The sequence below is a fragment of the Lacerta agilis genome, chromosome Z (assembly GCF_009819535.1).
Source record: "Lacerta agilis isolate rLacAgi1 chromosome Z, rLacAgi1.pri, whole genome shotgun sequence".
Lineage (NCBI taxonomy): Eukaryota > Metazoa > Chordata > Lepidosauria > Squamata > Lacertidae > Lacerta > Lacerta agilis.
The window spans coordinates 9,272,023-9,551,550 of record NC_046331.1 but is presented as its reverse complement, the minus strand read 5'-3'; the positions used below and the strand labels follow the sequence as shown (position 1 = coordinate 9,551,550).

Sequence of the window (279,528 nt, the reverse complement as noted above, 5' to 3'; positions counted from 1 at the left end):
CGACTGGCTTACACATAGTTGACTGGTCATTATTATTCTTTGGGCCTTTCTATTGGGTTGTGTGGGAAATTCCACCACAAGTAGCTACTGGGAAAGGTTGGGCCCAAAGCTTGGAATTTGCACACCTCCCAACAGTTCTGTTCATGGGCCCATAATTTTGTGCATGAGAGATGAAAGAGCAATATAAATTACCACCATGCTATGCTAAGTTCCCTTTTTTAATAAGGGAAGTGCTAACTAATGATGCCTTGCCAACAAATCTGTAAAAAGTTTATGTTACTACCATCCTTGTCATATTTGGGGTACTTTACGCGACTTATATTAAAAAACTAAACACAACTTTGAAACTGTATAGAATGCTTTGGTATCAGGGACATCCTTCACTTTTAGAGCAACCTCCCTCAACCTGGTGCTCTCAAGATGTATTGGACTACAACTCTAGTCAGCCCCAGACAACATGGAAGGGCACAAGGATAAGGATGGGAAATGGGGAGAAAAAGCCCTTGGATACACTTGAAGTAAAGTCCCATCTGCACCATACCACTTTAAACAGTTATGGCTTCCTCCAAAGAATTCTGGGAACTGTAGTTGATTGCAGGTGCTGAGAGTTATTAGAAGACCCCTTATTCCCTTCATAAAACTACAATTCCTGGAATTCTGTGTGAAGAGGGATTGGTTGTTAACCTAAAATTATTTAGGGGAAGCCAGGACTGTTTAAAGTGGTATGATACTGATAGTGCAGATGGGAGTTGGAGTCTTGAAAAGGGCGACTAGGATGGTATATCACTTTATTTCATTTTAGCTTTTGGTGGTCCAGAAGCACACAGTGCAAGTAGATAAATAGGTACCGCTCCAGCAGGAAGGTAAACGGCGTTTCCGTGCGCTGCTTTGGTTCACCAGAAGCGGCTTAGTCATGCTGGCCACATGACCCGGAAAAACGCCGGCTTCCTCGGCCTTTAAAGCAAGATGAGCGCCGCAACCCCAGAGTCCTCTGCGACTGGACTTAACTGTCAGGTGTCTCTTTACCTTTACTATATTCATGCTGATTTGTGAAGCTAAAACTGCTGGGTTTGGGAACTCTGTTCTTCCTGATCCTTAAAGGATTTTAAGAGGTATTAACCACAGACCCTGAGTGCTTAACGGGTGATTTGTCAACACTTTGCTAACACAGCATGCTTCACAAGTTGAAAAGAGTGTAGATTTACTGTAAAGACTGCTTCTGGCATTCCCCACCCCTTCAAAGTGGCAAATCTTATGTGTTGAATGTTTTAGGGCAGATGCTATTTCTAAATATAAGAGTCTATTTTAAAAAAAATAATTGTTTTTATCTGGTAGTGGAATGTTAATACATTCTGTAAGCATACACATTTTAATTCAAATATTTCTATTTAATTTGGATAGTTAAAATCATTAGGTCTAGCAGCTGGAGCCCTGAAGGCAAAGAGTTGAAAAATGAATTGCATATTAACATTTCTTTTTAAAGCAGGGTCATGGTCATGCATCTTTGCTTGAAACCTGCTTCCTACATCAGCCACTGCTTCTTTTCTACTTTCCCTTCTGGGCTCCACTATATTTCTTAAATAAATGTAACTGTTCATATGCGAGTGAGGTGAACCTTTCTTGTTCCTCTAAAAAAATCCCCCCTCAAAAGCATTGTCACTTGTAATATTACAGTTCATATCCTGTTGATCTTCTGTGAGTTGTTACACCTATATTGCAAAGGATGGATAATTTGATATCTCTTTTAATATTGCTGTCCTAATAATGTACAGCATGGTTTTATGTGACATTACTGTTTCATTGTTTTCTTCTTATAGAAGAGTCTGTTGGTCTTTTGTATAACATGTTTTAATAAATGTTATCTGTCTTTCCCCCCTGGATTTTTACATTTATTTATCAAAAATATCATTGCACTTGGTAATACACATTATAGGTCCTGAAAACTTTATTGTGGCTTAATGGACTTGATGCAGGATGGAAGTCTGTGAAAGCTTATGCTAGACTTGTAAATACGCCAACAAATGTTACTATCCTGCCACCACATCCCTCCAGAAAAATACCAGCCCTGATTTCCATGCTGGTCATGGAGGATGGAACTGAAGAACTGCATTGCAAAGTTGGGAGAAGTGCAAATTTTGAAAGGTGACCTGCATTTTTGATTGCTTGTTTCAAAAAATGCAAGTTAGGTAGGTTTGTCTTTAACTGCAGACAGAATTGATTGCTACTCTTAGATTACTAAAAAAAAAAAAAAAAAAGTTGACCAGTTGGACCAGCAGAGGAAGAATGGATCACTTGGTCCCCTCTCCAAACCCCATTGTATTTCCATGCCAATCATGGAAGAGAGGACTTTCCTTCCTCTGGCTAACACAGGAACCAAATGGGCTGGCAGAGGAGGAATGGGCCAATGCACCCTTCATCCACTAGCCTGGCTACTCGCCTACATGGAATTCCTGGTCACCTATGGCTATCAAGTGAGTTCTTAAGTAAAAAACCTGACTCAAAGTGGAAAGAAAGTTACAACTTGTAAGATGCTTTGTGCGTTTGTTATAACAAGCTAACATGGCTACCACTCTGGAACACCTCTGATTAGGAGTGACCTTAAAATGGAAATTGAAGCCCGGGCTTGTGCTTTGTTGTATTTTTGTGTTATGGACAGAGCCTCGTGAGAAAAGCAGGAAAAGAGAAGCGATAGATGAACTTTTGTCTGCTTATGCACCATGCATTTAATGGACAAACCCACATTAAAAAAAAAAAACCTGGGAAGTGTAGTTTGAGGCTGCTGAAAATTATAGATCTTTGAGGGGTAAACTACAGTATCCAGGATTCTTTGGGGAGGGTGCTGTTATGACATTTGCTTATGTTCGACGTTGCGCTATGGTGAATTTTCCATCAGTGCAAGGTTTCTCCTTGTGCAATGGAATGTTACCTCCCTCTTTGCCCCCTGCATGCCCACAAAATCTGCTCTGGGGGTCCCCCAAACACACTGGAACAATTTGGGGGATGGTGCAGGGCACAAGGTGGCAGAAGTGTTGGGAGAAAGGTGGCAGATAACTGGTTTCTGATATGCACAAAAATAATGTGATACAACATGAAGACTATCCTCAAGGAAGGAAGTCCAGTTCCACTCATCAATGCTCAAATGAGTACAGGGAAAAATATAAGGATAAGTAACTTAACACTGTAGTCATAACAAACAGAATTTAATCTCCCCATTTCGTCAGGGCATCCATATTTGGTAGTTTCTTTCGAAAACATTAAAAAGATATATCCAGTCTCAACAAATTTGCCCTCTATACAGCTGTCATAACTGACATTCTGTGCTCTGGACCAAGAAGAATGTTTGCTTTCCAAACAAAGTGGGTGAACTTCAACTTATATCGGGTCACTTTGCTAAATCCACAGTAAATTCAATATTCATGCATAAGAACCTTCTTGCTCTACACAGTTTTCAAATAGTGAACATGTTGATTCAGTGCCCTTTCCAAGTTCTTCATAGAGGATATTGTGTGTTGTATATATATATGATGTGTTGTGCATGAATAGTTCAAGTCTAGCATCTAGAAAACGTGTAGAAAAAGCTAGAATATGGATCCAATGTAAATTATACACATTTAAACATTTAAAACAAAAGAAACCCCTCTCTTGGTACCATGTCAATGTTTTGACCTAGCTGTTGATATAACTAAATCCTGAAGCAAAATTCAGATTAGGCTGTTCATGGTAGAATTAATTGTACTATTATCATATGGCATTATATTGCTTGCTGAATATGGCCATAAATACTTTTCAAATCACAGAAGCATCATACAAGGTATATTGAGATGAGGTCTTAGTTAACATCACCTAACCTTTTGGTTTGCTTTTCTGGCCTTTGCTGATTTGCTCAGCTGGTGTGATGTGTTTAGAAACATTACTTTTCTTACTGAAAATATCTACATGATTAATTCGAAGCTGTGTGAAATCTTTGCTTTACGCTTCATAATCAGGCTTGTTAGTGATGTACCTGAGACACTTTGGAAATTCTACCACGTTGAACAGTTGTGAAAGTTATTTATACTGTATAGTTCACATTTCCTAAAGCAGAGGAATTTCTGGAGCGTAGCACAACTTTTTTTACCCTACATGCCAGTTTTAATAGGAAGGCAGAATTATTTTATTACCTTATTCCAACAAATACTAAAAAGCTCACATCATAGAAACCCACAGTGTAAACACCCACTTACTGATTTTTAAGTACAGTACACACCAAGCCAGAATGAATTGTGATCTTACTAACCTCCATGTCCCTGGAGATACCAGAGTCACTGAGAGGTCATGATTATAAGAATCTAATGCTCAGCTTGAATCAGTTTATAAACTTTGGACCTCCAAAATGGAAACCATTTAAATTAACTTACTTTTGCAGAAGAGGAAGACAAATACAGATTAGAAATGTTAAATCTGCAGCACATGCTTGTTGTGGAAAACCCCACTTGAGGTCCGTTGCACCAAGAAGTATTTGGTTTTTTTTACCTTTGTATAGGAGGCTAGGTTCTACACACCCTAATCCTCCCAGACAAGCAATATTCACTATCAGTTAAATGACACATTCCAGCCAGGCAAAAATATTTGGAGTGCAAAGCAGAGCTAGTGAGTGATATGACCTGGAGAGAGGATGCAGCCTGTGACATTTCAAAACCAGTGTTACAACCCACATTTTTCAGGTTTTCCCCGTGTGCAGACATAACACCTTGTGATTATTCTCTTATATACTGGTATGCACCACCTATTGGGTCAATAGGCCACATGGCAGTATAATCTCACACGGTGCTCTCCTGTGATCATGTCCCACCCACAAGGTTGGTAGTGGCCCCACACATTAGTAATGTATTTACAGGAAGGCCGTCTCAACCACCAATGCTTGTTTACTACATTAAAAAACATTCTGATTTAATCATTTTGCTTTGAGTCCGTGGGCAGCTACTTTCAGTTTTCTTCATTTTTATAGTTCCATCTTTTTTATATATAATAGCAATGTGTGTGAACGAAGCCCTGTTTTATTGAGTGCAATATTATTGAAGGAAAAAAGCACAGCATCTTAAATGCCACTTTATGATCATTTCAAACTTTACACATTGTAACAAAGCAAAAGTCCATTTTCACTGATCCTCCCCCTGAGGGAAGCTTGAAGGTAAGGGGGAGAGCACAGTGAAGTAAGGATAGATTTCTCCACAAAAACTTCAGGAGTGTAGAAATTTTTGCATTACAAGGCAAATAATAATGCCATCCACTACTCTCAAGAAAGGCTGAGTTATTCCACCAAATAGAATGTTCCCATACTCAACGTCAACTTATTCAAAATATAGAACAGTGTTTTTCAACCACTGTTCCTGTTGTGTATTAAATAAGATATTCTGGCAGCAGGGTAAAGTATTGTTATTGGTCAATTTGAAGTGTACAATCACAATCCACAGCCTGATTGGGTCCCGCCGGAAAGTTTGAATATTATTGGTTCCCGCTAAAATGTATCTTTTCCCTCAGTCCCAATGTGTCTATAAATAGAGCTTTCCCTACCCCCTATCCCCAGTCTTGTCTAATCCCTACAATAAAGAGCTGTTTTCACTAAGACGTGTTGCTGGACTTCTTGCTACCAGAACCCACGACACAACATACTGGCGACGAGGATGGGATTGAATTAGGCCGGCTGAGGGCTGTTGACCCTAGCGACCTGATTCTGGCGACAAGACTCCCTGTGACTGACAGGACAGATCAGTCCACTAAGATGGCTGCGTCACGGTTCATGGAACCATTTCATCCCGGAGCAACTGAGGCCTGGGATGCTTACCTCGAGCGCTTTGAATTCAGCGTGGCTGCAAAAGGGGTCACTGACGAGGAAAGGAAAAAGGCGTTGTTCCTGAGTTGCTGCGGGGCAGAGACCTTTGAGTTGGCTCGGGCAATTCTGGCCCCCACAACACTGCGGGAGGCGTCGTTCGCGAGCATTACGGAACACCTCTCGAATCACCTTAATCCTACTGCGTCGAAGATGACATAGCGCATCGAATTCCATAAGAGGCAACAACGACCTGGAGAGACGGTAGCAGTTTTTCTCACCGAATTAAGAAAGCTGGCGAGACACTGCAAATTCGCCAACTTGGAGGAGGCCCTGCTGGATCGGTTTGTGTGCGGCCTTCGCAGCAGCAAGGGCCGCAGGCGGATTGCAGCAAAACAAGACATGGATCTCTCGACAGCGCTCCGTGAGGCCATTGCGACAGAAAGCGCTGAGAGAGAGGAGCAAAACCCGGGCCCGCGAGCCGAAAAGAGAGCTGGAGAGTCAACCCACACCGTGGACAACCAGGATGTCAGCCCCAATCAAAGCCCTGTGCGGGGAATAGAGATGGTGCGTCAGGAGAGCACAGCAAATAAGGCCATCAGGGGCAACTCTTATCCAATTCCAGTAGTGTCCCAACTTTTAGCGAAGCTGGCTGGGGGCAAGGTGTTTGCAAAGATTGACTTGGCACAGGCATACCAGCAGCTTCCAGTGACTCCAGCGTCCGCAGAAATCCAGACAATTGTGACGCACAAGGGCGCCTTTAAGGTGAATAGGCTGCAGTTTGGAGTCTGCGTGGCACCTGGCATATTTCAAAGTCTTATGGAGCGCCTGTTACGGGGCCTGCCAGGTGTCCTGCCGTATTTTGATGATGTGTTAATCGCGGGCAAGGATGCTCAAGAACTACTGGGACGCATCCAGACAGTCCTATGCAAATTCCGGGATGCGGGGTTGAAACTAAAAAAAGAGAAATGTAGTTTTGGGGTAGCAGCTGTGAACTTCTTAGGGTACAGAATTGATGCTGCTGGCATCCACCCCATGGAAGACAAGGTTAAGGCTATCGCCGCAGCACCGACACCTAGTAACAAGGCTGAGCTGCAGTCCTTCTTGGGCCTCGTCAATTTCTATCATGCCTTTGTGCCACACAAGGCATCGATAGCCGAACCACTGCATCGGCTACTCCAAAAGAAGTGTGCATGGCGTTGGGGGCAACCGCAACAGAGAGCTTTTGAAACGCTGCGGGGCGTGCTGTCAAAGGAAAGTACACTTGCCCACTATGATGCTGCTAAACCATTGGTGCTGGCGTGTGATGCCTCACAATATGGCGTGGGGGCTGTCTTGAGTCACAGGGAGGCGGATGGGTCGGAGCGTCCAATCTCATTCTATTCCAGAACCTTGAGCCCCACAGAGCGGAACTATGCCCAGATTGATAAGGAGGCACTGGCTATAGTCACAGGAATCAAGAAGTTCCATGACTACGTGTACGGCCGCCCTTTCACAATTCAAACGGACCACAAGCCTTTGCTGGGTTTGTTCAGCCCGCATAAGCAAACGCCTCAAATCTTGTCCCCACGCATGCTTCGATGGTCCATCTTTTTGAATGGATTTCAATACGAACTGTGTCATGTGAAGGGTAAGCTGTTGTGCCATGCGGACGCGCTGAGTCGTCTACCACTACCTGGAGCAGCCGACGACGACCCAGCTCCGGCCGAGCACGTCATGATGATGGAGACACTTCCCGGACCACCCGTGACTGCCGTCGACATCGCCGCGAGAACTAAAAGGGACCCCGTCCTCGCCCGTGTCCTTGTGTGGGTGGGGAGGGGATGGCCAAGTGGGACTCAGGAAGAGAAATTTAGACCTTTCATGGCAAGACAAAATGAGCTGTCCCTCCATAAGGGTTGCATATTGTGGGGCAATAGGGTGGTTATTCCAAGGTCGCTACAGAATGAGGTGTTAGACACATTACACATGGGTCATCCGGGCATGGTTCGGATGAAGTCTTTAGCCAGGTGCTATGTGTGGTGGCCAGGTATGGACAAGGACATTGAACAATGGGTGCGCACCTGTTGAGCGTGCCAGGAGGTGCACCCAGAAATGCCCAGGGCACCAGTGCATTGGTGGGAGCGGGCTAAGAAACCGTGGAGTCGGCTCCATGTAGATTTTGCAGGGCCGTATCAGGGAAAGGTGTTCTTAATTGTAGTAGACGCCTACTCAAAATGGCTGGAGGTCTCAATTGTTCCAAACATGTCCTCAGCTGCTGTAATCAGGGCCCTTCGCATTTTGTTTGCAACGCATGGGTTACCCGAGACCATAGTATCTGACAACGGGGCGGCTTTTGTGTCCCAAGAGTTCAGGGCATTCCTGGCCGATAACTTCATTAGAGGGGTAACTTCTGCTCCCTTTCATCCATCCTCGAACGGACAAGCCGAACGGATGGTGCGCACAGCCAAGGGTGCAATAGCACGCCTCTTGGAGGGGGATTGGTCTGCTCGCATTGCAAGGATGTTGTTCCTGCAGCACACAACGCCGTGTGCATCCACAGGCAAGTCCCCAGCTGAATTATTAATGGGAAGGAGGTTGGCCACAATCCTAGACTATGTCCACCCTGACAAGGTGCCGGGCCGCGATACAAGAGAACCACCGGCTGCCGAGGGTGACAGAACCCGATACCTGACAACAGAGGATTTGGTTTGGGTCCGGAACTATGCAAGGGGACCAGCATGGGTGCCGGGGGTGGTCACCCGACCCAGTGGGCCAGTGTCATATTTTGGGACGTTAGAGGATGGCAGAGTAATGCGCCGCCACATTGACCAGCTAAGGCGCCGGGTTCCAAGCAGGGTAAGCCCGAGTGGGGAGGAACCACGCACAACTCTGCCGGCGTCCAGTGAATCGCAGCAGTCTAGTCAGGATGACTCCGGGCCACAGGGGGTGGAGGGCTCAGAGAGTCAGGAAGCTGTGGGCGCAGAAAGTCAGGAAACCGAGATCACCACTGATGAACCTAACCCGGGGACAACTAGTCAGCCTAGGGAGTCAGCTAGTGACACAGCTCCAGCTGAGGTACCCGAGGTCATTGGGGAGAGAAGTCTGACCACGGATAGTCCAAGGAGTGACACACCGGGGGTTAGGCGATCCGGTAGGACTCGAAGACCTCCGCAATACTTGAAAGATTACGTGTATAGTATCAACTGGGTGCGGGGGAGTGTTGTGTATTAAATAAGATATTCTGGCAGCAGGGTAAAGTATTGTTATTGGTCAATTTGAAGTGTACAATCACAATCCACAGCCTGATTGGGTCCCGCCGGAAAGTTTGAATATTATTGGTTCCCGCTAAAATGTATCCTTTCCCTCAGTCCCAATGTGTCTATAAATAGAGCTTTCCCTACCCCCTATCCCCAGTCTTGTCTAATCCCTACAATAAAGAGCTGTTTTCACTAAGACGTGTTGCTGGACTTCTTGCTACCACTAGTGTGCCGTGAGATGTTGCCTGGTGTGCCGTGGGAAATTACTTTATATATAGTCAATATAGGCACACTTGTATCAATATAGAGTTAAATTTTTTAACATTTTCTAATGGTGGTGTGCCTCGTGATTTTTTTCATGAAACAAGTGTGCCTTTGCCCAAAAAAGGTTGAAAAACACTGATATAGAAGGATGGGGGCCTTGCAAACGACAGCCAGACAAATAGGAATGATACAGTAGCCCACCGTTTTGGGATCAGCTCTTGTACAGGAATAGTAAAGGAACAAGAACATTTGTAAATAAGGGATTTAAAAGATGTGTTTTAAGCAGTGCATTCAGGTAGTTTCTTCTCTGAGTTTTTCCAACTCCAACGCTGGTGCTAACTTGGATAAAGAGTTACAGGTAGGTAGCCGTGTTGGTCTGCCATAGTCAAAACAAAATAAAATAAAAAATTCCTTCCAGTAGCACCTTAGAGACCAACTAAGTTTGTTCTTGGTATGAGCTTTCGTGTGCATGCACACTTCTTCAGATACCTCATACCAAGAACAAACCTAGTTGGTCTCTAAGGTGCTACTGGAAGGAATTTTTTATTTTATTTTGTTTTGGATAAAGAGCTCCATTTAGAAGCCTTGTTAATAATATAGGGTTGTGTCCAATGTCAATCTTACTCAAGAGTAGACCAATTAAAAATAATTAATTGAAATAAAATAACTTAATGAAGATAAACCTTTTTGTCCCTCTCAGTCCTGTTCGGTGCCCTTGCCCCGCCCCCCCGCCCCCAAAGGAAAGAAAATGTTTCAGGATAGGAACCTCTCCAGGTATAGCGGGCGTGATAACAGCCTGCGTGGGCGCGGAAAGATTAGAGCGCATGCGCGCCCTTCTTTCCCCACTCCTCAGCTCGTTGTTGTGAGGCGCCCGTGAAAGAGCGAGAGCCGAGAAGCGGGCGTGGCTGTCGCCAGGGTGGGCGTGGCCACGCAGGTCCGCCTCCGGCCCCACATACCCCCTTGTCTTCCTCCCAACCGCTCCTCCCATTGCCTATGGCGCTCCGGTAGCGGAAGTGCCTCTTCTTGAGAGTGGAGGATTCGCTTCCGGGCGTTGCTGGCCGAGGGAACAGAGCGGGGAGCAGCGTCGGCGGCGTCAGCCGGGGGGAAGGTGGCACTCGGGCCAGGACCGAGCTCCCTCCGGCGGACCCGCCATGTGAGGAGACTCCCGACGCCCCCTCAGGTGAGAAATGCGGGGGAGGGGTGCTGGGGGTTTACGATTCTTCCAGCTCCCATCTTGGGCACGCCGAAGGCATAAAAGGACGGTGTTCGCAGCAGCAGCACCCCTCCGCCGCCCCCGTTAGGCTGAGGGGCTGTGAAGGTGTAAGACTCCTGTATATCTGCTTCCCTATTGGATGCAAAACGATGCGGGGATTAATGGATGGTGATTTATTTCATTATTTTATTTATTAAATTTTTATATCGCTCTTCACCTGAGGATCACAGGGCGGTTTACAATATAAAAACAAAAATGCATAACAAATTAACAAACGAAAACAACGACGCCCCTTTATCCTCTTGTAGGGGTTGATTGAATCCGGGTTAGTTCTTTTGGGCGTGGGGCTTTGTTCGTTACTCTTGCAAACATATCCTGCTTTTCTTATTTGTGTTTTAGCCTTAAACTGCATAAAAATGAAAATGTTTTGTAATTTGATGCACACACGTTTCTTTTCTGCACAGGCAGTGTGCTTGGTTTTTCTCCCTCCCATGTACAACAACAGCTCCGTGAAGCAGACTAACTTGAGTGGTGTGGGGGGGAGGGTGACCCCAAGGTACACAGTAATCTTCACGACTGAATATGTTTACACATGGGTGTGCTTGACATCTGATCTGACACCGAACCCCGCACCACATTGACTCTGCAGGTTGGGCACTGGTTGTCTATTGAGTATTTTGAGTTTCCTTCAAGAAGAAGAAGCAGTGTGCTATAAGTCATAGATGAAATGGTAGATGTAGGGAGCCTTTGGCACTCTGGTTGCTGTGGAATTACAACTCCTCCCATCCCCAGTTAGGATTGCTAGTGGCCATGGGATGCTGGGAGTTGGAGTTCTAGAGGGCCAAAGGTTCGCCACACTTGATTTATGAAGTACCATCAGTGTTCATATGGATCCTTATATAAAAGTGTAGTTCTCTCTCCCAAGAAGCTTACAATCTAAATCTAGACATGAAGGAAAGGCAACTGAGTGGTGCCAAGGTAGCAAGGGACATATGTGAGCTGATACAGTTATGCATTAATATATTTAGTCTGGGGAATTGTGATTTAGTTGAAAGATTCGTGGAAGAGTGGGTTTTGGGAAGGAGTCTGAAGAAATAGGGGAAGGTGGCACCGTATAAGTGATCTGGATAGTCCTTGCCTGTCTGCAGTCTTTGCCACCTGGCCTGGAGGCTGTTGCTGCTCTACATCACTCCAAATTATTTATGACTTAAGTGGTAGTGACTGACCCAAGGTGAGCTTCATGGCCAAGAGGGGATTTGAACCCTTGTTTCTCAGGTACAATACTAACAGCTGCACTACACTTGTATCATGGCTCTTCAGTGGCACAGGAAAGGTGCATGTGGCTCCCCTCCTTAGATGCACTCCAGTGCAGGTGATGGAAATCTCAGGCAGATGTTACCTAATTGGTTTCACGTCCCACTTTTTCTACAGATTCTTCCTCAATACCAGTTTCTCTGTGCATTTTTCAACTGAATCAGACAGCTGGTGGAAAGTGGCACACAAATAATTGAAAAAAAATGTCCCTTTTCCCCACACCCATTTGAGTACAGTGTCTATGACCTGGTATTTGAAAGCAATTAGTGCTGAATCTTTACTAATTAAAATCTGCCTCAGAATGTGAAGACCATCATTTGATGGAGAGGAATTGATGCTGTATGCCCTATAATTCTGTTATGTGTGAGTAGAGGTGAATTGTGAAGTGTAGTAATGGTTATCTCATCAACAAGTTCTGTGGGCATCATTCTCTAGGTGTTGCACTGGGTTAATATCTTTAAAAGTGACCATACTAACTCCTCTCTACCACTAGAACATAGTCAGCATTCCAAATTAGCTGTGCCTTTGTGTATAAGTACTTGTGCCTAAGGTGTGGTTTGTTGTTCTTGAGTTTCCAAGCCTGTGGGTGAACTGCACATACGCAACTACTAAACTCAACTCTTCTGTTAGTAGAGCTTCCTCCCCATAAAGACTGGAGATGGGGCAGGGGTTTGCTTCTTTTGCAAACACATGGTAAATGTAAATCCCTGGACAGGCCCAGCCCAAGAAATGAGCAAATGCGTTTGAAAGGCAGCTGACAGCAGTGCAGCTCCTATTGTCACTGACCTCACATATGCCTACCAATGTCTCTCTTGTGCTAAATCCACACCTGCATCATGTTCCACCTTTCTGCAAAAACATGTAGCCTTTCATTTTGTGTACTTAGTACAGTTTTGGTCTGTGAAGCGGGAATGGGGGATGTTGGGTTAAAAACCAAAACCCTGTTGTAAATAACACATCTTTGTGTTTACTTCTGTTTGTTATTTTCACAAAGGGTCCTAATGGGGTGTCCAAACTTTTTTCAAATAGAGCCATATTTGATGAAGTGAAATGCTGTGAGGGCCAACCAAAGTTGTTGAGATTTTCTAGGGTTGAAGTTGAATTAGGCCCACAAAACGGACTTTGGACATACCTGGTTTATAGTGTTACTTTTAACTATATATATATATATATATATATATATATATATATATATATATATATGGCATAGTTTCTCATATTGTAATGTTTAATGAACTCCATGACCCACTGAATCAATACAGGGCACTGGGGTAGAACTGTGCAATCAGTTTTGATTCCGCCCCCCCCCCATTTCTGATACAATATGCTTTTTAAAAACTGAATTATCTACCATCATGGGGTGGGCATTCTATGTTTTGTATATCTCCTTGTAGTTGATGGTTGACTTGCAAGCAAGTCCATAAATAATATATTTAACTGGCCAACCTGCACAAACCTATTAGTGATATGTGGCATACTGATAACATGGGGAAATGTGGGGTGAGGACATTTTTTCAGTTTTCCAGTGCATCACTGTACATGGTCCTCTGGAGGTAAATCTTCCTTGCAAGGCATGACAAAGTAAGTGACTGTTTGCGAGTTTGATTTATCATCTCTGTGTGCTGACCTCAGTGGGCCTCTCTGGTTTATAGACTTTTTTTAAAGAAGTGCTGTTTATTGATTTGTAAAATGTGAACATAGTTAAATAAAACGAGAGTCCGTATGTTCAAGGCTGCTTTATCTTCTCTGTATGTTTATTTGCTCTTACTGCTCACTGCAAGACCACAATGCATAGCTTGGGTGCCCCCTTACTCTGCTCCAAAACCACATGACATTTGTGGACGTATGATAAACATACCTGTCCAATGTATGCTGCATAAGAAAGTACAGTGAGAGGCTGCCTTTTACTAAATCCAATGGTTCATATAGAAGCAACTACACCAACACAGGATAAACAGGAGGTAAGTAGAAAAGGTGCCATCAAAGCACCTTCAATAACAGTTTCAGTTCATGCAATGGCATAGTTGAGGAGCAGAGCAGGCACCTTCCCTTAACCACAGAGCTGGTCATCTTTCTGAGTGAGGTTCTCAGTACATGTGACTACACAGAGGAATAACTATAGAGAGAGACTGATTTATCAATGACTGCTTTTTGAGATGGATGGGGTTTTGCCTTTGTATGTGCCTGGGTTTTTTGTGTGGCTTACAAGGATGGCTATCTGCATAGTGGAGAGGAAGGACTTGTGCCACTCTTTCACCATCCAGTTCAGAAGCTGTTGCTTGCAATAAATAAATAAATGCAAACCTCTAATATGTATGTTCTTGGGAGATAAAGACTGCTGCTATTTTAAAGTTAGAAACATTTAGCTTTGCACTTGAGTTTCTATAAATGCTTTGTATTTAGAAGGTACCAGAATCAACCTCTACTTTCACAGGTAGTCTGGGTAGCAGGGCTGGGGAAAACATCTGCCTGAATCTTGGAGGGATTACTCTCTATCTGTAGTAAATAGTATGGGGCTTGATACATGAAGGATTAATGGTTTTTTTCTGTATAAGGTAGCACTATATAGTCAACCAGTCCAGGAACAAGAAATCAAAATACAGTTTTCACACTTCCTTCTTTACCCAAAGAAACTGGCTCTGTCTGCTTGTAATTATGCAGCCCTCATCTTAGGTCAGTCTTACCCAACCTGGTAGCTTCTAGACATTTTGGACTAAAGCTTCCATCAGCCCCAGCCAGCATGGTCAGTGGTTAGGAGTGATGGAAGTTTTACTGTAGTCCAGCAACATCTGGAGGGGGTTGTTGAAGTTTGCTTTAAGTACAATTAATTATGATAAATCTAAAGTTTTAGTTTTTACTCCGAGATGATGCAAACGTTGCTGGCAAATAAATGGACAACCAATTGAACAGGTTAAATTTTACAAATATCTGAGAATAGCATTTCAAGCTACCAGCTCTTGGAAAACACAAGTGTTTTATGCGACTGCAAATGCACAATAGAGCTATAATTCACTCATCTCTTTCTTTTATTTCAAGAGAGGCCAGCATGTCCCCTCATCAATTCAAGTGTTCAGTTTTAAGATACCACAAATGCTGTATGGAGCACAAGTATGAACGTTTAACCGGATTGAAGCTTTATAATCTGTCCAAACAAATTTTTGGAAAGTATTCTTGGCCTTTCAAGATGTGTGCCCAATGTACTTTTATGATTGGAGGCTGGACAAATTTCTATTGAATCTCAGGTCTTGATATATAAACTACAATTTTGGTTAAAACTGATATTCATGTAGAAAGACCTGCAGCCAATCAGAAGCCCCGTCAGACGTTCAGCTTCCAAAAATAGTTCAAAAAACGTAACAGTCACTTCTGGGTTTGCCGCGTTTGGGAGCCAAAACGTTCAAGAACTAAGCTGTTAGAAAACCAAGGTACGACTGTATAGGTGAAGAATGTCTCTTGGCTGCTCAAAAACTAGTGTTGAATATTTAGAATCAAGGCAAAGCTTCTGTTATATCTATAACTCATAACAGAAGTCCTTTTCATTTGGCATTGCTCAGAGTTGGAATGCTGTATCCAGCATTTCTTCCCCCTCAAGCTACAGTGAAATTGCTGTGGATAAGTTTATGTTTAATTGGTTCTGTTTAAGAAAAATACATTTTTCGTCTAGCGAGGCATTTGTCTAGCGGGGCACCACTGTATTGAAAAGCTGTTTGTACAATTTTTCTGCATTAGCCTTATTCCCCGGGGTCATTTTCTGTCAAAGATGTTTGTTGGTACTTTTTTTAGGGGGGATAGGTTAAAGTAGGGCCACTAGAAGGTAGGACAGGTTGATATATCAATCTAGCATCCAAAACCATATACCGTATATACCCGAGTATAAGCCGACCCGAATATAAACCGAGGCACCTAATTTTCCTAAAAAAACCTGGGAAAGCTTATTGACTCGAGTATAAGCCGGTTCACCTTTGCCGCTGTGGAGGAGGAGGAGGAACGAGCAGCCCGAAAGCAACCCTTTGGGCTGCTCCTTCCTCTTCTTCCTTTGCCAAGTTTGCATTTATGCGAGCAGTTCAGGAATGGAACAAGCTGCCTGGGGAGAGTAAAGAACCGCTGTTCTTGTACACTTCTTAAGGAATGGTTGACTGGGGAGAGTGGGTGGCGGCACGAGCGGAGAGAAAGGGCTTCTTTCTCGCCACCCCCACCACCCGCCTCACTCGAGTATAAGCCGAGGGCAGCTTTTTCAGCACAAAAAATGTGCTGAAAAACTAGGCTTATACTCAAGTATATATGGTGATGATACCGGTTCCATAATTTTTGACCTGGCAATATATCGCAAATTGTGAAGTGTGTGTGCTATGCAAAAATCACAATACGGAAAAAACTGAAGCGAGACAATGCATCTACATAGCTCCGTCCTTATTTCAGACATTGTGATATATCAGTAAATTGCAATGTTTAGCTGGTGAAAATCTATGTTGCTGTGTTGAAAATCAGATAGTGCCCAGCCCTAGAAGGTAGGGTATGGACCATCAAAATATCTCTTTCTTGATGGGAGGGATCTTTGCAACAACAACAAAAAAGGGTGAACCAGGTGTGCATCAGTCCAGTTCAGCAAGTTTTGCTCCCAGGCAAGGTGGAGCTCATGATTTCTGGCAGAATTGATCTGGGATGAGATCCTAAGTATGCATTCATGTGCTGTGTATCTTAACACAGTTTGGTGGATGGCATGTGGATATGCTGTGTCTCAAGTACTTGCTGTTCATCATACAAAGAGTATACATGAAACTCTGACATTTAGTACAGAGTCATGATCACTTTAATGGGTAGGTTTCTAGTTCTCTTGATGGTGAGGATTTGTGCAGAAACTGGCTTTGAGTTGGTCATAATTAAGTATAACAGTGTGGGGCAGACAGATCTGATGTTCAGGGCACAGTTCATGGGGAACTGTGGCAAAAGCATTACTGAAATGAAAGGGAGCTGTACAACAGCATGCTGCACTACTTGGTTTATTTTAAATATATATTGATGGTACTTTGTAAATGTGTCAAAGTTGATGTAATAGAGTTCTTGTTGCTTGCGTGGATATACCTGTCCCATATGGCTGTCGCATCTGTAAATTAACTCATCAAGAAAAGAACACAGATTTTCGCCTCGCCCCCCCCCCCCAAAAAAGAGCTTACATGTTGATATTATTCATACAGAATGAGCAAACTTGCATAACTTATTCTAACTGCACGATTGGCATTTTCAAGGCCAAATTGGGATTTAGTTCTTTTATAGCCATTTCAGCATAACAGTTAAGCAATTTTGCTATTACAGTGGAAACTCAGGTTGCAGACGTAATCCGTGATGGAGGCATGTCCACAACCTGCAGCGTTCGCATCCTGAAGTGCCGTGCTGGCGCGATTTGGCGCTTCTGCACATGTGCAAAACTGCGATTTAGCGCTTCTGCGCGAGCGGCAGGATCCAGAAGTAACCTGTTCCGGTACTTCTGGGTTTCCCGTGGTCTGCTACCTGAAAACACGTAACCTGAAGCGGACATAACATGAGGTATGACTGTACAGTAAATGTAAATATATATTTAATTCATTTGCTGTGAAACTATTGTTATACCTTTGGAATCATGTACAGTGGTACCTCTGGATACAAACTTAATTTATTCCGGGCGTCAGTTCTTACCCTGAAACATTCGCATCCAGAGGCACGCTGTTCTGCGCAGGCGTGGGTGGTGTAGCCCGCTTCTGCGCAGGCACCAGTGGTGGAAAGCTTTCCTTTACTTCCAGGTTTGCCGCGTGCGTAGCCCAAAGCATTCGCAAAGGGGCTGGTTCGTATCCAGAGGTACCACTGTACATGCCTTTAATTCCTAAGCAACCAGATGGCTCTGACAATGCACAGCTTTGAGACATCGTTAATATGCAAGATGATGTATATGCATTCATCATATAAATCTGTTTGAATTGGCTTTTAGAACTCTCTCTGAGTGTTGTGGAATATATATGATTAGTTTTTGTGTGCAGTGTAGACCATTTGCAGAACTGCTTTTTAAAAAAGTAAATAATAATGCTTTCTCTGTTTGCAAAAAAAAAAAAACCAAATCACAAGAAGGAAGGAATCATATTGGGGGAAAGAAAATTGTGCTGCTTTGTTCTTTCCCAAGAAGGCCTAATTTGGGTGGAAATAATTGAATTTTCCCTTTTAATAAAAACTGAATATTGAAAGCTTAACAGTAAAGTGGGCTTGGTTATATTGTCTGTACAGGTCAGATACTGAACTGTGGAGGGGAAGACTTCTGAAGTTTGGTCAAATTGAAAAGATGGCAGCATTTTACTTCATCTGTCCTCTATTTGCTATTTTCTGTAGATTTTAAATAATTTCAAAATAAAAAAGGCTTTTGTGTCTTCCAGTATCTGAGAACAGGTGAAGTAGGAAACATTAATGTGATTAATTTGGCAAGATAACTCTAATGCTTAATACAGTAATGTATACTTCTGATTTTTTTTGTATTGAAACTTGACTGTTAATACAGCAACTTATATTAAATAATTCCTTTTCATATCTCCTTTATTTTTAAAGACAGCTTATTTATCTCATTATTATATTTCTGTACTACCTCATGCAAGGTGATCACAGTAACGTATGTGGCCTTCCTATATAATCTCCCATCCAGGTACTAGGTAAAGGTAAAGGGACCCCTGACTATTAAGTCCAGTCGTGTCTGACTCTGGGGTTGCGGCGCTCATCTCACGTTACTGGCTGAGGGAACTGGTGTACAGCTTCCGGGTCATGTGGCCAGCATGACAAAGCCGCTTCTGGTGAACCAGAGCAGCGCACGGAAACACCGTTTACCTTCCCGCCAGAGCGGTACCTATTTATCTACTTGCACTTTGACGTGCTTTAAAATTGCTAGGTGGGCAGGAGCTGGGACCGAGCAACAGGAGCTCACTCCATCGCAGGGATTCAAACCACCGACCTTCTGATCAGCAAGCCCTAGGCTCTGTGGTTTAACCCAACGCGCCACCTGGGTCACCTAGCCTAACCCAAAAATGGAATTATATCACGAGCTTGCAGATAATATTCTGTGCTGGCTGTAATATAACAACAAATGACCAGCAAAGCCAAATGCAGTCCACCAGCTAAATATAACACCCCATCATAATCTCCATAAAACACCTGTTTTCGCATACTTGAGACAGCCATAATATAGAGACTACCCAGCATTTGCCAAACTATAATATGGAGCAGGTGGGCTACGTCTGGTTGTGTAAGTTGCAAGTCAGTGCCCTCTGCTTTTGGTACAGGTGTCATCACCACCCACTCCAGTACCAAACTCTGGTGATCCCATGCCTATTGGTTTGGAAGCAAAATGGAGCCTGAAGTATTTTCACCTAGGAGGAAAGGTTGCAGCTTTTGGGACTTTGTAGTTTAGAAAAAAGATGAGTAAGAAGTGAAATGATAGAAGTTTATAAAACTGAATGGTACAGAGAAAGTGGATAGAAAAAATTTATTCCCTCATAACACTAGAACTTGTAGACAAGCAGTTTAGCTGAATGTTTGAAGATTCAAGACAAATAAAAGAAAGCAATTATTCATGTAGTTCCTAGGTAAACTGTAGAACTTTCTCCCATAGGAACTAGTGGTCACCACCAACATGGATAGCTTTAAAAGAGAATTGGATACATTCATGGAGGAAAGGGTTATCAATGGCTACTCTGCCTCCACAATTGGAGGCAGAAATGCTTCTGAAAACCAGTTGCTGGAAACGACAGGAAGGGAGAATTCTCTTGTGCTTGCATCCTGCTTACAGGTTTCCCACAGACATCTAGTCCCATGAGAACAGGATGCTGGAATAGATGGGCCATTGGCCTCATGCAGAAGGCTCTTCTTATGTTCTTATTGAGTCATAAATAAAAAGAGAGGTGTATTTAAAAAGAGAAGGGGGTGCAAGGGCTTATGTTCAATGACTTACAGAACTGTGGAATATTGGGAAGGGGAGAGCAGGAGAGCTAAGGGCATGGGTAGGCAAACCAAGGCCCAGGGGCCGGATCTAGCCCAATCGCCTTCTAAATCCAGCCCGTGGACGGTCCGGGAATCAGCTTGTTTTTACATGAGTAGAATGTATGCTTTTATTTAAAATGCATCTCTGGGTTATTTGTGGGGCATAGGAATTCATTCACCACCACCCCCCCCAAAATATAGTCCATCTCCCCCACAGGTTCTGAGGGACAGTGGACCGGCCCCCTGCTGAAAAGTTTGCTGACCCCTGGCTAAGGGGATATGACTGGTCTGCTTGAATTGCTAACAATGTATAGTGTACTAGAAGATCATTTATGGTTAGGGATGTGTGCTGTGAGGTTAAAAACCATCTATTTGTTCTGTGAGGGGGCTTCCAGAACACCACTTTATTTCCATTTGTTATTCAGCAATAAGGTGCTTGGGATCAAGGCTGGCAGCCAGCACAGTATGTGGAAAAGGTTTCAGGGTGGTAGGAAATGGTTTTCCTCTCCCTACCTCTCCCACATGAGACCTGAACAGTTTTACATGGCTCCACACTTGTTCCTACAAAGCATTAGGGCAAATGACCATTTAACAGTTCACTAAATTAACTAGAATATCTTTACCATAACCATAAGGAAAAGAATGTTTTTATGGCTGCTAATGTGCATTAACAACTTACAGTAAAGCAAATTACTTTAGTTTGGCAAAAGTTGTTTTTCTTTCACCTAGCAGGTTTAGATAGGAAAACACTTTAAATAGGCTATCTCTAAACCACAAAAAGAAGGAACCTTAGTGTATTGCAAGATCATCTGTAACCCTTTGTCTGTTAATGTTGCATGACATACAAGTTTGCTTCAGCAATACTTGGGATCAACAGTGCTGCTTAAAGCATTTGTTCAGATTATGTTTCCTTTCCTTGCCTGTCCAGCTCTGCACTCAGTGTACTCTTTCAAGGCTTGACTCCCAAGCAACTAGGAGGTGAGAGTCTTTAAGATTTCTGATAGGAAGAAGTGTTAGTAGCTTTGGGTCACTGAAAATGCTAATTGCAGAATTGTGTAGAGGAAACCTTCACTAGTAAACTAGCTACTCACAAACCTATCAGTTTAGTACTACTACATGTAACACTACTCAAGTCACGTCCCACGTTACTTTGAATTTAACATTTCAGATGTATGTAAAAGGGAAAGACTTATTGCTGCTTGTAAAAACTATTACAGGTAGGTAGCCGTGTTGGTCTGACATAGTCTGTCTGTCTCTCTCTCTCTCTCTCCATATATATAATTCCCGTAGAGACTTAGTTGGTCTCTAAGGTGCTACTGGAAGGATTTTTATTTTATTTTTTGTAAAAACTATTGTTTGCTACCCCTTGTATTTTCGGTCTCAACAATGTACAGATTGTATGCAGTGTAAGTTACTGTGCATGTCAATAAACTGCTTTCAATCTTTAAAGCACCAGGCATTTTTAAGTTCTGATCTATAAGTACTTCTTTTTGTGACTTTTTCAGGTTACACCATACACCAGAAGACATGGACAGCAGCAGTTTAATCCAGTTTGACGTTCCCGAGTACAGCAACACCGTACTGAGCCAGTTGAATGAGCTCCGCCTGCAGGGAAAGCTTTGTGATATCATTGTGCATATTCAGGGTCAGCCGTTTAGAGCTCACAAAGCTGTCCTAGCTGCCAGTTCTCCATATTTCCGTGACCATTCTGCATTAAGTACCATGAGCGGCCTCTCAATATCAGTTATTAAAAATCCCAGTGTCTTTGAACAGTTGCTTTCTTTTTGTTACACTGGAAGGATGTCCTTGCAACTGAAGGATGTTGTCAGCTTTCTAACTGCAGCTAGTTTTCTGCAGATGCAGTGTGTCATTGATAAATGCACACAGATACTTGAAAGTATCCATTCAAAGATCAGCGTCGGTGAAGTTGACTCTGTCACTGTTGGTGCTGAAGATGCTCCGGAAAACCACAATGGTGTTAAAGATGACAGTTATTTTGCCAATCCAGTGGAAATCTCTCCTCCCTATTGCTCTCAGGTGCGGCAGTCTACTTCGGGCAGTGATTTAAGAATGGAAACAACTTCCAACAAATCTTTCCGTAACCGTCTACAAGAAGAAGGGCACTCAGACCGTGGTAGTAGCGGGAGCATTTCGGAATATGAGATTCAGATTGAAGGTGATAATGACCAAGGGGACTTGGTAGTCAGAGAGAGCCAGGCTGCTGAGGTGAAAGTTAAAATGGAAAAATCTGACCGGCCAAGTTGCTCAGATAGCTCTTCTCTTGGTGATGATGGGTACCACACTGAAATGGTGGATGGGGAGCAAGTAGTGGCTGTTAACATTGGCTCCTACAGTTCTATATTGCACAATGCCTACTCATATTCCCATGGCTCATCCCAGTCTGCTAATGCACCTGACACCTTTGGAAGCCTGAGAAGCTCAAGCTCTTCAAGATCCATGCTAGGCTCTCTTAGAGGCCGCGGCCGTCAAAAACGGATCTCGACTAGCTACTTGCATAGTGATATTTCAGCACAAGGAGCTGATGGGGAACCTGCAGTGAATCACCCAGGTTATGAAAACAGTGCACGGGAAAGGAATTCAAGAGGTCACTGGTATGCATACAGTGAAAGATTAATCTGTATATACTGTGGGAAATCTTTCAACCAGAAAGGGAGTCTTGATAGGCACATGAGGCTGCACATGGGAATAACCCCCTTTGTGTGCAAATATTGTGGGAAGAAGTACACGCGCAAGGACCAACTCGAGTACCATATCCGTGGCCACACAGATGACAAACCTTTCCGCTGTGAGGTCTGTGGAAAATGTTTCCCTTTCCAGGGAACTTTAAACCAGCACCTGCGAAAGAATCATCCCGGTGTAGCAGAAGTAAGAAGCAGAGTTGAGTCTCCAGAAAGAACAGAAGCCTATATCGAACAGAGAGATGATGATGCTTCAGCCTCTGAAACGCTGGATTATAACATGGATGTACAGACATCTGATTAAAATTTACTGCGTCCCTCATTGCAACTCAAACAAAGCACATTGATCAACACATTTCCTTCTCGTTTCTTTGATAAGTTTTGTAACAGGTATAACAGCATTGTCATTTTCCTGTTTTTGCAAGTCTTCTGGGCTCTGTTCCTGGACAGAAGGCTACTGACTTTTTCCTTTTTTTTTTTTTAAGGAAGTAGGGTTAGCTTTACTCCTAAAAATGTTTATAAAGGGCATAATATTTTGCAAATGATGCACGAAGAAGGAGGGAGGTTGGGGCTTCAACAGTGAAAGATACTAAAAGCAAGGCAGATATGGCCGAATAGTATATCCTCTCCTTTTGTGCTTTGTGCAGCCTAATCCTATGTAGGTATACTTGGATGCAAGCCCTACTGAATTCAGTAGGACTTGCTTCCAGTAGTGTGCTAGGATGGCAGCCTTAACAAACATGTAGGAGCATAAGGTATGCCTCCCAGAGTCTCATCTATGTGTCATACTAAGTTGTGGGTTTGGGTGGGTGTTTATTTGTTGTTGTTTGAATAACTATTTTGATAGCTTTGAATTTTATATAATATATATTATTATATATAAACATATATATGATGTTCACTTTTTCTCTTTTGGTTGGGGTGAATGTAGAAGTATCTTAAATGGAAAGGAGAAAAACCTCTCTCTAAAAGGCTTTCAACTTTTAATCTTCTCTTTTGGGTTTTTTCCTGCTTTTTCATGAAGCTTTGCTCCCCCCCCCCCATGTTCATATATTGTGTCCAAAAGTGAGCAATGCTTTGAAATAACTTTGCTCAATAGCATGCATAAACCAAATGCCATAATTGTATTAACTTTACAATGGGGATTGTTTGGGTTTTTTGTCTAGAATATAAACTAGACAACCTGTGGTGCTGCCCCTTTTTTATATAGAAATGTGTTGTTATACTAGCCAACCCAAAAGTAGCATTGTGGTTTTAAATGTTTTTACTATCCTCAGAATCTACCTTCATTTTGTACTGTAGAAAGCATACCAGGTAAATCAGTCTTACTTTAATCACTCTGATTATGTGGTTGGTTTAAAGAAGGCTAAGCAGGATGTTGTAGTCATATCTGCAATATTCCTGTACAGTCTTCTAGTGAATCACTTCCACAGAGCCACGTGCGCCATAACTTTTGATTTACCATTTTCAAGTGAAATTAAAGCACTTGTATTTTTTTCCTTTTTGTAACGATGCCATATGGGATTTATGAGCAATATATTGTATTAGAGAGGTTCTTTTGGCTTCTCCATAATTTCAATGGCTGCTCAGTATTTTATTTTTCATAAAGAGCCAATGACAAACACATTTACACGTCCTTTTAGAAATTAGTATTTTTTTCTCCTTCAGACGTTTGGTATCTTTCTAAAATGGTGCTAACTTTTTTCTCTTACATCCATAATAGATATAAAAAATGTGAAACCTTACTATAGTGGAATCACAGGTTTTTCCAGTTATTTATCTGCCTGAAAACACTTCACAAAAGTGTGAGCTGGCAAATAATTACTGTATGAAAACTCTTATCATGTAAACAGAATACAGATGTTTGTAAATGATATTTTTCAGTACATATATACTTGGATATATTTATGCTTGGCAGAATGAGAAACTTCTTGTTAGATATATTCATCAGGATAGAAAGCTGTTAGTGACAGAAGCTGCATGACAAGAGAGACCCCCCCCCGCCCTCCACCTACCTGTCTTCTCTCCTGGTTCTGCTTCAGTTTCTGCCTTATATTCCCTAAGCTAGTGCTGCTGTAGCTTTAAGATTTCCTGGCAGAGCAGTACATAGGCATTAAAATGATGCTGGAACAAGCCTGGGCAGTGAGGCACAGTGAGATGGTTACTTGGCTGGTGGCCATCAAAAAGGATCCTTCTGCAGGTATATGGGATTCTTGGAACCCGTTTTCTCTTTATTATTGTTTTAAATCTTAACACTTGTAGGAGCATTCTGTTCCCTCTTAAAACAAATTGGATGTGTGTTTCTTTCCCCGCTTATAGGCACAAAACTGAGTGAAATAGGGAGCGCTGCACAAAAAATTGTTGACACCTCTCCCAGATAGGATATTCGGAATGTGTGAATTTTTTGCTGCCTTCAAGATTTTGTGTGTGTGTGTGTATAATTTAATGTGTTGACTTTTGAATCTGAGCCTCTGTTCTTAATTCTTGTATGATTCCCCAAATTTCTCACAACTGTGAATTTTAATCATATAAAAGTGTATGGGTTTTCTTAATAGGAAGTCATGATTCTTCAAAATTCTCATTCTGCGGGGGCTACTTCTATTTTTCACGTATACCTGTATTCTGTGATTTAAAACACTTAGAAAATAGCTGTGGTTATACTCTGGGTGGCTGATACAATGTTTGGAGCTTTTGAAGATCTGTACAAAGTGTTCCATAAAAAGTACTTTAACTGGAGAGCAAGTGATTTATACAATTTGTAACCAGCACCCCATATAAGCTTTCATTTTCCAAATCACTTAAAAAGAATGAAACTTGCTTGCTTACTTGCAGTGGTTTTGAGGGCTTACAGCTTTGTTTGAGATTTTAAAAGAATAGACTTCTGCAGTATTTTTAGAATGGATTTTTCTTTACTGTTTATCAAAGCCAGTAATAAGGATTAATGTTACAACATGTTAACAGTAAATCAGGTTTGTTCTCTAGACGTGGTTTTAGTTAGACAAATTGATCATCCTTTTCCTACTACGGTGGTACCTTGGGTTAAGAACTTAATTCGTTCCGGAGGTCCGTTCTTAACATGAGGTACCACTTTAGCTAATGGGGCTTCCCGCTGCCACTGCACCACCGCCGCGCGATTTCTGTTCTCATTCTGAGGTAAAGTTCTTAACCCGAGGTACTATTTCTGGGTTAGCGGAGTCTGTAACCCAAGGTACCACTGTATAGCTGCCTAAGAGATTCTTTCCCAGGGAAACACTAACTCCCCTCCTTTTCCCTTTATATACTATTAGTATAAACAAGGGCTGGAGCCCCAGAAGAGCCAATTTCAGTGCACATTCCACATGTGCACACAGGCCTTTCCTGCTTTCTGCCTCCCTACTACAGACCCCCCCCCAATCCACTTCTGAGGATCAGGAGGCTAGAGTGGTGTGAAATGAAATGAGAGGGATGCAGCTGGGCAGGTAGAATGGAATTGGTGACAGACCCATCCCAAGCATGCAGAGAAATGCTTTTCATAGGCCTCTGGATTTCCAGCCTGCTTCAGGGAGGGTACATGTCTGTCCATTCACTCTTATAACACATTAAGGTACAAATCAATTTTATTGTACCTTTTGCAGAGGTAGTTATATGCTTGCATTTGAGACCATCAAGCAAAAGTCTGGACATGCAGAGTTAAAAATGTAACGCTTTACAGTGAACCTGTGCTGTGGTGCCTTTTAAGCCACTTGGGTTTACGCCATTGTAGTATTAGTTAAGGAAAGAGGGGAAAGGCAGTTAACTTTGTATTTCCCTGACTTGGCTCTGTGTCAATCTTAAAAGTTGTTTTAAATTTAGTTTTTGAATCTGTAAACTTGGTTGAACTGGTTTGAGTTTACCAAAGAGTGACTTAACATAATTTTGGATATTTTTGATTGTACAGCTTTCAGGTTCAAATGTTGCGGTGGAACTGTTAAAAGCCTAGGAGTTATCAATCTCCTGACTTCAGCCACTTTTGAGAGATTTTTGTGTTCCATATACTCATTCATGTTGATGGCCAAATTCACATAATGCTAAATCATGGTTTAGTGCTGTACGCATGAGTTGCAGCAAGTCCAAACAAAGCCTTGGGCGCCTATGTTTCTCCCTCTGATTCCCATGCAGCTGAAAAGACTTATGCAGCATTTAGCTTCACTTTCACAGAATCACTGATGGTGATTTAAAATAAGCTCTGGTCAGTTTCTAAAGAAGGCAACTTCAAACCATAAGAAGTAGGGATTGCACTACCCATTTTGCACAAAGCTCTAAGCTACTGTTCAGTGTAGCATGAGAACAAGGCCGGTATGTTTTTCCTCTTCCTGCTGCCTAGTGGGGTTCAAAATTATCAAGCCATAATATAGTACTGTAAAGATCAAGAGCTTCACTGGACATACAGCTCTAGAGATCTAATCTGGAGTAGTTAATTTGCGTATCTTCCATTTGTTTCCCTGAATTTGAAATGTACCTAAAGGCCAGTTCACAGAAGACACAAGCCACCTTGAACACCCATTTGGTGGAAAGGTGGGATATAAATCTAGCACACAAATAAATGGTGTTCTTATCCACTCAGTAGGTGCATTTGTGTGAACAATGCAATATTCATACCAGGCAATCATAGGTGCAGAACTGCAGACATGCGTAGTTCTCTATTTCAGTGGTATTACCATGTCCCATTTTCACCCTACCCCACCCCACCCCACATGTAGCATCTACCCTACGTTGATGCATCATCACATTATGCATTCCCCTCCACATCATCAACTGGGGTGACGATACAGCACAACATTGCACACTGTTTGTACACATTTCTGAAGGAATTTGACATAGGGATGCGGTTTTAGCATTCCACCCACAATCAGCAGTACCTCCTGAGATTGTAGCAGCTGGCAAAATGCTGTTTGATTGGAGGAGCTGCTGGCTTCCTGTAGCCACCCAGTTCCCTGTCTCAGTTGTCTACATTAGTACACAGTGTCTGTAAAATGGCTGGGGATTGCCTATGTAGGGCAAAAAGTTTTGTGTTGAAGCAGCTTTGGTCTTCCTTGGATTTTGCCCTAGATGTGCTGCAACACACAAGAGACTAGCAGACAAAGCTTCAAGTCAGGCAGCAGCATCTAAATCGTGCCTTGTCACATTATGGTTCCATGGGAATGGGGTGCCATCTTTTTATCCTTTTAAATTCATATCTTAAGTCCACCAGGATGAAAAGCATGCAGTGAATTATCTTAGGTGAATTCTGAAAATACTGTGCAGTACTGATTGCTGTATAGTTTTGATTAGTGTGCAACTGTTAGTGTATTTCATTTAAAATAAACACAAAAGCCAAGAAAACCAGTAATATTAAATATTGGGTTGAAAATATGTGAAATCATGCAGGCTGGTTCATAATTGAGTCTCTCAAACTACCTTTTTAGCTACATAGACAATGTGAAGAATAATAAAAACAGTGACTGTCATTTTTTCTCCTTTAGATGTTTTAACCTATTTACAAACTGTGAAAAACAAAAACAAATTTTATACTTTTTGCTAATATTTGTGGTTTTAAGCAGCTGTTACTTTTTCCTTAACTGGTTTATCTTCCATATAATTTCTATTGAAGTTGTAAATAAGACTCAGAAAATAGCTTTGTAAATAAGTGAGTTTTTTTTAAAGCAACGCAGCGCCTCACAGTTGGTTCTGTATTCAAGTGTGAATGCTTTTAATGGCAGAAAGGATACTGTCTTTCACTGTTCGGCAGAATTTACTGTTTAAGTTGAAATCAGGGATGCTCATCTTAAGGGGAGACATGTGGAATTTCAGTAGCCTCTAGCCAGCCCTTTATTTATGCTTTGCAGCATAATAAGTTACCAGATTTGTCCATGTCTTGCTTATTTAGAGTTGTTGCAGACCTGACCTGTTCTTAGCCACAATTCATAGGTCAGGAGCAAAATCTCACCACACCATACCACCTTGATCCTGGCAAAGAGCAATGTTTGAATTGATGTTAACTATGAATAAGACTATAACCAAGTTTCCATCTGGTTCTTAACCTGGCTAGTTCAGCATGGTTAAACCTAGTCAAGGCTCTTAATCGTAGTTAAGTGGGAGGGGATAATGTGCACTCCTCTCAAGAGCAAAATCCAGCAGTCCACACATACACACAATTTCTTTTAACCATGGATAAATGTTCTTTTTACATATGCATCACCCCACAAAGGCACAGGCACCATGCATGCAGGAAAGAGCCAATTACCTGCATGCAGAGCTGAGATTAAAGTGCACATAAGCCACCTTTGGGTTTGAGCACTCCTAGCCTAAATTGGATTATTTACAAGTCTCTTTTAAGGTTCCCAGAATAACTAAATATATTCTGAAAGTCTTTCATTTATTTCTGGTCAGAATTAAGTTGTTTTGATGTAACTGTTATGGGTTAACATAAGATTAGCAAGAATTTTTAAACAAGGGCTGGGAGAAGAGGGTGTGACAGCTTTATCTTGACTGAAATCTATCTTTTTTGAAATGTATGTTTTTAGTTTACTGTGACTTCTGTTTTATTTTTGTCATCTGAAAGGGTTTCATGTTGAAGCCACTGAAAAGGGACTCAAATATGCAACACCTAATCTATTTTCTAAGGGAATTTTACCCTTGAATGGTGCTTTTAGACTGGTCAGGGTTATTTATTAAATTTTTATATATTTTAAAGTATTTGGGAATTGTGTAAATCCTTTATATATATAATATATAGTATATATATGAATGAGTCTATTTAGTTCCATGAATTGTAAGCAACAGTAATACTCAGCAACTGAACCCAAAGTTCAGTGAAGTCATTCAGAATGTTCAGAGTTTGGCAGTCATGCATCTCTTTTTTCAATTAAATACCCTTAAAGGACTTAAAACTATACAGCCTGTTGCACTCTCAGACATCCTTAAAATGGCGCATTAAATCAGTTATGCAAGCTTACATAATAAATGCTTAATGGAAATTGGGTCTGAGAGTTGTTCTGTGTCCCTACTTGGAGATATGGAGCAAAGTGTCAGTAAATGGCTGTAGTTATAACCTTTATAAATATCTGCTTTTAAGACACAGGACATGGCTGTCCTACTGTCAGCATGCTGCAGTGGTTTTCAAAATTTTCAAAGGTTTACTCAGAGTAGACCTGTTGGAATTAATGGGCCCCAGTTAACCCAAATGACTAACATTGAATACGACTCTGTGCTCTGGGGAACCCTTCTGTTCCCTAGAAGTTTGGGGCTCTTCAGTGGGGAAATGATTGCCATTCCTAATATTGCAGCCAGCAGGGGAGTACTGCTTGCACGCTACGCTGAAGGCCCAACACGCAGCTTGGAGAGCATTTAGATTGAACATGAGAATACATCCTAGAAGAGGTTTGCAGCCACCAAGCATGGTCCCCCCCCTTTTTTCCCTTTTACACTAGAAGCCTCAAGTATACACAACAGAAGCAGGTACAAAATGGCTCAGTGGGGTGGACAGATATTTAATATTAAGGTGTAGGGTGCCTCTGAACGAATACTAAGCCAGTGGTGAGGAATTGCTAGCCAGTGGGTCTAATTCAGCCCACAAGGCCAATTATCCCCAAGCTACATCCACCTGATGTCATAAGCTAATGAATTTTATTTTGGTACCAGAACTAAGCTCCAGTCCTTGCAAACCAGAATCCACTCCTGCTTCCTTCCCCTCACCAGTTTTGTTTCAGTAGCTGTGAGGGCTCTTTGGTGTTGTCAAAGAGCTAAGAATGAGAAACCCTTGCTGGTCTACTGCAAGCCCCCCAGTAGGTTCTGATCTGCCTTCCCTTGCTCCAGAACATGCCTCAGAATCCAGCAGTCCCCTAACAGATCAGTCCAATGCAGGAAATAATCCCTGAAGAGTTAAAAGAGTGAAAACCACTGGGCATACTGGGAGATTAGTCTTTGGACTTTGCTGAAGGCTTGTTTACACATCTTTCAATTTAGGGGAGAAACTCATGGCTGATTTGCATGATCTAGCTGCACTTGTTTTATCAGGAAATTGTACTATTAAGTAAACATCTACCATTTATAGATTGCTTTTGTTTTTCCTCATAAATATTTGAACACTTTGAATGACTAACCTCAGTGTCAATACCTTGCAATATTAAACCGGTAACCTCACAAACTCCACACTTCATCACCATATGAAGTAAATGAAGCTAGCTAAAGCGGATGCTGTTGAAAGCAACTAACTTGCCATTAAGGATTATTTTATAGCATGAAATATTTTAGAATATTTATTCAAATGATTATTTTAATCTTGTACTCAGTTTTTTTGTTGTTTCTAGATTTTGTGACATGAATATTTCAGTGCTGCTTTGTTTTGTTCTGATGGATTTCTTGTTTCTTGCTTGTAAATTGCCTTTTTTATGGTATAAATAAAGTCAATGGGAATTGCTGTTTATAAATTAAAATGCTTCTGAAGCACACATTCTGTCTTTGAATTCTGGTTTTTTTATAAAAAAAAATGGAAGACAATCAATGGGGTTTTGTCTTCTCCTTGTGACTGGCTAAAATCGTCATGAATCCAAACCAAATTTGGGTTTTCCTTGCCCAGATGATGTCACTACTGTCCAAAACTGTCTCCTTTTTGTCCATATTTCCCTTGTAAAACAAACTTTATAACTCTGAGGTAGGTCAGTATTAGAATTTTACAGATAATACTAATTACAGGTGCTTAATGACTCACCCATCAGCACATATTAGTGCTACACTTGGAACTTTTCCATTCTGTAATATTGTGCCATTTTTATTCCAACACAGGTGGAGACTTGCCAGAACTTGTTAAAATGTGAAAAAGACCTGATCTGTTTTGGGATCTTTCTAGTGTAGCTTGCAGTGTGCAGTATGATGTTTAAGTGCACTAAAATCACAGTTTTCCTTTGATTTTTCAGGAGACTGACCCCTATGTACATTTGTATCATCAATAAAGTCTTAATCACCCTGCCCCCTCTTAAAGCCTGTGCATGTGGCATTCCTTTGGGGAACCCCAGCTAGGGTGAACCCTTTACAGATCTCTCCAACATTGCCATCTTTGCAGGGCGTAGCAAGGTAAATTGAAGGTCAGGTGGTACCATGTGCAGAAAATTTTCTTGTCAACCCCCCCCCAATTGATTCCCCCCCCCCGGCCAAAATGGTTTTACGTTATTTCATATTTTCTAACAAAGGAATAATAACAAGTAATAATAATAATAATAAATTTATATCCCACCCTCCCCAGCTGAAGTCGGGCTCAGGGTAGCTAACATCAGATATATAACATTGGTATAATAATAATAATATAATAATATTTATTATTTGTACCCCGCCCATCTGGCTGGATTTCCCCAGCCACTCTGGGCGGCTTCCAACAGAAATCAAATACAAAAATATCAAACATTAAAAACTTCCCTAAAAAGGGCTGCCTTCAGGTTTTTTCTGAATGTCAGGTAGTTGTTTATTTCCCTGACCTGTGATGGGAGAGCGTTCCACAGGGCGGGCGCCACTACCGAGAAGGCCCTCTGCCTGGTTCCCTGTAGTTTTGCTTCTCGCAGTGAGGGAACCGACAGAAGGCCCTCGGCGCTGGATCTCAGTGTCCGGGCTGAATGATGGGGGTGGAGACGCTCCTTCAGGTATACAGGACCGAGGCTGTTTAGGGCTTTAAAGGTCAGCACCAACACTTTGAATTGTGCTCGGAAACGTATAAAATCAAACAATAATAAAATTACCTCCTAAAACATCTCAAAATCAAATTAAAGTCTTTAATTAGATGGCTTTCCACCGGGTTAGGGTTGGGAACAGTAAGTGCTCCACTGAACTGAAATTTCAGCCTTCATGACATAGGAAAACAGCCAAGTAAACAGCTGTTCTGGTGGAGGAGGGTCAAGATATTAACCGATATGCATGAAATTTCATATATAGCTATATAATCCCTAGTATAGTAAGATAAAACCTTCAGAGCAGGCATTTAAAAAAAATCAAAATTATTACTTTTTTCAAAAAAATTTGTTTCTTGATAATTCGTCACCCCCTCTATTATGGAACGTGGGGCAGCCCCCGCCCCCCCACTACGCCCCTGCATCTTTGTGTAATGATCCTGTGTGTACCTTCACCTTCTGTGCTAGGGGTGGAGAACCTGTGGCCCTCCATATGCTGTTGAGCTTTCAGGACTGAAAAAGCTACGCAATGGCGAGAGGCTGGGGGGAGGGGCAAGGGAATGAAGCAGCAGAGAAAAGGAGAACGAACTGGGTGGGGGAGCGATCAGAAATCGCAGCAGGAGGAAAACATGCTGGGGGGGGGGGACTTAAGGAAGCGCAGCAGAGATGTGAGTAAATGAATAACTCCCAGTTAGAGGACAGGAGGGTCTCCCCCTGAGCCAAAGATAGCCTTATTATATGGAGGGCGCCCCCAAAAGGGGAGAGAAGGGTGGTTGTGCGGGGTGGGGAGGGATCGTTGGCTGGAAAAAGAGCGTGAGACCAGGGATGCTGAGGAGGCGCGCTGGGGAAAGGAGCAGAGGAAGCCGGAGAAAGAGAGAGAGAAAGGCTGCTATTGATTCTGTCCTGGGGGGCTTCGATCGGGTGCCGAGAGGTGGCTGCCTACCTCTCGGTCCCCCTCCCTCTTGATCCATCCCTCCCTCTCCCACACGAGGATTCACAATTTCCCCAGCACTCACACGCGCGCGCACATCCCAACGGATTTTCCACATAACCACACGCTGCAGCAGCTGTATTCTCCCCTCCATGCTGCAGCGTCTGCTCTCCGAGACTCCCTACTTACCTGGCCATATACGTAGTGCCTTGCCCTTTTGCCAGCTGCCCCCTTACTCCCACCCCACCCGACCAGACCAGACCTAATGACAGCGCCTCTCTAACCTCCATGGCAACCACCACCAGCCCCGTCGCGCGGGCTCTCCCTCAAATCCATGGCGGAGCAAGGCGGGGAGGGAGCGGACTACCGGCTGCAGCACTTCCAAAGCCGGTCCGCATCTTCACGCTCTCCCGCCCAAGCGCTTGAAACTGGCGCGAGAAAAGAGACCCAAGTGCTCCCCACAGGCGAGCAGCCAATCAGAAGCCGCGGTATTCGTCCTCTTTATTCCGATTTCAGGGTCGAAGGGAAAGAGCAACGAGAGTAGCTGAGCAGCACCGAGACTGCGGCGCCTTGCCGCTGGGTTCTAGCGCCCCCGCCACCCGCAAGGCTTGATCCAGCAAAAGACCTGGACATTTTGGGAAATTATAAAAATTCGGGCACACATACACCCCTACAAAAAATGTGGAACAATTTGCTAGATGTGTCCGGGGGGAAATGTGGAACAATTTGCTATATATGTCCGGTGGGAAGCAGACACACTAGTTGCCAGTGTCTTTCCATGGATCGATGCTCTTTGAGGAAGAAGCACTCAAATAAATCCTTACTGGATCTAAAGCCAAACGAATAGTTTTCTTCACCGAAAGAGAAGAATGGTACAGCCCACAGTCTCCGAAATCAGTGCCCTATTGGTGGTAAGGCATCACTGTATCTTCCATAGCGACACAGTGATTCACCGATTAGATCCCACTTTCCTTGCCAATGTGCTGTCCAAGTTCCATCTTCAAGTAATCTTGTCCACCTTCTGCCCAAAGACATCACACAATGTTCGCTGGTTTCTGAAGGTATTGTTTTGCGTTTGGGGGTAACCCCCTAAACCCTAGAAATTAGAAAATGGTAGGATTTTTATTATTTTGGATAAGAATGAAATTACATGCCTGCAGAACTGGGTCAGAAGAGGAATCCCTGGACTGGCTTATGCAAACCAGCCTGGCCAAGCAAAGGTGTTAACATGATAAAAGGTGTGGATGGAGCATCCAAGAGGAATCTTGGGCCTGAGTGAAGAGAGATTGCCAAGGTGATGGTTTTTGAGAGGTCACAGGAAAAGGATATCTTTAGTAAGGTATGCTGGGAAGAGAAGGGGAGATTCATCCTTCAGCATTCTTGCTGGGAGAGATGCCTTTAGTGCTGAACTGGTGTTGGGAAAAGCCCCTCTTGAAATGACTATGCGGTAAGATTTGGACTCCCTCTATGCAGACTGAAGGTATATGTGAATAAATCATATTTCTTAAAGCTATGACAGTCTCCACCACATCTTCAATTCTCCAAAAGAGAACAAACTCTGGTTGAGCACCTGGATCCCCCTGGAAACTTGCTATCAATTGGCAGAGTGTGGGGGTGGTGCCCAACTTTTGTAACAGTATACCGTATATTGCCTGTACAAAGGACATACAACAAACTTCTCTTTGTCTCATTTTATCCCTCCTCCGTGAGGCAGAGGGTGACACCAACTACCCTTTCCAGAAGCATAAGGGTGTGTATTTCACTGTTCTATGAGGCACAGAAACTGCCTTTCCCCAAACATCTGACTGCCCATTCCATGAGAGCAGCCACAACTTCAGCTGCTTTTTCCACTACTATATAAGACGAATCCCTTATAGAAAGCTTTCCCACAATACTGTAAAAACTTGTAGCTGGGACCCACGCTAGTTGGGTAAACTTTTGTACGCCCAAACCCGGTGATGCTACACTGCAGAGGCACCACTTGAACCAAGGATTGGGGTGTGTGTGTCATGTCACGTGTGTGTTACAATGCGCAACGTAACGTTGCGATGTCAGGAAGAGCCAGGGGCAAAGCTGAATGTAGCACCAGTGCAGCTTCAATGACCAGCAGCTCCTTCTCTCTGGCGCTCAGCCTCCTCTTGCAGCTGCTACCATGGGGGGAGGCGCCCCCCCCAAAATATTGGTCTCTAGGTGGTGGCACCCCTGCTACACTGTCAAGAGAAGTTGTAGCATTGCACCTTCCTAAAGGGTAGGTTTACTTGCCCAGTTTAGCATCACTGGTGTCACACCCAGGGATGTCCAGCAGGTCGATTGCGATCTACTGGTAGATCCCCGCGAAGTTTTGGTAGATCATGGTTGATCTCTGGCTCCCTTTCCATTAGGTCCAGTCGTGGACTACTCTGGGGTTGCGGCGTTCATCTCGCTTTACAGGCTGAGGGAGCCAGCGTTTGTCCACAGACAGTTTTGGGGTCATGTGGCCAGCATGACTAAGCTGCTTCTGGCGAACCAGAGCAATGCATGGACACACTGTTTACCTTCCCGCCGGAGCGGTTCCTATTTATCTACTTGCACTTTGACGTGCTTTCGAGCTGCTAGGTGGGCAGCAGCAGGGACCAAGCAACGGGAGCTCACCCCATTGTGGGGATTTGACCTTCTGATCTGCAAGCCCTAGGCTCTGTGGTTTACCACAGCGCCACCTGTGTCTCATTCCTTAGCGTTGCTAAAACTGACTCCTGCCACACACCCTCGCCCTGCCCTCCATTGTTGTAGTGCCCTATGATCTCTGGAAGGGAAGATGGAGCTTTCTCTGTGTTGCTGTTTTGATCTATAGTGATCTTTTTGTGAGTCACTTTACCCCTTTGTCCCTTGCCTTTAACCCCCCCAAACAGAACTTCTCCCCCCAAAAAAGCATTTTTAACCTTAAAAACGGGGCTTTTCTCCGCCCTAAAGAAAGCTCAACAACTTTGAGCTGAACCCCCCCCCCCAAAAAAGGGGGTAGATCACTGCTAGTTTTTAATTCTGAAAGTAGATTGGAGTCTCTTGAGAGTTGGCTCTTCCCACCTCTATTTGCATGGTTGGCTTTGAGTTAAAGGATTGTTGTTGGAAATATGTTAATACTATTTTGAGTTTCAGTTCTGGACTGTTTATGCTCAGTGAGTATGCAAAACTGTAGAAGGGCTAATCTATTTCTTGTAAAAGCTATTCCTGCCTTCATTCACTAGAGGCGCAGGTAAGCCCAACCCAGTGCAATGGTACTGGGTGCAATAGTACTTCAGTACAACGGTACTTTTTCTCTTTACCATGCATGCATAACTTCATCAACGTCTGTCTTCTTCAAAGTGTAAAACCAGAAATTTGTCCAGGGTTAGGTAACCTCAAGCCTGACGTTCAAATGTGGCCTTCCTACAACTGTGTTGCTCATTGAGGGGGAATATGATGTGTTGAAAGCTATTCCTGTAGCAAATGGGTGGGTGCTTGGCTCCAGTGAAAAAAATGTATTTTAACAAGCTTCAAACCAAATATAGTAGCAACAGATTAATGCAGCTCTGGTTCAGGAACACTTAATATTTATACATGTATTTGGGCATGAAAACTGTTATAAGAATTACCTGAAATGCCACTGCTTCATATGGAAGTCTGTGGCGATACGGAGACTCAATAGTTGATTCTAGGTTCAAAGCTCCGGTCGGGAAAAATGACAGAGACCAACAATGTTGATCAGGCAAAACAATACTGATCCTTTATTGAGACAAAGAAAAAAACTACAGCTGTAGGGTCCCTGCCTTCTAAGAAAAAGGAAAGGGCCCCGATAAATAGGAGACCCTAATATTTATACCCTCCTAATCCCATACAGTCCAATGGTGGCTGGAAGGCGTGAAAAACAAGGGTCTCACCCGGAAATTGGATAGTTCATGGAAATAATAGGTGCTATATGGGTGTTCTTTTGATGTGGAGGGATGTCAAATATTTTCCCCCTTATCTTCTTTTCTGAAGTGGACCTTTGAGATGGTGGAGCGATTAGCGACTGTCTGGAATTCTCACACCTTTCCGGCAATGGCTTACAATATGGGTGGGTGTGAAATTCATGTTCAGGATGTTTTTTCTTCATTAATGAATAACATTACTGTCCATGTGTAATTGTGTCCTATCTAAGCAGACACACTAGGTGTCACCGTGGTATGGGAGTGGTAGGTTTCAAACAATATAATTTCTCTATTACAGAAGAGCAAACAATATAATTTCGCTATTACAGAAGAGAAATCTAACATGGTTATAAAAATTACACTCTTAAAACATCTGTCAAATATAGCAAAACAATTCTAACGTATTGGGGTTATAGCATTAAGGTTACAGTATCAGCTAAATAGAAAAGAGATTCAGAAAGGGAGGTCTGACATAAACATTAGTTACACTCAGAAGGGAAGATTTTGTAGCGTTATACATTGTTTCAAATAGAGAGCATCAGTGTATCAATAAAGCGATAAAGAGAACAAAATATAACTACAGTATCACTCAGCAGGGCAAGGGATATTTACAAGAATATTATGGGTTTGAGTCTGACAGCTGTCATTTTGAGATGAGTTTCTCTCCCCTCCTTCCTATGTGAGACAATAGCTGCTAGCTCATCAAAGGAGCAGATTGACAGCCCTCCTGGGCTGTGGAAGTTGTGAATTGTTGCTGCCTGTGACCAATTTCCTTCCTGAGGGGTGATAGGTGATCTGAGGGGTGATAGGTGATAAATTCCTGAGGGGTGATTTGCAAATGGAATGAAGAGGAAGATGTTTGAAAGCTGTGCCAGTGGATCATGGCGTCGAAGAGGAGGATTCTGGGAACTGGTGAATCGGGCCTCATCTCCAGTCCAGTTACCCCTCTCTGTTCATGGCTAAAATGGTAAAACTAGACATGCCCTGGCCCCCCCCTCGTAAATTCTTATAACAGTCCCCTCTCTGAGGCAAGATTGTTGTGTAACAACCAATCATTGCCTCACACAATCCATGGTCACGTATTCTCCTTCTCCTAGGTGGTACATTGGAACAACTTCGGGAAGGGCGGGAGCTGCCTGGAGGGGTGCAAGGATAGGAGTGCGAGAGACGGGGTTGCGGAGCGCTGTCACCATGGCGGGGAAACATTGTATGCAGCAGCAAAAGAAAGTGGTGAACAGTATTATGGAAAGGAGTATAAAGAACAGTCCCTTCGCTAACTCACGTATCCAAGAGGTGTGAGGTAGCCAGAACCACGGATCCCAGTCAGAAAACCCTTCGTGGGGAATTTCTTGTAAAGTCTCAGTTAGGGAGTTGATGGTTTGTAGGTGGCCAGTAATATTGAGAGTCTGGTCAGACACATAAGAGCAGCATTCTGTGCCTATCAACTTGCATGCGCCACCAATCGAGGACAATAAATAATCCGCGCATAATCTGTTTTGTGTGGATAATAAGCGTACCTGAGTGAGTTCAGTGAGTACGGAAAGTGTGGTGGCTTCTGATTCTTTGATAAATTGCAATAGGACATCAGCAAGACGGAGGATATCAAGGTGATTTGCAAAAGCCCCATATGTGGGGAAGAATCCCCGGAGCCAGGTTTCTCCATTTGGTCTAATTGGGGCTTGCGTCGTGGTGGCTGGGGACCTTTTATTTCTCAACCGGCCATCTGGCAACGTCAGGGTGACTCGGAACCCTGGATGAACATGGCCGAGATAACAGGATCCCTGCATTTGGATGGATGCCCACCGGTATGCCCTCTGGCCACAGGTCCAATGTAACCCAGCTAGTGGCTTCTCAATACGACCTGTGCGAAAGGCATTTATGAGGACTGGTGAGGGTGCCTCCCCTGTAAACGGGGTCAGTATTGCAGCCATAGCGGCGGAGAGGGTAGGGTATGTACGAGAATGTGAGTGGTTGCGGACCAGTGTGGTGAGTCCCTCAGGGTCAGTGCGGATAGTGATATTACAAATGCTGGAGCCAATGTGGTCTCCAGTCCCTGAGAACTCCTTGCACAGAGGTCCAATGGTGCGACCACTGAGGTAGATGTATTGAGAACTTGGTGTCAAAAAGGTGAGGTTCCGTTGGAGGAGGTAGCTGGACCTGAATTGATCCAATGTCAGAGGGGTGCTTATCAAGGGGACCCCTTCATCTATGTGGGATGGGGCATGAGCACAGACCCAACACTGGGAAAGGTTGGTGGTTTGCACGACTCTCTGTAAGAGTTGGATGTAAGTGTTTTGTTGCCAGGATGACAGCCTGCGAGATTGGGGTTGGGGTGCCGTTTCGGAAAACCTGACATACCGTGGGGCTGTTCCTATGGGGTGGATGGGGTCCATGGATTGAAGGAGGTTGGGGTTAGTGGCTATTCCCCCACATCGTTGAGGGCCCTCTGGATCCCATTCCAAGTCCCTTCCACCCCCCACAGGGTGTAACCAACCTTCGAGGTATGTTTTTCCCACCCACTCAAAGGGAGTTTCCAAATCCCAAATGCAGCAGAATTTTCTCACGCAAATACCTTGAAGGGTTGAGGTGGCGGATAAGTCAGAACAATAAAATCCATAAGTCCAGTGTTCATAGTACATGGAGTCTGTATAGGTTTCCCAAAGTTCCCTTCCAAGCTCAGAGGCATTAAATTGCCGTATCACTTGTCCCCACTGGGCTTGGATGTAAGTCCCATTGTGGCACGTCAACCGGTTCCAGGAATCCTCAAGGGTGTAGACTGCACGTCCCAGGGCAGTGAATGAAGAATTTCTGATGATCAACTCCCAGGCTTGGGTGTTCTTCAGTCGGGGTCGGAAAGCATGACGAATCAGGGTCCTAGTGCCCGACAGGCAGAAATCAAATTCTCCAAGGGCGCTGTAGTCATTGGGGTCGGCGAGGTCTTGGTCGAGGTAAAAGTGTTCAAGAGGAGTGTTCCCACATTGGAGTCCAGGCAAGGTGGCAGGGTTGGCAAGGAACGCGACGTGAATCCAGACGTTCAACAGACACGCGACTTCCCATGGCTGCATGGCGACGAACCTGTAGGGGAAAAAAAAACAAGACAGACAACACAAAGGGGAGGGGGACGGGGGAAGGAAAAACAAGGGGGAGAAAAGGGTTACGCTGGTTCAGATCGCAGCTCTCTCTTCCTTCCGGAACCGCATTTTAATGGGAGGGTGGTCGGGATCTTCTGGGCTAGGATCGATAAGTATCCTCGAGAGCCACTTTTCTTCGGAACTCTTTCCTGGTTCCTCTGCAGATGCTAGGGGACTACGGTTACCCCCGCTGTCATCAGAAGATGGTTCTTGGTCATCAGTTGCCATGGATTCCGGTGCTGGTTCAGGGTTTATTTCGGGGGAAACTGGAGGTTCAGACGACTTGCAAAAAGTGTAATGAATCCAGGAATTTTTCTCAGGGACTTTAATTGCAGTGGGAGATGTGAGAAGAACTTGGAATGGACCTTCCCATAGAGGTTCAAGGGTGTCCCTCCTGAATGATTTTATAAGAACCCAATCTCCCGGCCGGAAAAGATGGGCATCTACATCTAAGGGGACGTTCTGAGCGGCGGCAGCATATTTGTGCAGTTTTTTTAGCTGTCGCTGCAACTGTGTGACATAAGTAATCAGTTCGTTTTCCCCCGCATCAAGTTCCGATGTTGGGAGCTGAGTAGTGTGGGTGGGGGATGGTCGACCAAACAATAGCTCATAGGGAGAGAGCTTTAAAAGTCCTCTGGGCTGACTCCTGATGTTGTGCAGTACTATGGGAAGGGCATTAACCCATTTTAGTCCTGTGGCGGTGCAGATTTTTCCCAACTGTCTCTTTATTAGCCCATTCATACGTTCCGTCTGGCCTGAAGAAGGGGGGTGATAGGGGGTGTGCAGCTGCCATTTGATGCCGAAGGCTCTAGCTACAGACTGTACTATCTCCGCTGTGAAGTGAGTTCCACGATCGCTGTCTAAACGTCGCGGAACTCCGAATCGGGGAATGATCTCCTGCACCAAAATGCGAGCCACAGCGTGAGCGGTTGCGCGTTTGCATGGAAAAGCTTCAGGCCAAAAACTCAGCTTATCCGTGATGACGAGGATAAATTTGAACCCCATACACTTGGGGAGTTCAGCAAAGTCCAGTTGGAGGCTCTCAAATGGGAGAAAAGCCCACGGTCGAGAACCAGGGGGCTTCCGAGGCTCCCTCTTTGGATTATAGCCAGCACAGATAACACAGTTCTTTAAGATGGCCTTGGCGTATTGATGGGCTCCAGGGGCATACCAGTGTCTAAGGATACTCTCTGCCAACTTATTTGCCCCCCAATGTGTGCATTGGTGTAGAACACGTAAATGTTTGGGAACCCATGCCTTAGGCATTAGGAGGCGGCCATCAGGGAGGGTCCATGCTTCGCCATTACTACTTCCCCCCAATTCCTGCCATTGTCGGATTTCCTCTGGACCGGCAGCTTGGTACATGCGGGCAAAGTCTATGTCTGAAGGGGCAACAAAGGCTTGGAACTCATTTTGTGACTGGTTTGAGACTGCAGCTTGTTGGGCAGCCGTGTCAGCAAGGCGATTTCCGACTGATATAAAATCAGTTCCATTTGTATGAGCCTTACAATGAATCACAGAGATTGCCTTTGGAAGGTGGATCGAATCCATGAGTCTCCTAACGAGGGCTGCATGCGAAATTTGAGTCCCTGCTGCAGTCAGAAACCCTCTTTGTTTCCACAACGTTCCGGTAGCATGAACTAACCCGAAACAGTATCTAGAGTCTGTATATATATTGACACGTTTTCCTTCGCTCAGTTCACAGGCTCTTATGAGAGCAATTAATTCAGCAGCTTGAGCACTGTATTTTGGACTGATAGACACTGCCTCCAATATCTGTTCATGGGTGACAACGGAATAACCTGTTTTCCTCACCCCAGCAATAGTTTTTGAACTCCCGTCAGTGAAGATAGTCATGTCAGGGTTCTCCAGAGGGAGATAGTCCAAATCGTCCCTGGGTTTTTCAGCTAACCTGACAGCCTGGGTGCAGTCATGGTGAGGAGTGCCTGTGGCGGAATAAGGCCTGGTTCATCATGGGTTAACCTATCACTCCCATGTTAGGTAGGTGTTCCCTGGGAGGCGGAGCTACTGGGCATTCTAAAAGGAGGGGGAACAACCTGAAAAGGCAGTTGGGGGTTTGGCAGTTGGGGGTGGAGGTTTAGAAAGAGAAACTGCGAGGTTAGGCTTTGGGGAATGGGAGGAAAGGTCATTTTACCATTGCTAACGGGATGCAGGAAAGATTGTAACTGAGCTGAATTATATAAGAAGATTTGTACCAGTACTGACTCAAGATATCCATGTTTTCAAGTTACCTTAATAAAGTTAAAAGTGTTTAAACGTTCGCTGACTGTGGCAGTGCGTCAGTACCTCTAGAGGTGTGGTTGAGGGGAAAAGCACGAGAGGTTTCCTTGAGGTAAAAGGGACGGGTGGCTTATTTACCTAACACACAGAGGACTGGGCAGGGAAGCCAAAGGTGCCACGCAGTTGCCAGAACGAAAGGGCAAGCTGCAGCAGTTTGGGAACCCAGGGCGGGAGATCCCAAGGTGGCAGGAGTTTCACTTTAAGAACGTAAAGCACTGAGGTATCCCAGAGACACTCCCATATAACCAATGAAGGATTCATCCTAGTGGACAGTGAAACTTAGGGAGAGTCACGGTTGGGGAAGTATCGAAAGAGGAGGGAGTGGGATCCCTCACATTTATTGGTGGCAGCGTCGTGATCCGTAAACAACACCCACACGCCTGTTTAGTTGAGAATCAGACAACTGTATTTTTTCTGTCAGAAAAATGGCTCACCTGAGGAAAGCTAGGGAAGCTAAGGGTGATGAGAGACCCGATGAGGCAGAAACCAGAGAGAACCCTAATGTAGAGTTAGAGATGATGAAAATGAAACTAGAGATGGCCAGAATTGAAGCTGAAAAAGAGAAAAATAAATTAGAAGCGGAGAAAGAAAAGGCTAAGATAGCTGCTGAGGAGAGAATGCAATCTGAAAGAATACAATTAGCCAAGGTTGAGGCAGAACGGGAGAGATTTGCTATGGAGAGAGAAGTGCAGTTGGGAAGACTGAGGCTGGAGGAGATACGGCTAAGAGCAAAATTATCTCAGAGCCAAGATAGTAAAGAAGTCACATTCTTTAAGCCTTCACAGAAAAATAAACTGTGGCAAGTTGGGGAAAGAAAGGAAAAACAAGAACCCAATCCTGTCAGACAATCCGAGTCTGATAAGTCTCCTCAAAAGAAAATTACGTGCTTCTTTTGTGAAAGTGAGAGTCACATACAAAATAAATGTCCTCTACTGGTCAAAGCACAAACTGCAGCTGCTGTTGCGAAGCCAGTAAAACTGTTACTTCAGACGGATATTAAAAACCTTCCGCAGACACCAGTCCAGGAGCCAACGTGTAGTCAAACAGAGGCTTCTGCAAAAGTTATGCAGGTCTGGAGATCTGAGGAAGAGGTTAATAAGGAATTTTTGGAGACTGTCAGAGTAAATGGACAAGAGTTAGTGGGACTTCAGGACTCTGAATCGGAAGTTACTCTGATGAGATCTAGTTGTATTCCTAAGGAACAATATCTCCCAAACCAATCTTACAGCATAAAAGGTATATGGGGACCGGAGTTTGAGGTGCAGGTAGCAGAAGTGAATATTCAGTATCAAGATTTTATTGGCAAGTGGACAGTGGGTATTTGGGATGATCTGGAGGTTCCTGTCCTGATAGGCAACGACCTAGCTAAACGGAGACCTCAAATACATGCTATCACAAGAGCGGAATCAAAAGCCCTTGTGGGTTCAAATCCTGCCATTAATGCATCAACCACAGAGCCTGTGGGAGAGGAAGTACTGATTATGCTACCAAATGCACAGGAATCTAGCACCCAGTTTTTAGTGGAACAGGGGGAAGATGAATCTCTGAGAGACTTGTGGGATGAGGTGCAGGGTCCTGACTCTGAAGTGACTTTAGAGAATCCCTGCCTGTCTACTGCAATAGAAGGGAGACGTCATAAAACAGCCAAAAGGAGAAAAGGTGCAGCCAAGTGGAAAATGAAAATAGCCAAAAGGAGAAAAGGTGCAGCCAAGTGGAAAATGAAAATAGCCAAAAGGAGAAAAGGTGCAGCCAAATGGAAAATGAAAAAAAAGTTGGTTTTGCCCCGGAAATACCGACTACAAGTTTTACAGTTGGCACTGGAGTCACCCATGGCTGCTTATCTAAGCATTAATAAAACCAGAGACAGAATAAAAGCGTGGTTTTATTGACCCGGAATGGGACTGGAAAGGAACCCATTGGTCATGCGGACGTCTTAACCTATCTTCAGGATCTACAAAGTGATTTACAGGAACTTAAGGAACTATCATCCTGTAATTTAACAAGAGCACAACAGAAAAGATGGTACGACGCACACGCCAGAGATCGGAATTTCCAACCTGGTGACCAAGTCCTGGTGTTGAGGCCCAGACGACAGCGGAAGCTCGAGGTTTCCTGGGACGGACTCTTTAGAGTGATAGCAAATGTTATTCCAAATTAGAAATGTGTATAAGTGCCAAATTAGTTGTTATGGTGGAAATAAGATACAGGAATAGGTAAATTATTTGTTAAGTTATGTTGCAACATAGAAGTTGTGTACAAAAGGGAAATAATAGGTTGTTGGTCTTGATTAAGCTCCAATACATTGCTTCGGCATTGTTTAAAATGTATAACTATGCCTATGCAATGACTTTGGGGGTGGGACGAATGTGGCGGAATAAGGCCTGGTTCATCATGGGTTAACCTATCACTCCCATGTTAGGTAGGTGTTCCCTGGGAGGCGGAGCTACTGGGCATTCTAAAAGGAGGGGGAACAACCTGAAAAGGCAGTTGGGGGTTTGGCAGTTGGGGGTGGAGGTTTAGAAAGAGAAACTGCGAGGTTAGGCTTTGGGGAATGGGAGGAAAGGTCATTTTACCATTGCTAACGGGATGCAGGAAAGATTGTAACTGAGCTGAATTATATAAGAAGATTTGTACCAGTACTGACTCAAGATATCCATGTTTTCAAGTTACCTTAATAAAGTTAAAAGTGTTTAAACGTTCGCTGACTGTGGCAGTGCGTCAGTACCTCTAGAGGTGTGGTTGAGGGGAAAAGCACGAGAGGTTTCCTTGAGGTAAAAGGGACGGGTGGCTTATTTACCTAACACACAGAGGACTGGGCAGGGAAGCCAAAGGTGCCACGCAGTTGCCAGAACGAAAGGGCAAGCTGCAGCAGTTTGGGAACCCAGGGCGGGAGATCCCAAGGTGGCAGGAGTTTCACTTTAAGAACGTAAAGCACTGAGGTATCCCAGAGACACTCCCATATAACCAATGAAGGATTCATCCTAGTGGACAGTGAAACTTAGGGAGAGTCACGGTTGGGGAAGTATCGAAAGAGGAGGGAGTGGGATCCCTCACAGTGCCGTCCTCAGGAAGCGGAAGGAGGGTGGCAGGATTAAGTGTATTTACTCTTTTTATTCGTACATTTGAAGGAGTTAGTAGAGCAGCCTCGTATTGATTGAGCCTTTCATTACTAAAATGTTGGCAGCCACGCAAATTTAGCAGGGTGGCTACAGCGTGGGGTACATTGAGGATAAGTTCCTGATTTTGCACAATCTCAAGCGCTCTTTCTACCAGCTCTGCTGCTGCGGCTATTGCTCTGAGGCAACCCACTGTCCCCTTTGCAACACTGTCTAATTGGACACTATAGTAAGCAACAGGTCTTTCTCGCCCCCTGAAGGTTTGAGTCAGAACTCCAGACGCTACTCCCTTTCTCTCATGGACAAAGAGGGAAAAGGGAAGGCGGTAGTCAGGAAGACCAAGGGCTGGAGCTGATTTTAGTTCCCGTTTAATGATCTCAAAGTTTGTAAGGCATTCCTTATTCCACTCAAGGGGTTCGGGCTCATCTTTGCCTGTCATGTGTACTAAGGGTTTGGTTAGTTCTCCGTAACTGGGAACCCAGGCTCTACAGAATGAACAGAGCCCAAGAAATCCACGCAATTGTTTCTTGGTTTTTGGAAGGGGAACCTTCTCTATGGCTTCCACTCTTTCTGATGTTAGAGCTCGAGTTCCTTGCCCAATCAAGTGGCCAAGATACTTGACTTTTGTCAGACAGAACTGGAGTTTTTTTGGAGAAACCTTGTGTCCCTTATGGGCTAAAGCGGTGAGGAGGTAAATTGTGTCCATTTTACAGCTTTCCTCTGATGGGCTCCCCAGTAAGAGGTCATCAACATACATAAGGAGAGAGGAGCCTGCTGGGAACGTTAGGTCTTGTAGATCCTTGTGGAGGGCTTGTGCAAAAATGGTAGGGCTTTCTATGTACCCCTGGGGTAGCCTAGTCCAGGTTAGTTGACTATATTCCCAGGTAAAAGCAAACAGGAACTGGCTTTCCTCATGCACTCTGATGGAAAAGAATGCAGAACACAGGTCCACTACAGTAAAATGGGTACTGTCGGGAGGTATCCCAGTCAATATGGTATTTGGGTTTGCAGTGATTGCGTGTCGTGGAATAACGAAATTATTAATGATTCTCAAGTCTTGAACTAAGCGGTATTTTATAGGGGCTCCTGGGGCCCCAGCTTTCTTCACAGGGAGAAGGGGCGAGTTGCAGGGGCTTGAGCAAGGAACAAGGATTCCCTGTTCCATAAAATCCTTTATCATGGGTCTTAAACCTTCAATGGCCTCAGCTGGCAGCGGGTATTGGCTGACACGAGGGTAAGGTATACCAGTGGGATATCTAATTTTTACGGGTTCAGCAGATTTTAGGAGTCCAACTGACGTGGAGGTAGTTCCCCACAGCCATGAAGGCACAGAGTCTTTTATTTGGGGGGGTATTTCCACCTCTGGGGCTTCTTCCCCTTTCAGGATGCCTTGAAAGGATGCTACAGAATCTTCTGGCATGTGAAGATAGATACCTTCTGAATCACATATAATAGTAGCCTTCAGTTTGCACAGAAGATCCCTTCCCAGCAAGTTTACAGGACTGGAGGTGAGGAGGAAGGAATGTTCGGCTGTCAGAGGACCTAAGGTTACAGTGGTGGGTTTAGAGAGACTACAGGTCCTGGGAATCCCATCGATGCCCATTATACGCTGTTTTTGTAAACCTGGGCTTAAATGGCTGTCGCTAAGGGTGGAGAAAGTAGCGCCTGTGTCCACCAGACATCGGTATTCATATCCATCGATGTTGATAGTACAAATGGGTTCGCTAGATGACAGGTGGAAGGTTGGACAGACCAGGGCAGTCGAATCAGGATTCCCCGCTAGTTGTCAATAATCATTCCGTGGGGCTGGATTCTGGAGGAAGGGATTCTGATGGGGTTCCCTTGGTTGCTGGCTCCAAGTTGAGCTCGGGTTTGGATGTCCCCCAACATTGGGTTGTTGTTGATGGACAGGGTTAAAGCGATCTGGGCAGTTCCGTTTGTAATGGCCTTCTCGGGAACAGTGATAGCACGTTACAGGAAGATTTTGGCGATTTAACTCCTTGGCTCCATTCTGCGAAGGATGATTGGGTGGGGGAAAGTTATAGGGTTGTCGGGGTCCTCGTATCGGTTGTTGCTGGCGATAAGGGTAGCTATTTTGGGTTCTGTAGAAGGGGTTTGAAGGTGCCTTGCAGGGTTGGTTTAGAGCTGGAGGTGGGGGTTGATAGGGGGCGCTTAGTGCGAGGGCCAGTACTCGGGCATTCTCTTCCCTCTCTCTTTTCTCTTCCTTCTTTTTCCTTTCATCCCTCCCATCATACACTGTCTTTGCAATGGCTATAATCTCACTCATAGGTTTACCGTCGTACCCGAGCTGGAGGTTTAAGACCTTCTTGATATCTGGTTGGGATTGATCTTTAAAGAAACTCTTGACGATGACTTGGTTTTCCATACTGTCAGGGTCAATACCTCCCCAAGTCCTGAAGGCTGCTAATAGCCGGGTGTAGAAGGCAGAAGGGGTTTCATCTGATCCCTGAGTGACAGCTTGGATCTTAGTCCAGTTGATCCCCCTTTTTCCTGCTTGCTTTACTCCTTCTAATACCGCCTTCCGGAATGTTTTTAGATACCACATTCCTATTTTTTGATTATAATCCCATTCTGGTTCAGGCGGGTTTTGAATATCTGCCTCAGTTAGGAAAACAGCTCCTTCTGGTTTGTTTGTCTGGAAACCGGCTTTTTGCATTGCTTCCTTAGCTTTAGTATAAATGTCCTCCCTTTCTGCGTCATTGAAAAGGGAATTTAATAGAGTATGGACATCAGCCCATGAAGGGTTGTGTGTGGAGAAGATAGCTGATACCTGTCGGTAACAGAGTTCAGGATCTTCTTTAAGGGATTTCATTTGATGAGTCCAATTCATTAAGTCTGAGGTGGAGAATGGTACATGAGAATATGCATATGTAGCTGGTTGTCCAGCTGCCGCTGGTGCAAGAGGGACCGATCTGAGGGGGTATTGTCCTTTTTCTTGCACCCCTGGGGTCGCAATTTCAGTCTCACCTTGGTCCCTAGGTTGTGGAGTGTTTGGAGGTTGTTCCGATGAAGAGACTGTGGTAGTTTTTAAAATGTCAACAAAACGTTTAAACAGTCTTTCATCAATACTGTGGCTCCGAGTACGGGATGCAATCGGGCTCAGTGTGGGCGGGGAGGAATTGGCAGATTGATTTCGGCTTATTTCACTGGGTTCCCTACTTAGGATTGGTGGGGTATCATTTTCCCTTTCCGTAGGGCAAGCTGGACTGGAGGCTCGAGATGAGGAGGCTTGAGGCGAGGAGGGAACCCTGTGGTCATCCTCAGGTTGGGTTGGTGATGGTATAACTGGTCGCCTGGCCAGTGATATTAATTCACAAGGCTCTTCAGTTACGACTTCTTGATAAGGAGGGGGTTTTTTATTTGGCGTTAGAACAGGCATTTGTCGGGACATGGCACTGTCATTTCTTAATTTCTCTCGGGCGCCTTCAAAAACTTCGAGGTATCGAATTTGGAGGGGATATTGATCTTCAAGTATGGTGCGCAAAGCGGCAAGGCGTTGGATATTAAAGGACCCCTCCTTCAACCATTTCAATTCATCAGAATACCGGGTGGTGATTTTCACCCATCCTTTCGTGCAGAGCTTCACTAGTTTAGGCTTTTGGATTTCTTTTCCTTCTGATAAAACGTCCCAATTTTTGAGGACGTATTTTAGCGGACTGTCAGAGTTCAGACGAGAAATAAGCTCCTGTGGTGCTTCTTTCTCTCCTGAAGCCTGAAGGTTTGTCTCCTTAGACAAGGGTGCACCCATCTTAATTCACAAGGGGAACCTGTACAGTACTCTCAACTCTGGGGAACTGGGGTTTCCGGGGTTCTCTGGGGTTTCCGGGGTACCTGGGACAAGACCTTAAGGGAAGTAGACTGACTCCGACAAGGAAAGTGGACAGACTCCGATAGGAAAGTGGGTCTAGGAAAGATTTTCTACAAGTTTCTGCTACTGGGAAAATGGGGTTTGGATAGCCTTTAGGGAAAGTGGACTGACTCCGACAAGGAAAGTGGACACACTCCAATGAGGACCTTTCTTTACCCTCCCCTCATTCACAATGTCACAGCAACCTCCCTGCCTCTTACAAACTAAGCTCAGTCTCTACTGAACGCTTGCAGTGCTGCAATGCCAGCTCGAGATGAGAGAATTTTAAAAGTAGGAAAGGAACGGGTGCCCTTGCGTTTCCGTTCTCATGGGTCATGCCCAATTAAGGTCTCCATGAGAAGGAGGGCGGCTGCACCCGAAACAGATTTTGGGAAGAGGGTTCCCACAAGGCTCTCTTTCTGGGCAGACTCCGACGGAATTTGAGCCTTGGGGACAGATGGGGAAAAGTTTAAGAGAAAGGACCCTGCAAGCTCTCTATCTGGGCAGACTCCGACGGATTTCAAGCTTGCAGGTGGAAGAAGAAAAGGAGAGAATTGCGGTTGCTGTGACAGAAATTCCCACCCACACAATCAGTTTCCCTCTGTACTCACTTCGCAGCGCGCTGTCTTCCTTTTCTCGTTTCCTCCGATGTAGGAACAAAGAGCTCAAAGGAGAAAAAGAAGACTACCAAAAATTCCCCAAGACGGCCGTTTGGATCAAAATTGTTTTCCCTGGTTGGTCCCGCTAAGGATCCCAGTTAGGGCCAGGACTCCAGAGTCAGTCCGGGAAGGAGAACCCCCCTGCAAGAGGCTGGGTGCGCTTGGGCTCTCCAACCTCGGTGCCCTGAAAACCCCGGCTAACCGAGCCTCCTGGCTGGCAGAGCCAAATTGTTATAAGAATTACCTGAAATGCCACTGCTTCATATGGAAGTCTGTGGCGATACGGAGACTCAATAGTTGATTCTAGGTTCAAAGCTCCGGTCGGGAAAAATGACAGAGACCAACAATGTTGATCAGGCAAAACAATACTGATCCTTTATTGAGACAAAGAAAAAAACTACAGCTGTAGGGTCCCTGCCTTCTAAGAAAAAGGAAAGGGCCCCGATAAATAGGAGACCCTAATATTTATACCCTCCTAATCCCATACAGTCCAATGGTGGCTGGAAGGCGTGAAAAACAAGGGTCTCACCCGGAAATTGGATAGTTCATGGAAATAATAGGTGCTATATGGGTGTTCTTTTGATGTGGAGGGATGTCAAATATTTTCCCCCTTATCTTCTTTTCTGAAGTGGACCTTTGAGATGGTGGAGCGATTAGCGACTGTCTGGAATTCTCACACCTTTCCGGCAATGGCTTACAATATGGGTGGGTGTGAAATTCATGTTCAGGATGTTTTTTCTTCATTAATGAATAACATTACTGTCCATGTGTAATTGTGTCCTATCTAAGCAGACACACTAGGTGTCACCGTGGTATGGGAGTGGTAGGTTTCAAACAATATAATTTCTCTATTACAGAAGAGCAAACAATATAATTTCGCTATTACAGAAGAGAAATCTAACATGGTTATAAAAATTACACTCTTAAAACATCTGTCAAATATAGCAAAACAATTCTAACGTATTGGGGTTATAGCATTAAGGTTACAGTATCAGCTAAATAGAAAAGAGATTCAGAAAGGGAGGTCTGACATAAACATTAGTTACACTCAGAAGGGAAGATTTTGTAGCGTTATACATTGTTTCAAATAGAGAGCATCAGTGTATCAATAAAGCGATAAAGAGAACAAAATATAACTACAGTATCACTCAGCAGGGCAAGGGATATTTACAAGAATATTATGGGTTTGAGTCTGACAGCTGTCATTTTGAGATGAGTTTCTCTCCCCTCCTTCCTATGTGAGACAATAGCTGCTAGCTCATCAAAGGAGCAGATTGACAGCCCTCCTGGGCTGTGGAAGTTGTGAATTGTTGCTGCCTGTGACCAATTTCCTTCCTGAGGGGTGATAGGTGATCTGAGGGGTGATAGGTGATAAATTCCTGAGGGGTGATTTGCAAATGGAATGAAGAGGAAGATGTTTGAAAGCTGTGCCAGTGGATCATGGCGTCGAAGAGGAGGATTCTGGGAACTGGTGAATCGGGCCTCATCTCCAGTCCAGTTACCCCTCTCTGTTCATGGCTAAAATGGTAAAACTAGACATGCCCTGGCCCCCCCCTCGTAAATTCTTATAACAAAACCAAACTCAGTGCCCATCCTGATCCCTTGAAAATACTGCACCTGAACAGACCCAAGATAAGATGGTTCATCAATTGAACTGTGTGTTTTCCTTACCACTAGAGGGTGCAGAAAGACATTTCTAAGGAATTATTTCATTTTAGTCCAGTGACATTGAAATGTACATCAGGAACCTGTAATCTGTACCTTAGTGTGATTGTGACAGATTTATAGAGATGCTGAACGCCATTTTGAAAATGGAAATAGGCCACAGTCAGAAGCTGAGAAAACCAGAGTAAGGTTAAACTTTAAAAAATAAAATAAAAACTAGTGCAGTTTGTTTCACTTCATAACTAAATTATATGCCAGAAGATAAAGGTAAAGGACCCCGGGACGGTTAAGTCCAGTGAAAGGTGACTGGGGTGCGGTGCTCATCTTGCTTTCAGGCCAAGGGAGTTGCCGTTTTTCCACAGACAGCTTTCCAGGTCATGTGACCAGCATGACTAAATTGCTTACGGCGCAACGGGACACCGTAACAGAAACCAGAGCACATGGAAACACCGTTTACCTTCCCGCCACAGTGGTACCTATTTATCTACTTTCAATGGTATACTTTTGAACTGCTAAGTTGGCAGAAACTGGGACAGAGCAACGGGAGCTCACCCAGTTGCATGGATTCAAACTGCCAGCCTTCTCATCTGCAAGCCCAAGAGGCTCCATGGCATAGACTCAGAATGGACTTGCTGAAGCAAGGTTTTAGGAGGCACCTGGAACAGTACAGTGCCTCCTAAATACAGTGATATTTATCTCTAAACATGGCTATACATTTAACAGCACTAGAAGAGTGGCTTCTTAATTCTTTCCCTGTAATCAGTTTCTCCTTCCAAAACTGCTTTTCCGCCCATGGACAATGAGTTGGGGTGAATTAGCACTTTGCACAGCCCTGCTCTTGGGTTAATTTTATCCCAGGAAAATATGCAGAGTTGAATCATACATAAAAGTTTATCCATGCCACATCTGACCCTTTCTGTGAAATAGCCCTTTAAAGCCTATCTCTAAATCAGCAGCATACTATCTCTCCTTTTGGCCACAGCTACCCCCTGCAATGGCTGGTGCACTGAGCTTTATCACTTTTTAAGCCATTTCCTGTTCTTTAGCAAACACACATCAACTCTAGGCACCATTTTTATGTGCTAAGCAGTTTTGAAAGAAATGTGATTGCTCTCATAACACTGTTCTCATAACATAATAAAGAGCCTTTAAACTGGTTGCTAAAATGGGAGAGGTACTAATTGAGTTTTATGAGGCATGGATGTGTTCAGATTCAGGTCCAGCTCTGTCAGCATCTGAGGAGTTTACAAATGACCCATAATTCTGGTATGCCTATTTTAGGTTTGGACAACTTGATTAACAGCTAATTTATTGAGATGGCAATTTTGAAAAAGGGATGATTTGGTGGTGGGCCCAGCTTCCTCCATCCTTCCTACCCAGGTGATTGCTGGAACCTCATTCCAGACTTCCAAGTACTCTTGCCAGTGGGTTATTAGTTCTGGGGTCCAACTACTTGGTCAAATTTGTGTCTAACAGTTGCTGATGCCCAATGTAGAACTAATGTTTGACCCTCCCATGTTAGAAGAACATTTATTTATTTTTGCAAACCAATACCTGGGCTGGACCCATTATGTGTCAATCTCCTGTGTTCTGGAAGTTTATTGCAAGACTATAAATCAGGGGGTCTTCTTACCTCCCTCCCCCTTTGGCCAGACTTGCCATGCAGGGGTGTCCAAACTTTTTTCCAAAGAAGGCCAGATTTGATGAAGTGAACATGCATGAGGGCCAACCAAAGTTGTTCAGCTTTTTTTAGGATTGAGGTTGCTGAGCTTTTGGGGGGATTTTACCCCTGGACATATACTGCCACAAGGGGCAGATAAATTCAACTGGTGGACCAGATTAGGCCTCTGAAATGGACTTTGAACAAGCCTGCCTTAAGGCAAAGGTGGGGGACCTGAAGCCCTTCAGATGATGTTGAACATTGGGCCATGCTGACTGGGACTGATAGGACTTGAAGTCCAACAACATCTGGAGAACTACAGGTTCACTACCCCTACTGTCAGATAAAGCTAGCAACAACACAATCAGTTGACCTGTCAGTCTTTTATTATAAATTGGGAGGTTTTTGAAGTTTTCTCTAGGTTTTGGCCACCTTAGTTTCTGACTTGACCCTGGCCCCCTCTTCTGAACTGAAGTGGGCCCTGATCATGAAGCTTCAGGTGGCTGTTTTACAAATGGATTGCCATTAATTGATGCAGTTTCTGACTTCAAAGGCTCATGCTTTCAAACTCTTATCTGAAGAACCTGGAGTTCCCCAAGGTCAATAATAGCAGCAAGTTCTTTGAAAGATCTCTTGCTCAGTGCTACTGATCTTCCCCTCCAAGACAACTAGAGTATTATATGTTTTCTTGGACACTCTCTCCATTCCTGTGGGGCAACTGTGAAGCCTAAGAGGCGTTGACAGTGAAGTGTGCACCCTAGAATATGCCCCAGGATCCATAGTAACATGCAGGATTTCTGTAGTAGACAAATTAATGTGGAAAGCATTCTCTGAAGGTAATAGATTTGTTTAAAACATTGTTATAGCATGGAGGCAGAAAACAGAAGAATATAGTTGCTGTTGATTGGTGGTTGCTATCCAGTGTCCTTGGTATAGGCTTTCAGAAAGTGAAAGAGTGTGCTGTAACAAGGTGGAAACCTCTGGATGCAACACAACAGTTTTCAAAGACAAAACAACCAATTATTTAACCAGAAATTAATACTGTAGTATGATGGTATGATCCCTTGACAAGCTGAAGAATGCCATCAATGCTCAGGCACGTGGTAAAGCCCCAGGAAAGAAAGGAATCCCAACAGAAGTTCTGAAAGCCAGCTTCAATTCTTCCCACATGACACACCCCTACTGTGTCCTCTTGCAGTGTTGAGAACAAGTATCCATGCCACAAGACAATCACGAGCCTTTAAAAGAACAAAGGTAACCACCAAGACTGCAACAACTACCGTGGGGTCTCCTTGCTGAGTACTGTGGGGAAAGCCTTCACTCTGATGTTCTCAATAGACTACAGGCACTTGCTGACAGGGTCTACCTCGTCACAATGCTGCTTTAGAGCTCAGAGGTCAACAGTAGACATAATTTTCTCACTGCGCCAGCTGCAGGAGAAATGCCAAGAGCATAGATGCCTCTTGTACATTGCCTTCATAGACCTGATGAAGGCCTTTGACCTCCTCAGCCAAAAAAGGACTATACACTGAACAAGATAGAGTGCTAGGATCCTATCCAAGATAGGATGCCACAGGATGATTGTGTCCTTCCATGAGAACATGTGTGGCACGATCCAATATGATGGCTCATTCTCAGACTATAGAGAGCAGTGTGAAACAGGGCTGTATTCTCACCAACAGCCTTTGGCAAATTCTTCTCTCTGTTGCTCTCATATGCCTTCAGCTCAACCAAAGGTGGTATACACATCCATACAAGGAGTGACAAGTGTCTGTCTCTGCACCAAGACAAAAGTGTGGTGAATCCATATCCTAGAGATGTTGTTAGCCTTGACAGCACAATCCAAGGAACCTCTACAGAGACTCATCAACCGTTTTGCCCAAGCCTGCAGGGAGTTCAGCCTTACCATCAGCCTAACAAAGATTAACATATTGGATCACAATGTCACCAGCACTCCATGCATCAGTATTAGTGATCACATGCTCAAAGTGGTGAAATTTTTTTTTGTCTACCTGGAGTCTACCATAACCAGCAATCTCTCAATTGATGCTAAGCTGGACAAGTGTATTGGCAGGGCAGCTACGGAAATGATTCGCTTCTTCAAAATGGTTTGGGAGAATGGAATGCTAACAACCAATACCAAGATGAAGGTCTATCAGGCTTGTGTGTTGAACACACTGCTTTATGGAAGTGAGCCGTGGGCAACTTACAACCACCAGAAGCTGTGCCTCAATGCCTTCCACAGGTGCTACGTCAGAAGAATTTGGGGTCTCACACGGCAGGTCAGAATTCCAGACAAAGATGTGCTCTCTCAAGCTTGCATTCCCAGGTTGTTTGCACTCCTGTGTCAGTGACATCTACACTAGCTTGGTCACGTCCACAGAATGGAAGATGGCAAGATTCCCATGGAATATCTACAGGAAGCTGGCTTCTGGTACTAGGCCAATTGGCAGACGAATTCTGCATTACAAAGATATCTGCAAATGTAACCTGAAGGCTGGCAACATCAGCCTTGCCATGTGGGAATCTCTTACAGACGACTGCAGTGCCTGGAGACAGGCAGTCAAGTCATGTATCCCTAGCAGTGACCAGAAGAAAAATGACCGCTGGGATGAGTGCAGAGAAAAGAAAAGAAAAGAAATGCCATGGCGCATCTGCAGCAGCACTACTGGACCCCTTCATCTGCCCCAGGTGCAACAAAATATGGCTTTCCTGCATTGGTCTCGACAGCCATAGCAGGTGCTGCAACCTTCCAGCTGCTTGATATCATCCCCAAAGGCACACACCTCTATTGTCTCCCAAGGCAGATAGATGCCAGCTAACTAATAGTATGATAATGAATTGAAAACTAGTGGCATAGTGATTCTTACTACCAAACTGCATGACTGTATTTCAAATCCCGTTATCAACTGTTGTTTTCATCTTTCATTTTTCCAAGAAAGGGGATGTACAAGTTCACATTGGAAGTTGTTCTTTAAGTAATCTGTTTTTGCTATAGCTTATCATGCTGTTTATTTGCGATTTAAAAAAATGATACTGACCTTAAATGCATGCAACTCAAAAGCAGGGGCAAACACATGCATACATCAGCTTTCAAATACATTCTAGACATCCCTATTGTACTTATTGCATTCCTAATTCATTGATCTGGAATGCAAGGAATAAAACTGAATTTCTTTTGTCTATCAATTTCTGTACTAGAACCATTATTTCACTTATACAATTATATTCTGAAGTATTGCCTGGGAGTTATTGTGGTCCTGAGCTGTTATACCTAACAGCTATGCCCTAAGGAAGCCCAACACTGTATAAGTAATTCTCGTAATAATGAATGTTGCTGTTTTTACTTCTCTGTTTTGTTTTTGATTTTATATGAGGTTTTATTTTTAATGTTTGCTTTTCTCTTAAAAAACACACAACTTAGAACAGCAAGTTATAACATTCCAAATATTATACAAAACAACAGTCCCCCAAGTGCTGGCTGCTTTTTTCACTTTATCTCTCCGTGGTAGTGAATTTTGGTATCATTTTTACCTTGGGATTAGGGCATGTATGACTCTCATTCCTTTAACCCAAGCTCTGTCTGCCACAGATTGCAACTTTTCAATATGCTGTCCTTTTAAAATTACTTTTTTGGATCTGTTCATTGGCCAGTACAGTCGTACCTCGGCTCCCAAACACCTTGGGAGTTGAATGTTCTAGCTCCCAAACGATCAAAAACCAGAGGTGAGTGTTCCAGTTTTCGAACCTTTTTTGGAAGCCGAACGTCCGGCAGGGCTTCCGCTATTGTTTCTGGCATGCCTGCGCAATCAGAAACCAATCGGAAGTCACGCCTTGGTTTCTAAACATTTCAGAAGTCGAACGGACTTCCAGAACGGATTCCATTCGACTTCTGAAGTACAACTGTACTAATGTTCTCTTTCATGGACTCATCCAACTATTTTAAATAAACTGTTGACTATCTACTGTTTTTATACAAGTCTAGGACAAATAAGGGAAAAAGTTCTGCCCCCAGCATCTGTAGTCATGAGACTAGTGGTTCATTTCAGGCACTAGCAGTACATAACATTTGCTGTCTGAGGTGGAAAACATAAAGAGTATCTTACCTGCTTCCACTAAAAATATATTTATTAATTTGATACTTTTAAAAGTGTGCTAAAATTTTCATTCTGCCTTGTGGTAGGACCAACTCTGTAAGTAGTTTAGGGTTTTGTAAAAAATATTAAGGATTGCCTAAAAACAATTTACAATTTTAATATTGTTCCTACAGGTTGTTGTTGTTTTAAATTTATTTTTCAATGCAAAATTACAACATAAATTATACATATAAAACGAAAAAGGAAAAAGGAAAAAACAAAGAAAAACAGTAACATTCACAATACATAACAAAACATACATAGACTTTGACTTCTACACACTGTTTTGGGACTTCAAATTTTTTCAATCTTCTTAATTGTTGTGTTATATTTATATTGCTTCTAGCTTTATAAATTTTTGTTCTGACTGTCCCCTTAAGACTGTGGTTAATCTCGCCAAATCTATATATTCACAAAGTTTAATCCCCCCTCCCAGGTTTTTGCTATAAGCATCCTGGCAGCTGTTGTCGAATATAGAAATACTTTCTTTTTGTTGCTAGGAATATTGTTTGTGATTAAGCCCAGAAGAAATGCTTCTGGTTTCTTAATAAAATATATTTTAAACATCTTTTTAATTTCTTCATATATTTTATTCCAAAATTGTTTCATTATTACCTAGACAGTAATGAAAGCAACAATACCATCTGTATTGATGGGTCTTAAATGACAACTTATATAACAGAAAAGAATATTCAAAATTTATTGGCCTCCACTAAGTTTGTATAAAAAGGACTATCCATTGTAGTCCTCCAACGCTTTGCTGGAGATGTAATAAGCATATTGCCTCTTTGAAACATATGTTCCTGCAGCGCTCTATACTCACTAGCTTTTGAGAGAAAGTGCTGGACTATATAAATATTACTATTTGGAAAAACTTTAAATTTTCAGAGGAAAATATACTGAGTGAGTGTTCGGGTTTCAATTTTCAGAAGCCAAACTTCCATTGCGGTTCCAATGGGTGGCAGGAGCTTCCTGCAGCCAATCAGAAGGCGCACTTTGGTTTCCGAACATTTTGGAAGTCGAACGGACTTCTGTAACTGTAATTTATATCTATCTAATAACGTATGGAAATGTAACTAATTATGTTTACCATATTACACTACTGTATATCTTTTTTCTTATTGTATTTTTTGCACTTTCTCTCTCTCCCTCTTTTTTCTTTCATCACTTTATCTTTTATAACTGAATTTTTTTCAATAAAATATTAATAAAAAGTTCAGGCTGCATTATTAAAGTTCATTGGACAAGGAACCTGCTTCCCACATAGATTGGACTTTTCCAGTAAGTGATGAGAATAATATAGGCATTATCAAATATGGGATAACAGTTGTTTGACACAATGTTGTAGCTATATAACATGTACCGTATAATGTCAGAATGTTCAAAAGTAGTTGATGTTGTCTAATCTCCCCACACACAAATCAGGGTGAATCTCCATAAACAAGTTACCTGGAAGCAACATTAGACAGAAATCCTAAAGAACATTTTCTCTGAAAGAAACCTAGGGAGTGTACCCTCTACAGAACTACAATCATCAGCAGCCTCAACACACTAAAGTTTCCATTATTTTTCTTTGGGGGAGGGCAGGGGAGAATATGTTTTAAATGTATGGTGTGTACACAGCCCAAGGCTGAAAGTAGAGCCCTGGTGTGAAAAGGTGTGTGGGCTGGAACCACTTGAGTGACTACGCACAGCAGTATGGATCACAGGTGTGTAAAAGGAACTGGGGTTCAATCTGGAATCATTGCAACTGTTGATCTTCTACTTCAAATTATAAAAACTCTGGTTTGTGGGCTAATCCTTGGTTCCCATCAAGCCCCTGTACTGGACTGTATATCCTAACACAACAAGAAGTTGGGAAGGGCTGCGGCTCAGGGATGGAGGACATGCGCTGCATGCGAAAGGTCTCAGCCTCAATCCCTGGGGAACCAGTGTTGACAATACTGAGCTTATATGGAGCAATTGTTTGACGATATAAGGCAGGTTCCTAGGTTCCTAACTCAGAATCCCGGTCATTATATTAGGGAAGATCCATATCTCAGTGGTAAAGCACCTGCTTTGCACAGAGAAGTTCCTATGTTCAGATTCTTGGCATCTGCAGGTATGGCTAGTAAAAGACTCCTGGATATTGGTTTGTTTATGTTTTGTTATGTATTTTGTCTTATCATTTTAGTATTTTTTATGGGAACCACCCTGTGATCTTCGGACGAACAGCGGTATACAAATTCAACAGCAACCAACTGGAGATCGGCTGACAGTCAGTGAAAACAAACACTGCTAGATGGGCTTAATGGTCCATTCATGATCTACATCACAGGACCTGCTGCCCCTGTGGGTCCAGTTGCCTCACTTTTCCTCATTGGGGGGAGGCCTGCCTGTTCATCAGGACACCCGCCAAGCTTCGTCCCTGCTCCCCTTTCGCACCCAGTTTCCTGGCTTTTCGACTCCTTCTCTCAGCAGGGCCAACTGCCACCTGTCAACGGACACACCGACCTCGCGCGCTCGCCCCGCCCCTCAAAAAAAAAAACACCTCTCAAGGAGGCTGCGGCTCCTACGCATTTGGCTCTCATTTGCATTTCCCCACCCGCCGCGAATGCGACTGGCGGCGGCGCGGCCGCGGCCCGAGCTAGGATTGGCGGTTAGGCTTGCCAATCCTCCCGGCATAAAACGCCGCCCTCCCGAGTTGGCTTCCCTCTGGGCGCCCTCCGGCTTTCTTGTCTCCCTCGCAGCAGCCTCCCCCCTGCCCCCATTCCCTTCTCTCGCTCTCGTCACCCCGCCTTCCTTCCCTCCCTCCCTCCCTCCCTCGCCCGGCCGCGTTTGGCCTTGTCGGCGTCAGCGGCAGCTGTCGCTGCGGCGTAGGAAGCGAAGCGGTCTGGCGGCGGCTGTGGTGAGGTCTCTCCAAAGCCAGTCGGGCTCGGCCCTCTCGCTCTTCCTTCTCGTCTTCGTCAAGGGGGCCCCTGGTGGCCTCGAGGAGAAACCACGGGCGTTCTGGGCCGGTGGTGGCGGCGGCAGGTGGGGGCCACTGCTGCTGCCGCCGCGAGCCCCGCCCCTCCAGCAGGTAAGGCGCGCAGACTGGCACCCCCGCTTCGCCTCTTTCCCCACTAGACACGTCGCTATTTCAGGACAGAAAGCGCCACCCCCCTCTCCAAGCTCTTCTAAGCCGGCACGCCCCCTCCCACCGCATCTTGACAGGCGAGGATAATTTTACACCCACCCCCATTTCACTCCACTAAAGGTGTGGGGGTCCTCTTTCTAGCTCTCTCTTTCTCCGCCCCCCCCCGCCTTCCTGCCTTCGTTACAGCCAAGAGAAAGATTTAAAGCTCCCTTTTCTAGTCTAGTGGACACATTTACATTTCTCAAATGGCTCCTACTTCCCGTTTAAGGTGGGGGGGGGGGCGGCGGCGGCGGCGGATGCAAATAGTTTATTGCTCATATAGGCCAAGTTCATACATGCAGAACAGGTGCATACGCTCAACGCATTTCACGCTCTGTATGTTATTGGAATAAGCTATTGCACCTGTTTGAAATTGGGTTTATATAGGCCAGTGTATACTTGAAGACAGATGTATACACTCATGCACCTGTGTATGTTGTAGGGATAAGCCTTTGTAACTGTGCACAATTATATCTGTATTAAAAATGCTATGCATTTATAGTATTATGTAAAATCTTGCAATATTTTGTGCATGCCTCAAGGAAGCTAGCCATGTTACATATTTTTATGTCATAAAGCATATTTTTACGTAATATAGCAATGTGTGTGGGTTTTTTTTTGGCTGTCTTGAGGGTTATGTGAAAGGCAAGTTATGATTTTTTAAATTTATATACATGTACTTTTGTATAGAAATGTTAATAGTTCTGAGTGTGAGATTGTATACAATCTTGCGCCTTTTGTATAAGTGTCAAGATGGCTAAGAAAAACCGCACAATAACAAAAATAGCATGCACAGAAAATTCTTTATTTTATTTCCTTATAAAAATGTATTAAAATTAATAGTATCTGCATGTGGGTGGTATGTACACACACACACACACACACACACACACACTATTACAGTTGTATGTCTTTACATGTGTGTAATTGCTGTACAGGAGTTGGTTGGAAAGGAAAGGGAAATTATAACAGCGACTCTTTCATTGACCTATATTCCCTCTCATGAGAATTATAAGTGCAGCCCTGCTACATCAGAGTGCAGCATCCTACCTCATGTAGTACCTGTTGGTTGCCTCCAGAAGGCCAGCAAGTTGGATTTCAAGGCAGCAGCCCTTGCCCTTTGACTTTCCCTACTAGTGCCCCCTTGCAGCATCTTTTATCTCATGGAATACTGCCCCTGAACATGGAGGTTCCATCAAGCCCTACATGTGGTGATTAGCCTTGACTGCTGCCTTCCTCCATGAATTTGTATAATTTCCCTTTTAATACCATGATGATAATGATAATATAAACCTTTAGTGTGTTCAGATTCATCAGATATTTCCTCAAAGTGCATGATAGGGTGAGGCAATACACATACAGGCACACACACCCCACTTGCACATGATCGACTTCACGTGACCATATATATGTGCAGTGCCAAGAAATGTTTTTTAATAATTTAATTCATACCTGAAAATGGGGAGAGAGAGAGAGCTGGAGAGTCCTTGTGGCTCATGAGGAGCCCCTCCCTGGAGCCCCAGGAGGACATCTAGAGACGGCAGAAAAGAGACTGGAGGTGCAGCAGTGGTTTGTTTAGGCTGCTTAGCCTCCCCACCTAACAGCTGATGCATGTGGTAGTGCAGCAGCAGAAGCTTTCCCGCATGTCCTTCAGTCTCCTGCTGGCCCCAGACCTTCAATTCCAGTTGTGGATATTTTTGGCTTCATAGTACTGCCTTCTGGTACCATTTTTAAAATCCACTGTTTGTTTCCATTTGTCAACTCTTTAAAGATTGTCTAAGGCAAAAAAAAAACCCCACTCTGTTTCCCATTTAGTTATAAATGACACTTAGCCAGTGCCTTGACATTCATCATGGTTCTACGTGTGCCACATGACCCAGAAAGCTGTCTGTGGACAAACACCGGCTCTCTCAGCTTGAAAGGCGAGACGAGCGCTGCACCCCATAGTCATCTTTGACTGGACTTAACCGTCCAGGGGTCCTTTACCATACCTTACCTAGTAGCACCTGAGATGATTAGTTCAAAGCAAAGCTAACCCTGAAATGCTCATTAAGTTGCCATGGCAGTGCCCCCTACCTCTTGAGCCATCCTTATATCTTATATGTCTTCCCAATGACAGGGGGGAAACAGACTTTTATCTCACATTTAGAGCCCATTACCATCCACCTAACAGAATCATCTAAATCCTCCTTTTAGACTGAGGATTCTCACTAGTTATTTTACTGGAGCCATGGTAATAAATTGTGTTTTATGTCAGGTGGACATCCAGTATCTCTAGAATATATTATTTGAGTTACAGGTAGGTAGCCGTGTTGGTCTGTCATAGTCGAAACAAAATTTTAAAAATTCCTTCCAGTAGCACCTTAAAGACCAGCTAAGTTTGTTATTGGTATGAGCTTTCGTGTGTATGCACACTTCTTCAGATACAGTATCTGAAGAAGTGTGCATGCACACAAAAGCTCATACCAATATTATTTGAGGTTGTTGCAACCTCAGTCATATATAGCCTACTTTTCCTGATTCACCCCTTTCAGAGGTGCAAGGGCTCACTTCTGCCTGCTAGCTGTGTGATTTGAATGTCTGTTCTCTGTAGCTATTCAGCATCATAGAGAAAAGCAAATTGGCATATATTTAATGTAATCACAAAGCAGTGTGTGCCCTATCCCATGTGCTGACATGTGAGGGCTTCTTGCTTGCCTTTGTCATTGTCATGTTTCTTTATCCAATATTGCCACCCACCTCACACCAGTACACCTGTCTCTAACCCACTCTGCTACGTTTTCATTGGTCCATAGAACATGTATATAATTTTACTGAAGGTAAACTGACAGAGGAACAATGACCATGTTTGCTATTGATAAATGTTAATGTGAGTGACAGTGATGGCTACCGGTATTTTGCAGCTTTTTGAGCACAAATGTGTTTGTGGAACATGTCTGTAAATAAATTGACAGTGACCATTGTGGCTGCAAGCATAAACATAAACTTGTCAGGGCATTCTTCCATTCTTCTATATGTTCATCTAACATATAAATTGGAAATATCTCCTGTGAGGTTTCTGAAATGGGAATCTTTAAGACTGTCAAAATGATAAATATTTGCTGTAAATGTAACTTTGTTGTGTTATTGTTTCTTATTGCAATAAGTATTACTTTCCATTGCTTCTGATGTGGTGTGGCAAGGTATGTTCAAGAAAATTTAGAGCAGCAAATTCAGAAAGCAGAGATGTACAGAGCCTGTGTATTAATAAGTAGTATCCATAGCCTTCCTTACTCTTAACTTGCACTTCTTTGTGGCAGTAACATTGTTGATCTTTAACCTTTGGTTTTTTTTATTTATTCCGATTCTCATTTGAATGACCAACAACATTTTGGGTTGTCTTGAACCAGATTCAGACATTCTTGTAGGAATTTTATTTTCTAGATCCATTTCAATTGGGGTTTAGGCCCGGTTTTTGGCATGGAAACTGCTTTGGTCACCCTGTATGATGACCTCTGTTGGGAGCGAGTGGGGTGGGGAGGATGTGTCCCTGTTAATTCTTCTCGACCTCTCAGCTGCTTTGGATACCATCAACCATGGTATCCTTCTGGAGTGGCTCTCCGAGTTAGGGGTGGGTGGCACCGCCTTGCGGTTGTTTCTAAAGGGTGTTGCTTGGTTTTTCAGTCCTGTGGAGCCTTCATTGTGGGTGCCACTCCTTGTGAGGGATCCTATTCCCTCCCCTTTCGATTCTTCCCCAACCGTGACTCTCCCTAAGTTTCTCTGCCAACTAGGATGAATCCTTCAGTGGTTAAATGGGAGTTGTTTCTGGGGTACCTCAGTGCTTTCCGTTTGAAAACCTCTTGCCACCTATGGGATCTCCCTCCCAGGGTTCCCACCTACTGCAGTTTGCCTTCACTTTAGGCAACTACGTGGCACACTTGGCTTCACTGTCCAGCCCTCTGTATGACAGGAGACTAAGCAAACGGTTTCCTCTTCCACAGGAAAGCTTTGTTTTCTCCTCTTAGTCAAACCTCTTAAGGTACTGCCACAGTCAGCGAACGTTTAAGCACTTTTAACTTTATTAGGTAACTTGAAAACATGGATGTCTTGAGTTATTACTGGTACAAATTCTTCTTATATAATTCAGCTCAGTTATAATCTTTCCTGCATCCCGTTAGCAATGGTAATGCCCTTTCCTCCCATTCCCCAAAGCCTAACCTCGCAGTTTCTCTTTCTAAACCTCCACACCCAACTGCCAAACCCCCAACTGCCTTTCAAGGTTGTTCCCCCTCCTTTTAGAATGCCAACTAGCTCCGCCTCCCAGGGAACACCTACCTAACATGGGAGTGATAGGTTAACCCATGATGAACCAGGCATTATTCCGCCACACTCCTCATCTAGCCAGTCCCTGACAGTGGGCTTCCTCAGGGCTCTTGATTCTATCCCCTGTGCTGTTTAATATCTACTTGATACCGCTGAGTAGGGTTATCCCAAGTTATGGAGTACTTTATCAGCAGTATGATAACGACACACAGCTATATTTCTTTACATCTGCAGGTGAGGCAGTGAATGCGCTGGACCATTGCCGTGCCTCAATAATGGATGAGATGAGACCCAACAAACTGAACTCAATTCAGATAAGACTGAGGCACTGTTAGTGGGTGGTTGCCTAGACCAGAAGGGTGGGAGGTTGCCTGCTCTTGATGAGGTTACACTCCCTCTAAAGCAGTGGTGGGCAGACTTGGCCCTCCAGCTGTTTTGGGACTACAATTTCCATCATCCCTGGCCACTGATCCTGTTAGCTAGGGATGATGGGAGTTGTAGTCCAAAAACAGATGGAGGGCCAAGTTTGGCCACCACTGCTCTAAAGGAATTGGTACACAACTTGGGGGTATTCTGGAAGCTTTGCTGTCATTTGAGGCTCAGGAGTGCCTTCCATCAGCTTTGACTGGTAGCCCAGCTACGCCCCTATCTGGACAGAGACTGCCTAACTACTGTTGTCTATGCTCTGATAACCTCTAGGTTACATAAAGGTAAAGGTACCCCTGACCATTAGGTCCAGTCGCAGACGAATCAGGGGTTGCGCAATCATCTCGCTCTATAGGCTGAGGGAGGCAGCGTTTGTCCTCAGACAGCTTCTGGGTAATGGGGCCAGCATGACTAAGCCACTTCTGGTGAACCAGAGCAGCGTACAGAAACACCATTTACCTTCCCGCTCGAGCAGTACCTATTTATCTACTTGCACTTCAACGTGCTTTTGAACTGCTAGCTGGGCAGAAGCTGGGACCGAACAACAGGAGCTCACCCCGTCATGGGGATTTGAACCACCGACCTTCAGATTGGCAAGCTCTAGGCTCAGTGGTTTAGACCACAGTGCCACCCACGTCCCATCTAGGTTAGATTACTGCAACACATTATATGTAGGACTGCCTCTGAAGACAGTTCTGAAACTTCAGCTAGTGCAGAATTCAGAGCCCAGGTTGCTAACAGGGGAAGATGGTTTGAGCTTATTACACTGATCCTCATCTGACTGCACTTGCTACTAGTTAGTTTCTGGTCCCAATTCAAAGTGCTGGTTTTGACCTATAACGCCTTAAACTGCTCAGGACAACAATACCTCCAGGGCCACCTCTCTCCATATGAACCTACCTGGACCCTGAGATAATCATCTGAGGCCCTTATTTGGGTGCCTCCATGAGAGGCCCAGAGGCTGGCAACACGAAAATGGGACTTTTTTTTTTTTTTAAGTGGATTCCCATTTGTACAATGCTCTCCCCAGGGAGGTTTGGCTGCTGCATTCCTTATGCACCCTTTGGTGCCAGATGAAAACATTCTTCTTTAAATAGGTGATTAACATAAAATTATGAGGGTGGGGGTGTGACATGTTGTGGGGATGCTTTTAAGCAGCTGGATTGGATACCGAGGTCTGGGGTACAGATTTATATCAGGAAACTAAGTGTAATGCTTGGTCTGTTTTGAGTGCATTTATAAGTGGACATAAAGGTGACATCTAACTCTTCAGTGCTGTAAAGATCCAAGCTTTTTATTGGTGCTGATGTAATTAGCATTAAGTGTAAAAAGAAGCACAAAGCTTCAAGTAATATTCATCTCACATATTGAAATGTTTGTATGTGAAGATTAATACTCTAGATGCTATTGATTAATGATTAGCATTTGTACTTTGTGCCAAACCTAAATCTCCATTGTTTGGTGTGAAAATGGTTCATTTTTCTTTAGTTTGTAAATAAAAATAGTTATATTTTAAAATGTTAAAAGTGCCTCACATAAATTTATAGTAATCTTTACAACAACTGCAATAGATAGGCCAATAGGATACTAATATACCGTATTTTCTGCAGTTGTAAACATCCAGTATACCCTTTTCTAAGTAGCTTATATGTAGGTTTAATTACAGTAAGCAGGTTTCACATTTGCTCTAGTTAATTTCACTTTCTGCTTCCTGGCTTACATAAATGTTACAAATGTTAAAAAGTAACTTGTTGAGTTAAATGTGTTATGATTTTGATAAAGGAGCACTTTATACATTAGAAATTGTGAAATCAAATTACTAGAAATATCATAACTAGAGCTAGAAATACCATAACTAGAAACTGGAAGGACCTATCAGGAGTGAACATAGACCACTGGTACCAAAACATATGGGAAACCGCCCTATTAGAAAAGTTAACAAATTCAGCTAGCATGGGGACAAGCTTTGGAGGGTGCCTTCACCCCAGTGTGTTTCCCCTTTATTACAGTAACTTATCCCCTCCAACAGCATACAGATCAATATGGATAACCTGACCCAATAACCTAGCCTGCCTTCCTCACATAAAGAAGCTACACTACAATCAACTAAACACAACCAATCAAGCTCGGGAACCCATAACCTCTCACAATATCAATAAAAATAAATAAATACACAACTAAAGGACCTACCCATGTGATGCTGACACAACCCCCCCCACACACTAAGAATAGGCAATAGAACGAAAAAACAATATCCCCATCTCTCTCCCCCTCTCCTTCCCCCCAACTGTAAGATTATGACAAAAATGTATCTCACCAAACGTAAACAATCAGTGAAAAAGACTATGAATTGAAAGTGGAGATAATGGATGCACCGTTCCCTCTTTACCCGTTTGCTTTGTAACACAAAAAACCCAATAAAAACTAATTAAAAAACAACACTGGATTGTTGAAATATTTTGGGGCAATTAACTGGGAAATTCTTCAGTGCAAACTCCATTGTGAGTGGCATTGTATTCATGAATCTCCTTGTGTGCCCTTAGTAGATTGTGCCATTGCCAGCTTTATATGCCACATTCATTCACACGTTGCTGAAGAAGAAATTATAACCAGTGCTTTTTTCCCCTTGGGGTAAACATTTTGTGAATCTAAGTTTGGCCTCATTGAGGGGCTGTATTTCAATGAGTAGGAAAATGAGAGTACCTCTAAACATTTTTTTAAAGAAAAAAAGCACTGATTATAACCATACTTGGACAAATGTCTTTGGTGCATCTAGAACTGGTAATAATGACAAGACTAAAGTACAATACTAATGATAAGGCTGAAAACTTCATTTTGTTGATAATCTTTCTTGTTCAAAAACAGTATACAGGTATACAGTAATTGATACAAAAGGGGCCAAAACCAAGTACTGAGTACATATGCATGCTTCTACTTTTCAGAGGTCCACTATTGTTCTATTTGCAATCCTTGTTTTGATGATTTCATTCAGTATTCTAATTTTCTGAGATTGTGAATTTGGGGTTTTCATCAGCTGTACGCCACAGTCATCACAATTATGACAAATAAAGGCTTGACATCTCTTGCTGTGCATGTCATGAGTCTCTCTCATATGTTACTTTCATCTTTTAAGTTGAATTCCTGAAATAAATGAACTTCTCCATGATATTCTAATTTTTTTTAGTATCACCTGTATAATGATAAAATGAAACATAAGCCCAAATGATCAGTATTGTAGAAGGTTATGGTTTTACCTAGTGTGTAACTTTCTGCACACTGTCACTCAGTTCTGGACAACTGAGTACTTGAACTTTAAAAGCCCACTGAAAATGTGTGCTTGAACTTTTATGATTAATATGAATAGGTGGAGGATGGTGCTGGATTCTCTGCAGAGCTGTTGACCTGCCTCTGCTTTCTCTCATTTGTTGCAGTCTGAATGGAATAAGATTTTATGCCCTGTCTTTCAACAGGTTTGATGCTTTTGTTAATTACAATAATAAATTAATTAGTAGGTGTTTTGTTGAATAACTAAATTATCTTCTTCACAGTTTTTAAATTCATTGTTAGTTTTGAAAAGGTGATCATATTTGGAGATGCCTGAAATTATGCCCAGGTATCAGTAGAAGATGCTCTGCTGTGTTTCTAGGTTTGTCCCTTGCTAAGAAATATCATCATGGTGAAATTTTAAAAAGATGAGCTGCCACCAATACCGTGGCATTCTTGGTTTTTTGGAATGTTTGACAATAGTCAATTAATATATTTGATTGTTCAGCTGACCTCTCTGTGGTTTTCAATGCCATTGATCATGTTGCTCTTGTGGGTAGGTTCTGGGATGGGGATTAGAGTACTGCATTGCAGCTCTTTTAATTTAATCCATGTGTGGTAGTGAGAGTTCTGAAACAGTGCCTGTACGCAATAATCAACTGGGGTGAGGGACAATAAATAGAGACTCAGTCCATGCAAGATAGATGTACTGTCTGCAGATGGTTTGTCTGCCTTCTTAAGTAATATTCAATATGCTTTGGATGTAGTTGTACTGTCCCTAAAGGAACTGGTTTATATTTTGTGGGTGATCTTAGATCAAGCACTGTTACCTGAGGCCCAAGTGGACTTTATGGCTCAGGGTATCTTTTGTCTACCCACTGTGACCCCTGTCTGGTCGGAAATTGCCTTGCAGTAATGCATTATGCATGAGGCTACCTTTGAGGAAAGCTCCAGAAACTTCAAAATAAGTCAAAATAGGACAGCTAGGTTATTAAATATGTAAATATGATTTTTAATGCCACTGTTTCATCATTTTTACTGCCTTCCAGTCTGTTTCTAGGTACAATTTTAAGTTATGGTGGTTGTTTTTTTATTGTCATGTTTCATACAGAATAGTTATTGATATAAGCATATACAAAATCCAGTAAGAAAAGCATGTGTAACAAATAATAAATAGAAAAAATAAAGGGGGGAGGGGAAAACCAGGAAACAACTGAGAGTGCAATGCCATATACAACTATTACATATAAGAAGAAAAAGGTCAGTCCATATTGTTCCAAATAAAGCCTTTCCACATAATAACCTGTAGAGCCAGGGGGTTTAGTGGGCCATTCAGTTAACATAGGAGAAATATATATATATACCATATTGAATAAAAGTGGTCTATTTTTGAAGAACCAGTACAGACCCTCCATTTGTGTGTCAAATGTTATGACCGTGCAATGTCCCATACTTTCCCTAGTCTCCTCTCGTAAAGGAGGTGAATTGGATTTCCAGTGGGAAACCACTGACATTCTGGCTGTGGCAAGAAGCATAAACACAAGAGATTTATGCATGATGGGTGTGTTGTTTCCACGCTCCAAATATAGGAACACCAGGCTAGGTCTACGGACAGTATCTGATAGGTGGTGGTGGAAATATGTAAAAAAAAATCCAGAGAATCTGAGTCCAGAGAATTTTTGAACTATACAACAACCCAACCACATTATGGATAGATGGAGTCCAATGCCATCTTAACACTGTTTTCAGTGTGGCTTCCTGTAGTCTATAGAAATTATTTTAAGTGGGAGTTTAGGCCACAGTGCTTCCTATACTCGTTCCTCTAGCTCAGGCATGTCCAAAATCCATCTCGGGGGCCTAATCCTGCCCACCGGTCCAACCCTTAAAAAAGGTCAACAACTTTGGTTGGCCCTTTGGTTGGCCCCCACGGCCCTTCACTTCATCAAATCTGGCCCTGTTTGAAAAAAGTTTGGACACCACTACTCTAGCCAAAGACCCAGATCACTCTCCCATAATGACTGTAGCCCCTGAGAAGAGCATGATTCTGTGTTAAGTAGAATGCAACATATATAGGAAGCCATGCCCTTGTTACTTGAGGTTTCTAAGATGAAGTGATTACCCATACCTTTTCCTTTGCGCAGCAAGAATGGAGCAAAAGAGGAGACTTGTGTTAGTTGGAGGTAGTTGGGCAGGGTACCTTTTAGTTATTCCTTTAATGAAGTTGCTGAAATAGGAAGACCATTTAGGCATAATATCTTTGATCCTACAGTTGCAATCAAAATTATTCAACCCCCATTGCAAATCAGGTTTATTATCAAAATTTAAAGACTTTCAGCTGTTTTCAATGAGCAAATCAAACAAAAACAATTGAAAAAGCTCAACTTGTGGGGGCAAGGCCAATTAGGCACGCTGGCTCTGGAAGGACAGGGATACTTGTGTGAGATCTCACAGGAGTGCTAATGGCCCCACGAGATCTTATGAGAGCCTTCCAGAGTAGGTGCTGAGAGCCTTGCCTTCAAGCAAGGTGGAGAACTTAAACGCTCTTTCCACGCTGGGCAACCACAAGTCGACCAGGTAAAAAAACGAGCTTTTAAGCTCTCCAGCCTGCTTTGATTTAACTTGTGCAATTTCAACAAGCCTGCCTTCAACGGCATATGGTTGAAATCAGTCAAGTTAAATGCACCTAAGATGTGATCATACTGTATAACAATGCTAATCATTTTTTTAACTTTACAGAGATTTTCAAATGTTGGCACAATCAACATTTAGGCAATAATTCTTAACAGTATGCAGTTATTCACCCTATCAGAAGTCATGTGAGACCACCACCCTTGCTGAAGCTAAGCAGGTCTGGATCTGGTGACTTCCAAGGAAATAATGTATTTTTCCATCTATAAGACACCCCCATGTATAAGACATGGGGGACTCAGATTTAAGAAAATGGGGGGAGATGAACCAATGTATAAGACGCCCCCTAATTTTTGACATTATTTTTTAGGGGGGAAACCTAGTCTTATACACAGAAAAATACAGTACATGTAGGCTGACTAAAGAAAGATGAGGTGGAAATGAAAAAAGCAAATAAACAAGTTTAAGGAATGCAACATTCAGTTTCAGCACTTACTCAAAATAATGACACTAGCAGCAGAAACCATATGCTCTAATTCAGCTAATTAGACAAGCTATTTCTTTAGTACATTAAACATTTGGATGCCTTTAAAATTCTGTTTTGATAAGCTTTATGAAAGTTAACATTAAGGTGTGCCTTACATTTCTTTAAAAAACCCAAAACCAAACAGTAATGAGTTGCTATTGGCATTCTTTGCAGTATTATTGATTTTCATTGTAAACATTGTGAACCATTTTCTTCAAGCTAATTCCAACAGAACTCTCTTGCACAGTTATTGGCTCTGATAATAGGGACTATGCTAGTCTGTTAATTCTGGTGTTGAAGTATACCGGTAATATAATGCAATATGTGTTAATCATTTCTAAAAAGGACTTGGTTTTTTTTTCTAAACTAAAAAGTCCTTTAAAGGGAAGGTGGTTCAAATCATTGACCATGTGCTTGCTGTTTTCTGTACCATTTTTGGATATGGGCCATTCTGAATTGTACACAATATTCCAAAATACAACTAACTTCACTGTAGTTTTAGATAAAGTTATGATATTGACTGTCTTAATTTTCAATCCCTTTCTTAATCATCCCTAGCATGGCATTTACTCCTATCACTGCCAGTGCATTCTGAGGATGTTTTCATTGCGTTATCCACTGTGATCTCTTTCCAGAGAACTCATATGCTTCATAGAATTACTTCAGTAATGCTCTGTGATTTAGGCAAGTGTTCTCCCCATATTCTGTATTTGAAAACCATATTGCAATCATAGTGGTTTAGCTAAGGCCACCTAGTGAGTTTATGGCTGATGAGATTTGAATCAGGGACTTCTTGACTCACCCTGCTAGCTACTCTATATTATACCAGTTGATCATATAATAACCTTGACAGTGCTGCTGCTTAAACATTTCCTCTTGTCTATTGCTGTGGACTTTGTCAAATGGTTGGGATTATAGCATGGGAATCCATCGTGAAATGTGCAGTGATATACATTTTTCTACTCCTAAGAGCTAGCATTTACTTTTTCATTAGTTTCAATTATCCCTCACACTTTGGAGTTGCACAAAGGAAAATAAATCTAATATAGGAGTAGAGAAATTTGTCAGTGTATAACATATATTCTAAATGGATAGAAATACGCAGTTTCTGAACAGGAGAGGGGGCTTGATCAAAGGTGATTTGGTACTGATAGTACAACCACAACTATTTCAACAGAAAGCACTATGGATTAAGAGGCAGTTGAACATTTTTGTGCAAGATACGCAGGTTCAGTATGCATCAGAATAAGTATCAGTTTGTGGAAACAAAAATAAGTATCAGCATGCTCTAAAGCAGTCTTCCCCAACCTCATGCCCCTCAGATGTTTTGGAGTATTACTATGGGAAAGCTGGCTGGAGCTTATAACCTAAAACAGCTGAATGGCCCCACTATGGGGGAAGCCTGGCCTAAGGCATCTTTTTCAACATTCCCTGCCTAAGGAGCTATTCAACAGCTTGGCTCCACCTGCTGTACTGTGTGAACCTTACAAGAACTACCGGTACTTTGTATTCTGAAATTTAGAATCTTCTGATGTGAGTTTCCAGCTTCGCTCCTTTTTCCTTGTGTAACAATATGTTGTGTGCCAACAGTAAAGCTGTGGGAAGAACTATGATTCATTCAGAGCAAGTAGTCCATGAACCACAGGTCTAAAAATTGGGTGGTCATTACCACCTGGAATACTTAAATAGGCTAGCTTTTTTTTTAAAAAAAGAAAAAGCCCACAACCCTAGTAGATTATTAGCCATGGTAATATTGGTAACTAGTAGTTTTCATTAAGAAAGCTCCATAACAGCTAATGATTTTACTAGGGTCAAAGGCTATCAAAAATAGTACTCAATCTTTAAATGAGGTCATTGATACTTTGTTGATGGATTATAGTATCAACACCATTTAAAGACTAGCATCTTTGGAAAGAGGAGCGCTGACAGATGAAGGGTGGAAAGTATTGTTTACATCAGGATTTCACCACAAATGGTTGATAAGTGTCAGGAGGCCAAACATGGAAAATTTGGGTGGATAATATACAGAAGATGAACTTTGCCTTTTGAACAACTTTAACCATAATGAAAACCCAAAAGACAATGGGTGGTATTCAGTGCTTGTTCTACAGATAGTAAACTAATTGAAGTTAGTGGACAAGACCAAGTTAGATTCATCAATTTCAGCGGGGCTACGCTGAGTAGGAGTAGCATTGGCTTCAACCAGGTTTTGCATACTCCTAAATATTTTTCAGTGATGTTCCCCAAAATAATTTCAACACATTACTGGATCTTCTCTAGTCAAATTGAGTTCTCATGGGTTCTAACTGGGCAAAAAGTATTAAACTTCTATCTAGTCTGTGGACTCTTGCTGTTCCTGACTCTACATGTAACTGGAAAAATCAAGACAACCTTTTAAGCCATAATGACGCAGCAGAGAGTCTAAGCCAGACATGTCCAACATGTCAATCATGATCAACCAGTTGATTGTGGGATGGATTTTGGTTGATCAGATGACCAAGGCCTCATCACCTCCACCCCTGGGCTCTACCATGGCCTCCAGGTGCCCTCAGTGTGTGCTCTGCCTTGGCCAGAGCAACTCCTCAGGTGGCATGGCCAGTCGAGCTGGGCTTGATCACCACTGCTGCAACAAGCTCTCTGGCTGGTGCTGGTGCTGGTGCTCCTTCCTGCTCCAGGCACTGCTGAACAGTTTCAGGTTAAGAACGGACCTCCAGAACAAATTAAGTTCTTAACCTGAGGTACCACTGTATAGCAGTATGATTGAAATACAGTAGTACAGTCGTACCTCGGAAGTCAAATGCCTTGGGAGTTGAACATTTTGGCTCCTGAACGCTGTGAGTGTTCTGGTTTGCAAATGTTATTTGGAACCTGAACGTCTGATGCGGGTTCCCCAGCTTCCGATTGGCTGCAGAATCTTCCTGCAGCTAATCGGAAGCCATGCCTTGGTTTCCAAACATTTTGGAAGTCGAACGTACTTCCAGAACGGATTCCATTCGACTTCTGAGATACGACTGTATATTACTACCACCAAAGTAGTGAATGAAATGCTGAATCACAATTGAGGGCATGTTAAAGAGAGAGTGTGTCATAGGATCCTTTTCTTAAGAGGCAGATAAAATGGATTTTTGTTTGACAGGTAAACAAAACCATTTTGCACATCATGGTGTGAATGAGAGAGTTTCAAGGATATTCAAGACTTTTCTGCACATGTATCCAGCAGCTGTAATATACCGGTAGGCTTCAAGCTATGACTCCTCTTTATACATAAGGGTTTTGCAGTGAAAGATCAAGCTTGCATTAACAGCTGTAATAAAAATGTTGCGATGAATTTTGCTTTAAAATAAAGAAGTCTCATTTAAATGCTTGTGCATAGTGTAAGAGCAGGAGCTCTTTCAAGTGGCAATGTATTCACTGTAAAAAAATGCAAAATATTTTAAGCTATTTGCTCATAGCTATTGAGATTCTAGTTTGCTGAAGACAGATTTTTTTCCTGCAGGAAATGTGCTTTTTTGTCTAAAATGGTTAAATGAAAAGATTAGGGTTGGTTGATTGAGGAATTTATTTAATTGAACCAAGATGTAGCCTTTGCAGTTTTGAAAATAGGAAACTAATCTTAAGCAGTTCGTTTTAGTGGGGCTCTCTAGAACGTATTTCTTCCAGCAGCTGTTTACAGTGCTATTCATAGATCACTGTTGGCATTAATCAGTTGTACTACTGCCATTGCCATAAATCTGTATTTCCAAGCCACATAAGATTTTGTTTCACACTGCTCTGGATTTAAATTTAAAGGGGCAATAAATGTATTGATCTGGTAATCATATCCTTAAACCATTTCTTAGAAAATAGTTCACAAATTTGAAGGACTTGGTGCTCATGGTGGGTTTTTTAAAATTTGTTACATGAGCAGTTCCTGTTCACTTTGAAGTGTTGGATGTCCAAATTCCAGGTAATTCGCTAATTTTTCCATTTCTTCAAAGCCTTTGCAAATATTTAAAATATCCATATCTAACAATATAGTTGCAGACTCCTTCAAAGAGCTTTCATCCCTTTGAATTATAATTGTGTACTGGTCACACAGTTTATATGTTATTTGATTAATAACATGATTGCTTGCATAATGCTGGATACCAGCCTTCTGCAGAAAGTCTTCCATGGTCATGTTTGCTTCTTCCTCAAATTTCAAATCTATGTTAAGAAAGTCTGCCAGATGTGTAATTATCTCTCTCTCTTCGACTAGTTCAGTATATGCAGAACTGGCTGCTGCACATGTATATGTACTATCTGTTTCAATCAAATCAAGTTGTTGATCATTTTGATTATTAGGCTCAAATTGTGTTTGCTTCTTTTCTTCGTAGACAGCAGGTTTAGCATACTGAATATTTTCTGGTTTGTTCTGGTTTGCAATATTATCTCTGTCCATCTGCTCCTGAGATTCTAGTATAAGATGCCACTGTTGATTTCTTTGACTAAGCCATAACCCAGCCATTGCTAGGTCATCTGAATTAGTATCGTAATAATGTTCTCTGTGAGTGACTATCTCCAAACATTTGGCACCAACCGCCAGCAGTTTAGCTTTACTATCTTCTGTTACCCAGTACTTCTGCTGAAGTTGGACTTTTGGGACTGAGGAGAATTCTTGTGTTGCTTCCATGTTCCTGTTGACGAAAAGGTGTACATTAAGGCAACAGCTTGATTTATACAAATTCTGCTTACTATATAAAACAGCCAATAAGAGGGCAGGGAAGAGAATAATTTTAATTCATAGAATCATAGAATTGTAGAGTTGGAAGGGACCCTGAGGGTCATCTAGTCCAACCCTCTGGCATTCATTCTTTATTTATTGGATTTATATCCCATTTTTCAGCTAGAGTCCTCAAATCAGCTAACAACTTTTGTAAAACACACCAAGAACCACATGCTCAAAACACACACACACACACACAGCATGTCAAAGTGCAAGTAGATAAATAGGTACCACTCCCGCAGGAAGGTAAATGGCGTTTCCATGCGCTGCTCTGGTTTGCCAGAAGCAGCTTAGTCATGCTGGCCACATGACCCGGAAGCTGTACGCCAGCTCCCTCGGCTAGTAAAGCGAGATGAGCGCCGCAACCCCAGAGTCGGACACGACTGGACCTAATGGTCAGGGGTCCCTTTACCTTTTATCTAACAAATGGCAGTATAAAAATGAAGTTATGCTTATAAATGTAATTTCTTTCCTCTTAAAATTAATTTTAAGTGCACAACAGAAGGCTGGAATCAAAACAACAGTTCAGTTACATCTATGAAATCAGTGGAGAAAAGTATCCTCAACAGCAACCCCCTATGTCACAAGCAAAAACCCTTTTGAAGCAGAGAATTTGAAAAATAGTGTGTGATATGGAATGGTGGTCTGCTGTTTAAAGGGAAATAAGTTCAGACATTTCACTGCCAATCCTTGCATATGCCAGTAAGTAGTTACTGGATTCCAAATATAGATGATCCTATTATAACATGGACAATAAATGTCTAGTGTTCCCTTTTCTTTCTTAAAATGTATTTTTTACTGAAGCTTTAAAAAAATACACAAACAAGAATACAAAAATATTATGAGGCCCTAGTATATGCACAGCTCTTGTCAATTCTCACATCAAACACATGAATAAACAAAACAAAATCGAAAATTCTTTCTAGTAGCACCTTAGAGACCAACTGAGTTTGTTCCTGGTATGAGCTTTCGTGTGTATGGTATCTGAAGAAGTGTGCATGCACACGAAAGCTCATACCAGGAACAAACTCAGTTGGTCTCTAAGGTGCTACTAGAAAGAATTTTCGATTTTGTTTTGACTATGGCAGACCAACACGGCTACCCACCTGTAACATGAATAAACAAACATGACTATGCTGTCTTGTTTAGTTTTATCATACTTTACCTAGGGAAATGGGGGAGCATCCTAATTCCCCCCCCCCCATTGATATATTCAGGTATGGAAGAAAGTATATAGTCACACAGTCTCCTAAGAATTTGGTGTCAGCACAGCTGTGAAGGGTTTTATGTAATATGTGAATGGCTTAGAGTTGTATCTAAAAATAGGTGCTGATTCCAGAAGCGTGTCTGGCATCCTACCCTGAATATGATGACTTTACCCTGAAATATTATGGTTTTTATCAAGAAGCCTAACACTTTGTGGTAGTTGGTTTAGGTGAATTGTGATCACTAACACTGGATACTAAAAGGGGTTCAGAAAGCCCCTTCATTTAAAGAGTGTGTGAGAGGGATGCAGGGCCACATGAGCAAGCCCCACACACTTGCCACTTGTACTTAGGATCACACAATCTTTCCATGAGAAGGGACTCTTGTTTATGAACGTGCATATGTACAGTTCCTCCATGTGAGGAGGGAATTTTGACCCAGTTCAGATCCCCTTTTGTGTGGAGAATCTTTTCACATGTACCTTGGTTTGTGCAAAGAACTATGAGGCTAGTGCCTCACAATCTCCTCCCAACCTATATGATGAGATGCTTAGACAAAGAATAGAGAAAGGCAGTCCAGAATTTGTCAATATGTTCCATGGCAAACTCCGGAATATTGTTACAGCAGAGCTGTAAAATCATTGGCGATTTAAATGTCTTTATGCACAACCTTTCAGTTGTATGAACCTGAAATCATAGCTCAGAGAATCATCTGAATGCAGCAAGGGTAATCTGCATCGTTAAAAAATATATATGCTAAGTGGTTCAATTAAAAGAATTTAGTGTTCTTTATTGTTTTAGTTTTCATGGTGGTGTCCAGCAATGTTTGCATAGAACAACTATTAATAAATATGGCAACATTTAGAGAAACTGCTTCAAAACTTTCCCAAATCTTCTCTCCTTTAAAGGTGAAGATAGACAGTTTTTCACACACCCTGTACAGAAGTTTCCATTTGTTTTATGCAACTTTATTGTCTTAACTGAATGGCTCATTTTAGCACATATAGTGTTTCTTAATACTTATTTGCAACTGTTCTTAAGTAGTTCCATACACATATCAAAAGCCTACAATACACCAGCCGCCTCCCTGTTTTTATGCTGCTTTAACACTACTTTTGACTAATAGGTGTTGGTTATATGGTTCCCTCCTTTTGTAGCAAATCATACTATACAATCTGAACAGAAACCAGAGTATCAATACAAAATAAAATAAAAAATTCTTTCCAGTAGCACCTTAGAGACCAACTAAGTTAGTTCTTGGTATGAGCTTTCGTGTGCATGTTGGTATCTAAGGTGCTACTGGAAGGAATTTTTTATTTTATTTTGTTTTGACTATGGCAGACCAATACGGCTACCTACCTGTAAACAGAGTATCAATATTTACTTTCATTTGAAATGTTTGAAGTGGCCTACCTTGTCATCTGTCTCAGAATGAAAGGGTATGGAAGAAGTTTAGGAGAGCTCCCCGCCACACCACTGTTTAGTTCAATTTTTTTGAGTTGTAAACCCAAGTTTTCTTGCCAACAATCTGCTTCCTTCAGTGCATGGATCACCCCCACCCTTGATTTATTTTTAGTCACTAGTTGAGGCTACCATAGAAACAGTGCATGTGGCAACAGTTTATAGTTACTGTTTATAGATATATCCTGGTTGACACAGAGGTGCTTTGAAGAACCAGCCCAGTATAGTTGGCTGAAATCAATGTTAGATAGCTAACTGGGTAGACACTCAGAATTTCTTAACATAATGTATGCTAAGCTAGCAAGGATGGAAGGGAGAGAATCAAATCTTGTTAATTGCCTTTTACTGACTGCATTCAAGTATTCCTTATGTAAAAGCCAGAGTTCATTAATGGCATCCTGGTGTCATTTGATTGCAAGGGCAAGAGTGGTCTTTTTTGTGCACCCCTGACAGAACTAATTTAGGCTTGCCAAAGCATTTGGACATGCTCCATGGCATTTTCCCTCCTTTCCCTTTGAACTACCCACCATGGCTGATTCAAGATGCCCAAAGGGGATTTTCTGAGTAGATCCAGAGCAGTGATGTGGACTTTCTAGAAAATATTCATATGCAAATCAGGGTAATTTGCTTTTTGAAAACTTTAAAATGCTCTAGAGAAGGAGTAGGAAACTTTTTTTTACCCCTGGCAGGCTAGATAAAAAAGTGTTCACCCCTCTGAGCCACTTTTGACAGGTAGGTGAATCCATCCATTTGATATCAGGTGAATCTGAGCCTGCCAGAAGGCAGGAGAACTTGTATTTAGCATCTATTCATTATTAGTAATAAGCTTATGAAACTATTTTTTTTCTTGGTGGAAAAATAAAGCACCAGAAAATTTCCTTCTCCATATCACTGGTCTAGCAGGTGATTAACACTTCTTTGCATGAAGGAATGGTGTCTACTAGCTACTGCCCTTAAAGTACTATGTTTGAGTTATTTTCAGACCCTGACCACCTACACCTGGGACTAGAGTGTCCTTTACAGAGGACAGTTTTATATTTGAATAGCTGTCCAGTTACAGCTTGTTTTAAATATAACCATGAGGAGGGAAAGAGCAGGGCTTTTTGAAGTTGCCCGGCAAATGTTAGCACCTGGACAGTAGCATAAGCAGAGATACGGGTCACCTGGTCATAGTCTTGCTCATTATGTTGAGATACAGTGTATTTCTCTTTATATTGCAGTAATTAGTTCTAAATTTGCATCTGTGCATATAAATTAGCATATGTGTCCCCATTTGTTTTTGTGATGCATTTACTCTCTTTTTTGGCAGTGTATACCGGTAAGTGGCTGCCCAGTTAGGACTTCCAAACTGTGGTTTGGCCATGGTCTCTGAAGAAGACAAATTGATTCTGGCAGCTCATTTTAGGGCACATTTTCTTATCTCATATGCAGGTGCAGTTTGAAACCAGAAATATGTGGGAATGTTTGGGAATCCGGGGGAGGATATATTGTCTAAGATGTCCTACCCCAACTTGTCTTTACAAGTTGAACAACATCAGCAGAGCTAACATTCCCCTTTTTAATCACACGCACAGCAGATAGCTTCCTCAGACTCGCTAGAGTCTCTGAAAATATTTTCTTGGTACTTTCCCCATTTAATCCCTCCTAAAATAAGACACTACACAGTTTTATGTAAAGTATAGAATGTTTACTCACAAGTAATCATCTGTTCACATAAAGGTTCCCAGAAGGCAGACTTAAAAGGTTAGAACATAGTGTAAATGTGGTGACTATCTCCTTATGGGAGAAAGTCCCCCCTTTCTTCTCTTGGCCTAGTGCCAAGGCTGCATCTTAGTAATCCTGTTGTTAAGATTGCATCGTGAGAGAGACAAAATATGTATATCAAGAAAGATGCATTAGTGGGTGGTAGGTATAAAAAGGTTGACTACCCCTGATATAGAGAAGTATAGTGTACAGTAAGCAATACATTAGCTTGGGACTTATAGGTGAACGAGAATTGGCAATTACTCACAGGAAGATACATAACCAGTTTACCCAGTAAGCCCATTCATGTTGAAAATCTGCATTTCCACAGTTAGCACAACATGGCTTTTAGGAACTTAGGTGAAGGGAACAAAGTGGGTGATTATTATTTTTAATCCAGCTGTCCATATACAGATGAAATATCCAAATGAACTGGGTGTCAGAAGCATTTTTGAAAGGATCATGTACCAATCACACTATAGATAGTTTGGTTTTCACTGCTGTGTAAGCCAGCCAATTGTCACAATTTATTTGCAAATTGTGGAACTTCTTTATGAAGGATATTTGTGGATATGCTTTATTTTATTTTAATTTTTCCTGTGTGGATTTTGTATTGGTTTGGATTATACGGCTCTGTGGATTATCTCTAAAATATGGATTAATTGGTGGACATTTTGAAGAGGCTGAAGAAGGAGGAAATGGAGATTTTGTTGTTTAAATATTTAAAATTTCCTTTAATTGGATAATAGGAGAGCTTTGCAAGAGGCCGAAGAAAAGAAGAGAAAACGTGGATTTGTATTGTTATTTGTCCTTCTAACTGTATTATAACTTTTCATTTAAGTAAAAGGGTGAACTTGTTGGAATTTTCTGGGATCCTGTAAGAAGCTCGTGTCTGTGTTTGGCTTAAAGAGGTAAAAAAAACAGGAAACAGAAAAGATAAATAATAGAAAAAGTCACAGTGGTAGACGAGGCAAAGGATAGAAAGACAGTGACACAGTGTGGTGGGAAAGACAGTTACAGGTGAATTTTGGTTTTTTTTTATTTTCCTTTTACTGCCTTTTTAGGAAAGGGATGACAGTGCTACTTGCTGGATTTTTATTTTAGGAAACAGGGAATTTGAAAGTATTAAGTCTTCCTTTCCAAACTTTTAATAATTTTATTTGTAACATTATGGGAAATACAGCAAAAAAGATAGAAAGAAAGAAAAGAAGAAGAAGAAGAAGAAGAAGAAGCCACATTCAGGACCAACAACTCTGGGACAGAGAAAAGGGTCCATCCCAGAAGTGGAAGCAAAATCAGATCTGACAGCTATTTTAATAGAAATTAGGAAATAAATAAGGTATTCAGAGGTTAGAAGAGAAAACATAAAAATTCTACAGTGGTAGCAAATCTGACAACAGAAATTAAAGAACTGTCACATAAAACATTAGAATTAGAAAAAACAGTGCAAGAACTAAAGGCCAAAACTTCGAATTTGGAGGAATCCTCCAAAAAAGTTCAGAGATAAAAGAGACAAAGGGAGCAAGAGAGGATGAAAGAAGATATGGAGGCAGTGAAATTATGTCAGGAACAGGCATTAGATGTGAGGGCGGTCCTTGAGTTAAATTAAAATGATTTAATTCTTTGACTAAGAGGCATGCCAGAGGATTCAACGGAAGAAATGTGAAAAAATAACAAAGAATTAGCCAATTTGATATAACTAGAAAAAGAAGAAATTAGTGCTGAAATTGACAAGGTGTTACGTGTAAAATCCAGATTTGCAAAAGCAAAAAAATTGCCAGGAGACTGTTTTGTTATTTTTAATTTGAAGAGAATGCATACAAATACAATTGCATTACCAAAAGAATCTCCAGATGACAGACAATTTTAACTTGATATTTGAAGAGAAAAAACCCCATAGGACAGAGAATTTAAATTTTCTTGGAGTGTGAATAATTCAACAAGCCGAACTGATCCTTTATGGACATGTATATTAAAGTAAGGAAGTTAGAAATTCTACCACAGACATTGTCTGACCACAACTCTATAATAGTGGAATTAAGAGCCGGGAAAAGTTTCCTGATGAGATGGAGATTAAATGAATTTTTTTTTAATAATCAAGAGATATTTGAAAAAGGGGCAAAAACTTCAAAGGACTATTTGGAAACTAAACCAAGAGATTTTTTTTTCTTGTTTCCTCCTCTAAAAACGAGCTGCACCCTATGGTCTGGTGCACCCTATGGAGCAAAAAATACGGTAAGATGTAACCAAGATATTAAAGGAATAAGGGTGAGACAAAGAGAATACAAGCGTTGGCAGATGATTTGCTTATATCTGTAGAAGAACCAATAGAGTCAATCCTGAAGGTGCTAGAAGAGATTTAAAAAATGAAGAAAGGTGGAGAATTTAGAGTTTAAAAATCTACCAGGAATGTTAACAACATGGATACAATGAATAAGGAATTCAAAAAGGATAAGAAACAGGAGTTTGGAGGACAAGTATCTCAACTAGAGAGAGACCTGTTAGATCGTAATGGTAAAGTGATGTCTAAAATGTATAAGATGCTATTGGAATGGCAGACAAAAGACTTAACAAGTGAAATCCTCAGTGATATAGTGGGCAAAAGATATTGGGCACAACATAGAAATGGAGGCATGGGAACAACTGTAGAATATGGATATAAAATGTACAGCATGTTATACTGTATTTTTCGCTCCATAGGGTGCACTGGACCATAGGGCGCACCTCGTTTTTAGAGGAGGAAAAAAGGAAAAAAAATATTTTTTTCTGGTTTTCCTCCTCTAAAAGCCCTGTTTTTTTTAGGATCAACTCAAATTTATGCAGCTATTTTTGCAAAGGGAAAAGCCCTGTTTTTTATGATCAGCTCAAAGTTTTGCAGCTTTTTTGCAAAGGGGAAAGCCCTGTTTTTTTGAGGATCAGCTCAGATTTGTGCAGCTTTTTTGCAAAGGGGGAAAAGCAAAACATCTTTTGCAAAGGGGGAAAAACAAAGAGGAAAAGCCCCTTTTAATGGGGTTCAACTCACATTTCTACAGCTTCTTAAGGAAAGGCAGCAGTTTCTACAGTTTCCAGACAGATAATCTAATCAGCCAGTCACATGTCGCTGGGGAAACAAACAACCTCCCTCTGCAGCACATTCAACAATGGCGGCCTAGGCAAGGGGGCGGGGTTGAATGGGAGCCGGGGACTCTTATCTCTCTCTAGATCTCTTGCTGATCAGCTGCTGAGCGGGGTCCTTTCAACATCCCTTTTCTCTTTGTAAAAAAAGAAGCATGATCCTCTTTTGGCCCCTGGGCAATTCGGCTCCAGGAACCACTATTTGCTCCATAAGAAGCACAGATATTTCCCCCTTACTTTTTAGGAGGAAAAAAGTGCATCTCATGGAGCGAAAAATACGGTATGTTACAGCATGTTTTATATGTTATATCAAAAGGTTATATAGATGATACCTAACGCCTAGTAGACTGGCAAAAATGTACAAATCAAAATCAAATAAGCATTGGAAATGTAAAGAGAAATAAGGTACCTTTTTATATGTAGTGGTCTTGTAATAAGGCTAAAGCTTAATGGGAAATGATATATAATGAACTGAAAAAGATGTTTAAGATAACATTTGTAAAGAAGAAGAAGAAGAAGAAGAAGAAGAAGAAGAAGAAGAAGAAGAAGCAGCTTTTCTTCTGGGAATTATGGGATCAGAGTTACCTAAACAATTTAGAAACTTGTTTATGTATGCAACTACGGCTGCAAGAATGATAATTGCCCCAAAATGGAAAGAAGTCCTGATGAGAGAGAAACGGCTACATAAATTAATGGACTATGTAGAAATGGTGAAACTTATCAGAAGAATAAGACATCAAACAAACTTTTTAGTAAGAAGTGGAAATTGTTTATTGAATATTTACAAACAAATTAAGACATTAGCAGAATTATTGTAACAACTTGCAGTTTCTAAAACATGTATGAAACAGATAAAGAAAATAATAAATAGAGTTAATTGGGATATGCAGGGGGGAGGAATAGAGAGTAAATTTAAGGAACCGCAGAAAGAGGGGGAGGGAAGTCGAGGTTTGATGTGTAAAGATTAATTTTGTTGAAATGTTTGTTATATATGACAATCATAAATAAAAAAGTATAAAAGATGTATAGTGAAGGGACCAGACAAACCTACCTGGGGAGAGCATTCAGCTAATGGGGAGCCACTGCATAAAAGGCTTATTCTGGTGTTGCCACCCTCCGGACCTCCTGTGGGGGAGGCACATGAAGAAGGGCCTCAGATAATGATGGCAGATTCCAGGTTGGTTCATATGGGGAGAGGTGGTTGTTGACATATTGAGGCTTTAAGGGTCAAAGCCAGCACTTTGAACTGGGCCTGGAAGCTAATTGGCAGTCAGTGCAGTCAGGCCAGGATTGGTGTCATATGCTCAAACCATCATGCCTCTGTGATGGTTTCTGCACCAGCTGGTTTTCAGTCCATCTTCAAAAGCAGCCCCACATATAATGTGTTGCAGTAATCCAACCTAGACGTTACCACAGCATAGACAACAGAAGTTGGGCTATCCCTGTCCAGATAGTCAGCAGCCGAAGCTGATGGAAGGCAGTCTGTGCCACCAAGACCACCTGAGCCTCAAGCAACAGCAAAGGATCCAGGAGTACTCCCAAGCTACATAACCCCTCCTTCAGAGGAAGTGTAGCACCATCAAGAACAAGCAACCTCCCACCCATCCAGTCTAGGGAGCCACTCACTAACAGTGCATCAGTCTTCTTTGGATTAAGCTTCAGTTTCTTGGCTTTCATCCAATCCATTACCAAGGCAAGACAACGGTCTAGCACATCCACTGCCTTATCTGCAGATGTAAAGGAGAAGTAGAGCTGTGCGTCATCAGCATATTACTGACAATGTACTCCATAACTTGGGATTACCTACTCAGCGGTTTCATGTAGATGTTAAATAGCACAGGGGATAAAATTGAGCCCTGAGGAACTCGCACATTAAAGGCAGCATCAGATAAAAAGGTTTTACTCTGAACAGTTTGATTTAATTATATTCCATACTTGCCTAATGGGATACATAAGTCACAAGTTGGTTGACTGTTGAACAAATAGGAAGGTTTCGTCTTGTCCAAGAAAACCGTATGGTCTAAGCCTAGTCTATTTATATATCCATTTTCCACAGATACATTTCTGCCCAAAGTGGTTTACATAAAATAAAGCATAAATATAAAATAGTATTATTGCCATTATATATAATATTTATTATTATTATTATTTTCCCTTTCCAGAAATGTCCATTCTGAAAGATGTGCTGCAAGACTTCATTTGTGTTTGACTATTGGTACTTAAAACTGGAAAGGAAAACACATAATGGGTAAGTTAATCTGCTTTCATTTTATCACTGAAGAGGAAACTTATTTGTAGAAGAGTGGCAGCATAGTACAGAGGCATTTTTAGAATGTCATATTGAACTAAAGCTATTGAGGCTTGAAAAATGTTTGCAGGATGAGAATCTGAATAATGTATGAGATTTGAACATAGCAAACATAGGGAAATGCATGTTTTTATGTTCTGTTAGTTTCTAACAAAAGGCTTTTCATGGTTGGTACATTGGAAGTATCAAATGAGGAACTTTCAGAATCTATTGGAAGTCAACTTGCTACCTTATATGAATTGCTTCCCATGAAACATACTGAACTGATGTAACAATAAAAGAATTTTAAAACCATTTCAAGTCCACTATAAATAAAGACTGGGATAAAAACTTATTCTAAAAGGGCTTGTTGGGAAAGGATGGTGTTCAATTGGCACTGAAAAGACAATAGAGACAGAACCTGTCTGATAGTAATGGGAGGGAGTTCCAAAGAGTAGGTGCTGTCACACTAAAGGCCCAATTCCTATATAGTCCAGAACATAACTCCTCATGAGAGCTAAGGTCTCCTGGGCTCTAGTGACCGAATGGATCCCACAGCCCCCTTAGACTTTGAATTTTATACACAAAAAGGAAAACAGTACAAATGTTGACTTTGTTCCCCAGATATCCTTCTTGTAGATCAATGGACTGCTGTCCTAGGGAAAGGGTTTCCTGATGTTTCCCCCAATCACAAACTTGAAGCCAACAGAGAATTAGTAAAATTGATTGTGCAGGCATTGAAATTGGAGACCAATGCTAGGCACTCCTATATTTTTGTTGAACCATGAATGGGTGCTGTTACTATTGGTCTCAGAACTCATTCAGTGTAGTGTGGATTATGCTACCATTGGTTTTCCAAATACTGAGTTCCAGCATTTCTATCTTTTATTCACTAGATGGCACTGTTGAATGAGATAAGATTTTAGGATTCTGTTTTGGTAGTTCACGGCAAGTCTAGTTTTTAAAAATGTGACAAATGTATGAAGAACCAGTTGTTTGTCAGGGCCATCCAATTTAAATGTAAACTATAATTGTTTTGATTTGAAAATTCTTTTTGAAAGCTTTAGGATTTCTGATACTGCTTTTGTATAGAGAGCTATGAAATTTTCAATAACATATACAGTGAGGGGGAAAAGTATTTGATCCCCTGCTAAATTTGCCCGTTTGCCCTCTGACAAAGAAATGACCAGTCCATAATTTTAATGGTAGGTTTATTGTAGCTGTGAGAGAGAGAATAACAACAGGAAAACCCCCAGAAAACAAAAGTCAGAGATTGATGTGCATTACTATGAGTGAAATAAGTATTTGATCCCTTTGCAAACCCTTGGTGGCAAAACCCTTGTTGGCAATTACTTGGTGGCAAAACCCTTGTTGGCAATTACAGAGGTCAGACGTTTCTTGTAGGTGGCCACCAGGTTTGCACACATCTCAGGAGATATTTTGTCCCACTCCTATTTGCAGATCCTCTCCAAGTCAGTAAGATTTTGAGGCTGATGTGTAGCTACTGGAACCTTCAGCTCCCTCCACAGATTTTCGATGGGATTAAGGTCTGGAGACTGGCTAGGCCACTTCAGGACCTTAATGTGCTTCTTCTTAAGCCACTCCTTTGTTTCCTTGGCCATGTGTTTTGGGTCATTTTCATGTTGGAATACCCATCTTCGACCCATTTTCAATGCCCTGGCTGAGGGAAGGAGGTGCTCACGCAAGATTTGACGATACATCGTCCTGTCCATCGTCCCTTCGATGTGGTGAAGGTGTCCTGTCCCCTTAGCAGAAGAAACACCCCCAAAGCATAATATGTCCCCCTCCATGTCTGACAGTTGGAAAGGTGTTCTTGGGGTTGTAGGCAGCATTCCTCCTCCTCCAAACATGGCAAGTTGAGTTGATGCCAAAGAGCTCAATTTTGGTCTCATCTGACCACAACACTTCCACCCAGTTCTCCTCTGGGTCATTCAGATGTGCATTGGCAAACTGCAGACGGGCCTGTACATGTGCTGTCTTGAGCAAGGGGACTTGCAGGCTCTGAAAGATCTCAGTCCTTCACGGCGTAGTGTGTTACCAACTGTTTTCATGGTGACTATGGTCCCAGCTGCCCTGAGATCATTGACAAGTCCCCCCCCCCCCCCCCGTGTAGTTCTGGGCTGCTTCATCACCGTTCTCCTGATCATTGCAACTCCATGAGATGAGATCTTGCATGGAGCCCCAGACCGAGGGAGGTTGACAGTTATTTTGTGTTTCTTCCATTTGTGAAATATTGCACCAACTGTTGTCACCTTCTCACCAAGCTTCTTGGCAATAGTCTTATAGTCCAGTCCAGCTTTGTGCAGGTCTACAATCTTGTCCCTGACATCCTTGGACAGCTCTTTGGTCTTGGTCATGGAATCTACTTTGGAATCTGCTGGATTGATTGCTCCTGTCTATAGGTGTCTTTTGTACAGGTACTGTAACGAGCTGGGATTACAGGTAAGACCTCTCCCTTACAGTAGGTGCTTTTAATCTCAGCTCATTACATACAGTTAAGATACCAGGTAGCCAGGTAGCTGGTTGATAAGGGATCAAATACTTATTTCACTTATTATAATGTACATCAATCTCTGACTTTTGTCTTCTGGGTTTCTGGGGGTTTTCCTGTTGCTATTCTGTCTCTCACAGCTGCAATAAACCTACCATTATTTCTTCGTCATCTCTTTATCAGAGGGCAAATGGGCAAATTTAGCAGGGAATCAAATACTTCCCCCCCTCACTGTAAATGTGTAGAAGAATGAGTAGCCTTCTGTTGAAAAATGTGTGTCATTAGGCACTACATTGGAAATATATTCTACCATATATTAAAATACATTTTCATAACCATGAGACCTTATATTCTTGTTGCTCAACAACCAATTATATATCAACAACAATATACCATATTTACTTGATTGTATTGCACACCTTTTTTTGGCCAAATTTACGTCACAGAAATTAGGGTGTGCATTAGATTTGATGGTGCATTTACATTCGCCATCAAATACATTTTTGGTTTAAAGGTTTTGAAAATTGAGGTGCACATTAAATTTGATGGCACATTATATTTGAGTAAATACAGTATAACCTACAGTATTTTTCCATTTAACAATCCAATTGAGAATAAATAAAGTCACCATATCAAAACAATGCTATCTATCTAAGAGTGTCTCTTAATACAATATGTACATTTTTTCCTTTTTTCCAGTTTTTAAGAACAGTACTGTACTGAAGAATAAACAGCAGCTCACTTTATTTACTTATCAGTGGCCAGATGCACATCACTGGTCTTCTCAAGTGAGAGCAATGTCGCTCTAAGGATGTACAGAGAAATTTAAACCATATGCCTTTACAGCATAAAGATATGTTTTAAAACAAATATAAATTACAATTGCTATAATACAATATTGCACATGGCAATCTCAAAATATGTAATTTCTTCCTATGTATATCTGATCAGCATTGACCATATTTTAAAAAAATCGACATCAGAAAACACTGAGCAAGAATAAATAGACATTTTGAACTGTCAGTTCCACATTGAGGCAAGTGTTCAGAACACGACAGATCCTAGCAAAAATGTTATTAAGCAGTATCCTCCTGAAATATTCCCATAGATACAGAAGCAGAGTATTACTGTTATTTGCATTATTTTTCAAAGTGTTCAGAACGCGGCAGATCCTAGCAAAAATGTTATCAAGCAGTATCCTCCTGAAATACTCCCATAGATACAGAAGCAGAGTATTACTGTTATTTGCATTATTTTTCAAAGTGTTCAGAACGCGGCAGATCCTAGCAAAAATGTTATCAAGCAGTATCCTCCTTAATGTATCCAGTGAAATATTCCCATAGATACAGAAGCAGACTATTACTGTTATTCGTATTATTTTTCAAAATGCACCCAAATCAGAGTTTGTTTTACATTTTGAAAAATGAATGTGAAGCAAGGACCGAAGGTATTCAGGAGATTTGGAGTAAAGTAATTCCTCTCTCACCTAAGCATTTGAGAGTCATCGTAAATATCTAAAATATCTTAAACAACAATTCCAAAATGGATAATATTAAAGCATACATAATGTCATTAAGCTGGCAACTAAACAAAAACCAAGGTGTGAAGCTAACATACACCTTTATCATAAAATGATAAATAAATACTGAAAATATAATATGTTTGGGTTTTGTTCATTGAACTCAGGATCTTCAATACTTTATGGCAGGGTTGGTCTCCCTTCCTCAGCCTTTGGTATGGTGGGAGGGGACACTCCAGGCTGCTCTCTCTGTACCAGCAGCCAGACACTCACTATAGGTGAGCTGGGTGCGTGGTTGGGGAGCGAACCTGAGGGAGAACTTCTCCTTAGTCTACTCCCTAGCTTTGAAAGCTGATAGAGACGATATAGCTGAGAGGCCATTTTAACTCCTTATAACTAAGGTAAAGATAAAGGTACCATTGACCTTTAGGTCCAGTCGCAGAGGACTCTGGGGTTGCATGCTCATCTCGCTCTATAGGCTGAGGGAGCCAGCGTTTGTCTGCAGACAGCTTCCGGGTCATGTGGCCAGCATGACTAAACTGCTTCTGGCGAAGCAGAGCAGGGCATGGAAATGCCGTTTACCTTTCCGCCGGAGCGGCACCTATTTATCTACTTTCATTTGATGTGCTTTTGAACTGTTAGGTTGGCAGGAGCTGGGACCGAACAACGGGAGCTCATCCCATTGCGGGGATTTGAACCGCCAACATTCTGATTGGCAAGCCCTAGGCTCTGTGGTTTAGACCACAGCACCACCCGTGTCCCTCCTTATAACTCGTAATTAAGTCATAGATTTGCTTGTAGACAGGGACCAGAGAGGACAGAAGAGTCCATTTTAAAGTTGTGATTTTTAGTGAAGTATATAAGTATTTAGGGATATCTGCTATATGTTAAAACATGTTAGAGACTGGAAAGTGTAATGCAAAAGGGCAGTAGAAAACAGAATAAACCAGGTATTTGGTCTGTGCAAACCCATTGTAGTGAACAGAAGTTGCGGTCTCTTCAATGGGGTATGCACAGTAGACATTCATAGTAGATTGCACTCCAGGAGATACCATATTTTTCTGCTCCAAAAGATGCACCTAACCATAAGGCGCACCTAGTTTTTAGAGGAGAACAAGAAAAAACCATATTCTGTTGTTGTTTTTTAAAGAATTTATTGGTTTTTCCACAATACAAAACAATCCAACACCATCACCAACATTGACCCAACACTTACCCACCAGAACTAAAACTAAACAAATACAGACATACCAACGATTCTTCTTCTTAGTTAAATACAAAAAAAAAAATTCTTGTTCGAATCATTACAGTTGACTTCCCCTGCCTTCTCTCCTTCGGCTCCAAATCCAAATTTTACTTTAATAACTTCATATTCTAAAAATTAAATTCATTTAAAAGTTCGAAAAAGTTCAAACTAGACATTCTTCTTAAAATCTTATTTTTTAGTTTACAATATTATTCTACTTCTTAACTTAACTAAAATCAGGTCATATTATAACTTCATAATAATTTATCACAAAACTCCATATCTTAACATATTATTCTTAAATCAAATCATAACAAGCATCTTCTTTCACTTAAACTGCTGCTAATAGAAGAAAAAACCATATTCTGAATCAAATGTACCAAACTATTTAATAAACAACCGGTATATTTTCAGGAAAATATGCCTCAGCTAGAATAGAAATCTGTCTTGCAGTCTGATCCTGTGTACATTTTCTCAAAACGCTTCAGAGAAGTAAATAAACACTTCCATGAAAGTGTGTATGGGATTGATTCTATTTTTAAGGCAATTGTTTTTGGAGGAGGTAGAACATACACTATATAAGGAGGGAACCAACATGAATGTTAACACCAAAAAGTAATACATGATCAGACAGAGGTATGTGGGTGTGACGACGACTGAAAAAGAAAAGGAATCCGGTTACTTTGGTATGATCTGTTTCACGTGTGTTGCGGCTGAGCAAGCAGCAAAAAAAAAAGCGTCCACCTTGGAACAACAAAAGAAAGACAATGTCTGCCCTCTGAAATACTGCTTATATTCACATTTATGTAAATATGATGTAAATAGGGGTAAATTTAAAAGGAGAGATAACTGTGGCATCCATGCGGCTGCAGTATGCATTTGAAACCCTGAGAAAGAGAAGTGGGTGGGGGAAGAGAAGGGAGAATCCATGCAGCCCTTTTGGGTGGGTGGGTGGAGGGCGGTCCGCAGACCACAGTGACAGTTGCAGGATCAGGTAACACCTGTCCTTGGCTGAAAGAGATGGGGGGGGGTGCTTAGGAGAGGTTTAAGCACTGAAAACCTGTGGGAGGAGCAGCAGCCTTTTGTGAGGAGAGAGCGGCAGAGGCATCCCTCCACTCGCGACTGCAGCGGCAGCCGAGGAATCCCACTGCCGTCCAGTGCCTTCGCTCCATAAGACACACAGACATTTCCCCTTACTTTTTAGGAGGGAAAAAAGTGTGTCTTACGCAGCGAAAAATACGTAATCTGTCAAAATTATTCCTTATTTTTGTCAGTGTGACATAAATGATGCGACGTATCAAATAAGTCTTTTGGCTTACAGTATGGTACAACATAGCTGTTCATTAGTTAGTACTGTTTCAAAACATATCCAAGTGCTGCTGTGTGCTGTGTTCTTATAAATGTACAGTAATAATCTTTAGGCAAGAGAAATAAGGATTAAAAAAACAACTTTAATAGTCCAGTCTTTTAACAAGATTTATGTAAGAAGTAAGGAATATCGCTGGGAATAGGAAATGGTAACTAAGCACAAACAACAAACTGGAAGATGCATAGTAATTTTATTACAATATGTACATTTTCATGGATTCTTTCTCCAATATATAACAAATAATAGAACCAAAAAATTCTAGAGTTGGAAGGGACTCTGAGGATCATCTAGTCCAACCCCCTGCAATGCAGGAACATACAAGTTACTTCAGGGATTTTCAGCCTTTTTGAATCCATGGCTCCCTTGAGTCCACAGCTCCCTTGACATTCTTTCTGCGACTCCCCTGCGTGATACAGGGGAATCTCCACTTAAATGGGAGTTCCTTTCCGGGCCACTGCACACGTCACTGGGACACCTTCCTTCCTTGGTTTTGAAGGTTGCTGAGCATGCTGCCTCAGACAGCGGAAGTGTGAGTCAAAACCATTGTGGTTAGTAGCCATTGCTAGCTTTATCTTCCATGAATTTGTCTAAATCTCTTTTAAAGTCCTTCAGGTTGTAGCCATCACTACATTAAAGCAAATTCCACAACTATGCCCTATATGAAGACTGACTCTTTAGCTTTATCGTATTAAAAAGAGGAAGAAAAAGCACTTTGTTGCCACTTTCTCCTTACCATGCATCTTTCTATCATAACAGCACCTTTGCTACTTTTTTGTGCCAGAGAAACTTACTCTGACTGAAAGGGGTTATTTCAGCAGTTTGGCTCAAAAAAGATCTGCTAATTACATAGTGTCTGGTAAGCCCCATTTAAAACGGTACATTTTAGGTATTTGTATTGTATGCATTTTAGAACAGGCATACACATTTTTGGAGCAAAACTCCTGTTTACAGTATTTTGTATGAAGCTCCTTAAGTTGAACTCTTTCTTTGAAACAACTGCTTAGTATTGGAGGAAGTTATATTGGTTCTTTTAGAACTGGTGCTCTCATTAAGTTTTCCATGATGCTTCCTTGTATCATTTAATAGGTTTACTTGTATCATTGAAAGCCAGAACTCAAGCTGGATTTGATACAAGGTCACATATGGAATTTTCTTTTGCTTTCATGGGAACATTATTTGAGCCTACACTCACCAAAAATGCAGTCAGGAGGTGGACAGAAGAGAGGAAAGGGAATATTTAGTGTTTCTGATATGAAAACCATATTTTTAAGTTCTTCCACCTCACTGGCTCATTTTCAGCAGCCATTTCATATATATAGGGATATGTAATAATAATGATAATATCAATCAGTCGATTTTATTTCAGCTTTAAGCTTATAGAAAAAACAAAGGCAAATACAAGGGAAATACACATACACTGTTTGATTTAAAATTGGTAAAAATAAAAGACTTATTAAGCATGTAAAATTAGATAAATGTTAAATAATGATAATATAACAAAGGCTATCATGTCCTTGCCCGCTTCTGAACAGTTATTGCCTGTTATTGTTAGTGCTTTCCCCCACTAAAGTTACTCTCATTTTCCTACTCATATTGAAATACTGCCCCTCAATGAAGTGAAACTTAGATTCACAAAATGTTTAGGGATATGCTCACCCCTGCGTCCCCCCCAGAAAAAAAACACACTGGTTATTGCACCCTAATACATCTCTGTATCTGCTCTTAGCTTTTCTAGCTTGGCCACATTCAGCCATCCGAAGCCTGTCTGCTGCCTCAGACCTTCTTCCCTCTTACTGCTCTTTGTGTCTGGAACTTCCTCCCAGATCACCTGCATGATGTCATTACTCTCCAACACCCACATTTCCCATGAAGCCTTTGGGACAGTTATCTAGCTTCATACCCTACTGTAACTAAGCCTAAGAATGCATTGTGTTCTGCCTATCCCCTGCCTGTCCCCTTTAAAATGCCCAAGTTCTGTAGTCCTTCATCTTGACCCTCCTCCTGTACCCAGGCTGACAAAAGATTGCCGCCTGGCAATGAGGTTGGACAACTTCAACAGTAGTGGACACAATGACTCCCCATCTCCTAACTTCCCACAAGTGTTACGCCCTTCACTTCCCTGAAGTACTTGCCCATCCTGCATCCTGTGATTGGGCCTAGCAACCTTTCACTCAAAAGCACATGGGCCCCATAGACCAGATATATCAATGTGGTTCCTTTGTTCCTCTTCCTACAACCAGCTCTAGACAGAAGTTTCCAGGCCAAGAGACTTGGAATTTGGTTGGCAGTCCCTCTTCTCCTGAGTAGGCTATATGTTCATAGGAGCTACCTTACACCATTGGTCTATCTAGCTCGGTATTGTCAACACTTGATTGGCAACAGCTTTTTAGGATTCAGATGGGAAATATTTCCCAGCCCTAATTGGAGATAAGATTGAACCTGGAACTTTCTCCATGCAAAGCAGGTGCTTTATTATTGAGTTACTGCCCTTCCCCATAAGGCAGTGTGAATCCCATACTCCATGCCTCAGGTGGCCAATAGGTGGGTGATAGAAAGCAGGGCCATCTTAGGGTTATTGGGCGCTGTGGTTCAAAGATCCCTCTGGCACCCCCACCCCCCGTTTCAACTTTTTACAGCGCTGCTGGCAGCTTTGCGGTGCTGGAGGAGGCGTTCAGCAGCTGGAGGGCAGCTCCTCTGGCGGGGAAGAGGTCTCCGCCTCTTCCCTGACGCCTGTGCTGCGGTGGCCACAGCAGGCGGACGCTCTAGGTGTAGCGCTGCTTCGGCACAGCAGACAAGGGCAGCAAACTGATGCTTCCGCCTCTTTCCAGGCGCCCTCCAGAACTTGGCGTGAACTTGGAGCCCTGGTGCCCCACGCCACTTGCCTCTATGGGCAAGATGCCCCTGATAGCAAGAGTAGAAAATTGGAATGAGTCGCCTGTTACTAGTTTGGTCTAGCACATGGTGTCACAGTTCCTCACATGCATAATTTAAATAATTTCTTCCCATTTCTTCCCATTTGCCCTGCTTCTATTTTCTTTCCCTTGTGTAGAAACGTAAGATTTTTATACTGCCCTTCAACATCAGGTTTCAGGGTAGTTTTCAAGGAGGTTCATAGGCTTGCCTTCTTAATGTTTGCCAAAGTGTCATATTTATAGTGGTTAATTTGGATTGGATTGTTGTTGTTTAGACATTTAGTCATGTCCGACTCTTCGTGACCCCATGGACCAGAGCACGCCAGGCACTCCTGCCTTCCACTGCCTCCCAGTTTGGTCAAACTCATGTTTGTAGCTTCGAGAACACTGTCCAACCATCTTGTCCTTTGTCGTCCCCTTCTCCTTGTGCCCTCCATCTTTCCCAACATCAGGGTCTTTTCCAGGGAGTCTTCTCTTCTCATGAGGTGGCCAAAGTATTGGAGCCTCAACTTCAGGATCTGTCCTTCCAGTGAGCACTCAGGGCTGATTTCCTTCAGAATGGATCAGTTTGATCTTCTTGCAGTCCATGGGACTCTCAAGAGTCTCCTCCAGCACCCTAATTCAAAAGCATCAATTCAGCATCTTCAGCGATCAGCCTTCTTTATGGTCCAGCTCTCACTTCCAAACATCACTACTGGGAAAACCATAGCTTTAACTACCGTATTTTTAGCTCCATAAGACACCCTTTTTTCCTCCTAAAAGGTAAGGGGAAATGTCTGTACGTCTTATGGAGCGAATGCGTGCTCCCTGGAGCTGAATTGCCTAGGGGCCAAAAGCAGATCATGCTCTTTGTTTTACAAAGAGAGAAGGGGGTGTTGGAAGGAAGCCGCTGAACAGCTGTTCAGCAAGTGATCGGGAGAGAGATAAGGCTCCCTTTCCAGCCCTGCCCCCTTGCCCAGGCCTCCATTGTTGAATGAGAGGGAGGCTGTTTGTTTCCCCAGCGACATGTGACTGGGTGATTAGATTATCTGTCTGGAAACTGTAGAAATGGCTGTAGGACTAGAAGCTGCACCACTTTCAGCTGATCCTCAAAAAAACAGGGCTTTTCTCTTTGCAAAAAAAGCTGCACCACTTTCAGCTGGTCCTTTAAAAAGCAGGGCTTTTCCCTTTGCAAAAGAAGCTGCACCACTTTCAGCTGATCCTCAAAAAAACAGGGCTTTCCCCCTTTCCTCCTCTAAAAACTAGGTGTGTCTTATGTTCAGGTGAGTCTTATGGAGCGAAAAATACGATATGCGGACCTTTGTCGGCAAGGTGATGTCTCTGCTTTTTAAGATTGGATTAGATTAGTGATATAAATAATAAAATGAAATCTACTTTATTTTAGAGTTGCCATTAGTCCAGGAATTCCTGGACATGTCCTCCTTTTTTGTGGGGGGGGGGTCCCCCACATGCCCAACTAGGGGGAATTTTACATTTTAAAGCAAATTTGGATTATTTTTTTAAAAAATGGTGTGTGGGCAGTTCTGGTTTAGGCTCTGGCTCTGGCGTGGGTGGCCCCAAGCTCTAGTTCAGGTTTGGGGCTCTGGTGTGGGTGGCTCTGGCTTGGTGGCGGTGGAGGGGCTATTGGGCGATTGCCCTATAAAAAGCGCAACATTTTGTGTCTGGATTTTTACCTCATGAAATATGGCAACCCTACTTTATTTTCAGAAATATATGCTGTCCGCTATAACAAATATTTGGCAATTCAGAACATTTTAAAGATTCAGGAATAATTCATTTTGTAAGGAATATATTTTCTTTGCCTCATTTTGAAATAAAAATAATACTTTGCAGACTGCATAATGAGGGATACTAGAGTGTGGGAACTAGAATTGTCACACCAACCTGTAGTTCTGAGAATGAATTTTGAAAAGTTATTCTTATGGCCTGTGTGTGAATCTGTGCAAAAAACATTCTGGATTTTATCCAGCTGAGTTCTACTCAGAGTAGACTCACTAAATTAATGGCTACTCATGTTCATTAACTTCAGTGGGTCTACTCTAAGTAGGACTTGCATTGGATGCAACCCACTGGTATTTGATATTGCTATATACTTACAAAAATGAACACTCATGTTCTGTGGCACAAAATTATTAATCAGGCAACATGACATATATTTTCAGGGGACACGGATGGTGTTGGCTTTGTAACTGCAACAGCTGTGACGAAAGTGAGAAATCTCTGGCATTTCACAGAACATCTTGTTAGCAGTGCCTAAGAGCAGTTGGATGTTGTGTCATTGTGGGCAGGGGGTTCTTTGGGAGTGTCAAGAGTTGGAATAGCTTTTCAGTAGGTTAAAGTTAATGTCCAAGAAAAAGACTCAACACATTCAATAGGCTTTTAAACCTTTATGTCTCTCAAGACCATCAACTCTGTTTCAAAAGCTAACAGCTAGTGGGCATCATATTAACACTATGAATACACCCTGCTAAAAATTAGTAATATTTATGGGACAAGTGATAAAAAAAATTACATCTAGCCTGTATATATATATATATTGAAGGGATGGAGGTAGGGGAAACAACTGGACAAATCAGAGAGTGTTTTTCCTGGGTTTTCCTTTCCCCCCTTTTTTCCTTTTGGAGGTCAAATTCCATGTTCAGGAACATACAGTGGTACCTCCGGTTGTGGACGGGATCTATTCCAGAGGTCCGTTCAGATCCCGAGGTTTCCGCAACCTGAGGACGGCTTCTGCGCATGCACGTGCAGTGAAGCCCAGTCAAATACTTCTGGGTTTGCCGCTTTTGCATCCTGAAGTTTATGTAACCAGAAAGTTACATAACCAGAGGTACTACTGTATTAGAAGTTTCGCATAGCAATCAATGGAAATATTGACTTGTTAGGCGAATGTTTGCGTAACTAACGATTTATAGGGAACACATTGTGTTCTGTAAGTGGGACTTTTAATCAATTTGGTTTTCTTCAGGAGCAAAATGTACTCACATCATCCTTGTATTTGTTTTGCCTTTCCAAAATATTGTATGATGGTAAGTGTTGCTTGTGAGCTCACACAACTTTGAGTCCATAGATTTAATTGATAACCAAGTGTACATTTCTTATGTATGCAATTGTGATTTTTTTTTTAAATTCTCTTTTCCTTCCCCAAAGGCAGAGTATGTTCTGATATCAGCCAATATCGAAAATACAGAGGATGATACCTCATTCTCATACTCGGGGTGGAGCCATTTAAATCAGTGGACCTAAGTCCATTAATTTCAATTGATCTATTCTGAGTAATATTGGATAATACCCAGAGTTAATGAAAATACCACAATACCAGTTTTAACCCAAATTTCCCAAAGAAAAAGGTAATATACTGCTCCCAGGAAATGTTTGGGCATTCAGCATCTACAAAGAGGAGTGTTTACTGGTTGACCAAGCCTCCCTCAATGTCCTTTAATACAAACATGAAGGCTGAAGAGCTTGCTCAGCCAGTATTAAGGGTTGAATTGGAACATAAAGAAGCAGGTGTCCTCTAACTTGGTATATGGTACACTTCACAAATAATCGTTGTGTACCCTCAATAATGATCTTGTGCTCCTCATTGGTGGCCTCTCTTAAATCAGTTTCTCATAAAATGTATTTTTCTTGCAGCAGTTCTCCATCCTTTTGTGTCACCAGTGGTGGCTGAGCTGAAATTTCCTGCATCCTAAAGAAGAGTATGTATAAAAGGAATGGCCTCATGGCCAACGTGACAGTGACCTCCGCCACACCAGAGGTACCCATTTGGTATTCTGTTGCCATTTGTATGTTTTAATTTCATTGTTGCTTATTTTGACATCTCTCTAAGACTTTCTGCCATTAATTTGTCTTCCCTAGTATCATACTTGTATGTATTTTACAGATTATGTAAATTGAACAGCTGCAGCCAACGTGGCTAATGGGCAGGGGTGATGGGACCTGTAGATTAAGGAGAGGCCAAATGGGGGAAGAAACTGAGCTCTCAACTCAGGGATGGGGAAGACATTGGATTCAGTTCTCTTTTAAAGACAAACCTACCTAATTTGCCCTTTCTGAAACAATATATAAACTGAAACACAGCCATCCTTCAAAATCCACACTTCTCTGAAATTTGCAGTGCCGTTCTTCAGCCAAGTAATTTGTACAAAAATGTGTATACTTGGGTAAAGTATGCATTAAAATGCTTATATTTGTAAAATTATTATTTATTAAATTTATGTACTGTCCTTCATCCAAAGATCACAGTTTAGTTTACAACATAAAAACACAAAATACATAACATGATAGCAAAACAAACAAACAAACAAAAACAACAGCAACCCTATTCACTCATTCCTACCAGCCGCTCATCACTCATGAAAGTACCCAGTTTATCCTCTTACTGGAGGTTTAATCAGAAAGTGGACCCATGTCTTTGTTGCTTCCCAAAAGGGAAGATCCCATTTGTATGTCAACTGCTGTTACAACAGTTCCCCAAATACTCTTGCCCCTGGAACCAGCTACTTCTGTAGTCTAGTGATGCTGTTCTTCAAGGGCAAGGCTTCAAGATACATAGTGAAGATGATTGGTGAGCCTTAGCACCCAACTTGCACTCTGTTTCCTGATCCAACAATGTCTAATAAGCTCTGATGTCTAGGAGCTCTGATACACGTGAGATATGGCACTTTCCCAGCCTGGTTCATTTCAATAGATACAGCAGGTCCACACCTGTGCTCCATTTTGTATGTGAATCTGCTTTGTTTATTGAATGGGAAAAGGCAGTCTGCATGCATAGTGTGGAAATGCCTTCTGTCTCCATGTTAATGTCTTTCCATGTGATCCCATACTTGGAAGGGGTTCCATACACAGAAAGAAGGGAACAGTGGTAAATGAGTATGTGAAATGTCTGTAGAACTGAAACAGTCACGTATTAGCAGCCACGAGCTCTTTCCTCCTGAGATTCTAAAGTGTTATGAATCAGAAAGACCCTGTTTTGGGGATATTGCAGAGGTAAATTTAACTCTATTGTGCATTCAACTCCATGTCTTTTTGCATGTTTTTCCTGAGATCTCCAAGCCTTGGAAGGATGGAAATAATAATACAAGATTATGACAAAATGCATTTTGTTGAGTTCTCTGTCGAAAAGCTGTACAGAGTTAGTGGAATTTACAGTGGATTTAAACCAGCAATTTACATGAAAAAATAGACAACAGAACTGTGCAGTTCATTTCAATAATTTAGTATTATTCATGCTGAAAAATAAAGACACTCAGTTGAAAATATTTGAAATGTATGAGAAATGAAGACTGGCATCTTGTGGTTAGGATTTATACCATGTCCCAAAATTGTAAGAACCTAACTACTAGCTGGGTTTTCTACTTTTTGAGTGGTAGGTGAGAGTGCATCTTACATTATATTGAGAAGTTACAGTAAATCTGTAATGTCCATTAGAAACTCTTGAAATTTGAAAAGGTTCCTTTGTTTTTTGTGATTAAGGGTCTAAGTTCATATTTGACAGATCTAATATATAATTCTGATTTTGCCACAGTCTTCCTGCATGGTTTTGAATAGCTTACTGGTGAACAGTTATATTTCTGGGAATCTGAAGGGAAACCTCAGACTAAATAGAGTGTTTTCTGTTTCATGTAACAGAGAATGATCTGTATGAATTCCCGTATTTATTAAAAACAGTAGCCTCCTTCCATTTGATTTAGTTTTCACAACTGTTTACTATGTCATCATAAGCATGTTTACTCAGAAGTAGTTTCTGAGTTCAATGGGACTTACAGCTTAGTATATTTGCTTAGGATTTTCTAAAGTGTGTCCAGTAACCAAAATACTTTGGTCATATACCCCAATATCTAGTTCTATCCATGCTTAGATTATGTCACAAATATTTGCAGATATAGGTGTATGCCCAATTAGTCACTTCCTCTTCTTGCTGCCATTACTGCCTGCCTGCTCATGTACTGCCACAGCATTTGGGAATTTCTAGTTTTGAAAAAACAAAAGTCAGGGGGAACAGGATAGGGGCATAGAAGATTTTGCATGGTGTGAAAAAAGTGAAGACGAAGACATTTTTTTCTCCCTCTCTCATAATACTAGAACCTGGGGCCATCCAATGAAGCTGGATGCTAGAAGATCCAGGACAGATAAAAGAATGTACTTCTTTACAAAGTGAAATTATGGTATTCACTCCCCCAAGATATAATGGTGGCTTTCAAAGAGGATTTGACAAAGTCATTGAGGATATGGCTATCAGTGACTATCAGTCATGTTCTACCTCCACTTTTGAAGTCAGAAATTCATTTTCTGTGAAGAGTGCTATTGCACTCAAGTCCTGTTTGTGGCCTCTCCTTAGGCATCTGATTGGCTACTGTAAGAATAGGTTGCTGGATTAGATGGGCCTTTGATCTGATCCAGAAGAACTCTTGTGTTAATCTCCTCATGGTTAATGGCAGGCTGCTTAGCCCAACCCTTTAAATCTTTAAGTCAGTGGTTCCCAAACTTTTTGAGTTGCAGAGCACTTTTCAGAAGAGAAATTTGCCATGGAGCACTTTCGTTGTCCTTATGCCAAAGGCACATATGTGCATTTTTGGCTGTTTTTACATTATTTTATTTCCAATTTCTTCACGGAGCACCAAGTGCTTTGTGGAGCACTGTTTGGGTACCACTGCTTTAAGTTTCTTGAGGACAGGAAGCAACCAGGTGTAGGGGACTCCCTGGTTCTGAATGGGGTAGTAACTGTGCCCCTAAAGGATCAGATCCATAGCCTGGGGGTCATTTTGGACTCACAGCTGTGCAGTTTAATTCTGTGTCCAGGGCAGCTGTTATCAACTGAGACTCTACCTGCCTGCACACTGTCTTGCCAGAGTGGAACATGCTCTACTTTGACTACTGCAATGCACTGTACATGGGGCTACCATTGAAAGTGACTTGGAAACTACAACTAATCCAGAATGTTGCTGCTATACTGGTGACTGGGAGCAGCTGCTGGGACCAAATAACACTGGTCCTAAAGGATCTATATTGGTTTCAGTACATTTCTGAGCACAATTCAAAGTGTTGGTGCTGATGTTTAAAGATCCCTAAATGGCTTCAGCCCTGTACACCTGAAGGAGTGTGTCCACCCCCATCATTCAGTCCAGACAATGAGGTCCACCTCCAAGGGTTTTCTGGTCATTCCCTCACTGTGAGAAGTGAAGTTACAGGAAACCAGGCAGAGGGCCTTCTTGGTAGTGGCACCCACCTTTTGGAACACCCTCCCATCAGATGTCAAACAGATACACAACTGCACAACTTTCCGAAGACATCTGAAAGTAGATGTATTGAGAAGTTTTAATGTTTGACATTTAGCTGCATTTTTGTTTTGTTAGAAGCTGCCAGAGTGGCTGGGGCAACATTATTATTATTATTATTATTATTATTCATAATAATAATTTCCTAGAGAGTTCTAAAAGCAGCCCAGCACCTTCATGACTATTCACTTTTTCTAGCCTTAAAGAGAAATTGGTATGAAGTAATACTGGGCTATCTCTGTCACTTTCCTAGTTTCAGAAAGCAAGGATCAATAGTGTTACAGTGGTACCTTGGTTCTCGAATGGCTTAGTTGTTGAACAAATTGGCTCCCGATCACTGCAAACCCAGAAGTAAGTGTTCCGGTTTGCAAACTTTTTCGGAAGCCGAATGTCCCATGTGGCTTCTGCTTGAGTGCAGGAAGCTCCTGCAGCCAATTGGAAGCCGCACCTTGGTTTTCAAACCGTTTTGGGAGTCGAATGGACTCCCGGAACGGATTTAGTTCGAGAACCAAGGTATCACTGTATTTTGTTCTTAGCTTGGAAAGGAATACAGTGATTAGTAAGAGCAGGCAGAAGTTGTTAATATTCGGTTCACCAATTCAAAGCTTTTGAAACGTCTTAAGAATAGAGGCTTTAAAAGCTCCATTGCTGTGGAAAACCCTACTGGCATATATACCGAACTTTATATTGGAAGCTCTTTCTAAACTTATAGCTGCACATCTCTTCTCTTGCATTAGCCAGTATGAGCACCAACGTGAATAGCTTTTGTTTTAAAAGCAGAGGGGAGAAGTGGATAGAAACCAGAATTAGTAAAAAGTAAACTTTTTACTGTAAAAAGTAAAGTGGCATAAGGCTCAGCTTCGCTTTTTTCTTTGTGAACGCAATCATTAATTACCTGTCTGGCAATTTTCTGGTTTCATGTAAATCTATTCCTCCCATCCCTTTCCATAGGGCAGCAGCAGTTCTGACTCTCTGGAAGGACGGAGTTCAGATTATGCCCATAAAAGCTATGATGCAGTTGTGTTTGACGTATTGAAAGTAACTCCAGAGGAGTTTGCAGTAAGTAAAATGACTGATTTCATATTTGTAGAAAAAGTATTGACATGATCATAAGAATATGTTCTCATTCAAATTTCTGAAGTACCGGTAAATTAGTGTTCACCAAGCTATCTTGGGGGTTTACTTGGTTTACATATAAAGTTTTTAATTCTTAGGCTCAGTTGCAGCACAACTATCACTTTTTTCAGTGAAGCTTCTCCTAAGCTGTAGCCACAGTACCATGTTCACTTTTATAGAAAACTTTTTGCAAAATGTGAATGCAGAAGTGGAAACATGGTGCTCAGGTATTTGGGGCTGCTGGAGAGGCTTCAGCAGCATGTCCGCCCACCATTGACTACATTTTCTCCCTTCCTCCAGGCATTGGAGCAGTTTAGGTAAAAAGGATCTTTCCTGCCTTTTTTTTTAATATTCAGCTACAGGTAGGTAGCTGTGTTGGTCTGCCATAGTCGAAACAAAATAAAAATAAAAATATTCCTTCCAGTAGCACCTTAGAGACCAACTAAGTTTGTTCTTGGTATAAGCTTTCGTGTGCATGCACACTTCTTCAGAAGTGTTGTATCTGAAAAAGTGTGCATGCACACGAAAGCTCATACCAAGAACAAACTTAGTTGGTCTCTAAGGTGCTACTGGAAGGAATTTTTTCTTCTTCGAGCTTTTCTGAAGACTATGCACACATGATCCAGGGCCTGAGTGTTGTCAGAATTTTCTGTCTTGGGCAAAAGTATCTCGGACTAGCACAGAATCAAGTATTTCAAAAATTTGTAATTGTTCTTTCTCTAACTTTTGTTACAGAGTCAGATTACATTGATGGATATGCCTGTGTTTAAAGCTATTCAGCCAGAGGTATGTGCCCTGATATTAACTTTTAATAAATGTTGGAAGTCAACAGTGACCATTTGGATAACTTTATATGTATTTCAAGGGAAAAGAACTGTTATTAACGCAAAACCCAAACTGTACCTAGCGCTGCACAGTGAAGTACCTATATAAAGGCTGTAAGTGCAAAGTGACCATTTAACCTGCATCAGGAAATGCAAATGTTTCTGAGAAGCTGGGCCCCCTCTGAGATTTTTCATGTGCCTCTTGTGCTGAAAGTTCCCCCACTCCTACTATAAATGCTATAAATCAATCAATCATATACACCTCCCCCAAGGGCAAAGAGAAGAGCTGCAAGAGAAGCCCAATCATTTAAAATTCCCAACAGGATGAGAACTCAGCTTCTCTCCCTACTATCTCTTTCCATAGAAGAAAACATGACAGGCAGAGGAAGCAGGATGGGGCCCAGCATATTTTTTTCTCTGGCTTGTTGGAGAATATGAACAAGCAGCAGTATGTAAATGGAAGCCATAGCAGATTTCAGGGACACTCCTTGTGCCGCTCAGTCATTTGCTCAATTTTGTACCACTGTGTTTACTGCTGCTGCTGAGGAATAATAATTATTTTATTTTATTTTATTTTATTTTATTTTATTTTATTTTATTTTATTTTATTTTATTTTATTTTATTTTATTTTATTTTATTTTATTTTATTTTATTTTATTTTATTTTATTATTTTATTTTATTATTTTATTTTATTTTATTTTATTTTATTTTATTTTATTTTATTTTATTTTATTTTATTTTATTTATTTATTTTATTTTATTTTATTTTATTTTATTTTATTTTATTTTATTTTATTTTATTTTATTTTATTTTATTTTATTTTATTTTATTTTATTTTATTTTATTTTATTTTATTTTATTTTATTTTATTTTATTTTATTTTATTTTATTTTATTTTATTTTATTTTATTTTATTTTATTTATACATACCCCACCCATCTGGCTGGGTTTCCCCAGCCACTCTGGGCGGCTTCCAACAGAATATTAAAATACAGTAGTCTATTAAACATTAAAAGCTTCCCTAAACAGGGCTGCCTTCAGATGTCTTCTAAAAGTCTGGTAGTTGTTTTTCTCTTTGACATCTGGTGGGAGGGCATTCCACAGGCCGGGTGCCACTACTGAGAAGGCCCTCTGCCTGGTTCCCTGTATCTTGGCTTCTCACAGTGTGGGAACCGCCAGAAGGCCCTCAGCACTGGATCTCAGTGTGCGGGCTGAACGAGGAAAATAAAACCGAGGAAAGGAGCACTATTAAAAAATTAATAAAAAACAAATGTAGATAAACAGGGTTAATTGGAAGTCCTTTTTGAAATATTGTATAACCATATCAGTTTTTCTCCATGTATTTCTTTTTAAAAAATCTATGGTCCAATGGAGACAATTATCACCTACCCACCCGCCAATGCCCACTGGAACCCAAACAATGTGATCATGCAATGTCAATTCCTGAAACGTTCTTCTGGCTCCATTTAGAAAGTGTGCAGCAGAAGCTGCATGTCTTAGCCACTCAGAGAAGCTTTTACATTTAATGATGTTTTTGTTGTTGCTGTTGAAAAAAGAAATAGATAAAAAGGCCATTGGCCACCTTTTATTATTGTAAACTAAGTAGTACCTCCATCACCCTTCACTTCCTCCAAAACCTGCCAGATGTTCTGCTGCAGGAGTGTTCAGATCAGCCCTAGTCAGATTGATTGTGGTCAGCTTAAAGACAGGCAGGGCATTGGCAGGTCTTATTCAGGTTCGTATGTTGATGTTGACTGACAGCAGTAGATGGAAATGTGGTTTGAGACAAACACTTTAAAATTGCTTGAATTTTCTATTTTAGAAGTTAGAATAGGCCTTCTAGGAAGCAGTGTAGACGCTGAGTTAAAGCTTGGCAGAAGGCTAGGAAAACTTAGAAGTCTTGCAAGTGTTGTAATACATAGCTGTCTTGTTCCCTGATGAATATAAGAAGTGACTAATTTTATCAGGAGATGTCTGGTGAATGCAGTCAGAGCTCTGACATATATAATTGCTTCCATCTGTACTTGAGCATACAGCATGTGTTCTAAGACCAATTAGATCTCAGCTGCTGATATTGCTAACAGTGGCTTTTCCAGCTGTCTCTTTTAATTCTATGTAGTCAAATTAAAATCTGTTACCTTCTGGCATGTGTTATCCTTTGATGTGGCATCTTACTGATAGAATGATAATGGCACCTACAATGTATTTCTATCAACATCAGGTGAAAAGCTTTATATTCTGCCAGGCTATAGGGCTTCTGAGAATTTCTGCAATTCTGGCATTCTGAAGCCATGAGAAAGTTATGGTACTGGTTGATATTGGTTTTAACACTGCTGCTGCTTGGTTTTATGCTGGATTTGTATTTGTATTTTTTTGATAGTGCATTTTTTTACATGTTTATGTCCATCTACAGACTGCTGGTAATGGGAGTGGGAGTGGAGCTCAGAAGTATAATAAATTAATAATATGTACAATATTTCATGGCCCTAGGCAATTTTATTTCTAAAGAAGTTTGTGGCCATTTTCTTACTGATTCTGCATCTTGGACTCCTCAAAGACCCCACAGAATTCTTCCTGCAGCAGGAGCTCCTGGAAGAAATTATGCATGGCATGAATAGATAAAAGTTTTTCCACTCTCTCATCACACTAGAACTTGTGGACATCCAGTGAAGCTGCATGTTATAAGATTCAGGACACGTTAAAGAAGTACTTCTTTACATAGCACATAGTGTTACCGGTATGTAGCCCATAACTATGGCACTTGCATGTCTTTAAATGATGATTAGACAAATTCATGGAGGGGAGGGCTATCTGGGGCTACTAGCTGTGCTCTGTGTCCACAGTTGGAGGCAGCAATGCTTCTGAATACCAGTTACTAGAAACCACAGGACGGGACAGTGCTCTCATGCTCCAGTCCTGCTTGCAGGTTTCCCACAGACATCTGGTTGGCGGCCGTGATAACATGGTGCTGGACTTGGTGGGCCATTGTCCTGATCCAGCAGGCTCTTATGTTCTTTTCAGGAAGTTATGTGCTTTAAATGTATTGCAGCCTGAGATACAGAATATTTAAGTGGAGAAGGGCATGAACTTTGATTCTGAGAGCTTGCAACTCAGAACCAGCAACATATTTTCCACCCAAAGACTTGTTATAACAAATTGCAAAGGCAGCCTATTATTTGGCTTTAGCAAAAGGAATAGTAATGTTGTCATTTGTTGGTCGAGAGCCATCTGCTGCTTTTCCGCGCTGTGTTTATGCCATGAAGTTTAAGGATAACTAAAAAATCATCAGTCCTCAGCGTGCTGCTTGACCTTTTCTGATGTCAGTTTTTATCCAGTCCTGAATGTAAGGCATTCCAGAGCACAGAGAGAGGTGTTGGATGTTTTACGAATATTAACAAGTGCCGTATGTTTGCAGATATTAAGTCATTTTTCCTTGAAAAATAAAGAATATTTTAAAATAAGAAAGCGATCTAGGGCAAATTGTCAAAGTTGCAGTCCCTTGGGCTGTCCACACACAGCACACTATGTATTGCAGCCCATCAACTGCTTAATAAAGCCCCTGAATTTTAGCAGTCTGTTAGCATATATGATCACATCACAATTTATTCTGAAGAGGATTGATACACTACAACCTTAACAGTACTTGTATCAGGTTGCTCTGATCAGCTTAAATAGTAAACAGTTTTTGTTCATCTTGTTCATCTGTGAAGATCCCTAATTCCTGTCTGTTACTGTTTTCTCCCCATATCATTATAGTATCTTCTTCTGGTTTTCTTCATTTGTGCAGATGCAGCCTAACTCGTAAGAAGCAAGAACTCAGGAAGTGGTTTTTGCAGCACAGTGTTGATTTTGGGGCAACATAAATATTTATACTAATCATTCTTTTTTTTTGAGTAACTGGAGTGATTTATGAGATAATTTTCATATCCTTAAGTAACAAGGGAAGCCTTGTAAGTCATTATTTGATCATTGTTCACACAGCTGTTATATTCCCAAAATTTGTAAAACGTGTCACACACACACCGAATTATTTTGTGCATTTAGTAGCAGACTGTGGAAACTACCATAAATAGCAAGATTTATTGCACTTGCATGATAATATGATTGATTACAGCTTTACAATAGACCTTAGGGGCTAGTTGCCTGCTATCCATTGCCCACTTCCCTGTCTGGATTCTTTCTCCCACCCCCCCACCCCCCAAATATCTAACGAGATGAAAAATGTACCCAGTTATAGTTGTGTTAGCGGTACACAACTATATGTAGGAGCTAAAGCAAACAATAATGTCTCTCAGGGGCTCACCATTTTTTGGTTTGTGACAGAGTGTTCTGTGTATCCTCCTAATATGACCTGCTTGTATAATGGCGTCATGAAGTATTTCATTTATTCAGGACATGACAACCTTATGTAGGTTGGTGTCTCCAAAAATTTTCAGAGCCCCTTGAAGGCATAGATTCTGGCAGCGATCCCAATCCTGTGCATTCTCAAGCTACAGCTTGATGTCAGATTGAAGGTTTTTTTAAATATTCTAAAACTTGATTCTGTTCTTTGTGCTGGGTTCCATTGCTTCATTAGCTGTTGCGGAAGCATCTGAAACTGGGTGGGTTTTAAAATATCTTCTCTCAGCAGTTTCAGTGCTTACCCCAGTACTCAGTTCTTTTTTAATTAGGTCAACTAAATTGCCATGTCAAATGGAACTTCTGGTCTCTCTGGGGTGTTTTTCCCTCCCACTATCTTGAGCCCTGGTGGCCATTTTGGAAATGACTGTGGCATGGGCTTGTGAGTCTCTGATGATCTGAGATGGAGGTGACAACTAGTCATCCAGAATACTACTTTGTGATCCTCTGATATTGGAGCTCAGCGCCTGCTTGTGGCTGTTAGGAGTTTGAGCAAGACTTTGTTTTGGAGCAACAGATCAAAATGCCATCTTGCCTTAGTGATGTCTCGACCCCCAAAATATAATTTCATTTTCAACACGATGCCTGGAGTGATTCTGGATGGAACATTTTACAGGAAAATTTTGAACTCCCTACAAATTGGGTTATGTATGTAATGGGACAGCTGGTTTTCACATATAGAATGTGTGGTGCTGGCTGACACCCCCCCCCAAAAAAACTCTGCCTCTCTTTTTAAAAAAGTAGATAACTCAGAAATGTGTTGGTGCATTTACAAAATAGTTTGAGCATTTTCCCTTCTGAATAGAAAAGGGACAACACTGATAGATTTACTTTTTAAAAAATATATGGCAAGACACTGCAGAAACAAATGCTTCTGTAAATCCAGCTTTTGAAATTAACTTTTCAATAAGAAAAACACCCCAAGTTTCATTTCTGGGTAGACTTTAAAACACCTGTGATTTTCACATCCTAAAAGAAATAGTAACCAAAATGTTAGGTTAGCTGGAACAAATTTAAGAGTTTATTTGCTAATAGACTGATTTGAAACTAAACATGTAATGCAATCCTATGCATGTTTATTCAGAAGGAAGACTTACTGTTCATTAGGACTTCAAGTGTGTTTAGGATTGCAGCCACTATGAAAATTTGTTTATTCCAGTTATTTATTAGTTGCTTTTCAGAGCCAAGCCTTCACAAAGCAACATAGAGAAATAAGAAGCGAAAGAAAGAACCTTTGGCATAGTATGAAGCGATGGTGTAAATATAGACAAATAAATGATTGAAATGTGAAATTAGATCATTAAAATTCTCTCAAGGAAAGGCAATACTAAAAAGATCAGTTTTGTTATTCAAGAAGGCCTTAACATTTGTTTGGCTCCCCCCCCCCTTTTCTTTTTAGCATAAGAGAGTTTCACAACTGCAGCAACTGTACCAAATTCACTGGTGAGCACACAAACAGGACCTCAGATGTGGATCCTGAATCACAGGCAGGGCCATGTGGGTGTAGTTGGTCCATAAGGTAAACTAGTTCTAAACTGCCAGCACTTTGAATTGGGCCCAGAAATGCCCTGGGAGCTAGTGCAGCTGGTGCAAAAGTAGTGTCACACCCCACCAAACCTGAGCAGCCCCCATGTTAAAGTGCACTGCATTAGTTTAGTTACAATATAATTAAAGCATGGACGCAGGTGGCACTGTGGGTTAAACCACAGAGCCTAGGGCTTGCTGATCAGAAGGTCGGCGTTTTGAATCCCCGCAACGGGGTGAGCTCCCGTTGCTCGGTCCCACCTCCTGCCCACCTACCAGTTTGAAAGCACATCAGAGTGCAAGTAGATAAATAGGTACTGCTCCAGCGGGAAGGTAAATGGCATTTCTGTGCGCTGCTCTGATTCACCAGAAGCGGCTTAGTCATGCTGGCCACATGATCCGGAAGCTGTACGCCGGCTCCCTTGGCCAGTAACGCGAAATAAGCGCCGCAACCCCAGAGTCGGCCACGACTGGACCTGAAAGTCAGGAGTCCCTTTACCTTTACTAAAGCAGGAGTAACTAGGACCGGTTTCTGATGTTCCAGATAGGCCTGCACCTAGCATAGCAGCCTGAGCTGATACAATGCATTTGCAAACTGCGCCTTTGGTCCTTCAGCAGAAATCCAAATATATGCATTAAGCATTAGGGAAGAGAAAACCATCTAAATAGAAGTTTGATGGTTTTCTCTTCCCTAATGCTTAATGCATATATTTTGTCAATAGTTGCCTCAAAGCCCCTCATAAGGCCAGAACAGACATAATGAGGCTAATCAAAGAGGAGACAATAGATGTACATTTCCCTGTTTATCTGTTTGTTTTGTAACACAAAAACTTTTTTTAAAAAAACTTTAATAAAAACTAATTTATAAACCTGTGATTCAGAGACCAGCAGAAGGCCCTTACTGCAGTTAATGGACACATTGGTACTGACGTTAACAATGGTGAAAGTTAACAATGCATCCTGCTTAACCATGGTTTAAAGCTGGTTAAATTGAGAACCTAATTTAGCCTTTACCCCAGTTAATATTTTTGCTGGCATGTCATTTGATGTCAGGACATAATTAATTTACTCTGGGAAGGCAGCAATCCCAAGAGCCAAATTTAATTACAGCCCTGCTGTGGTGCCTGCTAGTGATGTGAAACATGTATTTCACCGAACTGGAGTACAAAGCAAAGAGGAGAAACAGACACATTTCTACCCTGAGAGCAAATAGAACCCACCATTGTCCAGTCCTGTCCTCAGATGTATAACTGTACACATTTGTGTGTTTGTGTTCAATGCCATTTATTTATTTATTTATTTATTTATTTATTTATTTATTTAGTAAGTAAGTAAGTATGCCACATTTAGTGTAGAGCAGGTTAAGTGTCAAAATACTGTTGAGTGGAGAAATGTTTTTATGCCTACAACAATTGACTCTCTTAAGTATAAAGTTCTATTGCGATCATCAGGGCTGTCTTACCCATAGGCGCTGGGGTGCAGGCCACCCGGGCTCTCAGGGGCGCCAGGCCGAGAGTCCAGGGCCCAAAAGTTGAGTCTGGGGAAGAGCCCGCCCATCGGTCGGAGTGCTGCGACGGGCTCTTCTGCTACAGGTGGCTCTGCGCTGCGAGTTTGGGGACGACTGAGCCAGTGAGACGCTGAGCTGGCCGGCTGGCTCCACCCTGGGACTGGGCAACGGGGGGGGGGGCCGGGCAAATCTTTGCACCCCGGCACCGCATATGCTTAAGACAGCCCTTGTTATCATTGACCAGTATCAGGATATAATTACCAACTACAAAGTTTGAACAAAGTAAAATTAAAATAAATAAAATTACATATAATAAAAAGCAGCTGTAGTTGATCATTTATCCAACAGAAGATACTACTCCTGAGTGCTTGTCATTATATGTCACACTTTCATTGCTTCTCTACAGATTTTGGCCACCTTATATTTTATGCCAGAATTATTATCTAAGATAAGCAGAGTAGCAAGAAACTGTTCAGAACTCCCAATATATTTCTGGAATATAGGCAAAATGAGGTCGGAGCATAGATCTCTGTAAAACGAGCATTGGAGAAGCATTTATTCTATAGTTTCAGTTTGGACAGAGTCTCAGGGACAACATCTATACAGATACGGGATTTTTCTATAGTGACCTTTAAGAACAGTAGTGGAGAGAGCATGGCATAGGTGAATGGCCTGTGATATTTAGGCAGATCCAGATTGCTTAGATACTCCATAGGCATTGAGAGATACCTGCTGTAATCACTGTCAATAAATAGGGGGGCCTGTCCAGATCTCTTTGGCATTCTGTGTCTGTGATACACTGTTTGATAGCTGGTTTAGCCTGCTCAAAGCCCATTCTGAGCATTTGATCAAGGGAAAAGCCCAGAGCTAGAATTTGGGTCATAAAAGCCTGATACCATGCAGATTGGAAGTCATCCTTCAGAACAAGGGGAGTAAGCCTAGTAGGAAAAATGATAATCTTAGCCATACTCTGGCCTACATGCTCAAGAGACCTGCCTCCAGCCTAAAGATGGCATTGGTGACACATTTAGGGACCTGGAAGATTGATCTTAGAAATTTAGATTGGATGCACTCCAACAATGAATTAACTCTTTATTCTCTGGTCATAATAACAGCTTGGATATACAGTGGTACCTTGGCTTCCGAAAAATGTTCACAAACCAGAACACTTACTTCCGGTTTTGCGGCGTTCAGGAGCTGATTTGTTTGGCAACTAAGCCATTCGAGAACCAAGGTACCACTGTATGATATGCCCTGTCACCCTGTTAGGATCTTGATAATCAATTGGGGTTGTCTAGTCCCTCTTTCCCCCCTGTATACACTCCACATTCTTCCCAAATCTGCTCCGGAAGCTTGGGGGAAATCCCAGAGCAAATTTGAGGAGTCTGCGGGAGAGTAGAAAAGGGAAATTCCATTGCACTTGTAATTTTCTTCACATCATGATTTAGGCCTGGGTGATGTATCACCCAGGACTGATATGAGGGCAGAGCGTGATGGCAGCTTCACACAGCAGTATATTGCAGGTGGAAAATCAACCCTGCTCCTGAGTCCCTCTGCCACCAGCGCCGCTTTCAATATTGGGCCACTGGTAGCAGAGGGACTCAGGAGCAGCAGCAGTTTCACCCAAGATATACTGCCAGGTGAAGCCGCCAAAACGCTCTGCCCCTCATATCGCAGAGGGAGGAGCAAGCTGTATTCCCCCCCCCAAGCTTCTTTAAACTGCTCCGTTGAGGTACAGGAAGCCACATGCTCCTCAGTGGAACAGTTTACAGAAGGCCCCAACTCTGGCTCATGCGAGCCAGAGGTGGAGCGGGGGCTCCATTAAACTTTCCCCATCCACCCCCCAAGCTAAGCGAGCCCTAGTGCTTTTTGTGTGAGCTGGAGAGGCACTGGGCCTTACTCAGCTGGGGGGCGGGAGCCTTCCCACACACCCTGCTGAGCGGCACAAAGAAGGCCTGATGTCCCTCCAGCTGATGTGCAAACAAGAGGAACTTTGGAGATTGCTTAGCTGGGGATGGGAGCCTTCCAACCCCCTGGCTGAGCAGGGCAGTTTCACCCTGGTGCCTCACGGGTTTGGGGCCAATGCAGCTTCCGTGTTTCTCCTAAAATAAGACACCGTCTTATATTTTTTTTTGCTCAACAAAACACAGTATGGCTTATTTTCAGGGGATGTCTTATTTTAACCACGTTGCATCGGTACGCTGCATAGCCACGCCTCCCCAGGCTGTTTTAATGGGAGGTACCACGTCACTATGGCTTATTTTCGGGGTATGACTTATTTTGGGGGAACGGCTTATATTTCGCAAATGCATAGAAATCCTGCTATGGCTTATTTTATGGCTATGTCTTATTTTAGGAGAAACAGGGTTGTTGTTACAACATTGCTGTGTATTGCCAGATCGCAGCGTTTGGCTGGTGATAAAATCGTGATGTTGAAAACCTGACGTCGCCCGGCCCTAATCATGATTTAGTTGGATAGACCCTGTTTTGGAAAACATTTGATCTTGCTTGTATTTGTGTGTGTGGAATGTGTATCACATTTAGAAGCAGTGGGCAATTTTTTTGCTGAAAAGCATAAAATGTATTGGAAGGTTAGAAGTTAATGGTAAAAACACATAACGAGGAAGTTGACTTCTTGTACAACACAATGCTGATGGCATGTAGACAAATACTATTGGGGGGGGGAAGCGTGTGTTGTTGAAGATCTTTTTCTGGTAAAATCTGCAGGTAAATAATCAAAACGTAAACTTTCAAATGCATTTTCCAGGCACAAATGTGTTTATTTTCCTGGCCTGTACTTATTAGAGTGATAATTATTTCTGCTGATATTTACAGGCCTGTTTTTACTATTTTTGTAGCCCGCCCCTTCAATCTCATTTCAGTTCTGCTATCATGCTTAGCAGATTTGTGCCACGTGAACAAATGCTTTCCAGGCTCTTTGACCACCAGACATCTGTTTATCACATGGGGGAGACACGAGTCTTGACAGGTGTGAACTGGCACCATTATTCACAGCAAATACAAGTTGGAAACTTGTGTTGAGAAGCGTGGGTGGAGATGAAGTGATTTTCCCGCTGTTCTCAGCACATGTGGGCTTTTGGATTCCTACAGGACATTCTATCACATGCCTATAGAATTCTTTGGAGGCAGACTTCTAGTGCTTTGGCTGGCTCCCTGTCTTGGGCTGCACAACCTCCACAGTACAGAGCTGATGTTGGAGAAACTTGCATAACAGAGTTGTTTGAAGCTCTGTGGTTGCTAATAGTGGCTTAGGGTAGATAATCTGGTTAACTCATTTCCAGGATGCTATATACACAGTTGGTTAATTCTGAATGCAAAAGCTATATAGATTTGTAGTAACCTGAGCTAATAATTGTGGAGGCAAGCTGTAGAATGTATTTGGAACATCAAGGGATAATGTGAAATTATCATTTTTCCCTTGGCAAAAATAATGTTTCTTTTCCCCTTTTGGATTATATTTGTGCGTGTGCATAGCTCTGAAGTATGCATATATAGCCAATTTAAAGTAAAAGCATTCAGATACATCTGAAATGTTTTGTTTGTGCTACATAAGACCCACTGTCTCCAGAGCTCTATGTTAAGCACTATACAGAGCCAACCTTTTGGATGATCCTGACCAGCTCTCCTAATCTGAGAAATGAACGTAACAGAAATGGTCTGGGCACTATGGTATTAGTTGTTTTCAACTTCCTCAGCTGGTAGCAGAATAGTTGAGGTTCCAGAAATGGATTTGTGGGAGATAGCTATAGATTAGGGTGGCCAAAGTGTGGCTCATGAATTCTGTGGGGCTTTTAGGCGTTTAAAAGAAATTCCTAGTGTATGCATAGCACATATGCTTTGGGCAATTGCCCTTTCCTTACCTAAACCATCCATTGATGACTGAGGAACAAGAGCTGATGTTAGCCCACATCCCAAAAATGAGTTTGTAGTGTTTGAGCAATAAGATGACAATATAATGGTCATTATATTATGTTGATAGCATTTAAGCACATTTTCATGGTCATACTGTTTTATTCCCATCCACACTGAAAATTCAGTGGTATTTTGTAGGAATCTTAAATTGATAGATGCAAAAATCATTGTCCTATATTTCTCAATATATTTTTTACCTTGCGAGAATCTGGCAGAATCATAAAGGAGGACTGTTACCTTGAGGTAGTGATGGGTAGAAGCATTTCCAGGACACTGAGGTTGAATAAAGACATTCATTGCACTGACATTACTGTAATAAAACCTCCAAGTCAAATAAAGCTTACGTGGCATTTCAGAGGATTTTCTCTTCAGTTAAGAATATATATAGAAGGTGCTTTTGAAATGTTATTCCAGAAGTGCTAACATTTGCTCATGCTCTCTAATTATACAAAAATGGGTTTTTATTGTGGTACCAGTCACAGTGCTACCCTCTCCTTTGCAGTGAGTACTGTGAGGTGCAATAGAACAATGATCTGGATTAAAAATGGTCACAACTTTATTGATTACAGGTGTAGGTGGAACTTTGGCTCAGGTATTGGGTGTATATCCATTTCAGCCTCCTACCATAGGGTTGAAACTGCTTCATGGCAATGTTTGAAACTAGCCAGCTGCCAGGTGCATTTTGCAACTGGCTTTCAACCACTTGCGATCAAGTAAAGAGGCCTGGGCGCCAGGATGGTACCTGAAATCTCCACCATCTGGGGATCATTGGATCTGGACTGTTTTCACACCCCAATACCCCATCCTATCAGTTATATTTTATGTGCACAATCGGAATGGATTTCTGGAACCAAAATGCTTTTATTGTGCAGCCTGAGCAGGAACAGTCACCATTAAGAAAAAGAGGTCAGAATAGGCCAATATATATGTGAACTGTCCTTGGATCAAGTGACTTTTCTTCTTTAAGTTCTCAAAGTTCTTCATTGAGCTCAAGATTATCATCTTAACTAGCTAACCCAGAAATAGTACGTCAGGTTAAGAACTTTGCTTCATGATGAGAACAGAAATCGTGCTCTGGCGGCACAGTGGCAGCAGGAGGCCCCATTAGCTAAAGTGGTACCTCAGGTTAAGAACAGTTTCAGGTTAAGAATAGACCTCCAGAACGAATTAAGTTCTTAACCAGAGGTACCACTGTATATTCAAGTTTCTAACACTGCTTCAGGGTTGTGCCAAGGAATATTGCCTCCCCCAAGCTGCCGATCTACCGAGGTAGCCATCCTAAGGCTGCCACTGGTATCTCTATGGCCTGTCCGCACCACACTTGGCTTCTGAACAGGGACTTCCACCAAAATCCCTCTAACAGAGTACCCTGATTCAGTGGCAGAGTGTATGCTACCACCACCCAGCACAGGGGGCAGGGTGTGCACTCATGCCAACCTGTGTGACTGGGGTCAGACTCTCCAATCCCAGCCTTTGGAGAGTGGTGGTGGTGGGGATGCACTCATGTGCCAGAGCCCAGCAGAGTAGAGGTGTGCTGCCTCCACTGCTGCCTCTCCTCTCTGCCACTTCTGCCCCTGGGCTAGGCCTGACCCAGGAGTGGATCTGCAGCCGGCTGGCAGCGTTGGGCCGTTGAATAGTGAAAGGCCTGGCCCAGGCATGGCTTCCCTCCCTGTGGCTCTGGCCTCAATGAAGAAGCCTCATTATGTGCCCAGGGCCATTTTCCCCCAGGCCCCCCATGCTACGCCACTACCCTGATTAAGCCTCTGGTTCAGGTCAGGGTGATGCACCACTTCACCCAAATGTTTGAACACAAGAAACATTGATATTGCAAAAGTGCTAACATTTGCTGATGCTCTCTAGTTATACAGAAATGGGATTTCATTAAAATACCTTCCATTAAACAAGCAGCTGTAATAAGTTTATCCAGTGAAAATCAATTATAGTGAGCTTTACATATACTCCCCTTGCTTAATTGGGCATCCTTTTAATCTATCCAATTCACAGCAAATCTCATTAGACGCATAGAATGTTTTGCCTTTGTTGCACATTACCCTCGTGGAGCTGACAAGTCAAACATTATAATGTCCATAGTGATACTGGAAAGTAGTTAAGATGTAGGAAAGCCACAGAGGTGTTTGACTATACAAAGCACAAAATCCAGGATAATTTCATCTGTATAGGGAGCCAAATTATTTCCTTAGAAAATACAATTTCAGTTCTGTTTAGTGACAAGGTGTCACTTGGTCATAATATGTTTTTCTTAAATAAAATGGTAGATTGCAAAACAGGATTTGCATTGCAATCAAGGTTTCTAATAATTTTAGAAAAACAGATGGGTCTGTATAAAGAATGGGAAAATCACTTTTAATTTTTAATATGCTTAGAAAAACCAACACATTTCTCACAGAAGATTAGCTGTCACCCTAAAGAGGGTACCACTGTTATTTTCTATCCCAGAAGTTGTGGGAGCTCATGGCACCCTGTCCCTTGGCCTGGAGAGTGGGACATGGTCAGAGGCACCAACTTGGGCCCCAGATTGTGGGTGCCCAGTGGCTTGCAGGCAACGTGACACCATTCCATCACATCCCACTGGTGCGCACTGCTCAACCTCCGCTGGCTCTCCGGAGTCATGGAGTTGACTTGGTCAGGGTCTCCCGTCTCTGCTTCTGTTGGGGGCCACTGTAGCTGCGTATGTGCTTCTGGAAGTGTGGCCCTGCTTCCAGGTTGGGTCTGTGTAGGGCACCTAGAGTGGAAATTTGTGAGTGCCAAGGCACCCATGTCCCCCCCCCCATGGCACCTATGGATGTGGTTGAGACTTTTCTTCACTGATCATTTCCATCCTAGATTGCAGCAAAGAAGAGGTCAGGGTGTGCCTATGTGCCTGCCCACCTTGAAACATACAAGAACATAAGAATAGACTGCTGGTGCAGACCAGTGGCCCACCTAGTTCAGCATCCTGTTCTCACAGTGACCCACAGTTACTGTAGAAAACCAGTAACAAAACATTAGCACAAGAGCACTCTCCCCTTCCGTGGTTCCCAGCAACTGTTATTCAGAAGCATTGCTACCTCCAACTGGAGGTAGAGCATATCCATTGATAGCCCTCTCCTCCATGAATTTGTCTAATTCTCTTTTAAAGCCATCCAAGTTGGTGGCCATCGTTGCCTCCTGGGGGAGCGAGTTCCATTGACTATGTGCTACAGAAAGAAGTACCGGTACTTTCTTTTATCTGTCCTAAATCTTCCAACATTCAACTTCATTGGATGTCAATGAGATACAGTTTCTTCCTTTGTTGAAGTCTCACTATGGAGCAAAGTCTGTGGTCTCATCAGTGACTTTTTTTTAACTGGCCTTTTTAACTGGCCTTGGTGATTCCTCATTCTTTGTATTTTGTCTGTGCTATTACATCTCACTTTAGCATTGGACTCATTAACTTTTAGGGCCTAGAGTATGGCCTGAATGCACATAAGACCACCACACTGGTCTGGATCCTGCTAGTGCCTGGATTGGTGCCTGTATGCTGCCTTGGTTTCCAAGGCAGAAGAAAGGCAGGATTTAAAAATAAGATGATGAATTAAAGGGGACATACCTGTTCTGAGTACAAGGAAAATCAAAGGATCCAGTGACTAGATTTTAGTAGAAGCTATAATAGCTTTCCAGTTCTGTCCATTTGGAATTTTAAAATCCTGTTTCTTCGCTGGTGTGTTTTTTTCATGGAAAGCTTTATTTAATGCTGTGAAAGGTTTTTTAAAGATGATATTATGTTATATTTTCTAGGAACTAGCAAGTTGTGGATGGAATAAGAAGGAAAAACACATACTTGCCCCCAATGTTGTTGCCTTTACAAGGAGGTTTAATCAGGTAAAGATTCTAATTAGAGTTAATACATAATCGTTGTCTCTCAGGTTAATGCAGGTTGGATTTGTAACTGTACAATTTGATACCTGCTATATCTGGATTTTTAACAACTGTGTTTGATGGATTAGCTAATTATGAAGTAATCAAACGTTCATCTTGTTTCCTATCTTGTTAATAGAAACATATACCGTATTTTTCGCTCCATAGGGCGCACCGGACCATAGGGCGCACCTCGTTTTTAGAGGAGGAAACAAGAAAAAAAAATATTTTTCTGGTTTTTCTCCCCTAAAAGCCCTGTTTTTTGAGGATCAGCTAAAAGGTTTGCAGCTTTTTTGCAAAGGGGAAAGCCCTGTTTTTTTTAGGATCAGCTAAAAGTTTTACAGCTTTTTTTTGCAAAGGGGGAAAAGCAAAGCTCCTTTTGCAAAGGGGGAAAAGCAAAGAGGAAAAGCCCCATTTTTATGGGGTTCAACTCACATTTCTGCAGCTTCTAAAGGAAAGGGAGCCTTTTCTGCAGTTTCCAGACAGATAATCTAATCAGCCATTCACATGTTGCTGGGGAAACAAACAACCTCCCTCTGCAGCACATTCAACAATGGAGGCCTGGGCAAGAGGGCGGGGCTGAAAGGGAGCTGGGGACTCTTATCTCTCTCCTGATCTCTTTCTGATCAGCTGATCAGTGGGTCCTTTCAACACACCCTTTTCTCTTTGTAAAATAAAAAGCATGATACTCTTTTGGCCCCTGGGCAATTCAGCTGCACGGACCACCATTCGCCCCATAAGACGCACAGATATTTCCCCCTTACTTTTCAGGAGGAAAAAAGTGTGTCTTATGGAGCGAAAAATACAGTAGCTGCCTGGGATATCAGGAAGTTACCCATTCTAGATGGGGTTGCACTTCTTCTAAAGGAACAGGGACGTGGAATAGGGGTAATCCTTGATCCATGAGTGAAGGCTCATGTGGCCATGGTAGCTAGGACTGCTTTCTTCCAGTGTTGGTTAGTGTCCCAGCTACAGCTGCTCTTGACAGGGAAAACTTAGCAACAGTCGTCCAAGCATTGCTAACCTTGAGATTGGATTATAGGGCTGTCCTACTATTTTTGTGTGGAAGCTGTCTTCTGGCCCGGATTGCCTTCTAGTAACACATAACACCAGTGCTGAAGGCACTGCACTTGTTGTCAATATGCTCCCAGCCCAAATTTAAGGCTTGCCTTTTGGCGTACAGAGCTTTCAACAGTTTGGGACCAGGGTATCTGAGTGGTTGCCTTACCGTACAACTGCCTGTTCACAATGGTCATCTACAGAGGCTTTCCTTGTGGTGCTGAATGTTCCAGAGGTTTCTTCCATAACAACTCATACCAGGTCCTTCAGCACAGCAGCACCTGCCCTATGGAATGCAGTGCCCATTGAAGATTAGACAGTCTCCAGACTGTACACATTTCATCAGATACAAAAAGCTTTTTATGTTGACAAGATCTTCCAGAAATATTAGTTTACTCATGGGCAGTATTTTATCATTATTTTTAGAATGATTTTTTTCTGTTTTCACCTGTTTGGATTTTACGTTGCATGCCAAAGCCCACTTAGCAGCTTCCAAAGCGTCTTGGCCCAGGCACACGTGCACTCTGTCATGCCCAGTTGTAAGCAGGATGGCCCTCTCTTTGCACACACCCTGCCCCATTTCAGTTGATGTGAACAGAGGGCAACTCTGCTTTGTCCAATTGCATGAGAGAGCTTCCTGCCTGGAGGTATCTTGTGCACCTGAACCCAGTGCTTAGCAGGATTCCACACACACACACACCCCATCAGAGGATGCAACGGAAGGAAATCCTGCTTAGTCTGGGTGTTCCTGCCTTTGTAGGTGGGTTTCCAAGAAAGTTGCTAAAAGGGGAGGGGGATTACTTTTAGCAGCAATATTTTTGATGTGTGCTAGTGGACCCCCCCCAGTTTAAGTGACTTACTAGTCAAGTTGCATCTGCTTCCCCACTCAGAGGTCTAAGTGGAATCTGTACATGCATAAGCCCCACTGAGTTCAACTAAACTTAATTCTACTTTTCTGGGAGTAAGCCTCACTAAATTCAGTAGGGCTTGCTTGTGAGTATTTGCTTGTACTGTTTACCAAACAAAAAACAAACAAACAAACAAAAACACCTCCCCATCCTTCTCACATAGTACCCAACCTCTCATTTCAGCATAAGTCAGCCAGGTAATTCTTCTCCCCTCCATCCACCCCCACAGAAAGCCCCCCCCCCAAGCCCTCATCCCACCAAGCTCTCCCTTTTTATCCAAGGGAGGGAGAGAGGGCAAGCAAGCAAAGAGATAGTCTCCTTTAAACAAACAAACAAACCCTTTTTAATATGGAGGAAGCTATTTAGGGGGAACCAACAACATAAACACCACCAGAAAATAAAAACAAAAACTCTTCCCCCTCTTTTTTTCACTGGTGGGGGGGTGAGTGGGAGGAAAGAAATAAATGCTTTCCAGTTCTTTTTTACATTCATTCATTCATTCATTCTTTACTTTGCTGCTGGATCTTTGATTGTCTAGCTGTGGGAGGTTCCTCCTGGATTGTTAGCATGCTCTGCATAATTAGCTGAGCTCTAAGCTCTTAAGTGGAAAGATGGGACACGGGTGGCACTATGGGTTAAACCACAGAGCTTAGGGCTTGCTGATCAGAAGGTCGGCGGTTCGAATCCCTGCAACGGGGTGAGCTCCCGTTGCTCGGTCCCAGCTCCAGCCAACCTAGCAGTTTGAAAGCACGTCAAAGTGCAAGTAGATAAATATGTACCACTCCGGCAGGAAGGTAAATGGCGTTTCCGTGCGCTGCTCTGGTTTGCCAGAAGTGGCTTTGTCATGCTGGCAACATGACCTGGAAGCTGTCTGCGGACAAACTGGACTCAACGGTCAGGGGTCCTTTTACCTTTACCTTTACCCCCTAGGAAGCTGTTAAGTCTCCACCTTTTGTTCACTGGTATATTGCCTTGTTAAAACACTTATCATGATGTTATTTCAATACTGGTATTCATCAATATGGCGATTTATAGCACAGCCCTATCATACACATGGATGTTAACTGGAGTGGAAAATAAATGATTTTATCAGTAAAGAACAATGAAGTTAATAGGCTCTATAGAATACCAAGAAAACTTACATCACCCTTCTGTAATCCAAAACTGAACTCATTTCAGGAAAGAAGTACATTCAGACAACTGTGCTTGGGTGACAATAATGTTCATACCTTACTGTGCAATCACTATGATGCATTCAGGTGGTTATTAATAACTCAATAGGCATGACTTCTTAGAGTGGTTCTACAGGGTTGTATATGATAGAGAATTACAGTGCCTTATTCTAAACAGCAATACCTTTTCATATCAACAAAGGTTCTGGTACTTACGTAGCTTGTATGAAATAGCTTGCACTGGGGTTAGCTGCATCTGCCTCCTGTTGATGTTTCAGCACATTCTTTCTCTAAAACAGAGAATGTCTATCTCTCTGTCCTTTTGACATAGGAATATGTTTATTTGTAGACATAGTGGTTTGCACTATTACATGCTTCTTAAGTGGTACCAAATTTGTTTTAATTCAATGAAGCCTGCTTTATTCATTAAATTAAAGTCAATATATTTATTTTTATAGGTCAGTTTTTGGGTCGTACGAGAAATTTTAACAGCACAGACATTAAAAATAAGGGCAGAAATATTGAGCCATTTTGTGAAAATAGCAAAGGTAAGCTTTTTGCTTTTAAATAAAAGTCTCTCTAAATATTTTTGCCACTTCATAGCCATCTTCTGTTTCTCTTGTACTGTTTAAAAAGAAAATTTTAGCCAGCAGAAAAAATTGTTGTTAGTTATTACATCTATCCATATAGTATATATGAACAGATAATACCTACTGTGTTGGCTAATTCTAATATGAATTCAGTCAATTAATTGTTCTGATCCATAGAGCTTTAGGCTAAGTGACATTTTACCAAACACAAAATTCCAGGGTAAATTTACTCAGTACCTTAATGGAAGTGCTTATGAGCATTTCAAGTTCTCAAAAATATTGAGTAAACTACTTACTTTGTTTTGAGGTATCTTGGAATTACATACAAGGTAAAAGAAAATTCAGAATCTAGCTTTTTGACCAGTAAATTGCAGTTGAGAAACATGTGTGATAGAGACTCATGTGATTCTGCCCACTCATTAGCTGTTCAGTTTTTAGGAGTGATTTGTGTTTACAGTTGAACATTTTATTAAATTAAAGAGGCACTGTAAGAAAGTGGCAAAGAAGAAAATCTAATTAATATAAGTAAACAAGAGTTTGGATGAGAGTCTGCTGCATAACCAGCACCATGAAAAGCAATATATCACTGCAAGCTGAGCCAACTCTCTGTATCCATCTGTCAAATCCGACTGTTCCCTCATATTTTACTTACCTCCTCTCCCCCTCCTGTTTCATCGTTGGCTTTGTAATCATTCTAATAATCCCATCTCAATTTTACTCTTGTTTTTGGAGACATATCTCAAACCAGCACCTGCCTTCTAGCTCAGACTTAGACTCATCACATGTTCCTCCCACCTGTGGAGGTTGTTAATCAAGTAATGTATGTAATACATCAAGTAACATTTCCAGATAAAGAAACAGCTTCAGAATCAAAATCCAGATAAAAAATAATCCAGATATGCTTTGGTAAAGGGAACAGTCCCTTTTGAGCAGTATTCTTTGCCTATACTGTACAATGAACAACTGAGGATTACAAAGACAGAGTATAAATTTCCCATACTCTCCTGCAGGAGGTAAAATGAATGACATATTTGGCTAAGCCAGTGATATTCATCAACTTCCACTTTAAAAGGGCAAAAATCCATTTGAGAAGACAGCGAACAAATCAGTCAATCCTAGCGCTTGTGCATGCTACCTCGGCATCTAGACAACAAAATCTAGCACTTTCCCCTTCGCGTCCTGCCCAAGTAATGATTACCCTTTTATATTTTGTAAGTAACCTGAAATGTTTTAAGGAATTCCCCAATTCCTAGCCAAAGTAACATTTAATGTTAGTTTTAATTAACCCACATTAGCACAGGGAATGGCAACTTCATCTTTTTTAAAAGACCTACTTGCACTCTTGGAACTTGGAACAGATTGATTGGTCTGTGTCACAAGGACCAATGCCTTGCATGCCCATCTTTCCCCAGGTCCAAGCTGTTCCTCTTTTAAAGAGCCAGACTGAAATCACCTGGGAGATTTGCCAGCTATAGGATAATTGATAATTTATTGTTCCCATTTATATTATTTCATGAAAATATATGTTTGAGTTAGTATCATTTAAGAAGACTTAGAAATATGTTATTTTGAATTCCAGGTGCTCTGCTTTTATTTATCAGTTGCACTAATATGCCTCTGATGTTTATCAGTTGTACTAATACAGGTATGACTACCAAATGTGCTTAAATACTGTTGCATATGCTACTTGGATAGTGATATTTTTATTTGTTAGGGGTGTGCTAAATCTCTGAAGAGAAATTGATCAGATCCAAATGCTAGCAGGCTAAAAGTAAAGTCTGAATACCCATTTGGAGTGATGCCAAGAAATTACTATCATTTGTATGACTTCTCCTTTTGTTTTTGTTTTTAAAAACATTTTTAAATGAGTGATAACCCTAAGAATGCAAAACTAAGAGGTTGGTAAAAGCCTCTGCTTGATCCCCAGACTCCTTATATTTAAGAAGTAAGATTCCCCACCACAGCCCAACCATGTAAGGAAGCTCTGAATCTTTGGGGATATGATAACCTTTAGTAGCAGTGGAGGGGAAGGGCCTCCTGCGTTAGAGAATAAGTTTGTCGTAAGCCAGTCCAGAAGTAACTTTGATCTATTGAGTTAAGACCCCACCCCCCATCCATGTCTCACCAGCTAAATCAGAGTATTTGCTCTTTTGTTTTCACACACCCAAATCAAAACCCCTTTTAAGTACATGGGGCAAATACTTTCACGAAGGAGACCAGCCATTTTGTAAAGCAACAAACAAACGCAAGATCCATTCCATATATAGTGAATATTGCTTATTACTCAGTTTTGTTTATCTAACACATTGCCCACTTTGAAGGGAGGAGGCGAACCTATTGGCTTCATGTTTATATTTCTGAATTGTATAGTAAATTATTATTCTCTGTATAGCAAAAAAAGTTCCTAATGAGTGTTGTGCGTGCTGAATTTTGTAATTTGCTTATTACTTACTTGTAGTATAAGCATTAAAAGTGAACGCTAAGTAATAGCGCAATCTATTTCCTTTGCATCTGGTCTTTACATTTTGTAGTTTCATGTCACAATGCATTCAATTCTTTTGTATGTTCTGTATTTTACAATATTAAGAGTGAGGTCTTGGAACATATTTTATTTTGTTGAATGAGCTAGGACATTCCAACCCCATATGGAAAACTGATGGATTTTTGGCCTGTTTTTCCTCCCTCCTCAGAAACTTCTAGAACTGAACAACCTTCATTCCCTCATGTCTGTGGTATCAGCTCTGCAAAGCGCACCTATTTTCAGACTGACAAAAACATGGGCAGTAAGTTGTTGTGGACTTTATTTTGTATACCCCCTTCTCTCAATCTCCGAGGTACTGTATGCATAAAATTGACAACATGTTAAATTCAAAAAAATATGGTACTGTTCTGTAATGCAGACCATTTGAATGGCCTAAAAAACAACTCATTAAAGCTTAGCTTCCTGATTTATTTCTGTATTAGTATGTTTGCTATGCATTATTTCATGGAGCTTGGAAGGGAGAAGAGGTGAAGTTTTGATAATCATGACTGGAGGTTGGTCAGCCACCAGAGAGTGATAGAAGCTGATGGATTATCAAAAGATTTGGGAAATTTTCCAGAAAGCATGTCTGGTGCTCTTTTCAAGACCCTAGCCTTGCAAGATGGACAGGGCCATCAACACAATCACTTATAAATACCCTGGACTTCCATGTGGCAGCCAGGTGGCTCCTTGATTTTCTCAGGAGCTCCAGGCAATGAAGTACATTGTTCAGATGCACATTAATTGGTCATTGCCTGTAATAAGTAAATAAGAGAAGCCGGTACAGTGGTTGTTCTAAATGTATATTGGAATAAGACCATGTGACTTTCTTCCTCTTCAAGATCTCACTTTTGCATTATACTCAGTCCTGCCTGGGCTGTTCAGTTACAAACCTCAGCAAAAACTGGAGCAATTTCAGTTACAGTGGTACCTCTGGGGACACGATCCATTCTGGGGTGCTGTTTGCACCCCGAAAAGTCCGCAACCAGAGTGGTGCTTTTGTGCATGTGCAAAGTGCTGATAGAGCACTTTTGCGCATACGCGAAGTGCGCAGAATGGTTCTGCACACGCAGCAAATCCCAGAAGTAAACACTTCTAGGTTTGCCATGTTCTTAACATGAAAAAACGCAACCTGAAGCGGCTGTAACCCGAGGTATGACTGTATTTTCTTCCTTATGATTGTTTACATTTTGTACCAATTGTCTAAAATAAAACTAGGAACCTTAGTACTCTTAGACATAGAGATGCCTCCCCCCACACTTATGTTTTAGGAAATGAGTCTATTTCCATTGGAAAACTCGTGTTTTTATTATCCACCACAAAAATAATATTTGCCTTTATATGTCTAATGTTTGATTTAGCCCAATTTCATAGTTTAATGATCAGTGTTGTTTTGTGGATTTTGTATGCGTGTATGGATCTATATCCACAAAGCAGGAAATGACACTTGGGTTGCTATGTATGTATCTGTAGGTTTTTTTTGGATTCTAAGCTATTTGCGCTGGATATCATACTAACAATTTTCATGTTTATATAGTAGTCAGTCTTCTTTCAAATATATTTGGATACATTTCTTCTTTGTATTAAAGGCAGAGTTGGAGGTGGCTGTAACAGTTCCAAGTGATTACCAAAATGAATAGAGCCAATGACCTTTTGGATGAAAACACTGTTAGTTTTGGGCTGAAGTGCAAAATTCAGAAGCCTGTGGTGGTGGTGGAGAGAATCTGCTTGAATGAGTGTTTTAAAACGTGTAGCCTGAAAAGAACAACTGTACTTTCAAACAAAGCAAACTTATTTCTAAAAGGATTGTCATTGTGGGACAAAGTTGTGAACTGATGCCCTGTGCTTTGTATGTAATGAATAATATATTACCGTACAACCTGAATCATTCTAGATCTGAAACAAAATATAGCACAGATGGGACCCCTGGAAAAGTGTTGTTTCACATTTTTGCTTTTTAAAACCAGCTTTTTAGGATCACTTTAAAATGTTTACTGTACAATGCTGTTTTAAATCAACTGCAGTTTAAGACCAGTGGAATTTACTTGCAGGCAAATGTGTATAGGATTTGAGGTTAAAATTATTGTTGATGAATTGTTTACAATTTTTTCTATTCCTCCAGTTTAGTCATATCCATAATTTGAGAGTAATTTGGGAAATCTAAATTTTCTTCTCACCCCAAGAAATGCTGTTTAAATAAGTGCATTATCCACTCTAGGATGGTCATACTCTTGATTGATAAGCTCCCTCTACTTGTAGAAGAAATGAAGGCATCATTTCAGAGAGTCAATAAATGCTTGTATTGGGTAGGTGTACATTGCTCTGTTCCAAAATTATGTGATAATAAGTCTCTATTCTGCTGGTTCTAGAGGACACTCTTGGACACTGGTCATGTGCAAATAACCTCTAATCATGTGATAAGCTTTAGGCAGTCCAGCATACAGTGGTACCTCAGTTTACAAACTTAATCCGTTCCGGAAGTCTGTCCTTAAACCGAAACTGTTCTTAAACCGAGGCATGCTTTCCCTAATGAGGCTTCCCACTGCTGGTGCCCTTCCACCATTCGGTTTCCGTTCTTAGACCAAGGTAATGTTCGCAAACCAGGACACTGCTTCCTGTTTTGTGGAGTTCATAAACCGAATAGTTCGTAAACAGGGTTGTTCTTAAACCGAAGTACCACTGTACTGGCTTGCTCTGTCATAAAGAGATATGAGAGCTTAGAAAGGGAAAAGAATGTTATATGTAAATTATCACCTTTTAAAGGGATGCAGCCCAACCTGGAGACTTTTCTTGATGGAGCTTCTGTGCACAAGAGCATTTTATATATGTGGCCACTCCCATGTGTACACTGAACACTGAAATAACTAGAGCTGCTGCATGACACGAGCAAATCCTGTAAGGGTGTAGAATGGAGTGTTAATTGTTGCAACAGACCAATTTATAAATTGTGACTTTACATCCTTATTGTGGGTATGTCAATGTTGCAGGTAGGCACAGTCATTCAGAGTTTGTGGTTCAGTGCAGTAGTTTGATATTAAGAAAAGCATATGGTGGTTTACAAACCTTTCTTTAATTATAGTTTCACAATATTTAACAGACCAAGGGATGAGTGGATCTTCCTGTTCTTTAAACTCACAAAAAGTCTGAATACATCCTTGTTCCTCTTTGCTATTAGCCAGAAAAGAGGTGTGTTAAGAGAGAATTGGGAGCAATTCTGATTTCACTAATGTTTTATACACATTTTATGTCTCTAAGTATTTTCTCAGAACAGGAAAAAATATACTAGATATATACTAGAGGAAGGTTTCAGTTCATAGCAGTCAACACATTGATATTATGGCATTAGGTTTTACGGTTCTGAGAATTATTTTCAAAAATGAATATAAAGTAAGCAGGGAAAGCTTTTCTTGAAACTAATTCAGTAGCAGTTTGCACATATTAGTGCTTGTAAGATGCTTCATGGAGGGATTTCCTCAAAAAAGGTATAAATTGTAAAATAAAAAATGAAATAAAAATGGCAATTTGTAGACATTGAGGGCAGTGTGGGAGTCCATGATCAAGATTTTCCCATACTTTCCTTTAGCAGTGCTGGGTAGTAGCTGTACAACTAGAGCCCACACAGAATAGTGTAGAGAAGCAGAAATGGCAGCTCCATCATGAACTTTCCTGATTTTTGGAGACCCGCTCTCTTGTCATTTTTATTGTGTTGCTGGTGAGTTGGAAACAGTGGTGATCAGAAAACAGTGGTGGTCAGCCTTCACATGAGGCTAATGTTAATGCAGAGTTTAAAAAGAAAACTTAGGTCTTTTTGCAGCTAGTTGCTAATGAGAGAGTAGAGCTTTGTGTAGTTTATGCTGCTGAGTCAACAAAGTTTTGGCACCACACTTAATTGGGTGAGTGGCATCTGGCAGTTTTGAGAAGTTGGGAATCAACCTCTGGTATAGATGGGCCCTTTGTACAGGCACTTTAAGATGGCTGTTCTCTTCCCTTTGGACAGATTAATTCATACTGAGGTTTAGCAGCTGTCCAGTCTTTGTCATCTTAAGTAACCCCTTGTGACAATATATGTGTTTCCTATCAGTCACAAAGGCAAATACCCTAGTCATGCAGATCTGCCATTGCACAATTCTCTTCAGTCTACAGTGGCAATATTTACAGCTGATGTTACAGTGAAATCAAGTGCTTGCTCAATATTTCAGCAAGCAAAGTAAATACATTCCTTAAATGAATAATTTCAGTACAAACCTATGTTGTGTAACTTTTTTTAAAGGAAGGAAGGAAGGAACCAGAAGGGAAGGCAATATACATGCAATTATATTCAGGGCTTTCCTGTTTTCTAAATGATTTTTTTTAAAAAAATAATAATTATTATTATTTATTGGAAACATTTTGTGCATTTTAATTTTAAATATCAGAAAGCGAGCAGACTGCATAAAGTGCTACACCGGTCACCGGTGCATCTGCCTGTTTCCCAACTATCTGTTAATTTCTTTTTTCTCCAGATGGTGAATGTGTCCAGCCAGTCCCTGACAGGAAGGAGATGGGAGGGCTCTAGGACTCTGCCAGAACCTAGCTCCTCTTTCCAAAAGCCTGGTGCCCCATTTAGCTGGCTTTGGGAAGGCAGCATGAGGGCTGCGGCAGGGCCGTAATGAGGGGGTGGTGAGGAAGGTCCCCGCCAGGGATGCAGACAAGGGGGGGTGCAAAGTGCAAAAGTGGCGCTTGGCCGCAGCCTGTGGAAGGAGGGTCCCACCATTGAGTGCATCCCCTTCGCGGGGGCCATTGGGTTTAAGGATGAGGCCATCGGTGCCCCAAGGCAGCTGCTATCAAACAACGCACGCCCAGCCCGCCCCATTCACAGCCCCACGGCTGGCCAGGTGCCCCCCACCCGCTTCCCACGGTGAGGCATCATCGGGTCCTGCCCTTACCAGACTCTGGGGCTTTGGGCAGGGGCAGGCCAGCTCCCTCGGTTGAGGAGGGAGGGGATGCAGTGGCAGCGGCAGCTTGCCAAAGCCTCCAGGTGACAAGGAAGGTCCCGGCCGGAAGGTCGTTCACCCCCTCAGGGCTTCTCTGGAGCACCCAAAGACTGGAGAGTTATGGAATGGGAGGTAAAGGTACGCATGACTGGCAAACTTTTAAACGATGAACATGATGGTGCCAGTAGATCCAGCTTCCCCTGTCAATAATAGGAAGAGAGTGGCAGGTGGGAGATCATGTGGTGGGGGGAGCCACCTCTTTCTTACTGCGGGTAATTGCGCTCCCATGTTGTGCATCACATCTGACAGAAACCAATGGTAGGGGAGTAACTAGGAGGTTGGCGAGGTGGGCCCATGCCAAGAGCCCAGGTGTAGGGGACTGCAAAAATTGCGAAGAGCAAGCCCCAAGGGTGCAAGAGATGGGGGTGCCATACACCTTGCCAAGGGTGCAAGAGAGCCTAGGAATTATTATTATTATTATTATTATTATTATTATTATTATTATTATTATTAAATAAATGTATGCCCTGCTCATCTGGCTAAGTTTCTCCAGCCACTCTGGGCGGCTCACAACAGAATATTAAAAGCACAATAAAATATCAAATATTTAAAACTTCCCTAAACAGGGCTGCCTTCAGATGTCTTCTAAAAGTCAGATAGTTGTTTATTTCCTTGACATCTGATGGGAGGGCATTCCACAGGTCAAGGGGGCCATGACCTTGGGTGGACAATTTTTATGGGGGCATGAACCAAGGGCCACATCGGCAAGCCAGACCCCCCCCCCGGGCAGGTGGACAGGCAGCTCAGCATGACCCCACTTTGCTCCAGTGGGGGTGGAGTCACTCTAGTAGCAGCGGTGTTGGCTCGGCTAGCACCCGCCCACCCAATATTAAAATAGCACTGAGAATATTTCTCACTATGACAGTAAGTGTAGCATCTTGTGAATGTAGTTTCACTAAACTGAAACTCGTAAAAAAACTACTTAAGATCAAGTATGAGTGAAACCAGACTAACAAATCTAGCAATCTTGTCTATCGAGTATGAACTAGCATCAAAAATAGTCTTTGATGAAGTTATTACTGAGTTTTCTTCGATTAAAGCGAGAAAATTAAAGTTCTAATCACAGGAGGAGATTGCTATTTAAAGCCAGAGTTGGGCTAACTTGACTCTTAAAAAGAAATTGAAATAACAACTCTTGTGAATAAGAACTTGTAACTTGTGACTTGTGAATAATAATAATAATTTTCTTACTTTATATAAACCTTAAAAGTCTAGTAGTTTTGTTCTCTTTGACATCTGGTGGGAGGGCGCTCCACAGGGCGGGTGCCACTACCGAGAAGGCCCTCTGCCTGGTTCCCTGTAACTTGGCTTCTTGCAGCGAGGGAACCGCCAGAAGGCCCTCAGCACTGGAACTCAGTGTCCAGGCAGAATGATGGGGGTGGAGACGCTCCTTCAGGTATACTGGACCGAGGCCGTTTAGGGCTTTAAAGGTCAGCACCAACACTTTGAATTGTGCTCGGAAACGTACTGGGAGCCAATGTAGGTCTTTGAGACTCCTTCGGGTAGTGATAAAGCGGGATATCAAATCCAAAACTCTTCTCTTCTTCTTTCAAGACCGGTGTTATGTGGTCTTGGCGGCTGCTCCCAGTCACCAGTCTAGCTGCTGCATTCTGGATTAGTTGTAGTTTCCAGGTCACCTTCAAAGGTAGCCCCACATAGAGCGCATTGCAGTAATCCAAGCGAGAGATAACTAGGGTCTCGGCCTGCGTACCAGATGGAGCTGGTAGACAGCTACCCTGGGCACAGAATGTAAAGCAATTCCCCTCCCTGCTAGGGTATCATTCACAGCTACCTGAACATCACCGCGGAGTGATCCTTCCATGAATATCCTTCCAACCATTGGATCACTCCCAGTCCACTCTGTAGCAAATGTTAGGTTACTTTGCTTTCTCTTCTCCTGTAGCTGACCTATAACTGATAAAGAAGAAATAACTATTTATGTGTGCTTGAGAATTAGGAGGCACTGGAAATGTAGCTACTCTTATGAGAAGAGGAATTCTAAAGTGTAGTTCATGAAGTGACAGATGGTGTTTGGTCAAGTCAAACACCACTAATCAAATACCATAGATACCATAGATGTTCACATTTAAATAAGTAAATCAAGGCTGTACACTTCTCAGAAATGCTCCAGATTTCTATGAAAGGGGACTGATACATTTTGTTAAGAGATGGCTAGTACAGTAGCTTGTTCATTAGGCATAGGAAACACATGAATAGTCTGTAGTGTGGTGTCTGTATGGAAAGGAAGGCAACCCAGATTAACGAGAGGAGATTTATGTTTGTATATTAAAGAGTTCAGCTTACTGCATTATATCCTCACAATAATCATGAGATAGTTACTGGTCTAACTAAGGTGGTTGAATGAACTTCATAGGTGGGAATGGATTTGAATGCAGCCTCCCCAGTCCATATCCACTGCACCAAGAGAAATTAACACTGAGAAAAGATGGGTGATTATCATTTTGTTGCTGAATCATGTAGAGGGGAAGGTACAACTGATGTTTCATGTTTGGATTAGATCTAGTCATGAACTGGTTTTGCTGCAGCTCCAAAAGCACAAATCAAATTGCAGAGTCTACAGCCACAAAGAATTAACTGATATTATCAGAATTACATTTAGATTCATAGCAAGCTGAGTTCTAAGCCCGGTGGTGTTAGTCACTGTCTCAACCTCCATTATTTAAAATGAAAATATTACGTTTCAACTTACATGGTAGATATGGATAAATGAGCTATGGGCTGCAAAATTGTCTGTTTGCTAAGGATCGAGAGCTAGAGCTCTAGTGCTAATGTAAGAAACACATGTGTCCAGCTATAGCACTGAGAGCTGCTCCTTGGTAAAAGCCATTATATGGTACTGGTATGCTGCTCAGATTTCTGCATTATGGGGCAGATGTAGCTGTGGGTGGGGTGGGGTGAAGCAAGGAGGTGAGCAATCTTGTAGTGCAGAATCTTGAAAGCTTCCTGCCCTAAAAATCAGGATATGAAAATAAAACATAACTCCACTTAATCCTAAGGGTAGAAAGGCAAGAGACAGAGATGGACTGCCTCATGGGATGGTTGTTTGTTTATTTGTTTTGCTAATTCTGAAACATAGTTCTTACTGTGCCCTTGGGGGCAATAAAGTTTAGCATGTGGAAAAGAAACCAGAACAGGAATATATCATACCTACCATCATGCTCACCTTGTGCCTTGGACCCCAGGAGCTTGGAGGAAAAGGATGAAGCTGCCTATAATTATTTGGTATTGCACCACCAGATCCTGTGAAAGTAATCTGCATTGTTTGGTTTTCTTGCTGTCACTATAAGTGACGCCCTTACAAGTGACGCCCTGTTTCATATTGTCAAATATCTTGATATAGTTTCCTACTGGCCATCCACTAAGCAGGAGAAATTTTTGCAGAACCTTGCCAGTCATAGCATGTGCAGCTTCCACATCTCCAACCCTCCAAATATCTGGATAGTATGGGGCACCAGGCAGTGCTGCCTTCTAGTTGATAGGTAAAGGAGACCCAGGACTCTTAAGTTGCTCTCTTGACAGGGAGGTCACTCCTGATACTGCTCACATGCCTAAACACGTGAACTATATAGAAAACTGGGCTTAAGAACCAACATTTCTGAATTATTCAAGCCATGAATTTGACAAAGTGTTGGGAGGAAAAGCCAAACCAGTTTGATAGCAGTTTTTGGAAGGAGTTTACAGCACGGCAAAGGCTTGTCCCAGTTAACAGTTGATCATCGGAAACATTCCATTCTTATGACATGTTATTTTTTTGAGAGGATATATGCGTCCAAGTATAATAAGATGGAGCCCTTTTCTTTAACATCTGGAGTCTAGTGAATAATGGTATTAATTATAAAGAATAAAGAGTTAATAGCAAATTCTGCAAACAGAGGTTTTAACATTTTTCCATAGAGTTTGTTTATTGTATTTTGGCTCGTAGAAGTGAATACTTGTGGAAAATGTGCATAGTGACATAAGCAGTAAATTAGAATATTACACTGCTCGGATTTTAGGTACTAGAAATCTGCCATCAAACCTTGGCAGTCATTTCAAATCCATGCAGAGTTTTGTTCCTCCTCCCTGATCCCCTCGCTGTCTTAGTTCTTTTGCCTCCACTGCTGCATTTCCTCTATCAGTCCAGGTTTTTTTTTTTTTTTTTGCAAATGCTTTTTCCTTGAACAGTTAGAAATCTTATGGACATTTTTCTTGGTTATCCCCTCTACTATAACGTTACGTCTAGAAACCCAGTGCACCTGATAAAATATATTAAACACTCGCCAACTCAATACAAATTGAGCATGTATTAGCTAACATGGATGAATCCTTACCAGAAGGGCTTCATCTTTCTTTGTGGCTGTGTGCATCCAGTAGAAATATATATTTAAAATAAAGGTTTTGTACTGCATTTAAACATGAATGTATACCTTTATCAGTGGGCAAAACGTACAGTTTCGTTATGGCTTGTGTAACGAATCGGATCTAAGTTAAGGGGTTTTCAGACACCCACGGTGTTTTATGAGTTAATGAGCAACCCCAGTTTGAGTGGCAGATATCCCATGGGAGGCGGGACATTCCGCTCTTTAAAAAGGAGGGAGCAGCCGTTAGAGAGGGGGAGTGGTGACTGGAAGAAGAAGGGCGTGGGGGCAGGATAGTGGTGGGTAGGTTAGGGTAGGTTAGGATACGTTGAAGATGTGTATATGATGCTGAAAGAAAGAGTTTACCCTGTTATGAAACTAAGCTTATGAACCATTACTGAAACCGTTATGTTCTGAAAGAAATAAAGACTTCTTATTGTTGAGCTAAGAAAATATCGTTGTTCATTTGGTCCAGTGAGTTATGTATGCTCATGAGGAGGTGAACTCAGGGAAAGGACAAAACTGACCTGCAGGGTGATAGTTTGTGTCTTGGAGTTCCCTCAGGAGGGGCTAGCGGGCGGAAACCCTGGTATTGCCACAGAGTTGCTAAGAGGGCTTAGCTAACTGATATAGTGAGGGATCTAATGAAAGAGAGACCCTGAACTGTAGGCAAAGAAGAGTTTAACCCCTGAAGCCCAGAGCAGAGGATATAACCGGCCACGGCCGCTGGACAGGAAAACTCCCGTTACTAAGAGATTCCCAGATTATAAATAAAAGGGGATTGACATCACAGACGGACCTCAGAGGGACAGGTGGGGTGGATTGAAATTTGACCCAGAACACCTGATTAGAAATTCACTTAGTAACAAGGGGGGAGTGTGAAGTGGAGGTTCCTCGCAGCTTGCATTCTAAACCAATGTCCTTAAACATTCCATGACATCAAAGCAGTTTAGCCAACAGACAAAGTCGTGGAGGGATTAGGCTATCAGTGCCTAGTAGTGATAATGGCTATATTATATCCTGTATGATAGTCAATATGCTTATGAATACCACGTGGGAGGGTGCTAGTGTGCGTTTTGCTGATGGCCTTTCTTCAGGCATGTGGTTGGTTACTGTGAGAACAGAATGCTGGACTGGATAGGCTTCCTGGTTTGATCCAGCAGAGCTCTTCTTACATTGTGTCCAGTGTTAATCTGCATACATATACAATGGTACCTCAGGTTACAGATGCTTCAGGTTACAGACGCTTCAGGTTTCAGACCCTGCTAACCCAGAAATAGTACCTCAGGTTAAGAACTTTGCTTCAGGATGAGAACAGAAATTACGCGGTGGCAGCGGCAGCCCCCATTAACTAAAGTGGTACCTCAGGTTAAGAACGGTTTCAGGTTAAGAACGGACCTCCGGAACGAATTAAGTTTTTAACCAGAGGTACCACTGTACTGGTCAAGGCTAACACATGTAGTAATTTCACAGTACAGTCATACCTCGTGTTGCGTACGCTCCGTGTTGTGTACGTTTGAGTTACACACCTCTGCGACCCGGAAGTCCTCCACGGAGCGCGTGCAATGCGTGGGTGTGTGCGGGTGCGCAGAAGCGTTCTGCGCACTTCACACATGCGCAGAAGTGCAAAAACCCACAAACTTCTGGGGTTTCTTTTCCTTTCTTTTTTTGTTTGTTCACGTTACGTATGCCTGGGTTACGTCGCGCGACCCGGAATGGATCGCGTGCATAACACGGGGTACCACGGTAAATAGATGCAATGCTTCTGGATGGCAGTTGCTGGAGAACAGCAGGAAATAACTATTATCCTTGTGGTCGTGCTTGTGGACTTCCATACGCCTGATTTCCCCACTCTTGGGAAAAGATTGCTGGACTAAGTAGCTTTGGTCTGATCCAGCAGGGGTGCTCTTATACTGTTTTGTCTGTCCCAAATCTCTCTGGTTATGAAAGAAGAAAAACTTCTCTCTATCCACATAGTTCACATGACAACCTGGTTTAATAATGGACAGTGACTTGAGACAGAAGAGTTGTCTTGTCCCTGATTCTGTTACCATATTATGACCACATCTGTACATTTCTGTTTCCCCTACACAACTTGATTTGTGTAAAGCAGGCATGTCCAATGTCCAAAGTTTGTTGTATGTTTTGGGGGCCTAATCCAGTCTGCTGGTCGGTTTAATCAGTTCACTTCATCAAATCTGGCCCTCTTTGAAAAAAGTTTGGGCACCCCTGGTAAAGTATGCAAGGGTGATAGTGGTTTATTGTCTGAAGGACGACATAATCCTTAAAGATCCAGGGTAAAGTAAGAAATATGCACCAGGAGTCAGTCTACATGATAAAAGAGAGAAGAAACCAAAAAAACAACACAGCAGCTAAATTTTAGAGGGACCTCCCTGGGGGATTTCTTTGCCATAAGCTGATTCTATCTTGCATTTTGGCACAAATTGTAACATTTTATCACGTGTTAAGCTTTGTCTTTATCCTTCCATAATTTCCTGTGTCTTCTAGTTTATAGCAACCTGTGGTAAGACATACATATACATATGCTGATTACTACCACTTGTAAGCGAGTCTGCCAAAACCACAGGCTTCCCTCCCTTTCTCACATCGTGTATTTGAAGATGTACAAAATAGTCCAAAAACATGTCAACCTGTGGTTTTTAGGAGGACTTTCCAGTGTACCTCTATTATCCCCATCACAGTACACATAAATTATCAGCTGAAAATATTTGCCACTGAAAATTATTTGATTCTACAGAACAGAAAACTTAAGTGTGGCCAGAAGAGAAAATACGTTCTCTTGTGTCCTCCTAAGACACTATCTCCTACGTAAACCTCAAATAGTGGCAAAAATATTTAATGAGTTTCAACTGCTGTAGCCAGCCAATTAGTAAGAATAGATTACTCTAGGAGAGCTGCTTTTCCCCATTAGGAATCTTCAGACATATGGAATCTTTCCCCCATTAGGAATCTTCAGACTTCCATTTATGTTTAACTAGGCACCTTGTGATTGACTTATTTCCTTCACCGACTTAGCAAGGCTACCTTCCTCCTCTAAGACATTTTGGCTCTAGATATGTATTTCCCCATCACATAAGAACGAAGAGTCGGACACGACTGAACAACAACAACAACACTCTCTCTCTCTCTCTCTCTCTCTCTCTCTCTCTCTCTCTCTCTCTCTCTCTCTCTCTATATATATATATATATATATTGGGGGGGGGGAGAGGAGTGACACAGTAATATAGTTTTACCAGCCTGCATGTCTTGGCAGTTCTACAAAGTAGGTGCCAAAGGAATTATGTGGCAAAATGCTCATGCGTATGCTCACAGGATGTGTATGTTACAACATGCATTGGTTTTAACTGTTATGGTTTCAATCAGAAGAACCTGGGAATTTCAGTGAAGTATTGATAATTATTTGTCATGAAATCCCAACTGCCTTTCCTACCCCCCTCTTGCAGTACCACAGTTCCCAGAATTCTCTGTAAAGAGGTGATAACTGCTTTAACTTAGTAGTGTAGATATGCCATGAGTGCACTTGCCTGGAAAATGAGCAGGCTATGACATTTCTTCTGTGATTTATGTCAAGTGCCCTTCATATGTATGTGATTGCGATTGCTAGCCACATCTATAGCACTCATTCAAGTTCTCTTGGGATGCAGGTTTTAGAGCGAAGAAACACTTACTGTCTTATTGTCATAAGATAAATATTCTGTATTTTGTCTTATTAATTATACATATAAGTCGAAAAAGAGTGTTTTGCATTTTTGTGGCGAATCTTTGGGCTCTATTCGATGTTAGCCCTACTCAGAGTAGACCCATGAAAATTGATGGCTATGACTAACTTAGGCACATTAATTTTAATGGGTCTACTCTGAGTAGGACATTGGATACACCCATTTGTGTTCAATGCAAACACACACACACACACACACACACACACACACAAAAACAAACTAGGGAAATGACTTGCAGTATCCCAAGTGTCTGTGTGCTATGAAATGACAAAACCTTGCTTGCTTTGAGAATACCATTATTCAGTTTATTTCTAAAGCACTATTATTCTCTTGATTAGATTCTAACAGTTTTTAAAATATCAAGTAAGTTATTGTTCAACTGGCAGCTTAATTCCAGCAACTTCAGCATGTTGCTAATGGAAGTTTGGCAGAAATATTTAAACACAAGCAGGCATTGATTTATTCCCAACTTTGTTGTATCTAAGCTTGTTATTCTACTTTCCATTTATGTGCATGCTTAACTGGGAGCACATGGAATATTTCACATGCTTTTAGTACATGTGTAGCCAACTTCAGAACTGAAAACAAAATAGTTTAAATAGTTTGGGATGCTTCACACATAATGAAAAGCTTAGATTAGCCAGGTTTGTAATGCACTAGGTCACTAGCAGCTGTTTTCAAGGCGTGTACATTTCTTAATTTCTGAAATATATATGTCTATGTGTCAAAGTAATGCATGAAATACACCCAGTTAAATTTGTCACTGCAAAATTTCTATAACCAAGAGGGCAACCTATACCTTTGGCTGCATAAAATGCTACACCAGTCCCAGTTCCCTCTGCCTGTTTCCCAGCTAGTGTTCTAACTAAAACATGGGTGCTTAATTTAAACCCCAGGGACACACTTGCCATTTCTAACTTCACCCCCCCCCCCACATACTGCATTTATGGAGCAAATTGAGTCTTTCAACCTTCTGTGCACTGGTGTCTTACTATGTTAATGCTGTGATGTTGTATGCATTACAGGAAATTACCTATTTTGTTGCAGTGGAATATTCTTGCTGTATTGCATTAGAAAGATGTCATTTAGAGTGTGGGTGTAGAATTGGGTGGACTGCCCAGAAGATATATTGAGCTAAAAGGCTGTTTGTAGCCCACTGATGCTTGGGTCTGGGGGGTCTGTCGCAGGAAAGCAGAGTAGCTAGGTCTGGTGTGAGAAGTGGTACTGTAGCTTGGTGGTATTGGGTTCAAATCCAGGTTTCTTTGAGTTAACAAGTGATGAGAAACACCACTGTCAGTGAGAGGAGACAATACAAGGCTAGATGAACAAGCAGTCTGGCTTGGTATAGGGCAGCTTCCTAATCTGGGTGGGAAGTGCATGAATGTATCAGACACTGGGATAAATTGCAGTTGTGAATCAGGATGTGTCTGAGATTAGGCAGCATTGAGTTGCTGATCCAGGCAGAATAGAAGTAGCAGCAGAGAGCAGGGCAAAGTAGACTTAGGACTCATCCAGACTTCCTCTTGGTCCCTGCTTTCCCCCAGGAAAACTCTATCTTTGCCACTGAATTGGAACAAATGTCAATTGGGTTTTCAGTGGGTTGATGTTTGCACCAATTCAGTACTAAAGAGTGGGTTTTCCTGGGGAAAATGGGGAGGGGGTGCAAACAGAGAACCACTTGGACCCATGCCTAGAAAGCATGGGACAAGTGGAAAACTGCTTAGACCCAGGGGCATAGTGTGGGAAGGGCCAGGGGGGCCTGGCCCCAGGAGCAGATTTTTGAAAGGGTGTGAGGGAGCACATCAAGGCGCTTCCATGGCAGACTCCTTCACTTTCCAAGCTGCTCCTGGCCGAGCCTTCAGGGTTGGGGTAATGGCAGTGCCTCCTTCACTTTGTGGCTGTCAAAGGGATGCCCCTGCATGCTCTGCCACCCTTTTCCCCCGTCCTGGGCTGACTGAGAGGAGGTGACCCCCATTGAGGAGCCTTTCTCCCTCCACTCGCCTCACTCACCGCCAACTCAAATAACTGCAGCTTGGTTGGCAGTGAGAGCTTGGACTGGTGCAGCCACCCTCCATGCCCACCCCCTTAGCACGGGCGCCCCAGGCTCTGAGAACCCGCACCACGTGGCTGCTTGGACCCATAGGCAAGTAGAAGTGTGGATGAGCCCAGAGTATGACTGAAATAGATGAAGGGAAGGTGAATTGGAATATTGCAGAGCATATGCAATGGTGTAAGCAGAAACCAGTTGCTTTGTTGTCTTGTTCCAAAAACTGTGACAGGGAGTACTTGTAGATATATGTAGTATGAAACACACAGGATTGAAAGAAATAACTACATTTTCCTTTTTAAGTACTGTGAAAAGAGAAGATACTTCACAGTGTTTACTATATCCACTTTCAGGTACAGGGTTAGGGCTGATACCGTGGACCGTTTAAAATTTGTTGCAACCCCTTAACCTCCTTAGCAAAACAGAATTCAGCCTAAAATTCAGCCTAAATTTTTTTACTGCTTTCCTGTGTTCTAAGTAATTAAATTTTCATTTTGCAGAATGTTAATAGTTTTACTTGACCTTTCCTTTTTTTAGCTTTTGAATCGCAAAGACAAGGCCACCTTTGAGAAGCTAGACTACTTAACGTCTAAGGAAGATAATTATAAGAGGATGCGGGAATATATCAGATGTTTAAAGATGGTCCCCTGTATTCCTTATCTAGGTAAGTCTGTCAAATATAGTCTTCAATTAGATGCCTTTTCTGTTTCTGACTAACAAGTAAGCCCAGGCATGTCATGTTAAGCCAGTGTGGTTCAGTTAACCAGCGTTGTGAAGAAGTTTTACAAGTGGTAATGTGGCCATTACTTCTGCTGTGCGATGAGGAAAAAGTCACTGTGGTCTGAGCTGTTAGGGAATGTGAAAGAGGCACTACAGAATGGGCCTATTATCCTAGCACAGAGGTTCTCTCATGATGTTGCTACATTGGTGCCTTGGAAACTTCTCCAAGGTCACTGGCTGATGGAAAATTCCTGCTTGGCCTAAATATGGTGAGTTTTATGCTCATCTGTCAAGTTTTCTTAAGAATAAATATGTTTGTGGCGCAACTGTCTCTGATTGTTCTTGATTCTACAGAAGAATAGAGAGGAGGGGATTTAAATGGCAAACATATTTTTTATGTAAAGGGACTGGAATTAGGCAAAATATATTCTTCCTTTGTGATCAGTTTCTCAGAAATTTGTATCTTAATGCACTTCTCAGAGTTATTATCTTTTAGTAGTATCCTCAGATTAAGGTATTTCTACAGCAAGGGTTGGTTATCTGTGGGCCTAATCCTGCCCACCAAAGCCTGTCAGAGTGCTCTGTAAACAAGAAGCGCATTCTGAACTGCTCCTATATTTCCATCACCAGTCTCTGGAAACAGCACGTCAGAGTGCTGCTCCTTCCTGTTTCTTGGGCCCTTCTATTCTCATTGGCACCAGAATAGGAGAGGTGGCTGGCATTGTCAAGCTGGGCTGGGCTCCTTTCAGTTGTGATATATTGACCCTGAAATACCTTCCTCAGGGAGGCTTGTTTGGTGCCAAGCTTCATATGCTTTCAGTTGTTTTGTAACTAGCCAGGTATTTTATTTAAGACTTCTGCTTTTTAACTTTTCTATTTTAATTACTGCTGCTTTTCTGTTCTTACTATGTTTTTCTACTGATTTTTAATTTTCTTTTGTTTTAAATTGTTTGGAAGCTACTTTGAGACCTCTTCAGACGATAGCGGGGTGGGTGGGTGGGTGGGGGAAGATCCATGCATACTAAAACAGCATTCAAATTATAGAATTACCTGGAAACAAACCTTTTGAATGTTTTAATGTTGCGGATGAATATATTTATTCAGGAGTGTTGGACTCCTGCATAGGATGCCACTAAGATTACCAATGAATGCTACAATAAAGAAGAAAAATACTGGCAGGGTGGGTGGGAGATACTGGTGTCTTTGATCAAAAGAAGTAACTGTTGTTGCAGATATTTCCTTGCAAAGCTCTACCTCACTTAAGTGTTTAAAGAAGCTCAGTGTAAAAACAACATAGACTCACATGTTTGCATAGACCTCATCAAATACTATTATTGATGTGTATTGCTTTTGTCGGTTTTGCATATTTCCTTCTCCATTGATGATACTAAGGGACTATTATGCTTAATTTGTAACCTCAAAGTTTTTAAATTTCATATGAGTCAGTCTTCATGGTAAAGGGGTATGTTAAGCGTCAAAAGGAATTATGAGCAATGTGTATTAAGAATGACGGTTATCCTATACTACCCACTCCTTTATAAGGACATTGGAAGCATAGCAGGAAACAGGGCTGTGCTCCTTGACAAGAAGCATTTCTCTTTCCACTGTTACTTGGTTCAGAAGACCTGCCAATGCCCTGTTATTTTAACCATATTCTGCTGTGCTTTTCCTACCCCTATATCTTGGCTATATGTAATGCTACATATCATATTTCCAGTTTATGTTTGAGTTCTTGCTTAAGTACCCAGTTACCCTTTTACTTATGATTCCTAGTCTCCATGGTTTTTCCTGCTGTGGTTTTTCCTTTTTTTGATTTGTTAGCATTACCTACTAGTTTCTGATTTTTTTTTACAAAAAAATCCAGGATCTAGTGAGATCATTCTTATCCTTATGGGTATTTGCCATAGTACCAATAAAGCAAATAGTGCATTTTGTTTTGTTTCTCTGCTTCGGTGAACTCAATTAACTGTCATGACCTCAAGAAACACGGATGTGTGTGGTATGCAGAAAATGAAGCATATTTCACAACCCTTAAAATGTGGTTTTTAATGCTGTGTAACAACCTTGCTTTTTGCATCGTCTCATTCAACATTTGAAAACACACATCTTATAAAGGCCTGCCAAGAGAGTGAAGTGCAACTGGGTAGTTGCTGCAGCTGGGGTGGCATGCAATGGAAAAATAACAGGGCTGGAATTAATGAAGTAGTATTAACATCAAAGGAACTGTGCATATTTCTAGGGTATTCTCTGCCTGTAATTTTTATAGCTGGAAGGAGAAAGGAAGGGAGGGGAAACACTAGATTCATATTCAGGGTTATGAGGTTCATTTTTAGTTGAACGCAGCACAATTTTGTGGTTTGAGGAAACAGCAGCTTTTGAGAACTTTCTTATAAAGATTCCAGAACCTTTTCCAAGACCCATAAGTTTTCATTCTTTTGGCCAGCCACCTCAATTACCGGTATATATTGCCAGTGGATACTATCTTGCTTGCCCTTATCATGGTTCATTTGGAGGTTATTATATACAATTAAGATAGATGAGAGCTGAATGTAAGAGTTGGCTCATACTTACCATCAGAATACATGGATAACCTTGACTTCATATACATATGTACAGCATACGAATTTTAGATACTGGGATTATAAAATGTGGGGAAAGGTAATTCTGCCAGTTAAAATTCCTGTTTGGTTAATATTTTGTTGCTGCCCCCTCATATGCAAGAGCTTTGCATGTTATCCTTCTGTTGTTACTAAGGAAGGTAGTGGGCTTTTGTAATTGATTTCGTTGCAAGCCATACTAAATTCAAACTTAAAAACTGGCGTTTTTAATTTTTAGAAAGCATATGTATATGCATATAAATATATATTGCATACATTACCCGTATGTTCAAGAACACTTTTTATTCTAAAAACAGGAATCTCTTGACTGAGCAAAAAATAAAAAATTGGCAGTGTTTCCTTGCAGATATAGAAAGCTTCCAAGGGGTTTGCCCAGATTCAAATTTAAAAGGCTCTTCTTTCATATTGGCATATGTTACTTGTAGATATACATTATTCTATCTGCCTGGATGAAGGAGACAGAGCTTCTTTTGTTTCTGTTGTTTGGGATCTTCTGAATGTAAAAAGGTGATATGTTATTGTACACTGCATTATCTTTGGCAAAGCCTCTTAACCCATATCCTTCCCAGGCAACAGTGATGTGAAATAATTGTAGTTATTCATAATTGTGCTTCTGATCACACACTTCAGGATACCTCATATTTCTTTTTGAGGGGAGGAGTGAGGGAGTGTTTGGCAAAGCTTTTGGGGTGTCCCTCAGCATCCTCTTTTTCCCCTTGGAAAGAATTCTTAGGCTCACCAAGCTTTTCCTACAAAACCTGCCCATTCTAATTATTCCATGTTTGTGCATTACAGCACATCATTACTGATTCTTCTTTTGGCAGGGCAGAACCCCTTCAGCATGAACCTCTGCTATTCTTACCTGATCTGCTCCTCATGGTGAATGACCCCATAACTTCCTGTGTCTGTGACTGGCACCGGGTACGCATGAGCCGTAAGGGCCTTGTTTATGGTACATTTGTAGTCTGCGCAGATGCGGACCGAACCGTTGGGTTTGACGGGTGTTACAATTGAGGTTTCCCTGGTGGCGTTAGGCACTGGCTCGAGCACTCCTTGCTCCATGAGCCGGTTTAATTCCTCGTCAATGCAGGGTTTAAGGGCAAATGGGACCTGGCGGGCCTTGAACCTGATGGGTCGTAGTGTATCCTTCCCAGTTTCCTGAGGCTGGGCTGAACAGCATGAAGCTGTTGTCTGTCACCATTCTGGGTCCTTGGGTCCTGGAGTTGTAGCCTGGATGCGTGGTGCGATGCTGTGTTGCCTGTGGTGGCTGTGTGCGGTGTGCAGCGAACAGCTCAGCAGGATCCCACCTTCATCGCCAGTGAAATATACTCGGAGTCCTGCAGTGATTTCATGCTCTTTATTGCAGCTTGTAAAACAGTGGTTGAATTTTCCCCAAAACCTCAGGCTTTTATATACATTATTTACACAATGAGTCCCGTCTGATTGGCTGATTCTGCTTCCCTCCTGGAGCCTGATTGGTCTACTCCTGCAGGCCAATTGGTTGTTGCATTCTAGGATCCTACCTACCTATTGTTCTAGGATCCAAGCTTAGTACATAACAGTCTGTCATGTCATACTGATACCTGCAACATACCTGGTCTCCATCCTTTTCACCAATAATACAACAGAGCTGCAACCACCTCTCCCAGACAGCTTCTTCTTTTATTTTATTTTATTTTACAGTGTCTCACATCCATCTTTGAATATAGGCCACTTCAAGTTTTTTCCAGCATTCTCTGTTGTTTGTTTGCTGCATACACATCATAAGCCCTGCTGTTAGTTCTAGGTCATCTACCTACCACATAGGTGATTGTCCCTTTAGTCTTTTAAAATTGTAGGGGCTCGACACTAGCACTGCTTTATTCCTCCGACCCAAGTTGTCTCTTGCCAGAAGCCCTGCGTATGTACATTTTAACTTTGCGACCTTTCCTTCTAACATTTATTCTCAGTCATATCCAATTATTAGTTTCCCTGTCTTTTAATTGCTCATTCCATTGCATGTTGTGCTGTTCTTAAGCTGTTCGTGTTTCTTTGTGTCATGGTTCAGCTTACACAATTTAAATCAATTAAATGAAGACAACCTCTTACAACCCAAATATTTTCTCATTAAAAGAAGTTGCACTTGGAGGAGAGGTGAAAAACTGGACTTTGGCTAATATAAGGGAAGGGGCAAGTCAAGATTATATGGTTTTAAAAGGGGGGACAAAAAGAAAGGCAATTTCAGATAGCTGCCTGTTGGCTCAAGCCTCTTTCCACAAGACAGGATTCAGTAGCAGTTGCTCTGGTTCTTTCAGCAACTTGGGCAGATGGTTCTTTGCCTTGAGTAATAGATAAGAAGCATATAACATGGGACTCGGAGAGGTTAGGAGTAGGGGCACTTGAGAGCAAAATTCAAACCACAGAAGGACAATATTCCATTAAATACACGTGCACTGCAAGGTATTGCCTCTAATTGTGACGTTCCCAGAATGCTTTGTTGCCTATAGTTTCACATGTGCCTGTGGGTTTAATCTTCAGAATAATTTTAGTGCTTCTGCTGTGTTCAAACTGATTATATAATACTATACAATTAATTTTCTGCTATGCACACATATTGTGCCTATACCTGTAGTATGTTTTGCAGTGTATATTCTATGAATGGATAAAAACTGGTGTAGATGAGTCTGGATCCCTGTGTGTTTGCATATTTTTGTTTGGGTGTGCTTATTCCCACAAGCACTGCAGATATTGGGGAGATGAAAAAGATCATGAGCGGCATGAAAAAAAAACCTAGAAATAATTGGTATTTGTAGGTATCTTGTTTTGTTTTGGTACTTCTACCAAAATAATGCCAAGGCATGTCTGTTCTCACATTCACATCTTCAGCTCATCCTTGTGCTATACTCCGTTCCTGATGGACACACACAAACTTAACTCCAGCACTTTCAACATAATTTCATACTGTAAACTTCCCTGTGAACCTTGGATGAAGGGAGTTAAAGTTATTAAATAAATAAATAAATAAATTTATATATCTTGTTCTTGATTGTTGTAATGCTCCCCATGTTCCTACAAGGCCCATGTCCCTTGGAAGTCATCAGTTCCTTAGCTATTTCATTGAGCCCAGACTTCCCTTAAAATCCCATCTCTTGCCACCTACTGACTTGAAGAGAGCAGCAGGATTCTCCCTTTATAATCTTAGGTAAAGGGACCCCTGACCATCAGGTCCAGTCGTGTCTGACTCTGGGGTTGCGGCGCTCATCTTGCCTTACTGGCCGAGGGAGCTGGCATACAGCTTCCGGGTCATGTGGCCAGCATGACAAAGCTGCTTCTGGCGAACCAGAGCAGCGCACGGAAATGCCGTTTACCTTCCCGCCGGAGCGGTGCCTATTTATCTACTTGTACTTTGACATGCTTTCGAACTGCTAGGTGGGCAGGAACTGAACTGGGACCGAGCAACGGGAGCTCACCCCATGGCAGGAATTTGAACCACCAACCTTCTGATCAGCAAGCCCTAGACTCTGTGGTTTAACCCACAGCGCCACCTGGGTCCTTTTTATAATCTTACTCAAGTACATTTACACTATACTTGTGCGATAAGCTATATTATCCGTAGAATCTTTCCAGACCAGAAGATAAACAGTTTTTAAAATTAATTTTTATTAAGGATTTTCTTGATTTACAAAGGTGTGCGCAATGTCTCTCTCGTATTTTTTCCATGTAACATTTTTACAAATCAGTTTCAGTTGTTGAGACATTAGGGAGGAGGGGGAAAGAAGTGGGTGGGGTGGGGAGATGGGTGGGGTAGGGTGACGATGTTTCTATTTTACTTAATATATGTAGGGTTTGGTGTCAGCGTTGCTTGTGTAGGTTCTCTGTTGTTCGCTTGTGCTTCTTTGGCGGTGAGAGAGGTCGGGGTTGGCGTAGGGTGTGATTGTTCATTTGTGGTTGGCTGTGGTGATCTTTTGGTTTCCTGTGTGAGTGGGGTGGGTGGGTGTTTTTGATCAGGTTAGCCATATTGATTGGTATGCTGTCGGTAGATTTTTGTCATTGTCTTGTTGGGCTGTGTTTGTGGTGTGTGATTTTCTACTGTCAATCATTATTCCATGCACTCTTCTGTCATAATAATGTTGCTGTTTGTTGTACCCTTTTAGAATCTTGAAGTACTTTCTGGTTTGTCTGTTTTCTTTCTGTTTCAGATCTTACCAAGTTTTGTCATTTTAGTTGATTAATGTATCCAGTATTCACTCTTAACTTTCTACAGATTCTACCAAAATGTTTGCTTCTTTGCAGCATCATGAATATATAATTTTATTCTTTGATGGCTTTCTTGCTTCTGCTCTTTAAGTCTCTCTACTGCTATCAGTTGTTTGATATTTTCTACTCGTTGTTCAGATCAATTGACTCCCATGTGCCATTCTCTTGATTAGCTTTCTGTTTCTTCACTTGTTTTTCGCCCTTTCAAATTTCTCCATGGTCATCTTCATCTATATCGGTAACATTTTCTGTTTCTAAATGCTACTCCTCAGAATACACAGAGATACCAGTGCTAAACCTATTATTACCACCCCTCTTTTTTACCTTTGTCCCTTCCACTTTGCAACTCCCAGTTGTTGTTGTTGTTGTTGTTGTTGTTTGTATACTGCCCTTCATCCAAAGATGACAGGGTATTTCGCCGTAAAAATACAAAATGAGAACACAAAATTCATAACAGAAGCAAAACAAAAACCAACCAATAACCTTCCTTCCACAAACACATTATTATTATTATTATTATTATTATTATTATTATTATTATTATTATTATTACTACTACTACTACTACAATTTTGGGAACGTCAGATCATCTGCCATTCAACTTTTGTTCTCTGTTTGTTATATTCAGATCCTTCAAGAAACCACATTTGATCAGCCTGTTTCTAAGGTGATTTGTAAATAAATAATGATAGTATTAGAATGAAATCTAAGTACATCAAAATAGCATTTGTTGCTTTTATTACACATTTGCATCATTACAAGGATAATCAGATAATATATTAAAATCCCTACTTTGATTTATATACAAGACATGCTACATCACACTCCAAACCTTTGACACACATTGTATGTTAGGAAAGAAATAATGAGGTAATAAGAGTTTTTAAATGCATGGTTTTTCACTGTTCCTATAATGCAGCCTTATTCAACTGGTGCCCTTCAGATGTTCTGAGTCTAGCTTTCAGCTCCTGCTAGCATGGCCAATGGTTAGGAGTGAAGGGAATTGTGGTCCAAAACATCTGGAGGGCACCAGGTTTGAAAAGGATGTTATAATGCAACATGTGATAAAATAATCTGTTCTGGAAACTTAGCAGAATACTTGAATTCAAGTTTCTGCCATGAACTTTATTTATAAATATAATTGCATAATCACCTTTCAATATGTATACTTGGCAATAATAGTGAAATATGGCAAATACAGTTTTAAGTTTCACATATTCTCTCTCAAAGGTCACAATCTCACGTCCAAGGGCATTTAAATAGGTTCTATATCTATATCCATCATTTGCCTGCAAAATTGGATAGTTCTTTTTGTTGTTGCAATGACTACAGAGCAGGTAATGACTCTAATGGTAAAAAATAACTTGAAACCAATAAACTATCATTTAGGTGCAAAGGTATTAGTGTTGGTTACAAAAGTATACAGTGAACAAGTAACATCTAAGATGCTTCTAAAATGACCAGATATTTAACCGAAAAATGCTGAAATTGTTTTGTTTATGAGAAATATACCTGTGTGGTCAGTTTATGGATAATGCCTAGTGCATTAATAGTGAATATAACAACCTGGACTGCTTGTCCTGTACAAAATGATTCATTGTTAAGTTCTAAGAGTACTTTGAGACCCAAGAAAAATAGGGGATTCTATTTGTGCTGGGCACAGTGTGGACACTTCAAAGCAGACACTACGCTCTCTCAATAACTAACAAAGTTTAAATTAGGAACAATCTAATATACCTGTACTGGCTACATAGTTTCAAAGGATATTATTTCCTGTGTCAAATGAATTTATTATTTTTAAAAGTCTTGCTGTACAGTTTTTAATATGTCCAGTATTTGAGAATATATAAAAATACAAAAATATTCAGATGATGTGGCAGTATTTTTAGCATCTCAGCTTATCTACAGTCCGTTTTACCTGATAACTCTTAAAAAAAAGAAAACCTCTTAAGAAAAAAGGAAAAAATCATTTTGTGGTGACATTCTTAAAATCTTGTTATTTTGGTTCTGGAACGATTCTTGGAAAATACAATATACAAGTCCTCTGATTAATAGCGGTCAATGTACAATATATTACATTCTTTGCTGGTGCAAAGATGTGTTCTGGATAGCACACACAACTGTTATATAAAAGGCTTGAGAAGTTCCTTTCAGTGGAATGTGTTGGGATTAGGTCTGATCATCATGACAACTTTCTTCAGTGAGTATGAGCCTCCACGGAACTCAGCCCAATAGACACCATCTTGGTATCGACTTCGGTAGTGTCCTCCTCTGTACCAAACACCATTGAGATTCGAGTGTGCACATGCATTGTACCACCATCCCCCTTTCTGGTAATGAGCACAGTTACCTGTAATAGAAATGAAAATATCACTCTATGAATAAATGAATGCATTAAACTTTGTGCTTTTCCATTTGCAAGGTTCTTTGTGCTTCTGTCTCTCTTCAGAACAAAACCTCAGGACATGTAGAGAACTTGGCAGATGAGGCAAGATTGGTGGCAACTACAGATATGGTTCACTACAAAGTCAAGTCAAAAACTGGGGCTCCTTGGTGTGTGACTTGTATTCCCTGGTTGGGCTTTTCTGCCTTTGACGGTTTCAAGTGCATCAGCTCCATCAGTTGCTTGCTGGTATGTTGCAACCTGATTGGCTACTGGAACTACTTAGCAAGCTTCTAGGAAGCCTAAATTAGAGGTGGACAGAAGGTAGATCTTGATCTGCTGGTAGATCTCTGGGTAATTGATAAAGCTTTCTTACTCCCAGTTGTTTAACAAAAGAGAAGTGAAATGACTCCCCCATGCCAGTTATACTGCTGAAATGAAGAAAGCTTGGGACAAAAAAGCTTTGGGATTCTTGTGTGGAAGGGCTGTGAGTGCCATCCAGTTTCAATGATGCAGAACAAATTCCTGGGCTCACAGTTCTTTAATTCTAAGTGTATGTCTTTTCTCACTAGGGTTTGCTTGGTGGGTCCCAGGGTTTCCAATAAAAACAAAATTAGATCCTGCAAGCCTGAAGTCTGCCCATCTCTGGCTTGAGCATCTTAGGCAGTATAATATCTGGAAAGGTCTCCAGGCTGTTACTTCTCCTGCCATGCCTGCTCTACCCTCAGTTCCTTTTGGCTGTTTTGTCTCACCCACTTTCCTGCCTATTTTGCTACTTCTAGAAATATAGAAGCATGTCAGATGGACTGCTTGCAGAATGCCTGGAAACTCCAGACAAGGATTTGGTTAAGAACTTATATCTGTAGTTGTACATTTGGTGTGTTCCTGACATCCAAAATAATATTTTTCCCCAATTTATTTAATATATAAAAATAAAATGTTTTATATACATTTTTATGTGCCTTCACATAGAATTCATAGCTCCTTTTAACTTTTTGTACCTGTGTATACATCATGGTCTCTGTCCAGTGTAGTGAATTGCTTCCCATTGTGCCATGTGAAAGAGTCTCCAGCATTGCCATTGTATCGGCCCAGTCGCAACTTGTAGTATTCACTTTCTGGCTCAAGTCGGAAACTGGCATATTCAGCAAACACTTTCCGGCCTGACCAATCTTCCATGGTTATTAACAATTTGTAGTTGCCTTGATTTGTCAGCCAATAAATATTTTCTAAGCCCAGCCAGTACTCTCCATCGATATTACCGAATCCTTGCTGTAGGAGAAAGAAAAGAAAAAAGAAAATAAGAATTAGCACTTGGCATTGATCTTTTGTAACACTCATACAGTGTACTTAGCTGCAGTGAGATTGTGATGTTTCTGGGCCGACAATCTGAAAATCGCCATCTGGCTCTGAACTGTGGGCCATTTCCCAAACTTAAGTGACTCGCTGTCTTCCTGTGGATGGGTGCCTACCTCTTTAAATTCATGCCCTGCTGCTGCTTTCTATGTCAGTTAAAAAAGTAGTCAAGGAAGATTCCCCCCCCCCCTTTTTGGTCCATGAAAATCTAAGCACACTTCACACTTCATCTTTATATCATGGGAATCTTATTTCCGATGGCTTATTCCCAGGTTGCCTGGTGGTGTGTATATCTTGGAACTCAATGTGTAGGGCCAATACTGTTGTTCTTTTCCTCCCAAACATTGTCCTGCCAAGAAAGGGGAGTAAAGTTTGGGAGGCAAAGAGCCATGTCATTTGCACCAAAGATAGGGCTGCAAGATGCTCACTCACACACTGTCATTGATTATTCTCTAATGGAGTGACATCAGAAAAAGCCTCAGGGAAACAGCCATTAGAATAAGGTGTGAATTACGCCTCTGAGCTTATCCTTATATTAAACTATGTGTTTGAGCCCTCAAGGGTCTTGGGCCTCAAACCAAGTTCTGCAATGGATGGCTTGCCCTTGCACTTTTTCTGGAAAGCTATTATCAGGCACAAAGGATCTTTTTGCTACTCCCTGTGGTCCAACCCAAATAGAATTATAGGATTGGAACTTCTTATTTTTTTCCTTTGCCATATATATTAGCCTTTCCATAAGTATTTAGTGCACATGCAAAAAGCAGTAAGCAGCTTACTACTGCAGATCTTTAATGGTCTTGATTGCATGCCTTTAAGTTATGCTACCAGACTCATTCACCTTCATTTCAACTCCATTATTCAACCCATCTGCAGTCCCTATCTGCAGGTCTCCTCTTTTGACTTAAATACTGCCAGTGCTTCAAATTGTGTGCTTTCTTGTTTCCTTGTACATTCTAATCCTTTAAAAAAACCCAAATCTTTCTTTCTGGTGGTTGTCCCAGCCTTATTATTTATTGATAACACTCCAGAAACCAAATTCCTAGTAGAATATTGTTGAAGTCCAGCCCAAACTATATGATTAAGAGGCCCAGGGAGAAATGGTCCGTGTTTTGCTGCCTTTGACAGCGACGTTTTGAATAGTTCAGGTACTCCTCCTTCTGTCATGGATGTAATCAAGTGCCCAAACTACTTCAGGTAAATTATTGTTGGAAAGACTGAAACATGAATTCAAATAATGTTTCTTAGAATAAAAACTCACAGTTGTTTGTCCTAACCTTGTAAGTCTCCCAGTTCCTGAAAAAGTTGACAGATCCATCCAAACGTCTCTGAATGACTGTCCAGCCACCAGGATCTTGTCGTTGATCACACCAGACCTGCATCAATCGGTTTGTATTTTCAGGTTTCACAAGATATATGGAACTGGTGTCATGACCATCTTCTAAAGCTTGCAGGCAGTCTCTCCAAGGACCTTGTTGAAAAAAGAGACAAGTCCATAACAAACACAGTTGCACATATTTCCACTTCAATTTATTGTCACTTCCAGATTAGAATTGAATTTTTCTTTCATACACAGTCATACACAGAGGTAAATAGTATGTCAGACTGAGCGTCCATATTTCTATGCAGTGTGGACTGAAAACAATTGTTCTAGAAAACTGTACTTCATAAAATAATTAAAGTTCCATTGAAAATTAGTTTAGATTACATAGCTGTAGGAGAAGATGCCATATCCTATAGTGAGCCAGATTGGAGCAATATGACATTCTGTTGCTGAGAGTCCTTTATTTGTTTATATTTTGACAGTCTATAATGTGCTTTTCAGACTATTAAGTATGCCTGTCTGTGCAACCACAGAATAGAATGCATGACATATGGTAGTATTGAGTAAAATCATGCTAGTCTTTTGATCTGTCAGCTTTGCATATATTTAATTAGCCTGGTTGCTGTGGTCCTCTAAAATTCATTAAAATGCTGTAGTCAGCAACTGACTGATTATAAAATGTGAAACAGCACAATCCGTTCTGCATGGGAGGATGGGGGAGTTCTTATTACTGAAAGCAGTTGTATCAATATGAGATGTTGCCTCTTCATTTGCTAAACAGCTTCTCGGATGGGGAGAATTGGCTCTGAGAACAGGTGTTGTGTGGTCTGTACCCAAAAGTTGAATCCCACTCAATCCTGAATATCCTTTCAATAGTAAAAGTTTCTCTCTCGTTGTAGCCCTTTCTGCAGGAATGGGCAAGCATCTTCACCACCAGAAGGATAAATTTTCAGGGACTCAACAGATTGTCCTTTTATGTTGACCGAAGCAACATCATTTCACATCCTCTGTTTGCATAGAACTATAATTGTATGAGCCTTCTCGTGCTGAGAGGTACTCCCTGGCAGAATTAGGGAAGTGCACACCGACAATCCTGACGGGTCAGTTTTAGAAGTCTGGGTTGGGATGCAGGAGGTATTTTTCAAACTTCGGTATTTTTCTGCAAATGTTTGGGTTCTATTATCTGTAGAGATGTTTTCTCAACCTCCCTACCCTCACCGCCCCACCCCATTTAGGTTTCCAAGATGCCTAAACACAAACAACCCAGTTTAGAAGTATGAAGATAAATTAGATGCTCTGCTATTTATTGGCCATCCCAAATGAGGTTTCTTTTTTAAAAAATAATAATAATAATAATTCTAGTTTGCCTGTTTGGCATCCTGTTTGTGTGTTTGCAACACACTATCTCTTCTGAACTTTGAGATACTTGAATGAAATTAGCAGGAATTGTTTGGACACAATTTTACTTTTTAGGTTCAAACTCCAGCTCCTGTTTTCAAGATGGCCAGGAAAGGTGCAAAATGCACTGTAATGCAACATGTCTCTTGAGTGCTGATCTGGTAAGCCTTTATTCTATTTAAGGCCACTTTGCATGTTGCAAGCTTCCTATTTTGGGACATCTGTGCAAGAAACTACTTGTCTACCAGATCAAACAGATGGCAGTTGGAACTTGATTTAAATAGTTTTTGTTTTGTTTTTACATCTAGTTAATATATATTTATTTAAAACGAGTAGCATGAAAACTTCTTATTGTTATGAATTGCTTACTGTTTCATTTTCTTAGGGCAATAATTGAGGCATTAAGATGCAATAGCACCAACCTATAGATAAACAGTGCATATGTCTTCCACACACACACACCCGCTCTTGAAACCTCCACAGGGACTGTTAAAGTTGTCTTTGGCTTCCTATGCTGTGAACGGATTTTACAGCTGAACTGCTTGCCAGAAATAACATTGGCATGGGAATTGATAATGGTGTCAGCTATGTTGCAAGAGAGTCATAGACATTTGTATTTTCAGAAGAGAAACTAGATTTAACCTTGGGCATTTTGCTCAGGATCTGATGACTTTTATTTAGCATCCTGAGAATCTCAACAGGTTTTATGTGCACCCAAGCTGTTTTCAGACTAATCCCACAGCACAAGGCAAGTCAGAACCCACACCTGTGATATGACAATGGCAAACCTTAGCTGCAGTGAAAGCTATGCTGTTGTCTTTTGCCTATCAAAGCCCCACAGTGAGAGAGAAGCCGAAAGGCCCAGCAGGTTGGGAATTTAAACTTGCCCTGGGTGCGGTGCCAAGGGCCGCAATTGGTCAGTTGGTCCTGCGCCCAGGGAAACAACCACTAATTCCTGCCAGCATTGGCCAATTTGGTGGCAGGAGGATGATCTCGCCTGCAATAGGCTAGTTCACAAGGATGCCCGGGGCCCTCCCGCAAAACCAACCGCCTGAGAAAGGGTGAACAGACTTTCCAAACCACTGCATACCTCTGTTGGGAATCTGTACACCACTTTTGCACAACTTGAATTTGCTGGTGTTCTAGTGGACCTTGATTTTGGAAGAGTCTCTCTTAAGTTAATATGCACTGGTGCAGTATCTACTAAGGGATGCAGGTGGTGCTGTGGTCTAAACCACTGAGCCTCTTTGGCTTGCCAATCAGAAGGTCGACAGTTCGAATCTGCAAGATGGGATGAGCTTCTGTTGCTCTGTCCCAGCTTCTGCTAACCTAGCAGTTCGAAAGCATACCAGTGCAAGTAGATAAATAGGTACCATTGTGGCAGGAAGGTAAGCGGCGTTTCCACGTGCTCTGGCACTCGTCATGGGCCTCTGTGCACCAGTAGCGGTTTAGTCATGCTGACCACATGACCTAGAATGCTATCTGGACAAAGGCCGACTCCCTCACCCTGAAAAGTGAGATGAATGCTGCACCCCAGTGTCGCCTTTGACTGGACTTAACTGTCCAGGGGGTCCTTTACCTTTATATTAGTATCCACATTAATGTGCTTATTATAGTAAAGTAATACTGTGAATCTGGTATCTCAAGGCACCTAGAGGTATTTTTCTTCTCAGCTGTAGGACAGCTGTGTTCTACAAAATAATGAAGAAGTCATTTTATTTTTTAAAAAAACTTATCTCCATGTTTGGGATAAATGTAAAAATATGTGCAACGGTATGCAGAGAACGATCTATGTAGGCTTTTATCATAGATATTATAATGATATATTTCTTGGCAGCAAAAAATAGATGTCTGTTTCTATGGGTGGTTAATAAGATGCATGTTTATATCCACATCCCAGTGGAAATTTATAGAATCATAGAATTGTAGAGTTGGAAGGTACCCCAGGGGTCATCTAGTCCAATCTTCTACAATGCAGGAATGTCAGCTAAAGCATCCATGACAGATGTCCATCCAACCTCTGCTTAAAAACCTCCAAGGAAGGAGAGCCCTAAACCTCCTGAGGGAGACTGTTCCACTGTCAAACTGCTCTTAGAGTCAGAAAGTTTTTCCCGATGTTTAGTTGTAATCTTCTTTATTGTAACTTGAAGATACTGGTTTGAGTCCTACCCTCCAGAACAGGAGATAACAAGCTTATTACCTCTTCCATGTGATTCCTTGCTTGTTCTTTTTAAAAAGCCACTTGAACCAGCTTTGGGTTACTACATTTTTATAATTTGAAGCTTTAGCAAGTATTTACCTCTACCATCATCACCCACAAATCCTACGGATGTTGTGTTCTGAGAGTCCAAATGAACAGGAAAAATACAGATCCCCCCCCCCCCCCCGGTTTGTTGTTGAAATTAGAATCAGTATATTACCAGGCTTTCATCAACGGCGAAGCAGAAACATAAAGAATTCTACCCCTCTGCCTTGACGTTTAGCAGTTGTGCTGCCTTGGAATCCCTACCCCCACAATTGCTGTACTTGTTTATTAAATCAAATTTAAAACAAAAAGACAACAGGCGCTAATAGTCACAAGAAGCAACACCGTACCCAAATACCATATTTTTTCTCAGAACATGGGAAAGAAAGCCATCAGAGGACAAATAGAATTAAACATTACACCCTAGGTAGAGTTACAGGTAGGTGTTGGTCTGCTATAGTCAAAACAAAACAAAATAAAAAATTCCTTCCAATAGCACCTTAGAGACCAACTAAGTTAGTTCTTGGTATGAGCTTTCATGTGCATGCATCTGAAGAAGTGTGCATGCACACGAAAGCTCATACCAAGAACTAACTTAGTTGGTCTCTAAGGTGCTACTGGAAGGAATTATTTTATTTTATTTTGTTTTGACCCTAGGTAGAGTCATCCTTTCTTGAGGAAAACTAATTAAATTGCAGTTGAACATCTACCAGATGCCTTGCATGTTGTTGTATGCAAACTGAGGGTGTGCCCCACAACACTCGCGTGTGGCAATGCATTTTAGGGGAAGTTCTTAGCATAAAGTACTTTTTAGGACGCTTCTTATCAGAATGGTATGATAGCCTTCAAAGAAAGGTTCATCAGGCATGGATAGTTTACTTTGTCATATGTAACAGAAATGCTTTTTATGATTAATGTAGTGATATGGCCTTCTTATTGAAAATATAATACTGCCCCCCACCAGAACTCTTTGAGTTGCACACCCCTGGTCTACAGCTACATTAACGCAATGTTCTATGAACAATATTGCTCAGTATATATTACTGTACAGGAAAAACAGTGGGCCTTGTTACTGTAGTTTTTCTTGCAAAGTTACTTGATGAATGGAAATAATGGATGGAAGTACTACAGAGGGTACTACTAATATCACATTCTGGCTGAGTTTGCAGTTCTCATGTCTTGGAGAATATTGTCATTTTCTAGTGGTGCTCTTCAAAACTCATAGAAGGCAGAGTGTATTGGTAGCGTCCCTTTGATAGTGTTTGCATAGAATTAAAGAAAGGGCCACACTAGTTTTATTTCTAATATGTAACTGAAAATAAAATATTTTGAATTTCAGCTACAAAACTAAGACAGGGAATAAATTAAACACAAGAGGGTTGCACACCACAGTTAAAAAATAGTAATGTAAAACAGCATACTATATAACATACTGGAATCCTTGGCTGTTATAGGCATATCACCTCTTTTTTTCCTTTCCTCCATATCTTATTTAGAGTTAAGGAGTTTGTTGCAGCTGTGCCTCTTGTCACACAGCATTAATAAAAACACACACACCAATGTGTCTATTTTGCAGCAATTTAATGCACTGTATGTGCACTGGGAAGTTGTGCCTAATGCCTATAGAGAGCTGCCAGAGAGAGCAGGGTTTAAGCTTATTTTTACAGGAGAATATATTTCTGCTGAGTTTCATCCTGCAATGCTCAGCATCTTCACAAAATGAACATTTGTATTCATTGGATGAAATTTCCAGACTATCTATTAAAGCAGGCAGTGGACATCATAGTTGCACTTGAATTTTTTCCCCAGGCACATTTTGCAATAGATAAGTTCCTTTTTAGAAATGCTATAATCTCGGTTCATTCTTCCAATCCCCCTTTCCCATTGCTGATGTTTTAAAAAATAACCTATTTAAAAATAGTGGGGGAAGATAAATTAATCAGATAGAGCTTTGCAAAATTGTTAGTTAAATGATACTATAGAAGCTCTGCAGTTTATGATACATTTCCAGCATCTCCCTTGGAGCCAAGGACATTTTCCATGACTGAATAAAGGAAAATACAGTTTTGTAGGTACTGCGTTCAGATCCAAGTTCTTTAGAGTGGGAAGTAGGTGTCTCTAAGGAGGTGCTAGTAAGTTGGAAGAGCAAATTATTCTTGGTCCCCTGGAGGTATGAACAGTAGAAAGAATCTGTAGTAATAAGGTAATTGTTTATCTCTCTGCAGGGATGCAACTCTAGCTCCTGCAGGAATAACACAGTTAGAAATTTCCTGGGTAGGTGGGTTGCATCCAACTGTTTCCAAACCCAAGCCAAGGACACTATCCTTACATTTTAGGGGGGGGGGGTCAGGCGATTTTCTTAACATTTAGAAGCTTCGTTTTGTTAAGAATTTTGAAGCTTGCCTTGGAATGAAGTCTTTTAAAAAAGTTTGCAACAAAAAAAATCACACTTTATTTCCCTTTTCTAGAAAATGTATTTCGCATATTTTAGAAAATATATTTCACACAGGGTTACTTGGGCAATAAACAAAAAGAATTGAAAAACTGTAGTCTCATTTTTATATAATAGGACTCAAAATTAAAATGATATCTTACAGTTAATGATGCGTTCAACAATTGGGAGGAAAAAATATATTAATGCTATATTTTTGAAATCTTGTGCAAGCAGTAGCAGAGCAACTTGCAGTGCAACTATTACCGGTATATTCTATGAGTTGCATCATGAGAAACATGGTGAGCAGAAAACACAGGCTGAAGCATATGCACGCTAACAGGTCATCAAAATGTATTGTAAGGAGCACATACAAAGTTTTCCAGAGGAGCTTGTGCAAATGCAACAATTTATTTGGCTTTAGGCTTGTTTTTCTCACCCAACATTCTTTTCTAGCTCAAAATGGCCCTTCCATATGCAGGAAATGCTTTCTGCCAATGGAAGTGTTGCATTGGCCATATCATCATCATCATATCATGTGTGGCATTGGATTGAAGGTACAAATCTAGTGTTTGGTGCTGTGAATTCCTCCTATTTCTGAATAAGAAATGGTTTCTGTTCAGCTGCTACCTTTTGGGATCATGGAGAAGAAAAAGTGGGGGAAAGCTCCTACCAACCATAGAAACACAGAAATGTATTTTTATATAAATAGTATTTAAAGTTAGGTATTATTTGTGCCGTGGCTAAGAAATAAGCAATGTGTTATACCTGGCCACAATAATGAAATCTATTTAGATCTTGTTACAGGTGGGTAGCCGTGTTGGTCTGCCATAGTCGAAACAAAATAGGAAACAAAATAGGAAATTCTTTCCAGTAGCACCTTAGAGACCAACTGAGTTTGTTTCGTGTGCATGCACACGAAAGCTCATACCAAGAACAAACTCAGTTGGTCTCTAAGGTGCTACTGGAAAGAATTTCCTATTTTGTTTCCTATTTTGTTTCGACTATTTAGATCTTGACATTAAATGATTGCAGAAGTGCCATGTGAATTCACCATCAGTAGTCCAGAATGCTGTAGTTTTAGTTATTGACTGCATTCTTCCAGGACCTAGAGCAAATTTGTCTGGAGTATGGTGCTCTAAAAAACATAAATTTCTATTCCTTGCCATGAAAACCAGTACTTTGCAATATTAATAAATCATGCAAATGAGGTATTTATAAAGGTAATTATAAACATTACCATGTAATTCTTCATTTACTACATGGCTGTTTTCAGTTTGGCCAGTCAAGGGACTAGCAGAACAAGGAATCTTGAAAGGCATTGAAGCCATGCCCTTGACTTAGAAATCTTATTCAGCCACTTCTGTCTTGGAAATCTTATTCAGCCTGATTTCAACAGGCTACCCACTTTCAAGCATACTTTGCTAGGAAACTAGCAAGGAACTACATGCTTGCTTTTTTAAAAGAAACTGGAAGTTGTTTATCTCAGGAAACTGAATTCTGTGACTTCTCTGTGTTCCTGTAGAATTGCAGCATACTCAAGACTGGAGTCAACTTAATCCAGTATTGCTTGCATAAGCTAGCAGAAGGGGACTTTCCTCCCTCTCCTCCCCTCATGCTTCCCCCAAATATGCTCTGGAGAATTGAGAGAACCCCCAGAACAGCACATAGGAAGAGATTTAGCAAGCCATCTAGCAAGCAGAAATGCTTGTGTTGATGGAACAATTGTATAAGTGTATTGAATTCCACCCTCACAGTTGCGCATATTAGACATAGTTTAAGGGCCCTTTTTAAATATAGTAACAGCTTTGTTCGTAGCTCTGTTCAAATGTTTTGTTGTAGAATGAGACCGTTTGGCAAGTAGTTTGACAAAAACATATTACTTTAATCCTATCCACAGAAAATAATTTATACAGTCCAAAAAGCAAGTCTAATAAATTATGGCACTACGAAAACTACTCCTTTATTCTTAGTGACGTTCATGAGAATGTTTTTCTCCAGCACTACTGTCTGAGGCTTATGTGCAGCTTCTTTCCAATTTTTGTTGTGGAACACTCTTTCCTGGCACTTGAAAAATTGTATCCGTCACGTTTTATTTTCTCCTGGGATTTGTAAAGAAGTTTAAACTCACTGTGACACTATCAATGAAATTTTGCCCGGATTGTAAGTGTTTCTGTTGAATTTATGATTTACCACATATGTCATAAGTTGACAAAATATCTTTCTGTATATATCTTTAAAATATGATGCCCTCTCTCTCTCACACACACACACCCCACATTTGGTCCAGTTATAGAATTAAATGTTGAACATGTAGTGCTGTGTTCTCACTTTGTCATAGTAATGATTATGTATGGATTTGCTTCACTAAATTTGGAAGGATATATCAGTATTATCTGGGGTTGCGGCGCTCATCTCGCTCTATAGGCCGAGGGAGCCAGCGTTTGTCTACAGACAGCTTCCGGGTCATGTGGCCAGCATGACTAAGCCACTTCTGGTGAACCAGAGCAGTGCACGGAAATGCTGTTTACCTTCCCACCGGAGTGGTACCTATTTATCTACTTGCACTATGACATGCTTTCGAACTGCTAGGTGGGCAGGAGCATGGACCGAAGAACGGGAGCTCACCCCATTGCGGGAATTCGAACCGCCGACCTTCTGATCGGCAAGCCCTAGGCTCTGTGGTTTAGACCACAGCGCCACCCGCTATGAAGTTATGTACTTCATCCAAATTAGAAACTGTGCTAATATTTACTATGGTTTAGGGAAACAAGCTAGCATAATTAACTGTGTTTTGGCATTGGCTTGTTCTTCAACCAGGGTGGCCAACATTTGGCCCTCCAGATGTTGTTGGACTCCATCTCCCATCAGCTCCAGCCAGCATTGCCAATGACCAGGGATGATCAGATTTGTAGTCTGATAACAACTAGAGGGTCAAAGGTTATAACCCTCACACAAAACCATTTGTTGTTGTTGTTGTTCAGTTGTGTCCGACTCTTTGTGACCCCATGGTCCACAAAACCATAGTTAATACAAATTATTGTTTTTTTGGGCATAACATGCAACTATGCTTAGTTGGAAATGGAAGCAACAGGTTGTGATCTCTTTTTGACTCTACAAGAAGAGAACAGATTAATGGGGAAGAATGCAAGTCTCCAGACACATGCGAGTATCACTAAATAATAGTTTAATGTTATGTATGAAACTGACAATACAGTGGTACCTCGGGTTAAGTACGCTTCAGGTTAAGATCTCTGCTTAAGAACAGAAATCATGCTCTGGCGGCGCAGCAGCAGCAGGAGGCCCCATTAGCTAAAGTGGTGCTTCAGGTTACGTACACTTCAGGTTAAGAATGGACCTCTGGAATGAATTAAGTACTTAACCCGAGGTACCACTGTATGCTGTGGCGGCAATGAGGGAAAGCTTAGGGCAAGTTAAAGTGGTGTTGGCTTTGTTTCTGCATGCTTCTGCATTCAGTCCTGATTGGCCTTCAATATGAATATGTTCTCATCCACTAAAAACCTATCTGGTGTCATACCAATGACAGTCTGATGAAACTGGAATTCAGCACAGCTTGATTCTTTTCTTTTGTTCCCATGTGCTAACATTCATGTGAATAGTCCCTAAGACTACAGTCTTTACACACATTCTAAGAAGTAACCCTCATTAAGGCATACTTTCAAGTCAATATGCATAGACTGGACTATAGGATGTTCCTATCTAGTCCAAATGTCTTAAAATCCCTCACGCCGAGCAGAGCTACTGCTGCAGCTGGATGGAGGAAGTAACATGAACTAATGGGACCACATCACTTCTCAGCAGAGATTTGTGCAAGTAAATGCCTATGCCTCTCATGTAATTTCAAAAAGCTATGTAGTTGCATCTATGCATATATCATTTCTTTGATGTGGCTATAGCATTGCGTGTCTTTTTAAACATTTGTTTATGAAAACTTGCTGCCTAACTTTATTCTCCCCCTCATGCTTCCACTTAGGTTCCTCTTATGGGCCATGATAAAGCCAAACTATTGTCTCTTGTTTAATAGTGCTTTCAGTACTGTGTATATGGCAAATGATTCTCTGATGAAATTTTGCGCTCCTCTTCTGAGTAACACAATACCCAAAGGCGCAGTCATCCAGAAAACTGTGGCTGAACAATGTAATGCTTAGGTGCATTTATTTTTTCTGCTTTTTTCATGCTTGTAGCATGACTTTTAACAATGGGCTCAAGTATCAGTAACAAGGAATTTTTCTTCTTGCTACTGGTATTAGAAACATTGTTTTACCTGTTTTTTATTTTGATTCTTTAATTGCTGCCAGGTTGCTGTATTTGATGTCATGTTTTAGCCTGGAGCAAAGGTTTCTGGCCAAGTTACAATCCATTTGAAATCAAGGAGCTCATAATGGAAAAACCGATAACAACAATAATAACATTGCTATTTGGAGTGAGGTCACCTTTTACCACTAAGCATTCCCTTAGTAAAAACAATACTAACAGAAAACACAACCATGTGTACTTAAACATGCCTGCTTACAGCCTGGTTTCTATATTTCAATATTCCAATATTTCACAAATGAGTTGATTATTTTTTCCTGCCCTTGCTATATCCTCCCACCTGTCAGACTGTTTTATTTGGCTGTGTGTGTGTGTGTGTACTAGGGGTGGGGAACATGAGACCCTCCAGATATTGTTAAACTCCCAACTTTCACCACTCTCAGCCAGCATGGCCAGCATCTGGGATTGGTGAGAGTTGTAGTCCAGAAACATCTGGAGAGCCACAGGCTTCCCACCCTCAGACTGTATAAACACATACTCATACAAGATAAAAAGGTACACTCATACAACACTGGATTGGATCCATGCTAATCTAGTTGAATTTAAATAAATGGGACTTAATTTTCAAATGATGAGTAACTTGTTCCAGTGATTTTGATTGAATCCTTCTGCATTGACTTGAATAAATAATTAACTTACCATTGCATATAAAAATTATAGAGCATAGGACCCTTGGCAGACCCATGATGACAAGGAAATGCAACCTTATACTCAGAATTGTTATAGCAGGGATGGGGACAATTTTTGAGCCCAAGGGCTGCATTTCCTCATATGCAGGTATCCATGGGCCACATACCAGTTGTGAGTAGGATCAGAGCCAACAAGTGGGTTACACTGAACCCACACAAAAGTTAGAGGTGGCTACCCATACACACCCTGCATCTCTCCAGCCTAGCAAGAACTACACATTATCAGAGCAAAGCAAGCTACAATCCTTAGTTTGGACATAACCACTAAGCTGTGGTCAAAACAAAATAATAATTAAAAAAATCCTTCCAGTAACACCTTAGAGACCAACTAAGTTTGTTCTTGGTATGAGCTGTGGATAATGGTTTAGTACCCCTGAACCTTAGTGGGAAGGAAACAACTCAGAAAGGCACATTATTGGTGAATTATTATTGTTTACCATAACATGTGAACTAGGCCAAGACAGGTGCCTACAATTTTAATATTTCATCTCTTGCATAAAAGTGTTTTTCTTTTGCCAAGTGTTTTTAAATAATTAATTTGATTCCATGTTGGTCCTTTATTCTGTATCATATTATTTTGTGTAAAGATTTTATTGTACACCACCATTTTATTTTCTATGAGTTAATGGTTTATAAAGGCTCGAATGAATGAATGAATGAATGAATGAAATATCAAAATTTTCTGCATTGTATAATGTAGGTCAGGCAACATGCAAAGCATCTTTAGAAAATAAGCTAATCCCATCATTATCCCAAAGTATTGACATGTCAAATCCTGTTATTTTAAAGCAAGAATGCAAAATGTATAAGCAGTTTCACAGCACTATTATCTGCTCACTTCATGCCTTTGGTACTGACTTCAGTGATCCCATGCCTATGCAGCAAAATGGGGCTACTGAAATGTTGAGGATGTCAGTTGGATGTGACAGGGAATAAGGTGGAGTTTGATGAAATTGGCCTGACTCGCTCCTCGCAGCTTCTGTCTATTCTGGAGGGAGGATTAAGGGCAGTCCAGAATGCTCCGTGCTTTTAAGAAATCAGTCTGATCTGAAGATAGTGAGCAAAAAACTACACCTCTAGCTTCAGAGCTTAGTTGTCTTGCACTGTTGCGCTATGGGTTTTTTTCAAAGACCTCAACCCTGACCTGTCTGATACTTCTCATAGGTCCCCATCTTGTTATTGCAGCTGGGTGTTTATCTCACTCTTTGAAGCTCGGAGGTGTCACCATTACAACTTATCCACAATAATGAGATTGAGACTTTGTTTTATAAAGCTGTTTAGGCATTAGTGATATTTAGGTATATTGAATACTCCACTTACCTGATGGTTTGTCAGTGGAAGTTGGGATACTGGTAACTGAAGACATGGTTGGGAGAGTCGGTGGTAGAATCTTTAAATTCTGGTCACTCTGGATCTCATTGGTGGATATTTGGTTAATGATACGGTTGTAAGTAGGAGGCTGATAGACTCGATTTGGTGGCTGTGGAGGTTGTGGGATTGGTTTAATGGAGGGTGTTCTTTGGCAGTACTCTTCTAGCTGTGCAATTATTATAGACTGGTTGTTAGCAATGGATACCAAATGTTGGTACTTGTGCTCCAGGTCTTTGTATTTATTTGCAAGCTGCAACATGTCAGCAGTCTGATTCAGTATCTTATTTTCCAGTTGGGAAAGTTCTAAAGCATTGTCCCGTTTTCGGATGATCTCATGCAACAGCTGCATGTACAACTGGGTGACCCGCGAGTTCATGTTGCGGCTCTCTTTTCGTAAAAGCTTCACCTCATTAACAATTCCTCCATCTACCTCCACCAGCTGCTGGAGGGTTTCTATTTGCCTCTTTTGCTTTAACAGCTCATTGTTCAGTAGCTCCAGTTCTTGCTTATTTACCCTGTTTTCAAGTACTTCGGGTTCCTTTGAATTAACACAAATGGCACCCGTCACTTTCTGCTGAGGTACAATGAAGGTATAAGTGCACTTGTCTTGTGTGTCGCTGGAGCGCTTATACCTGTTTGTGTAAATGAATTCTTGCTCCTCTCCTTCATCGCTGCCTTCGAAATCTTGGGTCTTGCTGGCACGCACTCCCACAATAGCCATTAGCAATAAGCAAACTGCTGCCTTCATGGTCCCTTTATTTTTGAATTGGGCTTGTATGAAAAGCGATTTGTGATCTGTTTTAAATATGAAGTACATACACAATATTAAGTACCCAGTAATAAATCACAGCAAACAAAAAGCAGTACTGTTCTACTAGGCAGTAAATGTGTTTTAAAAATGGTAACGGATCCTTAGAAATACTCTTTATTTAAAAGTATAAAACTGTTCAAAATCAAGTGAGCAGTTAGGCAAATTTAACCAGGAGGTGGTCTTTGGATGAAGCAGTTTTCCAAGTTGTTCTTCATCATTCTCCCAAAGTTGATAAACAGAGGCAAAATTGAGATGGCTGACTATTCCTGGCTATATTTTTGTAGGCCTTTGCTAATCTTGATTTCTAGATGTGTTGCCTTGAGAAGATGTTTTGCGTCTAATGACACTATCTGGAAAGTCAGCACAAATTTGGCTTTTTCACATATCATCACAACTGCCTGAAAATAGCCAATGGCCAGTAATACAAGTCATGTGTTACTGTCCTAGCAATCTTAAGCAGGAAGAAGAAAAAACCTCCCCAAAAAGTTGTTCTGTTGGTCTTCTAAAAAGAGAATGGACAAGGTTGTCATAAGCCTCATTGTCTGTAGTGACTAGGTGTCTCCCTTGTGATGGGGGGAAATAAATAATTATGTATATACAGACAGCATGTTAGTAGATTACAGATTCTTTTGAAGTAAATAGTAACACCCTGGGCTTTGTTCTGATGATTGCCTACATCTCTCCATCTCTCCCTCCCTTGCTCTCTCGCTCTCTCTCATATGTAGCTTGCAGGGGTCAGCAAACTTTTTCAGCAAATGGTCGGTCCACTGTCCCTCAGACCTTGTGGGGGGCCGGACTATAATTTTTAAAAAAAATAATGAACGAATTCCTATGCCCCACAAATAACCCAGAGATGCATTTTAAATAAAAGCACACATTCTACTTATGTAAAAACACGCTGATTCCCAGACCATCCGCGGGCCAGGTTTAGAAGGCGATTGGGCCGGATCCGGCCCCCAGGCCTTAGTTTGCCTACCCATGCAGAGTGAATGGCTGTTTACAACAGTTAGAAGCAGAGATAGAAAGAGCGCCCTGCACAACTCTGTTTAATGTTGGTGGGAATAGCAGGCTTAGATGAGTGGAAGAAGTGGTGGGTGAGAGCTCCCTGGTTGTTGTTTTTACTAATAAATTGGGATAGATTAGCTTCATACAATGCCCTCTTGTCCTATCAAAGACTGAGTAAACCCAGGAGGGCCAGGGAAAGTTGGAAGAATGAGCTTGAAGTACCCTTTGCTCCAGTGCTTGGGCTTCTTCAGGGAGAGCCCTCAGTCTGATTTGATAGATGATTTGAAATAAGAGGAGGCATTTTGAAGATGTGTCCGTATTCTGCTCTTCTGCAGGAAAGATAGTCATTAGACTGAGTGAGGCAGCCACTCACATGATTGATTTTGGATGTTATTAAATGGCAACAAATATTTATTTATTTATTTACTTACTTACTGCTGTATTTTTATTGTCAGGGAGAGGCATCTTTGGGGTTTTCTGCCTCAAGTGCCAAAATAACTTGACCAGCCTTGTTTACTATAAATCTTAATTACGTGGGGTGGATGAGTACAATCCAGCGCTCTGCCTCAAGAAGCAGAATATATTGTGACAGATGTAGTGCCTGGTGCCTTCAGTTACTGAATGCTGAGTTTTATTCATTGCTTCATTTTCATTTACTATGGCTTACAGCAAATGAGCAAGCTTGCTGGTGCCCAGAGATAAAATGGTGGTTGCTTTGTTCCTCCCATGGACCTCCTGCTGCCGTTCTACAACAAGCTACACCATAAGTTTGTTTAGTGTTACCTGTAAACCTGGGCCCATGGTTTGTCTTGCTCAAAGCAAACCATGAGCTGTGTGACCATGGTGTAGCTCCTGAGCTAGGTTCAGTTCTAATGTTCTGCAGAGTTCAGTCCTGAGGAAAGTCTTTAAAATAGTGAGCATTTAATAAAAATGATTTGGGGGGAAATTATAGTGAGCATTGGTTTTATTTTCTCTTGATGTGTATTGCAGAGTTCTTTGGCTGGAATATCTAGAAGTAGCCACTGGCATAGGAAGGGGTGGGGCGTAGGGGGCGGGGCGCCCCAGGCAGCAGGATCCCGATAGGGTTCCATCTCGGTGTGCCCCGCCCCCAGAATGCGCGCCAGCCCTGCCCCCGCCTGCTTCCCGCCCCCAGTGCTGGAGCATGAAGCTCCGCCATTGGAAGTAGCACCCCAAAATGTTTCTGGGTTCCCAAGAGAACCTTTCAAATTGATTATAAAATTAAATTTCTATTTAGACCTTTTGGAAAGCCTTCAGCAAGGTAACAGCAGTTTTTTTTTAAGGAAATACAATAAAACAGAATACTCAAAATATCATAGATGTGAAGATTTTGTAATGCCTAATTCCCAAATCAAAAGCCAATCCAAATGATACAGCACTTATAGTTAGTACTAAACGACATCAAGAAAGGATTTCTAGTGTTAACATAATGCATGATAGTACTGTATGACAATATTCTTTTGTGAAAGGAAGAAGGAACTGTTATAAACTCTGTGTAGTCTTTAAAGCAATGTCAGTCAAATTCTTGAAGAAATTTGAAGCATAAATTAAAACTCCCTCAGACAGTTTTAACTTGCATTTGCACAGTGGGTCACACTTGGTGACCCTGGCAGGCTTCCAGACCTCGTACTTTACACAGTTGAACTATTCTTGAAAATGTCTTCAGCATAGTAGTTGTTAAAAAGCAGGCTCGGGGGTGGGGGGTGGGAGTGAGGTCTAGCTTCAATGTATAGCTTTCAGGTCTCTCTTTTCCCTCTTACTCCTTGCAAACCCTTATTCAACATGACTAGAATCTCAGTTTTTCTGTTGAAATTCCTTCTTGTTGTATTTTTACAGTGTTTCTCCATTTTAAGAGAAGGCTAGCAATTTGACCATAATGCCTTAATGCTCTAGTTTTGCTATCAAAAAAGCTCCTCCTCCAACAACAGTAACAAAAGTGCACAGCTAAAGATCATTTGCATGAAGATAAGTCATAATAGTAGCAATGGTTGTACTTAGATGCACTATAGCGGCAGCTGTTGCTATTTCTACCACTGGTAATTTATGTAGCATTTTATATGGCAGCATTAATGTCCCTTTGCTGTGCCAGCTTTGCTGATGTTAGTGCCGTGGGCCCCTTGGCTCTGACATGATATAGCGTGGAGGAGGAGGAAGGAGCAAATTATTAGGAGGGGTGGCTAATACCCCAGAGGACAGGATCACACTTCAAAATGACCTTAACAGACTAGAGAACTGGGCCAAAGCAAACAAGATGAATTTTAACAGGGAGAAATGTAAAGTACTACACTTGGGCAAAAAAATGAAAGACACAAATACAGGATGGGTGACACCTGGCTTGAGAGCAGTACATGTGAAAAGGATCTAGGAGTCTTGGTAGACCATAAACTTGACATGAGTCAACAGTGTGATGCAGCAGCTAAAAAAGCCAATGCAATTCTGGGCTGCATCATTAGGAGTATAGCATCTAGATCAAGGGAAGTAATAGTACCACTATATTCTGCTCTGGTCAGACCTCACCTGGAATACTGTGTCCAGTTCTGGGCACCACAGTTCAAGAAGGATACTGACAAGCTAGAACGTGTCCAGAGGAGGGCAACCAAAATGGTCAAAGGCCTGGAAACGATGCCTTATGAGGAACGGCTTAGGGAGCTGGGTATGTTTAGCCTGGAGAAGAGAAGGTTAAGGGGTGATATGATAGCCATGTTCAAATATATAAAAGGATGTCATATAGAGGAGGGTGAAAGGTTGTTTTCTGCTGCTCCAGAGAAGCGGACACGGGGCAATGGATTCAAACTACAAGAAAGAAGATTCCACCTAAACATTAGGAAGAACTTCCTGACAGTAAGAGCTGTTTGACAGTGGAATTTGCTGCCAAGGAGTGTGGTGGAGTCTCCTTCTTTGGAGGTCTTAAAGCAGAGGCTCGACAGCCATCTGCCAGGAATGCTTTGATGGTGTTTCCTGCTTGGCAGGGGGTTGGACTGGATGGCCCTTGTGGTCTCTTCCAACTCGATGATTCTATGATTCTATGATTCTATAATTCTATGATTCTAAGCTAAATGGGGGACTGGAAGACTGGCATCCAGAAATGAAGAAGAGATGTCCTCCTTGTGACTCTAGATGTGAGAGAGGGATCTGAACAGAAGGAGGTTGCATCCGAGCAAGAGTCAGAGGCGCAGGACACAATCTTGTCGCCAAGAACTAGGTAGTGCCTTCAAACGTGAAATCAGATGCACCCAGCCAAGCAGCACACTTGTGTGCGTGTTGCAGAACTATAGGACGAACGAGTCTTCTGAGTGAGCTCACCCTGCCTCATCTTTTAAAAGCTTTGTGGGAAGGGCATGTCAACTGTTGGGACATATTCATAGTTTCTGTTCTATTGTGAACCTCTTGCCTTGCTCATGAACTTTGGAATCTTGACTTCTGGCCTTTGTGCTTGTTGCTGAGCCTGTACTGTACTGCTATTAGCCTGAATAAAGATTTCTTCTTTGTTTACAAGTAAGAGTTGTCAGCACTGTACTTTGGGACAGGAGCCTGAAAGTGAGAATGGTTGCTGCTATTTGTATTTAAAGATGGGAAACTGAAGCTGAAAGCGACTTGTCCAAGGCCACATAGTGAGTTTATAGCTGAGGTGGAACTTTAGCCACATCCCCCAGATCAGATTTCAGCTCCATATCCACTCAACCCTACTGGCTCTCTTTAACAGTTCTACCTTTCACCTTTCCTTCACTCATTTTTTAAAAGCACATTTCATGCTCTGAATGCAAAAGAAAAAACCAATTCCTTTGAACTTGGTTTACTGGTTTGGAGAAGTTCTTTTAGTGTGGAATTTTGAGTATGCTGAAATCATCTGGTTTTGGCTATTCAAATGGCTGGCAAAGGGGTAAGAAGAGTGAGGCAGTAATGGACCTTATTGTGTTTACTCTTAAAGCATTTGTTCAACTAATTGTGTCTCAAGGGGCACAACTGAAAATGTTCTTATCTAATAACTAGAGGGGAAACAAGCTTCCAAAGAAAATACATTACTTTTCTCCCCTGTTCCTGACAAGGAAAAACAAAACTAGATATTTTCCTTGGCACTTCAAGTTACAAGTGAGAAAACCAAGACTCACTGTGGGAATTATCAAGTTGCACTGTAAGGCCTTTTTACATTTACTTTCAGCTTTTAAGTTATAGCATGTTTTGCTACTTTTGTTAAAGGTGCAAATAAAATTTCTTCAAGTTCTATCAAATTATCATTATGTTGCTAGATAAAGTTTTCCTTCCTATGCCAGGACCTAATTTATATTATATTTGTAGCTCAGTACAAGTTAAGGGTCCACCAGCATTTTTCCTTAACCAGGAGAGGAGAGTACTTTATTTTTAAGTGCTAGCGAAAATAAAAAAACAGAGCTTTTTTCAGCCAGAACTCACCAGAACTCAGTTCCAGCACTTCTCGGCACCATTGCCATTATAAGAGAACCAAGGAAGCATTCATGGTGAGTTCTGGCACCTTTTTCTAAAAAAAAATATTACTGATAAGAACTACCGGTATATGATAACATTTAGCAAGAGCTCAGATAGATTGGACCAAAGACATTTTGCCATCCCAAGGGGCTACATTATAGGATTTGAGGACAATGTCCTAGAATCTTTAATGGTGTCACAAAGCTTGCACTGACATACCCCTCAAAAATATTCTTCATCCCCAGTAATTTTGTGTGTTGGTTATACAATTAAGACTAAAATGCTTGAGATAATACGATGTTGGAATAGTATGTTATTTCTGAAACAAGAGGCACCTCCTATGAACCTTCCCCCACCCATTGAAAAGCACTCTGCCTTTTGAGCAATTTTTTGGATACCCTTTTTGTTTTAGATATTTTTTTCATGGGGAGATCAGAGGGAAAGTACTACCTGTACCTTGGCTTACAAATCTGTGTGTGCATGTATATTATAGATAGATAATGTGCACCACATGTACAGCAGCCTGCACTTACTCCCATCCCTTTGTTTTTGGCTTTCAGGTGGTACCTCTGTTGGGAACCTTTTTGAAGACCAGACCTAATGCAGTTTCAACACAATTTTTTATTTCAGTTGCCCAGCATCCTTGTAATAATGATGCTGTCACATAGCCAATCACATTTGGCTAGGCAATACTATTTCAGAGGCCAAACAAAGCTAATTGAGATTGAGAGCAATGTTTCTTGTGTAGGTTTCTGTTCCCTCTGAATTAGCTACAGTTGCCCTTAGTTAACATTGTCACATAGCCAAATCTGATTGGATACATGACAATGTCACACTTGGACCAACAAATAGACGCAAAAAGGATAAGGTTAGGCATTTTTTCAGGAAACTTATTTCACCTGAAAACCCACTTTTCACACTGAAAATATTGTTTGGATAATATGTGGCTCAGTCCTAATAATATCCTGTTATATATCCTGTGACTATTTATACAGTCACAAAGTCGTAGCCTGCAAGTGGTGGCTTGGTATTTCATGAGACATTTCATGAGAGCTTTTACCTTTGTTATCTTCACAACTGTAGAGTTTTCAAAATAGGAAAAAAGAATTGTGGGTAATCTTATTTATGCAGTTTTAAGGACTACAAATTATTTAAATAATTAAATAATTATTAAAATAATTAAATTATTGTATGTTTGAGGGAGAACATTTTGTAATTTAAACAAAGATTCTTCTATGAGTCTTTGCAGAATTCTTTTTAAGTGACAGAGCTGATGTTTGGAAAGCTAAAGTCAACACTGCAAGAGACTAATCTACTTCAGATCTCATAGTGAAAGAAGCAGGTTATACTTTGTCTTTACTAGCATATGTATTTACTAGGGTTATATTACAATTGCTTACTAAGACAAAAGGAAAGCCCCACAGACATAAAGTATTGTAAAGGTATTTTCTGTGCCCAAACATTAAATCTATTTATCTTAAAGATAGTTTGTTTGTTTTGCTATGCTAAAAGGCAAAGAGCTGTACAATAGGAATTTATAAGTGCAGAGTATCATAGCTGTCAACTTTCCCCCTTTTTTGTGGGAAATTCCCTTATTCCAGCGCCATTTCCCACTGCAAAAAAGGGAAGGTTGACAGTTATGGCTGTTTCCCAATGCAAGAAAAAGGAAGGTTGACAGCTATGCAGAGTATGCAGGTGGCACAATGCAATGTTTTATGGGAAATTACATTGCGCTTTAGAGAGAAGCTAAAAAAAACAAAACCACTAAGCATTCCGGTCCATTAAATGTGAACCTAGGTGTTTTTTTCCGGGTGTGTGTGTTTGTTTTGTAGGTGGGGAAAGGGGGATTGGGCAAGACACCTTCAACATGTTCTCCTCTCTCAATAAGTCTACCCCCTCACTACTATTGTTGCCTGTTGGTGCTTCTCATCCGCTTCATCAGTGCCACCCCATGATTACTTGCTAGACAAAGCCAATAAAAAAGCAGACAGCGACAGCTACTGCTTATAACTTTTGTTTGCTTGCTTATCCGCTCTGAGCCAGAGCAAGAGCCAGGTGCAGAAGCACATTGCAGTGACAAAGAGATGGAGCAGGTCTAGGTGATTCTAATCAGAAGGCCCTATGCTGGGGTGTGGGCATTCACCAGGTGCCCACCAATGCCAGCCTTAATTCTGTGCCACTTCTCTCGGGCAGCCACTGCTAATTTGCCTGCTTGCTGTCTCCCAAACTAGCACATCTGTTGTCTTTAACTCACTGTTTCTCTGCAATTTAACTATAGTTTTCGGAAACATCAATTGTTGACCTAGCAAGCAGGACTGCCATAGTATGTTTATGTGTGGAAGATATTTGTGTGTCATAGGCACTTATTGGAATGTGTGGATTATTTCATCACTGAGTTTCTTGCTCCATCTCTCCTGTTTACCTACACTATCTTGAAATACCACTAAAATTTCAGCAGTTTTACTTCTGTTCTTTGGAGATTGTTGCTCTACTTTGTATTTCGCTTACAGGTGGGTAGCTGTGTTGGTCTGCCATAGTCAAAACAAAATAAAATAAAAAATTCTTTCCAGTAGCACCTTAGAGACCAACTAAGTTTGTTCTTGGTATGAGCTTCCGTGTGCATGCACACTTCTTCAGATACCTGTTATCTGAAGAAGTGTGCATGCACACGAAAGCTCATACCAAGAACAAACTTAGTTGGTCTCTAAGGTGCTACTGGAAAGAATTTTTTATTTTATTTTGTTTTGTATTTCGCTGACACTCTGGCTTGACTAACAACTCAGCTATACCCCAGCACCATGGCAGGCTTTTATGTCTTAGAGGTGTATTTCAGCATATAGCTACTATTATTGCTGTACTAAGAGAGGGGTGCAATGTCTCTGGAAGGCCCCATGCTGTACTGAATCAGATCCATTGCTGGTTTAGATGCAGCCACTTCGAGGTTCCATTTCCCATGGTGCATGTTGAAAACATACAGAAAATATCTAACAAGAGTTCAAAATGCATACCTCTAATGCCTGAACAATTAACACTCAGGTAAGAAGATAATTGTATGAAGTTTTAGAGAGCTTATCAAAATTAAATCAGCCTTAGTAAGTCAGGAAAACATATATTTCACAGATATAACAGGCTCAAAGCAAAGATAATCAATCTGCCCAGCAATTCCCACTTCACTCCTAACATCAACAAAAGCAGATCGTGGTTAAATAAATGTGATCGCAATTGCATTTAAGGATAGATGGAAACCTAAGTTAATACCCAAGTGAATATGAAAGTTCATAGTCTTTCCCCTTTCAATATATGTATGTCATAAATTGGTTGGGCAACTGGGTACCAGTTTTTGGGGGGGTTTTCTCCATAATAGTTCACAGGCTGAGCAGTGTATCAAAATGTTTTGGCCCAATTTTCATAAGCAGCAAACCTTCATACCCAAATGAATGAGAATTCATGAAAGACCTAGTGTTTAGCCATGTGATATTTTTCCCTGGAAAAATAAACCTGAGTCTCTGACCATTTATGAACATACCAGATTGCAGTAGGCACTTCATTGGGGTATTATTTTATTATGTAGAATGCAAAGCTGTAATGGGTGCTTTCTGTGCAAATTTACTTTAAAAAAATCACACAGTGACAGTGGTCAGTTAAATTATGCTGGACACCCAACTGTTAGGTGCTAGTACATTTGTAGTTATATAAAGATGCTACTTATTTTATAATACATTATGTCATAGCTAGAATGTAGAAAAAACTGGTTTGATATCTAATCTGAATTTTGTAGAAGTTGTACGGTAATTGTGACAAAAGTATTCTAATTATAGATACTCTAACTAGTTTCCCATCTTGTTGTAGATACTGTAAGTTGTCAGACTATTTCACTTTCTCTTTCTTTCCCATTTCCCCTAAACAACATAGGCCTTGACATTTTGTTATAGTAAGAGTTCCTAGACGTTGAGTTAGGGGCCACCACCAGAAGACCACTGAAGTATTTTGTTTGTGTCAGTTGACTTTGATCAGCTAGCAATATGAATGGTGCAAATTCAGCGAGCTTTCTGAATGTTTGCTATCCTGGTGAAAGTTTGGAACCAAAAATGACTCAGTAGTAGATGCTTATGTAAAATATTTGGAGCCTGTGAGCTACAAAGCAGTTTGCACCCAAACTATAGAGTGCTTTGCTTCTAAATAAGAAGCATATATATATATATATATGGTTTAAATTGGATTCTAATAATACTAATAATAAAGAAGATAATCACTTATATATTCATCAAAGAGAGGGACTTAAGACAGTATTAACATTATAATTCCCTAGACATTTGAGTGATTGTATTCCACATTGCTATATTGGACTAGTTCCTTGTACTGTCAGTCTTATTAGTATGAAAAATAGCATTGCTGCTTTCTTGCAAAACAAAACACAAAAAACACCTGGTATACTCTCACTTGGATTTCATTAGTAAGTTTCTCCATCCACAATGGCATTTTGCCAAAATTTACTGTACCAGAGATATATGAATAGAGTCATATTGTTCTACCATAGTTTTGTTATCACAAATCTGGCAGCAAGTAACATGAATCTAATAAAATTCTTAAATAAAATGCTCCCCTAGGCTCAAACAGTGAAAATAGCTAAGTTTTTTTTAAGCAACTGTTTGCCTAGTTGTGGTGTTGACCTCCTTAAGTACCTCATCCCAGAATCTTACTACATGCAGACACTCCCAGCACAGATGAATATAAGTACCCCTTCAATAAGTGCTGAGTATTGTTTTCTTGTGCTGGAGGTCAAATTAGATATTTAAGGAATGAAAAATTATGTGAGGTACTTTTCATGACTTTTAAAAATCATTTTCTCTCCCATCCTGACACAGCCTTTGTTGTCACCCTAATTCCACGAAGCAATGGGTTCTTGTAAAAAAATTCAATGGGTTAATCTCCCAGGTACCCGTGCATTTTGCAATCCAGTGTGCATAAAAGCAGAAGGGCTCAAGAGCCAAATAAGAATTTTGCAAGACAAAGTTCTAGATGGAACTTGCTGTAGAGTGTGTGGAAACACTCCTCTTAAGACAGGAGAACAATAATTATATGAGGCCACTTCATTGTGTTGGATATTGTAAGGAGCAGATAGATCTTTTTTAATGTTAACTATCATAACAAGCATATCATACTCCTCAAATGTGAAACATGATCTGGCAGCAAGTGTTTTTAATATCAGAACCATCCAAAATAGTTAGCCCCCAAACAGACACACACACTTTGTTACTGAACCCCTGTGTGGCAGAAGCAGTCCTGTTTTTCTGTGTAATTTAAACTATGCAGGTAAATGCAGCCCCCTTCATTTGGTTGAGAGCTTCTCCAGCTCATTTCCCACTTGCTGAGAAGTGGTATAGATGCCCCAAAAGGGCAGGGATTATTGATTAATTCTGCAAGAGCATTGTTTTGAAATGGTACCGAATGCCTTCAGAAACTTTAAAGGATTACCTATCCCAAACTTTGTATCCTTCCTCTTTAAGATTGCTGACAAAAGATGGCAGGCCCTATAACTGCCCCTGCAACCTTTGTTTCTGAGATAAGCAGAAAGTTATCAGCATTTTGTTAGAAATGTTAGAAAGCTAAACCCAAATGTTATATTTGTTCTTGCCCCCCTTTAACAGTGGCCTCACTTTATTTTCTTTTAAGCCTATCCATGCTGAAAGATGTGTTAACATTTTTTGCTTTCTGTTTCATGTGTTAAGAACTTTGCAAAATAAGAGCTTTCCAACACTGTTTGATCATATCTTGCTTGCTTCAGATTTCCCACTTGGCATCTATTGCAAAAGCTGTTGCAAGGACTATTCCCAGCTCTACTTAGCTTGGACTTTTTAAAAAATGAGTTTTCTCTTAAACATGCAAACACTCTGATATTCTAGGAGCTGTTACTTAGAGGAACTTTCTGTATCTTTGATCAGTGTGTCAAAGGAAAGTAAAGACCAGCTTCCTGGGTTGTAATACAATAGTCCTTTCAAATAAGTGACACAAAGTGTAGAGGATTTTGCTGTGTTATATTTAGGAAGGAAAAATTATTTTGCACATAAACAATCAATAGTGACGGGCTGGTTGTTGCTGATTTTACTTTAAGAAATCCTTAGAACTTTGGCACATCAACTAAATTAACAAACATTCATTTTGATTATTATTTTTAAGTCTATGCAGATCTAGTAACATTTCAATGTTTAGATGAATTCATTTTAATGAGAAAACCACATTTAAAGATTTCTAACTAAAATTTATCAGCCTTATCAAAAATCTGGCATTGTTCTTCTAAATGAAGAGCACTTTTGAAATGACTTTGCAGCTAAAACTGAAAATATAAATATATGTTAAATGTGACACATCTCAAATTCTTACCCTGTTTCCTTCTGGTTTCTCTCTTCAATCTTGAGACTTGCTTTAAAGATAACAATAAAAGATTCACTGACTAGATCATCCAGAGAAATAGTAACATCACTGATTGCAGCAAAATAGGGTTATCTAGTTTCTGTTGCATGAAAAGCTTCATGCATTTGGTACTGTGCTTGGACGAATAACATAAGAAGGCTATTGCAGTCCTGTTACTTCCTTATTGTTTAAATTCTTGTTCCTTTAATTTGCTCGCTGAATCAAAGCCGCCGGTCCCCATGCTATGGACACTCAGGGACAATAGGCTGCAGCACCGACTTGCTTTTCAGGAGCTCTGGCTCTTTGCATTTCAGTTTTGAAGCTTTCAATCCATCATTTCAAGCGAGGCTAAAACAGCCCTATTTGAACTTCAGCTTCTTTGTGGTGGATTTACATGCTGGAGGAGGGGGGGAGATAATCAAGCATGCGGTAAGCAGACAAGTTCTGGTTGGATAAGCTCCGCTTCCCCCTCCCACAAGGGTAAGGGATCCACCAGCAAAAGACACATTCAGGGCCTCCCCTTAACCACAAACAGTAGAGGGCTGGCTGAAGCCAAACTTTTACCCGGTGATGTCACAGCTCTCCACAGCTTGGAGAAATCTAAATGTGCAGGAGACTGCCTCCCTGGACTTTGTCAGAGAGCAATGCTGAAAAGCTACAAACGACTTAAGATATGAATGCTTCATACAGCTTTAGCCGCTGCTGTTCAAGGCAGGGTGTAGTTCTCTGTCTGGGATTATGTAATAGATTTTTAACTAACCCCCCACCTAAAAATAAAAGTGTGTGTGTGAGAGAGAGAGAGAGAGAGAGAGAGTGAGTGATCTGAATAACTGTGACTCATTCTTTATAATAGAGTGTAGAACTTGCATTATAATACCTAGAAATGAGATTAATGGCTAAGCATTCACTATTTTCATTGTAATTAGGCTGGATGTGTGTGCTTTCTCCCTCATCCCACCCCACCCCATGCATTCTCTCTCTCTCTCTCTCTCTCTCTCTCTCTCTCTCTCTCTCTCTCTCTCTGTTACACACACAACACACACACCAACTCTCTGTTTCTCCCTGCATACCCACATGCCCTTCATTTTGCTGGAAGTGCAACATAATTATCCTTCAAATTTGCCCAGCGGGCTGCTTTTAACTCCTGCCCCTAGGGAAGCAATAGTCTCAAAACTTGAGAGAGCCTGCTTATTGGTCTGGGCCCAGGGGATAAGATTTACCTGTTACAACTATGTACAAGTTGCTACACAATTTCCATAGAAAGAATTATTGCATTGCTTGCATGATAGACTATATGTGTTTTAGGTTCTTTTCCCATCCTTTTCCCAGGGTTTAGGAGAAATGGACAAGGAGCGATAAGAGTTCTACATTTTATAAAGGGGGGGGGGGGAATCAACCACTAAAGGGTTAGATGTGACAGTGCAATGAATTGTATTGGTATTATTAAATTACTACTACAACAACAGCTATGTATATCTTGCCTTTCCCGATACATATCTTTCCAAGATGGTTTACAAGTAACATACATTACGGAAATCGCAGTATTAATATTAAAATACAATACTTCACCAGGAGAGTTGGTGGTAGAAGGCCTTGTGTGTGAACTGAGTCCGAGGTGATCTTCACTGTCCACCGCATGTTTCCAGGAATATGTTAACATGCAGGATATTGGAGAACATATGTAAACACGAGTAGGGGGCTTTTAATGTAGTGAAGCAGCAGGTGAGAAAGGAGTGCTGAATATTTTTCAGCCTGTGCTTTTCTCTCTTAAATTTCTCCATACTTTTCTGTCACCCAGATATTTTGTTCCGGGTGAGGCCTATTAGCAATCTTGGGGCCCATATTGAAGAAAAATAACTTGGGTGGGGACAGGATTTATCATCTCTCTTCCATCCACTCTCTTCAGTCCCTCTTTATATAGTTTAGTGGCAAACCTTTGTTCTAGCACCTGGATCTGTTCCCATGTCTAAAAAACTCAGAGGGGTAGTTGGGTTAATCTGTTGTAGCAAATTGCTGCTGTAGTGAATAGTTACTGTGCTTATTCTGCATTTTAAACTTTAAGGTCACAGATTGCACCTTTTGCACTTACTTGCCGCTGGACCTCACTCCTTACAATTCCCCCTCTATTATTCTATAATAAATTTCTCAGTCAAGTTTGCATAAGACTTATTATTTCATCATGTCTAGGTGGACCCTAATTTATACCTGTGAAGAAGCCCCCCCCCCAATTCAATTTATTTGTAAAATTTCACTGTAGTCACCCAATGTAATTAGTTATATTCAAACAGGCATGATTTATTTTTAAAATATTGGGTCTAAACCTAAACCTATTTTTTTATTGTGCATTAGTTGTATTTTGCAGCAAAGAGGGCCTTTGAGATTACAGGGGTACCTCTGGTTACGAACTTAATTAATTCCGGAGGTACATTCTTAACCTGAAACCGTTCTTAACCTGAGATACCACTTTAGCTAATGGGGCCTCCTGCTGCCGCCACACAATTTCTGTTCTCATCCTGGGGCAAAGTTCTTAACCCAAGGTACTACTTCCGGGTTAGCGGAGTCTGTAACCTGAAGTGTTTGTAACCCGAGGTGTTTGTAACCCGAGGTACCACTGTAATGGCCTTGGCCCAGTATACCTGAAGGAGCGTCTCCACCCCAATCGTTCTGCCCGGACACTGAGGTCCATCTCTGAGGGCCTTCTGGCAGTTCCCTCACTGCGAGAAGTGAGGTTACAAGGAACCAAGCAGAGGGCCTTCTCGGTGGTGGCACCCGCCCTGTGGAATGCCCTACCATCAGATGTCAAAGAAATAAGCAACTACCTGACTTTTAGAAGACATATGAAGGCAGCACTGTATAGGGAAGTTTTAAATGTTTGATGTTTTATCGTGTTTTTAATATTCTGCTGGGAGCTGCCCAGAGTGGCTTATTTATTGCTATTCACTAAGCCAAACTAGGCACACATGCTGTTGGTTCATATACTTGGCTACTGGGATTTTTAGACCTCGGTAACAAAGTTGTGTTATTCATTGTGGGAACACGGGTAGCACTGTGGGCTCTTGGGCTTGCTGATCAGAAGGTCAGCAGTTCGAATCCTTGTGACGGGGTGAGCTCCCATTGCTCTGTCCCAGCTTCTGCCAACCTAGCAGTTTGAAAGCACACCAATGCAAGTAGATAAATAGGTACTGCTGCAGCAGGAAGATAAATAGCGTTTCTGTGTGCTCTGGCTTCTGTCACGGTGTTCTGTTGCGCCAGAAGCAGTTTAGTCATGCTAGCCACATGATTGGCGGTCTGCCTGCCGCCTCCCTCTCAGCTGCAGGGCAGCTAAGGGGGAGATGGCGGGCTGACACGAGCCCCACACGGCTCAAAAGGGGGGTGCAGTGCCTGCAGGCTCCTGAGCCACCACATCACTCCCAGGAGAGATGCATGGCTCAGGCATGCTTCAGGCCCCACGGTAAGTGGCGCCCCCTGGGTGAGTGGTGCCCAGTGCAGACCACCCCCAGCTACACTGTTGCACATGACCCAGATAGCTGCCTGTGGACAAACACTGGCTCCTCTGCCTGAAGTGAGATGAGTGCTACACCCCATAGTCGTCTTTCGCTGGACTTAACTGTCCAGGGGTCCTTTACCTATTCATTGTGACCCTATGTGAAGTCAGCTGGCTTTTAATGTACTTCGGATTGCATGTTAGTGGCTGCCTGCTTTGTCATGCAAATTCTGGGACCAATTTCAAACTGTTAACTGATTTCCACACCTCGCACACTGACATTAACCTTAGGCATGGAACTATGTTAGCAATGCTTCTAAGTGCACATTTGTCATACTGAAAAAATGTATAGTTCTGGAAAGTGTCTCCCTTATCTGTTTGTCTTTGAAAGGCACTTGGATGAGAATAAGGGGGAAAGATTTACTGAAGAAAGTACCAAACATTTTGAATCCATAGCTTGGTAGTTCATATCTACTTTCCTGGATGATCAGTGTTCATCTGTAGCAGCAATACTTTGATTTGTATTGCGGTGAATACAGTGAAAATTTGGGAGCTGTAGGACTTCTGTTTTGCTGCAGATCGCATGCAATAACCTCTCTGGATGATGGTCCCTTTGCCCACCTGACCCTCTTTTCAAACTCAGCGTTAATTTATTTCATACTTACACTTACTAGACACCTTATTTTTTTTAAAAAAATGTGTAGAATCATACAATACATTCTAAACATGACAATTATACAAAAAAAAATCAACAACAGGATAAAAGTGAGGATAAGACTGTCAATGGCTAATGACCACAATAGCTACCGTATGTTCTGCTTCCACTGTCAGAGGCAGCATGCATCTGAATACCAGTTGCTAAAAATTGCAAGTGGGCACCTCATAAACATCAGATTTGACCCCCGTGAGCATGGGATACCAGACTAATTGGGCCGATGGGATTGTCCAGCAGGGCTTTGGATAAAACCCTGCACAAAACTTCCAATTAGAAAGCAGAGATGGGGAGATGGTTTGAGATGTTTTTTCTTGTCTGTATATTTCCTTTCTGGAAAAACTCTTCTAGATCTCTCTCAGAATGGAAACCATATCGTTGGCATGAATATGTATGCTTCAGTCATATGTAAGTTACAGAATAATCTTAGATGCCATATAATCTTCGATCAGTTGGTAATTATTGTTATAGTTAAAATTCTTGACCCGTGTGTTTAATTGGCATGAGTTCTCACTCTAGGTATATTAAGCAGCAGGCTGGCTGGTGGTGACTAGAGGGCTTGAGAGGCATTATTTCCCCATTCTTAAACTCCATAGCTCTTAAGCGCCTCTCAGCTTGTGAACAAGGAGAATCTCAAAGTGTACCTAAGAAGAACTCCTGGCTGTATTCTGTTCAGGCATTTCTTTGTGGAAAAACAGTTCAAGGTAAAGGAACTGTACATTTTTCCAAAAAGAAAAGGATATTGGTGACCTTTCCAATGTTTATGATACTATCTGAGGAAATTTCATATTAGTAGAACTTGGCTGGACCCCAGTAATTGCTTGCTACCGATGGTAAGTGATTTTGCAGGGTTCATTTGATTGATCACTATTCATCTTTGAGAAATTACAATTCACTGACAATTTGTGAAATTGCAAAACCTGCCACCCCACAAATCTCATGCATTTGGGTTCATTTTGTTTATATCTGAAGTCTAGGCTACAAAGCACAAATAATCCTGACGGAGCCAATACATGGGCCTGTGGAGATTATATGTAGCCTTTCCAGATGAAATCTGTTAAGCCCCAGCATCGACTGCTTTTAAAAAGAAGAACCGGAAACCTGTGGCTTTCAGTTGTTTTTGGACTCCAGTTCCCTTCAGCCCCAGCCAGTTTGGTCATTGATACTAGTAGGGAAGAAGTGGGTGATAGGAGTTGTAGACTGACAACAATTGGAGGGCCATAGGTTCCTTATACCTGTGGTTTTATGAATTGTTTGTTGCTTTTGTAGCTTATTGAAATTTTTGGCTTGTCATTCAAATGATTATTCTGTGTGTGTGTGTGTGTGTGTGTGTGTGCGCGTGTGTGTATCATAGCTGTCAACCTTTCCCTTTTTTGCGGGAAATTCCCTTATTATAGCATTGGGAAACAGCAGGGAGGGTTGACAGCTATGGTGTGTGTGTGTGTGTGTGTGTGCGCGCGCGCGCGTGTGCGTGTGTGTGTGCGCGTGTGTGTGCGTGTATCATTCCCTCTAAAACAGGTGTGGTGGTCTCAGGCCATGGTGCATAATGCAGTCCTCTGGGCCTCTCTTTCTGGCCTCCAGGACTATCCCCAGACCAGACTGTTCACTGGTTCTGTTCTGACAGAACAGCAGCCCTCAGGTGCTGTTGCCTGGACAGAAGGTGTCCTTGAATTGTGGTGATGGGGCTTGCCTGGGTGGAGCGGGGTATGTGGAGATGTTTGTTTATAGAAAGCTCTGAATTCTTTGTGGCTGTAATGCAGCCTGTTATACAAAGTTGTATCCATTACTCTGCCCACTGAGTCATGCCCACCACTATCATGCAGCTCTGGAAGGTTTCCCAGCCTTGCTGCAAAAAAATACAGGGTGATTCATAATGAAGCATAAAGTTTAAACACACTATTAAAAAGAAGAATGTAATATATCTTATGTTACCTGCAACAGAATTGTAGGGGAATGTTTAAAGTTTTTTTTAGAAACGGTCACAGATGTTCTGTGTGTGCACCCTTTTTCACACGGCACACATTGAACCGGTAATTCACTTCTACCCAAACGCAACTCATCCTACGTGTTGGTTTTCCCAGGCTTCGTTGAATGGCGGTGCAAACGCTATCGGCGACTTCTTCCGATATACACAGTCGTCCAAGACTTCTAAGTTTGCACAAACAGCCTGTAGTTTCAAAAAAAAAAAAATGCCAATCGTAGATACATTTCTGATTGGAAGGTTTTTTTTTCCAAATCGTAATCTAAACTGCACAACTGTTACAGATTCCGTTTTGCTCAATTCAAGAACACAAAACGCCTTCTCCGTTGCAGATGCAGCCATTTTCCTTGACTTGTCACATGACACGTGCGCTATCGCCTACGTCATTTCCCTCAGTAGCGCAACACAAACTTTATGAGTACATCTACCTCACAGTTTGCAGTTGTGGTCCATGTCATCGCCTGTTAGTGTCTTACAGCATCTGGAAACTATACTCCATTATGAATCATCCTGTACTTACGGTGTTTCTCTAGTGTTCACAAATTACATTTGTAGTTCAGTAAAGAAGTTTAAAAAATTAAAGTCATTTGTTAGAAGGAAACTACTGGTTTGTAATATATGAATGCAGTGAACTCATGGCTAGCTACTATATGGCAGGAGTAGCCAACCTGGTGCTACAGTTGTTATCCCACTGGCCATTCTGGCTGATGCTAATGAAAGTCAGGGTCTACAACATCTGGAAGGCACCTTGTTGGGCTGGCCAGTTTGTGTTGATAACTACAAACTGAATCTTTGTGTGAAAGCCTTGCCTTATTTGTGCAGGACCTTGAATGTCAACTGTTTGGATGCCAGTCAGACCATTGAAATGCCAAGTTAACCTTACCTAACCATGCTGTGACCCCTTGTTAATTGAAGCTGTTTGGTGATGGTTTTGTTGAATTAAACATCTATCCAAGATTAATCCAGTATTGGTTAAAGACAAAACAACAACCCAGACTGCTCCTTTAAATTGGCCCCAACAACCACAAGGAAAAATATGTCATTGTTAAAGTCTGACAAAATCAATATTAACAAATGGTTGACCCTAGAGTGTCAGTGTTCAGGGCAAACTACATTAATATAATTCCAGTTACAGGTAGGTAGCTGTGTTGGTCTGCCGTAGTCAAAACAAAATAAAAAATAAAAAAATTCCTTCCAGTAGCACCTTAGAGACCAACTACCGGCAAGTTTGTTCTTGCTATGAGCTTTCGTGTGCATGCACACTTGCATTTACACGAAAGCTCATACCAAGAACAAACTTAGTTGGTCTCTAAGGTGCTACTGGAAGGAATTTATTTTTATTTTTATTTTGTTTTCATTAATGTAGGAGTAGCCTGGAAGGTTCCAGCTGGCTTTACTAGCAGGACCAAATTCTTGGGACAGCTATATAATAGATGTAGCATATCTCATAAATGGAAAACTAAACGCCAATAAAAATAACAACTATGCTTTCATGCAGCCTTTAATTCCCTTTCTCAAACCATTGTTTTCAGCACTTCCTGTTGATGAACAAGAACCATTATTGCTTAGACTCCAAAAGGTTCAAAGCTTAATTTACTTGCCTCTGGGCTCAGGGAACAAGTGATTCATCAAGCATGTGATAAGTCTGAGACTGGGATTGTCTGTAGGGTAGAATTTCTCAAGTGGATAAGCATGACTGAGATTGTGTTCTCTTCACAGCATCCTGATACAAATTTCCATTCAGAAAACACAAATTTGTAAACCATTTGTAAGAAGATGCTGTGCTATATGCATAACATTATCACATGGTATAGATCACATGAATCTATGTTACAATATTTTTGCTTGATCTATTTCTTTCAATTTCCTTATTGTTCAAGTTGCTTCTTCAAGGGAGAATTCTAAGCACAAAAGAAATTTTGCAATACTGTTCTGTTTACTGCACTTCAAAAGTAATGAATCTGCAGTTATTACTAGCTGAAGTTAAGGTTTTATGTCTCCTTTAATAATGATAGTTGGCTAGTAGAACGAACTAAATGCTTCTCATGGAGACAAAACCAAGAGGAACTGGGTTTTCATTTTTATAGCAGCTGACAAATGTGACTTTGCATTTTCCTGTTTATATGAGATATGCAGATTACACTATGATATAGTTCACCCAAACAAATGAGACTGAAATAAGCCAATGTTCAATTACAATGACTTGGACCCCAAATATCTGCAAGAGTGCATTCTCTCCTTTTACAGTCAGCAGAAAACTCTTCTTATAGGCCGTCTCCTTTGGAACTAAGAGGTGATGGCTTGCAAGAGAGCCTTCTCCATAATGACCCCAAACCTAGAATTCACTCCCATTCACCTGTGTCAGGGGCCAACTTTTTATAACCTTAGGTGGTCACCGATTCTTCCTGGCATTTGCCTTTTGGGTTTAACCTCATATCCCTCTATATACTGAAAGCTGTCAGCAAGTTGTTAAGGCCCGAACAGAAGAGTGACAGGAGCACCACATCATCAGCAGACAGCAGACAATATATCTTTTTATTCTTAATTGTTGGGGCAGGAGATTGTACCTGTGTTAAGTATGGCATCATGTCCTTCATATAAAAGTTAAAGGGGGGCAGTATGCAGCCTTGTTTCACACATTTTGATGTCTTGAATGCCTCCAACAGGCATCCCCTTACACCCACTCTAACTCCGGTTTCAGGGCCGCAATATAGTTCACGGATTAATAATAATAGTGTAAGGTCTATATTAACATTTGAGAGTTTCTCCCACAGTTCTTTGAAGTTTAGCCTTGGTGAGAATTTACCACTAGCACTTGAAACCTAAAATGGCCTATATTCCCATACTTACCAGGTAAATAACAAAAATATGTTTTCACATTCCCATGAATTACCATTACATTATGTATTTAGCGGGAAAGTGTGCCTTATTGGGAAGGACTGGATATCCCCTGGTACACTATTAACTAAAATCATATAATGAGAACAACCCATAGCCTAATCATTTATGTCAGTGGTTTTGTTTGTACTGTAATGCAAATTTGCCTGGAAGAGTGAAGCAGTGAACTTTTAACAGGAAAAAAGTATTGCATGCAGATAACAGTGTTGACTGAAGCATGTTCTGCTGACGAGCTGCTTCATGAACTACTGTATTTAGAGGAAAACCACAAAACAGCTCTTTCAGGGGAAGCTCCTTTCCTCTGTGAACTATTTGAAAGTCAAACCATTGTTCGTAAACTGAACTAGACCTTATTTCTTTTGCAATGATTAGTGTATGTGACATACTACCTCAGTGCTTGCTTTTCCCATTGTATTTGCCAGAACTGATCCAGAACTCCTTAGGCTTCATTTGGAAAAGGTCTTGTGTGTTCAGCCTGAAGATGGGAGTGAGGGAAAGATGAATGCCTAGGTTGTATAAACATTCACTTTGATGCACAAAAAGACGAAAGATGAAATGGTAAAGGCATCCATGACTCATTGGGAAATCAATACAGGCCAAAACATAGAAATGAAGGCTTAGGAGAAACTATGGAAGACAACAATGAACTTCTTGGCTTGTTATACTATAAAGGAAAATATGAAGAAACCCATGATGTATAGGTGGTACCTAACCCCAAGCAAGATTGTAAAGATGTACAAAAAAGGATCCAAAATGTGCTGGGAATGTCAAGAGACAGAGGCGACTTTCATGCACATGTAGTGGTTATGTAAGCAGGCCAAAGAATTTTGGGAGATTATTTATGTAGAACTAAAATAGATGTTTAGGTGTACATTTCCCCCAAAAAAGATGCCTTCTTACTAGGTATAATAAACAGTGACACCCCCAAGAAGATACTCTGTCTCTTCCTATACATGACTACAGCAGCTAGATTAGTGTATGCACAGAAACCAAGCTCACGTATTAATGCATGTGAACAATTGTTTAGCAGGGGAAAGCTCAAATATTGTGGAATGCATTTGTCTTAACCAGAAAACTTATTTTAAGTAGAGACCCTATCATTTAAGTCTATTGTTTTAATGTTTGCTTTATACTCTACCATTCAGTTCATTGAAGGGTCGATCCACACATTCGTTTGTCCCATGTTTTCTAGGTTTTTTTGTGTCTATTATCACCTTTCCAAGAAGTTGGGGGCGGGGGTTTGTCCCACTGCTTTCCCCAGGAAAACTCACCATTTACTGCTAAATTGGAACAGATGTTAATCCATGGAAAGCCAAAAGAAAAATTTGTCCCTCTTCTGAACTAAAATAGTTCCTGAAGTGAATTTTGCATGCTTTCCCAATAATTGTGTTGGAGGTGATCTGCTCCTACCTCATTTCTCCGCCCCCTACCCCTGCAGGATAATTTTTTCCAGTTGTCTCTCCAGCATTGAGCTGTATACTTTTGGTTTTCTCTGTATGCTTAATTTTTATATTTATTTTTCTTTCCCCTGTTTAGCACTCATATAAAAATTGTGATCAAACAGTATATGTGCTACCAAAAAAAGAGAAATGTGTGTGTGTGTGTGTGTTCCCGCTCAGTTGGTTGTGATGACTCCAATAGTAGATTTATTTTCTGTCTTTAATAATACGTATTGGAAGGGTCCTGGTTCCTTTTGTATATGTCAAATGATTGTCCGATTATCCAGTGTTCTGATTCTCTGGTTTTCTGATCCTTTGACTCTCTACCACAGATGGTTAGAGCTGAAGGTGGAGGCAACATTAAAAGTGGACTATTGATTATAGGAAGAATGAATGGGGAAATAGGTTGGTTTCAGTGACTTTCCCCAAGTTAAATATGAGGCAAAAATCACCAGTTTTCAGGGTGCTCGTTCAGATGCAGGTCAGCATTCAAGACACGGAGACAAGCAGAAAAGTTAGCTCTTTATTCAAGAAAACATACAGCACAGAGAGTCTTCTGGACAGGACTGGCACCTATAACACAGTTGCTAGGACTGAAGGTCTCCACCATCTACTTCCCTCTATGTCTCCTCCTCAGCCAGACATTTCCCAAGCAGGCTTAAATTACGCTGGTGTGGAATCTGTGCTCTTTCTTCTAGTATAGCCCTACATGTCCTTGGAGACAAGTGGGGAGGGGAGCCTAGTACAGTAGGAGCTTGAAGCTCCTGTGATGCTTCTGCAGCTTCTGTCCCCTCCTCCTCTGCTTCATCTGCTGAGTCTGAACTGCTTTCTGCATCTGGCTGCTCTTGCTCACAAAAGACTGTTGTCTCTTCAGCCTCCAACCAATCCTCCCTGCCTCTTTGCCCTCTGACCAGTCTTCAGTGTCCTGCCACCACTCTCAGGGCTCTGAGTCTTCCTCTGAGGTTTCCCTAGGGGTTTCCCCGGCTGGTGCCTCTCACCACTCCTCTTCATCCATCCAGTCCCTGATACCAGTGGGAATGTCCAGCTCCAGACAAAATTGAAAACAGGGCAAAGAGGTATGGACTTGCAGGAAAGTGTGGCTGGGCCCAAATGTTTGTGGAAGTACATCACTAAACCATAAACTGAAATATACATTATTCCAAACTGTATAAATATTTACAAAATCCTTGCATACACATATCAATGAATCTTTCTGGTTAAGAATGTTACTAGTCATACCTTCAGAAGTTTTTGATTTTTCACAGCAGCACAGCTGCTGTGAAATCTGCATTCTGTATTATTTGGATATTGTTGTGTTAAAAGGCTTTTCTATAACCCTGTTGATTTCCATGACATTTTCTTGGTAAAATCTGTGTGTTTTAACATGTCAAACATTAGTCATTATTTTGAAGCAAAACACTTGCTTCAGGGAATTGAATTTTAAACCATAATATATACCTGTTCCTCTTGTCTGCTTCAAATCTACTTTATGCTATATATTTTAAAATGGAATGTTAAATGTTGGACAATTTGGAAATAGCACTTAAATGAGATATCGTAAACTTTTTTCTGATTGCTATCTTAACATGTGAATAGACTTCTTGGAGCAGTTATAACTTGCAAAAGAATCATCTGGATCCTATTTCTCAAAAACAAGTAATGCAAACAAATATAATTTCTTTTTTTGATAGAGTTACAAGCCTGGTGGATCAGGAGAATGCTGGGGACATGGTGTATCTTGATTTCAGTAAGGCTTTTGACAAAACTCCCCTATGATATTCTTGCAGAGAAGCTGGTAAAATATGGGCTGGATGAGGTTGACTGACCAAACTCAAAGAGTGTTCACTAATAGTTCCTCATCATCCTAGAAAAAAGTGACAGGTGGGGTGAAAATATAGCAATGTGTGGTGTGTGGGTGTGGGTGTGTGGGTGTGTAAAACAGAATAAATTTGATTGAGCTAAAGCTTAGTAAAAGTGGGGAGAAATTTGACATCTACCTAATCTCACATGCAGATATGGGAGTGTGCACCCTTTGAAGTGTATGTTACACTTTGTTATAGGTAAAGGTAAAGAGACCCCTGACCGTTAAGTCTAGTCGCAGACGACTGGGGTTGCGGCACTCATCTCGCTTTACTGGCTGAGGGAGCCGGCATTTGTCCGCAGACAGCTTCCGGGTCATGTGGCCAGCATGACTAAGCCGCTTCTGGCGAACCAGAGCAGCGCACAGAACCTTTGTTATAGGTAGTTCTAAATGCTGCTTCACAAACTTCTGGTATCTTAATAGTTTTGTTTATTTTTAAAGCAATACAATTTGTAATTTCATTTTGGAAGATTCCACTGACTGGTGTAGTTTCCCCTCATGTACAAAATGTCTGTCTAACTCAGAGCTTTCCAAACTTTTCACCTTGGTGACACACTTTCTAGACATGTGTCATTTCGTGACATGGTAATTCAGTTTTACTAACAAACCGCAGGTAAAACTAACCCCTTTCCAGCCCTGTGATGAATGCAGGGAGTGTTTCGTGACACACCTACACACTGCAGCCACCATGCTAAAGTGCCGCAACACACAGTTTGGAAAGCTCTGGTCTAACTGATTGCCTTCTTTCCTTGAAAGACATGAGTTGGCTAGAAGGATTGAAGTTAATGAAAAGTTGTCAAGTTTTAAATTATTCCTATAGATTAGTTTTTCACTCCAAATTCACTGACTGTAAGTGGTTGGGAGGGAAAGCCATAAATGAATGATTATTTATTTTGAAGTTAACGAAAGGAACTCCAATGGAAGCTGCAAAGTTAGCTTTCTAAAAATAGATAATTCTCTTATCTCTCCCTTATATGGTTTCTCTAATGACTACTTGTCTGACCTTCCAAAAGCATCTTCTGATCTCATATCCAAAAGATCTCAACAGCTGAAGTAATTCTATGTATTTATTTAAAATCATGAGCTGAAATGTAAAGACCTCATCTCATAAAACATTTACTTTTAGCCCTGTAATTTTCCATCCTTGCATTGGATTTCTAATTCAGTAGTGGCCCGAGGCTTCAAAAAGTAACCCTCACTGGGAAAGAGCTGAATGAAGAGTCAGGGCCACAGATATGCCTTTTTAAAAGCTGAGTTGATATTGCTTTAATTGTTGTGGCACCTCCACAGAACCCTTTAACTGTATTCTAACTGTAGCTCCCTTAGAACTATATAACTCCTGTGGCTTTCTATAGGGATGCTGTGACAGGTGAACCAATCTTAAATTCATAGGTTAGATGAAAAAAAATACTCTGAATTTGTTCCAGGAATGATGGATTTTTTGATTTTCAAAAAGATGAAATGAAACTCTTGTAGAAGATATCCCAGTGTAAGGTTCCTTCATAAGCCTTTAAACTTGGGACAAGTTAAAGTATTGCTGCAATGCAGCTTCCTCATAGAGCGTATTTGGTATATCTGGTATTTTTATGCCATGCTAGAACCTGGCCTAGTGTCCTGCAACCAATATATCACAGAGCAGTTGAAATAGGTGCATCTTTGTTGGTTGTCCCAGGCAAGTGTTCAGCAAATCCCCTGGAAGTCAACAGATTGCCCAGTGATCAACAATTCTTAGTTGCAATGGAGAAAATAACTTACAGCAAAAGCTTTAATTTTAAGCAGATCTCTTTTTGATTTAAATACTTAATGAACAGGAGATACAGTTTTATGCTAAACAATATGCTCTGGATTCTTATAAGCATTTAAAATTATTTTAAATATTATCCTTTAAAAAATTCCTGTAGGTTTTTGGAATTGGTCATCTTATTACATATTCACATGTGTAGTGCTTCTCTTGACCAGTACTGTCTTCTAGCCAGATGGCCCTTGATTAAAGCAAGGAATCTGGTCATAATTTCTTCTTTGCACTTTCCTCTGACTGATCCCATTCATTTGACCACCGGGGTGGCATTTTGTATTAGATGTAACAATTTTATTGGCTTGGCAAAAATCCACCCTCAGTTTACCATTAATATACCACAAGCCCTACCAAGACTAACCAGTCTGTTGATTCATCTCAGCAGAAAAAGTTTTCCTGCCCCTTCATTCACGGAAAGCTTCATCCAAATTTCTGCAAACCAAAAAACCCACAGACTTTTTGGCTTCCCCTTCTGACTCTGAGCTAACCTTTTGAAAATGGTGCCTCTGGTTTTGCAGTCTGCTGACGCAGTGCTTTGTGGGTTTTACCAGTCAATGGTAAATTGATAAGTTGCTCTTTCTTGGTGTTCTGTGTTTGATTTAGTACACTGCAACATTGCAAACTGATGTGGAAAAGGTTGTAATGAATAAAGTCTATTAGAGCCAAAGCATTTTTTGGTCCTTTCTGTTTTTTCTATTAACGCACTGTAATTACTTCTCTCTTGGAAGGGGGGGTATGTTCATGCTGTGCCCTATTGCTTAAGTGTGCCAATTACAGTGTGCCTGTTACAAGAGTCAAAGAAGCACATTGCTAGTAGCAGTGCTGCTTTTCAGATAGTAACAAAAGGTGGTTTTGTATAGTTTTGTTACCACTATGCTAGAGCCGTCCTGGCAGTTTTGTGTTATAAATATACCTCCAGACTGTCAATATCTTTCAGGAGGGATTCAGGCACATAAAGTTGGATTGGCACTATTGCACCTTTATATGCTTGGAGGCCATCCAGCTTATACTGCACAAATTAAATGACAAACCTCTCATACTTGCTTACTGGGGTCTGAGAAGGGCTCATGAGATCTTGCAAAGGCCCGAAGAGCCACACAGACCACACCTTTGAGGAGACTCCCTATAACCACTGATCAGATGATCATTGGTTACAAGGAGACCCTTTCTTAAACTCCTCTGCAGAAAAAGCAGCTTGTCTTCAAAGTGTTTCCTCCAGTGCTTTAAATAAAACAACTTCCTCTTGAAAGAAAATGCATAATATTTAAATTGCAACAATTTTTTCCTTTCAACAGAAAGCAGTTTTCATTTCTTTTATTTCTATTTGCATTCAAAGCACTGGAAGAAAAACTCCACCTTTGGTCTCATGTTGCTCCTTATGCCTGGAGATGCCTCCCATAAGCCTTTGTCATGCCACTTCTTCCCTCCTCAAATGCTTCTTCAAATCCCAACTTTTTCCTGAAGCCGCAAGCTCCTAGTCCCTACCTTGAAATGAAGCCTAAAGTGTTCTTTCCCTTCCTATCCTCGCTTCCCTTTCCTCCCTTCCCTACGTTAAACGTAAGACTGTAAGTTGCTTTTAATACTCTGCAAAGTATCATGTACATTGATGACACTACAGAAATAATAATAATAATAATAATAATAATAATAATAATAATAATAATAATAATATATTTAGCTATACATGTATGTAAATAAGAACATTAGAATAGGTAGACCATATGTTTCAGAAGACAATGTTGTGCCATTGAATCTGAATCTCCCATATTTCTATAGTTGCTTCTGTGAGCTAACAGGAAAGTGGTTTACGGTACCTCTGAGGATGTTCCAGGGCATTGTGTCATCATATAGCCACCTTTACACACATGTGATTAAGAGGAATGGCATGTGACTCTGGCTTCTTTCATTTTACAAAATAAGACCTGAAAGTACAGGGAACATTTATAAAGGGACTGTTTAGTTACATAAATCACATTACACAGAAACAGTGATTTGAGTCATGTATGTACTTGTTTAAAACTACTACTTCTGCTGTCCTTTTTCTGGTGTTTGTTTTTTGTTGATGGTTGTTATGGTAATATTATGAATTCTTTTTTAATTGATATCCCTGGGACTTGGTTTCATGACCTAGGGGACAAACAGTTACTATGGGAGATGTCTGAATGAGGCAGTCATTGGCAGAGGATGCTATGGGGGGCATAACTGGCGCTTGGAGGCAGGCAAATAAATGCAACGCCACCCTGAAGATGTTCAGGAGTTTGTATCAGTTACACCTCAAGTAATTGCTGCTGCTTAATGCAATGGTGGTGGAAAATATACTATCATGTTTTCAAGTGTTCTTACCCATCCTTCATCATAAAAGTCCCAGGGTGGGTTACAATAAAACAAAACAAAACACTAAAAACAGCTAAAATCAGAAGAATGCCCCCCATGTAGATATCACAAGAGTTAAAGAGCAGGATAAAAGGTGCACATTCAATTTAGGGGCTTCCACAGAGAATGCCCTCTCTCATGTTACTACCCACCATAATTTCCAAGGATGGTGGAACTAGCAAGAGAGCCCCCTCTCCCAACCTCAACCCAAGGGGGTTTGTAGGGGAGGAGGCAGTCTTTCAGGTATCTGTTTAGGGCTTTAAATGCTAATATTAATGTGAGCATCTTGAATTTGCCTGCAAGTGAACCGGCAACCTGTGCAGCTGTTTTAAAACAGGGATTATAGGAATTCCACATGGAATCCTGGCCAGTACTGGCCTCTGTATTTTGGACCAGTTGAAGTTTTTGAGTCATCCTCGGGGGCAGCCCCATGTAAAGCACACTGCAATAACCCAGCCTGGAAGTTACCAGTAGAGTGGCCAAGTCATCTCTGTCCAAAAGTGACTGCAGCTGGCAACAGATAATGTCACCATGGACAGCAATTTATCGTAATGCAGAATTTGAAAAGAAAGAACTACTGGACAATGTGCAGTTTTGGATATTGAAATCAAAAAATGTATTAAAAGTCAGTAAATCAAATGTGATATGAGTGAAGCCAGATGTCATTTCTTTAGTATCTTCAGATAAAGCAGTTGTTAAACCATTCACTGGCACTCACAGACCCCTAACAGAGTGTACTATGTTTGGAAAGTTATTGTCAGGTGACCAAACATGAGGAGTATTATGTATGATATATAACATTATCTCTAATTTGGAAATAGTAAAAAAAGCCAAAACTCCCCAAAATGGGAGACAGACCTATTGAGGGAAATTCCTGAAAATGTATTGAAGCAGGCTTAAAGATTATATGTGGAGTCAAGTTTTTTGACAGCTTCATAAATTTGTAGTTTCCTTGGTAGCTATAATCTGTCCCAAATAATAACTGATCCAGCATATGTGGGAGTCATATTAGATTCTGCCTGTTGCCACTGTCTGCAAGTGCAGAACAATAGGGAGATACTGAGAAGGCACTGTTGTTAAGGTTGGTCCATTGCCTTCTGAGTGTGTCAGTCCATCAGGTCCAGGCCTCCGTGTTCAACAGAGGCCAATCAGATGCCTGCAGGAAGATCACAAACAGGATGTAATAGAAGCACTTATCCCCTGATTACTTTGCCTCCACTTGTGAACATGGAGGTACTTTGTTTCGGTGTCATGTCTAACAGCCGTTGAGAGACTTATTCTCCATTAATTTGTCTAACCTGTTTTTACTGTGCTGCACTATGCATGTTTACTCAGAAGTTCCATTGTGTCCAGTGGTGCTTACTCTAGGCAAGTGCATATAGGGTTATGTAAAAGGAATGGTGAATTCTACATGTCAGTATTTGTGCTGCTTGAAAAAATACTCTTTTGTCACTATGTTTCAGCTCTGTATCACCACTTTCAGGTTAACAGGAGTACAGTACCTTTGTTCTAAATTCAGAACTTAAAGCAATGGGGCAGTTCAGACCCTCCTGATGTTTACTCTTTGCTCATAACGGTAAACACAAAATTGGGGGGGGGGTCATCACATTGTGGCATTAAGTTGAAGCTAATATTCTGGAACATTGTTATCCTGTAATAAAGGTATTGAAGGGTGACACCTTTTAGGCAATGGGGTGAATCTTGTGGAAACAGGACTGTGCTGCTTTCATCCTTTCTTTCAAAAAAGAAGCTCACATATCTGCAGCTGCTATTTGAGCATTTTAAAGCCAGCTGGTCTGCTTCTCAACTCTATTAATCAATGGGCATGTTTCCAGTGACATGGCGTGATGCGATCTGGATCCTCAACAGGATACTTTTCCTGATCCCTACAGCCTACAGATCATTGACTCTTCTGTGATGAGGGATGTAGGGCATCGCCAGAGTCAGTAAATTTCTTTTCTTTCTCAGGCATCTCAAACTTATTTAAGTATGAGGAGGAAGAACGGCAAGTAAGTGTCCTGATGTACCCTTCCTGCTGAGAGTTGCATTTCCCACAAATTCCCTTGTTATTCAATTTAGCAGCCTCAGACTCCCTTCTGCCAAGTTACCTCCTCCTCATGTATGCTATACCTATCTGTTGATTAATTGAATTGCAGGGTGTCAGAACATGGCGCTTCCTTCCCCCAGGTGATTATTTGCCTGAGTTCATGATACACTAATGAATGCTGCTATACTGCCCACATATTCTAAGAGTCTGGCTTAAATAACAATGGAAAAGTGTTTGTGTAGATGGAAAATATTTTTTGCCTATGGAAGCAGCTGCCCATGAGCTCACTCTCTGGAAAGCATCCTGATAGCTTCTCATCTTATGGAGCCTCCCCCCACCCCTGTCCTCTTCTCCGCACAGTAGCACTTTTCGGAGCCAGGAGTTTAGAAAACTAACCCTTGGAGTGCTTTCTTTGGCATCCTTGGATCTGCCTGTTGCAAAAGAGACGTTTCAGGCAATCCTGTCCTTTCTAGGGAATGCACAACTGTTAGGAAATGTACTTTATTTCAGGACATTCTCTTTCCACAAAGTAAGTATCCTTAGCTCCACAAATCCCCTTGGAACAGGAATTCTAGCTGGAAGAATTGGAAGAAAGATAGCCTTCTTGTACAAAGACCATCAGTTCTCTATAAAGCACTTAATGTACTCCATAAAGTATGTTAATCAGAGTAGACTCACTGAAAGTAATGGACCTAAATTAGTCGTGTCCATTAATTTCAGTGTGTCTACTCTGAATAGGACTAACAGTGGACTCAGCCCTAAGTCTGTAAATAAAACGTGGCTACAAGTAAGACAATATGGCTACAAGTAAGACAATATGGAGTTCACAATAAGAAGTTGGTTGTCAAGAGTACAAATGCAAGAACAGCCATATCAACCCCATAACAGTCATGCGATAGAAGTTATGCTGCAAGCACAACTTGAACACCCAGTAAACCTCATGACCAGGCAGGGGTTTGAGCCTGGGTTTCCCACATCAGAGCTTGCACACAGTAAAGGCACCCCAGCTTTTAAACTTCTTGGTAGCAGTAAATATATTATTCGTAATATCCTTATCAGGAGATGTTGCATGGCATACTTTGAATCTAGAATGGGGCAGTGGTTCCTTTGACCATTAGTTGTTCATCATTGCACTAGATATCTGATGGGAAGAAGCAGGGCCTGCACCGCTTGTAACTTGTTGAATGCAGGCTACCACCTGTGTGTTGTGGTCTTAAAGGTGCTTCACAAACACACCTGCTTCTACAGTCTCATGAAGATGAAGGAAACAAGAAAGTTATGCTTGAGATAGATATTTTTATTATTGAAAGTTTTAAAAGCAGTTCTTAACATTATGTATTAATGTTGTAACCTGCCCTGGGACCTTAGGGTAAAGGGTGGGTAATTATTATTATTATCATTATCATCATTAATTGGATAACTATAGAATCACACTATTCTTCACCCTATTCTTTTTACATATGAACGGGGGGTGGGGTGGGGCAGTTTGATTTAGATTAGTGTTCTATATTTTCCATCTCATTCCAATGTAGCTTCAGCTGCTTATTTATTATCTTGTGATTTTATTTTGACAGATAATATGTACCTCTTTGTTAATTTTTTCTTGGGACAGACATATGTTAATTTTACAGTTACTTCACTTGCTGTGTATCTAGCTGAGTTTTTATATTAATGTATTTTCATTATGTATAGTTTGATACTTCCCCCATCGTTTAACCTACAGTATAACACCTCTAGATTTTGCTGTTATACCACCACATACACTTTTATCTAGCCAGAAGAAAAAGCAGAAACAGAATATCAGAAATGAAAAGAAACACTAGAGGAAACATTTGCTTTTTTTTTTTTTTTGAAAGTACAAATTATTTCCATGCTTTTGGGCAACAGTTTGGGAATAAGATTTTCTTCTCTATCCATAGTCACTTGCTGTTGTGTCCCCTTGGTTCATTACAGACTTTTATTTGTAAAGAAATGGTTGTCCCAGCTAGGAATTCAGCTAAATTTTGCTCTGGGTCAGCAAGGCAACAATTACAAAAAGTATGACCTGTTAGTGCATGGTTTCACGGGTCTTTGTTGTTGTTGCTTTCCAACCACACATAATTTAAAGCTTTTGGAAATTGAGCTTACCATCTCAGACTTCTTTAGGTAGGTGTTCCCAGGTCTGAATGCCAACGTGAAAGACTACCGACACAAGATATTGCCACTGCAACATTTCCTGCTGGCTATACCAGTACTTCCTTTCACACCGGAGTTACAGGTGTGGGGGGTAGATGTTTTTATTTCCATGACAGCTTTAGTGCAGCTCTAGAAACCATATGAAGCATCTGCCTGCTTAGATCAGCTGCAGTCTCACCCTCATGGGAGTATTTAAGGTGCTCTGAAATCCTTAATACATTCTTTTTCTACCCAGTGTTCCAAAGTTACCAATTTTAGCCTAGTTACAGGTAGGTAGTCATGTTGGTCTGCCATAGTCAAAACAAAATATAAAATAAAAAAATCCTTCCAGTAGCACCTTAGAGACCAACTAAGTTTGTTCTTGGTATGAGCTTTCGTGTGCATGCACACTTCTTCAGATAATTTTAGCCTGCCTATGCTGGTCACACTTAATTGTAGTGAATATTCAAAAACTTCCACCATATCCAATCCCACCACCATCATTCTGCTCTCTTTTTCCTACCCTTTTGTCAAGTTTCAGTGTCCCCAAATACTCCCCCCTCCCAAAGGAACCAAGAATGGGTGTAGAACTCATAAATTTATTGTAATATGTAGCTTAGTTTTTATTTGCCAGGAATAAAACAGAGCAAATGAAATAATTTTTATTCTTAAAGACTGACATAATTGCTTCGTATCGTATCTTAGAATTGTTTTAGGTAAAGGTAAAGGGACACCTGACCATCAGGTCCAGTCGTGTCCGACTCTGGGGTTGCGGCGCTCATCTCGCCCTATAGGCAAAGGGAGCCAGTGTTTGTCCGCAGACAGCTTCAGGGTCATGTGGCCAGCATGACAAAGCCGCTTCTGGCGAATCAGAGCAGCGCACGGAAATGCCGTTTACCTTCCCGCTGGAGCGGTCCCTATTTATCTACTTGCATTTAGACGTGCTTTCAAACTGCTAGGTGGGCAGGAGCTGGGACCGAGCAACGGGAGCTCACCCCGTGGCAGGGATTCGAACCGCCAACCTTCTGATCAGCAAGCCCTAGATTCTGTGGTTTAACCCACAGTGCCACCTGGGTCCCTTGTTTTAACTATCCATTTATTGCAGTTGTTGTACTAACAGAACAAAAATGTAGTGAAAGGGAACACACATTGGTTTCTTATGAAGTCATGCAGTATTAGGGCACGTTTGGTGATGATACTTGTTCTAAAGAGCACGTTGTCCTGAAGAGCATCTGAGTAGTGATGTTGCCTTTGAAAGCAAACAGTGAGTTATTTCCAATATGTAAAAGCATCAACTAACAGGCAAGCTTCCATGCAGGTTGCACAGGCATTATGGAATTGGTGGAATTGTTGAGCAAGCCTGTAACAGCTCAGGCAGGAATGGGGACCAGCAACATAGGAATATGTTTTTTATTACCTATTGAGGAAAGTTTCAAAAGAAGGAGAAAGAGCAGCTTGTTGTATTGGGCTCCAGCACCTCCAGCTAAAAGATACCATTGGCTGTGAGAGCTGCTGTGTATTCTTCTGACCCCCCCCCACCACACATTAAGGAAGTTCTGCAAGCTGGTACAAGTTACATGGTCTTCCATCTTTTATCTGAATTGGGCTACATATTAAGGGGTTGTCTGAAAATGCTAAAATACATAGAATTTATGGGAACAAGTGCCAAATTGCTAGATAAAAAAACCAGTTCCTGGATTCTGAAGGATTTTTTTTAAGTGTCCCTGAAAAATCAGCTTTGAAATGTTGGAAGAAGTGGTATATCCACAAATATAGAACCGGTGAAATCAAGTTTGTTTGACAACTTGCAGAAAATGCAGTTCTTCGTGCCAGAAGGGAGAATGCAACAGGCACATGCAGTTCTCATCCATGACTTGGCACTTGGTTACATGAAGTGATCTTTTTAATGTCAGAGTTACTGTCTGCCCCCAACCAGGGAAAGCAGCAATTTCAGTATTCCCATGCTCTCTGTCTTGCAGCTTTTGATCGCTTAAAACTATTACAGTGCAAAATACAGAACAAAGTATCGTGCTTAAGTTAATCCACATCGCACACTAGGTTGAGTTAAGAAAATGAATGTCGATTCAGTTGGAAGAAGGACAGTTAAGATGAAAGTACACAAAAATTGCAAAAAGGCCACTGTTTCCTCAGGTGTGCTGCATGCTGGGAGGAGAGGAAAAAACAAATTAAGAATGGCTTTTTTTCCAGCCAAAATAGCTGCTACAGAGTATCTTGAACCCCGCTATCCAAAAGTACTAGACTAAGCACGTTTAAACAACCTGTATGATTTGTTACATGGACCTGTGGATTTGTGTTTTAAAACATGCTTCTATCCTAGATGAAAAGATCTGGCTCCTCCCTGACTCACCATTTGCTTTTCTTGGTTTTATTCTATTGTGAGTATGTAGATGGAGTGTCACTTCACACTGTTTCACTAGGGTTACTGTGACACCTAGAATGCAAGCACCAACTCTACTTGAATATAGATGCCCAGTTAGATGTGCCTTCCATCATTCTATATCATGAGTAGGCAAACTAAGACCCGGGGGCCGGATCCGGCCCAATCACCTAAATCCAGCCCAAGGACAGTCTGGGAATCAGCATGTTTTTACATATGTGTCCTTTTATTTAAAATATCTCTGGGTTATTTGTGGGGCATAGGAATTCGTTCTTTCTTTCTTTCTTTTTCAAAATATAGTCCAGCCCCCTACAAGGTCTGAGGGACAGTGCACTGGCCCCCTGCTGAAAAAGTTTGCTGACCCCTGTTCTATATGGTTGAAGAGGACAGAAAAGAGCCAGGAAAAACCCAACTATGCAGGAGGACCTTCCCAGGGGAAAAAACAAGTGCTCCAGAATCCAGACTGATAGGAAAAGTTCTTACTCACATTGGATTTTTACAATGATCAAATACACACGTTGAACACAGAAAAACAACCCATCTGAATTATTTGGTTGTGTTAACTTACCTTAAAGTTGCAATTCTAAGCATGCTTGTGGGGAGAATGTTGAATGTACCTCACATGAAAGAAGGGAATATATTTCCAAGAAGAATTTTGAGTATATAGTGTGTTATATATTTTTCAAATATTTAACAACTCTGTTGAGCCGCTTGACTTTCCTTCGGTTCCCATTACTTCTTGTAAAATTAAATCATTTAGGACTGTAGATCACAATCCCAAAACTTTGCTGGATGTTAAATAAAACATGAGAAAAATTCATCTGCAGGAATGAATTTCAGTTTCCCAGATGGGAAAATGATTTTTTAAAAAATATTTGGAAATTCAAAATATTGGGTTATATTTGGTTCGATTATAAGCAGATTACATTGACATAAACTATTTGCCCCAAAAATGTTCTGTGGTTTTATTTTCTACATGTGTTATTGCATTAAGTTATAATAGCATGTTAATTATTATCAGTGATCCTTGCAAACCTTCCCTATAATGTCCAGGCCTGAAGGTTTTTGTTTTTTTTTTTTGCTTGAGATGTGCCCTATTCAGTATTTTGTGATGGCTTGCCTCTACTCTGAGGGGGACGGAATTTACATTTGACTCTCTCACAGCTGCTGTTCCTGTTATTTTAGTCTTTGGAATTTATCATAATAGTTTGATGTTTTAAAACCCCACAAGTGTAGCTTTAGGAGCAAGCACACTTCGTTTCTGAAATCTTAGAGTGTTCTTTTCCAAGGCAGGGCAAGAAAACACAAAATAGTCTTTAATCATAACTGCATTCTTTCTCAAAAAAACAAAAAGATGAAGCCACCTTCTGTGAGTGGATCTCCCAATTTTCTGATATTTTCTCCTTTCCTATCAGTACCACATGGGCATAGGCAGGGGGAGAATTTTACCTGTGATTCCTGACAAAAAAGCTCAACAACTTTTTGTGTGTCCCCCCCCCCCAAAAAAAATCCTGGCTATGTCCATGAACCAACCCCTATCAGTAGGGTTCCCTACTATTTAGGAACAGACATAGTCATATCAGTAAGTGCAGAGATTAAAATCTTAAGAGAAAGGAATGTTGTTACAGACTTTTAAAAAGCAGCCAGGAGATGGAATTCTGAAGACCAGGTGCCATAGCTGAGAAGGCTCAAGAGTTGGTTAGCATCTCAAAACAAGCAATGATTAGCCTCCACAAAACAGGGGTTTGTGAAGCTGCCTAAGGTTTCCTAGTATGAATACCATGGGGTTGGACTTCTCAGCAGCTGTAGTGTCATTTCATCCATTGAGAGTTTAGGTTTTCAAAACGTTTCATTTGACAACAGCTGCCTCTTTGTGCATACTGTCCACTTGCAAATGCTGCTCATTCACATATACAGTTGTCAGTGTATTATGTTCCATAAGGAGCAATTAAGCTTGAAAGCACAAGGGAGTTGGATAGAAATGTTTTAACTTGAGCTAGCAGGAAACTATAATAATTATGAAGCTCTGTAGTAAAAAAATAAATAAATCAGTTCCATTTCAGAGAGTGGCACAATCTCAGCAGAATGCATGGAGAAGACAACATGAAGATGTTACATTACCCAAGACCTTGTAACAAATGTTTTACAACATGGTTTTGCAGTACAAATGTCAAAGTCTGTAACTATTTAATAAATAATACCACACTCCCAAAATAAAAGTGTTTTAAGCTGTGAGGTTCTCAATAAAATAGGCAAAATAGCATATTGTAGGGCAGACAGATGAGAAAACTTTCCCAGCCTATGGGCTGCATTTCACTCTGGGCAACCTTCCAGGGGCCACATGCCAGTCACAAGTAGTTCAGAAGTAAATGTTGTAAGTGTACATTTTACATTTGTACAGTACTCCAAGTGTCTATATACCACCACAGATTTCTCTCTATCCCTCAGCCAGGGAAGGAAGAGGCATTATCAGTATTCAAAGATACATTCCAGGCCGGCAAAAACATGCATGGAGGATACAAAACAGGGACAGTAAGTGACCTGAGGGGAGTCCTGAGGACCAGCTAGAGAGCCTTGGAGGGCCACGTTCAGCTCTGGACTTGAGGTTTCCCACCCCTGACGTAATGGAATTGTTAGAACTTTGTGGCCAAGCTTGAAATGTGGAAATAACAACCTTCAGTTTTAGATTATATTACATGGTTTCCTGCATGCCACTTTCCACTCGTAGAGGTTTTTCTTTGGACAAACACAAAGAGGAGGTGTGGGGGAAAAGAGAGGAAACTACATGGAACAATTTGGGCTTGGTGCTGCTTTTATAAGGCAGAAGCCACCAAGAGTCCTTGCCCCACTAGTTTCCTGTGTTTCTGCAAAGGCACTTTTCAGAATAATATTAGCTGTCTATGGTAATGGAAAACCAATAAATGAGTCAGGCTGGGCTAGGGCATCTAGTAGGTAACTTGAACATCCTTTCTTTCTAATACTTTCGCTCATTAAGTTTTTATTAGAATTCATCTCTTAATTTATTTTTGAAGATACCCTATTATGTTGAAACAGATTTTCCCGTCCTGCTATGCCTGTGAACCATTGTAAATGCAGCACGTCCATGTGACAGCAAAAGAAACAAATCAAATTTCATTGGGTTCCCACTCCAAACCATGAGTGCAACTCCCCCATCTTCACAGTCCTCTAGCATCCTCCCCCAGCTTTGAGCCTTCCAGACTTCCTGAACTATGCACACATCAGTCTCAGCCACTGCAGCCAATGGTCATGGATGACAGGAGCTGTAGTCCATAACACCAGCATGAGGGAGGCTCCCTTAGGTACCAAGCAGTATGGCTGACATTCAGAAAGGTAGGCATTAGCCAGGGATTTGCACAGATAGAAGTAGAATTCTTTTCTCTTTTCTTTGAATTGCAGACACACACACAAACGCAATAATATCAGGAACTAATTTTGAAATATCTTTTAGATTGAAGGTGATTTGGCAGAGGAGCCTGCCAAGTTCAGAGTCCCCCTGAACAAGCAGAATTAGTGGCATGGCTTTTGAATTCTATTTTGTACCACCAAGAACCAGTGAACACTAGTACAGTTTCACCAGAAACTCACAAATTAAGGTTTTATTCCTCTTCTAACAGAACTCCTTAGATGTTGTATGCATCACAAATTTGGGGGGGGGGGTGAAGTTTAAAATGATGCCTCTGGCAAACACAAAGCATTTATTGTTTGTTCTCCTTTACAGAGTTTCATTTCAAATATACCATTTTTTTTGAACCATACAGAAAACATAGGTGTAACATAACTACATTCTTCTCTTGATCATCATCCTGTTCACTTATTTGGTGCATGCAGCCATCTCAACAATCCCCAAATATCTAAAGTGTCAAGATGAGTGGGTGTCCATAACCCACTGGCAGAGCAACTATAAGGTCCCTATCATTTCCACTTAAACAGATCTTTGTCTCAGAGCATGGAGAGCCACTGCCATTCAGAGTAGACAGCACTGGGCTAGTGAGTCCCTGTGGTCTGACTTGCAGAGAGAGAGAGAGAGAGAGAGAGAGAGTAGCAACTTCAGTGACAATCTCTAAAGATCATGCTTTTTAATAGCTGGACCTTTATTCCCTCAGTGACAGTGGTCACTAGCAAGATGCACTAAAGCACACTTTTTCCCCAACTAGGGTTATGGGGTTGGATTGTTCTCAGCAGCTATAATTTTACCAAATACCCAAATATAATGTTTCTTGATATTTGTTGCTATCAGCAATAGAAATACTGGAAACACTCCATTCACAAAAATGTTCAAAATCAGTTTAGTTAAAATAGTAAAACATACAATTTAAATGCAATCAATAATTATACATAATTCATGCAATATCAAAGACTATGGGGGGAAATATGGGCAGGATTCATCTAACACGCCTCACCAATGGAAGACTTGCACAAGGACTGCTTGTGCAGTGGGGCTTTCCCGCTCTGTTCTTTCTGCATCCTCCCTGTGCCCCAAAATTGGCTCAGGGCGGGTTAGGAGAATAGCTTGCAGGGGAAGGAGAGGGGAGCTGCAATGCATGCACAGATGGAACATTCAGAAGTGCACAAAAGTTGAAGACCACCCAATAAGTTGTATTTAATGGTAGTCCTGGTCAGAGTAGACCCATTGAAATTAATGGGCATGGCTAACCTTAGACCCTTTAAACTCAATGGGTGTACTCAGAGTAGGACTTAGTTGGATCTAACTTAATGACTGTTTTGACCCGAATTACCCAAACGAGATACAATCTTAATTTGTATTCCTATATTCAACTTCTTGGAAGACTCCCTAAGTACAAGTCAACCCTTTTCGCCTGTCCTTAGTGGTACTTCGGGTTACAAACACCTCGGGTTATAAACACTTCGGGTTACAGACTCCGCTAACCCAGAAGTAGTACCTCAGGTTAAGAAGTTTACCACAGGATGAGAACAGAAATCACGCAGCGCTGGCAGCGGGAGGCCCCATTAGCTAAAGTGGTACCTCTGGTTAAGAACGGTTTCAGGTTAAGAACAGACCTCCGGAACGAATGAAGTTCGTAACCAGAGGTACCACTGTATGTTTCATTGCATTCCTTTGCATTCCCTTACAGGTACCGGTAGGCATAATTCTCTGTCATCTGTTTATAGTGATGGTGACTCTTGGACATATCTTGCAAAAGTAATAATAACATGCTTGTTGTTCATTTTTGAGCAAGAACCCACAAATGACTAACACTTTCCCCATTAAATTGTGGCTTCTCCTGTTGAGTCACAAACTTAATAAATGTCTCTTCTAGCCCAGAACAGAAAACGTGCAACCTCAGCATGATCACTAACTGCTGTATTTTACACCAAGCAAGATCTGCAAACAATAAGATTGCTCTGAAATGATGCCAAGAATCAAATTGTGATGACAGGACTGAAAAACATTTTGGTTGTGAAAAGGGAAGCAGAATTCAATGTGGATTTGCTTTTGGGGGGTGGTGATAGGACGTTGTTTAGGGGAAGTATGCAATTCCCATCATCACTATTAATTCACTTTTAAAATGATGGTTTGAAATTGAATTAAGTTGAGAAATGATATTACAAGAGGAATGCAAGAGTAGATAAGCTTGTTTTCCCTTACAGTGCTTTTTCCCCTCTAAGTTCCCTCTGGGCCAGTCCAGACATAATTCAGACCATCTCTTGACCACGGTGAAGTTATTGGCACCTGGCTGTGAGCTGTTCCATCCCTCTTCCTTCCCCTCTATCAATTCCCCTCACCTTTCTTTGTCAACATTAGCTAAGATGCATTGTTACATATATACTGGCATAGGCCATAGTTTATGTTAGCAGGGTTTGTCGTGAGCATGGTTAATATTAGCAATGCACAGCTCCAAACTACTCAAAAGCTTAGCCTGGTTAGCATTCATCAACATTAGTCTTGATACAGATGTGCAAGCTTGATGCCAGTCCTAATTCCATGGTTAAATTCCCTGCATTTTGTATGCACTTTGTACTAAAAACTCAGCATCTACAATATTTCTCTTTTCTTGTTAAATACCAGTACTTGGATCAAATAACACTCAAGAAAATATACTGGTGCAGTGTGGTAGAAAATTTGGCTAATAGTAGTGTGCAATCCTGAACATGCTGAGATTTCAATGACTGAATAAGGGAAGAGGGTTCTCTGTGTCAAGTAGGATGAAAACTCTGTGGGCCTTTTCTTTATAATTATTCAGCTCTCATTTGTTTTTTAGTAAGATTATTCAAGTGGATAACCGGGGGTTCCTTGATTTTTTGTTTATTGTAACCAAGTTTCCTGTATCTTTATAAAACACCTGCTTTAACCTCCCTTCTTTAATTTCAGGGATTTATTTGTTGGATTTAATCTACATTGATTCAGCATATCCTGCTTCAGGCAGCATCATGGAGAACGAACAAAGATCCAATCAAATGAACAATATCCTCCGAATAATTGCTGATTTGCAAGTCTCCTGTAGCTACGGTTGGTAATTTTCCTCTTCACCAATATTTCTTTAATATAGTAAATTAGCACCAGATGTATGCCTCATACAAAGAGGGGCCTTAAGGGATAATGTAAATCAGGAAGCTTTGTGCTACTGAACCATTTAGCTTCTGCCAAATTAGGGAATTAGATAAAGTGCTTGTTGTTCTGGCCCAGCTTAAGTCTGCAGACATAAATATATACACCCCATCTTTACCTTTTTATTACAGTCAAACTTTACATAAATTGCATTACATTTTCGTTATGGCCAAATTCTACTTGAGATGTTTGGTGCTTCCTATGAGCTTGTGGTCTACTCTGATTTCTAGAAAATCTGTGCCTTTTTCTGCCAGAATTAGTGGAATGGCTTTTGAATTCTCATAATAAATAATATAATAGTAGTAATGTAGACTTGTTCTATAGCTGCAGTTTGCCTTGCAACCTGTCCTCAGTCTTTTCTGGCTGTGCCTCTTTATGTTATAATCTCCCTCCATTTCCCTTATGAATATTATTTATATTCTATTATTTACAGTATTTATATACCATTTATTTTATCCATTCAGGAGAGATCTGGATCATAAAAATGTGATTTTATACCAATTGTCATTTTCTACCACATATTCCCATAAAAGCTATTGTGTTCATACGTAATGAGAGAATATTTGATCTCAATACAGTACAGTACTTACATTCTCTGCCCAATGAAATCAGATTTTTTCTGAGGCTCCAGAGGGCATTAGACTTCTTTGAGGTGGCACCTCTAATGGAACTTGTAGGTAGGGCCAATCTTGAATGCATCTCCAGTGGGAGGAGCCACTCAGATCTCCCAGTGTAAGGAGCGGAACTGTTGAATCTGGTTACAGGTAGGTAGCTGTGGTGGTCTGCCATAGTCAAAGCAAAATATAAAATCAAAAAATCCTTCCAGTAGCACCTTAGAGACCAACTAAGTTTGTTCTTGGTAGGAGCTTTCGTGTGCATGCACACTTCTTCAGATGTTGAATCTGGTTACAGCAACTAGGAGCCCAGCCATAGGTAGTTTAGGCTTTGTCATGATCCACTTGATCCTGACTGACTCAGGGCAGGAGTAGCAGTTGCTGTCAGATGAAGAAGAGGAGATTGTGAAGGATGCATCAACAGGGAACAGCCAAGAGGGAGGGTGGAGTCTCTTCCCCTTTGTGCTTAAAAGCCAAGAAACGGAAGGCAGTTCCCAACAATGGGTCAGCCAGCCAGGAGGGGAGACTGAACAACTACAAGCTTGTCCAACTTCCAAGAGACTGCGATCTATTCCCACTATAAAAAAAAACTGGTGGTGATCTACTCACTGGATTTACCAAAGTTGTTCAGCCTTTATTTTTATTTTTGAAGGGGGGTGGGAGGATTCCCACGATTTACCGTGATCTACCACAGGCATCCCGCGATCTACCAGTAGATCACAATGTACCTGTTGGCCCTCCCTGAACTAGATGAACTGCCCTGAGACCTTCGGATATAGAGCAGTTTATAAATTCAATAAATAATAATAGAGGGGTTGACCTCTGTCCTGTTACCAAGAACTTGGTGCCACCTCTGCGATTGGCAACAGGCCATGCCCCCTGGAGGAATGTGCACCTCCAAGAACACATTTCTCATAGGGAGAAAGAGTCTCATGAGCAAGCATGCCATATCTCACTTTTAAAAGCTGGCAGGAGGGATATGACAGTTTGTCGAGATATCTTCACAGCTTTCATCAAGTTTTGGGTCCATGAAGCGGTTCTCGAACTGTTGATTCATGTCTTTTGTGACGGAGATGGAGGAAGTTTCAGTCTCTCCCACGTTGCAGATGATTGCCATGCTACTTTTTGATTCTGATGGGCTTCCCTCTCCTTAGGACAGTCAGGGAACATAAGGAGTCCAGTGTGGAGAATCAGACTGCAGTGGACTTGGCAGGGAAGGGTTTGGCACCAAGTATAGAGTATATCTCTGGTCAGGAGAGGGTTGAGTTTTGTGCCACCTTGCACTCATCTTTCATTCTAAAGATGTCTAATGCTCTCTGGCAATTTTGGAGATGAGAAATTCATGGTAAGAAAATTTCCGTTTCACTAGCCTATCTATCTGTCCTTGGTGGGAAAGCTTGGTGTTATATTTCAGCATAGTGCAAGGAAATAAAAGTTTGAAGCATGTGGTTGAAACTGCTTTTGTTCTTGACAGTTATGGGATTTATATGTGCTTTTTTTAAAAAATGCAGATCACCTTATAACGTTACCCCATGTGCAAAAATACTTAAAGTCTGTCCGGTACATTGAAGAGCTTCAAAAGTTTGTGGAAGACGACAACTACAAGTACGTAGCATCCTTTCCTTTGGCCCAGTTGAGTTCATGGAAAAGATGGCCTAGCCTCAGACTTGAATAAAAGGGTTTTTTAAAAGGTGCTCCTGGCAGGGATATACTTAGATTTTTGTTGTTGTTGTTTTTTTTAAAAAAATGATATTTAAACAGTAATGATATTGTCAGGGGTTTGAGTGAAACCCCAGATGGAACTTGTCTATAAGATCTAACCTCATTTCCAAAATGAGACCATTTTGTGAAAACTTAAAATAAAAACCAGATAGACCTACTTGTTGTTTTATTGCATTACAGCCCCATGCTCTTAAATTGAAGAATTTCTGAATGAGGCCCACAGACCAAATTCAGAAGACCACTTTTGACTTCTGTGCAATTATATCTTATTAGAAATTTAAGTAGAGTAGATGGTGGATGTGCTCCTTAGGGAGAAGGCAGGATAAAATTGTAATCATCATATTGTAATATTCATAGTGCAAACCAGAATAAAAATATAAGAATTGCCTTGTGACTGTTGCCTGATAGTTGGAGATGTGTGACAACAAACATCACAAAGGTAGCAGTACCTCCATAATCCAGAAGGAAGGCATGACACTGTCTGCAGTGACTTGTTGGGATAAGCCAAGTTTTCTGACGTATCATGGTTTATGTTGAACAAGTAGCATAGTAGGGCATGCTGCCTAATCAGGTGTGCTTTGCTCCTCTCCTAGAGAAAATAAGAGAAACAAATCAGGAAACAGCAAATAAATGTAACTTCCTATGATGTCAGAATACAGGATCCCAGGATTACTAGCCAGCCTAAACTATGGTTTACTGTTAGTTTATGAACCTGACTTGTTAGGAGCAACAAACCAGGATCCCAGAGTCAGGTATCACTTAATTGCAGCTTCCTTGTTTATGGAAGTGATTAGGCCATGTGCCCCAGCAAATATTAGACATAATCTCACAAATTGTAGGGCACACCTTAGGGTTTCATCCTTTATTGGTGCTTCTTCATGTAGTTCAGGATAACATCACCAATAGCCCCAAAGTCTGAAAATTAATTTCTTAATTTCTATTTAAAATGTTTGGGTTGAACACTGGAAACATATTCAGATCCCATGATGTTGTGTGAATGGAAAAATTAATGGATTCAGTATACTGCAGTTAAGCTGGCACAGCAGACAAATCTCTTGGTTGACACCTCTCCTGAATTTTGTTATTGTAATTTTTCAGTGTTGGTGTTGGGAGGGTGGCTCTGTAAATCCTCCTTATCACAAGTGCTACTTATAGTAGGTTTTTACTTTCTGATGTGACTCATAAACTATTCTGACATACATACCGATGAGCCAGATGAGCTCCCACCATCTCACCTCCTACCATATGCATCAGGCAGGCTGTTTGTTTTTAAGCAGTACACAAGCTAGTTTTAAAAGTGGTGCACATTTAATTTTTAAAACTGAAAAATTATCTATGGATCACAGGAGAGTGGTATGTCAATGACGTCACAGGTACTAACCAATATGCACATTCTAAAGCCAGCATTTACCCATCCAATCATGAGCCACTCTGAAAACTTGTAGAACGGGTGTTTCCAGAGCTCACTCTTAGAGATAAAAATGCATTTGCCACTCCTGTGTCTTCTGCCTCTCTTCTTCTGGAATTCACACCAGGACTGCGCAAAATACCATGGAGTAGATTTCTGCTGAGGGAAACATGCTGCAGAATCTCTCCCCATTTCATCATGTTGGACAGCAGCTAGAAAAATCAAATCAGTACTGGCTTTTTGCTGCTGAAAACCTTGTTTATCTTATCAACAGGTTTATTTTTTTGGATGAGATTGAACACAGGCATAGGAATAATGATGTTTTTGTATCAGAATTCTGTTTAATGTATCATGCTGTCTTCCAGATGAAAAAACTTTGTCTGCAAAATGTTTTCAATACAGCTTATCACTTCTATTTTTTTAAAAAAAAGATGGGGTGAAATTTTGTACAGCTTACTTGTGGCAGGATGTACGTGTATGAATGTCTGTATAAGCTATTCTTGCCTTCTTGCCTCTAGGTTCCTAGGGAAAGGAGTTTGTGGCTTTACACTCTAAAAATACAGCCTGCAAACATTTACATGTTGAAATCAGTTTTAGTTTGACAGGTATTCATGACTAAATGGCACACAGTGTTAAGAATGAGAAGACTCTGGAATCCCCAGTGGGCTAATAAACTCCCTACAATACATTAATAACAGCCATTAGCAAATACAGTGGTACCTCAGGTTACATACGCTTCAAGTTACATACGCTTCAGGTTACATGCTCCAAGTCCGCTAACCCAGAAATAACGCTTCAGGTTAAGAACTTTGCTTCAGGATAAGAACAGAAATCGTGCTCTGGCGGCGCAGCGGCAGCGGGAGGCCCCATTAGCTAAAGTGGTCTTCAGGTTAAGAACAGTTTCAGGTTAAGAACGGACCCCCGGGACGAATTAAGTACGTAACCAGAGGTACCACTGTATAGAATTAATCTGCAAGCAAGAATAATGTGCTACAACACTGGAAATTGTACACACACCGAGCTCACAGACACACACTCTCTTATGTATTTACTATCATGGTATTAAAGAGATACATTTTGTTCTACTCCTTACCTGCTCTTTAATATTTTCTTAGTTTAAGTACTCTGTCTTATGCATTGTATCCAACACGTAGGCTGTAGGCTGCATTACCATTTACTCTGGCTTTAATAGACCCCCTCCGCTGGTATTTGAATCTGTGTAAACATGGCATTAACCAGGATCTATATCTAGCTTGTCGTTTCTTGAGAAATACTGCTGTTTGATATGTTTTCCCTCAAACCAGTGTCCATATGATTTGTTAACGTAAGCCACACTTACTTCACAATTAAGCTGAGTTGTGTAGGCTACATATGAGACAGCCATTACACATGTTTAGATGATGGTGCATGGACAGATGATGTCTTCATGAATAGGAGTTGGGAAGGTTGCAGGAATGGGGAAACAAAGCAAGTAATGAACAACAGATAAAGTTATTCCTGCTCCATCTCTGGTTTGTACTCCATCTCCAAAGTTATTCCTGCTCCATCTCTGGTTTGTACAACAATGTGCAACTTAAAATGCAGTGGGGGAAAGAGCCTCACTACATTTTAAGCTGCTAATGTGCACCTAGGCACAGTTTCCCAAAGATTGGTTTCGTTTGCATTTCTTGGTTTTATAAATACTTTAAATGCATAAATGATAAATAAAAGGTTTATATCTTAACATTATAAATAAAACAAGCTTTTTTTAAAAAAAAAAACCAACCTCCTAAAGTATGAGTACTTGAACACACAATTCTGGTAATACCTTCCATTCAATCTCCATTCAAATAAATGGGAGCTCTGTTTGCATGAATATGTGCTCTTTCCAGCTCCCAGACATATTAGTGGGGTCTACATGAGAGAGATTTTTTTTTGTTAACTTTCTGTTTTCCTGTGGTGTTTGTTTGAAGGCATAGGGAGCATTCCCTATAACACTAGTGAAAAGTGAGTAATTGCAATCGGGGTGTGTGTGTGTGTGCCTGTGTGTGTGTGTGTGTGTGTGTTGTGGTTCATAGATGAGATGCCAGAAATTTAACCACATTGCCTAATTTAGTTCTTGGACAGCGATTCACATTCATGCAATGATGTTAAGATTATATATACAGTAGGTTTCCATTAGCTTGAATATTATGTGTGGAACAGAACAAAACAAAGGGTTCCTCTAAATATTTAGGGGCATGACATAATACTTGGAAGTGGGACAAAACATGAGTAATTTTAAAATATTTTTTTCTTAAAACAGCTTTTAATCTCCACAGAGGCATTTCTAGCAACAGTGAGCAGTATTTACATACATTTTGATACAGGCCAACCTTTGCTCTTCCATTTGATCTGAATGTCCATTTTCTAAGTAGCTGTGCTGTTTTTAGCTACAAATGTATTACACCTTAGAAAGACTGAGTAGCGGGAATCAAAATAAAGAGGAAAAGGGGTGCGGATCAGAGTTTGACAAAGTTCTCAGAATGAGGCTGAACAATCTAGACATTTCTTTGGAAGAATACAGACCCTACATGACCATGTTTGTTGGCTTAGCAATGCAGATTTTCTCTGCAGGTGGTCTTGGAATGGCATCCAGACTGTGTCCTGTGCTGGGTTTCTTTACTGTCTCTGTACTGATTCTGAAGGTATGAATTTCTTTAAATATTCATCAGAATCTCTTCCTCTTGGATAACTCAATCCACATACTATTTGAATTTCTCCTCATTTCTGGCGCTATGCCAAAAGGATGCATAAGCCCTGTAGAGATAGCAAGCACGCTCAGGCCTTATAAGGGGAAAAAGGCCTCTCGACATTCTGTCTTTTCATGCCTTTTTTTATTGAAACAGGAGCATTCGTTAGACTCAGGAGGGGCTACTTCTTATCCTTGGCAGAATGTAAGATTCATCCTTGTATAATATTACTCCATTACAGGAAATATACTGGAAACTTCCTCCAAGACTGTCTCTTCTGGCTGAAATCTCTGCAGAGAAAAAGAAAGAAATGATTTTTTTGTTCCATTTAGTGGGCCTTTCTATTCCACGCATCTCTTTTGTAGAAGAAAATTGTATTGACCAGCCAAGTTGCATAGATATATTAATACTTTAAAAAACAACAACCTGCAGTCTAGCATTTCCACCTAGATATGGAAGGTTCTGGAACATAGAGAAAGCCAAGGTGATCATGGGCTCCTTTCTTCCAACTGCCTGGGGGGGGGGTCTATTTCCACAGCTACTTTGTAGTTATATAATGTGGGATGAGGGCAACCCTTTGCAAATGGGCTTTGGTTTCCCCTTGCGTTGTACATTGCACAGGCCTATTTTAGGCATATTTCTGAGAGGATTTTAAAGGAAAGGTCTGTGATTTATCATTCTTTTTAAGGTCTGTTCTCTGTCTAGTCTCCCCTGCTATACCAAGCACCCCACTCAGATGCTAAATGTAGCTCAAACACCCTGCCCGGAAAGCTTCAGTTTCTCTATTTCCACCTTGACTATCCACTGAACAGCTGCAGAACAAATTACCAGCTAGTGCCTGTGTAAGCAATACAGCTCTTGAAATTGTGTTGACCTTGGAACATTAATTTCTTTCCATTTCTTCAGTCCTCAGCCTCCCAATTGGATTCCTCTTTTCTTTAGGTTTCAAATGCAACCAAGCCTCTAATTGACAACTTCAAGTTGGCAAGGCCCAGGGAACCATCTCCTTCATGACTGGTTTCCCAGCAATGTGAATTTATTTCAGCTTCCCACAGAGCACCTTTGAGCTTATCCAAGCAACAGATCCTAGCATCTTATAGGAGCTGTAGCAAACAGCATCTGAGTTCTTTGCTATCAATAGTTTTTGTCCTATGTGGGAAAAATAGCTTTTGAGAAGGTAAAGCATCTACTTTGGATGCAGAAGGTACCAGGTTCAATTTCCAACATCTCCAACTGTGACTGGGAGAGACTCCCTGTTTGAAGCCCTGGGAAGCCACTGTCTATCAGTGTAGACCAGGGGTAGCCACCCTTTTTATACCTACCGCCCACTAATGGATCTTTCTTGATGTTAAAAATTTCCTTACCGCCCACCAGTGCTCGATGGAAGGAGGATTCAGTTTCTGCTGTAGAACCCCCTGCCGCCCACCTAGAATCCTGAAACGCCCACTAGTGGGTGGTAGGGACCAGGTTGACAACCCCTGGTGTAGGCAGTGTTGAGCTAGATGGGCCAGTGGTCTGACTCCACATAATGCAGTTTCCTCTGTACTTTTTTGCTTTTGGTCCTGTAGACACTGAAAATGGGACAGCAAAGTCAACACTCCTATCTCTTGGAGAGGCTAGACCGTAATCAGTCTCCTAGCTCAGGTTTACCGTGTAGTTGTGGGAGGCAGCAAGCACCTCCTCTCTTGGGGAATAGTGCTCCTATGGTTCATCTGTACAGAGGGATCTCTTGCACAGACTTCAAATCCAGAGGCCTGGGAAGAAATTGTTGGAGAATATGTGGCAAAGGAATGCTTTTCACTAACAGAATTCCTCAGGTGATTCAGCATGCACCATCTCATATTCATTCATTCAATAGGCTGGAAATAAAATAAAAACAAACAGCATACCAGAATCTAAGAGCAAAACAGATTCAGAACTGTGACATAATAACAATTATACAGAACTATAATAATCTCTGCTTAGTCTTTGAAGTTAGTCCTTCCAGATTCAGGTGCTATGTTGTTCATATGTTTTCACAGCTACTGACAGAACTTTAGCCACTATCAATGATATCCTTGGGATTTTATATTCCATCAGATATTTAAAATAAAGTTGAGCTGATCTTCCTGGTAATTTGGTGAGCAAAGGGTTAAGAAAACAAAATGATTTGCTCTAAAGATTCTACTTCCTGATTATTACAGGAGCCTAAGCATTTGAGATGAGAAAACATGAAATCTGGGCAGAGTAGAAGCTCTGTAGCACATAACTACAACAGATTTGTGAAGTAAATAATCAATGAAGCAGCTATGAGTTAATTAATTGTATACCACCATGACAGTGGTGTTGAATAGTGGCAATTTACAAACTAACTAACTAATTGTGCCTGGGAAGCACCAGCCAGCCTTTATTTCCAGCCATTATTGTTGTATAAAGAGCAAACTTTGTAAACAACTGAACTGTTCTCCTTCAAATAGCAAATTTACACTTAGCTATATTTAGAGTTTCATTAGTCACAGCAGTCTAGGAAGCCACTTTTAGCACTTACACTCAAAAGACATGTGAAACTATTACCCTTTAGTTTGTTTAATTGGTCACAGATGCAGGATGGCTAAGAATTAGCTACTGCATAAGACAAGAAGAGTAATTAGAACCTTTCACTCTTCCACCTTCTCATCAGTTTACTTCTTCCTATTTTGCTTGCTCTCTGAGGTTGTATAGTTGTTTCAGAATAGCCATGGGAGCAAAGGACTTGATTGTTTAGTTAGTGGCTGTGGGTTGTTGTTCTCAGAGTAGATCCATTAAAATTAAAAGGCATGACTAACATGAATACATTACTTTAGATGAGTCTACTCTGAATAGGACTAGCCTTGGATCCAGCCCTTTCTCTTTTTTTCTTCTCTACTTCACTGCAGGAAGTAGAGAACTGAAGTCTTCTGTATGGTTTCATACTGATCAGGGGGGAAGGAAGAGTAGAAATAGGATAATGAACTACCCTTGTCTCTGTTGTTATTGTTGTTGTCGTGTCTGACTCTTCGTGACCCCATGGACCAGGGCACACCAGGCACACCTATCTTTCACTGCCTCCCGCAGTTTGGCCAAACTCATGCTAGTCGCTTCGAGAACACTGTCCAACGATCTCATCCTCTGTTGTCCCCTTCTCCTTGTGCCTTCCATCTTTCCCAACACCAGGGTCTTTTCTAGGGAGTCTTCTCTTTTCATGAGGTGGCCAAAGTACTGGAGCCTCAACTTCAGGATCTGCCCTGAGGTTTGTCTCTACCTTACCATAAAGACTAGAGAGACTGTTGGTTAGAATGTACTTCTGCTCTGCATGCATTAGCCTGTTAAAAAATTCTGAGGTTAATTTCCTGCCAATAAACACTCTACATCAAGATACAAAGAAAGGAAGGGATGTTCAATTGATATTAGAGCAGGCTTCCTCAACCTCGGCCCTCCAGATGTTTTGAGATGTTTTGAGACTACAATTCCCTGGTCCTGCTAGCTAGGGATCATGGGAGTTGTAAGTCAAAAACATCTGGATGGCCGAGGTTGAGGAAGCCTGTATTAGAGCTACTGAGGAAGGTCAGAAATTTTGATATGAATTTCAGTCTGGTGAAATTGTCAAAATAATTTCCTGTAAGGATTGCACTATTTACATTAGGCTTCTGAGAAAAGCCTTTGCAGCTTGCCAAAATTAACATGTTTTGCTAAAGATAGTCTTCCCCTATTTTGTGATACGATTTCATATTATCAGTTTTGGTTTAAACAGGTGCTTGCATTGTAGGTGGATGGAGCTATGCAATAAATATGGTGCCTTATTTGTTTTGAATTGTCAGTAGTAATTTAATGAGATGTTTAGTGTATTTTCTTTGCCTTTCTAAATTCATAAACTGTGAATAAAAATAAAGAGTGTTAAGTGGAAATAAATCAGTAAACATGATCTTGAACCTTCACACAGATTTTTATAAAACTCTCCCTTACTCTTTGCTTGCCTGGAATGATTAGAGATACATCTCAGCCAAATGCTTAACAAATTGTAAGTGCTGAACTTTAAGCACAATTGATAGACGAATTCTGTGCCAGAGGGTAGCGTGCCATGCTTCCTCACCAGGGCACCCGTCTGGGAACTGAATTCTGCTTCCTCAGATCTGAAAGTTCAAGTATGAGTAATGCCAAATCAAACATCAAATGGTTTCTCCAAAGGTTTTTCTTGCTTTTTTCCCTTTTCCTTTTTCCTTTTTACAAAACCACCTGCAGAGGTACTAACTGAACTATGTTCTCCATTTAAGTTCCATAGTATGGAGTGGAGTTGCCAATATTTAGGGACACCAGGCAGATATCCAGGCCAGTAAGGAGTGGCAAAACCCACTGCCGCCCTTAGGAAACAAGATTTACATGTTTGGGATAATAATTTATTGGCCCATAAAATCTCTTGAATAATCAGATCATGGACCAAGACTCTGAGAATAATTTTGTAGGCTTGAAACCAGAATGAAATACTGATGGAACAAATTTCCAGGATTTGGAGCAGGGTGTGATTACAGTAGGTTACAAACTCAGTTGTTGACATTTAAAAAAAGGAAGCAAGAAGCATCATCACAGTTTAAAAACACTAACCAACTTGTCAAAAGCATTCAATGGGTGTGGAGAAGAACCAGTGAAGAGGGTGGCATGGGTTGTGGTTTAGGGGACTGGTAGAGAGGTTTGGAGGACTGCATTTGTCCCCTGGGCCTCGGGTTCCTTATCCCTCTTTTGATTCAACCAATAGGCATGTGTAGCAGGTGTCAGAGAGCAGGGCTGTAGGATACTATGTTAAGTAATGGAAAGAAAGAGGAGAGACTGGCTGGACAAAATGACTGGTGGAATGTGAGGGAAGAAAAGGAGAAAATGGGAAGGAAGGAGACAAAATGAATGGACCAAGGGAGAGAACAAGAAGCAATTTCCAGAGAAGGGTTAGATATCAATAGAAAACCATCAACCACAAACTGATGAGTCCAAACTCCACCTCCACCACTTTGTGACTGGCTATGCCCCTACACCATCATTTTATGACTGGTGGGTGGGCCACAGTAATTCTGAACTAACTTTGGATATATTGCTAAACCGTATTTTGAACTCATGCCAAGATCCAGCTAACATAAATTAAAACAATCTGGAGTTTCTTTCACTGTCTCCTCCTTTCTCTCTCTTTAGAATAATTGATTGATTTCATAGTAATATAGCATTGAGCCACTCAAACAAAATCTGTAGAGTGTCACATGCTTATATCAGTCTCATGTAAGAAAAAGAATGAGTGAGAATACTGTCAAATAATTGAATAATTAAATACATCACTAGGGCATCAACCATCTGTGGCATAGCCCCTCTCTAGTAAGCATGAGTGACCAGAGGTCTTACATTAATGTCACTTTGGATGCAGTGCTAAACCATAGTTTGAACTGGTGTTGAACAAGCCAAGATTCAGCTGACAGACATTCATTCAAACTGCAGTTTGTCTCACCAAGTTCTGGTTTGCTGTCTCACCACCTCCTCTGTGACAATCCAACACTCACCATGAATCCTTTTGCATTGTTGGAGGACTGACAAGGTGTTACAATGCCACCAGTTCTCTTAATGCTGGCTGACTGCAAAAACTGGATTGAAAATGCTGATACTCTACACCTCTGCTTGACACGGCCTTGAACAAAAAAGCCCAAACATTTCTGAAGCTTCTATCCCTTCCTTCTTTCACTCCCAAGCCGTGCAAGGAAAAATAACAGAGATGCAGCATCAGATAGGGGAAGTAGCGTCAGCAAGTAACTTCAGAAACAACAACAACATTAATTAATTAATGATAGTTTTCTTCAGGAAATGCTTCTCCAGCTCTCCACTCCAAACTACTTTTGACACAAAAACTGAAATGAGCGTAAATGCAGGGCAGCCTTATACTACACTGTTGCCATGACTTTCACTTTGGCCAACATGCAAGCAATTGTGTGAAGTGAATCCAAGATGAAGGAAAAAATGCCTCATGTGTAAGTTTTTTAAATCTTAGATTACACCCTGAAACTGCACAATTGTCCAAGATCAGCCAAGAATCTGTTCCAACAGGAGGCCTGAAATAAACTCATAAAACCTTTTCATAAAGAAAACAGTCATCCATCCAGACTGGATAAATAAACATCTGGAATAGTATGGAAAAGGCCAGCCTCCAAAGCTATATGAGGTTAAAAGAAGATCTGCACAATAATGAATTGACAATCACTAGAACACTTGTTTAGCCACCATAGTGGATGAAGGTCTATTTCCAGGGACAGGATGCTATGAAAGCTGTTGGATTATTTATGCACGTTTTGGGCAATTCCCCAAAGATGAGCATTTAATTACATCAAGTTTAAAAACTTAACATTGGAGGGGGGGAACCTCCCCTCTAAAAATTCCTTTAACCACATCAGAGGCGGTGTGTTGTGGGCTGTATTTATTGTAACTTCCTCAGCATTGCTTGCTTTTTACAAGAAGCATGTCGTCATTTTTCAGATGCTGAAATCCAACAAATGGGAATTTTAAAATATATCTTTTGAGCTTTTCCTTCCATGAAAATGAGGGAATTCATTTACAATAATAACTTTATAAATAACAAATCTGTACATTGCAAGACTATCCACTGCATTTGTATCTTTAATCTGAATGTCTTAACTTTTTATAAAACTGAAACTTAGGTAATAGATTTGCTCTGTGCTCAAGTAGTTATTGTGGGACCAGTCCTCCACAAAGTTCTCATGCATAAACCATTGGTTTGAATGAGAGCCACACAAGAACTCTCTTTTACATCTTTCATTTTCATGAGGCTTGAGCAGGACCTCCTCCTAAGATTGTGTCATATATTTTTCGCATTGAATTTTTACCCAGTGGCAGATTTTGGTGGCCCTAATTTCTCAAACACCCTGCTTTTCTTGATGCTAGATGCATCCTTCCCACCCACTGAGAATGTTCATCAGGGGTCAGCAAACTAAGGTCCATGGGCCGGATCAGGCCCACCTGGGTCGTAAATCTGGCCTGCGCAGTGAAGCTGGAACCTGCCAGAAAGCCAGGACGCCTGGCAATGGCAACGGGAGAAAGAGGCCAAGCGGCAGTGGCTCTGCCACTCAATCACCGTGCCTGGTTTACCTCAGTGTGGCACGGGGATGTCTCTGCCAGTCAAACGCCGCGCCTGGTTTACCTCAGCGGCGATTGATTGGCAGAGACGTCCCTGCGCCACACAGGTAATCCAGGCGCGGCGTCTGATTGGCAGAGCCGCTGCCACTCAACCTCTTCCTCCTGTCACAAGGAGGCAAGGCAGTGCCCACTGCCGGCTCCTGCTCCCCCCCCCCCACCTCTGGAAGTCCACTTTCCCTTCCCCGCCAGCTTCCCGCCAGAAGGAGTGTGGTGGAGTCTCCTTCTTTGGAGGTCTTTAAGCAGAGGCTTGACAGCCATCTGTCAGGAATGCTTGGATGGTGTTTCCTGCTTGGCAGGGGGTTGGACTGGATGGCCCTTGTGGTCTCTTCCAACTCTATGATTCTATGATTCACCTGCGCCACCAGGAGACCGCCAGGAGATGCGGCATCTTGGCGCGTAGCTGCAACCTGCCCTGCCATTGGATGCACAGACACTAAGAGCCCTAAATACATGCTTACTCACAAGTAAGCCACAATCGTTTCAAGGCCACTAGTTCAGCGCCTGAAGAACTGCTGAAAATGAAATGTTCTACGGATCGTGCCCCTGCGAAGATAAGCACAGCGGCTGGCCCCCCTCGCCTCTTCTTCCAGCTTCTCTGGCCCACCACAAGGTCTGAGGGGCAGTGGACCAGCCCACGGCTAAAAAAATTGCCAACCCCTGATGTTCATGAATTGTAGACACGGCTGGCCTGAAGTGGAATTGTACATGAAATGGTTTGTTTGTAAGGCTCCTAAAGTTTTCTTGTGGCTGCACAAACATTTAAAAGCAGCATAGCCCTTCCTACATGCTTGCAGTCTAATACATGGAATACATTTAAGCAGTGGCGGAGGAAGCCTCTTCGCCGCCTGGAGCGGAAGCACCCCCCTGGGGGCGGGGCGTCACGGCGCACGTCGGCACTGCGCATGCCCGGAATTTCCGAGCATGCGTAGTGCATCCTGGCTGGCGCTGCTGCTCCCGCGGCGAGCCGGCGAGTGAGTGGGGCTGCCCCGTCTGTGCTGCTTTACGGATGGGGCAGCCCCACAATCCACCGCTCACTTGCCAGCTTGCCGTGGGAACAGCAGCGCCGACTCGGTGCATCTGGGCCGGCGCTGCTGCTCCTGTGGTGAGCTGGCAAGCGAGCAGCGACTTGTGGGGCTCCCCCGTCCATCCGTAAAGAAGCACAGACAGGGTGCTGGGCAGCAGGGGAGTGGTGGGAGGGGCCAGGGAGTGTCACCCCCCTCCCCTGGGACCCGGGGCGCCCTGCCCCCTACGCCCCGCCCTTCCTACGCCACTGCATTTAAGGCATTTACTGTTATTGCAGTGACCTAAGTGGAACAGCCATTGAAAGTTCTGGGAAAGAAGAAGCCGGATGGCAGTTGAGTTGCAGCTGAGCCAGTAGGGTGGCCCATGCTGTTTCATCTTTCCTGCTTGCAGCCAATTAAAAAAGAGTGCTTTCTTGGAGATAGGAAGCAAATGAGACACTTCTAGTACCAAGGCTACACTAGGGAATTTTAACCATTGTGAATGGTGTTCTTGTTTTTGATGGGGTCACATTCCCTCTGAAGGAACAGATTTGCAGCCTGGGTGTGCTGTTGGGTCACCCTTGTCACTGGTGGCGCAGGCTGCCTCCACAGTATAGAGCAGCTTCTACTTGCTTAGTTTGTGCGCCAGCTGTTGTCCATACTTTGGCAATTTTTAGAAGGCTTGGTTGGACTCCCTATAAACAAATAAGGGTCATAATAACACCACTGGTATTACCACTGGTATTATACTTAGTGTTCTAAAAACTGTTCCTGGTGACAGGTACCTAACCATCTTATTTTGACACCTGGAAAATTTATAATTTTTCGCAGTTTGCAGGGGTATCTTACAAACACCTACAGACTAGCACTGAATCTTAGAAAATGGAACATTTCCAGCATTGTTATCACTCCTGTTCTGAAGTATGACTACAACCGTAACTGCACACTTCAACATTTAGCAGAACAGGTTTTATGTTTTAGAATCACATTTATATAGTACTTAAACAAAGTGTGTGTGTGTGTGTATTACCATTCAAAATAGCTCTCTGGGTATTTCTCTACTTAGTATAACTAGTTAATCCTGCCTGCAAAAAGAAAAAAGAAAGAAAGCACAAAAAGAGCCCAGTTGCAATGCTATACATAGTTGCCCTAAAAGTAAATGCCATTAAATACAGTGGGACTTACAGTGGGGGTGAATATGCAGATGCCTGTGCTGTAAGAGTGACATTCATTACCAGTAATTCCCCCTTATGCTCTCTCAATAAGAGCAATGAGTACGAGATAGCCACAGCTTCTTTCTCATCTCTAAAGAAATGAAGGAATGAAAGGGGTACATGCCATTAATCAAGAAAGAAAGGGTAAATTAAATTACTAAAATAGTCCAAAAACCCGAATCAAATGAAAATAGTTATCATCATCATCATCATCATCATCATCACCACCTAAACTGTAGCCTTGAGGCAATTTACACATAAGGTAATTAAAAACAGTTAAAAACAAAGAAGCAGTCAATGTTTGACTAAAGAATTGGTTGTAGTTGCTGTTTCAAAAGTGTATAATCCTCTTCTCTGTTTGTAAAACTCTGCAAAGCTCTTCTCTTTGCATAAATTAGGTTATTGGTGAGCCCTAGATTAGTCATGGTTAACAAAATGCTGGGGGGGGGGTCAAAATTCCAGAGGCACCTTGTGCAGTGTGTGTGTGTGTGTGTGTGTGTGTCTGTCTGTCTGTCTGTCTGTCTGTCTATATTTGTTGAGGGGGTTGTCCACACCATTACGGAAGTGGAACAGGTTGCATGTTTGTCTGCTCTTACAGAGTGAATGTTTGTTTCTCTCAAATAATGTGATACACTGTTGTCAACATATGAATATAGCTCACCAAGACTTGGGATGGTCTTAGCCAGTGATACCCTATTACTTTGCAGTGTTTGTGAGTTATACATGAAGACTGTGACAACAGAGAATTAATAGAATATGTTCAAGTGTCTGGTGAGGGAATCTGTAGCTATTAAACTTATTTAGTGCTGTTTGTAAGGGAAAGTGCATTTTCATGGATGTCTTCTCTGCAGACATGTGTGCATACCTCCTACTTTGGGGGGGTGGGCAGTGTTTTGATAATGTTGCACTCGACGCCAGAACTCTGGAACATGAGCTGGCTTATTACAATGCATTCTTTGTCTTTTGTGTTTCCCTTCTCTTTCCCTTCTCATCTTTCTCTGCCTGCACAGGACCCCACCTCTTGCTTCCCCCGTGGTTAAAATAACTTTCATATGAGAGTGGCAGTTTACAGCTCCATACCCTCTAACATTTCTCCCATGAAAATGAGGACATCCCATTCCATAATATTAATTTTACTATTTATACCCCACACATCTTACTGGGCTGCCCCAGCCACTCTGGGCAGCTTCCAACATATATAAAAACATAATAAAACATTAAACATTTTTTTAAGGAAAAACTTTCCTATATCGGATTACCTTCAGACGGCTCGGGGGTCAGATAACTCTATACCCTCTAACATTTCTCCAATGAAAATCGAGACATTCTAAGGAAAAGTGGGACATTCTAGGATCAAATCAGAAACCAAGGCAGCTTCTCTAAATCAGGGATGTCCCTGGAAAATAAGGACACTTGGAGAGTCTGCGGCTCACTTCTGGGGGGCTATAAACCAGGCTCTTAATCATGTGTGTAGAGTCATGTATAAGGAATGCACACATCAGAGGCTATCTGTAACTACAAAGCTTCTTGCTTGTCAATCCACATACCACCTTCAGTCCCTCCAGAACAAGATCTATTTTCATGTACAGTCATACCTCGGGTTACGGCCGCTTCAGGTTGCGCATTTTCTGGTTGCACACCGCGCCGAACCCTGAAGTACCGGAACGGGTTACTTCCAGGTTTGGCGCTTTGCGGGTTGTGAACGCACCTCCTGCACGGATCGTGTTCGCAACCCAAGCATCCACTATATACATATGCAGTTTTCCCTGATGCACAGTGATGCTTTTTTTTCTTTTTCTTTTTTATGTTTACTTCAGTTAGTAGCCCACACTTTCCCAAGAGCAATGACAAATAAATATAGAAGACAAGGTCCTGTTCTGGAAGGAGGAATGGTAGGAAGAAAGAAGGGCAACTGGGGGGGGGACACCAATCTGCTGCTGCCCAGCAAGCCACAAAACAGCAGAGGATCACTGGACAAAGGAGTGGAGATTTGGCCTACTGGCAATTCTTATTACAGCAGCTGCCACTCCCTTCGCATCTCTTTTGCCTCTTTATTTGAAATTTTGCTGTCAGGAATCACTTTTTGGGGAGGGGAGGCAGACTGGTTCAGAGCTCACTAGTTAGCAATCCTTGCGCATTACAGTATAAGCAGACAAAAGGGGCTGTTTTTCATTCATGTCTTACCTAGTGTTAATGGCTGCTTAAACATCTTCTCAGTAAAGATCTGTGTTTACCAAGTGTAAAAAAATTCTGTTGGGCTTCACATTGCAAGGATTTAATACTTTAGTATGCACCAGTCATATCCAAAGAATGTAAGAGATGTCCAGGCTAAGCTAGATTTCCTGCTTTCAACCAATAACATAAAAAAGTTTATCCCTTTGCTTTTGTTAAGCTATTTAATTCCTGACATGTCACCATTTCTCTTTTCCAGATTATCCTTAAGAATTGAGCCAGGAAACAGCTCTCCACGACTGGTATCTTCAAAGGAAGATCTTGCAGGTATGATTAAATTTATTGGGAATGTTAAGAACCCTACAACATAGCATTACTTAACTTTACAATTTCACAGTCATTTTTGCTGTTGGTCAGGGCTGCGCACCATTTTCTGTCCAAGGACCACCCTGATGATTCCCTTTGCATAGGCACCCTGATGTTTATGTGGTTGTGACACACACTTGGGCCTGTTTGTTTTCCTTTGACAGATGTCCTCAGATGTTGTTAAACTATTTCTAATGTATAGTGAAGGGCAAGATTCCACAGTGTTTATGGAGATGAGGTGAAATGACTGGAGTGTTTCATAGCATTCAGAGCTACTGTACTGGGACTATGGTTTTCAGAAAGCCGTACTGCAAAAGTTTTATCTTAGATCAATAATGGTTGAGAAGACTGGTTATTGCATAAGACATAAAATCCATCAATCAATAGTCTGATCCCAATTTGAGAAGTGTGCTTTCTCTGTCACCATCAATATTCAAAATTTAGTGATCAGTGGCATTCATGTGTGAATGCTTGACAATGCCTGATAAATTTTGTGAATGCCTGAAAATAGATTTCTGTTTCTTCAGTTCTTGGATATTAACAAGTAAATGCTGACAATGATATTTACCTGAGAATTATTTATGATTTCCTTATAGTGATGATGCTTCCTATTGGAAGGAACAAGCAGGGTCTACTGAAAGCTTTCTTCTCCTCTCTAGGAGGAGGAGGAGTCATCCTTCTCACCCGACCAATTCTGGTAATGGTTGGGACCGTGGATGGACAGTTTAAAAGCACAGATTTGAGCTTTCAGAACATTGACAACATTTATCAGACATTATCAACATACAGTGATTGTATTCACTATTGTAATTCCATAATTTTGAATATTTACCAGCCAACAATCTTGGGTAGTTGTGGTAGTTTTTGCATTTTGAATGTTCACTGCAGAATGTATACAAAATTGACAAAGTTGTCTTCATTCATTTTACAAATAATAATTAGGATTATAATATACCTGAAGCTTAAACATGTATCTTAGCAATTCAGCTGTCATTAAGAATAGATTTGCATCCAAAAAACAAAACAAAAACTCCATTTGTGAATAGGAAACTGGGTTGGGAAATGATTGGGAAACTGGATAGGTCATTTTGTGTGTTGCGTTGGAAGAGACTTAGTATTATTATTATTTATTCATTTATACACCGCTTATATGCCAAAATGGCTTCTAGACGGTTACAACTATAAAACCAATTAGAAAATCCATACATAATTAAAATATACAATAACAATTCCATTAGGACATTGAAACATCCATAATTAATATGTACCCTAAAACAACCATTTAAAAAGCATTATACTTAAAACAGTTGAACAGTTAAGACAGTAACATCAGAAGTTGAGTTCCTGGAACACTTTCCTAAACAGGTACCAGTATGTCTTCAAGAGCTGACAGAATGACAATAATGATTGGTCTCTCGTATTTCTGTAGGGAGAGCATTCTACCATACTGTTGCCACCAGTTCAGAAACCATAATAATGGCTATAGCAATGTCATCAGTGGAGTTACATGCAATAAGCTGGAGTGCCTTGAGCAGAATAGCTCGAGAGAACACATAAAAGTGAACTGAGACCAAGCCAACTCTATGCTGCTAAACACCACTGTGTAGCAGATACACAATGCAGATAAATGTTTGTATATAGAATATATACAATAGAGGGAAGAACAGAAGCTGCCACCAAAATATATAGCAAATACGAAACAATAGGCAGATGTGCTGGAATCTCTACAATATAAACTTTGCATTTTTATATTAAGGTGGCTTAAAAAAAAAAATAAAAACCACCCACTGATACATAGGTTTCTACGCTTGCCTTCTGCAATGGGTTTTTAGTACTAGTTTCATCTTTCGGCTTATTGTCATAGCAGCAGCAGTGTGTGTCCTCAAGGTGCATGGTGCAGACGGGCACATCAGGGGGGTATGGAGGGCGATGTGAGGAGGATGCAGCAGGGCAGGCATACACCCTTAAAAACAGTCTGATTGGGCTGATTGGAAGGGCACAATTCCGTTGTGTCCTCCTGATGCCCTGCCAGCCCCACACTGCTTTGTGAGGCTGAGATAAGGGTCAGACTTGCAAAGCGGTGCAGGGCTGCCAAGGGTGGTGTGAAGAGTAAAATGCACCCCCAAAAAACCCTTTGCCTGCAGCAACAGCCCCCCTCACCCTGTCCACACTACACCCCTGTGTCATAGAATACATATACCGTATTTTTCCACCTATAAGACGCCCCCATGTATAAGACGCCCCCTATTTTTGGGGGACTCAGATTTAAGAAAATGGGGGGAGATGGCCCAGAATATAAGACGCCCCCCCCTAATTTTTGACATTTATTTTTTAAGAGAAATACCTAGTCTTATACACAGGGAAATACAGTAGTTCAGCTTGAGTAGTTTTGAGAGAGTAGCTCTCACAGAGAGTAGCTAGAAGCCTAGGTTGTCAGAACAACATGTAAAAGTTTTTCTAATCCTCCCCCCCCCCTTTGAAGTCTGGTAAATTGGTAAGAGTTTTAATCCAGTTTCTTTCTCTCTCTCTCTCTCTCTCTCTCTCTCTCCTATCTCTTCCTCACATGCACACAAACATGCACGATAAAAAGGAACTGTTTCTAAATCTGTGGGCTTGGCCAGGACAGTTTGGCACAGGGGCAAGATTAGCTAGCCAAGCCCACCTCACCAGCCTCCATCTCCACATGGAGACTGCCAGAGACCAGTTCTCCTGGGTGGCATTGATTCAGAGCCTCGTTGTCAGGTTTATTTCCACTGTGCATCCCACTGGTTTGGACAGGAGATGATTTTTTAAAACCCAAACTGCTGTTGTATAAAGGAACATAGCCATGGGATAGAAGTGAATACTCTGTAACTAGCATAGTTTGATGTGCTTGAGGTTGATTATATACATTAACCTTTTAATCAGCCCCTACCAACAAATCAGAAAGCAAGGCAATCTCCCATGACATGCCTCCTTCAGGGTTTATAACTACCGGTATTTAAATTCTTCTTTCTTTGAGAGCTGTCTAAGTGGTTCTTGCATGAAAAATCAGCGTTGCTAAATTGGTTTAGCGTGCAGTGTAAATGTTGCCATGCTGATGTGTTTATACTGTTGTATCTTTCTCAGTAGATTTAATACTGGCAATGAGTTTAGCTAACTTTCACTTGCTCTGAGGTATTGTGTTATAGCACACACCTCTTACGCCTGATATGTTAGGGCATGCTCTTCTAAAATATTTTGCTCCTGCAGTTTAGCTGATAGTATCCCATCCTATCAATATTTTCATAGTTTGTTTGAATTATACAATATCTGTCTTCTGGGTCTATGCAGCTGAACAAACATGCGCTTCCATAGGGTATGCAATAGATAAATGCAATTGGCAGACTTGAAGTAAAATTACTTCCAGTACATGGCATAGAAAATGCAGTGGGAGATACCATTAGATTCTTCCAATACATTCCTCAGGATAATTCTGCAATATTCCCACCACAGTACATCAAAGGGAGATACAGGAAAAACATCTTATGAGTAAGGCTCCACAGATTACATCTTTATGCAAACCAGAGAGCTGTAATCTAGTTCAGAATGACTGGTCACTTTTCACCAGAATGTTCCCTGTCGCAAATGACAGTAAATCCTGCATTTTCAAGAACCATTTTTATGTGTGTGAGTGTTACCTGTATATAGTGGCTATGAGTCATCGAGCCTTAGCCACGAACTCAACTCATCGGATAGGCAAAGTACAGCCTCTCAGTCTCATTCCCATCCCCTCTTGTCTGCAGTTTTTGGAAATGCTGACCTACCAGATAAGATTGCTGTAAGGAGTACTAGCAACATATGTGAAGTGCTAGGCAAAGTAAAAAAATTCCTCAAAAATCCGCATTATGACTAGAGGCCAAAATCTTGCAGTTTTGGGGGTAGACAGTTACCAAACTACCTTAGTATGTGGCACCAATAGTTACCTCTCACTGCTGACATCTAGATTAAATAGTGTGATTTCTAGGCAGTAACACGGGTCCTATCAATTTAAAAAACCAAATAACGACTAGTTATTCTGCAACTTCACTGCTAGCTTCAGGGTCCTGGTTTGTACAAAGTCCTCTTCCTAAGCTACACCTTTGAAGATTGCCCATCCTACAGAAGTGAAGCATTGCAAAGATAATTCTATAGATACAATTGCCTGTTGTTCATTGTTTGCTCTCTAAAAATATCCTGACTAATTTTACTGAAATTGCTTAATTCCATTCATGACAAAGTTCCCAATATATACGTATTGACCCCCCCCCCCGCCCCCGGAACAGGTATCTGTGAGATTTTCCTAACATCTAGAATTCTAGAATTTAGATTTCATAATGAGCAGAGGGTTGAAATAATAGATTTCTGAATTGTTGCTGACTTCATTTTCAGTGTTTGCTCATGAGCTTCCATTTGCATTCTTAAGTATGTGTAAGTGATACCCAGCTCCCTGTAATTGCCAGTTGACTGAAGTATCCAAATTAACTGTGCTGTATCCTGTTTCTGTGATATGCATGGACAAGAGGAATGTGGTATGCACAACGTTCCTAATTCCCTAATTCAGAAGTTCGTTTTGGAACACGAGAGGTAGTATAAATATGTCTTCAAACCAGACTAAACAAATCAGGACATGCAAACTGATATACCAGCTATTATCCTGAAGGCAGTTTCTGTTCTAAAGTGTCATTGGTGTGCCAGCTTTGTGTTTTGCCATATTGACAGAAATAAGTATAACTGCTTTGGAAGTACCCGGGTAAGATATGGAGAAGGATTTCACTTGATGTTTAGAGGGGCTTTTGTATGAATTTGTCTTGTATCTCATTGGGAACTATTTGAACATATTCCTTTGTAAGAAGAAATAATTGAATTTACAAAATGTGTTTGCTTCTGATTGCCACATTTTCCGTTGCCTTTTTTGTACAATCCAGTGCTGCTTTTAAATCATCATGTTACAGAAGTTTGGTGCCTCCCCCTCTTTCTGCTGAGCAGTAGCAAGAGTCTGTGGGGTTCCAGGCACCCCCCCCCCAGGGTCTGTGTTCCTTTGGAGAACTGAGACACTGTCGTAGCTTTAAGAAATATAGTATATTCACTTATTTACACCTGCATGGAGGGAGTCTAGATCTTACAACATGGTCATTTCATGAGAGAATTGTCCCCCACAACAGTTCAGCCAGCCTTCAGCCAGCCTGCCAAAGATGGATTCTTCCTCCTTCTTCTCAGAACACTCTACTAAAAACTCTCTTTTCCTCTAACCTCACACCCAGTTACCCTGGCAACCTTCTAACCCCCCAGTCTCTGTTCACACCTCAGGGCAAAGAGGGAGGATAGTTCTCTTGCATTGCCAATGGATCTCAATGACCCTGTATTGTCTCTTAATGGCCCTAGCTTGGCCAGGTCATTTTGCATAGACTAGCTCAGGAATTCCTGTGCAGGTTGTATCTCTCCCTTCACATCCCAAATAATAAAAATCCTACCATTTATTAATTTCTGGGGTTCAGGAGGGTCCCTCTGAAATCTATAACACCTTCACCCCTTCAGCAAAAGGGACTGCTTTCCACAGCTATGCAAGAAATAAAAGAAAAGTTACTAACAGCATTCAGAACACAATGTCAGAGTAGATCATAGAAACATGACACATTTAAAAACACAATAACAGCTCCTCTTTGAGCAATCTCCAGCTTCCCTGGGATCCTCCAGGCTTTCTCTTTCCTCTTGGGGTACACTCTGGTCACTGTTCCACATCCCAATGCCGCTTACCCAATCGCCCACACTTGGCAGCGAAGATGATGGCTTTCCCCAATATATTTAATCCAGGATGCCAGCCTCAGTGCCAGTTGTCTTACCCAAAGGCCCTTCTTTATCGCTATCATCATTACTCATCAGAACAATTTGTAGGGTTGCCATATGTCCTCTCTTTCCTGGACACATCCCCTTTTTCAATATTAAAATGATCCCAGCCTTGCAAAGCAGCACAGGGCTCTGATTAGATCCTCCCCCCCCCCCAGCTTAGGCAGGGTGGTGCGAGAAGGACACCACGCACCCTTCAGTACCAGCCCCTCAAGGGTGAAGTTGAGATTGAAGGGCACATGGCATCCTTCATGGCGCATGGCCACCCTCCCTGAGCTGCTTTGTGAGGCTGGGATCTGATCAGATATGTTTCACATTCACTTTTGCCTCTGGCCCCACCCATCACTGGCATGTAGCCCATGGAAATTTGCTTAGAAGGGGATATGGCCCTTGGGTTAAAGAAAGTTCCCCACCCCTGATAGAGATAAATACATTGAGACAAGTAAGAAAAGTTCAGTGGAGCTAAAGACCATATACATGGAGTGGCAGTAGGTCTGCTTCATGGAAATGCATGACCCCAATGAATTCAAGAGAGCAAAAAAGTGGTCCATTCACAATTGTTGTCACTGATTATCAAAACTTACTAGCTATGTTGATTCAACACTTGTAAAAGAAACACATACCGGTAGTGCCAATTAAGTCACAAACTGAATTAAATTCACTGATTGAATAGTTCAGCTATTTCATGCTGGAACCTTCTTTGAACTCTTGCTGTTGAAAATTGGTGGCTTCTAGATTAGCAGTAGAGTGTTATGGGAGTCAGAAATGTTTTCCCACTAGTGTCAGAATATTGTCACTTCTTATGCCAACCTTTACATTTTTTCCTCTTGCATGGCCTGTTTGTCCCATGTAGACAGCAGAAGGGCATTGTTGTCAAGGGATGGTTTATATCAAGTTGGAGGATGTGCAGATGAGTGTGCCACTGATGCTGTGGTTGCTGGTTATGAGTTCTGTAGCTGAGTAGATATGTGGGCATAGTTGGCATTTGCTTGTTGCAGGGTCTATATCACATGTTTAACTATCTGCAATGTGATTAATCATTTAGCAATTTTGGATTAGACTGTTCTTCCTTGCTGAATCTTACAGCTTGCAGAGACTTCTTTTGGTGCAAAAAAAAAGTGCTAGAATAAAGATACACGCACCTGCTTGTAGTTTGGCCCTTCCACTGCTGGTTCTCTGGAATTTGTGGATATTCTGTAAGTTATGACACTCAGTTAATATGTCAGTGCATAGCCAATGGCTAGGAAGGATGGGAATTATAGACCAATAACATCTGGAGGACCATAAGTGTTAATATTATAGTAGTTTGCCGAGAAAGCTTCTGCCCACATATATATTCCAAGGTGTAAGCCACTTTACCATTCTTCATTTAAGCTTGCAGGTTTTCCTCTCTGTAGCTAATAGCAGCTCTAGGGAGGTGATCTGAACCAGGCTGCAGCAGCAGTTATCTCTCACCCCTCACACCACAGACTTAAGGGTTCAGCAAAACGAAAATTAATGTCAGAAACACCAAAATTATAGCTCCAGTATCACATATAGTCTGGCCCACATTGGCCCTGTTTCTTTATTTTTAAAATAGTCCTCAAGTGCATTATAGGAATGATGAAAGAATGTTCAGATTTAAAAAAATAAAGTTGTAGAAAGAAATGTTGAGCATGATGTGAAACAGGATCCTTTGGCATTGTTGTATCCAGGAAAGATTATCATCCATCTCTTTGAGATCAAAAACCTTTGGAACAGGATGAGTGTTTATTTTGTCACATAAGTGAGCGAAACTGAATAGTTCCTGAAGAACAGATTCTTTGCAAACTGTGAGCTTTATCATTTTGTCACATTAAGCTTTCAGTAGCATCTGTTGTGGTTGGGCTTGATCAGGCCCACTTCTCTCCCATATAAGCTTTTTGTGGTGGGGGGGGATAGGTTTGTTTAGTTGAAGGCTGCCTACAATGGCCTTTGAAAATACTCCTGTAGCTCCATTCTTCCATTAGGTTTTCCATCTGAGGCTGGCTCTAGCATGCAGTTTTGACAGACTCACCACTGCCTTTTGGTCCTTGCCCAGCTAGAAAGCTCTAATCTGCTGCCAATAATACAATAAATGCCATCGGTTTTTCATACGTATGTGTGTTAGTGCCCACTAAACAAGCAGCACTTATAGGACTATAAAAGTGTTGTTAAACAGATCAAGGAATGAACCTTTCTGAAGCTTAAATGCATTCCTGAACCAAGTTGTTTAAGCAGAGTTGCTTGTGTGGTGTGATACTGAGAACAACTAATTAAACACACAAAAAATCAGCTGTTGCCCCAGCAACAAAAACTTTCAGTGTGGTCAATACATTGTATAGTTGGAACTGGAGCAGACATTTTTTGTTATGGTGTTCCAAGATATTTCTATTAGAAATCCCTATTTTTAGTGGCTCATAACTTTCCCTTAGTTCATGCTGGAATATCCTGGACCATGGAGCTTATCTCAATCACTACTAAAAATGAAGAGAGGGGGATTTCTTTATTGTCTCCATTCTTTGGATTCTAGATTTGCAACGTGGTAGGGTCAGCGTGTCCCTTTTACATCAGGCATACTGGCTTTTGCAGCATGTGTGAAATTCTGCCCAGGGTCAGCCAAGTTACAGTCCTCTGAAAGACAGGGGTTAGTACGTGTTCAGCAGAGAGGGTTATTCAGTAAAGTTCCATTCCACTAAGACTGATTGTTTTCAGCTTAGAGGAGACACAATTCTTCTTTCCCCCTGCCCCCCAACCCTGGCAGTGGTTCCTTCAGTCCATCAGGGGCTACCTGATTATGAAAACTGTTTTCTGTAATCTTACTCATACTGCAGAAGACAAAGAGCTTCCACAGAAATAATAAAAAGACTGGATTTATGGTACTAAATAAAAAGCAGTGTGTGCCAGTTAGGACTGCATTGGGGCATATAGACTCATTAGCCTGGAGGGAAAAAAGAAGCTACCAAAGGAGAGGGACATGGGAATGCTGAAGGTTGAAATGGAAAATTACTATCCTTATTGGAAAATTACTATCATTTATTCCCATCAGGTGTCAAGGAGATAAATGACTACAACCTTCAGAAGACATCTGAAGGCAACCCTGTATAGGGAAGTTTTTAATGTCTGGTGTTTTATTTTGTTTTTATGTGTGTTGGAAGGTGCTCAGAGTAGTTGGGCCAACCCAGCCAGATGGGCAGGGTATAAATAATGACTTTTGGGGGGGGGAGTAAAAAATTGGGGGTAGTCTTATACACGGATGGTGAATGCACAGGGGTTTGAGCTCTGGCACAGGTGGCCTGGGCTTGGGTTCAGACTCTGACTCTGACGTGGATGACCCAGGTGGCCCAGGCTCAGCCTCTTGAAATATGGCAATCCTAACTTTGGCCAACCTCCCATCAGAATTCTTCTGTTGATGTTTAAAATACTGATTTATTTATTTTTGTGTTAAAATAAAATAGGGGTTGTCATATATAGGAGCATCTTATACACACAAAAATACAGTAATAACATTATTATTATTCCAGTTACAGGTAGGTAGCCGTGTTGGTCTGCCATAGTCAAAACAAAATAAAAAATAAAAAATTCCTTCCAGTAGCACCTTAGAGACCAACTAAGTAGCACCTTAGAGACCAACTTCAGTGAAGAAGTGTGCATGCACACGAAAGTTCATACCAAGAACAAACTTAGTTGGTCTCTAAAGTGCTACTGGAAGGAATTTTTTATTTTGCTATCATCATCATTATTAGTAAAATGTCTGTGTTGAGGTCACACATGGGGTGTTCTGTAGCGCTAATGAGCTGAGTTATCATAATCCATTCAGGTGAGCAGCAGCTTCTTTGATTCCTTTTCTATAGTGAAGTTTGTATGTTGGCCATCTGATGACTGCAGAATTAAGGGTTCGTTCCTACCCTGATAACCATCTTTAGCAAATGCCTGCTCCCACTCCACTGAAGATCATTTCATTGAAATGTGGTTTTCTTGCAAAGTGTCCTTTGACAACATGAAACTCAGTCAATACAGCTTTATTCTCCAGCAATTTTGGCTTTGACATGTCAGAGCAAACCAGCTGTCTGCTTGTTTGCCAACCAACTTTCCAGAAATCATACCAAGTGATGGACAAGAGACAAAAGTACTTTTCATAACAGAGTAGTTTTATATTGATGGCTGGTTTTCTGTTTCTTCTGCCACCATTCATGCTAAATTCTGAATGCTACCCATAGAGTAAAACTAGCCCATTACTACCATTTATATGTAGTAAAAAAGCTTTTAAATTCAGAGTTGTACAAAGTACCTACGTTTCTAGAAGTTGTAGAATTCTAATGGGGGCATTTTAAGTTTTTTAGTGGTGCCACAGAATCATGAGGACTGGGTTGTTGTTTAGCCGTTTAGTCGTGTCTGACTCTTCGTGACTCTATGGACCAGAGCATGCCAGGCACTCCTGTCTTCCACTGCCTCCCGCAGTTTGGTCAGACTCATGTTGGTAGCTTCAAGAACACTGTCCAACCATCTCATCCTCTGTTGTCCCCTTCTCCTTGTGCCCTCAATCTTTCCCAACATCAGGGTCTTTTCCAGGGAGTCTTCTCATGAGGTGGCCTAAGTATTGGAGCCTCAGCTTCAGGATCTGTCCTTCCAGTGAGCACTCAGGGCTGATTTGCTTCAGAATAGATCGGCTGGATCTTCTTGCAGTCCATGGGACTCTCAAGAGTCTTCTCCAGCACCATAATTCAAAAGCATCAATTCTTCGCTGATCAGACTTCTTTATGGCCCAGCTCTCACTTCTATACATCACTACCGGGAAAACCATAGCTTTAACTATAGGGACCTTTGTCGGCAAGGTGATGTCTCTGCTTTTTAAGATGCTTTCTAAGTTTGTCATTGCTTTTCTCCCAAGAAGCAGGCATCTTTTAATTTCATGACTGCTGTCACAATCTGCAGTGATCATGGAACCCAAGAAAGTAAAACCTCTCCATTTCTTCCCCTTCTGTTTGCCAGGAGGTGATGAGGACTGGGAGACAATATCTATTTGGACACCACTTAAAATATTTCAACTGTTCACATTTTCCAATCAAGTGTCTATGATGAAAAAAGCCATCTGTGTTCCTGTAACGTAGACTAAAAGATGTCCAACATGAGCACCACAGCCAGCAGACGGATTGTTTTGGAACATGTGCTTCAATAATTTTTCCCAGAGAATGTTTTAACGTAATACAGAGCAGAAATTGTGTATGTTCCCAGCATCTGATAGCTCTTAAATGTAGAAAAGTGTTAAAGAATTGTTCTCATTCCTAAAACCTCACCATTAAGTTTCTAGCAGCTTTCCGTGTTCCTCAGTAATGCATTTTGGTCTGATGCAAACCTGCTTTGCATTTTTGCTGTATGCATTTCAATACAATAAGTGTCATTTTAAGATACCAGACATATTAGTGGATACAGTACATGTAAGACTTACTTCACACAAGTTATTTTCTTACACAGAAATAATGTCAGTGATGAAGTTAAAATTGATTTACTAGCTACTGTGTATTTTTTTAAAAAAAGTATTTATTTAGGTGCAAAAACATGACTAAGGAGGCCAGGGTCTGCATCAGCATCACAACCCATGTCCTTGTGATTAAAATAAAAATCCAACCCACACTAAACAGAAGACAGTGTACACTCCCCACACACCCCTCCCTTTGTAGAGATTATCTCACCATAGGAAAAGCATTATCTGTGAAGCATTCCATAGTTCTGGACCAGCGGCGGAGGAAGCCTCGCCACAGCCTGGGGCAGCGGTGCAGAGGCACCCCCTGGGGGCAGGGCGTCATGGCGCGTGCATCGTGATGTCACGACACGCTGGACGCACTGCACATGCCCGGAATTTCAGGGCATGCGTAGTGGATCCAGCCAGCGCTGCTGTGCGAGCAAGCGGCGGGTCGGGCAGCCCCACAACCCGCTGCTTGCTTGCCGGCTCGCCACAGGAGCAGCAGTGCCAGCCCGGGTGCATCCGGCTGGCGCTGCTGCGAGCTGGCAAGCGAGCGGCGGGTCGGGCAGCCCCACGACCTGCCACTTGCTCGGCGGCTCGCTGCAGGAGCAGCAGTGCCGACGAGTGAGCGGCAGGTTGGACAGCCCCATCCATAAAGAAGCACAGACAGGGTGCCGTTCAGCAGGGGAGGGGCCAGGGAGTTCACTCCCTCCCCTGAAACAAGGGGCACAGCGCCCCCTGCACCCCGCCCTTTGTACGCCACTGGTCTGGACTGTTGTGTGTTAGGTCTTTGCACTGTTTGACCCTTGAACTTCCAATACAGTCTCTGGGAAGAATCGTGGAGGATAGAAGAAAATAGCCAATCATTACATACACTGTAGTGTTTATCTGAGAGGTGAAAGACTAGGTCAAGCAGGTCGTGTTCTTTTCAAGGCAGTAGGCAGTGCTCCAGCCATAAATAGATCCTTTTGTTTCTTCTGTTTCTTCAGGCTAAACTCCGTGAAACCACATCACTGTTGAGGCCCCATAATACTTCCCGACAAGAGCATTCTCGTTTCCATTACCCCACTGTGAATGCAGAAGAGCAACTCCCTTAAGTCAGAGGAATTACATTACTGTAATGAGGTGGAAATTGGCCCAGTCATGCTCAATATGTCTGACCCTGGAATGAGCTTGCAATGAACACACTTTGTTAGATCTGGAGTACATGCAAAATAAGAGTTAAAAAGAAGAAAAATGAAAAGAGAGGATAAGCAAAGATGTTTGTACATTTGTATTCCTTTGGCCAATCAGGCTACTACACTGGTGATGTAATCTGGATGGAACTTCCTTCATTTTGGATTCAAAGGAAAACATCGTTTTCCACGTAAACAATTAGTCTGACATTTAGTTATGCAGTTTGTGTTAGATGTAACCTTGGATACTAGTAAATAGCTTTGTTGTGGATGTTTTAGTAGCAAGTCATTTACTGCAAGCCAGAAGTGCCTAATTGTCAGGCATGTTCTTAATTTTGGACTTATGGCTTTGGTAGCTTATTTTCTGGTAATCATTAAAGGGACAGGAATGAAACTTCCATCATAACCCTTCCTCCCATCTCAGGAGCTGACAATGGTACAACTTCAGTAGTTTCCTAATCTTAACAGATGCCCATTTGATTTATTTCTCTGTGGGGGTTTGGAATATTGTTTTATCTGCTCACAAATTTATTGACAAATTTTACTTGTCTGCTTTAAGTCCTGGTGAAGAAAGCTTCATGCTGCAACTGGAGGCAGTGCCAACACCAGCGGTAGTCACTTATTAGCATTACTGAAGACTTAAAATCCTTCACCAGACATAAAAACTCAGAACCCTCTTTTGCACCCCACATACCTTTGCACCCCACCCTTGGTGGCAAACTTAGTTCCTCCTGGTATTCTAACTACCCTCCCCTTGGTGACTGAATCTATATCTTCTCCAAGCCAAGGTTGTCAACATGGCAATGACAGGCACCAGTTTGCCTGCTCAAAAAGGTCTCAGTAAGTATCCCTTCAAAAATCCATGAAGCATGAGAGACTGTTTCATTTTCTTGCTCCAATTCTGTTTGTACTGGTCCAGCCACTCCTAATTTGAAAATGACCCCTTAAATATGCCCAGATTTCATTGGACTGGATCCCTCCCTCCCTTCTGTTCTGAATAGAGGAGAGGTAGAAATTGCTTTTCTTTGTGAGCAAGTATGGCAGTGGTGGATATACCGTATTTTTCCGTCTACAAGACGCCCCCATGTATAAGATGCCCCCTATTTAGGGACTCAGATTTAAGAAAATGGGGGAGATGTAGCCATGTATAAGACGCCTCCTGACATTATTTTTTAGGGGAAAAGCCTAGTCTTATACACAGAAAAATACAGTAGGTGCTTTCTCCATGTTTGTGCCTGTGGAGTAATTGCAGCAACAGTGAGACCATGCCCCTCGCCCCCGCTTATGTTACCCTCATCTGATGGGGTGTGTGCAACCTGAGGCGGCTCCTACATAAAAGGTATCATTGCTGTTCCCTCTTCAAATCCCTCCTGGTACTAGGAAACAGTGGGGTGGGGAATGGCGAGGAGTCTGGTGGCCCATCCCTTGCCTGAACAATCTCTTCCTCCTCTTCCTACACATCCTGTGTGCCTCCCTCTGTCTCAGATCACCTCCCCTCGGCCTGGCTTGTACCTTATGGGCAGTGCCAAACCCCATAAATCACTGGATCCCTCTCCTGGTGCCAAACCCAATAAACTCCTGTGGCTCCCTGCCTCCACCACACACTCTTCAGATCCCTGCCAGTTGCCGCCACATAGTGCATAGTAAAACCATGGGATTCACTTTGAGAGGTAATGATAGCTACTGTCAGGGAACTGTCCCCGGCGCAGTGCAAGGTGGTGGAAGGGCTCTCGGGATGCTACAGAGAGCCCCGGTCCCACCTGTCCAGCAGCACCTCGTCTGGCAGCGGAGGGAGAAGCGAGGCTTCCAGCGGGGAGGGGCATGCGTTTCAGGGAATGGAGGGTCTGAGGGTGCTGGAGAGACCCTACACTTCCCTAGTCCAAGAGGCGATGAAAGAGACACACAGCTTCCATCGCCCCAAAGGCATCGAGGGGTGAAACGAAAGGATGGGAGGGGGGTTTTCGTATACCAAAACTCTTTTGTTGGGTTCAGAACTGGAAGGGGCCATTCCTGGATTCTGCCGACGCTTGATACAGACATGAACTTATTAGCTCTGCACTGTACATAGTTTGCACAATAAACCTATTGAAGGAAAACTCTGAGTTTTGCCTGCTTACACATGAGCAACTAACTGAGGACCTTACAGCTACCAACTTGGATGGTGTTGAAAGCCAGTTAGACATATCCATGGAAGATAAAGCTATAAAGGGCTACTAGCTACAATGAGTATTTTCTGCCTCCATAGTTGAAGGCAATCTGCCTTTGAATACCAGTTACAGGGAATCTCATGTGGGAGAATTCTGTTGTGTTTGAGTCCTGCTTGATGGTCAAACATTCTTAAAATTTGCATTCGTACATGCAATTAATGAATATTAATGTGAATGTTGTATATTAATTGGGGATTGTAAGCCCCACTGATACAACTGCTAAGCTATTACACCTCTTGTTACATCATGCTGGAGCTCAATTGTAGCCAAAATGAAGCTGCTTTTAATGATAAATGAAGGTGCCATTTTTCTTTTAATGTATGTGACATATATGTGGGATGCTATTGTGGCATTTGTCTAGTTGTTTGCCAGATAAATGTCCACTTGTTTGAGCAGTAAGGCACTTTCCAGTGTTTGGTAGAAGAACATAACAGATGAAGTTTGGGCAACATATTTAAGAGGATATATTTAAAGTTGTCCAAGGCTAAACTGAGGCACAATAACAGGCTGTTTCATTTTGTCATTTTTTCTCTGGACAAAGTAAATTTTCCTATGGGAGCAAAACCATGAAGGACATTGACATTAGGAAGGAAATGCTTTCTGTAAACTAACAATGATTTATCTCTTTGGGGAATTCATAATCAAATAGCTTGATCTTTATTTAATGATGCCGTCCACTTTTTAAAGCCTTGGGTCTTTGTATTTATTTGAAATTAAAGATTTGAGAAGAATCAAACTTCAGATTTCAGCATGTATAGATGTATAGGAGCACTTCCCATATCACAAAGGGACTTCTTCTGTACAGGTACAGGGTGTCTCCGTTCTTCAGGAATTACCTGCAATACATATCTCTATAAAACATATAACATTATATACAGTAGAGATACGTGTTGAAAAAATGTAACAGAACTTGCAGCCCTCGGAAACCAGAGTGGGTAGGTGCCCAACTTAATGGTGCTATATATTAAGGAAGTAGATATATGGAAGGGAGAAAAGTTTCTAAGTTACTGAGCCTAGTTTGGTGTTTGTAACTAACATTTGTAACCCAGTGTGCCTTCTTTCATATGCTGTACCATAAGATTCTTTAAAGAGGGCAGAATGGATCTCAAATGTTTATTTCTTACATTTATACCCCTCATTTCTGCAATCATGGAATCCAAGGTAACATACCTATGGCCCCCAGGAGCTCTCCATTCAGGTACTGACTAAACCCAGACTGGCTTAGCATCATCAGCAAAGGTGGTAGCTTCCTGTGCCTTCAGAGCACACGCTGGGACTTTTAGAATGAAATAGTAGTCCTAGGGAACAATTTCCAAAGGGAAAATTGGGGTGGGAGGAGAAACACCAGACTACGAGCCCTGTTCCTGCTTTTTATAAATAAAGAAATGTGACCGTTTCTAAGCTTCCTAATTAAAAATGCATTTAATGTCATTTGTCCCTCAAGCAGAGATGACTGTCTGTGGCAGTCTAAAATGTATCTTCCTTGCTCCCTGTTGTTTTCATTGGTCATCTCTTTGCATCTTCTTTCACAGAACTGCCTAGTTAGAGTCAAAACAGGGATTTAATTTTATTTTTAAAAAACATTTTATTTGTCTCTCTTTGGTGTCTGCAACATAGCAGATGTAACTTGCAGGCTTCCCACATATTGTACATTTTAATAGACTTTAGTGGGCATTTAACAAAACACTGAAACGAGGAAAACTATGATTTTGCAATAGCCAGAGCTAAAGGCTTAACCCTTTTTACAACATGCTTATATTTTTCTTCTGTTTGACAGATTTCTTCTCTGATTTTCTTAAGCGTCTGTTTTGTGCCTGGTTCTTAACCAGGCCCAGAGTTATGGTTACATTAGCAATTAAGTAGGTAAGTATCTGGCCAAATTTCACATAGGCTATGTAGACCTTTACCCAACTTAGCATCAATAACACTTTTATGCGCCAACCTCCCAAAAAGTCTCTTTAAAAAACTTAAAATGTCTTCTGCTTGTTACTCAGTTCAAACTATGAGATTTGTGGCTCCCCATTCAGTCATTTCATCATCTTGAGATCTATCAGCTCCTGTTTCGTTTTATTAGGGCAAAATTAGTGAACTAAAAGTTTACACTCTGGGGGCTTAATGTGCTAATAAAGCATTGCATAAGTTACCATTTGTTTATAGCACTTGAATGATTATTCATGGAAAAATTATGCAAAGGAAAAAACAGTGAGATCCTTGGGGATATTAAAGCTACGTGGTCAACTTTTCCGAATGTTCCTGCCACAGCTTTCTAAACAGCACTCGTCAGCTTCTGCTGGGCTTTTCTCAAGTTCCCCAAACAGTTTGTAATAATGTTTTAATACCTTCTGTATGTTATTTCAGTGTATATGTCAGTGTCATCTTGACAATAACGTAAAGAAATAATGAAAACCAAGCATGTGTGTTCCTGTGCCAAGTGATTGGAAAATCATGCTAGACATCATTTGTTTCATTGGGAGGTATATGAACATTAATAGTATGCACAAGAAGTGGATAGGGTGGGGAACTAATAAACAGGAGGGGTATTTGGTAGCAGTTGACATCATTTAGTGGGAACAATCAGCCAAAATTACTTGCTCTCACGTGTATTTAAAGCTGGAACTGGTCAATAAGACCAGTAACTCTGAAAAAGGAGCTACAGAGATTAGTGTGAATACAGAGATTACACAACATTGCAAATAAATTTTATTTCTCAACTGAGTGGTCTGCTGCGGTGGTTGAGCAACACATTTCGGTAAACCCAGAACAGAGTTAATTTCTCAAAATAACTTTTTTTATATAATAAAAAGAACAACCAAAGTGTTTCAATTGGATTATGAGGAAAGCAACAAATCATACCACCTAATCCCTTATACAATAGAAAGAGTTTGACTGTGCAACTAGTTGTTTACTTTGGGTCAGCACTGAGTTTCCACTGGTTTAGTCACCAGCTGATCTATGTTGAAAACTTAAGGGCCTTGATTCAGGTGCCATGGGAAGCTCATTGTTTTAACTGCATTGTTTTGAATAATGCAGTTGTAGGCTGAGCTTGTCTGTGTTCAGCTGCCTCCTCCATCTCTTTGCCTACTGCCATCAAATCAAGTCATAGGGTTGACTTCCATTGATTTCTGCACAAAAACAGGATGCTGCACTGGCTTTGCATGCAGAGGTAATGAGCAGATGTTAGTTAACCAGTTATTGGCCTCAGGATACTGTAGTGGAACGGATATTGCTTTCAGTGATGTATTATTGTCAATAAGGGGGAGCAGCGGCACTCTGTTACCTTTGGGGCTTGGCTTTCTGTGAATATTTGTTTGTTTGTTTTGCTTTTATTCTGTGTATTCTGAGTTGTATAGCATCAATACCACTCAAATGTTTAACATATTTTATACTTTCCTCTGTGGAATAAAAATACCAAAAAATGGACCTGATCGCTGCCTTAGTTTGTAGAAAATTAGCAACATAACTGTTTAAGGGTATGCATTGCATGCTGGGACTCACTGGTAACATAGATTCAGATCACAATAGCACCTGAAGGTCTCCTTCAATCTTTCACTTTTGTTTATGCACATGGGATGTAAACAATACCTTCAGACATCTGGTCATCAATCTTATGTAAGAGATAGGGATCGTGTTGAAATCTGTTCTCAGATTTTGGTTGAGGAAATGCCCTCCTTTATTAAAGTATGACTAGTAAAATCCTGGTGGAAGTTACTAGAAACCAAGTCCTACATTTAGAAAATGTACCACTCAACATTGTCCCAGAACTCATCTTTTGATAAATTCTCCTCACTCTACTCACTAGCCCCATATCTCCCACCATGACAGGCATCAGAATGGATTCATAATCTCTTAACTGACAATCTGCTACAATGATATCAACAAGACTGAAGTAGAATGTCGTAAGGGCTTATATTGCAGGACTGAACCAATGGAACTTTGAGAAGAAGCAATTAGTACACAAAATTCTGCACACACGACGGTGTTTCTCATGCAACAACTTCTAGTGTGTGGTTCTGGTTACACCCCTGGACAAGAAATGAGCAGAGCTGCATTTTTGGAAAATGTTCTTGACCTTTTAATATAAGGCCTTCTCAGAAACTGCATAATGCCAAAGTGACTCACCCTTCTAGAGTGCTGAGTGCTTCAAACCTTTATTGATCCACCAGAGCAGACATGCAAGAAGCTGCTTCACTCACGTGTATGTGTGTGTGAGTGAAAGACAGAGAACGAGACCACATAAAATACACTTTCTTTTTCTGCAATGACTGTAGCATGAGAAATGTCCAAGAGGTTTTATTCCATCTCCACTTTACATCCTTAAACTAGTTTTGTATCGTTCTTTTCAAAACAGGCCTTTCATTCTTCTGCTTATATTTTGTGTCAAATATAAGGCCTAGAGATGTGAAGGTTTGCTTAGTCTGCTTTCACCAATGCCACAGCTAGAATCTAGGACTTTGAGAGAAAAAAGAAAAGAAAAGCATGCTTCCGCGAGAAATCTATGCCTTCTATATTTCTGTAACTCCAGGCTGGAGACTGGGCATAGAATATAAGTATGGTATAGTACCAAACTGCGGGAGGCAGTGGAAGACAGGAGTGCCTGGCGTGCTCTGGTCCATGGGGTCACAAAGAGTCAGACACGACTAAATGACTAAACAACAACAACAAATAGTACCATATTTTCACCAGGTGGCATCCAGCATCTGCTCTTTTGTTCACTGTAGTCAATGCCATGAATCCCAGAGTTCAAACTTTTTTTTTTTTAAGGAAACATGCTTGCCCAACTTCCCTGCTTCATGCATAGCTTACCTGCCATTAGCTTATCTGAACCAAGTTTTCATCAGATGCAGAGTAATGTTAGTTTTAGATTAAGGTTCACATATATTTACACTGATACAGCTCCTCACTGCTGAAGTTGAAACCCACCAATGTGATTTTGGGCCACTTAAAGCATTCAAAAATTCCTATTCAGAAAGCACTCTCATATAGCAAGAGCATCAAACCCATATTTATATTTGTCACATGTTGATTCCATGCATGCCTGTTCCACATGTACAGGCTTTGGTCAGCCAGAGTGAATCCCATCTTCTCAGTGTATATAAACCTAGTTGCAAGTGATCACTGCACTATGTCCAGGTTTCACCCTTTTTCATATATGGACTGTTTTCACTGTAGGATATGCAGAAGACTCTCCTCTCAGCTGCCTAATTCCTAAAGCCCCTATAGCAACCAGTCCTTTCATGGAGCTTTTTAGCAGAGTCTGAAATGTCAATAATATGTAGGAGCTGAACTCTCTTTCCATTCCTTGGACATTATTGCTTTAGGACCTGTTGTCTCAGCTGAGACAATCTTGTTTCCACCTGGTAGCAATTCTTCAGCCACCTATAGCTAATTCTGTTTCTTCTCTCTTTCTTTCTCTCTCTCCCTTTCTCTCTCTTTCTCTTACTCATTCACACACACACACACACACAGAGAGAGAGAGAGAGAGAATTATATTCAGCCAACTTGAGGAAACCACTTAAAAATTTGATAACTCTGTTCCATCTCTGTTGCTTTGCGTGTGTGCTAGCTAAAATGTGTAGCTTGTTGGCACAAAGACCTTCTCAAAGTTCCAGAGCTGACATCTGTCTGGCTGTGATTTACATGGAACATCCTTGCGTTTCCCATAGATACTCATGCTACAAGTCAATACTAACAAACTGTTTACAGACGGGTAGGGTTACAAACCAAACTCAAAGCATATGTTTTTGTTAGAAATTGAAGATTACGCCCGACGTATTGTTCTGGCTCTGCATGTTATCCTTTTGACAAGTCTCATTAAAATAATAGAAAAGCCAATATTTTTTGTGTGGGACTTGATCTCAGAACTATTCTTGCACATAATTTTGATGACAAATTGCCATTTTTATTTAATTGGATAGATTCTTAATAGGAATGGATGGTGTAATTCCAGCAGGCCAGAAGCAGTGTTTGGGGAAGCACCTGCCATTTGAGGTCAAAGACAATAGTCTTTAAGCAGATGCCACTTTCCTTCCTTTCTCCCCCACATAATTTGCATCTGTCTCTACAGGGTCATTCAGCTCTTCCAAAAGCAAATAACATGACACCTAGCAATGTCTTTCCTCAGCATCAGTTTAGCATTAATTGGTGTCTATTTTGTAGGTCCGTCAGAGGTGTCAGCAGCTATGAGGTTCAGCAGGAGACCAACTTGTCCTGATGCCTCGGTGGCAGCCAGCCTGCCAACTCCTCCTGTACCACGACACAGGAAGAGTCACAGCCTGGGAAACAAGTGGGTGTTCCAATCTGCATCATCTTTCTCAGCTCCTTCAGTTTATTCAGACATCATTAAGGTTTAATTCAGCAACTGAAAACTCACTGAAAGCAGAAATATTCTTCCCAGTGGCCCCACTCCCCTTTTCTAATCTCACAGGAGTGACACACATTACTAGTAAAACATCTACCTCAGAACCTCCTTGTCTTATCTTGCAAGTGCTGGACTTTCTGCCTTTTAAGACAAATTCTAGTGCCATTCTTACCCCCCCCCCCAAACCTCTGTGGGAGTTGGTATATCACCAGAAGAAACCTCCTTTTTTTTTTTAGTTCCCAATTTACAGGCCAAATAAATTGTGCTTCTGCCTAACCTAGGCTTTCTGAAATAAGTTTTATCGAAAGATTTGGGAAGTTTCAACACAGTGGGAAGCACCAGCTTTTCAAATAAGATTTCCAGCATTCTACTTATTCTACCACTGTTAGGAATCTTTGGATTAATACTTATTACTTGCCCAGCATCATCACATTGAATTTGCTTGGATAGGAATTCAGGACTATTGAATCTCATGACCTCCAACACTGTAACCAAGCAACATTTGTAGAAACATCAGAGGAAGAACTTGAAAACTCCCAGATCCCCATCCTATATTAAGGCAATAACCACTTAATTATACAGGCTGCTTGACCTCACTTCTTAAATAGATTATCAGGCAACCAATGAGGAGCATATTAAAGGTCCCATTAGCTACCTTCCACTTAAGGACTTGCAGACATTTATGATCATCAAACAGTGAGATGATGTCCATGTGGGGAAAAAACAGAGACTAAATGGATGTTATCAGATTACATAAGAACATTTTGCTTTTTCCCTCCCCTTTTCCAATTTTCCAGTATGATGTGTCAGTTCAGTGTAGTTGAAAGTAAAAGCGCAACGTTCCCAACAGAGAAACCACGCCACCTGCTGGATGACAGTGTGCTAGAGTCCCACAGTCCTGTCAGAAACAACACATTAAACTCTGTTTTCACCAATGGTATTTCCATAGGTAAGTATTCAATGGTTTGGATACAAAAGTCTCACTGATTCTCTGCCTGCTTTGAAGCTCAGAGAGGCTCCTAGAAATGCAGAATCAGGAGAAAATAAATTCATTTCAGAACTAACAATAATTGGTCATTTGGATAGAGAGAAACATTTTAAAAGTAGTGAAGATCTGCTTTTTGCTTGCCTAGAAACCTCACATGACTCACCTCTCTCTCTCTCTCTCTCTCTCTCTCTCTCTCTCTCTCTCTCTCTCTCTCTCTCTCTCTCTCTCTCTTGTTTATCTCTGTCCTCCTACCAAGAAGTAACTTGCTAGATTGTGGCAGCTGTGTCATAGGGAGTACTCAGTTCTTTTTCAGTATTGTTCTTTTTCTGTGAGTTGTGGCAGCACTTCTGTAAAATGGAGAAACGCTACTGAAGCCAGGAGAGCTCAAGCTACTTCTAGGAATGGTCTCGGTAGGAAGTAGAAAGGCGTTTCACAAAGCTTAGCATAAAGCTTAACTTTGACTGCAGATAAAAGGCATTATCAGCTGTTAGGAAAGAAACAGCTATTTTGAGGGGTGGCCAGCATCTTGCAGCGTGGATTTTAGTGCAGTACAAACTCCTCTGATTTAGAGGACTGGGAGGAATTCATCTGATTTAGAGGCTGGTTCCCAGGGCATGAATTTCCGTTTGCAAGAACCTACTTCGTTGGATGCATGGTGCACTGTGCTTATCACTTAATAACCTGAATGTGGAAAAGTGCCATTGTCATATATTGCCTGATCAGCCATCACTGTTCATTGTCATGTTGTGCAGTTCCATTGCAGTGGAAACCAGTCTGGGATTTGGGAATCTTCCGTTGCTGTGGTGGCTGCTGCTTTACTGAGCACCTGAAAATCCAAACAATCAAAGTTTGGGAAAGCAAATGAATTTGTTACACTGGTAACTTTAAGTTGCCTTTGAGTAAATGTAATGGGAAATCACTGGTTTAAAAAGTTCTGATTGAAGAATAAGAGGATGAGGAGAAGTAAGGCATCAGGCTGATTTGTCATGGCACCGTCACCTGCTTCATGTTACCTGTCCTGTGTCTTGATTAAAAGGAAATCAGTCATATATTTGGTGTCTGTGCTTTCTCTTTGGCTGGTATGATTATGTTTAATCACTAATGTAGCAGTGTTAATCAGAAGGTACTATACAAAATGCAGCTGTGTGAAGATAATAAAACTGAAGGACAATTTTTTAAATATTTTATACCTAGAAAACTGCAGTGCTACATTGTTCAGGGTAACATCTCCCCCAGGAGCAATTTCTTACATCACTTTCACTCTGGCCTCTTAAGTCTGGCTTCTGTGGTGTATTCTGGAAGTTTCCTAAGACACGTGGACTTGTTCTGCATTTACTTTTTCTTGTTAACAGATCCCTATGTCCTTTTGTTTTGTAGGAAGCAGCGAAAGCTCAGAATTTAGTGAGGAGCCTTCTTCAGGACTTGAAAGGTAAGTGTCCTCTTTGCCAATAAATAACCTTCAATCAATGGTATAAGATGTTAGTTACACTGCATTTTATATGTATTGAAACCATGTTTCAGTTTACTTCAAGGAATTAATCAGGTCCTGCAGGGTAATTGTAGGGAAAAATGCAGCCATTCTGAGGTTGGGTGGAAGCTCTGTCACTCCAAATATTCACAGTGTATATGCCCTATATTTTATGCTACCTACACTACATTTAGCTCTTATAATCCCATCAAGCTATAAAATAAACATTTTCAAACCTACCTTAGTAAGAAAACATGACATCTAACTTGTCAATATTGGGCTTTTGTCATAAACCAGAGTCCACGTGGTTATCGTGACTCCTGGTCATGATAGCTTTACCCACCTTTTGTCCAACACCTCCTTAGAAAGCCACAAATAAAGCCGCATTTTCATTAAGCAAATCATGTTCAACTACGTTGAATAGCTACCGGTAATTCCTCATAAGAAATTAAGCCAAATACATCTGCCTTTGAACAGCACATGATATCAGAGGTGAAATCTGGTCCAGTTCAGACTTGATAGTCCTTAGTTCAAATGGACTGAGTGGCCTTGAGAAGTCCCACAATTTTATTTACTAAGCTACAAAATTTTCCAACAACACAGCTTTGATATAAATAAGAGCAAAATTGTTGAGTCCTTTCCACACTGGAAAAAAGTGTAGTAAAATGATGTGTTAGAAATTATTCAGGAAAATGTCTCTCTTATAATGATCCTTCTTTTGCTGGTTTTATCCTTCCAAACAAAATTTGGAATGTCACCAGTAAATTGTACCATGTCCAGATTCTGGTATCTGAAGAAGGTATCTGAAGAAGTGTGCATGCACACGAATGCTCAAACCAAGAACTAACTTAGTTGGTCTCTAAGGTGCTACTGGAAGGAATTTTTTATTTTATTTTGTTTTGACTATGGCAGACCAACACGGCTACCTACCTGTAACAGATTCTGGTATCTCATCTTTTCAGTCACCCTTAGGAATGGGCCTCTCTCCCGTCTGCAGACAATGGCAGGAGCACACCTCCATCAATACTTTCACTGACACCTGCTAGGGGAAAATATGTTTTTATGTGTTTTCTGGGGTGATACTTATTTCTTATGCCTACAATCACCAGGCACTATATTAAAAGAGGATGCAAGAAATATTTGATGGAGCACAATAGTCATAGTTTCTCACTCTCGGAATAGTGCAAGGAGAGTATGGCCACCATCTTGTTTCATATTTACTGGGTGCACAGTACTTCTGTTTACTGTACTGTACATGATATCACATTCTATTTCAAGAAATAAAATTCAGGTTTTCTTTTTCTTGCTGAATGTGTCCTTATTTAAAGTGAAGTAAATGTTGAAGGCCACTGTTGGCAAAGGTAGGGAGAGTTGCACTAAGATAAAGTAAATCTTATATTTTTGAGTTTAGAGCCTTTTGTGTGAGTAACAAAGTCAGGATGAGAAATGTAATTTATAATCTTAAGAGGGTTGGTCTTCCATTGAAGCTTTTTGCCTGAGTTCTGTGTGTTGATAGTTGTAAACTAGGAATAGAAGAAATTGATACAAGGGACACAGTGTCCAAGAACACATTACAAAATTAAGTTATGCAGCTTCAGTACAGGCAGATTCATTATTCCAACTGATGAACTAAAAAAAATACGTTTTTTTATTTTTTAGGAAATCTCAAATTTTGGCCATGCCATTATTCAGAAATGTAGCAAAAAAGGGCAGGAGAACTGAAATGTTCACCTCTGAGAAAAGCCTTCATTGTAGCTGAAATACATCGCTTGTGCTAGTGATATTCTCCCCTCAAAGAGAATCACTCACACTGTAAGGAGTCAGGTCCAGCTTGTTGATTGACTCCTTCTGCTGAAGGGCTCTCAACCACCCAGAGCAGTCCTGCTTAACAACACAGAAGCTAGATTTTGTTGAACTTGACATTCTGGTGAACATTTAAGCATGCTACCCCCTCCCCCACAAAAAAACCATATCTCCCCAACTGATATATCCTAGTCAGAGCCTATCACAGGTAATGCAGGGAAGTTTTTTGTGGTGTACCTTGGGGCTTCTCCCTCCCCTACACTGCCATTCTCTCACAACCAGGGTAGGAAAGGAGCTCATAGATTGCTTAAATTTGGAGCTTGGAGCTGGAGGCATATGTTTTGGTATCAAAACCAGGAAGCAGAGTACGTTCCAGCCTCCAGCCTCAGGTCTAGGCAGGTGTGCGGGTTTCGAACAGAGCTATTAGAGCTCCTTGCCTGGTTCCTCTTCCTTTAGCCTAGCTGCCTTGCAGTGAAATGGTGGGAGATTCAGCTGTTTTTCCTCCCAGCCAGCATCAGGTAACATGCAGTCAAGGAGAGCCCCCGAAGGGGGAAGTTATTTTAGATGCCCAGAGGGTGGATTCTTCAGAATTGAGAAATCAGAACTGTTTCTTCAGGCCACTAGTGGAGGAAGAGGAGTGGGGGGGGGGGAGCGTACCGCCCCCAGCAGTGCGATCCTGTCAGGGGGCCATCACGGCTGCCTCCCCCGCCTGCGCTGGGCGCCCCACCCCCAGGATGTGCGCCAGCCCCACCCTGCCTGCTCCCCGCCACTGGATCAGGCACATACCCAAATTCTGTTACAAAGATGCTATCCAGCAAGGGATTAAAAAGGCAGTGTCACGTTTCAGTCTTGCCCAGACCACAAATCCTAGGTGTCCTCAGACAATGAGCAAGGGTAGTAGACAAAAGTTTATGCTTTAAGAACTAATTGGATTGCATCATATCCTCCCATATCCTACTTTATTGCGGTCCATACACCCAAAATACACAGTACAACAATAGTAAATATCAACAGTTATTAAGGTGTAAAATTGCCCTTGCTAGCCAACAGAGGAGTTTTAGCCTATACATAATGATTTCTTATTTTTACTGTCTCCAAGAGGAATTTTGCTACTGCCAGTGTAATAGTATTAAACTTATCCTCAAGGAGAACCTTGACATGAAATGAGTCAGCAATTCCCGGTTGTTCTGTTAGTATTGGATTGAGTAGATGCTTTCTAACCCGTTTATACAGACTACAATGCAATAAAATGTGTTCCATACATTCAACACCCTGGGAACGTGGGCACAGCCTATCTTAGTATGGGACACCAGCCAATCTTCCCCTCAGTACTTCAGAACAGAAAACATTTAATCTGGCTTTGGAAAACAGATGGCGATAGTTAGATACAGTCAAATTCCTAAGGTAGGGAGATGACAAAAAAAAAATACCCCTGAAGGTACTGGATTCCTGACACAGATGGGCCACAGGGCACACGTGAGCAATATGCAAATTCATGAACCATTCCATATTTTTTGTGCTTGCTTGGGGAGCACATAAACTAAAATTGGAGCAATGCAGAGAAGATATTGGATAGCCCCTGCTCTTCATACTCAGATTAGACCCATTGAAATTAACATGCATGACTAACTTAGGTTCATTACTTCCAGTGAGTCTACTCTTAAGTAGAACTGAGTTTACTACTATTTTTGCTGAAAGAGACAAAGAGGGCTACCACTATGGAAATTTTCACAAAGAAGTTGAGGACTTCTTCCTGGGCCTGAGAGTCCCATTTCAGAATGTTGTGGAGTAGTCTTGTCTACATTCCATCCTCCCTTCCTTTCAAAAAGAAAGCACCTGCCAGATTTGATTGTTTCCCACTCTAGGCTGGGTGAGGAAATCACTGGACAGGTGGTTGTTAGGGAATAGGCTGTTAGAGAATAGGGGTGAGCTTGGCCACATAACATGGCTGAAAATCACTACACACACATTTCTGTCAGATTGGGGAACACACATGGGGCTCAGGGCAACTGGAGTAGTCTGAAAGCCAACACAGCATCAACTTCCTGGAGCTTCATGCTGTCTCTTCTGGCCTTCTAGAAAAACTTATAGGTCACCATGTGTTTATCCAGTTAGTTCAGCAAACACATATAACAGTGGGATGCAGGGGGGAGGTGTTACTCAGCCACACACTCTCCATAAGGAGACCTTCACTGTAATTTTTTGGGCCATATATAACCTGGTATGGAGTGACTGAGCAGGACCATCATGCAGAAGTCCAAACACTCAAATATTCAACCTGCTGACACAGCCCTTTGGGAGACCCACAAACAGACAGGTCAGAAGCTTTGTATCACAATGCCATTATGTGGAATCAGAATACATAGACTGGGCCAGCTGTGTGCCTTTTCCTTCTCTCACCCTGATTCCTATGCTCCTCAGGAAGATGAAAGAAAAGTAGTATTTATACCAATTAAACTTCACTGGTCCAACAGGCCTTGGTTCTCAAAGCTAGTCATGTCCATGAAACAACAATGGAACATCATGTCCCAGAGACCAATTTTTCAACAGCAACTGCATATATTCTAGCTGGCAGCATACATGTTAAGCAAAAGTGGCTAAATTGTTTTTGGTACTCTGATAACTCTTTTGGCTTCTAAGCATTTGTTCAAAGTTACAAGTCTTCCTGGAGAGATTTTATAGCCTGCTGTAATCATAAACGGAATGCTAGAGTATCACTAGATATCCAGTCCATTCTATAATTTTTACAGAATAGACTAGAAATATCTTGGCACCAGCACTTTGGAAAGACAGGTTGCAGTTCTCAACAGTATCTCTGGTATAAAGGATAACCTTTGCAGCCATCCACACATAAAACACTTTCTTAAAGAGGTAGTGCTGATGAATCCGTCTGCAGACAACCTGTTCCTGAACTAGAACCTCAGCTGGGTTCTGTCAGCTCTCCTGAAGCCACCTATCAGAAATTATGAACATGGTTCTCTCAGAACTTTATTTTTAGCCAGTACCTCACCAGATTGTTTTTAGAGCTAAGGGTGCTATTTAAAAAAACAACAACCCCACAATTTGGGTTTATTTCATCTTGACAAGCTGTGTTGAGAGAAACCCATCCTTTCTGTTCCATATTCTGCCTTCCTGTCTGAACTATGCACAAGAAAACCTGAAAACAGGTTAGATGTGTTTAGGATCCTGGGCATCTTTTTGAACAAGACATTGGTTTATAGAAAGTCTAAAGGTCTTCATTGAATTGGCATCTCCCCCCCCCCCCCTGGGAAGGCACCCTTCCCCAGGTGATTACAATTCATTCTCTTAGGGGGGCAGTTATCATGCCTGTGGTAGATTTTCTCTGGAAGAAATTTACAGGGCAATCACATAGGGTGTCCAATATTGTAAAATCAATTCTTTCTCCTTAGCAGTTGCGGCATTTGGGTGGATAATTCTTCAGAGGGTTCTGAGGTATTTAAAGTATTTTCTTTTATTGGAGTCCCACCCTAAGGGATAGTGCTGCTACATGCTTAAAGGATGAAGAATGCCCCCTGACTCTACCAGATAAAACAAGGATTCACATTGGCACCGTGTGTATGCATATTAGCAGAATAACTGGAATGCCTTGTGCAGTGATACCATTTGAGCTTGTTCTGCCACACTAATTTAGGTGTACAACTGTTTGAAGACTATGGAAGCTATTTAGTCACTCATGATAGCATACTTTTCACATTCCAACATTAAAGGGTCTTGTTTATTTCCTGAAAAGTCACATGCCCCATGCACCTAATCAAACATGCACAATTTCATTAAGTAGGGTTCAGCTAAGCAGCCAAAATTTTTGCCACAACAACTGAGTTGGAGGAATGACTGGATGGGGGAGGCTTGGGGCTAACCTTCAGGGCCCTTATACTGCCAGTCTCCCCGAATAGATTGCTTCATCTTTCTTCAAACACTTTTTTTTTTTTTTGGCTGGGCCAAAGCATTGCATTAAATAACACTTTTATCCATGACCCCAGTAGTAATGTTTTCAAAGTGATGTCAGGGCTTCAGCCTCCTTGTGAGCAACCAGACCTGATCCCCGAAACCTTGATATATATATATATTTTTGGAGCTAGCTAATGTTATTCAGTAATGCTGAAAATGTATCCTTCGTGTCGTTAGAAGTATACTCTTCATTATTACTTCATATGCTCTGCAATCAGTTCCTGGCTGGTTCTGGTCATCTTGAGCTGTTCTTACAATATTGCCTTAATGTTTTTATTTCTAAAGGTTCTTCTGCTTTGCATTGTCATATGATTGGACAAATGCTACTTTCCTAAAACTTCTCTTATTCCCATTCAGAATATCAGTAAACATTACAAAAGTCAGTGAGATGGAAGCAGCATCATAAAGATCGGTTCTGAATTCCTTTTTAGACACTTGATTCTTGCCCCCATATTCTTTTGCTCAATTTTACTTGCTTTGTTCCTGTGTGTTAAAATGAGCATTATTTAATGGGCACTCAGCCCTTCACTAAATACACCTCTCCACTAAGCGAGAGCATCAAATACATTTGTGTCCCATGTTTCCTTGTATGCTTTGTTTTGTTGGATGTTACCACAGTACCTGCACTATAAGAAAAGAACTTACATGTAAATTTATAAACAGGGGTCGGTTGTACGCCACGCTGGGGCCCAACTGGCGGGTACCAATTCGGAATTCTCCCAGAAGTCGGAGCTGTGTCTACAGGTACAATTAGGTGGTTGGTTGGTGTATCTCTCCCTAGACTGTGGTGTTAATTCTATTTTCAGTCTGTTTTCCTCTTGCTAATTAGGAGAGCTTGTTTTCAACAGCTTTTTCATTGTTTCCTTCCACCTGTGCAAATACTTTCCTTCCATTCTCATAAGAGTTGCCAGGAGTAAGAAGATTGTTCATTCATATGCTTTCACCTTCATAAGCCTCACCATGTTTATATACCATACTGCATATAAATATACTTCATTTAAGTGCTAGCTGTTCCTCTTCCTTATCGTACTGAGAAATGCAGGGTAATTAATGGCACCACCACAAAGTTAAACACTTTTAAAGCCTCATTGATTTCAATTGAAGCATATTAAGCATATGTTTAACTTGGGGCCCAGTGAATATTCTAGGAGCATTTTGATGCTGCAGAACAGCTGAAGCAAAGCCATAATAAATTGCTAAGAACCTTCATTGGGAACTCACGGAGAGCCCCACCTATGAGTGTGTGTGAATATATGTATATTAAAGCCCTGCACTTTATTTGTCCCATTGAAATGAACAGAACTTAACTTTCATAGGATCATACCATAATTTAAAGGGAGGTTCTCATTTATAAAAGCAGTTTCTGGTTTAAATAATACACATACACATGGTGAAGCTTTATTTTCTTATGCTTAACTTTAATTATCTTATTATGTAATGAATTAGACTGGGTTTCAAGTTGATGCTTCCTTTTCCAGTCTCATCACAACTCAGTTTGCTGTTCTGATGACTTCCTTAAAAAAAAATATATGCATTTCCTTCAATAAACAGAGGGGGTCTAAAATCCAAGCGCCTCAGTACCCTCTTACACAAAAGAATAGTAGAACAACTTAACTCTTTTAGAGTAATTAAACAACTTGATACCTGTAGTTCCACCTGTAGAGGGTAAAGGGACCCCTGACCGTTAAGTCCAGTCGCGGACGACTCTGGGGTTGTGGCGCTCATCTCGCTTTACTGGCTGAGGGAGCTGGCTTTTGTCCACAGACAGCCTCAGGGTCATGCGGCCAGCATGACTAAGCCGCTTCTGGTGAACCAGAGCAGCGCACAGAAACGCCGTTTACCTTCCCGCTGGAGCGGTACCTATTTATCTACTTGCACTTGACGTGCTTTCGAACTGCTAGGTTGGCAGCAGCAGGGACCGAGCAACAGGAGCTCACCCCATCGTGGGGATTCGAACTGCCGACCTTTTGATCGGCAAGCCCTAGGCTCTGTGGTTTAGACCACAGCACCACCCGTGTCCCATAGTTTCACCTGTAGAACTCCTCAAATTGAACCGATATCTGTGGGAAGCAAAGAAATGTGACTTGGAAAGAAATAGTACACTGACACAAATTATCTTGCAGTCATTCTAACAAGTTTGTTTAACGTTACCCAGAAGCATTTTTTTTATAGTGCATCTTCTCATGGCTTCTTCTATTCTTCCTTATAGCTTCTTCTATTCCTCTTCATAATTACTGATTTTTTTTCGCTAGGCTTGCTTTCTGGTGCAGCCTTTGGGGGGAAATCTAGCAAAGGTGATGTGAGCAGATATGCAAGCCTTCTAAATAATCTCTCTCAAGCATTTTCTATTTCAATCCTTATTTTGTCTGCTTTTATTTCATTATATATTTGTAACTTTCTGATAAATATCTCCAAAAAATCTTATTTGTATACACCCTGGCATTTGCTACGATACTCAGTGAATATCTATGGCAAGATAAATTTCTAAGAGATATTGCAGGTATGCTGATTTACACATAAAAGTGTGGTGTTTCTCTCTCTTGACACTCAAAATTATACTCCAAACATCTTATGAAGTGGGCTCTGGCCCACAAGAGTTTCTGCCATAATCAGTTTACAAGACTCTTTGTTAATTTGAGCAAAGGCTCCAGACTGTGGCAAGTCATAACAGCTCACCCTCTGTTATACCATTAACAGATAAACTTACCTTGTAAAAATGGCAGGTCTCAGTTTGCTATACAAAAACCAGTTTCTTTCCAAAGCAATTCACTCAGTCTGCTGTGTTATGTATGCTCAACTTCGAAGTATAATTGCAGAAGACTCCTTGTTTTATAGAGAAAGAGATAAATAGAAGGAAAAGGACAAGTATTCAGACCATGGCCTTGAACCAGTGCACACAGAAACAAATAGTTATTTGCACTATCTATACAAAGATGTTAATAATTAATAGTCTACAGTTCAAACAACTGCCAGTCCCAGATTCAGCACTCACAGTTTAATTCACAAGATTGTTGAATTTGGCACCTGTCCTTTGTGCAATTAGCACATGCTCATCTCAAGGTGGTTCCCACAGAGCAGTGAATTGGGGCCAGTTGCATATGGGCTTAGCAGATGAGGTCAAAAAGAACCCAAATTAGCTTGTTCTATATGCATTTATTGTCATGTCTTTCCCATGACTGAAATAGCTACGCTACTGTTTGCTTAGAACTAAGTGAAAGCAAACATATTTCTGCTTGAATTGGTCCCTTTGTGTTTGACATCCTTATAGATATGGGACTATGAAGTGTTCTGGGCAATGAATGTTTATTAAGTAGGAAATTCCTACTGGGCAATCTTCTAACTCAATCAGTATTTCCCTGCTGTTAAATCTTCCTGAATCTAACTTAAGTATTTAGTAATGGATGTGATTGCTGCTAGCACTCATTGAATAACGTAGTAGGGTTTATGATTCACTTGGCATTGTATATTGGCATCCATAAACCATCTAGTTGGCATTCAGTAGCATGACAGCTTCATTCATTCATTCATTCATTCATTATTAGGAAAATATACACAAACTGTTTAATAAAATAAAAATCTCTTAAGAAGTGTGCATGAAATTTATTTCATTATTTATATTCATAATAATCATAATGACTTAATTGGATGGCAGAAGACAAAGAATGATGGGCTCAACACTGGCCATGTATCTCTAAACCTCCACCAGCTCACAATATGATGGAGGACATACTTTCCCATATGTTGGTCTCTTTCCTAGTTGATACTGTCTCCACCAGCCTCTTTAAGGATTCCTTCTGTGTTGTGAAAAAGAATCTTGTTTCCTGTCCACAGTTATCATAATCTGGTTAATGTGTTTCCATTTTTTTTTTAAATTGGAAGGTCAGATTACTTGTATCATTCATACTGTAACATGATCTGGAAAAGTTCTACCATATTATTATTATTATTATTATTATTATTATTATTAAAAAAATCTATATATTAATACAAATTAGTCTTCCTGTGCTCATGTAGCCAAAACTTTACTTTAAAAAAAAACTGTTTTGAAGGGCAGAAACAACCATTTCATTGTCTGCATAGGTTACTTCCTGGCTCATGCCAAGAAGTTATTTCTAACGTCCTCAGGGATGGAGGAAAGAGTTGTTTATGCACTTCAGTGGAAAACTTACATTGAATTTCTTTTTTAAAAGCTGTTTACTGTAATACTAGTCATGAACTACGAAGTCTGCAGCCAATGTTTAGGACAATATTGATGTCATGAGCCAAGGCCTGTGTAAATTTTTGAACAATTTAATCACTGGATTATTTGGTTTTGTTTGCTCCCACCAAAGAGTTTACATTTGTTGTTTCAGTCCAACAGGTGCCTGCAGCTGCGCATCAGGGAGTTCCGTGGGGGTTGTTACCATGGAAGGGCCTTTAAGAAGAAAGACATTACTAAAAGAAGGCAGGAAGCCTACAGTAAGGGGTTCTCCTCCTCCCCCCCTTGCTTATGCTTTTAAACCCCTCGTTACAATTTGAATAATATTTATGGTTGCTTAAGAAAGCAGTAGAGTGTCAAAAACAGCATGGCAGCTAATTCTGGCCGAAAAGAAAGGGCCATGGGCCATGTCTCAGGTTGCTGTTAATATTATTTATTTATTTCCTGCCTTTTTCCCAAAACTCAGATTTAAGGGACCTTACAAAAATTGAAATGAGCACAACTAAACCACAGAAAGCTAAAAAAAATACACACACATAAAAGTAATTACCTTCAAAGTAATCAAACAATAATGGAATTAAAACAATGTTTAGAACAAATCTATTTAAACACTACCATTTTCCTTAAAAGCAGTCAGTTCCCGAAAGCCTGCCTGAGTGAAACAGTCTTCACCTGCCAAGGAGAAGATTCAACAAGGAGGAGGCCAGTCTAGCATCACTAGGATAAACACTTGAACCGAGCAGACTGCAGGAGAGGACACATGATCAGGGAGATGCAATCATGGTAGCCCCAATGCAACTCTGCCTCCTCAACATCCAAGACTTGGATGCTGTTCTGCAGAGAATCCTGGTTGACAGAGCTGAGAGAGAATAACCTCCCCTGTTTCATCCAACCAGTTTTCTGTAACACAAGATGGGTTGGCATGCTTTTCCTTACCATTTACTGGCCTGGCACTGACCAACAACATTTTCAGCCTAAGAGGACTATCACCAAAGCCAAATATGCTATATGAACTAGTGGACAGTACAGGGACAACTAGCACCCTGTTGCAGTACCCTCTTTCATAATAACCCTCTGTATCCCCCTCTCCTTTCTACGGTTCTGATGTTCTTCTTACAAGTGTGTCATGACCAAACCTACAATGGTTGCACATAGTGCCAATAGAGGTGCCTGAATCCCATTGGGACCGGCAGGGAGGCCCAATAGTAGGAACCAGCACTAATTACAGATTCTGGTTCTACCTCCTCCCTGCTGACTTCTACAAGAGCAGCATGAGACTAAGGTGGAAGCTGACAGCCAGAAGACACTACCTGGACTAGTTGCAAGTTGTAAGACAGACAGGTGGTGGCTGGCTGGGGCAGACTAGGGTTGGTGGCATATGATCAAATGTGTTGCAGGTTGGGCTAAATGTGGGTTCCAGATCTGGCTGCTGTTTTAAGAGATGCTCCTGGAAACACCCAAAGAAAAGAATCTGCCACTATGCATCCTACACCATATAGACCCTTTGTTTAAATTTCAAAACCAGGCTATATTCCGCACCCTGGAACCCTGTTCTCCATAAGCTTTTCTTCTAGGAAAAAAAAAGGTGCCAGTAATGTGTACCCTTAAGTACCCCCAGAAAAAAAGCACTGAGTATATAAGAAATGGCATTGGTTTGGGTGGAATGGAAGGATTCTTTCTTATATAGCAACTATTTCCTATTGGCAGTAATTTTCACTGCCTTCAAGAGGGTGGGGGGGGGGAGGAGAAAGGCAGACATGTACTGTACAGGAAAAAAGTACAAAACAAATAGTACATAGCTGCTATTTTTCGCATTCCATAGGAGAGGAAAGGATACTCAGGCCTTTAGGCTTTTCCCCACATACCACTACATTTCCTCATGGGCTTTTGTGAAAATGCCATTGCTTGATCCTAAAGGTTTGAAGTGCATTTATTATCATTCTGACTGGAGCTGATTAACTGAGCTGTAATGCATCCATCCCCACCAGCAGGGGACAGCACATAACCTTGTTTTTCAAAGTGAAGGCAGAATAGCTGGGTTTTCTTCACAGCAAATGCAGCCTCATAGTTGATAGCATGTCTGAAGCATCTCGCCTTCTTTCATGTTGGTTCTGGAAATTTATGTATGCTCTTGAAAGTTTTTTTTTTAATTTCCTCCTTTCAGCTTTCCTCCTGGACTAGATATTGGGTAACCCTTTCAGGATCTACTCTGATCTACTTTGGAGCAAAGTCATTAAGAGGCACTGAAAGAAAGCATGTAAGCAAATAATTTGCCTTATTTTGTAGACCAAGTGCACATCCTATCTGCAATTGTTTCAGAGAATCAATTGGCTGCAGTATTCACAAAAACACAAAGCAGCCCAGGGTAGCACAATAAAGGCAACTCCCAACTTGCATGCTATTGTGTACATGCCCGGTGCCAGGAAGCCGGAAATGGAACCTGGAAGTGGGAGTGTGGCTCACAAGAAGACCCTCCCCAGACAGTCGGGCAGCAGCTGTTTGTAGAGGCTGCTCAGCTGATGTGCAGGGCTGCTCAGCTCTTTGGGCTCTAGGGAGTCTCTTCAGTGGGGCTTTGTTGAGGCTGCTCAGCTGACTTATGGGGATGTTTTCCCGCATGTCAGCTAAGCAGCTCAAAAAAGCCCCACTGTGCCTCTGGCTTGGGAGGAGATTCTCCCCAGAGCCTGAAGGGGACATCCTCTTTGGGTTCTGAGGAGAGCCTCCCCATGAGCCACAAAAGGACTTCCCACTTACATAAGGGTGTTCCCCACTTACACACATTTCAGTTATGCATAAGGAGCCCGGAATGCAATCTCTGCATAAGTGGGGAGTCGCCTGTATTTCACAATTCAGCTCATTGATATTCTTCCTTGACTTTTTCTCTCTTTTAGTATAAATCTACTCCGGGGAAAAAGGTTTCTATTGTGGGCTGGATGGTAGCACTGCCTGATGACCCTGAACACCCTGATATTTTTCAGCTAAACAACCCAGATAAAGGTGGGTGTTTTATTTTTAATTGGACTTTCTTCAGAACAGTAAGTGTGCTAAGTAACAATAAGATTTACTATCAGTGGCATGCAATGAAATTTTTCAGAGGGGAACAGTTAAGGCCAGAGGCGCTAGCTTGTGGGGGGCGTCAATGTCATGCATGTGACGTCACACACGTGAGCATCATGCCTCCCTCCCTAAGCTGGGTAGAAGCTTCCCGGACTTTGTGAAGGAGGCGACAGGGGAACATTTAGGGGACTAGCCTAGTCCCCTTAGTCCAATGACAGCACACCATCATTTACTATGCTTTTGTTCAAACAACCAAAAGCCCTGTAGCACAAGCTTTTGTGTACTGTTCTAGAGTCTACTTCATCAGATATATAAAGCATTATCCTTGGCTGACGGGTATATATCCACATGGGAGCACTCAGAAAAAATGCTGTTTATAATTCAGTTTACATTCAAAACTGTAAAATGCAAAGGAAACAGTGAGGATCTGTGAGGATCTGTTAAAACAGGTGTAGGGAACATCAGGTCCGAGGATTGCATGCAATCTTCCAGCTCTCTCTTATCTAAGCTGTGCCCCTTTGCAGGCCACACCCCTCTCACCAAGCCACACCCGTCACCACTTCTCCTGTACAGCTTCCTCAAGTGCTTTTGCCTCATTTAAATGTGTCTGATAATGTTTGCTGGGATGAAGGATTGAAAGGTGGGTGTTTGGGTGTGAAGCCCTGGCTTTTGTGTGGCTGGAATGTCTGTACATAAGTAATAGTCACATCCAATGCTTTGCCCACTTTTGCAGACACTCCAAGTTTCTCTATTTTCCAGGGACAGTACCAGATTTACAGAAGCCACCCCAGTTTCTGATTTGACCCTGGAATGTCCTGCTTTTCCTTTGGAATCCCTATTTTCATAAGAGAAATGTTGGAGGGGTTTGGAGTTACCCAACCCCCGAGACAGCTGAAGGCAGCCCTGTATAGGAAAGGTTTTTGTTTAATGTTTTCTTATGTTTTTATATATGTTGAAAGCTGCCCAGAGTGGCTGGGGCAACACAGCCAGATGGGTGGGGTATAAATAGTAAAATTATTACTATGGAGTCCCTATTTTTATCGGAGAAACGTTGGAGGGTATGCTTTTGCCCTGCCCATACTAATATGTGACCCCACAGAAGGTTCCCCAAAAGGGAATACAGCCCTCATGTTGAAAAAGTTTCCTCACTCCTCCATTAAACCCTCCTCAGCAACAAAAAGGTGCTGGGTTTCCACCCGCAACACAAGTTTCAGATTCTTTCATAATTGCCTAAGTAAAGTACCCAGGGGCGTAGCAAGGGGGGCGTAGGAGGTGGTCTGCCTCATGTTCCATAATGGAGGGGTGACAAATTTTCAAGGAACAATTACTGCCCTACTAGGGTAGTTCATAAAAAACTTTTTAAAAAATGCCTGCTCCAAAGGTCTTATCTTACTATACTAGGGATTATATAGCTATATATGAAATTTCATGCATACCGGTTAATATCTTGACCCTCCTCCAACAAAATAGCTGTTTACTTGGCTGTTTTCCTATGTCGTGAAGGCTGAAATTTCAGTTCAGTGGAGCACTTACTGTTCCCAACCCTAACCCTGTGGAAAGCCATCTAATTAGACTTTGATTTTGAGGTGTTTTTAGGAGATAATTTAATTATGGTTCGATTTTATACCAATGTTATGTATCTGATGTTAGCCACCCTGAGCCCGACTTCGGCCGGGGAGGGCGGGATATAAATAAAAGTTTTTTATTGTTATTATTCCTTTGTAAGAAAATATGAAATAACGTAAAACCATTTTTGCGGGGGGGGGGGAATCAAAGGGGGGGGTTGACAAGAAATTTTCCGCACCAGGTACCACCTGACCTTCCTACACTTCGGGGTGGGGGGTGACAAAAACAATTTTTTGCCCCGGGTACCAGTTTACCTTGCTACGCCCCTGAAAGTACCACTGCTATTTCATTGCCTGTCCAGCTCACCTGCTGTGAAAACTGGCAAGGCAGGAGTCAGTAAGCTGCTTCTACTTCAGCATGCTAAACAGAATATCCCCCAGCTCTTATAAACCAACAAGGTAAATACAGAATACATTCTTAAACTACCAGCTTTACTCAGTAGAAACAAAGGCAGGAAGACTGATTAAGATTTTTTGGTGTCCTGATCAATTTGCACTCACTCTTTTGAGTACTCTGACATTTCAGACTAAGGTTCTTCAGTAGTCACCCAAACTGGTCATTACCAAGATCTTCTCTCTCTTACCAGATAAATTGTTGGCTTTAAAAAAAAAAAAACAAACAAACCTTTCAGCATCTTGTTGTGTTTCTTCCAAAGCTCAAGGGCTCCTTCTTACCTTTTATTTTTGACTTGTAGGCAATGTTTACAAGTTTCAGACTGGTTCAAGGTTTCATGCAATACTGTGGCACAAACATTTGGATGACGCATGCAGAAGCAACAGGCCTCAGGTAAGGTTTTTCTTCTGTTTCTGTTTGAAGCTAAAATAGTAGCCATGTGGAATTTTTTTGAACGGGGTTATAACCACAACAAAAGCCCTAGGCAAATTAGAAGTCCTTTACACCACCTGCACCTGATCTCTCAAAGTTTCCCCAAAATTGCATATGGTTGTAAAATATTATTGTATGGATTGTAACCGATGTTAGTTTTATTTCAAGTGTGCCCATTAAAATTAATGGGCAAGGCTAACTTTAGATTCATTAATTTCAGTGGGTCTACTCTGAGTAGAACATAGTTGGAAACAACCATTATTTATATATTTAAAGCAGTGTGGTCCAACACACAGGTCGTAAGGCCTTTTTTTTTTTTTTGAACCAGTCAGCAACAATGTCAACATCTTATCACCAAGTTCAGCTATAGCACCCTTGGGCCTGCTACCTCCAGACTGCCTTTTTCAGGGACAGAGGGAAGAGGAGGAAGCAGCCGGCTTGACAGTGGTCTTGGCTATTCGTATTCATCCACGAGGGTTGTGGGGGGAGCTGCTCTTTTCTGCAGGACTGCATACTTTAAAAGTTGCTTTATAGACTTTTGAAACTGACCTGAGCAGAGCAGGTAGCAAGCAAATGATGGCTGGTTGTAAAGCAACACTTAATCACTGCCCCATGTCTAGTTTCTTATGTTTTGTGGTGGAGGGATGTTAATTTGCCACGCCATGCTTTGATCCGACCTGTCTCTATGCGCCTTTCCCCTCCCTTTTAAAAAATACTTTATTGCACACCCTTCCTGGCAAGAGACACTCTGCCTGGTGCTCCCCAGGGTGTTCTGCCTAATAATGTGAATCATATGCACACCACACTTTTGCTTCCTTGACTCTGGCAGCTGAATGTCATTGTAGAGCAGGGGGAAGGAGATGTTGCTTCACCAAAGCCCCTTACACATAAGGAGCATTGAGAGGGCCTGAGCCCAGCCCAGCTACTTGCTAACTATGCAATACTAACTATATTGCAAACACTTTAATTTATGATATGGAAATTTAATTCAGTGTGCAGCCCGTGGTTTCTCTGTTAAAGTACTCTTACTCTTGGTCTGAGAAGATTTTTACCCTGCTCTTCTGCCAAAAGGGCTTCCCGAGCCAGGGCTTTTTTTCAGCTGGAACTCACTGGAACTCAGTTCTGGCACCTCTCAGGTGAGTGCCACTGCCATTATAAGAGAACAAGGGAGGCATTCATGGTGAGTTCTGGCACCTCTTTTTCTAGAAAAACAGCACTGTCCAGAACCATTTTCAGATATCAAAAATAAAGAAGTCCTCGTGCTTAGGCTTACAAACCACAGAAGAGGGATTGGGGTGAGGAGGGGAGGGGAGAAAGCAAACTCAGCCACTCTGGTTAATGATTTCAGAACACACAGCAAATCACTCAGACCACGCATGAAGCTGTTACTCATACATTCCTGGTTGATGAAATTATTGCTAGTGTATGCAACTTCCTCTGGTTTTCTTATGTTTAAATAAATAAATAGCTTTTATAGATGTAGAACCAGTTCATAACTTCTTCTTTTTCTTTTTGCATGAGCGCTTCCACAGCCTTGGGATGCTGATGTCTTCCACCCATTGTACTGACCAGTTTACTTTTCTCTGCCAGGTACCTGCAAACCTTATGTCATTTGAATAACGTGCTCCAGTATGTGATGTGACTTCAAGTGCCAAACTGCAGGATGGGAAAATCATTCCCACAGGAAAATGGAGGAAGGGGACTCTAGAATGAGCCAGCTGTCTGTAACAGTGACTTCAGCACTTTTCTTATATAACTTGAAAGTAATTATGACACAGCTTCTAAAAGCAGAAAGTGAATGTTGTCCTTAGGACAGGATCTAACTCAATGCACTGATGAGAGAGGTGTTTTAGACTGATTGAAGATACAACCTGCTTAGTGCAGGATCCTTGACTTTAGCTTTGTGGTCACAGACTACCGTGGATTTCTGTTCTGCCACAAACTGTGCATCACATCTTCTGCGGATTTTTATTTTATTTTATCTGCTCTTTTTATTGTTGAGCTGCTTTATGTGACTGAAGAACATTTAGCCCATGTTGGGTTTTCAATTATTTCTAATGCACAAAATGATGACAGTGTTAACTTTGCTGCAAAGTGTCAATTAGAATAGGACATTGTGGAACAACGTTTTTATAACCTTAAGTGCACTGAGTTGCTTGGCAATGTGGCTGCCTCAGATTTTGTATCAAACATAGGGACAAACCAATGTTCATACCTGAGCTATTTGAGAAATGTGTATTTTGGCACAAGATAAACCACCTTCAATTTAGTGTTTGTTTCTTGTAATTGGTTGTGCTGCTTTGTTTTAATTAACTACAGGTGCCCAGGCAAATGAAGGGTCTCTTGCTGCTGAAAAATCAGTTAGTGTTAACGCTCCTCCTGGGTTCTTTCACCCCAAAAAGAAATATTTGCCTTAAATTATTTGTTTTTCTTTTAACTGTGGGTGCTATTCATCAAAAATGTCTAGCTGTGTGTTGCCTGCCCCCAGGTATCCTGGGGCACAGGGCATCTGCTCAATCAGTTAAGTTGCAAGAGCATTCCTGCCTTGGGACGAGGGGCTACACCCTCTCCCTTTCTCCGAGAGTGGGGGGCCGGTTGCCAGTACATCCTTCCTGAGCCCACCTTTTTTGATACTTCACATACCTTTCTTTCACAGAAAATCAGTGTTAAGGCTGTATTCAGCAAGGAAAGAATACATTGATTATCTTCCTTTCCCCCATTTCCTAACATATGAACAGCAGTCAGTAAGCACTCAGCCACTGAACATCTGCAAGACTACAACTGAGTGGTACAGCTTTTAATAAACATGGGAAGCCACTTCGGATTAACAGAACTCTGCATCTGAAGAAAGCGCTGGCAAGGGCATGCTGTCTGTTGATCTAATTGGATATTGTTAATCTTTGAATATTTTTATTTTAAATAATTTCCTTTAATGTTCAGTGTCTCAATGTCTGTTGACTGTATTGTTTTTGAATTGTCATGTTGTATGCTTGTGTCATAGATCTAAGACTGAAATCCTATATGAAACTGGCTGTCAAAGAGAACCCAGTTACTGAATCTAGTAAGCTACCCAAAAAGAGAGAGAGGAAATTTTACAGCCAGGTGTATCCCCAAACACCCTTTTTACAGTTGGGAGCTGCACAGCTGGCTTTCTTGCCAATCCAAAAGCTAAATTCATGAGAGTGAGGTACCGGTAGTTGTAGTAGGATATCTATAGGTCTATCAACAAACTCTTTATTATCAGCCAATGAATGGAATTCTCTTTTCAGAAATCACCATCTCATAATGTGTTGGGATACGATTTTGAAGGGTTCTCTTGTACAGAGAAATGGAGTTTACATGTTTGGATTGTTTTTTCAAGAACATTTCTCTGGATTTGCCATCAAAAGCAGAGGTGTGTGATTTTGTAACATCTCTGTATATATGTGCTGATGATATCCCACCTACCTGCAGGATGCAGAAAGAGACACATCTTGCCAGCTGAATGATGGTTATTAAAAGTCTGATCTCCAAACCTCCTACTTAATGCTGAAAAGCCAACACCATCCTTTTATACTAAATAATTAACCTCATCCAGGTGTGTACTCAAGTTTTAAATGTCTGTATTTAAGCCAGAAACTCATTACAAAACCATGGATAATATTATCATCACTTCTACAGTTGTATGAAATCAAAGCACCATTCCGTTGACAGCCCAGCCTGAATTCTATTCTATGTAACTTCCAAGGATGCCAAACATGCAAGGAGCACCCACCTGATGCAGGGAAACTAATGAATGGTTAAAAGGACTAGGCCTTCTCATGCTGCCAAAGACCAAATGCTATAGAAAGGGAATTATGACATGCATAATTTAGTGACTCCATTGTCAACAAATGGCTTAAGGAAAAACCAGAGGTGTTTGGGTTGCCTACCAATCAAATAATCGGATGGAAAAGAACAATCTGTGTGGTAAATTTTACCTCAGTCACTTAGGGGTTAAAATATGCATTGGTTAGAATACAAACTGTAGCTCTTTCATCAAAACATATTTGAAGCAAAAAAAAAAAATTGAACTGCTCAGAATAAGTTCCAAGACCTAGTTATATAATGATTCATCAGTAATCCAGGTGCTCACAGTTACTGTCGGAAGAGCAACATTTAAATCTAAATAATAAATGCCTACACTTACTGGCTTGTTCATAAGTCAGTGTGAACCACAAACTGAAATCCAAAAAATAGTCACATCCAAAAATCATACACTATTGAAGGCAAAGGGATAGTTTATTATATGCCTCTGAGTAGACAGAAACAGCTATAAACCATGAAGGCTGTAAAACTATAATTTATGAAGAAATAAGTCCCATTGAATCTAGTGGGCCTTTAAGTAAGAATGTGTGGTATTTGGCCGCAAAACTCTTTCAGAACAAACACTTACAGAAAGCAGATCTGTATTTTGCTTTATATTTTACTTACTGGATAAACAAGGGGAAATATTTTGGCTTGTGAAGAATCCCTGCATCACAAGAAAAATGCCTCCCAAATCTCATCAGCCTCCACCCTTTTACATCAAGCACCTCAATCCAAAGTAATTTGGATCAGAAATCAGCACAGTCCTTGATAATGACATTGCATTAATGAAAATAACACTTGTCATGGTGACACCCATGAGAGGGAAAATCTCCTTTTGTAATGAATGAAACTTGCATGCATCTGTAGAGGGGGGAAATCTCTTGGAATTAAGCTACTTGAAAGTCCCTCTGCAAATCTGCATTTGGAATGTTTTGTTTTGTTTTTGTTTTTAAGAAAAGAAAGCAAGAACCAGTGATGCAAATGGCTGGCCATGATTTTGATTTGTTGTATATGGACATGGAAAGTTGTACAATAATGAGTTGTGTGATAATGGTGATATGATGCAGTATTCAGCAATATAAGCATCTTTACTGCAGTGTTTTGAGAAGATGAAATAAACGAGTGTTAGTACAGTATATGGAAATTGTTATTAGCATAATCCACATTTAAATGGTTCTCGTCCTATAAAAGCATGAAGCTCTACTTAGCTACTGATTTTTGTGTGTGTGCACCTTTTACTGTGAATTCAAGTGATGCATATTGGTACTATTTAAAATACCACCTTCCTCAAAAGATATCACAAAAACTGTGCCCTGGCATGTGTGTGTTTGTGTGTGTAAAAATACACACAAACTCACACTCGGCTCTTGTGCTTGAAAACAGTTCAGTTTATTTCGATGGTGGCAACAGATCCACGTGTGCAAAGGCATATTCTACGAATTGGCTTTCTCCTTTGAAATGAATAGTGGTGCTGGTGCAGGTGAGATAACCCCATACTGCACACCAGTATTCCTATGCCCAGAACAGATCACTGGATCAGGTCCTAGTGAATAGTGATAATTGTACAAAGCTAGTCTTTTTGTTCAGCTATTCTGCAAAAGGGTCCCTATCAAATTATTTTCAGGATGACTGTTAATGATTTGTTTAGCTGTACTGTATTGAGCAATATTATTTATTATTAATTTATTAGCGTACATGTAATTTAAAAGTAAACTTAGTGCCAAAATGCATGTTTTTCCAATTAGCACTCAGTCAAGGTATAGACAATAGTATTCAATTTTTTGACCCATTTGTCACATTGTGATGTAAACCAATTTCTATATTTCAATTTGTTTCTTGTGAGAACTGTTGCACTATTTTATTTTATTTTTACTTTTAGCTGTATTCCAGCAGCCCACTGCATGCCATTTGTGTAAGGCCTCTTTCTAAAAAATCTTGTGAATTGTCTCTCATAATAACCACTGAACTTTTAACTCTTGTGTGGGAGTCTTTTAGGTTTTTGGCACAGTATTTTGTTACCTCAGTCTTCTATCAGGTTGCTGTATTTTTCAGCTTGTTACATTGATGATAATTGTTTCACTAATTAAAAACTTTAATGTAAAAATAAAATACGGTTTTCTTTCTTTAGCACATATTTTACATGTATGGTTTATAACTGCTTTTTGACCCAAAGGCCCCCAAAGCTATGAACATATTGATACAAAAGAAAAATGCAATTGATATAAAATAGCAGATCACGGTTACACTGGTTGTGCATTCGTCAACAGCATCCATGCTGTCACTTAACATGCAGCTCCCCAGCATTCCACCTTTTGCTTGGAAGCCAGGTTAACTAACCCACATACACCCCTTGCCCAGCTCATCCAATCTCTGACATCCACAAGCAGTCATCCAGCAGCAGTACCCTCATCCTCATCATCCCCCAAAGAAGTAACACAAAGTCGTGATTTCCACTAGCAGCTACTCACATGCAATAGGTTGTTGTTTACCAGGTGCAGGTAAAAAAGTCTGGGGAGGCCAAGGTAGCATTGTCAGGCTCTTGGCAAGGCCCACATTCCTGAAGGGGATGTTTGCTGATCAAGAACTTTCTGGCCCTGCTTATTTCCCCCCTTGATGTTGCTGCCCTCAGTGAGTGTACAACTAACTACATTAAGTGAGGATATAGAGCAGCACCCCCAACTTGCTTTGCACTCCCCCTCTTAGTTGCTGAGTGGATTGGGCTGAAAGTGGGGGAGCAAATGGGCAGCAGTGGCAGGGTTAAAAAAGAGACTGCCCGATTCAGAGACAGTTGGTCCACTTGCCCAAGAGCTCCCAAAACCTTTTTTTTTTTTTTTTGCAGAATTAGTGTTGTTGAGGATTTCAACTATTCTTGGTTTTTTTTAAGGTTTCTATCCTTTGTGATACCAGTGAAATTTATATTTGAAACTGCAATGGGTATTGGCAGAAGCCTCCAGGGTTCAGGAAGTTGAATTTGTTTCTGTTGCGGTTCTGAAGAATAAAAGATAATTCCATAAAGCCTGACAAGAACAAAATATAAAGAAAACTAGGAAATTGTTTTTATTTTATATTTTTCTAAATAATTTTTTTATTTTATTATACAAATGCAATACAGAAAGAAACCCGAGAAAGAAAATATGAAAACAGAATATAGAAACAAAAGTCTTACAATCTCTGATACATATTTCTTATTACTTATCTCAAGCCATTTTGTATCACATTTTAATATTTCTTAATACTTCTTCAATTATAACATGCTCCTCCACCCTCTACTCTCCCTCCCCCATACTTCCCTCACCCATGTAGGATCTTATTAAACTTATACTATTCTATTCTGTTGTTATTTATATTTGTTCTTGTTATACACATTTTGATATAATAATACCCAATATCCTTGCGAACGTTAATCTTTTATGTTTGCTGCTAGTTGATTTTCCTTTCTAGATTTTTCATATATACTTCTACAATTTCCCATTCCTTATTGACTTTCTGGGTAGAGCCTCCTCTGATTGACGCCGTTAATTTCGCCATTGCCATAAATTCATAAATTTTTGATCTCCATTCTGACAGTTCTGGTATTGTACCTGTTTTCCAGTTTTTAGCAACCAATATTCTTGCTGCTGCTGTCCCATAAAGAAATATATTCTTTTTGTCTTTAGGGATGTCATCAGTTAGTAAGCCTAGCAGGTATGCTTCTGGTTTCTTATGGATTGTGGTTTTAAAGATTTTTTTTTCAATTCTTCATGAATCTTAATCCAGAATTGTTTAATTAATTTGTACCCCCACCACATATGAAATAGTGTTCCCACTTCCTCATTACATCTCCAGCAAAAATTGGAGTGTTTTTTATAGATCTTAGCCAGTTTCACTGGAGTAAGATACAAGCGGTGACACATTTTCATATTTTCTCTTATTGCATAACATGCAGTAAAATTAATCTCTTCACTCCATAATTTTTCCCATCTATCTAAATGAATTATTTTACCTAAATCCTGTGACCACTTTATCGTTTTTCTTTTATAACTTCATCCTTTAGCTCCCACTCTAAAAATAATTTATACATTTCTCAATATTGTCTTTTTGTCTGGTTTGCCAATTCATTTTGCAACTTCGAGATTCCAATCTTTCTATCCTCCTTAAATAGATTTGCTATTTGGTAATATTGTAGCCAGCTACTGCAATATTCTTTGATTTCCTCATATGGTTTTAATTTTACTATACCTTGTTCGTTTATTAATAATTGGTGGTATGTAGGCCATGTCTTTTCCATATTTAGTTTCTTTATTCCTAAGACCTCTGGTGGGGAAACCCACCAGGGTGTTTTTGGTTCAGGTAACCACCACTGATTTATCCACACTTTGTATAGGGATTTTCTAAATACATGATTTAAGAAGTCCTTATTTACGGCCACTTTTCCATATACCAAGTAGGAGTGCCAACCGAAACGGTTGTTCCACCCCTCCGTGTCTAAAATCTCAGTGTTGTTTAGCCTAACCCAATCTTTAATCCACCCTAAGCAAGCCCATAATAATATAATTTCAAATCTGGTAATCCAAAGCCCCCCCCCCCATCTTTTGAATCTATTAATAACTTGTACTTTACCCTTGGTCTCTTCCCTTGCCATATAAATTGTGAAATATCCTTCCTCCATTCTTCAAAGATCTGGTTATTGCTAATTATTGGGAGCATTTGGAACAAAAACAACATTTTTGGTAAAACAATCATTTTTATCGTCAAGATCCTGTCCCACAATGATAATTTTAATCTTTGCCAGATGTCCAAAAGAAAGAAAGAAAGAAAGAAAGAAAGAAAGAAAGAAAGAAAGAAAGAAAGAAAGAAAGAAAGAAAACTAGGAAATGTTGGAGGAAAACAATCAGGCAAAAGCTGCTAAGACTTTCATCAAGCTGTCCACACAAATTTGCTGGCATTTTATAGTTAATTCTCTACATCATGGGTAGGCAAACTAAGTCCTGGGGGCCGGATCTGGCCCAATCACCTTCTAAATCCTGCCAGCGGATGGTCCAGGAATCGGCATGTTTTTACATGAGTAGAATGTGTGTTTTTATTTAAAATGCATCTCTGGTTATTTGTGGGGCATATGAATTCATTCATTCCCCCCCCCAAAAAAATATAGTCCAGCCCCCCACAAGGTCTGAGAGACAGTGGACCAGCCCCCTGCTAAAAAAGTTTGCTGACCCCTGCACTACATGCTCCCCCCCCCAAAAAAAAACCTGAGTAGGGAAAAACATTAGAAGTGGTCCTTGGTGTCAAGTGAAACTGTCAAAAATTTCACACAGCTCTTGGATAGCACTATACTCAATGAAACTGCGAACAGAACTTTGACAGTTATATGCCACTGAATTTCAGGTGTTGGGAATAAATGTTAGGAGAGAGCTCTTTAATGTCCTGCATGTGGGCTTCCTAGAGCAGTGTTTTTCAAACTTTTTTGGGCAAAGGCACACTTGTTTCATGAAAAAAATCACGAGGCACACCACCATTAGAAAATGTTAAAAAATTTAACTCTGTGCCTATATTGACTATATATAAAGTAATTCTCTTGAATTTTTCAATTTTCCCCACGGTACACCAGGCAACATCTCGCGGCACACTAGTGTGCCACGGAACAGTGGTTGAAAAACACTGTCCTAGAGGCATCTGGTTGGTTACAATTTTATGCACATAAAATGTTTTCTCGGGGAAAACTAAGAACATACCAAAGGCCTGCTGAAGTGGCCTCCCATGTGACTATGTACCGGTAAGTGCAATAGCCTTCTCCTGCTGTTGTTCCCTGAGAGAGACTAGTATCCAGATGCAATGTGTCTCTGTTCCCAGAGGTTAGGGCTGAATGCTATCAGCTTTTCAACACTGCGATTTGTCGCCCGGCCGCCAAACATGGTTTGGCGATATACCGCAATGTTGAGAAAACATTCTGCATTGGCCTCTGCCCGCAAGACACCGGGTGAAACTTCTCCAGCTCTCACCGAGAGAGCTGAGGCAGTTTCACCCAGGCTTGCACGAGGCTGGGACAGTGCAGGTCTCTCCATCATATGAGGGCAGATTGGGATGGTGGTTTCACTCGGCACCCTTGGCAAGGAACTAAAAGCGCTACTGGCCAACTGGAGGAGGACTTGCAGGGCTGTTGCAATGGCGCCAGTTTTTGGCCTGCGACCTTGGCAGGGGCCAACCCAGCCAACCCCTAAATACACTCCTGACTTGACCTGACTAGAACAAATTATGTTGAAAGAGAAACAGGCATTCCCCTTTTGCTTTATACTTTTTAAAGCAGTCTTAAGTTGGTGAGTATCAGCACATCTTTGTGTTAATACATTCCATAGTTTAATTGTATGTTGTGTCCGTCTTGAATCTCCCACCATTCAACATGACTGGACAACTCTGGGTTCCACCAATACAAAAGACACAGAAAATGTTGCTCTAGAAAAGGTCTGACTTAGCATAAGGTAGCTCCTTCTGTTCATGTGTAGTTTTTGTTCTGAGGGCCTTCTGGTGGTTCCCTCACTGTGAGCAGCAAAGCTACAGGGAACCAGGCAGAGGGCCTTCTCGGTAGTGGCACCTGCCCTGTGGAACACCCTCCCAGCAGAGGTCAAAGAGATAAATATCTGACATTCAGAAAATACCTGAAGGCAGCCCTGTTTAGGGAAGTTTTTAACCTGTGATATTTTAATGTATTTTAATATCTGTTGGAGGCCCCCCCAGAGTGGCTGGGGGGACCCAGCCAGATGGGCGGGGTACAATTATTATTATTATTATTATTATTATTATTATTATTATTATTATTATTATTAACAACCTAGTAAACTGTGTTTTCTCACTCTGCCAATTACTAGGCATCATTTTGCTTTTATTTCTGTAACTAAATTATACTTTGCATTCTCCCTTCGCTTTCAGAGGTACCATGCCTTCTGAATGTGTTACCGGGAATCACAAGTGCAGAATACCAGAGGCATCTAAGTGGCCACTATAAGAACAGGACGGACTGGATTAACCTTTGGCCTCATACAGCATGGATCTTCTTATGGGTTACAATAATAAAACTAGTGTTTTGGTTAAGTGAATCTGAATGTTCTGAGAGGGGGAAGTCCAAACAGGCTTATGAAGGTGAATGCATTAATCCGTTCAGTTAAATGATTAAAGTAGACTTAGGGTGGGAACATCGAATGATTGAAGACTGGGAACTGGCATGTTTCTGCCTGAGGCCTACTCCTACTCTGCTCTATAGCGGTGGATGCCTCAGATTAGTGGCTGCCAACCCTAAATCTAAATATTTATACCTTATGGCATTGGGGAAGGGTCCTAGAAAGTAGGGAAAGTGCCCCTTGAGATTCCTGCATTGCAGGGGGTTGGGCTAAATGACCCTTAGGATCCGTTCCAACTATACTTTCAATGATTCTTTTATTATCGGTGGGTAAGATGTTTTAGTCCTACTGGCTTTTAAAAATATGAAGGTATTTTAGATTTTTATGTGTGTTGTTTTATGCTGGTTTTCATGTGCATGTTGTAAATTGCCTTGAGCTACCTTTATAAAAATAAACCGATGGGGCTCCCAGAAAAGGGCCCCCAGATTTAATCCACCAGAATCATCACCATCATTATAACTGTTATTTAAAAGGCAGGTTTTACCGAAAGTTTGTCTCAATTTTCTACCCATCCCACCCTGAAGAAAGGCGGTTGGAGTCTTTAAAAAGATTTTAAAAATCCCCTCAGGCTTTCCGTCTTTCTTCTGGGGGGATTTTCAAAGACTCCAACCGCCTTCCCCATCCCCTTTTCAAATAGATTTTATTTTATTTATTGTATTTCTATGCTGCTTTTTATTCAAATGAATCTCAAAGCAGCTTACAAACAATAAATAACAATCGTAGAGCATCGCAAATACATCGTAAGTCCTATAAAATAATTAAGAAAACCTCAACAATTACAATCTGTAAACAACAACGACAACTCAACTAAAAATAAGCTAAACATCGCAGTTAACACAAAAGGCATATTACATGGCTGAAAAAAAATCAGTACGGCATTAACGATCTCAAAAACAATACATTGGTTGGGCAGGGACAGATGGAAGGGAAGTGAGAGGCTACATTTTGAGGGCAGAACAGAAAAGGGCCCCCAGATTTAATCCACCAGAGCGAAATGTGATAAATAATGTTATCTTCTTGATCCGTTTATCCGTTGTCGTTGTTGTTGCACGTGTTAATTTATTTAAACTGCTATCTTGATGGCAGGGGTGTGCCATATTCACAGTCTAAAAACAGTTAACTTCTTGATCTATTTTTAAACTGTTACCTTGAAGGAAGATAGTTCATTTATGTTGGTTGTTGTTGTTTTGCTCCCTAGAGGGAGCCTGTTCAACGGAAAGATGACTTGAAGCCTTAAAAAAAAAAAAATCCCCTCAGGCTGCAGCTAAAGGGACGCTTCCCGCCTTTTCTTTCTGTCCTGAGACCCATTGAAGCTGGGAGGTAGGACGGCAGGAAGGAGCAGGTTTAAGTTTCTTTTAAACCGCGCTTTCTTCCCGCCCCTTAGCAAGTCCTTGTACAGTATAAGAGGTAATTCTCCCCACCACCACCCCCCGACCCAAGTTGGTGAAGAATACGCTCCCTCGTTATGGAGGGAGAGCAGATCACAGCAACTTTCTATAGCTGGGAAAACACCCCCCACCACAAACACACCTCGTACATGGGGGAGGGGGGGGGTCTGGATCCATGAACACGGAAGGGAGGCGCGCATATTAATAGAGTGGGGGTGTCATCCCCTTACCAGTTTGGAGAGCGTGTGGTAACCCTATTAATAGTAGCAGGAATGACCAAACGCCATTTAGAAAGCAAAACGGAAAGGAACCCTTTATGACTAGGTGCTGGGGGGGGGGGGCAGAAAATCCCGAATTTGCAAGAGTTGAGAGGTATTTCTCACAGACTAGAAG

General features: G+C 41.2%; 4 protein-coding genes across 11 annotated transcripts; 2 read left to right on the top strand and 2 right to left on the bottom strand.

The window, feature by feature from the left end:
- Positions 1-10,317: 10,317 nt before the first annotated feature.
- Positions 10,318-23,514, top strand: ZBTB34 (zinc finger and BTB domain containing 34). Its single transcript, XM_033137669.1, has 2 exons — positions 10,318-10,492; positions 21,334-23,514. The coding sequence occupies exon 2, from the start codon at positions 21,356-21,358 to the stop codon at positions 22,829-22,831; it is 1,476 nt and encodes a 491-aa protein (XP_032993560.1). The 5' UTR covers positions 10,318-10,492; positions 21,334-21,355; the 3' UTR covers positions 22,832-23,514.
- A 36,846-nt stretch (positions 23,515-60,360) lies between these two features.
- On the top strand, positions 60,361-269,037 carry RALGPS1 (Ral GEF with PH domain and SH3 binding motif 1). 8 transcript variants are annotated; one of them, XM_033138378.1, is made up of 21 exons: positions 60,361-60,628; positions 86,300-86,385; positions 99,619-99,739; positions 104,211-104,318; positions 105,111-105,161; positions 120,342-120,425; positions 124,059-124,148; positions 126,881-126,973; positions 142,427-142,553; positions 209,175-209,312; positions 211,537-211,630; positions 227,686-227,753; positions 248,636-248,762; positions 249,635-249,786; positions 251,203-251,254; positions 257,729-257,809; positions 261,418-261,523; positions 263,428-263,520; positions 264,152-264,257; positions 266,638-266,729; positions 268,359-269,037. In XM_033138378.1, exons 3-21 carry the CDS (start codon positions 99,683-99,685, stop codon positions 268,386-268,388), a joined length of 1,749 nt encoding a protein of 582 aa, XP_032994269.1. In that variant the 5' UTR covers positions 60,361-60,628; positions 86,300-86,385; positions 99,619-99,682; the 3' UTR covers positions 268,389-269,037. The 8 variants fall into 8 exon arrangements, 7 of the variants coding, with proteins under 7 accessions (XP_032994269.1, XP_032994268.1, XP_032994270.1 ...); XM_033138377.1 differs by having other exon boundaries at positions 99,616-99,739; XM_033138379.1 differs by lacking the exon at positions 257,729-257,809 and having other exon boundaries at positions 99,616-99,739.
- LOC117040513 lies at positions 75,763-79,338 on the bottom strand. Its single transcript, XM_033138386.1, has 2 exons — positions 79,233-79,338; positions 75,763-76,525 (listed from the first exon to the last, which is right to left on the bottom strand). Exons 1-2 carry the CDS (start codon positions 79,238-79,240, stop codon positions 75,766-75,768), a joined length of 768 nt encoding a protein of 255 aa, XP_032994277.1. The 5' UTR covers positions 79,241-79,338; the 3' UTR covers positions 75,763-75,765.
- ANGPTL2 (angiopoietin like 2) lies at positions 150,169-180,185 on the bottom strand. The gene is made up of 5 exons (XM_033138384.1): positions 179,651-180,185; positions 166,942-167,787; positions 154,477-154,670; positions 152,848-153,118; positions 150,169-151,813 (listed from the first exon to the last, which is right to left on the bottom strand). Exons 2-5 carry the CDS (start codon positions 167,738-167,740, stop codon positions 151,614-151,616), a joined length of 1,464 nt encoding a protein of 487 aa, XP_032994275.1. The 5' UTR covers positions 167,741-167,787; positions 179,651-180,185; the 3' UTR covers positions 150,169-151,613.
- Positions 269,038-279,528: the final 10,491 nt, after the last annotated feature.

What these genes read in the sequence shown, in the direction of transcription:
- ANGPTL2 (XM_033138384.1), bottom strand. Translation starts at nt 167,740, where the DNA reads ATGAAGGCAGCAGTTTGCTTATTGCTAATGGCTATTGTGGGAGTGCGT. An exon ending in TTCCACTGACAAACCATCAG is followed by an intron (nt 154,671 to 166,941) that starts GTAAGTGGAGTA and finishes TTTTTCAACAAG; the next exon opens with GTCCTTGGAGAGACTGCCTG. An exon ending in AGACCATGATGTATACACAG is followed by an intron (nt 151,814 to 152,847) that starts GTACAAAAAGTT and finishes TTTCTATTACAG; the next exon opens with GTAACTGTGCTCATTACCAG.
- ZBTB34 (XM_033137669.1), top strand. Translation starts at nt 21,356, where the DNA reads ATGGACAGCAGCAGTTTAATCCAGTTTGACGTTCCCGAGTACAGCAAC.
- RALGPS1 (XM_033138378.1), top strand. Translation starts at nt 99,683, where the DNA reads ATGTATAAAAGGAATGGCCTCATGGCCAACGTGACAGTGACCTCCGCC. An exon ending in TTACAAGGAGGTTTAATCAG is followed by an intron (nt 120,426 to 124,058) that starts GTAAAGATTCTA and finishes TTATTTTTATAG; the next exon opens with GTCAGTTTTTGGGTCGTACG. An exon ending in CACCAATGGTATTTCCATAG is followed by an intron (nt 249,787 to 251,202) that starts GTAAGTATTCAA and finishes TTTGTTTTGTAG; the next exon opens with GAAGCAGCGAAAGCTCAGAA.